The sequence below is a fragment of the Paramormyrops kingsleyae genome, chromosome 18 (genome assembly GCF_048594095.1).
Source record: "Paramormyrops kingsleyae isolate MSU_618 chromosome 18, PKINGS_0.4, whole genome shotgun sequence".
Classification (NCBI taxonomy): domain Eukaryota; kingdom Metazoa; phylum Chordata; class Actinopteri; order Osteoglossiformes; family Mormyridae; genus Paramormyrops; species Paramormyrops kingsleyae.
The window spans coordinates 14580523-14824315 of NC_132814.1; the positions used below are offsets into that span (position 1 = coordinate 14580523).

Genomic DNA, 243793 nt, shown 5'->3' on the forward strand with positions numbered 1-243793 from the left:
GGATACTATTTAATGAAGCTGCCAGTTGAAGACCTGTGAGGCGCCTGTTTCTCAAACTACACCCTCTAATATATCTATCCTCTCGCTCTGTTGTGCACCAGGGCCTCCCTCTCCTCTTTCTGTTGTGGTTAGAGCCAGTTTGTGCTGCTCTCTGAAGGGTTTCCTGGAAATTTCTTGCATGGAGTAGCCTTCATTTCTCAGAACAAGAATAGACTGACGAGTTTCAGGTCTTTGTTTCTGAAAATTTTTAGCTTGTAATCGAACCCACAAATGCTGATGTTCCAGATACTGAACTAGTCCAAAGAAGGCATGTTTTATTGTTTCTTTAATCAGCTAACATGATTGTGCTAATATGATTGCAAAGGGTTTTCTAATGATGAATTAGCCTTTTAAAATGATGAACTTGCATTAGCAAACACAACATACCACTGGAACTGGACTAATTGTTGCTGATGATGGGCATCTGTACACCTATGTAGATATTCCATTAAAAACAGCCTTGATAATCATTTACAACATTAACAATGTCTACACAGTATTTCCGATCAATTTGATGTTATTTTAACGGGGAAATTTCTAAGCGACCCCAAATTTTGAACGCATATGGATGAGTATGACAATAAACTTGAGTTCATCGACATACAGGAATTGTGGGCCCTGTCTTTGCTTTTTGTTGATGATGATGATTATTATTGTTGCTGTTGTGAATAATAATAATAATAATAATAATAATAATAATAATAATAATAATAATAATAATAATGGTATGGTGGTGCAGTAGTTAGCACTGTTGTCTTAGGGACCAGGGTCTGAGTCTCCACCAGAGTTCCCCGTGTGAGTTTGCATGTTCTCCCCGCGTTGTCATGTGGTTTCCTCCAGGTTCTCTGGTTTCTCCCCACATGTTGAGGTTAATTGAAGTTACTAAATTGCCTGTAGGCCTATGTGTGTGTGTACCTGCCCTGTGATAAATTGGCACCCCATCCTGAGTTATTCCCAGCCATGTGCCCATTGCTTCCAGGATTGGCCCCAGATCCCTACAACTCCGAATAGGAAAAGCCAGGTACAGGAATGTGAATAATAATTACAATACTACCTACAGTAATTTCAGGAAAGGCAGACCTGAGGCTGCCATCACTGTTTCACGATATTTTTACAAATACAGTTTTGACCAAAAGACCTTCATGGGCCACAGCAATCGAGCATGGAAAGCAGGCAGTGCATTTAATAGGGAAAAAAATCTTTGAAGAATGGAGACATCCAAACAGAAGCGGCGAATCTGGCATATGGCTGAGGTTCAGACGATTGCATCGGATCACTGATATTAGCCACCGGAAACCATCAATTGATAAAGCTGCAGATGCCCTGTCGTTTGAGGAGTTGTCCCTCCCTTGGGCTATGGGGGCAGTAGTAGGGAGAGAGGTGTGGGAACAAGCTGGCTGACAGCTGAGGGGGTGGCGGGGAGGTAGGAATGCAGTCGCATACTGCCTCAATGTCCCCCCCCCCCCTCCCCCGCCCCAAGGCCGCCGCACGTTCTCACTGCAGCGTCTGCTACGCTCTAGTTGGCAACAGTGATACCCGTGGCAAGCCAAAAGCCATCATGCACAGCGAAAGACTGAATGATGTGTCGCAGGCGGGTAGGAGCCAGCTGCCAGACTGCTCTGTTAATGGGACCACTGGATACGGTGTGGCGTATAACGCAACATTGAAGCTACACACCATGCAGAGACACATATAAACAGGTACCTGCTGTAATAAAGCACCAACGAGAATCAGGTGGCATAGACTCAGTATCAGGATATTCATGAAATCTTCATGATGTGTGCCATTTTCATGCCCATCAAACCATTTACTGTCCACTCGTGCCCCATGGATGGCAGCACTGTCATTTGGAACATTCCATTCCCACGAAGACAAAGACGTTTCACCATTTGATGAAGCCAGAACTGAATTGACATTTACCTTGCCCTCTGCGTCATTCGATAGACAGTGGAAACCTTCCCGGAAGCATAATAACAGAATTACCAGAACCTGACTTTGTGAGAAATAATTATTCAAGGCTGTGGAGTTTTCTTGGCATCTTCCACCAAGGACTTCATATACTGAGAACAAGATGAAGAATGATTCATATAACCATATGACTTTATTTATTTCTTCAGTAGATCACTACCTCTATTCCTTGCCTTCGCAAATGCATTTCTAAGTGTAATGGGGGGTGTATGCACCACAGTATCTCTTTGGAGACCTTGATGGACTGTACTGGATCAAAATGCCTACTTGTGCCTTAAATTGACTTTTGCAGTAATCTGATTCAGAGTTGCTCACCTTGCATCAGATCTAAAACTAATTCAAGGACATCACATTCACAGAGTAAGCACTCCTGTTCACAGTTGTCTCATTCTTGTGATGTCTTTCCCTCAGGATATAAACACCTTCCTAGCCACCGTCCTGTTTGTGAGGTCAGCAGTCTATACCCCTTGAATTGGTTTTCGAACACGTCCTGCCTCACTCTTTGCTTACTGTCTTCTGATTGGATGATAGTTACTAACTTTATGAAATCATGTCTGTATTTTTGCTACCATTCATTTACTCAAGAGTTTCTTGTATTTTGGTAGTTTTTTATACATGAGGCAAGCATCGGACTGGCCATCGGGAAGTTCAGGAAATTTCCCGGTGGGCCAGTTTAATGAGGGCTATGTCAAGGGAGACTCCCCCCCCACCCCAGTCGGCAGCAAAACATACCAAAATATCAAATTGTGGGCCTCTTCACAGCAAATTCCCAGGCCAGTCTGCAAAAAGTACAACTGTTGTTTCTGTCATTGAGATGGTTCCAATCAGCCTTAGGATAAGCGTGGCCAATCTTACTCTTTGTTCTGAGTCACATGCCCACCGTCTTCATTCAAAGTCATGCCCACATAATGATATTTATAAGAATGACCATGGCTGGCCAAAGATGGATGCTAAAATGGATGGTGGTGAGCAAGTTGACATTAGCCATTTCCCATACCTCTCTCACTCATCTGTTTGGGCTTGAGGCTTATTTTTGCTGTCAGATAAGTGTGAGCCGAAGGCTTGTCTCCACCTTTCCCAGCTGCCAGATTTTAACAGGGCTTCTGGATTTAAATGTAGGCCTCTTCTTGTCGCCCATAATATGGGAAAGCGACAAGAGAGCCCATTTTCACAGGAGTTAGGCCCGGGGCAAGACATTTGAGAAGGCAACAACATTGCTAATCTCCATGTGAAAGTCCTGGCAGATAAAAAAAAGAGAGGGAAAGCAAGTGAAAAAAATGAGATATGTAAAGGTAAGTGTTGTTCAGTATGCTTGAAGACATGAAACGTACTTCATACTTGCAAATAAGTTGGCAATGCAGTGTTTGATATTGTGAATTCATGAACAGTTGCGCGTGAGTTTTCTTTTTTAGAATAAGTGTTCTTCTGGGGGTCCTCTACGAGAACTCATTAGACCTCAAGTGCATTTTATGTGCTTTTCTCATCTACATGGCAGATTCCCCTATCTAATGCATATACCACCCATTGATTCCATTGGATGTTTTACTTGAAAATCAGGATTAAGAAGCTTGCTGAAGACCACACCAGCATCCATTATTCCCCAGAGATTCTCAGTGTTGCTCTACTGTAATACCTTTAGGACATTACGCATGGAAGATGCCATCTCATCATAATAATCATTGTCATCATCACATCATGAGAACCACATGTGGGTCAGACACTGCTCATCTGCAGTTACCAGCATGTCTGTGCTGGCTAATTTATATTTTTATGCTTTTTATTTTGAAACCCGGTTTATGTACCTGGGTTTCGTAGTACAGCCTTTGAAACAGTGCAGTAGGATTTCATTGAGGTTAACAGAGGGCTTCTGGGTTTTTTTGTCTTGCAGCTTGACCATTCATTAACACAATCATGTTGCGTTAATTAATTTCACAGTGAACACCTCTTCGAAGCAGGTTAAATAGCTTAAAGTTGTCTTTTTAAGACATGGCGATGCAAAATGTATAAAGGAATGTAAGTTTCTGTAGCTTGCATTGTAAAATCCCATGGTACCCAGATTCAAAACAGATCACTAGGCATTGTGCCCTCTACTGACCCCATGTATTTGATAGTCCACCATGGTAGTGCACTTGAAGTCAATATTCTGGGGGGGGGGGGGGCATGCTGGTTCCCTGCTGGGGGGTGGGTGGTGTAAGCGATGGCAGGGATGTCATGTTCAGGGATGAGCCATGAAACATTTAGCACTGTCTATCAATATTTCATCACCCGCAGAAAGACGAGGCAAAATTATGTAAGGCTGATAAATGGTGGGGGGGGGGATTGTGCAGTGAAGTCACGGCAAGGCAAATGCTGTACTGGATTCATGTGCATGTTAAAAACCCTCCTGTTTCTTAGTGAGTTCGCTTAAAAGCTGCATAAATAGCCTGTCTAGAAAACTACACCTCTGTGGCTTTGGTAGAGCCGCGTGATGGGGGTTGATGGAAGTCAATCACATCGTTGAGTATTCTTATAGGCCTGTAGGGGGTGCATGATGCTCAATGTACCCTGCTGGGGGGCCTGGGTCCCACCTCCTTTCATCCTTCTCTCCAGCCCCCTCCTGGTGGAATGTCGGCAGGTGGGCGATGGGATTTGGGAGGGAATTGTCAATTCGATTCCATGTGGCATCAGAGAGAATTTACTCAGCCTATGTGACAAATGCCAGGACTGTTCGGGGTGACGGCACATTGGCAGCTTTATGGGGGCGCCCCCGTGTGGCAGCATGGCGATATTGTTAATGTGCTTCTGGGGGCTTCACTAACGAGGTACCTGGAGAGCGAACTTACAGCCTCTAACCCAGGCTCTTCCTACTTAACCTGAGGGCCTGTGAAGGCTCCGTCAGATTTCAGGGGCCTCCGAGAACTTGAATGGAAAAAAGTCATGCATCTTAATTTTTGCTACTAAGGCACATTATAACCATGTTATAGCCATGAATATTATTTTGCATTATGAATGCTTTATGAGGCTCTCATATGTAATGTACTCTAGATACCTTCATAATTGCTCAAATAAAAAGCATCAGCATGCTTTTATGATGCTTTTTTGGTGACTTCTGTGTCTCTCATACTGTATATATATAATTTACATAATGGGCTGTTATACGCATTATGTAATAACACCACATTATGTGATGAAATTTAGTAACATTTAGTAGAGTTATTACTTAATGCTGCGTCATTATTACACAATGTGTTGTTGCATAAACGCTTTGGGATTTTCATACATTACAGTGCCTAGAGCAGTGGCTGCAACTAGCCTAGAATCAGGACCCAATTGTAGAATTTCCCTCTGCGAAAAATAAAGTGAATTCTAATTCTAATGCTAATGTGTCCTTGGTCATTGTTGGGGGGGGTGGGTAAAATGGGTGAAAGTAATAGTTGTTGTTTTCAAACCACACTCCCTTCTGGGTTGCGACCCACCAGTTGAGAAACACTGGTCTAGAGTATGGTGCAATGGACCAAAAATGCGCAGTCAATGGCTGTCCTGTGAGCAAGAACGCATTTTATTGCTAAAGGTGAATTGTCAATATAGTTAATAGTAATTTGAGCTTCTCTGAATGCACAGCTCTACAACCATTGAGGTGGTTCTGGTAGCAAATGTGGGCCCTAAATAGCACTCGGTCAGGACACATAGCAGTGTATATTCTTTGAGTGGATTTTAATTCCTTGTGTTGTCTTAGATGAGCTGTCTAATGGGAAGATCAAGCAGGCTGTTGTGCTCTGCGTCTTCACTGAGGCCTTTTCCTTCTGGTGCGTGACTGGCACCGATTCTTGACCGATTCACCCCTGCCATGTGTGCCCGTCAACATTTCATTTGTTTACCATAATTATTTTTGAAACTGCTATTGTAGAAGTGGGCTCCAGCGTCTTGTCTCCTGCAGATGCTAAGAGGAGCACGGCGAAGAGGAGCAGGACATGGGTGACATTGGTAAACACTCTGACCAACCCATGGGGGGGGGGGGAATTCTGTCATATACGCCAGGAGCCGTGACCAGGTAGCAGCAGTTTTGGCAGGGGGAGGGGGCACAGATGGGAGAGGCAGCCTATCAATCATTTTAATTAAACTGCTATCTGTGCTACATGTCACTGAACATATGGGAGGGTGTGCGTGCTTGCAAGCATGTATGTGTGACTCTCCCAGATATCAGCTGATGTGTCTTTGAATTAACACGTCTAGCCTATTTAAAGTCTTAAAAACTCATCAAAGCGCTCGGCTATTTAATTAATTCAAGTTAATTCAGGTAAAGTGTGCAAATTAGGAGCAGCGCGCTGAGGGATGCCTCTAGCTGTCTGGGGTGCATTCATCGACCAACCTTGAAGGAGTTTTCAAAGTGTGATTATTGGTACACAGACCTTGCTCTTGGCTTTATTTCTTGTCACTTTTTTGAGAAAACTTCACTCCAGTGGCCAGTTTGTTTATTATTTCACTTATTAATCGTAACAAGCACAACAAAATAAAATGGCATCGTACCTCAGTCATAGATGTGGCCTTAAGTTGATGGGCACAGTGATAGTCAGTGACATCGTTACAACATCTGAGTCATCTGTGGGGGTCCACTTGAGTGTCGACAATAGCTTTTGTTTTTCTTTATAAACAAAAAAAGATGCAAGCTTATGTTACCCACTCCCCAAGCTATTTCAAAGAAAATCAAGGACACATTCATTGTTTTTTAAACTGATTTTTCATTAAGGAATAAACGCTCAATGGTTTTGTGTCTCCCACAGATTTTTCTCTGTATAATCACAACTTAGCTGTAAAAGTATATTAAATGTTTTGATTTATTTGTGCGTTATTCAGAAAAAAAGTTCAAAACCTCAATGCAAATGGCTCACAGGGTTTACATGAAGCAGCTGTTATCTGAAAGTTGACTGTTGAGCATAAGAAAAAGACAAGGCTGAGAGAGAGTAACGCCTACTCATGAAGTTCATGTCCATAGTGATGCAGAACCATTGCGCCCATGTACACTTCCATGTCCTGAAGGAAACCATGATGACCACATGGTCTTTGGGTTCAGAATTGGGGGAGAGTCGCCTAGATCCTGCGGTTTAAAGAAACAGCGGATTTTTCCTGAAGCTGTCTAGTACGGCGCAAAACCAACAATCTACGTCTTTTCTGTTTTCTGTGTTTAGGTCAGTGTGTGCTTCAATGTGGGGCAAAACCACCTGTTGGATTTCCGCTACTCCCTAGTTCCTCTTTAGCAATGGAAAGGGCACACTGACCTCCCTTCAGGCAAGCGGGGGACAGAATCTGCATCCCTTCGAAACAGGGGCACCGTCTGGCTTATCCAGTGTTTGGAGAAAGCTGAACTGTTTCATTCAAACTTTGGTCTGGTATCTAAAAAAAGACCTTCAAAAACACTGTAGCATAACCTTATGAACTTGTTTCTCTTCACTCAAAATGCATAATCGGCGGCCACTTTACTGCGCACACCCAGGTAATGCAGGGCCTGGCCGGCTGAAAGCGCTCAGCCTGCACACCACAATACTCAGCTGCTACTCTTCCACTTGTGGCTTTTTTTTTAAGTCTGAATATTCTTCTGTGACCTCACACATTAGCGAGGTGCATTATATCACAGAACTGACACCGAGTGGATGTTGTTTTGTTTATTGCATCATTCTCCATGAACTTTAGACATAATCGTATGTAAAAATTCCAAGAAGGCAGCTGTGTCAGCTCTATCTATCTATCTATCTATCTATCTATCTATCTATCTATCTATCTATCTATCTATCTAAATACAACAGATACATTCCACAGGTTCAATAATGTAATCTTGTTCATCATGCTATGCATGATGTGCGTTCTTGTTTATCATGTTATAACAACAATGAATGTTACAGTTATATAGCACGTCTTTCAAGACACCCAAACCACTTTACAGAACCAATGGGGAGCCACTTCAACCACCACCACTGTGTAGCCCCCACCTGGGTGATGAGACAGCAGCCATTCTGCACCAGTACGCTCACCACACAGTAGCCAAGGTGGTGAAGGGGCAGGAGAGACCAGTTACATATAGGGGATGATTAGGAGGCCAGATTTGATAGGGCAGCAGTGGGCAATTTTAGGCAGGACATCGGGGTACCACCCCTACCATTTCAAAAGATGCCCAGGGATCTTTAATAACCTCAGCAAGTCAGGACCTCAGTTTTACATCTTGGCCAAAGGATAACTCCATTTTTACAGCACAGTGCCCTCATCACTACTGGGGCACTGTGACCCACACAGAGCACAGGATGGCCACACCAACACCTCTTCCAGCAGTAACCCAGCTTTCTAAGTTGGTCTCACATTCAAGTCCTGGCCGGGCTCAGCCCTGCTTAGCGTCAGTTAGACTACCTATCCTGAAAGGTGTGGAGCACACGGCCGCTGACTTCCTCCTCCCAAACTGATAATATTTTCATATATATATTTAATATGCAGGATCACAGTCGCTGCTGCATGAATGCATTCCCATGAACAAAAGCAACGAGAAATCAGACGAATGAAAAGCAGACAGTTAGTGTGCTATTTGTCAAAACAGAGATGCACGTGAGTTATAGTCAGAGAAGTCCTGAAATAGAGAGACACGTGTTACAGAGATGGTACAAGCAGCCCCTTCTGTAGTTCGGAGTCCACCACTCATTGCACAAGCATAAGGTAAGAACAAAAAACCTTTAGAAAGGCAGTACATCAATGGCCACTGGCTTACCTGCATGTCCTAATTTCATGACGGCAATTTTATATTAATCATTAGTATCTGCAGGCAACGCCTTATGAAGTCTGGCACAATTAAAGATGAATATCAAGTCTGAGTTGCATCTGCATGTTAATTCAGTGTTAAAAAGGTACTTTTAGTGCCCACGTGTGCTTATAAATGTGTGGATTAAGAGAGGACACAGCCACAGCAGATTAAATCCACCATTAATGCCCAAAGCCAGCTTTAAATGGATAAAAGCATTTTGTTTTGCTAGGTTGGCCATGATTTCAGAGCATGCTAAGATCAGTAATTAAATGAAAGGTCACCACCCACCGCCCGCCCTACTGCTTGCTACTGTAGCAAAAATCTCCTACCTCGGCCCATGACACCACCAACATCTTAGTCTTGAATAGCAAACTTTGGCGGCACGGAGGTGGAGTGAGAGTGCAAGAACAAGGGAAAAGAAGGTTCCGGAACAGCCAGAGAAACAAAGCCAGATGGCAGGTCCACCCCCGCCCCCCCCCCATTTTGTCGATGGATCAATGGCGGCAGTGCAATTTAGCCAGCGTGGAAGCAGAACAAAACATTTCAGCAAAGCAAATCAATCTGACACGTTGGGTATCAAGAAGCCCACCGGATTACGAAACACCTGTTTACTCAAAGCCGATCGTTGATAGATTTGGCCTGAGAAGATAGACCCCCCCCCCCCCCACCAACTGATGGACTGAAACGACATTTGTAATTCTGTATTCCTGGGATTCTAATAATGATTTGCATTTCGAGACCATTGAAGGACAAATTTCGAAAACTTACTTAGTCCACTGGATACGTTGAAGGGATAAGTACCATTTATGTGGATATTTTTCGAAAAAAAGTGGGAAATTTAACAAAAGTTCTTGGTTGGATTACATGAGGACTGAGTGGGTTTTGGTTCCCAATACTGAAACATGTGATGAAGATGTTATGCCAGGCGGACAGAACAGGAGCCGACCCCAATATGCCGTACAACCAGCCTTTATTGCTACAACCGAAAACACCAAAGCCAGATGGGATGATCCAAGAGAATAGCCAGGGAGATCAGCAGGGTCCAGTATCTGTGAAGGTCAGTCCTACGGGTAGCGAGGAGACCGGGAGACGACAAGCCGGATGGATCCAGGAGGGAACATCGGGAGATCTGGGCATGGCAGGTGGGCAGGACAGGCGAGATGGGCAGGATGAGCGAGACAAGCAGGGCAGGCAAGACAAGCGGGGAAGACACAAGACAAAGTAACGCTCGGTTTAGCTCCAATACATGGCAACAATACTTCGCAATATTGCTATGTTTCGTCCACTTTAAATAGTGGAGCGACAGATAATTACGTGGCTACATCTACTTGGTCCCACCCTCTGGGCGTGACAGAGGAAGCCTGACTTTAGGTCATTAAGTCTCAAAAACAACAACTGAGTGGGTTTTGAAAATCCAATTAAGAACTTCTAACACCAAACTAATAAACTGTAAAGACCAAAAATAATGATAAATGTAACATTTTTACTGCTCTTTGTGGGGTGGTGCAGTGGGGAAGTGGTTAGCATTGCTGTCTCACACCTCTGGGTCCAGACCCCACAACCCTGAAGAGGAAAAGTACAGAAAAGATATGGGGTCTTGGGTTTTGAAGGAAAGCAGTTGTTTTTTGTGGATTTTTCCCAATGTTTCTGGGGACATTTTCTTAAAATGTGCAAACTATTAATACACCTGCGAGCTGCACACCAGACGGTGCCCCCCCCCCCGCCCCCCCAACTCTGCGGGGTGCTTTGTGGGACAGATCCGAACAGCAGGTCTTTGTGTTTAAAAAAATTGTCAAACCAACCTTGGTTCCTATTGATCCCGACGCAAACCTGAATCCATCCGTTCGTCCAAACAAACACATCGAACTCCCACCTTTCTGCCCCAGAGAAGTTTCCCCTTTCCTCCTCGCTAATTATTGCAATGTGCAATACAGGACCTTCTCTGTGACCCTATAGTACTACCTCTGTTATTGGCAATCCATACAACGGGGTCAAAAGTGCACCGATTCAGGTTGGAGAGGTTGGGGAAGGCGGGGCTGGGGGGGGGGCAGGGTAGAGGCAGTGATGGCTGACTGATTGTTACACCATCCTCAGGTGTTTTTTTTCCCTCCCACACACAAACACTCCATTTCCTAACCTTCCCCATGATGTGTATTAAATTATTCTTGGAATAACAGCAGTGGCACATGTATGAGTCAATACCACTTTCGTTTACGCTGCATTCGCTCACAAAAGCAGTACACTGTCACAGTATTGTGACAGGCCGCCATCACACGCAACTTGCACCGTTCCTTTCCTTTGTCTTGGCCCCCCACATGCAGACAAAAAAATTGCACGCAGTCATCATGAAGCCAGTTCATAAATAACCTGGTTCTTTGTGATGGGGAACAGATCCACAGGACTCAGCGATTGGTGGATAGAACGGGATGTCTTTCTTAGCATTCTTGGAGCAAAATTGGTAGAGGAAGCTGGCGACATACAAAACACTGTGTTGCCTTCTGAGTTATACAAGCAAATCAGTGTGGGCGTATTTGGGGCGGGGCCACAGGGACACTGGCCCCAGCTGAAAGCTGATTGGCCGCTAGAGTACCCACTCCCCTGTCACTCAACGATTCAAAACATATCATTGGCTAATGGTAAAGTTAGCCCCTCTGTATGAATTATGGCGCCTTCTTATACACCCTACCTTAAAAAACCCTATAATCGCCCCTGGTTACAGGCGCACAGAGGGGTTTGTTCCCTACTAGGGTTGGAGCAGGGCCTAGGAAGCAGCCTGTCCTCACAAGCATTGGAGGACTTAGATCCTCTGTGTGTCTGCATCCCCAAGTCCCAGGATGGATTTACTGTTGGCTTAAAGGAGCAAGCGGACTGTTTAAGGACACACGGGCATAAGGTTATTAATTTTAATTATTTGCAATAAGTTGCTTAGCCGACAGTTTGATTCACAGCAACCTTCAGCTTTTACCCTGTTATTCAGCTGGATACTTTGCTGGGGCATTTCAGGTTAACTACCTTGCTTGAGGGTAGAACAGTTGAATCTCTCCCGGGACATAAACTAGGTACCTTGTGGTCCCAAGCCCATGATCTTTAACCACTATGCCACCAGCTGAGCAATGAAATGTCCTTGAGGTGACAGATTTTCCTCATGACGTCGGTTTGAGTCACATTACCCGAGCTGCATTCCAGCAATGTCTGCGGGGACAGATTCACTTTAACGGCATGCGACTGAAAAAAGGAGAAAACTGGAAAGACCTTTATGTTGTTTGGCAGTTGCTAGGCTGATCCCTTGATTTACTGTATGTAATATTGTGTTTACTTTTTTAGCTCTTAGTAATTTGTTGCATTAATGCAAATCTCGCACGAAAATTGTCCCAGTTAAAATAAAGATGTTTTGTATTTACCCAGTAATCAGTTTGTTTTCAGGATGCACACTAGGTGCAAGTTCAAGTCAAAAGTTTCACATGAGCAGGAGCAGTTTGGGATGTTGTTGTTTTCTAAAGCAGCCCAGAGATATCAGTCCTGATTAAAATACATATTTTAGCAGATCAGAGCTGCACTATATTGGCGGTAAACAAAGCTACCCCCCTCCACCGCTTCAACACCCCCCAGCCGCAAAAATAGATGCATTTGAGGACTGTTTAATTGAGTTTGAAAGGAAAGTTTTGTTCAAGAAAAACTTAAATGGTTCTATTTGTGGGTGGAATAAGTCTTTAATCGAAGCTGGAGTTCCAGAATTATCATAATACCCAACCACTCCCATCCTCCTCCACAAAAACACCCCCCCACCACCAAATCCTCAAACAAGCCTTTCATTGGACCCCAGTATCTCCCAAAATTTAGCCCTATTTCCGTGTAGCTATTTCCACATTAGCGCCCACACGTTCATCGACACTTACATCTAGACGTTCCCTGTTTTGCACACACTGGCTGTGTCGCAATGTAAACTGCATGAGTGCAGGACTCACGTCACCCGGGCCGTCTTTTACGGCCCTCTGTCAGACGGAATCGAGCGTCTGCAACGTCACTGTCTGCCAAAGTAGCTCATTAGCGCAGAGGGACATTACCCCTGCTCCCAGCTTCTCTGACACTTCCTGTGCCACCTGCGCCAAGGATAATTGCAGCTGCCGCTTGACGAATAACCTTCGGACGGGCCAGCTAATGGGGAACCGGGTGACTGTTGTTACTACCGACACCTCGCGTGAGTCCCGCAGACAATGCTGACGCTGATTAAGTTGCCTTCCCTTCCTAATTTACCCACGAATGTCTCCCAGGAATGAACAGGAACACCAAATTACCCACCGTCCTCTCCGGCACGTGTGCTTTTATTAACCTGCGACACGCTGCTAGTGCAATAAACAGTGTTGCGTAAGCCGCGCGTGCCGTCTGCCCGTCTGCCTCCCACGTGCGCACGCGGCGTGACGACAACACGCTCTCACGGCCGCCCGGGCTGGAGAATTCCTTCACCGGCATGGCAACCGCAGACAAGGTGTCACTTGTGGGGATCGGTAAGGATAAGAGGTGGGGAGATGGGCGGAATCCGACAACACGCAAGGCCGTAGGTGTTAACGTCGTGGAAGCTCGACTCGCTGAAGTGCGGAAGGCCCGCGTCAGCACACGGGTGCTTACGGTATGATACACGGGCGACATATGTCAGGGTCACTGTGACACACGCTACCAGAGCGTATGAAAGGTAGTCATGTACAGCGAAACAGCATACAAGCTTATTTTTCATTATTCCCGAAACAGAATGTGACTAATCCACAAGCTTTCGAATTCCTCCTTCCTAGAATTACTCCCTGTTTTTTTGAGCACAGCTGTAAACAAAAGTGTCAGTCACAATAACCGCATGAAGCCCTTTATCGTGGCTGCTAGCTTCAGGTGGACAAAAGCTTAGAAATGCAGCAAGGCACTAAATCGCCCTTCGCGTTGGCTTTGTTCTAACCTGACTAGACCGTTTTTTTTTCCATTTTGATCCCAGGTAGGTTTGCCACTTTCAATCAAAAGCTGTTCGAGAACCCAAACTTCACGCAGAATTTTATGTTTCAATACAATCCCGTAACATACAGGGCAGGTGGCAGCTGTAGTCCCAGTCGGCAGCTCTCCGCTCCTACTGCGCAGCTGCAACGGCGGAAACGGCAAAAAGAAATGGAGGCAAAAACGTAAATCCGCCCGATGTTTGCTGGAGACGCTTTAGCGGCAGGCCGGGAACAATGGGTGACGACGAAGGAAAGGAAGACAAGAGTGTACTGACGGAGTAAGGTGCCGCGTTCCGTGTGCCGCGCGTCTGCTCGTTAAGGATGAGCAAGTTCAAAAAGAAGTCACCGGGCCTCTGGAGACAGACGGAGAGAAAGCGTCACTTTGCTTGATGGCCACCTCCCCCACATTAATTAAGAAGCAATTTAAAAGAAAGGCGGGCGAACGGCACGCATATAAACATGGCGGCTTTGAGATACAAGTAGTAATTTAGCAGATTATAATGAAGTGCCTTTGTTAGTGAAGGACTAACGCAGGCTAGCAGCAAAAATGACCTGTGGGCCACAAATAAACCAGGTAGGGGCACAGGACCAGGGTAGCAAAATATAAACTTTTGTGTTTAAATTATTAAGTTGTCCACCCCCCCCCCCCCCCAGTATCAGACTCTTTCCAATGCCCAAGAAACCAGGAGATTAAATTGCTTGGCGCCTGACATGGTGCATGGGTGGCACTGGCTGTGTCGTGATGTCCGCGCCGGCTGGTGCCCCCGCAGTTCTGCTAGTGGGACGTGAGGCAGATCTGCTCAAGTCCAGGTTCCATCCGAGGTTTCCGGGGCAAATGCACGGCTGAGATTCTGGCACTTAATTATCACAGTGCCTCAAGTAACCATCAGAGTCCTGTCGTTAGCGTCATTCTCACGTGCACAATTTCAATATGCTGTGGCAAATGCTTAAAATATGTGGTGGATATTAGCGCGACTTTATTCAAACTGAACGGTTATTTGCATTGGATTCATTTATATTGATGCAAATTTCTTTGACAGGCATTTTCCGGGCAGAATGTATGCGGTAGTAAGGGCCTTATATGGGAGGCGATGGCTATGAGTGCCTGCACATAATTACTGGCTGCAGTAGATTTCATGCACCACTGCTTCCCATAACGGATGGTAATATACAATACTGTAAACAGGGGGTCTCTGTTTGGGTTTTCATTTCAGAACCAAAATTAATCATAACAGATTGGAATATTAATACAAGCTGAGGCTATAAAGATAATTAGGATAAAATGCATTGATTATGTTTTATTGTATTATTATATAAAATGTATTGACTGGTAACTCCAAATCCTGCCTCTGGCTCTTGTGTCCCTCGTGATGTCACAGTTACCAGACTTGCGGTTAGATGAATTACTGTCTCAGCGCCCATAGTGTGTCAGTGTGTATCCCATAATGCACTGGCACCATGGTCATGGTTACCCATGATTCCTGTGCTTCCAGGGAAAGCCCCTAACCCTAACCCTGTCCTGGATGGATGGATGGATGGATGGATGGATGGAATGGCATGCGAGAGAGTTTGACATTGGGGGACACACACAACTTATTAATATAAAGGCGTAGGACTATTTATACTACAGTATGGGCCTCCGAAGTGCCCCCCCCCCCACCACTCATCAATTCCAAACATATCATTGGCTAATGATGAGGTTGGCCCCTCTGTAACGAATTATGGTCCCTCATATACCTCCCCAACTTAAAAGAAATCCTAGAATCTCCCCCCCGTACAGCATCAATGAGGACCTGGCCTGCATAAATCTGTCAGTTGCGTTGCCTTAAGTCCACATTGGTGTGCAGACATTGAAAAGCAGGCTGGCCATGCACATGTAATAATGAACCTGGACACTGGGTCCTATGTGACTGATCTTATGATGATCAGCAAAACGTGGAAGTAAGCAGTACCGTCCCTGTTGCGGGTGCAGCGTTTCGTACTCTGCCCTGTGCGCAGGACTGTGACATGTGACGATCCGTATAGAATGTTGTTCTGAGGCCCTGTGGGTGTTTCGTGGTGGCTTGATATTTTCTGCCATCAGTATCTCTCCCTCAACGTCTTCTGATGCTGAATCCCCACTTCCCCCCAATTTTTTTTGTCCCCTACCATTGCTTAGAAAAGAACTTTCCAGACAGTTGTTTTAAAAAATACATTTACTGTTGGCGTTGATTTATCTGGTTTATTTTTTAATTTTTTTTGTATTTGGCTCATGGCTAAAATAGATATATATTAAAATACACAATTTCATTCAAGCAGCATGGATGTCTAAATGTATTCATTAATTAGGCTGGTTATTTGAATGCTTTATCATGGTCCTACAGTAAAACTGAAGGATCCCCTTGTCGTATCAGTCCATGGAGTATGGGGGGGGGGGGGGGGGGGGGGGCTATTACTAATGCATAAAAGCAGATGAGTGCGTTTGAAAAGAGCGAGTTGAATGGCCCTTTCCTCTCATAAATAGGAAGCATTACACCTGTATCCTCACGCTTTTAGTCCGATTTCTTGCCAAAGTATTTTATTTAACACATAGTTCGCCACTAATACTCTGTAAGATAATGCTGGTTTTTAAGCAGATCCATCCATCCATCTGCTATATCCAGGTCCTTTTCCCAAAGCAGAATTTGATTAACCATAGGGGTCATTTTCAAGTTGCCAACTCTTGTTTGAGTTTTACTTATTTGCTTTTACTTAATTTTTTTACAAAAAAAATTCTGAGGGCGGAGGGAAAAATTACTGGTTCAGAGAGATTACCAATCAGATTGTAGAGTAGGTGGGACCAAGCAACTAGAGGACGTGGGACCAAGACATATGATTGGTTTGTCCCACCTCCTCTAGTTGCTTGGACCCACCTATCATTTTTCATTCTGCCCTCAGAACATTTTTGTGTAAGTAAAACTCCCAGAAGCGTTGTCATCTTCTTTACCACTTTGGTAGGCTGATCAGATGTTGGGGCCCCTCAGGGGCCACTTGGCCCTAAGCTTAGTTCGCTTATGCCTTGGGCCAGCCTTGCCTATGTCAGTGGGAGGAAATCTGAGTATCCCAAGGAAACCCCTGCAAACTCTAGACAACAGCAGGGACCGGGATTAAAGTCTCCAGCCCTGCAAGTGCAGAGCAACAGTGCCGTATACTCAGCCGCCTGCCCTGCAAAGCATCTGGCCTTAAAATTAAATTCTCACTCAAAGACAATGTCTGTACTTTAGTGAATATGTGGCGGTGACAGCAGTCCCAAATCATTACATACCGAAACATTTCACTGAAGTGCTATCGGAGTGGAAAGGAGCCGTCTAATTAGCTCCTAATTCAGGCTATGCCTTCTGTAACTTGCAAGCAGATCTAAATCTCTGGAATCCCCAGTTGTACCTGCGAACAAAAGACTTCAGAGAAATAATTCACATTATGTAAATCGTTGCGAATGAAATAATTTGCAAAGCTGATTAAAGGAAGAGAGAAGACAGATAGGCCTGGTCTGACCGCCCCCTCCTCCCCCCCACCCACCATACCTACCGGCCAAAGAAATTTATACTGTGTTCCCGTTCGTCCCCTGGACTCATCCTGGAACATCATCTTTCCCCTCTGTTCATGGTCTTGAATCACAGGAGTTGCTGTATCAGGAGTGTGAAAGTGATGAGACCTTAAAAGTTACTGTTTAGCCTTGAAAGGAATCGTTATGCCTTTGAAGTGTCCTTCATCGGTACAACTCCGTATCAAACGCCGATCTCTCCTCATTGATTCTTAACAGCAAGTAGAAGATCACTTCTGCTGCGTCTGCTCTGGATGTCAGTCCCGTGAAAATATTTACCATCTCCCAATGCAAATTGATTGATCCTGATCATACATACACTTCTTTTTTTATTTTCTTCATCGTTTGTTCCTTTATTCCATGGTTGGCATCAGCTACACACAGTGTACTTTGAGTATTTCTTACTCAGCTGTAAGAGTCGCAATGCGGTCGGTGCTGAAACCCTTTCATGCTTTGATTTGAAATGATGGTGTCATATAAGGAAAATGGTTTGGCTCAGCAAAACCAAAAAATCAAAAGAGAAAGTAAAGGAGCAGATTTGCGCTGTGGCTTTTCGTTCTTGCATTTGGCACGGTACTTGTACAGCAACAGCGGAGTAGCTACAAAGTAGTTGTAGAGTAGCTATAAGGTAGAAGGGCAGCTGTAGAGTACTCAAGGAGTAGTAGAGCACGTACTCGAGAGTTTAGAGCAGTTGTAGAGGAGTGTAGTGTTTGGAGTATTCAGGGAGTAGTGGAGCAGTTACTCAAGCATATAGAGTTGCAGTGTTGCAAGTACTCATGGAGTAGTGGAGCAGTTACTCAAGAGTATAGAGCAGTTGTAGAGGAGTTGTAGTGTTGCAAGTACTCATGGAGTAGTGGAGCAGTTACTCAAGAGTATAGAGCAGTTGTAGTGCTGTGAAATTTATATAGCAGCTGTAACTGCTACAGGGTTGAGTAACAATTTCAGAAGTAATAATAGGATAATAATAATCCTTTTTGTGTTGGGATATTCGCCTGCAGGTCAGTTCAGGGGCCCTCCCGAGACTTCTGTGAGGAGAATGCATACATCTCAGAGATCCAGTTCCAGCTGCTCTTTAAAATTGGGGTACAGTCGCTTTGAAGTTGCTCACGTCTGTCTGAGGACTCCGCAGTGCAGATACCAAAGGTTGCCATTTTCTCAGCTGCCACTCAGTGAGCAGGAAGTGATCACCCCCTGCAGTTTTCATGCACCGGAGTATTTGAGTGACAGTCGCTATTGGCAACAGTCTCTGCAGAGGATGAGATACTGGATATGTGGCCATGTGGTTTGAAACCAAAGTGAGGATTTGCCACTGTTTTTCCTCAAAGGAAGGCACTTAACTTGGGCTTAACCTGCCATGGTCTACCAGTCTAAACCAGCATAGTATTAAACATGTTTATACATTGCTTAAGTTGCGGATATCTGTCTAGTCAACACACAATCCTTAAAAATGACTCAAAATATAAAGCCTTTCTGGCACATGTTTACATTTGGTATTTAGTATTAAACTAACTTTATGCCCACAACAAGTGCTGGGAGGAGCTTCTGTTTCCTTTCCCGAGTGCACTGTTATCTCCCGCTTAGCCCTGCAGCCGATCCAATCGACTTCCGCCCTGAAGAGAGTGTGCATATCTTCTGTGGATTATTTCACTTGCCCTTCAGCTCACTCCCAACTTCTGCCCTCCTTTAAACACACACAGGTGGTAATACTATGGAAGAAGTCCATGTTTATTCACAAGCATCAATTCACATTTTATTTTTTGGTTGTTTTTCTTTTTGTCTGCCTCCCCTAGCGGTTGCTCCAGCTTCTTATTGTACCATAATTCAGTTTTCCTGCTCCGCAAAAGCCATTGTGTGTCCAGGAGGCCCAGCATGACTCAGATTGTCCCTCGCAATTACCTGTTTGCCCACAGCTGTGGCACAGTGACAGAGACAATCTTTTAGCTATCTATCAAACATCTGTCCAGTTTCAGCAGGCGTTTGGGTTCCTCTCATTCATCGGATGGGATTGGAATATATGACATTTGAGGAGGTCTCTTAGCACAAAGTGTGTTTGTCAGGTTTGTCAAAGGATGCAGGTATCACATGTTCTACGGACGTCCTCAAGCCTTTTCCACCAAGCATAGTAGCTTCAAGCTGGCTTTGTGTTCAGTTTGGGAAGTTTCCCTCGAGAAATGGAACCTTGTCACATTCAGCTGAGTAAAATCAACACTAGGTGCCATAAAATGGGGACTTCAACATAGATGTACATTCAGCATCTCCCTTCCTCTCTGCTCTATCTTTGGTTTTTGTTTTTTCTATTTTAACCGGGGCCACCACCCCCAAATCTCGGAACTCCAGGATGAATGCATTACGCTTCTTTATTCCCTTCTTAAATTCTGGCAGAGAAGCTGTCAGGGATATTCATTACTGCAGCCTTTTTCAGAATGCAGGAGGATGTAGCAGCTTGAAATCCATGTACCAAGAGGCTAAAGGCTAACTTCTGACAAAGCATCGTTTGTTGGGTCTGGACATGAAAAGCTTTGCGTTACATGTCTTCTCTCTGGATGTGTATGGCATTACGTTACTACTAAGAAGTGGTAGAAATGTCTCTTGGTGAAATCGCTCTGCATATATTTGCTACTAAGTAAAGTTCAGAGAGAGCTTTGGGATTTGATTGTTCCAGGCTGTTCCTTCTAATATCCTATCCTTTGTTTTTTTTTTTTCTTCTCATTCTCGGTAAGCTGTCTCTTTAAATATGGATGCTTTGAAGTTGGTTTTAATCACTGATGTAAGTCATCTGCCCCTGAACACTGTTGTCTGGGTGTTTGTACGACAGGGACATGTTAGGTAGGACATCTACACAAAACAACATTAGGGAAATCGGGCAAAGTGTCCTAACCAAGAATTATCTAACAGTGTTCACGGCTAAAACATGGTGATACAGCTGTAACAAAGGGCATGTTTTCTTCCATCGTTAAAATAACATTAATGGCATTAAAATGTCACCACAAGAAGCTATCCAGTTCCACTGTCTTGGGGTAATGTATTACGGGCATCATTATGTTAGGCTTAATGAAGCTTTAACAGTGACTTAATAACTATATATTCAATAAAAGCTCTTTGGAAAGTTAATCTGCCTTAGACTATGGCTTTTAAGTTAATTAAATTTGCTTAAAGTTTAATAGCTGTTTAATAATTATGTTCTAATTTAAAGGTTAAGATATTTTTTATAATTACATTTTTGGTGACAATCTTACAAGGTCGTCATGTGACATGCTCGGGAAGCGGGCGTTCGGGGGGGCTGCTGCAGGTTGTTGCCCGGTAACCGTCCTGGTTTTCCTGTATGCTGTTTCATCAGAAGTCAGCAGTCATAAACTGCAGAAATATCACACAGTCCCAGCCCGTGTCATTTTATGTGATGGAAAAGGCATGTTTCAGATGTTCACCAGAATTTATCTCCGACACTCCACTGCGGCCTCCTTTTCTTCTCGGTCCAGTTTTCTGTTCGGCCCCTCTTATCATAGGAGATGTCTACCCACCCCAAGAGGCTGGGCTTCCCCTGGGGAGGGAACAGCAGAGTGCTTTTTTCACTGATCATTTTAACCCTACTGGACCCTGTTCATTTCCACTGTTATTACGTCAAAACACATTACTCAATTACTCAAGCAGTATTAAGCTTTTAATGGGGGACGACCAAAACTATCAAAGGGCTCATTCAATTTCCTGCAGTTTCTACATAACTGCATTGCACGGCGCCTTCAGACCTCGCAGGGGTTCCTTTAGCTTCCATGAGGATTTTTTAATAAACTAGGCTAAGAATTATTATGGTGCTGGGGATAATATGAAACGAATTGCATCTGTGATTTCTTTTTAGTTTGTACAGCAACACTATAAAAGTTAGGAAATTATTATAATCATTTTTCTTTAATATACCATGTTACGGAGATGAGCAGTATGGTGGCGATGTGGATAGCAGGGTCTCCAGGGTCGTGCGTTTGATTCCCAGAAACCTGGTCCTTAGGTAGATTGGTCTCTCTGACCTGCCTTTTGTGTGTGTGTGTGTGTGTGTGTGTGTGTGAGCGGGTTTACCTATCCTTATGGGGACATTATGTCCCCATAACGTGATAAATATCAGTTTTTTTTTCCTTATGGGGACCGGTTTCCTGGTCCCCATAAGGGAAAACTCTATTTTATAAACATCGGTGACTGCTATGAAAAAACTAAAAATGCAAAAACTCTTGTATTTTGTTAGGTTACTTATGGTTATGGTTAGGGCAGGGTAGGGGTTAAGGTTGTCATAGTTAGCGTTAGCATTTTTCCCATTGGAATGAATGAGCGGTCCCCATAAGGATATGTTTACCCTACATGTGTGTGTGTGTGTGTGTGTGACGGACTGGCATCCTATCCAGGGTGTCAGCTGCCTTAGGCATCTGGGCTTGGGCTCCAGACTCACCTTGACTCTGTACCAAATCGGGGTTATAGATAATGGATGGATATATAGGTCAATTAGAAGTTCAAAATTCAAGCATTGACTATTATGGAGTGGCAGAGCCATCATTCATGATTGTAATCACCACAGACGTACAGACTGGCAGCCTTTAATGATCAGGGCGAGTTTGGAAGCAAATCAGCGGCGTTGTGCAAACTTTAGATTTCTTTAGGATTGCGAAACTTTTCTGAAAAAAAAACAGAAAATGTGCCTTATAACCACTATAAATGTGGCACAGCTTAAAAGACAACGTAAATTCGGAAACCACGATAATCAGTGGGGATAGAGTTTCGAGCAACGCTTATACGGTAAGGCATCATTGAGATATTACCGGATAAAGATTATATTATGCCAGCACGGCAACGGGTCTCGTAGGGTTAACAGATAAACCCCTTTTGGGCACCAACACAAAAGCAGAGCTCTGAACCCAACCCAGAGCCAACTGAACACGTTTTGTCTTATCATCCTCCCCTGCTCCCCCAGCACTGCAGAATGTTTTATATAGACTCACAGCACCTGGTTTCCTCTGGTCTCCGCGAGCCCTGAAGCAGGTGCCGGCTCTGGAGGGCACCTGGATGTGCCACCGAGTTGTTTGAGTTGGTCTCCTTTCCATTCGCGGTGGAGAAAAAAGGACCGGCCGTTGGCGGCACCGAAGAAGGACACCTGGGTGACATCCAGGCCAGCCTTGGCCCGCGTTCATGAGAGCCCCACGCCCGGCACACACGCTCGGACACAGAGCCTGGCACCCAGCTGCTCCATCTCACTCAATTGGCTCGCCGGCCCCTGCTACATCACGGATGGAGACGAGACGAGCCGACGGGCAACTCGCCACATGGGCGCCAATATGTCGCCCAGACCACATTTCCCCCCTAACCTGGTAAGTCTATGTGCATGAGGCATAACATCTAAAACCTGGGCTTTTTTTGCGGCAGTGACATTGATCGGCAGAACTCTTTCCTCATTAAAGAGGAGGACTTCAAATGGCCAAATGGTAGAAAAAGCAAGGAAAAAGGAGCGATTTAGCGGAGTACAAATTACTTTATTATGTAAGGCTATCCACTGAACCATTTGAGGTCTTTAACCTTTTCTAATGGAAAAGGCGAATAAAAACAAGACTGTTCAAGTGGGAGAGAATTTTTATGCAATATGAATCATGCAACACTAGATAGTTCAAGTGACACTAAATATTGATGCTATTTGTTTAAATCCGCGAGCTCCGATCCAGCGTGGTGTTCCGGCTTTGAGGGACAGCTTGCTAGAGGCCTCCTGTGTCGGGGGCCCGTGAGGGCGTCAGACCTTTCCAGCGAGTCCAAGGGGGGGACCGGAAAAGGCGCGGGATTAACTCGAAGGCGACATGCTGGGCCGGGCCGTTTGAAAACACGCCCAGGCGACGTGAAAGGGCTCACAGTCAAAAGGGAGCCGAAATCCCCGGTGATGAGGCGGGTTGGGCGTCTGACACGTGGTGTCCCACTGCGCCGTAATTCTACTGGGCTTGGGGTAGAGGGACGGGGGGGGGGGGGGGCTTTTCTGCATCCCATCCTCCTGGCACGCCTTGCTGCCAGCCAGCTTTATATCGCTCTCCTTGGCCAAAGCTTGGATCTGAGTGGCCTCGGAAGGTTTCTGCAAAAGCAGCTCCAACGAGTAACAACGCTGACCCTACATGGAGATTTATGTTTGAAGGTCCAAAGGTATCATTTAGGATTTTGGCTTATGGGTAAGGTACATGCAGCCTTTTGGGTAAGACGCCACCTCCATAACCCCTGTCTGTCCATTTGGGGAACTCAAATAAATACCCTACTGGTGACTCTAAAATGTATTTGAGGCTCAGCAGCCATACACTGTCAGAAAAAAAGTACCAATTTGTACCTTTGAGGGTATAATTACTTGTCACTGGGGTTGTACCCTCAATAGTCTACCAATTGTACTTTATAGCTAAGGGTAAACCTTTTAAGAAACAGAAATGGACTCTGGGGAACATTTTAGTACTATTGGCAGTACATTTATGTTGTTTGTACCTTGAGAAACCAACCTGTACCAGGACCGTGCTCTTATCTCTGACAGTATGTTACTGCAAAAGGAGTATAGACCTAATTCCCCTTTATCTCTTTTTTTAATGGTTTTTCTCATTATTTATCTGATGAAAGACAAAATTTCCTTCATAATCTGCTAGGACATCATTAAACATAGGGAGATGTTAATCTTAGCGATGCATTATCAGGGGTTTGCCTCACCAGAAAGTGAGTTCTTTTTTTTTGATTCACCATATGCCCAAAAGTATGTGGACACCCCAATTAATCAGAGGAATTGACTAATTGAGCCACAATCATTTTTGATACAAGTGTATAATTAAGCAGACAGCCATGCAATCTGCAGCAAAAAACATTGGCAGCCGAACGCATGGTCATACAGAAGAGGTCAGTGACTTTTATCTTGGCACCATCATCTTTCCAGCAAGTCGATTCGCCAAATGTCTGTCCTGCTAGAGCTGCCTTGGTCAACCGCAAGTGAAGTGACTGTGAAATGGAAATGTTTGGGACCAAATTCAGCTGTGAAGTGCTGGGCACAACAAAAAAATGACCTGATCACCCAACATCAACACTCAACTTGAATGGCAGTAAATCCCAACAGCAATGATCCAACCAACATCTAATGGAAATCCTTCCCAGTAGAGTAGAGACTAGTATAGCAACAATGGGCCAAGCAATTTCATATGAACACCATTTGTTTGGAATTAGATCTTGGACAAGCTGTGTCCAAAAACAGTAAGCCATATAGTCTGTGTTGGGCATTTCAGGTCCAGAAGCTACAAATCCAGACCAAGATTTTATTTCTACCAACCAGCTGAGCATAAAGAGTCACAGTCACAGAGTACTCAGCTGGTTGGTAGAAATAAAATCTTGATAAAAGTCTGGATTTGTAGCTTATGGACCTGAAATGCCCAATACTACATAAAGTATAGTGTAGTGTAGTGTAGCGTAGCATACGATAAGATAAGATAAGATAAGATAAGATAAGATAAGATAAGGATTTTCCCCCCAGGAACATTATAGATAAAACAGACAAGAAAGCTGGATTATTGTGGTGCAAGATTGGGGAATAGGGACATGGAGACTAGAAGCCGCAGAAGTTCTCAGTTGTCCACCTTAAATAGATGAGCCTGTGGCTGAAGATGCTTGAGAGGACTTCCCACATGGCCTTCATAATGGAGTAAAGTGTGGACTCCATTCTTCCCCTCACCACTGCTATATTTCATCTTGATCACCCCCAAGAAAACAGGCGTAAGACACAGAGCTCTGGCCATGACATTTGGTCAAACATCTGTAGTTCCCTCAGGAAAAATAGCCTACTCTGTCTGCACATAGACTCTGTTCATATTGTCCTGCCACTTCTTTCCGTCATTGATTTCGATGCTGAGGTACTTGCAGCACTGTGCCATTCTTACATTCTCTCCTTGAATCGTGCTAGAGGTCAGTGGTTCCAAACTCCACCTGACGTCCAGCTACTTTGATTTTCCGACATTGTGCTGCAAGTGGCTCTTCCTTTGCCACCTAACAATACTCTCCACCAGACATCTGTACTGCAGCCTTCACTGATACGTCCTGTAACATGGCATGAGCCAGAGATGCACCTGGAGTATGTGATATAAAGAGTAAACAGAATGACAGTGCTGTCCCTTGCGGCCCGCTGTGTTTCTCAGCACCACATCAGATATGACGTTGCTGAGATGGACTGTGGCCAGTTGCTAAGGTGATCTGTCATCCTGGCAACCACGGTGTCCTTAACCTGCATAACCTTCACCTTCTCCTCAAGCGGTTGAAGCTGGACTGTGTTTGACACACTGGAGAAGTCAAAGAATAGTATCCTCACGATGTTACTCAACTTATCAAAGCCTGTGGAGGCTCTCTCAAGCATATATTTGATAGCATCTTCGACAGTTATGTCTGCCTGCTATATGAAATGTAATGAGTCCATATTCCAGAGCTAAGAACATAAATTTACAAAGGAGAGGAGGCCATTTGGCCCATCAAGCTCGTTTGGGGAGAACTTAACTAATAGTTCAGAGTTGTTAAGATCTTATCTAGCTCTGATTTAAAGGAACCCAGGGTTTTAGCTTGCACTACACTAATCAAAATGTTCCATCTATGGCCACGAGTTCCAGTATTTAAACTAATATTGAAGTAGCCATTTGGCTGAACAGCTCTCAAAAGCTGAAAACCTGATGCTTTTCAAGTCTAACTCCTTGTGACGTTTTCACTTCTGAAGAATCTTCTAGATTACCCGTCTATGTCTTTAATATGTAATAACTGCCAAAACTGAGTGACATCACAGAAGACTTAAGGAAGCAGTGGTACTAACATTATGAGATGTTTGATGAAATATTTCTGTTATTCTTTTCTCTGCAGACGCAGGTGCCTCTGATATAGTTACAGCAATAACTATTTAATCAATTACTAAAACAGCCATATGGACATGGTAATTCATAATGACAGTTTTCATCTTTCGTGAATCAATTACCAAATGCTAATGAGAAGCTAATCGGGTTAAGGAGATTTGATTTAAGGGAGATATTTTGAACAATTGATTCAGCGATGCATTGATTAATCGCCCGTTCCAGTCGAGACAGCCAAAACGCCTCTCCCTCTGCTCAGGTGGCCATCAGCTTCATCGCGTATGAGCAGGCTGACGTCATTTTCATCTTGAAGTTTCACCCTGAACTAAACTACTGGCAGGGACCTAGCTAGAAATTCTGGGAACCTTGACAAAATGTCACTTTGAGTCCCCCAGCCCAATGTTACATATAATTTTATGTATTCAAGGGCCCCTGTAAAGCTCTGGGGCCCCAGAATCTGCCAGGGTACCCATGCCCTTACGGCACCCCTGCCTATAGGAGCCACATAGATGCCAAGGGATCACTCAGAAAGCATACTTAATCTACTCTTGCAACTTTACTCTCTCTATCTCTATCTCCCTGCTTCTCTCTATCTATCTCTGCTCTTCTATCTCTCTTCTTTTTCTTAATTTCCTCCCTTTATCAGGGGTGCCAACTTTGGTCAGATTTTTGAGACAAGTCTGCACACACGTGCACACGCATTTACATGCATGTAAGAGTTTTAATACCTTGTAAATAGTCTGTAGGGTTTGCAAACTACCCCTGCGTATTGATGTAGCTAAATGTAGGTTTATAATGGAATAATCTAGATTTTCCATAACATTTCCTGTGTGGGTGTGAGAGCCTGACAGCATGAGTGTCACGCCAGATGCGTGAGAACTGGCAACCCTGCTTCATCCTCTCTTTCTTTCTCTCCTCTATCTCCTGCTTCTCTCTATCTATCTCTGCTTCTCGCTTCTCTTTGTCTCGTCCCTTTATCCTCTGTCTTTCTTTCTCTCCTCTATCTCCTGCTTCTCTCTATCTATCTATCTCTGCATCTCTCTTCTCTTTCTCTCGTCCCTTTATCCTCTGTCTTTCTGACTCTCCTCTATCTCCTGCTTCTCTCTATCTATCTATCTATCTATCTATCTATCTATCTATCTATCTATCTATCTATCTATCTATCTCTGCTTCTCTCTTCTCTTTCTCGTCCCTTTATCCTCTGTCTTTCTTTCTCTCCTCTATCTCCCGCTTCCCTTTGTCTCTCCTCTCTCCCGTTCTCCCATCCCATCCTAACCTCTCATCCCTTAGTGGCATGTCCATCGGCGTTGGACTGCTTTCCCTATTGGCTCCTGTCCACTTCCACTCACATCTGCTTTCCTGCCTTCATTTACACAGCGGGCCCCAGCCAGGGGGGACAGATGCATCCCCTCACCCCCCCCCCCCCACACACACACACACACCACAGCAATTAGCTTTAATGAGCTGAGACAAATGATCCACATCTGGAGAGAACTGTCTGGGAGAGCAAATAGGCACCAGGACCAGGTGTGTCTACATGCAACACCCATAGCAAGAACAATTCAGAGGGGATTACACACAAACGTCTGCATCTCCGGCGCTGGTGAAATGTCCGTAAAATCCCTTATCAGCTACGAATGAGCGACATGGCTTGAGTCTCGCTACTCCAGACTACTGAAACGTTTGCTTCCAATCAGCCGAATGACCTGAATCTGGGCTGTTTCCTTGAGCATTTGACACATCACAGGAAGCCCAGCAGGCCAAGGATTTTACCAAATCAAATCAAAGTTTTATTTCTCAAATGCACAACAGTACAGCAGTAAGATGCAGGCAACGAACAGAGTCTCCCTGATAGCTCACATTGCAAAGTAATAAGTGAAAAAAAAAATGAATAAATAAAATAGTAAAAGCAAAAAACTTAAATGTGCAAATTGTCTGTACTGATTGTAGCCTGATCAGATACTGAGTAGCTTTACAGCCGGAGAGTAGAAGCTTTTATGGAGCATTTTTGTCCATGAAGAGCACAAAGACAGAGCAGAGGCTGCTAGGGTGGGGTGACAGAGAGCATCTGAGTGAGACATCTATTACCCACAATTATTTCAAAGAAATTAATTTCCGCCGCGCTTGGATGAGAACGAACACAAATGGCAGTGACAGCTCTTCCATATTGTCCAATGCTAAGGCAGGAGTTAGAGAAAGGTTCAGTAACTAGAGCAGTTCAAGAGCAGTTCAAATCCTACTAGCCCAAAACCGCTTGTACCAACACACAGCTCCACTGGGGGGGGGGGGGGGATCGGCAAAGTCGCACATAGTTCGGCAGTTCAGAGGGATCAGGCCGAAGGACCAGGGTGTCTTGAAAAGGCCCCTCAGATGGCGATCAGTGGCGGGGGGGGAGATGGGACCTGGATGGCGGCATAAAGCAGCCTGACAGTGAGACACATTTAATTGGCTGCATCGGCGTTTGAGGTGACTGTCATTACACAGAGCGGCGGCGGCGGAAACGGGAAAATTAGATGCCGGCTGACTGACTTCTCCCCATACAGACACAGAGGGCGCAAAATCGGTGCCACATTTGCCCCGAAATGGCTATTTACCAAGGTGTTGGCAGGGGGGTGGCGGAGAGGCCCAATTAAGAGAGGGGATGGACGACCGTTAACGGAACAAGATGCGAGGAAGGTCAGAAGAAGTTCTCGTCCAGCAGACAGGAAAACAATGCTCATAAAGTGAATTATTAACACACACACCCACACAGATAATGCAGTACATACACATCCTGAGTATGCATTTTTAATGGCCTGCCACACTGCATTGCCGATTTATCTTACATTTATTTAAGCACTTTTTGGAGGTAATTTGCCTCCACCAGCATCTATTCATACTCTTGACATGAGATCATAGGGTAATGTAATATTTAATCATTATCACCCCCGGGGACATTTTATTTTTCTTTTTCCCTATTGTATGGGTCTGAATGAAGTCTCGTCTCTGATATATTATTGGACATACCCACAGACACAAGACCAGAAAAGCAGATGCAACTGGCATCCGCCCCTCTCCTCCCCTAAATTAGGGCTGCACCCCAACACGGCCCAGAAATATTTTCATTTCATTCCTGGCGATCCCGGATTTTTTCAGCATCCCAATTATAGTAACCAGCTCCAAAAATTTTGGACAGGGTTACTGCGGCAGCCGGAATGCGAGCCAGATTATTACGGTATAATTTCCCATCCGAATGCGACTTCCCGTCGTAGCTCTTCATTCGACCGGGAGTCCGATATTATTTCACTAATCAATTGCCATTCGACGACAAGCAGTGAAGCCATCAGCCTGCGTGTAATGGTATATAATAAACAAAGCTGTCCAAATTAGGAGCTTCCTCTTCTTGATTATCTGGCAATTTCTGCATGATAATATGCAGAAAGGAGGTAAATCTCCAGAGAGATTTGCTAGCTCATTTCCGTAGTTATGCATTTCATTAAGGCACGTAAAGGGAAGCAGGTTTACAGTAAGAGATGTTGGAGGAAAACCTTGCTGTTAATGAAACGTGGCCATCACGTTTTGGCCTTAGCGGCTTCATACATAATGGACATGCCAGTATCATCCGTTGTGAAAAATAACGGGTGTTTTTGCCTTTCGGTTTGGTGTGGACAGTGTGAGAGGCGTTGATCCAGCCGTCAGATTGTGAACAAACAAACCGAATTTAAGTCTAAATGAGGGAAGGACAAATCAATTACCTTGTGCCTATTCTTAATGAGACAATTGAGAATAATTCTTGGAAATGGTTTATTGTTCGGATGGAAACGTGAAAGTAAATATGCAGTACATACCAGACAATGATGCACACCCTTAGTCAAAAAGGACATAGTCAAACCCTAGGACAATTACGCTGGAAATATACAGTATCTATGCAACTCAGATGCTTGTAGGCCGAGTTGGGGTTTGTTGCCTCTCTTTGGGCCATGCCATACTGTGCAGCAGCACCAGGGTGATGTCAGAAAGGATTCAAAGCAGGGAGAACGGAGGAAGATAGGGGGGTTATGAGGAGAGAGGGTGGGGGGGGGAAGGATGGATCGAGAGAAAAGGCTGTGGGCGATGGATGCAGGGGCCAGCAGGGGGTGGGGTGCGGGGGAGGATTTGGGGCGGATTCAGGGTGGGAGAATGAGTGAGGATACGGTGGAGCGGCATGGGAAGGTGGCAAGCGGAGGATGGGAAAAAGGGGGATGAAAGAGCGGAAATGCAGCAAATGTGTGAGAGAGGGAATGGCGATACTCAAGAAAATGCCGGCACATTTCAACAAAAGGCAACATACCCAACATTCAATGCTTAAAAATAGGACCTATTTTTGTCTGACTTCTAAGGCCTCATATGTTTGTTTTTATGATGTGTTTCTCATTTTGTTTTGCAAATGTTGCCAGACTTCTTGCCTACTGTACAGAGATGCTTTTTGTTCTGTTTTAAATTGCAAGCAGCGGCAGGGAAGAATTAAAGTGCATGGATGCTCGGTGGGTAGCAGTGTCACCTTGCGGCTTCGGGTTTGAGTTCTGAGTTCTGTCCCCTTCCTTGGGCATGGGCTTTGTATGTAATCTGCATGTTTCATTGGATTCCCTTTGCATCCCCGTCTCCTCAAACAGGCTGACCATCCAGGGTAGAGCCCTTCCTTTTGCCCTATGCTGTCTGAGACAGCCCCCCCTCACTACAATTCTGAACAGGGTAAATGGATGGAACCAGGTGGATAGGAAGAAGATGGTAGCAGCAGCATGAGAGGAGACAGCTCATTTGTGGGCCTGCTGTATATCTCGGCACAATTCTTTACCCCGAATTCGGGGGCCGTGTGTACCGCCATGAACAAGAGGTTCCATCAAGTGCATGAATCATGCATGCCGCACCAGGTGGACCCATCTTCTGGTGGAGGAGAGATGGGCCAAGAAGAGGCGGCACCTCTGCAGGGAATGTCTGTATTAATATGTGCTGTGGAAGAATCTGTTTACAAGCTTCTAGGTTAAAACTTATTCAAGAGTCTTCACTAGGGATTCCTTCTGGTGAGTGGACAGGATCGATAACCTGTCGGATCAGACGCCGCTGAAGTCTTGGCTTCTTTTCTTGCGCCTTTTTTTTTTCTCCACGTCAGTCAGTACAGACCCCAAGCTATCAAGCGGTCCGGCACGCCTGCCTACTGCATTGAGCACATTGTCAAGGTTAGCCTGACATTTACCGGAGGGGCTTGGGACAAAGACAAGGTGGAAGTCTACCATTGGATCGGCTTTCCGGCTCTCCTGCTAACAAAAGACAGAGCTAAGCTGCGGCTGTCACGGCTGATTCAGCCGAGGCTCACCACCTACGCAAAATTGGCCGCAAAGATTTGACTGAATTAAACATTAATTGTGATACCATGGAATAAACATCAGTTCAACCAGGACACCTTCTGAATCTGCTTCTCCAAACTCCTAACGGGCTCAAAACAGCATGCAACAAATGACCACAGGATGGTGTATTGCAGCTTTTTTATATTGCAAGAATTATTCTGTATATCAGGTACAACCTTAGCAAAATATTCTGCTTGCGGCTATTTTTGTAGCGCGGGGTACTTTGGGCCTTTACTTAAAGTTGTTCTTTGGGGTTTTTTTGTGGTTTATTTCTTATTTCAGTTCTGTCATCACACCGTCAACCGTTCCAGATACCTGGGGCCCGAGCTGACACCCCATCGCGGGAGGACGTGGAGAAACTTTATTTTTTTTTCTGCCACTTGCTACGAAATCGCGCCTTTCGGTAATTTTTTATTTTTTTTTCCGGTGGGTTATCAGCTCCCGGCTCTGTCTTTCGATCAAAGGCAGGGAGGCAATTATGAACTGCCACCACCAGATAGCAACAGAGACCCCGCAGCAGGCTGAGAGTCACTGGCCTGCTTTGCAGTGGAGGCAGGGAGTGGGTTTGCTCATCTCCTATTGTGTAGGTATACGATGCAGAGGAAGATTCGTACTAGCAGAAGTGGAACAGCTCATCTAATTCACCAACCTGTAAATTCCGGAACATTCTTCTCAATCGTCCTCTTGCCCTCCTCTCATCCTCTCAGCCCCATTTGTTGATCCAACACAAAAGGTTCTGGGTGCGTGTACTCGGTCTTGGCAGCAGGGGCCACTGGTTCTCATTTTCTGGGCCATTGGGTCCCAGTTCCAGATAGATCTTTACCCCGCCATTTACCCTATACTTCAAAGTGAGGTGCACTCACCTGCCCTGTGGATCCATTTATTCGATTCGCGGCAGGCTCAGTGTGAGACAACAATCAAAGGACATGAACGTGGCTGTGTGTTTAATGACCAGGCAAAATGCTAAAGGCTGAGCTGGAGCGATTTTAGCCCAATCCGGGTACCACTGCTGACACCCAACACGGCATGGTGTCACTTTCAATCCAGGGTTATCCAATCATGTTCCTTTACCATCAGCTACAATGGAGCTGTCACATATCGACTAAAGCCTGGCACTGAGGTGAAATCGATGCCCGACTTCTTTGCAGATATCCCCAGACGATGGCGTATGCAAGCGGCCACATGCGACAGCAGCTCCTTCCTTATGTAGTCCCACCCAGATACGGCAGCTGTTGTTTGCGTCTCTATCTTTGGATCCGTCTCTGCATCTTTCCATATTCGGGTCTCGTTTGTCTGTGCCGTTCTACGTTTCCGTCTCGCTTAAACCCTGCAGGAAGCAGGAGGGCTGCGCGTATGTGGCTCAGTCATGCACACACATTAAAAGGAATGCGTGAAGACATATTCCATTGTATCCATGCACAAAGACAGCTGTGTGGTCGCATGTGTGCCATGTTAAAGTACCCCAATTAAAATGTTTTTTTCCCTGTGTCTTAATTCCCAGGTGCATCCCTATACTTACACAGCTTTAATATTAAGTTTAAATTGAGCTTAATTATTACGTCAGTTATAAGAAGTGACAAACTATATGGAACAATAAGTGATTTGCTGTATTAATTAATTAATCACATATAATTATTTCAATCAGTTATCGTTTAGTTCCTGCCCTTGTGTTAGTGTTTGGGGAGCATATTTCCAAGGGGATTTAATTGTGAGGTGTGCAGAGAGGAAGGGAAAAAGATGAAGAAGGGGTGAATCTCAGTATCACAGAACTTGGTAAGACCCATCTTGCTAACTTGCCTTCAAAGAATGAACTTGGGCCACAATGAATCATGGGATTGGTCTCGTTCGGCGAGCATGCAACCAATGTATCCTTGATATTTGGGGCGGAGCAAGACCAACATCTGGGGCTTTTTACATCCTCTGTAACCTACAAATAAATAATGCAGCTCCTTACACTGCAATGTTGCGGCCAGACCTGATAACATCTCCAAGCCATATTAAAGCCTTGGTAGATAAATGCTTTGACCTGAGCCCAGCCATTTCATCTCTTGCTACACTGAATCACTCCAGTTGGCCAAGAAAAACGTCATTTTAGAGAAACGGTTATTCACTTGCTTACAGTAGCCATGGAAACTGAAAAGGAGTCCATGTCGCAATTTCAACAAGGTTAATTACAACAAATTCTCTAAATAAACAATGTACCTGACACATTTTATCAGTGTTTGTCCTGGGGCATACAAATACTCCTAATTCTTACTGAAGTTCATTGTAGGCAAAGGCAAGAACACAAAATGCAGGCAGGTCCCCCGGTTACAAAAGAGATCTGTTCCCTAACAATGTGTTTATGTTGAATTTGTAGATAGGCTAATTCAGACCAGGTACATACAATCCTTATTTAGCATCAGTTAGTCCAATGTTTGTCTTTGTATGTAGTGTATATTTTATCTTTCTATACATATAAAACACTTAAGAAAGACTTCAAGATACAGTGAAGGCATAATAATACAGTGCATAATAACAATAATACAGTAATAATTAAAGTAACTACATACAGTACTGTACTGTAACTTGAGTCAATGAACCTTTTAAGGTACAGAAATGGACTCTGGGGAACATTGATGGTACATTAATGCTGTTTGTACCTTTGGGATGTTCCTCAGAGTCCATTTCTGTACCTTAAAACGTATAATTAAAAAGGTACAGCACCAGTGACAAACAAAGGTACATTTTTTTCCTGAGAGTGCATGCGCAACGATGTTGTTTAAACTCACCCGACTTTTGTCTCCAGCTGTTCTTTTTGGAGATAAAAAACAAAGAAATTATACTTATTCAAGTGCACAAGTTCATACCGAAATCAAATGACTAGTTCTGGAACACTCTTCTGGAACACCCTTCTGGAACAATCTTTTTTGACAACTCAATCCGTCTGTCCCTTTTTCATAACTGTATAAGGTGTCAGTGTAACCCATTGTGCATATACACTAGGGGATCCAAGGTGAGGGGCATGATTCAGGAGTAGTAGTCAGTCAAGTAGGTCTTTACTGTCGTTTTTAACCATACACAGTTAGCGCAGTGCACAGTTAAAAATGAAACTGTGCTAAATTGTACATAGACTTGCTGGATGAATTCGCTGGCCAAACATGGCAACCGTAGACGTCTGTCGATCTCTTTTGCCTTCTTGGCCTTTCTAGGGCTGGTGGGGGAGGGGAATCAAACCCGTCAGGTGTGAGGCCTCGACATTTAATGAAATTTCAATTTTCCCCCTTGTCAATGTACTCTTTGAAATTTTATTAGCTTTCCTTTTTGTTTGGACAAGGCACCCTTATTTATGTTAGTTAACTACTTTTGCTGTAAGGCTCTTGTACAGTAAATGATTAAATACCTATTTTTCTCTAAATTCGAATATACGACTATTCTTTTTCTTTAATTTACGGAAACAAAACTAATCCAGCACTTATCCGCTAGACGCCGTTAGTAGTAATTCACACCACATGGCATAGTTTCTACGGCACATGTTGCTGTTTTTCAGGAGCAGTGGGGACGGGGAATTAATCATTTCCTCCTGCTGGAGTCTATCGACTTATTCATCTTGTGGGCTGTCCTGCGTGCAAAGGTATAATTCAGCTTTCCAGTCAGTTCGATTGGGGACAGTATATAGCTACAAAATGGAGACCTAATGAACAATTGTCTTCCAGGTTTGTGTCTCGGGTGGAATTAGGGACCTGCCGCTCAGACAGCTGAATGGTGAACTTCCAGGTGGGCACTCGCTGGATGAACTCGCTGGCTAAACATAGCAAACACAAAGGCGCTGTAGGACCTCTCTGTGGGTATTCTCATCCAAGCCTATTACTTAACACACTGTACACTGTTGATCTCTTTGGTCTTCTTTCTGAGTTGGCTTCTTGGTCTCATGATGCATCTATTGGCAACGCAGCATTGAGGCATGGATGGGAGGAGACAGACCTCCAGGGCTGTGAGAATGTCCCTCTTTAATATGAGCCGGGATTCTCCTGAAGGCGGAATTCACAGCAGCCAAAATACCAGCTTTACGTCAGTGGGGGGGGTTTTGTTCACCCCCTGACAGTATTGTCTTCTGTTTGCTGGTTTTAGCAGAAATCCTTCTCAAATCTCCAATTTTCCAAGTAGGCCTTGGGCTTTTTATTGATGATTACAAAACTCTCTCGTTGAGGTCTGCAGATATAAGCTCTTTTTAAAATGATGTGTTGGATTTTTTTTTTTTTTGGAAAAGGGTGTGGGAGTGTGGAGGCTTGGACGCCCCACAAAAGCGATATAAGCCACCCTTATCAAGGATTTTGACTACACATGGCGTTTTTTGTCTGGCCTGCCAGCCTTGCATCCCAAATGTGTTCTGTTGGTCCAGTTTTATTTTACCTCCATGACACCTCCCCTCAACTTCTCCTGGCATTCTTGGAGTGATTAGCTATACGAAAAAAGAAACCGTACTAAAATCCCCTTTATTTAGGCTATTTGAGGTTTTCGTCAACATTTACAATGTTGCAGCATAAAAATTGCCCAGCACCTTTATCACCTGCATAAATTTGCCCCCCCTTCCCTGTCTATAACACCTTATTCTATTTTATTATGGAAGTGCAGCCAGCTGATTAGCCTTATTTAGCCGGATCGGTTATTACAGGTCAATTGCGGTATCTCCATTTTTCATGTCTCCCCTTCCCCACAGAGATGTTCCAAAAGTCTCTTTTATTTGTGAGCCACATACTTAATACGATTTGTCTGTTGTCAGTCTGGGCACAATGCCCCACATCCCCAATTTCATGGCATTCACGCGGATGGCTCCTGTAGCTAACAGCCGCGTTTAGAATTTCCCCCCACCACGCGCGTCAGGTGGGGGATGGGTTGGGGGGTGGAGATGGGGGTGATGATGTCACAACAGATTTAAAAGCATTCCGGAATGCGCCTTCAGGAATAACAATGGCGACAGCCGCCATTTATGTGTGCCGATGAGGTGTGGAACTTGAGATTACCGAGAAGCGAGGGAGGAGATTTAGTCGAGGTGCTCCGAGTTTAAGATGAAGCCCTGCAGCAAGGGGTGTGAACTGAACTGAGGTGGCAAGGACACATGGAGGAGAACTTTCTGGAGTGGGGGGAAATGAGGTCTCTCCTCCATCACGGCTAAATGAATGCCGGGCTTTTCACCTCCTCTAGTGTCATTCTATGCAGCTGTGTTTATATTTGTGAGGCATTTATCACTGTGTGGAATGTTTGTAATGTTACCATAGTGGATGGCAGATAACATAACTAACAGTATTGTTGGTGTTTTTCTCAGGCTTCACAGTAAGTAAATGATGAAAAATATCTATTTCAAGCTCAGTTCTTTGGAGTGCACATTGTGGTGTTAAGGGGCTATCTTTGACATTCTGAATGGCTACGGCATTAGGCTGCAGTATCCCTGGTCTTGGGGTCACTGTAAGTTGCCAATAAGCGATTATTTTCACCTGGCACACCAGAACAAATGGTTCAGTTTACAATTGCAGTCTTACAATCAAGAAAGCTCTAATGAAGACCAGCACAAGCTGTGGCCCTACTGGGCAAAGACGGTACACACAGGCCCAGTTTACACTTGGCTTTAAAATGCATCTTGGGCAATCGGGTCACAAGCAGACAACGGAGTCACTGCCATCTGCGTCTGTCATGAGTCTCCAAGGTGTCCAGCTGACCACATGTTTTCAGATTTCCTTACTGCCCGGAGCAATTATTATGGTGTCCTTGCCAGTGACGCATCAGCATGCATCAATATTGACACTTCAGATGTAGAAAGATATGCTGTCAAATGTGTCCCAGACCACCTCAACAAGTGGTTTGAGTGATCAGATCACGATGCATCTTGGTGGTCATTTGCACTTGGATGTCCACATTAGATTCGATCGTCCAAGATGCATTTTAAAACCAAGTGTAAACAGAGTCAGAGTATCCTAACGCTCCTTTGCTGCTCCCTCTAAGACTCCCACCTTCTGGCCATCTCGACCCCCCCCCCCCCCCCACCCATTCAATGTTTTGATTCCCTTCATCGTCTCCAGCCTTCATAACCTTGGGGATGGCGAGCTAAAATATCCACACAAATTAAACAATGTCCCATTGTTTTATTCACTGCTGTAACCAAATTATCCTCTGTAGCCAAGGTCGTTCCTCCTTTTAATGTGAAATGCTAAAAGACAGTGCACGCTCCATTAGTGCCATTTAATTAATCCGATGCTAAATGATTCTGTTGTCTTTTACTCGAGCCAGCTTCAAGTGTGAGGTCTTAAGTGGTGTCCAAACTAATCCTGTCAGGTACAGTCGCCTTTGAGCCGAATATTACAACAAGGACCCGAAAAAGTGGGATTTGCCTTTGGGTTTCTAGAGATCTTTACTTTTGAGCTGAAGTAATATACTAGAAATATAATAACTTTTATTAAATCTAAATCTAGAATGTTTTCAGTGATGGAGTTAAATTCCATAAATCAGCACTAGGTAAATTTATTAGACAGGTACCTGGAAAAGGAAGATTGCCTTTGCTTCTGTTTACCATTCATGCCTGGGAACCATGGGATATTACTGGGCAGAGGCGTAGGGACAGGACAGGCAGGGCAGGCCATGGCCTGGGGCCCCGAGCTGGGAGGGGGGCTCCCGAGGGCAGCCGATTACATAGTACTTTGCAACGACAAATCTGCCTAATTTGAGTATTCTGTTTCGATGAAAATGAATGACTTGTGTTTATAAAATTCTCTTTGTTGATATGATTAATTGAGACTTCATGCCAAAATACTGGTGATAAATGTCAGGGGAAGGTGAGTTGGGGGGGGTCCCATAGAGTTTTTTTGCCTAGGGCCCCCAGAGTCCCTACCGGCGCCTCTGTTACTGGGGCCAATACTTCCTTTGGAAGGTCAAGGCTATTGAAGCTTTTTCACTAGAAAAACTTCCTTGACCGACAGCAGCCAAGACCTGCAGTTAAAGCACCATTTCAGCTCTGGAGGCAAAGAGACTTCAGCTCACAATTTAAAACTCCATTACTGTAAGTCACTCCATTCCGGAATGTCTCCACATCCGTCTCCACCTGTCTCCCCCCACCTCCCCCCCCCCCCCAGCAGGCACCACAGGGTTACTTTTTAGCAAGGGAGCGGTTGGCAATAAATAAAATCCTTGAGTCTGATATTGCTATTGATTTCTGGTGGCCACTCGTTCAAAGGATGATAAAAGCATTGTTGGTTTCCCTGCACTCTCAACAATGAGAGTCAGGACAAGGGCATGGGTTCTGCTACCCCGCCCCCGCTGCGTTCCCTCATGCTATTTTTTAACACAGCAGGAATTTCACTCCCAGTCTCCGAAATTTTTTTCACGTAAAATGAATGATCTTTACAAACCACACTGTGCCCTGCCACCAACTTGAATGATGTCAATCAAAGACTAGCATTGGGATGGAAAGGGGTTTACTGTCAAACATTACATTTTATTCAGAAGATGTCTTTATTCAAATCCACATCTTATTTTATTTCATTTTTGAGAAACCAGGGTCAAACCCGCTGAGCCAGGGGAGCATGGGGATCGGGGGGGCACAGTCTTACCCCTTCTCTGTGGTGCTGTTGCTGTTTGGGTACAGCCATTACAGTAATTACAGAGTCCAACGTGCTTTACATGCATCACAGAAGATATGAAAGTGTCTGAACACGTGGCTGTAATATACTGTAGATGGATTCTGCAACTGCCCTACTGTAGGTCTATTATGTAGCATTAGGAGCAACATAAAAAAACTCTTTGAAAAACGTTTTAAAGGGTGTTCACAATACAAATCCTAACTATTTATTTTTATTTTACACAGTTTTACTCTGCTAGCTTTCATCATCAGTTTCTTGTGTTCTCGTCTACTTCAGTCGCAGGAGAAGTAATTCAGAAAGAAGCCACACAAGCTGAAGTGTTATTCCTGTAATAGTGATGGCTACAGGTTAACAGCACACCATTTTGGGAAATAATATCTTCTTTTACGGACTGCCTACAGACAGATTATCCTACGCTTTTCATTTGTCGCAATTCAGTTCTATTTATTTCATGGATTTTCACAGATTATCACAAGCATAATGCCTGTGTGACGAGACAGCAAAGCACTGACGATTCTATAGAGTGAAGTGCAATTAACAGAATGATGGCTGGTGACAAAAGCTACCACAACAGTGCCGGCACTGTAAATTATGCCCTTAAATCAGGGGTGGCCAATCTAATCCAATCTAATCCGCTGTGTGTGCGGGTTTTCGCTGCAACTCCCTAATTAGATTAGTAATTACAGGACTGATTGGCTGAAGAGTCCTCACACCTGGGTTTGAACAGCTGTCCTAAAGATTATCCCAAAAACCTGCATACACCCCTGCCTTAAATCTTCCTCAAGGCCATGAGACGATGATGGACGTTGTTTTCACCCAATAGTATCTCTAGAGGACGGTCACATGTTATCGCTATATGAGGAGCTCAGCCCCAATAAACCGGGGGAGGCGGACCGGAGGATGAAGTTTAGTTAGGAAACCGGCTATTAGTCGCAGCCAGAGCAGCGGAGATATTGAGGGCTGGTGAGAAGGAAGAAAGCAGCTGGAGGAGGTAACGGGATGGTCGTCGTTCTGTCTCTGACTGCTATTGCGTTTTTGAGTCCGTGCTTGAAAAAACACCATCCCCGCCCTCCCCCGCCACCATCGCAGCTGATTATGACAGGAGATGAATTGTTAATCCGCGTTGCAGGTGCCGAGCGAGCCGTCCATTCCTGGAGACTCGCTGAAAGATTTATATAAGGTGCCGTTGCTTCAAAGTCCATTTAAACTTAGTCTTTTCCTCCTATTTTCTCTTAATGGAGCCCATCAGCTCGTCCAGCCCCTTTGCATGCATGGCAACGACTATAAATTCCCATTTACATTCCGGATGGCGGCTGCCACGGCAGAGGCTGCACTTAACGAGATGAATCGGGATGGCTTTTAAATGCCAGCGACCGGCGTACTCTGATTCATGTCGCCCCGCAGGGTCGCCGTTTAGGTTTGCCCACCATTATCGTCCGTGTAGCTTCTAACTGTCATCGGTACCACCGACGTTCTGAGTGCTGGATGTTCTCCGGGGCAGCGGGATCCACGCTGGGACACAGGCAGGGGCCTCGTAAGAGGGGGAGCAGGTGAGTGACAGGGGCCCTAAAAATTTGGAACATAATTGGATTGATGTGAGGTGGAAGTCCAATATAATATTCTTTCATGGGGTCCAAAATCTCTAGCTGCACCCCTGGACCCAGACAGGTAGCAAGGTAAAGTAAAGGGTTTGAAACCCTCAAATTTGTTTGCTAGCGTGATCACGCACGTATCCAGGTAGTAAAATGACAAGCTTGAACTCCCTTGAAATTTGCTGCTGCCCTCCAGTCAGCAAAATATCTACCTACGTATCGTTCAAATAGCCCCCCCCCCCCACAAAAATAAAATTAATTCTGCCAACAGGCCTCTTGGGACCAACAGCATTAAGGCCATAGACACAGAATCAGAGTTTCCCTCAACACCCCACCAGGGGTCCTCGTAGATGTTTTATTGTTGTTATTGCAAACACAACAAAACTGTCAAGTGAAGGAGTTCCATATAAGCGGAGCTGCTTACACAATCTGCTGCACTTCATTTACATTGCCTTGCTAATTTAATGGTCAAACAAACAATGCATAATGTCTTTCCAATGCCACAGTCTGACCGTACAGGAATACAGCACTACACGCATGGATGCCCTATAAAACCTCATTTATTCTCAGATTTCCACATTATGGCACACATAATGAATAACAATTATAGTAAACAAACACGGGGTGGTGTCTGGGTTCCGTTTGCATGTTTTCCCATATTATACAGGTTCCCTCCTTCAGTCTAAAAGACATGCAGTTCATTACTGTATCTAAATTGCCTGTAATGTGTGATGTGTATATCTTGTGATTCCAGCTTTCTGCCCATAGTTCGCCCCTCTCGTGTGCCCTTTGCTGTCTGGCATGGGCCCCAGGAACAGCAGCTGGAAGATAGATCTGATATGTATCTGATAAATATTAATTCATATAAGAAAAAAATCTCCATTTATCCACTTCTGCCATGTTAAAAATGAAAGTTTACTTACAGTTATCCAAATATTTTCCAATTATTATTTTTTTTATCCATCCATCCATCCATTCAACTTCCATACCACCTTGTCCTATGCAGGGCCACAGGGGTTTTGGAGCTTATCCCGGGAACAACAAGCACAAGGCAGGGAATAACCCAAGCTTTTCTAACCTTGCAACTTATATTTTGTCTTTAACTTCTATGGTGTCTTCAAACATCTCCAAAAACCTGCAAACTAATCTTCAAACTTGATCAGGAATGACTGTTCCCCAGATTCACACATAACATCTGTGCTCTTTGTTTAATTATACATATCGTATGACTTGTGAGTATTTTACTAGTAACCATTTCAAACACGTTAGTATTAGTAAGGAGGAGTGAAGTAAGCAAGACCCAGCAAAGAAAATTAAAAGCATTAAAAAAGCATATAAATATTTGTCTAATATCAGTACAACAAAACCTCTAAGAGCATTTCTAAAGTAAACATGTCTTAGCTACAAGCTGCTGTTTGAAAGTTTGCACTTTGATCCAACCTACATTCACTATCATGTTTTTCTGGCTCTGCTTGGTTCATGATTCACATTCACTAGAAGATATAGAACCAATCATAAGTGTGGTGAGTGTGGTTGAGGCAACTTTCACTCAAACGCAGGGACACCGCTAGAGATTTTAGGCCCCGTGAAAGCATATCATATTGGGCTCCAAACGCAGACCAATTCAGTTATGTTCCACATTAAATAGGGCCCCTGTCACTCAGGGACCCTTGGAATCATCCCATCTTCCCCCCATTACAGAGCCTCTGGTCGGATATCACAGAGTAGAAAGCAGTGCAATGAGGGCTGTACAATAAAGCCTGGAAATAAAGGAAATCAATCCCTTTCGACTTACAAAGTTAAGAACCCCCTGGTTTAAGGCAAAAGGTCAACTTGTAAAAAAAAATAACTTTAAGTCACAAAGAAATCTCAGGTAATTTTTCAACCTTCTTTGTACTGGTGGTGGAGCCAGTGTGCAAAGAACACCAGCTGGTGTTAGTGTTGTCAGAGCTGGTGTTAGTGTTGTCAGAGCCGGTGTTAGTGTTGTCAGAGCTGGTGTTAGTGTTGTCAGAGCTGGTGTTAGTGTTGTCAGAGCCGGTGTTAATGTTGTCAGAGCTGGTGTTAGTGTTGTCAGAGCCGGTGTTAATGTTGTCAGAGCTGGTGTTAGTGTTGTCAGAGCTGGTGTTAGTGTTGTCAGAGCTGGTGTTAGTGTTGTCAGAGCCGGTGTTAATGTTGTCAGAGCCGGTGTTAGTGTTGTCAGAGCTGGTGTTAGTGTTGTCAGAGCTGGTGTTAGTGTTGTCAGAGCTGGTGTTAGTGTTGTCAGAGCCGGTGTTAATGTTGTCAGAGCTGGTGTTAGTGTTGTCAGAGCTGGTGTTAGTGTTGTCAGAGCCGGTGTTAGTGTTGTCAGAGCTGGTGTTAGTGTTGTCAGAGCCGGTGTTAATGTTGTCAGAGCCGGTGTTAGTGTTGTCAGAGCCGGTGTTAATGTTGTCAGAGCTGGTGTTAGTGTTGTCAGAGCTGGTGTTAGTGTTGTCAGAGCCGGTGTTAGTGTTGTCAGAGCTGGTGTTAGTGTTGTCAGAGCCAGTGTTAATGTTGTCAGGCCCGGACGTACTCCAGCTGGAAAGGTATGGAGCAATGCAATTGACACTGTGTCACCATACTCTGCCTCAACTAAACTCGGTTTCACTGGCTCTGCTGATAATTGCGCTGGCAAATTCAGTAACAAATGGCAACAGTGTCTCACTGGTCCAGCGAAAGCAGGCAAATCCGGGTTCCCATAGACCAACTTGGAGCTGTCCGATACATCAGATGCAGGTCACTGTCTCCCTCAGGGTCCCTCAAGCATCCATTGCTTCATGCATTTAAACTTATTTAATGTTTTCTGTTTTTAATTAAAAATAATTCATTGTGATAAATAAGAACTTCACATTACCACCCCTACTGCTTCTATCAATGTTCAACTTAATAATTTTCACAAATGTTAAAAGGTCACATAGTGCATAAAAACATACCCATAAAGACATCCTGATACTTACTGTATGGTGGTGTTTACAGCACTGTGCAAAAGTCTTTGGCACTCAAAGGAAAATTGTTAACGTGGGTAGTAAGTGTATATGTGTTCAGAACAAAAACAATTTAACATTAGAATATATACAAAGTGATACAATATAAACTAATACTAATTTCTTCTGTAAAAAAAGTTACTGAAATCTTGCTGGATGGCTAGATGAACACTGCTTCAATTCCCAAATCTCTCCTCACGGGGACCTCAGCCATGTGTTTGTTAAATTTCACCAGAAGCTCACTTAATTAATTAATTTAATTAGTTTAGAAAGTCGATGAGGTATTGATTTGCTGTACAAGATGGGGTAGTGGTACAATCAAAAAAAAATACATGGGTGTTGTTGCAAAAACTGGGGTGACTTTAGGTGAGGTTTTGAATAGGTTAAGCTAACACACTATGACAGACATTATATCATAGTTTTACACCAACATGAAGATAATTTAAACATAATTTTCTTTGCCTAAGACTTTGGGACAGTGATGTATATGTACATGAATATGCAAGATGCAATATATATAGCTAAGACTTAAGTATTTTCTTTTACCTAGTCCCTACAAACTGCAAGCCAACTTCAAACTTTAACTTTTAACGCCATCCTGACAGGGTTGTGAATTTGTTTATACTCTCAAGAATCTTTAATGCTTCAGAACTGCTGTGGAGTCGGCTGATTCGGCACTTTTTCAGTACAGTGCCTCCACATATATTCAAATACTTGTATCCCCCCCCCCCACACACACACACACACTTTTTCCAGTGGGATTGGAGGATGGGGCTATGGTTGGAGATGGGGTGGGGGGGTGTGGAGGGGGGTGGGGGCTTTCAGATAACGGTTTTTGATTTTTTTTTTAAGAATCATGTTCTGAAGCAGGGGAAAAAAGTAAACTTAGCATGCAAGTTCAGTATCATGCAAATGAGGAACGCTGCTGAATAATTTGCTTCAGATCTTTTCCTGATGAGCTCTGGGTTGATCGGAGTGTGTGTTGACTTTGACAATGCTCCGCAGGAATGAAAAGAGGGCAGAAGACAAGGAAAACCGACGGAGAGCCGCGAGGCCGAGCCATCAAAAGAGTTAAGAGGCCTAATTTCGCTTCCTTTTCCATCCAAATCGATAAACAGCTCAGACTCTAGTGAAGAATAATGAAAAAGTGTATTGTTTCAAAACACACAGCCTCCCGTGGGCGAATATTTGGCTGAACAGGTACGTTTGCAGCCCTTGTCCCACGGATCCATTTCAGCATCAGTACTTTAGTTTTGATGTTTGTATAAAAGTCACTAAACTCCTTAAAAATTCCGTAGATGTCACTGCATTCTGTTCTTGCACTGTGTGTGTGTGTGTGTGTGTGTGTATGGATTATGTTTATATTACATTGTGGGGACCAAATAAAAACCTGTTGTTTTGATGTTGTGGGGACCATTTTTCAAGATCTGTGAATGCAATCAAAAAACTAAAAATGGTAAAAGTCACATTTTGTTTGGTTATTTATGATTAAGGTTAGGGCTGGGTTGTCGTTGTTGGGATTAGGGATTTTCCCATAGAAGTCAATGGATGGTCCCCATAAAGATATGAGTAGAGGTCTTTATGTGTATGTGTGTGCTTGTTTTTGGACAATTTTTTGCTAACTTTGAGCAAATATCGAGGAAACAAAATTAAAGAATATGTCCCTATAAATAAAGTAACTGCTAAAAAGCATGTTTTTAAAAAAATGTTCATTATGAGTTCTCATATCTGTTTGTTCATTTTTTTTTTGGTGGAATTAGGAATCAGTTCATTTACAGCCAGTGGGAAGTTCTCTGAAGATCTAAGCACAAATATGCATGTGTGTGCATCTGTGTACAAATTTTTAATGAAGGGGAAACTTTCAGCAGTTTAAACTACATTAAAAACCATCTGTCTTCCAACCATTTATTCTGGACAGGTATAGTTATAGGGTTTTTGGCAGGACATGTACACACACAGTCACATGCTACACGTGTCTTTGGACTGTGGAGAATAGGTTTTCAGAGGAAACTTATGCAACGCACAGAGAATGCGTCAACTCAAGGCAAACAAGACAGAGGTGGAATTCAAGCCTTTGATGCTGCATGGGAAAAGCAACACTGCCACTCACTGAGCAACATGCGGGCTAAATAAACGGCCCCACAGAAATATATTTGTGCTTTAGTCACAAAGAAAAAAGGTGACTTTAGTTCCCTCTTCCCCTCCGGTCCGGTGAGCTTTTCAAGGCTGTCTCCTTGCCGCGTTCCAGAGGATCATCGACCTAAAAGCCCAGCAAATCGCTGCCCCAACGATTGCTGGCATCAGTCCGGCCGAATCAAAACCTGGAATTATAGGAAGGAGGAGAGCAAGAAAAGTCAGTGTATAAGGAGACCAGTGGATCTCACTTCGGCCTTTTCCCAGTGATTGCAATCACCAGTCCACTTTCCCTCATATTCAAGTGTCAAAACTAAATGGAAACTAAATGATCACCTGCAGTAAATAAGAAGATGAATGTATTTTTAAGACATAGCACAAAGTACAATTTGCATTTATTACATTCTTAATATGTACTAACTTGTTTAAAATGGCAAATTTCACAGCAGCGGTAATTGCAGAATGTCTTGTAAAATTATACTGATTTTATCTTTTTAAATAAAATGGTAACTTCTGTATTTTGAGACCTTCTTACCGGCATGCCTTCATACACATGCCATGAAAATGGAACGCTGGTACCAACAGACTGACATGTTTTGGTTTAGATAATTTCTAAGTGTCATTCTGGGTTTCCTGGTGATTATAGCTGTCTGGGCAGGTGGTGTTTCTGTCCTTGGTTCATAACTGCCACAGTAATCCCAGCTGGTCTGGCACTGCTGTGTCTGCAGACCAGCTATACTAGTTGAATCAGTTGGCCTTAATTACTTCTTGATGAGTTCACATCATCATTAGTCCCCTTTTAAAGAGATTCCCAGTAAAAGGTCATCAAATGGTTTTTCAGGATTAATTTGCATTTGACCTTCACTTGATTTATATGTATAACAAAACTTGCTGATCTGAGTTGGGTCATATGCTGAAATGTACAATAATATTTGCTTTAAATTGCTTTGCGGGCGCACTTAGCCAAAGCAATACACAGTTTTTCTTCCATCTGTGTCGATGGAAACACAGTTGGAATCGTTCCACCACTGGAGCGCGACCCAGCAACGTTGCGGTTTTGACTTCAGGTCGTATCCCTGATGAGCATATGAGGGCTGCGGCTTGTGGCCAATGCCCTGTGTCTGCGGGGTTCCTGTTCTTCGTAGGCCGTTGCTTGTCTGGCCAATGGGAATGCTCTGCTGGGCCACATCAACCAATGCCTTCCCTCACCAGGTCTGCCAAGCTCTGGCACCACACAGCCACTGAGATATACATTACAGGGGATTAACAGCAGGGAGGAGTGAGGTGTTTCATCAGAGCGCTGCCTTTAGAATTTAAACCCTTCCTCTGTAACAATCTACTCCCTTTGCTTCAGCCGCCAGGATGATTTGGCTGGAAAGACCCTAGCATTGATCTTACACTTTTAAAAGGCTTTTTAGTTAAGGCCTTTATGAGGTGGATATGAGTCACAATCCTACACCTTTAAATTAAGAGGGTGAGAAAAAGAAAACGTTCTGCAGGACATGTCAAGGTGAATCTTTCCTTAACTCATCTCAAACGGCAATACGGGATACTTCGATCTCACGATAATCACCAAAAGACTGAAGTCTTCAACCACTGTTCAGGTTATGGATCAGTAAGTAGGTATTCTAGACTATCTCATCAGCAATGAACTGGATCGGATCTGACATTCAGTAAGTCACCGTGTCCACACCGGGATTCGGCCCTGTAATCAAAATACGGCCCTTGAAAGATTCCCTTCATTGTAGACTGGACATCTAACAGCATGCGAATTAGTTAAAGCGGCCTTGGTGTTGACCGCTAGTGTAGCAAGATGCCTTCAGCATCACTGATGGGCATGAAAGGCCATTATTGACCATGAGTCAATAGGACAGGCACTGGTCTCAAGTACTTTCAACAGATTGTCATAATTCGTGTGAGAGCGTAAATGCGTCAGGGCATTAGCATTGCTGTGATTCACTCCCAGGGAGAAGCAGGTGATGTTGATGCTGATAAACACGTGCATTGTCGCACTGCCATTGTTGCAGGGGGCTTAGCACTGAGGTTGGTCAATGTTGGGCTTGTGGAGGTGCGAGTGACAGATAGAACGCTTTCTAGATACAAGAATCTGCTTAGCATGTGTCGAGGGGCTGCCATGGCGGCTTGGCCGACAGTACTGTGACATCACAGCTCCGAGCTTGTGCTGAAATTCATGCTCATTGGAGGCTAACTTAACCAAAAATGTTTTGAGGGCAGAATGATTAGTTCAGAGAGATAACCAACCAGACTGTAGAGGAGGTGGGTCTGAGCGACTAGAGGAGGCGGAACCAACCAATCAGATGTTTTTGTTCCGCCTCGTCTAGTTGCTTGGACCCACCTTCTCTACAATCTAGTTGGTCATCTCTCTGAACCAATCATTGTTGCTTCTGCCTTCAGAACCTTTTTGTGTAAGTAAAACTCCCACGACTGAAACTCATCCCGAGCTCAGGTCTCTGTGCAGATTGTGAATGCTTTCCATGTTCATCTGGGTTTCCTCAGTCCTTAATACCCATTAAGGGCACAGATTTCCTTCTCTCAGCAAACCCCATGGACAGTTCTACATCATTCAATAATCACATTCCATGCTTTCACACGTCTCATATATGCCTAGCATAATTCTCATTTCAAAGTGCAGTGTTTGAGCAGGGAAATTCAAAGATATTTTAAGCTTTAGTAGCTGCAAGAAAAACATATAATTCAATACCAGACCGGATACTAGGTGCTTTAATGTTGCTATTTTTGTAATTTGATTTTACCCGTCCAAGTTATTGGTTATGTTCCACATAGTTAGAGCATTTTTCCTCTGCTTCTTCTTGGCATAGTGAAGGTTGTCAAAATGCATTTTAGCGTGTTTCCCCAAGGCACCCCTGCAAATAACCTCACGCTGAGCATTCACTTGATAATCAGTCCAGGCACATGCCCAACTAAACACTTATTAATTTAATAAGGGTGTCTGTACAGAATAATCAGCTTGTTGCTGACGGTTGTGAACATGTTCAGCAAAAGAGAGAAACCTTCAAATTGCTAGGACACATTTCTATCAATCACGGAGTAAAACACCACTACTGGTACCCTGCCTTTTAACACGATCTGTCAGCTGTCTTAGGACCACATGAAGAAAACGACAGTAAACACCATCAAAAGTGCAACATCTTTGAGCTCCCATTTAATGTGAGAGAGAAAAGCAGCCTTTCCCATAAGAAAGGTTTGCATGAAGATAGTCTCAAGTCAGTTGCACAAGAAATAATTACAGCGGACAGCCTAACGGGACAGAAACAAAATCAGCAATCTGATCAAAATGTGTACGTGCAACAAGTAAAAATGATCTAATGTGCCTGATTTGCTGGGAATTAGCGGTAATTAAATGATTAACTGGGATGACTCTCACGGCTGAATAATTTTTAAATGTGGTTTTAAATGGATCCTTTTAGAGATGGAAAACAGCGCGCATGGAAAAAAAATTGTGCTTAAATATTTAGGGCAGCCTTTGTTTTGGTACATTCAGATGAGGCTTACCCTGCATATTTAATTGATAGCAGCTTAGTAGGTTGCCTCACAAGTCCAGGATTACATGTTTGCATGAATTCCCAGCTCTGTGCGTGGATTTTGCAAGTCCCTCTGTCTCTCATATCTCTAATACATACCGTTCACCTTGATTTATCCATTACATGATGGAAGCATCCAGCCAACTCCGTCGCCATGACACCTACCCTGCCCCCCATGTAGGCTCAGTGCCTTCTGGAATCAGATAAGCAGATAAGCGGGTGGAGGGAAGGATGGATGGACTGATGGTAGGACGGATGGATGTCAATCATCCATAACTCACAGTTTCTCTGGGTATACAGCACTCCCAAAAACAGCATTCCACTGCAACCATTATTGGGTATCTACGCCATTGCTGTCTCATCAAATCTAGTTTTTTTATTATAATTTCTCAGCTACTCTTTTTAATGAGTCAGACAAGGACAATTAATAAGATAGGGGCATCTTCTCCTCATGCACCAAGTACCCATTGGTAATAGCCCCTTTACCCACGGGAATCTTTCTGATGTGCCCTCTGTTATTCGTTATGCACCCTTGTCTCCAGGAAACAGCCTTCTCGGAGAGAAATCTTTTCATCTTTATGTCGTTTTTTTATTGTTTTGTTTTGCCTCAAACTCCTCAAAGACATAAAACTTTGATTCAGGGGCTCAGGCATGCCGCAGTCTGGAGAGAGATTAGGCGGCGCTCTTTGGCGTAAATCAATTCACAATATATTAACAGGCTTTGTACGGCACGCACAGTTTGTCGTTTATCAAAACAAATGTGCGTGTCCCCATGGGTCTCTTGCCACCAGCGTGGTTCTTTCAGGCGCCTGTAGAGGCATCTAGTGGCCGACCTGAGTACTGCATGCACTTCGTGCGTTTCTTGGGACGGGGTTGGTTTGCTAAGGCTACAGAGCAATCCGCTCCAAGAAATGTATCTAAACTAAAGCTAGCGAGCTCATGATGCACTGGGGCCACAAAGCCTTCTAATGTGACCTGTCTGCTGTATGCATAGATACATTAAACTGACATGGCAGTTGAAAGACTTCTCCCTTTGTAAGGTCACATATCTGAACAAGTTCACTACGCAGGGCCTACCCTGCCCTGTAATCCCTTTGGCATTTCTGTGGGCGTAACTGTGCACACAAGAGGCACCGCAGGAACAAGTCAAAAAAAAAAAAAAACTTGCTGCTTGAAAACTGCCTGTGTGAATTCTTTAGGAAACTTCCACAACTTATTTCTCAGACTGCAGAAGCAACTGTGTCCATGACCATCCGTAGGGCAATAAAACCTGGCAGATGTTTCCCCAAAGAAATCAGTCCTCTCCTGTAGTGCAGCCACTCTGTTGATGTATTCATGAAAGTTTTGTGTCTATTTGCTTTTTTTCCGCTGTATGGGCAACCTTCACCAATCCCCTGTCTCCCTGACCCTACCAAATCTGAACACAAATGTGGTTTAGACTTAGTAGCAAGAGGTGGCACAGTCAGGGGTGTAACTTAAGAATTTTTGCTACTAACCAGCTGGGCTAGTTTAGTTAAAAAAAATCTAGTATGACATACAATTTTTTCTAGCCAGCGGGCTACTGCTTAGGTTTGTGTACTCGCCCTTTGTCTAAATGATTTATCTCAGGTGAGTGGGCGAGCTTAACTTCCAGCCCTGGGCACAGTGCTTGGGAAACTGGTTTTCTGTCACCAGAAGGTTGTTGCTTCTGTTGGCCGTAAAGGACCAGCTGTGCTGATTGCGACCTTCAGTAAAGGGATTAATTTGAATCGCTTTAGTAGATGCCACTTCACACAAGCTGTAGGAGTCACACTAGATGAATATCTGAAAGTCAGATAAATAATGTAATGAAAAATGTTGGAGGACCACAGCAAAAAGCTCATTCCCAGTCGCTCACAGGTGATCCATGTGGATTGTTGTTCTCCATTCTTCTGTCCTTCACATTCCTTTAAAAATGTACCATGAGCCTTTCTATTCTCCGCTTGAAGAAATATTTTCTTCATTCCTTTCGCTTTCTAAGTTAACTGTCTCAAATTGCTTCTTAATGGCTCCTATTCATCAGCTGGGATAATATGGACAGAAGGCTGTTAATGTTTCTGATCCTGCGCTGTGTCTCCCAGCTCAGGAGGGCAGCTTTGGGTGCTGTGCCCATCACCTGCACCCATTACAGGGTTATGCAAAATGGCTGCGCTCTGCAGGAAATCCCCCCCCCCCCCCTTCTGCAGCTCTGCACCCCCTCTGGGGTAGCCGTCTTCCTCCTACTAAGTGAGAAATTCAGAAATCCTGGTTTGGAAGGGAAACCCAGAACCACAATACACTGCAACACCCTTCGGAGGTCTTTACGAAGCCCCAATACCACAAGGTCCTGTCTCCACCCTTCCCAAAACAAGGAAATTAACTCCCACAAAACTTTTTTTTTTCCAGCTGTACGCCAATAATAAAGGCCGCTCTTTCTGCATCCCACACAAAACTGTCAAACAGGAAGTGCCATCTCATCTTGGGAATAACTTTAAAGGACATTCCCCAGATGGTGCGATACAATGTTAAAATGATATTCCGACAGTGGGAACTCTCAAGTTCCACTCTCTTTTTGTCCTTAAATACCCAGAATGGCTTTGATATTTTATTCATGTAATAAAAATGGCTGTTTCTTCATTTTTCCCCCCTTTGTAAAGACCATCTGTGATATGCAAAGTGTTTAATGACGGCACCTTTTTCTTTTATTATTTTTTAATTTACAGTATGTGTTGGTGCTAACACAGTTTTAAGGTCACAGCACTGGTGACTTTGTTGAAAGAGGAAACTATTGCTATTATATTAATGGATGAACTGCTGAAAAGATACACTTTTAAAGTGCTTTCATTTTAATTAATGCACAGAGGAACATGCTGTCAGAGGTGGTATGAAGCTGCATCTCTCCAGAGAAGGAAGCAGGGCTGAAATAACACGCCGTGTTTTCAGAAAGTGGTCTGCCAGCACCATTAGCAAACTACTCTGAGAAAGGTCAGGGCTACACAGTCCATCACAACAAAAAGTCTAAATGATCGGCTCCCACGACGGGCCCCGCGATGATGTTAAAACCCAGATATTTATCAGCAAACAACGAAAGCCTCACAGCATCAAAATAGCATCATATTCAGTCCAGGCTGATAAAAAAAAAAAAAAAAAAAACTCCACTTCTGTGCACCAGGCTTCACTGGTGATCAAGATAAATTCACGTAAATCTGAAATTTAATCGGCATCAGCCCCAGAGTTTCTAGGCACAAAAAAAAAAATCATTTTTTCATTCACTTGACAAGGGGGTCGATACGGACCATGCTCATTAAGTATGCCACAGTACTAAACTCAAAATTTTCATTTGAAGCACAAGCACATTTTAATTCTAGAAGATTGACCTTTGTCAATTTGTTTGTGTGTTACAATTTAGAATCAGTTTATAACTTTGAAATTCAATAATTATGAATTATGAGGTGCCCTTACATCTTTCGTTTGTATTTATATTTATCTGCTGGATAATGCATTTGGTTATATAAGTAGCATTTTTACCTACACCTTAGTATACTATACTTTGCAATGCTCATTTTCACAGCTTTAAACCTTCCTGAAGATTCAGTTCTCTGCACGGATGCATCTACTGCAGCCCAGCCGCACCGTACATTTATGCAGGAATAACTATATAAGGAATCTGGTGCAGGTCTTAGCAAAATAATTGCTAAGCATCTTGGGAGAAATAGCAGTTTTTCAAAGTTGGGTGAAGTTGAACTTATCCTGGTTTTTAATTGAACACAAAACATTTATTGCATAGTTGTTTAGCAAAAACTTGCTTAACTTAAAGTTTCACACTATGCCCGTTTGTACAGCTGGATAATTCTAAGTATTTAAATCGTGAAAAAGTCTGTAGGAACAATAGTTCCCATATATTCTGTGCTCAAGCCCCGTCTCAGGTACATATACTTTAATGATTACACCACCTGCTGGTTCTTAATGACCTGCTTATAAAGTCGATATTCTAACAGAAGGGAGTGATTCTCTATCTCTGATCCACACTCTTGTTCAGGTAATAGTGTGGAGCCAAGTGTAGAACTGAAGAGCTGGACCCAGTTTAAGAGCTGCCCAAAATCTCCACCACACCCCCAGAGCTGATTAACTCAAAAGCTGGGATCCTTTTCTCTCCTTCACCGGCTCATCCCTTCATCTTGGGCCCGTAAGCTGCTTTTCCTCTCGTGTGCGGGACACGAATGCATGGGTGATTTCTTTTTCCTCGGACAACAATGGTGTCCCTTTAAGCTCCCCCCGTCTATCTCTCTCTCCCACATAAACACTCGCACCTGTGTAAGTACACACACACCAACACGCAGCTCTGTGAAGCGCAGTCCAAGGGGACAAGGGGGCGAGATTGTCTGTGTCAGCATACGCAAGAGTGAGCGAGTTTGCAGCCGTATTTCCATTTTTATCCTTATGCAACAATGTTTTCCTTTCACTTTGACTCACTAGCAGAGACACAAGCTCTCCGGCCTCCCCTGCACCTCTGCCTGCTCTTCACAGAGCAGTAACCAGCACCTCGACGAGAGGTCCTCTCTCATAGGAGCCACGGACATCACTGCTATGGGGTTCAGCCTTGGGTGGACCTTGTGGTCACGTGACCAACCGTCAGACCATACTGGTGAAATCAAAAACAGCAGCTAAATTGGGGTGTTAATAAAAATGAAGAAACATTTTAAAAATTACATTTGATGCCAAACAATAAACATTGGTGGCATGGTACCTCAGTGTATAGGTAGATTATCTCTAAATTGCCCATAGTGTGAATCCTGTGATGCACAAGCATGTGGTCCAAAGTTCCCCTTTCCTTGTACAGTGTGCTTCCTGTGATCCAACCAATCCTATCCTGGATGGAATGATGAACCCTATGCTCTCCTAGATGGTTAAGAAACTCACACTGGATGGGGGACACCTCCTTCTGCTCATTTACATGCAGCACTGCGGCTGAAGCAAACACCTTTGGATACCTTCAAAAGGGCAGGTTTCGCTGTTTGTGGAGTTCCGGTGCTGTAATTTGCTGCTGTTTCCTGTGCCCTGCCCTTTTCCTGGGCCAAGCCCCTCCCTGAGCATTCGCGGATTGATTTATGAGTGTAATTATGCATGGAGATGCATTGAGAGAAAAGGACAATGGGAAGTAGACTGAGAAATAGCAATGGATTGTGGGATACAATGAAACATGCAAGCACGTGTGATGAACACTGTGGAGGAAATGTCGTTAGCCCTAGGACTGGCCTAGACATGCATGGTGCCATGAAAAAGTATGTCCCTCTATCAGACTCTGAGTCACAGTCATATGCTGTTCAAGAAAAAGTGATTATGTTCAATGCTTCTTCCATTTTATGCATAAAATAATCAAATATACTTTGTTGAAGATTGACAATAATAATACAGTCGTCCCTCGCCATTTCGCGCTTCGACTTTCGCGGCTTCACTCTATCGTGGTTTTTTCAAATACATTTATTCATTAAAAAGTTGATAGACAGTGAAAATGATACAGCACGCACTCTGTTGTCTGAGTCAATTATACACCTCTGTATTACAATTAAAATTAAAATGACTGTACGTATGGACTGTAAGCCTATGTATTCGAGCACCCCCGCAAATCCTGCAACGCCAGGTGCAGCCGAATAATAAAGAAATAAAGATTCCTACTTAGTGGAAATTCATTTAACGCGGATTAACCGCGATAAACGAGGGACGACTGTAATACATTTTATTTATAACGCACTTTACATTTTCTGAGAAAATCTCTGTGTGCTACAAAACCTCAACAATCTAAAAATGTAAAAAGCTATGAAGCGAAAAAATTAAGAATGATAAAATCTTTTTTTTAAGGTTTTAAGGGCTTTTTAAAAACTGTCAGTAGATTGGGCTGCCCTGAGAGTGTCCGGAAGGGCATCCCGGGGGCGAGGCGCATTGGGCTGCCCTGACAGTGTCCGGAAGGGCATTCCGCGGGCGAGGGGCATTGGGCTGCCCTGACAGTGTCCGGAAGGGCATTTCCGCAGGCGAGGTGCAGCAGCACAGAGGCCCGATCGCCCATGATGCTGAGTTTAGCTCTGGGGGGATGGGGGTGATTTAACTGTGAAGAGCGGGGGGGTCGTGTTGTGGTTTGAGTTGTTATCAGTTCTTTTGAGTAAAGAGGAGCGTTTCCATAAATGCACTGGTGGGTGAGAAGAGAGATCATGTACTTGATCCTGGCAGAAACAGGAAGCCAGTGAAGTGACGGAAGGACAGGTGTTATGTGTTCATATATCCGAACTGTATGCAGCCTTAGAAGACTCTTACTAGGGATCCCAGTGAGGAGTGTGCTGCAGTAGTCCAGCCCGGAGGAGATGACGGCATGGACCAGCTTTTCTGCATCAGGGAGGGTGAGGGTAGAGCGAAGCTTAGCATTATTTCTGAGGTGGATACAAATATTCCTGCACCTCCAGTTCAGGCAAATAAAGCGTTTAGGCTCAACGGTTTGAATACGGTAAACTATAAGCACTAACCGACTGGGCCAACACTGCCCAGCATAAATCTGAGTATTCCTCCATGGCATTTGTGAGTGACTGATCCATGACTACAGGAATCCATCGGTTGGACTTCCTCTCCTCATCCTTGTAAAGTTTAGTTTTAAGTAGTTACCCATTTCTTAACCAGTTTTGATCAAGAAAGATCATTCTACGCATCAAAACCTGATGTATGCAAACAAGTACGTTCTCATAGATGCTAATCAAACAAACAAACAAACAAAAACTGTACAACTTTGTTTGAATACCTGAAGGACACCGAGTTTTTTATGTTCTCATGTCGGACCCACCACTGCGCAATGCGGATCCTGATCGTTTCACACTGTTCGGTTTTCTCGCTTTCTCTCTCCCTGAAACAGAGAATCAGCAAATGCATAAACATGACTCATGCGCCGTACTGCTAAGGTCTCCGGGGCATTCAAGCGGCGACACAGTAGCAATCCTCCACTTTATTCGGATCAAAGCACAAGACACACTGCTCAGGATTCAGACCGCACGCCGGCGCCCGTCTCTGCCCGCTGCGGTTTACCGAAGGGGACGGTGCGTTTCGGGACGCTTAGCTGGCTCCATTCTGCCGGTGTAAAATCTTTATACCGTACAAATTTACATCCTGCGTTAATATTCAATAGGTCCCCCTCTTGTTTTTAATCACCGACATTCTGAAAGGCAAACTGGAATTTAAGTAACGCAAGCGTTAACCTTTTTAAACTATTTTTAAACTACCCAGGAACTCTCACATATCAGTTGTGTGCAAGACACGGATGACTATTGTTGGAGTCGCACCGCACTATCCAAAATTGTTTTTACGTCCTTTTTAAGAGTCTGTTGCGCCAACGACAGTGTAAAGCAGGAATGTCAAATTTACTGAAGTTATCGAGCCACGTTGTTCCTTATCCAATCTAAAGTGGGTCTGTCTGCGTGTGGGATAGAGAATATTTTAGCTCTTAGTGGAAAGGTTCGTAGTAAACTAATATAAGCTAGCCTCAAACGATCGTGATGGCTTGTATCAAGACATAATTATCGATATAATGCACGATTAACAGTAAAAGGTAACAAAGTGTAACATAAAATAAACACAATCTGATTTGCGATTCAGTAAAGGTTGCTGCCATTTCATGCAGTTTCTGCACCAGGTGCTGTTTACTATAGAAAGTGGAGAAATTTAATAGTCTGTCTGTAACCAACCTTTTTTTGTTAAACTTCCATCCACCTGTGTTGGCGAATGGGTGATGATTGCAGGGGCCATTTCTGCAGCGTGGCCACGTCGGGCATGCATGCATGTCTTCATAAACTCACCATCAGAGAAAGGCTTCTGTAATGTAGGCCTTTAGTGGGAAAACTAAGAACGCGGAGTTTTACTTTTGAAATCGTAATGTGGGACTTTTCTTTAATCAATGTGTTTGTATCATAAACCACAACCATGGGCTTGAGTTGGGGGGTTGGGGGGGGGGGGGGGTTGTAGTCGTCCGATTCGAAATTGCAATTAATTGGCAAGAGCAGCATTGTGTTGTGTTCTATGGTGGCACTTTGCTCCTTTGCATAAGCGGTTTGTTGGTACCCAATAGGCCAGGGGTGTCAAACTGCAGTCCTGGGGGGCCGGAGCCCTGTGTAGCTTAGCTCTGTCCCTGGTCCACCATAAATGATTCAGCTCAAGAGCTGTGTGGTAATTAGCACAAGGAGTTGAATCAGGTGTGTTAAATGAGGGTAAACGCAAAAAAGTGCAGGGCTCCGGCCCCCCAGGACTGGAGTTTGACACCCGTGCAATAGGCAGACAAAATAATGTCATGTGTGCATCAGATACGAGCGTTAACACACAAGGTAAGCAAGATGAGGTTTTTTTTGGCCCTGCCCCCAAGTGCAAAAATCAAACTATGATTACAACCTTTATCAATTTTCTTTTCGTTAAGTTTATATGACCTGCAAGAAATGAGAGTGGGGCTTGGAGTTTGGCACCTGTGGTCTGTCGCTGTAACAAACTAAGAGGGATGTTTGGGATTCTGTATCCTACAAGCTAATGAATATACTTAATAACGGAGTGTCAGGCCACTCTGACTAACTGAAAATAACCGCATGCCAAACCACTCTGCAATTACGAGACAAACGAAAGTCGTCCTCCATCCTAAAGAATGAGGATTTCAGCCCACCGAGCTGTTTATTTCGGCTTAAAAATACACATAGAATAATAACTGATGATTCAGTTGGTAAGGGGTGTGGGTAAAAAAAAAACTGAATTAAAAATAATGCAATGAAACGCGTCAGTCGTGCATTTTCCCGTGAACATGTGTTGATCGAGCATCGGTACACGCGATGAGGGGCTTTGTAATGACGTATTGATCTGGGTTTATCCATTTCAGTCAACATCTGTACAGCAGAACAAGAGACAGGCTGGTAAAGAGCACCATCTGCTGGCGGTCGAGTGCCAAAGCCGTCCATAATATTCAACATACCGCCAAGAACTTGCTAGCAAGCTTGCTGTAGTGTCGTTTTCGGACACTGGGTGAGTGTCAATGAATTACAGGAATATAGCATGAGAAACAATATGGTACATAGTATGGTTCTGTGTGTTTTTCCCCTACATTAGCTATATCAGAATCGGTGGGGGGTATTTTGCAAATCCTACACACTATTTTCAAAGTAATAAAACTGTTACAAATATCTCCATACTTGTGTAGACTAGTCTGGAATTGAAAATCTCAGGCCAGCCAGCTGACCAAAGCTGGCAACCCTCATAATCTTCAGATAAAATCAAGTACTGTAGTTTCTTTACCAGCCCGTATGTGGTACTCCGCATTGCACTCGGTTACCCATTAAGCTTTGCGGCTCCTAACATCCGGGATCTCATTTTACTCTACAATGGCCGACAGTGGCTGTGCAGCGTTCGTAGGTAGTTGGGATTTTTTGTACCGGCCGTTGGTGTTTTCCCGCAACGCGGTCCGTTTGTAAACTGTGCGCGCGTTGCCCATCCAGGTGAACCATGTTTAAAAAAGCGAAGAGGGTTAATTTCAGGCGAAGGAATGAGTCGGACGACGACGAAAAGGAAGACGGCCGGGAGCCTCAAATAGCGACGCCGCCAGTGCCGCAGCAGCCCTGCGGCCCTGCCGTGGAGGAGGGCAGCATCCGAGATCCCGATGCCCACAATTCCGAGGCGGTACCCGGCGGCACTGTAACCGTGCACCACGGCAACGGTCTGCAACTGAGCGTCGGAAAGGCCGTCAAGGAGAAAAAGAAGAATAATAAGGATGGCCGCGACGCCCCAAGAGCCAGCCTGCTGAGCTTTCACGACGACGAGGGTAAAAGTTACAGACGAGCACAGTGGCCCGGTTTTCTGAAATTGGGGCCCCAACTTATGCGCTTCAGAGTCTTGCGGTTTGCTCCTCACATTGAACCGAAGTGGCGTGTTCTGAGATCTCTGATGCGACATCCGGACAGCCAACAGCCCGCTAGCACCGCTGCTCCGCGGGGTTCGCCTGGTCCCCACATGGCCGCCCCGCTTGTTCCCGAGTCGCATTAAAATCTCAGGCAGCTTTTATGAGATTAGCTGTACATTACCCGTAAACTCAATATCTATAGTATTAGATATATTGCAATCAACCTATTTCACAAAGTGTAACGATAATCCTAAAACGTCCATCCACCAAAAACGATAACAGGCCCTTTTTAAATAATCAAACATGCGTATATTTAACAGTAGCGGGAGAGTATCAGTTTCATCGCAGAGGCTAGTTTGTATTAACATACAAACTGCAGTTTATGGACTCCTTACTGATTTTTAAGCATGAGCATTATATGGTATTTGGTAGTGTGTCGCAGGGCTCTGTGCATTAAGTCTCTGTGCCTGTGATCATAAGATGACTGGTTCAAATCCCATGGTGTGCAGAGTGATTTCACCATTGGGCCCTTGAGCAAGACTCTTTAACCCCAATTGCTCAAAGGACTGACTGATCCTGCTGTTTCAAATGTACATCGCTCTGGATAAAAGTGTCCGTTGAATAAATGTAAATATTCTTGTTTTCGGCTGTCTTGTAAATTTTGCATAACAGAATCTGTATCTGTTCATTGCAGAAGACACTGAGGTCTTCAGAGTGAAGAAGCCTAACCATAGTAAGAAGATAGTCAAGCAGCTGAAAAAGGAATATAAAGAAGACCTAGAGAAGAATAGCACCATCAGACAGGAGACCACAGCATCAACGGATGGTATGGTATTCTGGTTTAGCAGTGGAATCCAGGGTTTCTGTTAGTTGGGTTAACTTTTTAGGTAGAAGTGATGCTAGTCCAAGAAGATTTTAGGTAAGGAGCATTCCTATTGGACGATCATGACTTGTATGTTAAGTTAATCCAGATAACTGAGAAATCTGGCTTTATGGAACTATAAATGTAACAATAATAAGCATGGTTTTATTTAGCTGTGAAACACTGTCCTGCTACTAGCGGAGCGATAAATCATGCTTGCATTTATCCCCCCAAGATGTGCGTGCTGTGCGGTTGGGCTGGAGCAGACGGGATGCATTGTCCGTTTCAGAAACAGTGGCACCGACTCTGGTGACCGTGAAGGAGGAGCCGAAGGCGGAGGGGAGCCGAGCCAGCAGCGAGCAGGGCGAGGAGGAGATGGAGGTGGACAGCAACGAGGAGCCGGACGAGGATGGCGAGCCTAGGGGGGGCGCTGGGGCTGCTTTCTCGAACACGCTGTCCTCCCTGAGCACGCTCAGGCCAGGTATGACCGCAGAGCCCCCACCTTTAAGCAGTGCAGGCCCCCTCCCCTCAATCTTTCATTACGTAGTTTTTCTCGGGGACCGATATCTTTTGGTAACACTTCACAGAATTGGCACCTGAATAAACTACCATGTAGCCTTTGGTTCATGGGTGTACATTTTTTTTCCCCTCACTCTAAAAATTAATGAAAAGGTACCAAGCAAAACCGTCTGTTATGGTAACATCACTGTCAAATTCTTTCACATCCTTGTCCACCTGCTGAAATTCCCTCCCTGCCCTCAGGGCCTCAGGGCTTGTTGCTTGACACCTACATCGCTGACTGTTTCTTGGGCGCATGTTGAACGGCTTGTAACTTGTTGCTAACATTGGGTTGAATGGGTTGTCCTGCACAGTTTTAAATTGGGCGACACATTTTTCTGCCGTGGCGCTCGGTGCTGCAGCGAGGGCTCCACAGCAGTCCGACAGAATTCCGATTCCATGGTGCGTCTCCTGAATGAGCCTTGTCGCTTAAGTGTGTGTGCATCATTAGGGCTGGAATAACAGGCTAACCTTCCTCTAGTTTCCTGACAGCAATGCTGGCTTGAAGTACTAATAGGGTTGCAAAGGGCTGGAAAATTTCAGGAAATTTTCCTGAAACTTTCCGTTCCATGGGAAGTTAAGCTGGGGAATTTTGGAAATATTCCACATTAGAAACTTTCCATGGGAATTAACGGGAAAGTATGGGAATTAACAAGAATATTCCTAGAATTTTGCAACCCTAAGTACTACTACTACTATTTTAATGTCAGACAGAGTGTGTGTTTACAGTGTGGCTGTTTATCCAAAGCTAGTTATGGGGGGAGGCTGTTGACCTTGCGCTGAGCAGCATTGCTGCATGCTGTCAATCAGCGCTGGATTTACCAGTTTCGCTAATCGATGAGATGTGAGTTAAAGCCGTCCATTATTGACAGCGTGCAGTAATCCTTCCTGCCATGGGTGCTCTCATCACAACTTTCTCCACCAGAAGATTTCCGTCCGTTGCTGCGCAAGCTGCTGAGCTTGTGAGAATTTGAATTGCACAGCTTGTCGAAGCAATGTGTCGGGAGGTCGGATGAAATTATTCGACCGGGGCTTTCCTGTTGCTTTTCAGGTGAGATCCCTGACGCAGCGTTTATCCATGCGGCCCGTAAGCGCCGTCAGCTGGCCCGGGAGCTCGGGGCGGACGGGCCGGCCCCAGAACCAGAAGGCGGTAAGAAGCGTCTGGTCAGGGAGGACGAGCATGATGGCAGTGACGACGACGAGGATGAGAAGAGGATCGTCTTCAGCGGCGTGAAAATGAAGACCCAGCGTCAGAAAATTGCAGAGGAGATAGGTAGCCGTTTTCGACGAGTTCGTTTTGTTGGACATCCCGGTTAGCCGCTGTGATCTAACTCTCTTTTCCCTGCGCAGGCATTGAGGGCAGTGACGACGAGGCACTCGATACTGCCGGAAATGATGAGGAAGTGAGCCGTTGGGAGCAGGAACAGATCAGGAAGGGTATCAGCATCCCCCAGGTCAGCACGCTAGCCCCAGGGCACGATTTCCGTGTATTTTTAGACCGCAGAGTCCTAGGCTGACTCTGACTTCCCCTCCCTCTGTCCTTCAGGTTCAAACCAACCCACCCGAAGACGCTAATATGTATTACCAAAGCGGCTATGACGTCCAACCTTATGGCACTTCCTACAGCCTGACCTACTCCTACAACTCTGTGGCAGGGGATGACTCTAAGGCCAAGGCCGACACCTCAGTAACCTTTTCCGCCCCTAGTAGTGACCTGACTCCTATCACTACTGATTTGGTAAAGAAACGCCTTAAAGACAGGTAGGGTTTGACCGTTCTCTGACCGGTGGATTGGCCTCTCCTTTATCATATTCTTATTTTGCTTTGAGGGTGTCTGCTTTGCAGCCTCCAGTTAACCTTCACAACTGAGAATTGGCTTTAGCCCGTTCAACCGCATAGTGTGCCGGATTTGACACCTAGAGAACAGCCTTTGGCGTGTGATAGAACGGGTTCAATGCGCTTATTCCTTTAACAAGCCACCAGTTGGCCATACAGAAGGTCTCCATCTTCCTTGGTACTTCTGCCAGGTTGCATAAATGTTTTTGATCTGGAACATTTTAATTTCCCCCTCGATGACTGAAACGGATCCAAAGAAGCATTTTTGCATTTATTTTTAAAACCCGTTCCCAGATTGCATAACTTAAGGGGAAAAAATACATTTTATAATTGTCGAAACAACAAATGAGATTTATTTTGCTTTTTTCATTAATGAAATTAGACCCTGATTTGTTTACTGCCGCTGCTGTAATTCAGTTTAGCAGACGTTAAATCGCAGCTTAATTGCCAAATTTTAACAACTTAATGGAGATTCGCCAGTTTTTAAACACAATTCAGAGTTGTGTAAGATGGTCTCTCAGGGGGAATGAAGGTTCAGTGTAGTGTCAGACCACACCTAAGACGGTCCCTGTTGTACTATGTACTCAATAAGGCTTTAAAAGTGAGCTGGGCTGGTATGTGCTCTGGGAATCAAGGCAGTAACTTGGGAGAAGCTGGTGGAACTTTGTCTCCTGGTTTTATGTGACACGGAGAAGCCCCCCCCCCCCCAGCATGCACCAGGCCATGGCACATTTTGCATGATCCCTCTCTTCCTCTCCCATTTTCTCCCTTCCTATTGCCCCCCCTCCCCCCAAGGCTCAGCTCCGTGCGCCAGGGGCACAGTAGCAATGCCAAGCGCTATGAGCAGATTCAGGAGGAGCTGGCATCCTCGGCCCGTACCATCCAGCGCTTGGAGGGCTCCTCTGATGCTGTTGCTGACCAGTATAAATTCTTGCAAGAAATGCGAGGGTATGTTCGAGACTTGCTTGAGTGTTTCGGTGAAAAGGTAAGGGAGAAACTATTTGCTGCTCCTTTTCTCTGTTTTTCATCCTCATTATTGAGCAACAAAGGGCAGTAGTTTAGCAATGTGAATCGTGATTTTTACTTAATGTTGTGAGGCCCATGTAAATTATATTAAGTGTAGCTAAAATTTTCTATAAAGGTACTTTTACCGCATTTGGTATTTGTTCCTTCGTTTATGTATTGTAATAAAGAATGTTTCAGTAACAGCTGCTGTGAAGTTGATACACAGTGTGTATCACTCTGATTTTGTAACCGTCGCCTTTCAGGGGGTCCTTCCCATCTGCCTGCCACCTTCTCACTTACCGTCTCTTTCCGCAGAGCACTTTGTCAGGAATGTCTTGTTCCTGAGCTCTTGTTTTCTTACAGGTCTCTGCTCATGGAGGCCCAGCAGGCTCTTGTCAGGACATTTGTCCATTTAACGTCCCTGTTTCGGCTTTTGCAGGAGCAGAGACACTGGGCAGGTTGACGGTGCTCTGTGGTTGTCGGGTTTGTTTGGGGGTGGGTGGGGTTAGGCGCAAACGGCACAGGGAAATCACCCTGCGGGGGGTGGTTAATTATGGCTGTTTTGGCCCCCATATTGGATGCTGCTTCGTGAACCACGATCAGCCAATTAAGCGCCAGCTCGCTGTCATGTGACACTGGCTTTGGAATTTAGCTTTCCATTCCCTGCGTCGGATTTCCAGCCAGTCCCACCTTCTCCATCCCCCAGACAAACTCCCCATGGCCAGCCTGGACTTGGTTCTGACCCGAATGGGTCCACGTGTCACAGAAGGTATCGTATCTTTCAGGTGCCAGTGATTCTGGAGCTGGAGGCTGCCATGCACCAGTTACTAATGCAACGGGCATCCCGGCTCGTCCAGAGAAGACAGGATGATATTAAAGATGAATCGGCGGAATTTTCAAGCCTTTCAAGTCAGTCCATCTTGAAGGTTTTTATGATTTATTTGAGCAGCCTCGTTGTCTGTTCGTCTAGTTCTTTGCTTTTCCATCAACATTCTCGTCCATATGGCTTTTTCGTTAAAAGTAACTCGGAGCTGTCAGCTGCGAACGTGAGCACTTTACAGTGCCCTAGCAGTGGTGGGAGGGCTGGGCGATAACTGGAGGCGCCTTTTTTTCTTCCTATCCTCTTGCAGCTCAGATGCTGCTGTTTTGTGTAGTTATTGACTAAAAGCCACTAACACGTCATGTGCTATAAAGTGCAAAAGGGTAATGATTGCATCACAATAGCGTTGTGTCATCAGGTAAGTGTAGAGAATCCGAAAGAATTAGCTTGTTCTCTGCAGCCCATCTCGCCGTTCAATGCATCTTGCGTGAAACCAGAGCTGAATGATTTTAACACTAGAAAGGGGTAGCGGGGATTTTGGGTTTTAGTTTCACTTATTTGGAAGAGGAGCCGCAGTGAATAGCTTATTCTTCCCTGCTCTTTAGATGTGAGTAGTTCTACTTTTTTGAAGTCTCACCTAAAGTGACTGACTAGTCAGGCAATGAATATATGTAGTAAATTCCCACTGCTAAGAAATCAGGCATAATTGTGTGTGCTGATTGTATGAAGGCTTAACCTAGAGAGCTAACAGCAGAGCGTTAGCGCAAAGCTAACGTCAAAGCACAGTGCGTTACTGCACCTAGGACAGGACTGTTAGCCATGGCAGGAAATGACGGCTGCTAATTGGACTGTGTCTGTTTCAGACAAGGCCTTGATGGCCCCAAACCTGGACTCTTTCGGCAGAGACCGTGCCGCGTATCAGGAACACGCCAAGCAGCGGAGGATCGCCGAGAGGGAGGCCAGGCGGTACGCTGCCTCTCCTGCTTCTGCTCACATTCATACTGTGCCTGTTTATATAACAAAGCAGTGTAACCTTTATCAATTTAGTCATAGCATAGTCCCAGAAGAGCGTGGGGGTCATACCTTTGTATGAGTGCCTGAAGCTGAATTTCTTTGCTTAAATTATCAATTAAACAAGCTGTTAAAACTACAGCTCTGGAACAAATTGAGACCACAGCCCTTTTTTTTGTTTTTTTCCTTTCACTCTTTTCTGAATGTATGTGTGTGCATCTGTGAATAATAGTCCAACCTGGCTCTTGCTTGTTTCTCATTAATGAAGGGCTTCTTCCTTGCTTTATGGGACTTCAGTCCTGCTTCTAGGAGCCTGATATGAACTGTCCTAGCAGTGCACTTCACACCTGCACTTAATGTTTCCCACTCCTTTTGAAGGTCACTTGATGTCGTCCTATGATTCATGAGAAACTGTTGAATAAGTTGAGTCATCTTTGGCAGTAGAAAGTCGCTTCCGCCCCTTTACCTGGCTGGTTTCTGGTCGTTCCCAGTGTCTCCTGCTTCACCTTATTCTTCTGTACTGTGGTCTTAGAGATTTGAGCCTGGAAGCAGCCTGCTGCACAGTGTAGCCTCTGCCAGCAGAACCATGATTAAACCAGGATTTAAAAATGCATATATTATTAAAAATATAGTGGTCTCAATTTTTTTCCAGAGCTGTATGTTGTGTTTTTCAGGCTGATAAAAATCATTCTTATGAATTTTGGCAGTTACTGTGGTCATGTGATTAGTCAGTTTCAGAAACGCAGGTGTCGCCCTGTGGCTGAGATTCCAGTCGCTTCCCCCATCACTGCGGGGCTGATTTTTCTCTGCATTTCACCATTGTGTTGTATGCATGTTTCCTTCATGGTCCGGTATCACAGGACCCGGCGCAGGCAGGCAAGGGAGCAAAACGGAAAGCGGGCCGCACACCGGGAGGGGCTGTCTAGCGATGACGAGGAGACCTCAACTGACATCACCAGCTTCAACCTGGAAAGAGGTGGGTCATTGGCGCATTCATGTAACCACACCACGAATGGACCTTCGGGTTGCTGTATACTACACACTCCCTTCAGGTAGCTTCACTCTGCTGTTCTTGCACATAAGATGCCTTGTTTATGTGACTCTTCCTCCCCCAGAGCGCATTCTGAAGGACTCAAAGAAAGTGTTTGAGGATGTCCTTGAGGACTTTCAGTCTTTGGATGGCATCAAGTCCCGCTTTGAGGTGTGGCGGAAGCTCTACTCAGCCTGCTACCAGGATGCCTATATCGGCCTGTGTTTACCCAAGCTTTTCAGCCCCCTGGTCAGGCTGCAGCTGATTGGCTGGTTCCCGCTGGAGGTATGGTCGTCATTCCTTTAGATGTTAAGTGTTACCCGCCTTTGACTTCAGTGTCTGGTCTAAGGAGCTTCTAACTAAAGAACATTATGTGTTTTTGTTATGGTTAATAACATCTCTGAGCTTCTTATTTTCAGCACTTCTTTTAATGTCGATATACATTTGTCGAGTAAGAGAATACTCCTGTTCTCCATAATAATGCCACATTATGTAATAATTTGACAGAATATGACAGATTTATAGACAATTTTATCTTGCAAAATTACCTAGATATCATCGTTATCATTCGTATTATATATATTGAATTGCTACAGAAAGTGGCATTTTTACATAATGCATTGTTACATGCTCGCAGGTGGACTGTCCCAACTTTGAGTACATGCTGTGGTTCGAGTCGCTGCTGTTCTACAACTGTGAAGAGCAGTCGGAGATGCAGAAAGATGATGTTGACGTGGGTCTCCTGCCCGCCATTGTGGAGAAGGTCATCCTCCCCAAACTCGCTGGTGAGCAGCCTGTGGAGACAATGTGGAGTGTCTCCACTTTATGAAAAACAAATTCACAGATGGTGCGATTTATTCACCCAAAACTCATCATGCTCAGTGTTGCATCATGCGGCTCGGTTGAGAGCATTTATGTAACAGTGGTGGAAAATAATAAATGCTTTGGTGAGGAAATAGACTTTGGAGCTGTTTCTTGTGCTCTGTTCAAGGCTTCTTGCGTTTTGCCCCCTTGGAATTACAGCATTACAGCTGTTGTGATGCCTGCTTTCCAGTGGGGCATATTTGATTTCTGTTCCCCTCATGCAAGAAGCCATGAATCACTAGATATCTTGTGTATGTGAGCTTCTATTTTTAGACTTTTTTTTTTCTCTTCTTAGATGCATTCATACATTTTTTTGGGAGATAGAAAAGCAGGCTTCAATGAATCGTCAGTTATCTAAATGGCCTGTCCTGATGTTGATAATCATGTTACACAAATCTGACATAATTATAAGTTCTTTAATTGTCGTGTAGGATTGTGCTAATAATCCAGGCTGCTGCTTCCTGTGCTTTCATACCTTGAAATGGCTGTTGATTTAGGTTAAAATCTTTGGCAATATCTCTGACGTCGTCATCATCTACTTTGCCACCGCTACTAAAATTCATGGAAAGATTTTCTCTACACGTTATAGGTTATAAAAACTAGCCTGACTTGGGTTAGGAAGACGCATTTTTGTTATTGAAGTGTAGTAGAATCTGCTACCTTTCCTGCTTCCTGTTGACCACCTATTTGCCTGCTGACCCTTGGCAGTGCTGGTGGACCAGGTGTGGGACCCACTATCTAGCAATCAGACGAGCCGGCTGGTGGCCTTCATGCAACGGCTGATCAAGGGCTACCCCACGGTGCTGCATGGAGACAACCGAAACACGCAGGTGTGTCCCGCTCCGGTCCTCGGGGGGGTCGCGGGAACGGGGTGGGCTCGTGCGTTTCCGTGGAATATCAATCCTCCTAATGGCGCTTTTCCACAGCCACCAAGAACCGAACTGTACCCGAGCCGTACCACAAACTAACGGTTTTCCACTGAAATTACACTGTTCCAGATTATTATGCAAATATAATTTTCATATGTTTTTCCGAAACGGCCAGATTTATTTGTATATCAATTGCATTAAATATATATATATATTTTTTCTTTTTAGAAGCCAATTCACTGGCAGTGACAGCAGCTGTGTTTAATATTTTATAAGACAAAATGCATTGTTCCAAATTATTATGCAAGATGCAGTTTGGTAATATGAAACCTATTTTTTTTGCGTTTGCTGTATGATGAGATTCGTTTACAAATATAAAACATGATTTAAAACAGAAACCAAAGTGCAGGTGAAATTATACATTAATATAGGAGCCCTTCTTTCATATAAGCACTCTTTCATCATTTGAACTTGTGAGGTCGTTAAGTTTCTGCCTGCATTTCATTTGAGGACATCAGTGTTGCCTCCCAGACCTGCTGCCCCACCCTCACAGATCTTCCTTTTAAAGGTGCTTCACAGATTCTCAGTAGGGTTGAGGTCAGGGTGCGATGGTGGCCACACCTTGATGTTTTCTTGCTTTATCCCCATAGCAATCAAAGGGTCAATGGTGTTTTTTTGTGGCATGTGATGGTGCACCGTCCTGCATGTAAATATTTTTTTTTCCCCAGAATGCATGAATGTTATTTTTGTACCATGGCAGGAAATGGTCAGTTAGGAACTCCGCATATTTTGCAGGAGTGTGTTTTATACCTTCAGGCACCCTAAAGGGGCGTACAGCCTTAATTCCCAATATTCCGGCCCAAATCATCACTCCGCCACCTCCTTGCTCACGTCACAATCTAGTTGGAACAGAGTGGCCATTCACCAGCCACCAACTCCATCCGTCTGCACCATCCTATGTTGCATGGCATTCATCTGTGAATACAGCTGTATGGAAATTTGTCTTGATGTATTTTTTAGCGTTTCTTCTTGAGTTTTCTTAGGGCTGGTCAAAATACAGATTTTTGCACAACTGCAAACCTCTGCAGACTTCAGATTTGCTGCTTCAGTTTTATTTTTTTAGAGCATTCATTTGTCTGGCTGAAACTTTTTTTTTTAACCTCTCAAAAGGTCTTTGTTTTCCCCCCATACGACACGTGAACTGTGGCTTGCTAAATAATCACTAACTTTACTGATGTCATTTGCATAATAATTTGGAACACTGTATGAGCATCGTACCCGTGCCGACACAACTCTGCTAACAGGGCCGAAAACGTGACCAAACCAAGCTGGCTGCGTCTCCACCCTCTGATTCACCAAAATGCATGACGATACCAGTGTTTTGCGTTGATATGCATGGATTATCTGAAGGAAAGAGAGAATATTCTGTATATTATTCATTATCAGTAGTATCGCACATCGTGATGCAACTCAGAACTTGAAAATTCCTATCCACTTAAAGAACTATAGAACAGCTGAATGGAACGGAATGGATTCGTAATGCGAAGTCTGATAATGTGAAACACTAACATAAGACAGCGATTCTCAGACTTGGTGAAAATTAATGCACAGTAAAAAAAAAAAATGCGTATAATAAATTATGAAGATGTACACGGTGTGATCAGTAAATAAGCATCTCCTCAGTTTTACATCACTGTCGCTCTCCAAACCCAGCAAAGCCTTTACTGACCTAACCCTTCTGCAGTGGAAAACCAAAGCGAGCCGAACCACAGTGTATCTACATAGTCTCTCGTGGCGGTACGGCTCGGGTACAGTTCCTGTATGTCACTGGAAAAGCACCATATGTGGAGCCTTGTTTCCCCCCCGGTCAACTTGTCTGGTCAAACTGAGGTTCTCCTGATTCTCCTCACATTAGGAGCTGCTGAAGACCATTGTCCTCCGGACAAGGAGGACGCTAGACAACGACATATTCATGCCGCTCTTCCCTAAGAAGTAAGTTTTGGTTCCTGCATGAGCTTGATGTTGCTTAAGTTCTACATACCAACATCTCTGCTAGGTTCTGATTAACCCATGTCTGTTTGGGCTTGGCAGCATATTGGAGAACAAGAATTCGGGCCCCTACCTCTTTTTTCAGCGGCAGTTCTGGTCCTGTGTGAAGGTGAGCGGAGTCGCCCATTTCTTGGACATCCTGTGTCAGTGGGGTGATGAATTTGATAAACCGCAAAGCTGAATCTGTTTTGGGGATTTGTCAGGGATGTTTTAGGGGTGTTAATTTCCCCCCTTCATGTACCCAAGTCTCTCGATCCCGCATAAGATTCCATTGGTCCTCGCTGAGGTCATACCCACCGTAGGTGTGACCCTAACATTTCTAACCTTCATCTAACATTGCTCCCGGGAGTGGCGAGGCATTCGAATATTTACAGTAAGTAGGCAGGCGGTGTGGAAGCTTATTAAAGCTGCCAAGCAGGCCGTCTATGGAACGTTCTCCTTATTTGGGTGGCAAATTCCAAGTACCTCTACTCTCCAATCCCCCCCCCTCCACCTCCCTCTTGATTCAGGCTAATGAGGCCAGATAGCAGTGTTTTATGGCTTCACGTGTGGCATACTGTAAATAAACCAGCAGGAGCGTATAGACTAAGAGCTTCCCGTGTCATTGTTGATGGTCTGAGTTGAGCTGTTTGTTCTCACGTGACGGAGAACTTTTAGAGGGGCTTCAGTGCTTTCTATCCATCTAGGTTGTTCTGTTAGGAGTTGCCTAGTTTGGGAGATATTGGCCGTAGAAATGTCGGGCTTCTCCGGAATATAATGGGAGTGAATTACATTCTTTCCGTGGTGATTAAAGTGCCAGAAAAATACATTTGAAATTCAACAGCAACATCTCCTACCAGGAATCATGACGCAGTTTTTGAAGATAATCCAAATTTTGTAGTGAACAATTGTACTACTTTTCCCAAATTCCACACACCAGTTATATCAGCGCGCAGAAAATTTCGCTGTGATGCTCGTGCTCATATCTTCTGCGCAGTGATATGATTGGTGCATGTCATTTTTAAATTGTCTTGTTTTTTTGTTTTGTTTTTTTTCCCTTAGTCCACCCCACCCCCCCCCCCATCCCATTCAAACCCAACAGTAATCAGGTGTAGTGAAGCAGGTCATGCAACCAGGAAGGTTTTTTTTTTTTTTTTTTTTTCTTCTTCCCAGTTCTGGGTCTCTAAAGTGACTAAATGGTGAATTAAATGTTTTTGAAATAAGGAAATGCATTAAGCATTAACCCCCCCCCCCCCCCCCCCCCCCCCCTCTGTGCTTGTAGTTGCTGGAGAACATTCTGCAATGGTACGGAATCCTGTCCAACTGCACTCTGAGGGAGCTGGCAGTGGACAGCACACTGAACCGCTACATCCTCTCCGCCCTGCAGTCCACAGACCCCGGAGAGGAGAGCATCGACAAGAGCCGGAGTGTGAGCCAGATTTCACCGACTGTTTCCATTAAATGGCTGGCTTGTCCCAGTCGGCCCTTGAATGTCATTTCTTAAATTAATGGCCGCTCCTGCAGGTGAAGGGTCTGCGGGTTTATTTTGATGTACATGGTATTAGGATCCTGACTTTTTTTTTGTACTGAGGGTTTTCCAGCTAAAGGACTTAGAATGGTCTTGGAAACTGCAAATCTGAACAAGTTACACAATGAGTAGATCTTCAGCTCTTTACCTCCCTGTCTCAGGCAGCTAGCTAGTCATTACTGCTTTTGTAAATATCTGTTTTGTAATTAGTGTGCATGGTCCTGCTGTCCCCAGGTGGTGGAGTGCTTCCCTCAGCAGTGGTTCAGCAGTCTGAAGGGCCAGCAGACCATCCCCCAGTTGGAGAACTTCTGCAGGTACCTGAAGCACGTGGCCAGCACAGTCTACAGGATCAGCCTGGCCGGATCTGACATGGAGAGGCGAAATGCGAGGCAAGCCCTTTTAATATTTCTGCTCTTTACATGAAGGATAAACATATTTCACTTAAGCTCTTCAGATTTACTTCGTTCGTAAGTGCAGTAAAGCAGAAGTACTGACACTTGGGAGTTTCTTATACCTGCTGTGGTTATTTTGGTATATCAAGTAGTTTTATTCATCTGTGCCATTCCTGTTTTCTCCATCCACACATAGTGGAGGGCATCATCTTGGCTCTTTCTGTTCAACAGGGAGCAGATTAAGGAGGTGGTGAAACTGCTTGGACGCATCAATGCCCTGGACCACGTTGTTGCCGTGGCGACGGAGCATGGCATCAAAGACATTAAGACCCTCCTGGAAAGCAAATAAGAGGCCAGCGGTGGGGACTTGTATAGATATTGTGAATATTGTACATGTTTGAAAAGAGCTATACCCTGGAGCCCTGCTAAATGCAAAGATATGACTACAGGGTAGCCTGCACAATTTCAGACTGTGAAGGCAGAGTCCTCATCCTGATGGAGACGAGTCGTGGACCTGTGTCGATTGGCAGATGGGAAGGGATATTCCTTTCTGTCTCTGTGTTAGAGACTTTTTTTGGGTGTTGCTCTCCTGGGTTGGACAAGAACCTTGGTAGCTCATAGCCAGCCAGCCTGCAGCGTGATGCTCGTGATTATCACCTGTAACATTTTTCCTGTGATTTGCCCGAATATGGTGTCTCTCAAATAGCACTTGTCTGCCCCTGGTCCTCTCATGCCAAAATGCAAACTACACCCAAAAAGTCTCCTCAAGCAGTTATCAGGGTTTATGTTCATGGCCAAGTTTTGCATCTGGGGTGGGGTGGGTGTCTCACTGAGTTGGCTTGGGAGAGGGACTTTATATTTTACTGATTTGCATCTATATGTTTTAAAGGCCTATTTAATAAAAAAAAATGGCAACTGAAGATTTAACTGGTCAAGGATTCTCCCACCACCCCATCTCTGCATTTTTATTTATTTTTTTAATGATGTAATCTGTAAGTGTGAGCTGTAGACAGCAATTTGAAGCCATTCACCATTCTAGGTTTGGGTACAGTCTGATCACATTGCCGATAGTGCACCCTGGAATTAGACAGAAAAATATGTTCTGTAATTTCAGCTAAATTTAAACTGGTGACTTGAGGTCCTCTATGTTTGTGGATTTTTTTTAATAGGAGTTCCTTTCAGAAGGTGCCAGTTGGGCAAATTTTTGATGGATAAATTCATGCTCCTTTACCTTAGTCAATTGCTGATTTAATAGCCTTTAAGACAATACGCATCATACTAATAATTGGGGCAATATGCTTATAAATGTACAAATTAAATTGTAGCCATCTGTGTGCTATTTGGTGTATTTCATAACATCAACTTTTATTACAATGATGGATGAGCAACAGATCACTGGATTATCAGACAACCGTTCCCTTTTAACTGTCATGAAGATTACCGTATCGGTATTGCAGCCGTTTTTATTTTATACGCAGAGTGTTAGCTCGTTGAAAAGATAAATGAAAATGCCCATTATATAGTGATATTTGGTGTTAATCTTTTGAACGATCTTTAATCTCTCCCGGGCTGTTTGTTTATCGTTTATCAGCGCTGCGGCCAGTAGGAACTTTACAATGTGTAGCGCATTTTGCCTCATAATATCCAAAATAACTTTCTTTGCTCTTGGTTTTTTATGGGAATCCAGTGTATGCCGTCGAATCTTAATTCTTCCTCATTTAATTTTGAGGGTTTTAAAATTAGTCTTTATTTTAAAGAAATTGTCGGAATAAGTTCTCTAAACTGGAGTCCACCGTCAGAGCAGTGCGGTTTTTGCGTAAGAGTGCAGCCCCCCTGCATGTCGGGAGGAGTCCGCGTCACTCAAGCCGCCTCCTGCAACACGACACTCCGCCGTCGCCCTGGCCACCTGTCAGGGGCGCGAGCTCGATACGCAGGCGGCGTACGCAAAGGGGACCGAGGGCGGACTGGGGGTTTCACTGACCTCCGCAGACACACGAAGCGCTACCTACATTTTATGCGTCCACATTGCCGAAGGTAAGGCTTATATAGGCTTATAAAGTTTTTTTTTTTTTTTTTTTTTTTTTTTTTTTACGCTGTTTTTTTTTTTTCCCCCATTTCCCGCACAAAGTTCTCGCCTGCTTCATTTTTAATGTGATTCATTGTCATCCATGTAAAATGTGTTGCTTTTCACTGTTAGTGAGCTGGTCTTGAACCGAACCCACTGAGCCTGACAAGCTGGGGATGCCGCCTTCTGGTCGGTTGGTTCGGTGCCGTAACACTTCGGATCGAAATGACTGTCCTGAGCTGGCCGAGGCTTCATTGGGAGCGATTAAAAACCGCCCCTTATAAGTAGATACCCGCTTAGATTCTGCGCTGTGCAACGGTAGTAAGCATAAAAAAGTCTTCGAAAGAATACATGCACACGCATGTTAGTGTTCTTTTACGAGTTTCGTACTGTTATTAGTGAAGAATGCGAATGATAAAAGCGAGTGATCATGCACATTTACATGGAACTATGTTAACGGGTAAAACTTTTGAAATGAATTAAGCGCCACCCTGCAGTATATTTAGTAACACATGGATACTGCCGTGCTCGCATACTTGTCCATGAGCGAGCCATGTGCAATACATGAATGTGTTTGAAACGTGATCATAGGTGGTCTAGGGGGAAAAGTAGCCTCGAGTTTAACCGGATCTTGTGCATGTGTGTGAGAGCCGGTTACAGGACGGCGGATCCCCGTCGCATGTCTTTCTCTGATAAGCCGCAGGTAGGTGCGCCGTTGTTCTGAAGAGTTGAGCTACCTATCGAGACGTACTATCGAGCCTTTTTGCGCGTGTGCCGTTCCACCGTCTGGGGGTTAGGTTTTAGGGGTTAGGGTATGGGTTTTTGGGGGTGGGGGTTAGGGCTATGGATTAGCACTACGGTAGCCTAACTCGACAGAACACCGTCCGTAGCGCTTTTATTGCCCTGTTCTACAGTGAAACAGCCCTTACTGCAAAGTAATTTTTCAGCTGTTATGATTTCACTTCCTTAACACAGTTTCTCATATGACATGCTAGTAGTTGTTAAGATGTATTTCAGACGAATATGTAATCGAATTAGTTATCTTTTAAAATATATATAATATTATTATTATTATTATAGGATTTATTATTATTGATTTGTTTATGTCTGGTTGGTTGATAACGGAAATATGTAAAATCAACAGGAGACTAATAGAGTTGCTCCAGTTTGATAAATTGTCACATTTTCTGTACATTGTCAGAGACGCGAATTTTCGCTAGTAGCAACGAGAAACTGATCTAAACGTTACTGCAGGATTTTAACACACGAGTAGTTAGAGTGACAGTTCCTCTTGTCATTCCAATTGCAAAGGTATGAAAGTTTTTTTTAACTTCGAAATACGGCCATGGATATTGTTGCAGCATGGCACCACTTACCAGTATACGGAATGTTCTATTCAAAGTAAATAAAAGCGCCAAAATTACATCTTTGTATTTCTGGCTGTTTGAAAGGCAGAATTCACATCAAACTTAAATCTATGTCCAGATGGAGGGTTGGGTCCTATAGGCAAATTTTGCAGTTTCGTTGCCGTGTTTTGTGTGAACTTGTGTAAAAACGTGTTCGCATTTGCAGGGATGTCAGTCGCGATCAGCTGATGAACTGGCATCTCCTTCCTTGCATTTCCTAACAAGACTAGTGCAATTCATGACATTTTCAGGCAGTGCCTAACGATATTGTGCAATAAACTAAGGTGGATGGCGAAGCAACTAAAAAGTTAGATCTATATATAATATTTTAACGTTCTGTGCGATAATCTATGTAAACAGTCCTGTTCCACCTACATGGAATGCACTCTCGGTTATTACTGCTATGCTTTACATATATTTAAACGTGTGCCGCAAATGCATATCTTTATATGTTGCCCGCATTGGCTGTTTGCCAGTGACAATTATCTGGGGGGTATTTTCCCGCGTTCCTCGGTATTTGGGAACAGCACATGCACAAGAGGCAGCTGTTCCAGCCAGATAAATGCAGCTGCACAGCGGCCAAACGTACGTCTTGTGCATTCAGGGAGGGGAATCCAGTCGGATGATTGTACTCGTCGGCATGCTGATTTCATGAGCTGCTCGTGGCGTCTTATTTTTCCATCTCGTCTGATATATATATACTCTTTTGTAGCTGCTGATAGATGGAACAGGCAGCGCTTTCATTCAAATGTTTCTGCTGGAATCAGGTTAGCGATTCACAAGTTTCCACAACTCTAACAACTTTTAGCGTATGGACTGGAGCCGTTTTTTTATGTTTGTTTTATTTTGAAACAGTCTGCTTATTGATATTTCATGCAGATCACGCAATATACATCCAGCAAAATAAGGGCATAACTTTGGGTTGAGCACTTGGGGGCGGGGGGTGATTACTGGGAGGGTTACAACCCCCCCTATTCCCCCCATAATTTATGCCCATGCACCCAAATCCAAAAAAATATAGAGAATTGAGAAAAGAAAGAAACCGAAGTCAACTACAATGTAAAAGTGCTATGAAAAGGAAAAGACAACACCATACATTTGCTACAAATGAGAATGAGTCTATTGACTACCCTATACACACTGGGTACATAAGGAAGATGGAAACATATGAAAGGCATTGGTGCCCCATGTCTGTGGATGTTGAGGAAGATAAATGTTGAGCTATTATCCCCTCCAGAGCTACTCGGGGTGTTGCCGTCTACATTCTGTTCTCGACTCTCCGGCGTCTGTCGCCCGCCCGCTTGCATGCTCGCACCCATGTGACTCCGTGCCCTTGTGTACTGACCCTGCTGGCATCAGTTCAGTCAACATGCCCAGAACCATGACCCCCTTTTTCCCCCATCTGGCCTTTAGACCCGCCAACCCACTCAGCTTCTTCTATCAGTGTGTTGTTTGCAGGCGCCATATTGGAAGGACAAGCTGATGCAATGGTGTCCCGTGTGTGTCCATCTGAAAACAGCAGCCCCCTAACTCCCTTTCGCTCTCATTCTCAGGGGCATTGCTCTGCGCTAATATTCGAGACGGTGCATGCTGTTGCCGCCTCGACCCACGCCGCAGCCTTGCATTTCGAACCATTTTATCCAGATCACAAGCTGTGTCTGACTAGCTGATTTTTACTGGGTGGAAGCAGATAATGTAGTAAGGGTATTACAGCAGGACCACATCTGGGAATTGGAGAAGGGCCAGTCTTGTGTTTACAAGTTCCATGTTTAGCACATTTGCTGGAGTGTGCCAAAATAAAAGTCTGCTTGTCTTTCTGACTCTCTGGTGAGGTAGAGGACTCTCGCCACTCGACAGAGGATCCTCCGCAGCCCCAGAAATGCAAATCTGCCACGTGAGTCTATCCAGGAATGAGGCTTCATGTTCTCAGCATGACCCAGGATTGCTTAGGAGCAGTGCCTTCCCATCTGTGGGCTGTTTCTTGAGAAATATTGCATAGGGTGTGTCCCTGTTCTTTTTTATGGCTGCTATGAGGACCCTTGACTTTTTAAGACATTCTGAATTCCTCCGATTCCTTCTGTAGGTGCTGTCGCCATCTAGAACAGCAGAGGCATCTTGGCAAGCTTTTGTTTAGCCTCTTGATTTCCATAGCCGAGTCCTTGAAAAGCATTGCTTAGAGCCGTAGGGTGAAGATAAATTGCACCAGCAAGGTCTGTTTGCAGAAAAATGTGACTAGTAGCTGCTGTTTGAATAGTGTGTTGCTTTTAGCTTTTTTTTTTTTTTAAATTTTCACCAAGAAAACAAACAAACTTGGATTACAACAATCGCGGCTTACATGACCGTTACATTCTGGCCACACCTTCTGCGTGTCCTGTGTTGCCATTGGTGGAGAGCTGGGCCTCACCCCTGCTCTGCCCACCTGCTTAATTTAGCAATTGCATGAGTGCCAGCAGGGGAGTGAGCCCTTGGCCACCTCTGCCCACGTGCCCTAGCACCCAGACCACTCTGGTCCTAACCAGACAGGACTAGAGAGGAATGTGCCAGGCCAGACCTACATGGTGCATGCTACCTCACACAACCCCAATTTTTGTCATAGTGAGGAAAATAAGTTTATATTTAATTACTTTCTTTTCCCCTGCATTTTGCAGCAAGGGACTGTGTGGGGGACAGGAGACGGGGGGGGGGGGGGGGGGGTTTCAGGAACATGTCTTTGCCTAATACAAGGATATGCACCTTTCGTAGCTAGACAAAACATATCTGGATCAAACGAATTACAAAGCACAGTACAGCAGCGTTGTTGGGAATCACTGCACGTGTTGCATTTGCATGGGTGTCTTGGGATGGGCTTACCGGAAAGCAAACATACTCTCACTGAAAGATCTGGCAACTGACCAGTTAGAGCAGGTTTGTCTTGGAGCATGATGGTGTGGGCTTGGGATAGGGGTTAGGGGCGCAGTGTTTTTGTTTAATAGCTTAGATAATGGTGGAGAAGTCGGATGTTGTACCCAAAATAAAGGATGAAATCCAGCCAAAGTATGTTATGGATTAGAGGGCTTCTAACTAGGTTTAACACATCATCAGTAGCACTCGAGTTAAAAAGCGGGTCAAAATTGATGTCTTGAGTTTTGACTCATTAAGGATGTCCTAATTCCAGGGGTGACTCTGTCATGTGTGTTGGAAACATCTACCCTTGTCTCAGCTGCCTGGGCTGAGTGCCCTACGGGGTTGGTGTGGGGGTGCATTGGTGGTCAAGGAGAGAATGACTGCCATAGGTTTAAGCATAGGATGGCGGTCATGGGCACTCGGAATAGCGTGACCATGTGATGTGCTAACATTCTATTTGTGGGCCGGCGTTCTAAGTGGGCGTTTTCGCAGGGGTGTCTGAAGAATTGAGTGCAGTGATAGGCCCGTCCTTGTCTCACTTGCTCTTTGCCTCTGCATGTGTGAAGCCACACTGGTACTGTCCCTGTGAGTATACAGCATAATTGTGCGGGTTGTGTGAATTTAGCTGTACGTTTCTTTAATTTCTCTTCCTTTTTTATCTGCAAGTGAGTGTCAATTTGCCGCCATGGCGTTTTGTAGTAGTCTTATCAGTAATAAGACCTCATACACACTGTTGCATGAAGCTTTCTTTCACAAAAGTCAACTGCCTGGGCTTTTATGTATTGAGGATGGCTGTTGTACGTCTTACCTGATGCAAGCTGCACCTCTTCATGCCCGCTGGCCCATGTTTATTTATTTTTAAGTGAAGCTCGTAGCGTCAACATCAGTAGAAATGGCGAGTTGGCAGAATTGTAACAAAATGATATGCCAGGGGTTTTGGATCGCTCTGAGATTGACCTGCTTATCGACAGCTCATTCGTGTTCATGAGACCTGCCTGGGATTTCATTGTAGTATTATCGTTCTTAGTTTAATTCCTGCTGATTGGTAATCTTGTTTTAATGAAGCCCATTGTTTAAGAAATGATCCTTCTTGAATCTTGTTTGGATGGCAACTTAAAACTTCTTGGTTTAAGTGTCGCGTAGTTTGAATGTGACTTAAAGGTAAAGTGGATGCACATATACTGAGGCTGTAGTTGTGTGGGCCAAAATATCAAGCCTTTTTTGGGCTGCCAATTGTTGATTGTTAAAACAGTTGTGTTTTTGTTGCACGTGGTTATGTGTGTACAGGACACAAGGAAACGTCCCCTCTTGGTTTCCACTCAATGTATCACACAGGAATATCAGGGAATGGGGGCGTGAGAACTTCTTTATTGTATACAGTACCAGTACTGTATGTGGGGCACGTTTGCTCGGATGCTCTTCCTTTCGGGTGTCGTGGTTGAGACATCTTGGACTTCTGAAGACTCAGCTGCTAACCTTCTGCCTCACAACAGAACGACATTCACTGTTCCAGATACAGTAAAAATTCTTGTACCCAGCGACGTCGGGACTGAGGAGCTACTGGAAAGCTGAATTTTCGGGAGAGTCGAATGACTATTGAAGATCATTGAATTGTAACACATTTTTATACTTTCTTTAATAGCTTTAAGCATACACATACTAAAACGATGGGGTTAATGATGGATGAAGTCAGATATTCGGTACGACACAAGAAATCATGAGGTAAACAATGATGGGAAAGGCTACTAGCGTGTGCCGCTCCGTATGCGTGCGCAGGGACTGACATGTCCGTTTCGCTATGGTGTTCTTCGTTATTTTTAGTTAGTGTACTTCTTAATCGAATACTGTTATTATTTAACATCATTTTAAAATGTTTATACTGGTATTTTAGAATTGTGTCAGTTACATGAATGTCGATTAAGACAGCTTTTACTGTAGCTGGTCTTAAATTTGGATTATCCTCAATTTTCCTCCCAGCTTTATGAAAACGGTTATGTTTCGTAGATTTCCCGCAGGGAGGAAAACAATAACACGAGATTTGGGAACTTTGTGTTGTACAATATAGCCCTTGTCCAACCACTGGAAAATTGTGGCCATTTTTGGTCCTGTTGGTCGACTGCTTGGTACATAAAATCAGCTGCTCAGTATCATTGCTTAATAGCCTCTTCCGTGGAACTGCCTTATCAGCTGTTTGTACAAGTGCTGTGTCCCCTTTCCGTCAGCGACCTTAACTTAAAAAAAAGAAAAAATGATCTGGGGCGATTCTAGGATAAGAGGGGCCATAATTAATACAGAGGGGTCGGCCTTACCATTAGCCAATGATATGTGTTGAATTGGTGAGTGACAGAAGATGGGTCACTCTGTGGGGCCAATCAGCATTCAGCTGGGGCCAGTGCCCCTGTGGCCCCACCCCTGTAGCTGCAGCTTTTCTTACACTGGTAAAATCCATGTTTTGAAGCCTTAAGTCACTGGCATTTTTGACACATTCTGCCCCTTTTTTTTACATACCCAGGTTGCTCCTACTTTGTGACCTCTGACCCGACCAAGGGCCGCACCATGGAGAAGCTGAAGAGGCTCGGGAAGCAGCTGCTGCGGGTGAAGGCGGTAAACGGCGGCGAGGACTCGCGGCTCTCGCGCTGCCTCAACACCTTTGACCTGGTGGCACTGGGAGTGGGCAGCACGCTGGGTGCCGGCGTGTACGTGCTGGCGGGGGCTGTGGCCCGGGAGAACGCGGGGCCCGCCATCGTCCTGTCCTTCCTGATCGCCGCGCTGGCGTCTGTGCTCGCCGGCCTCTGCTACGCCGAGTTCGGCGCTCGGGTCCCCAAAACAGGTTCGGCGTACCTGTACAGCTACGTGACTGTGGGCGAGCTCTGGGCCTTCATCACGGGATGGAACCTCATCCTCTCTTACATCATCGGTGAGACAGACTCCTCATACCAGCCACTCAAAAATGTAGCCCTCACAGTCCTCTGTATTAAATTCATAAAGATAATGAGTGATTTTATAGGGGTGACCATTTTTCAATTATTTTCATGTTCATTTGTATAACATGTAGAAACAATGAAAAAAATTCTTTTCAAAACTAAAGTTGAGCTAGTTTTCTAATCATCAGTGATGTTTAGGGGGACTGTAAGCTTTGCAGGAAGATTACCGTATCCCGTCTAACAACTGAGCCCATTTAATTGGCCCCAGTCTCATTTATATTTGAAATATTTTATAAACAAAGAGGACTTTGTGTGGAATTTTCCTTGGTAGGATGTCCATTTCAGCTCTTTAATGTCACTGTTTGTTCTTTCACCCTTGCTTGGGTGTAAAGCAGGGGGTTGGTGACTTGAGTTCTAGATGAAGTATTTGTGTACATTTGAAACCCCCCCCAACAACAGGGACGTCCAGTGTGGCACGAGCCTGGAGCGCCACGTTCGATGAGCTCATCGGGAGGCACATTGAGGCCTTCTGTCGGACCCACATGAGCATGCGGGCACCGGGCATCCTGGCCGAGTACCCTGACATGTTTGCCGTTCTCATCATCATCACACTAACAGGTAACAGTAGCCCAACCTTTGCCCGCAATCATGAATCAGGATTTGTTGGGTAGTTCGATAACTTTTTAGATTTAAGGGACCCCAGTTTAAATGGACTTTATCTTTGCTCGCTTTCATTTAGCGCCGACTATGTACCTTAAATCCGACCAGATATATAGCTAACCAACAAATCTCGCTTCATGGTACAGACCCTTTGTCGCCAGCGGTTCCCCAGGTGAAACGGAGAGGTGGTGTGATGGGTTGCACCTACTACTTCAACGAAACAATGAATCTCTTAACTTACAGTTGGTAGGATTGTCAAGGCCAGCTTAATAAAAGCGTTTGGTTGATAGCCGAACGTCGAGGGCTTGGCTGGTCAAAAACAGGCCTAATGGTGCCTTCTGCCTTCACCAGGCTTGCTGGCCTTCGGCGTCAAGGAGTCGGCCATGGTCAACAAGGTGTTCACCTGCATCAACGTGCTGGTTCTCTTCTTCGTGGTCGTCTCGGGGCTGGTCAAGGGCACGCTCAAGAACTGGGACCTGGACCCCAGCAGCATCTTCAACAGCACCAACTCATCAAACCTCAAGTGAGAGCCTCATTTTTTATTATACTATAAACCCAGCCTTGGCCTAGAACTATTTGCTAATTGTATCTATTGCATCAGTTGTGTCCATAACTGCAACTATACCTCCTCCCCTGCAGAGGACGACTTCTAGCTGTCTTTTCAGTGCCTGTAAAAGAAGTAGGTGCATAGAAAATTCAGATTCCACCAAAAATCAAGGGCAGTGGCATTAGGAAATCCAGAATTAGGCTAAATACTTCCCAGGAAAAAATAAACTCTGGATTTGTTTTCTTTCATAGGCACATACAGGACAACTAGCCAGCTCCCTCTGCAGGATAGGAGAGGTAGTGCATACTACCCCCTGTCATGGCCCTAACTTACCCTATTACCAGCTAGCTGTTCTCCCCAAACATAAACTACTGTCAAAGTTGCTTATCCAGGCGAGGGCAGTAACGGCTATCTAATCATCCAACATATTCTAGTCTGCAGTGAGTTCATGAGTTTGTTTTTGATTGACATGGCTTTGGAGAAATGAAGGAGACCTCTTTCTCCTGCTCTATCAAAGAAATCAACCACGGGCACATAGGGGTTTAAAGGCATTACCAAGCACATCATCCTAAAAGAGTTTTTCTTTCAAAAAATAAAAAAATCCACATCATGATTACATCTTAGCCTTTTATCCCGTAAATTTTGAAAAGGTTTGGAATTCTTTAACTTGATTCCACATTCACTCCGGGTCTAAGTTCAGCTTCTGGGCTGAAGGTTTTTGGCTTGTGTCAAATCCTCCTGAGATCCAGGGAAAAGCTTGTTTTTAATATTGATCAAAATTTTGATTTGATTAGGAAGAGGACATTGTCAAGGTCACACCTCCGTACATATGGTGTCATGTTAAACCACTAACTGTCCGATTTACGGGACTATGTATGGCATGTGAGATATGCGCAAAAAGAGGAGGAAAAATTACTGTTGGATCTTAGGTTGATGTAGGTGATTAACATTATTCAGTAACTTATTTGTTACTCACTATACCACCACGTTGTGCATTTACTTGATTTACATAACATACTTAGAATAACATACTTGCTCACATTCTCAGTGAAGCAGTGCAGCTAAAGTAAGGCTTTGATGGTTCAGCTAGTGCATGTTGCTGCTGGATGACCTGACATCTGAGCGCTCCCCCCACCTGTCCGCCTAGCTCATCGGGGCCGCTGCTGTCCAGAGAGAGCCTCGGCGTCGGCGGCTTCATGCCCTTCGGCTTCACGGGCGTCTTGTCCGGCGCGGCCACCTGCTTCTACGCTTTCGTGGGCTTCGACTGCATCGCCACCACAGGTGAGGTGGATTAGGTGGGGAAGGTGAGCTCACACCCCAGTGTGAAAATAGAGCTGTGTACGCTTTTGCTTACCATGTGAGGGGGATGATTCCAGGGCTTTTTTTTTTAAGCTGGGAGGCATAAGAGGGAACATAATTCATACAGAGGGGCCACCCTTTCATTAACCAATGAATCGGTGAGTGACGGGGGAGGGGCACTCTGGTGGCCAATCAGATTTCAACTGAGGCCAAATGCCCCTGTGGCCCCGCCCCTGTACATGCCCCTGCCCTCCGTCCTTGTTGAGCCCCAGGTGGCCCACGCTTTGGTGGTAAATAACAAAACAGCCCCCCAAAAGCTGTTGTGTTTTCCGTTTTATGAGTTTATTTAAATGGTACCTGTGGTCGGCTGTTTTCCCTGTCTTGATCATTCCAGATCAAGAACTCTGCTTGAAATTTGGTATGTTTTTGTAATTGGGTCATTGTTTTTGTAGATTTAATTATTATTATTTATTTATTTTGCGTTGTTACTGTTACTGCCCTGCTCTGGCATTTTAACGACGCTCACACCCCCCCTGACAGGGTTCTATATATAATTAACCCCCTCCACCTGCAGCCAAAGAGGACTGTAAATCAAATGGGTATCCAACCCTCGGCAAACGCTCCCTCCCCAGTTCCTTTGCCAGGATCTCAGTTCACAATACTGGATGCCCAGAGGCTGCTATTATGGTCCCTCTTCCTCTTTGGGCTGTTAAAAAACTGTGCGGCAAATGTTATTCTGACAAAAAGAATTTTAAATATGCAAGAAGAATGACCAGGAGTTCTTTGGATCTCTCAGGGGGCTTTCTTTGCCGATGTCTGAAAGGTGCCATTTTTCCTGATAGCCCTTTGATTAATGGTCTTGCTATTTTTGGTCAGAAAGAGGTGCATTCTTGGAAACGGAACGTCACATTTCTGCCAGCGCTTAGTTTGGCGGAAAGGTTGGAGCTGCTGACTTAAAGAGAAGGCGTCACTGCAGAAGGTGTCACTGCAGAAAAACTGACTTGTTCTTTTAAGTGAACTTTTGACAAAATGGCACCGGACACCATTTAATTGAATATGACTTCATGTGCGTCAAAGTGATGTTTGAAATTAACTACGCAACAGGGCCGACACGGCCTGCCGTGACTAACGCGCTTAACAGCTCCCTGATCTGACCACTGGCTGGACGCTGGTTTGCTCATATAAAAAGCATTATTGGTTTAACAGAAATAGCCGTCATGTGGCTTCAGCAGGTGGCCTCGGCATCCCTAATTCCAGGAGCCGGAAGCCAGACAGCCATGAAACAAAGTCCTGTCCTGCAGATACAGGCCACCTAAGGCCTCTGTTTGCTGTCATCCTCCCAGCGGCCATTATGCCAAAACCACATTCCCTTAATAGATAAATCTTTCCAAATGTGTCTGGGGGTTTCATGTCCCTTCCACGGTAACATTTAAAGAAAAATATTTGCATGAGATGTTTTGCATTTTTTTAAAGGTTCGACGGCAGGTGTCTTGTGGCTGAATGGTAAACTTATATACCATAGTTTCTAGAAGTGTTTGAAACATTTTTGTGGGACGATGATTTGAGCTCAGGATGCCGGAAGTCAGAGTGGCCTATAGACTTGCCTGACATTCTTTTGTATCATCGATTGGTACCAGCAGCTAACACCGGTAGTTGCAAGATAATTAACATAATAATAAAGTTTTATTTTTGACAAAATAGACAACAGAGGGGTGCTGTCTACCAGCATGCCTACTTCCAGCACAACTGGTTTCAACTGGATGTGATGTCATGAAAAGTAATACATGGCAAAAAAAATGCAAGTTTTATCTGAGTTAACCTATTGTCAAATTCATCAAGGGCATAGATTTGGGTTATGATCTAGAGTTGCAAATGGGTGGAAAATTTCCAGAAACTTTCCATTCCATGGGAAGTTAAGCTGTGGAATTCCACAAATATTCCAAGTTGGAAACTTTCCAGGGGGATTAACAGGAAAATTCCCAGAATTTTGCAACCCTAGTATGGACAGTAGGGACACGTCCCAACCAATATTGTGGGAGTACCGTGCATGTTTGGAGGGGTAGGGGGTTTGGATCCGATTTGGTTCCTACCAATGTTGAAACCAAACTTATGCCCTTGGAATCTGCCACATCTCTGACTGCCCCTTGTACCTCCCTCTAGGTGAGGAGGTGAAGAACCCCCAGAGGGCCATCCCCATTGGCATCGTGTCCTCCCTCCTCATCTGCTTCGTGGCCTACTTCGGCGTGTCTGCCGCCCTTACTGTGATGATGCCGTACTACATGCTGGACAAAAACAGCCCACTGCCTGTGGCTTTCAAGTACGTGGGCTGGGAGGGGGCCACCTACGCAGTGGCGGTGGGCTCCCTCTGTGCCCTGTCCACCAGGTAGGCCCCGCCCCCCCGGACTGGTGCCATGCACACGTTGCCATGACAGCTCGTACACTTGGCCATGTGCACGTATGTGCGTGAATACCAGTGCATGTGCCCTGTGTTTATTTGCGATGGACCTTTTGAGCCCCCTTGCTAAAAATAATAGCAGAAAGTTGGCCGGGTGCAGTGAGCCACTAATCGAGGCTTGACCTAATGTAATATTTATTTCTATGGTAGCGTGAGGGAGGGGGCAAAATGATTACCAATTAAAGAACAAATGTTTCCGTTTAAAATTCATGTCTTTTGTTATTTCTCCTGATATTTTGTAGGCCTAAAAGTCAAGTGGTGAAGATTAATTACACTAAAAGTAAATGTAAACCAGTGCTGTTCATCTTACCCTTCAGCTCAAGACAAATCATTATTATCTCTCGCTAAATCTGTGCCTAAGATTTAGTGATTCCTAAGGCCTCCTCAGCTGACACAGGCTTCAGTCCTTTGAAGATCAGCTGCCTTCCTTTTCCTACTTCCTTTGCTTAGTAGATGCTTTTTTTCAATGAAACATAAACAGCTGAATCTAAAGTAATTTTATTCGTGCCTAAAGCCAAGCAGGTTAAGTACTAAAGACACTTTAGGGCACAATGGCAGGGGACTCTCCTGGGATCTGAACTGGCAACCTTCTGGTCATTCAGTTCAATCTTAACCATTGTGCTACATTTGGGTGTGAATTTTTGTCTACTCACAAGACCTGTTATCCATCTAACTGGTGCAATAGGTGAAGCTGGGTTTGGGTACCTTCTGTGTTGACCTTTCATCCAGCTGTGGCTTTTGCCTGGGCTGCTGCTTGAAGAGTGGCGGGTGTCCTCTGGGGGTGTGTGTATGGGGGTCCTTTCTTGCTCAACACGTGGGGTTTGTAGAGTAGGGGTTGGTGTGTTGTCACTCTTCCTTAATTAATTTGCGTGGCATGGCCTATTCTCTTTTCTCCCCTCCCCCCCACTTACCCCACCCGCCCGCTAGCCTGCTCGGTTCCATGTTCCCTATGCCCCGGGTCGTCTGGGCCATGGCAGAGGATGGCCTACTCTTCAAATTTATGGCTGAAATCAACCCGAGAACCAAAACTCCTTTAATCGCTACATTAACATCGGGCATTGTGGCAGGTGAGGCTGGGCATTCTGTTTTTGTTTTAATACCACTAACTGGCTGGCTTTACCTGTCGGGACAGTTTATGGCATGTGGTCTCGACGCGAACCTGCTCAGAGTGCACCTGGCGCCAGGGGACGCTGGGGTGACGCGTCAGGCATCGGAGACGCTGTCGGGTCAGGGGTCAGTTCCCGGAAGGCTCTGCTGCTGTTGTCCGCCTCCCGTATTTGACTCTGTCTGTCTCCGCGGTCTTTTACGGATGGTGCACTTGAAGCTGAGGGTATAATCATGTCTTAGACCAAGCAACACTGGTCCACGTCGTTTTCTCTTTTCTTAAATCATAAATCTGTACTCCTCACCCTCCTTCCTCCCACCCCTCCCCAACCCTTACCGCCTAGTCTCCTAGGCTCCATGTTCCCCCTCCCACGCATTATCTTTGCCATGGCCCGCGATGGTCTGCTCTTCTCTTTTCTGGCACGGGTGAGCGAGCGGAAGACCCCCATCATCTCCACCATGGCAGCAGGGGTCATGTCCGGTAAGCCTAGTGGCGACCAGCAGCAATGGGGCGTTTACCTCTGCTGCCGCTTGGGGGAAACTGGCTTAGCAAGACTTAGCAAGGCTTTGTTGTTGTTGTCGTTGTTTTTTGTTGGTCTGACCTGGCTAATTTAATATCCATCCAGGTCCACCTCTTTTGGTGCAGAGTGTAGGAAGCAGACTCAGGTGGAGTCATAGCCTCTCGGTGTGATGCCTGTGTTGAGTGATGTCTGAACGTTGAAGGCAGTTCGCCCTGGGACAGTAAAGCCTAGAGTTTTCAGCTGACTGGAAATTGCGCTCCCCCTGAGGAGTTCACCAGGGGGACTCTACTTGTCCTCATCACCAGGAAGGCCTCTGCCTTTAATGGACCTTGATGAGAGTCAGGTTTTTCTGATACCTTCTTTGGAGGAAATATTTCCCACATGGCAGTTTCTCAACCCAGTCCTTGGGGACCCCCAGCCAGTGCACATTTTTGCTCCCAGCACACATAAACCAAACAATGAAATAACCAAGAACACCAAATATCTGGAACTGGTCTGTTGGGAGCTGGGAGGCAGCAAAAATGTGAACTGTCTGATGGTCCCTGAGTACAGGGTTGAGAAACACTGCCACAGAGAACTGAGATCTGTCTGAGTAAAGTTGTTCAGGAGCATAATAGATCATTTTCTACCTGTGCTTAATAAACTGCCGATACGTAGTGGATATGCAGTGGATACGCAGTGTATAAACTGGTCTTTACATAACCTACCAGCCACAATTTAGCCAGCGGCATTAAGTAACCAGCATCGGTGTAACTTTGCAATTGTCTGCCTGGGGTGTGTTGCTTGTGTGTTCATAGCTAACTTTCAGGTGGGAACAAGAGGCCCGGGTTTGATACCATAGTTTGTAGACGAAACGTCTAGTCAGATGAGACCCATGATGCCTGTGATTTGTTCTTTGTATCTAATGTTTACCAGTTGAAATGTTAGAGTAGGTGGAAGTTCTTGTTCTGATGCATAGCAAAGGGAGTAATAATAATAATTTAAGTAATTGTGATTGTAAGCTTTTCAAAGATACATCTATGATTTTTTTATGTGAATTCGTGTGTGATTGTGTAGCTCTTTGGAGGGAGTTAGGGTGGCTCCCTCCCGCGTATTAACAGGCCACCATCCTGCCTCTTACAGCGGTGATGGCCTTCCTGTTTGATCTCAAGGACCTGGTAGACCTCATGTCCATTGGCACGCTGCTGGCTTACACCCTGGTTGCAGCCTGTGTCCTTGTCCTCAGGTAAGATTTAAGACATGATATTCATATCCACCAACAAGTAGGGGGATTAAAAAGGATTTTTCATTTTATTCTGAGCACATAGGCTGGATTTTGAGGCTACAACAGGGGTGGGCAATCTTATCGGCAAAGGGCTGGTGTGTATGCGCTGCAACTCCCTATTAGAGGACTGATTGGCTGAAGAGTCCTCACACCTGGGTTTGAACAGCTGACTTACAGTTTATCCCAAAAACCTGCATACACACCGGTCCTTTGCGGATAAGATTGCCCATCCCTGGGCTAGAACTTCCTACCCTTAAAAAATCAGCACATTAAACCGTTTTTTTCATGTTGAAAAACTGGAATATTACCATGCTTTGAATGCAGCCTTTTAGCTAGTGCGGTGTTTCTCAGCCCAGCCCTCAGGGAGCCCCAGACATTCCACATTTTTGCTCCCTCCCAGCTCCCAGCCAGTCAAGAACCCCGAGCTCCCATATTGGGAGCTGGGAGAGAGCAAAAATGTGGACTGTGTGCGAGTGCTCGGACTGGGTTGAGAAACACTGACCTAGTGACAACTCGCATCATCCAGATTAGTTCTCTAGTTGGTGTATTAGTTAAGTTTAGCTCGTACAGCCATGCCCTTGATGCCCTTGGCCCATAAACTGCAGTGACATGCTCTGCTGTCCAGGTACCAGCCGGAGCAGCTCAACCAGCTGGCTATCACACAGGATGAGGTGGAGCTCAGCGAGTCCATCGGCGCCCACAGCATGGGCATCCTGCCTGGCGTGGAGGAACGCTTCAGCATGAAGAACCTCCTCTATCCAGAGAAACCGGAGCCTTCCAACCTGTCCGGATCTGCGGTCAACGTCAGCACCAGCGTGCTAGGTGCGGCAAACCGACGTGCTCCTGCTTGGCGCCAATGTTCCTCCTCTCACTCGCAAACTACATGCGTGAACGTGTCCGTGATGCCACCTAAGCTGCTTCTTTTGTTAATGTGATTAATCACTTGACATGTAAGCTCCACGCCTGCTGGTGTTCCCTCTGCCCCAGGGTCCCTCATCCTGGTGTTCAGCGTATTGGCCGTCCAGGAGGGCCTCGCACTCTGGAAGGTGGCTGCCCTGGGAGTGCTAGCTGTGGCATGTCTGGGCCTCACCCTGCTGATATGGAGGCAACCGGAGAGCAAGACAAAGTTGTCATTTAAGGTCAGCTTTCAAGGGCATTTCAAGGATTCTTTAAGGCGGGGGGGGGTGCATAAGAGGGTTCATAATTCATATAGAGAGGCCAACCTTATTAGCCAATGGTATGTTTTGAATTGGTGAGTGATAGGGGAGGGGACACGCTGAGGGCCAATCAGCTTCCAGCTGAGGCCAGTGCCCGTGTGGCCCCGCCCCTCTATACTTCCCTGTCAGTATTGGAGTTGCATTATCACACAGGTGTCTGGAATAGAGATATGGACACTCAAGTGGGGCCCAAAGTTTTGTCCAGTTTTTTTTGTTTTTTTTTTACTTGAGAGCCTTGGATCTCTTCCTCCCTAACAACTGCTCCAGGACTTTCTCCCCTTGTTGATGCTGAACATGGCCTTTTTATTTATCGCACTGATACCTACAGAGGTTCTGTGATAATTTCACACTTTACCGACTGAACATATTGCGGAAGCGATTCCAGTCACACACCTGAGAGTTGCCATAATTTTTTTGCCCTGGGATTTGCACTTATCAGCTCTTGGTTTAATACACCTACGGCCAACTGTTACAGCAGACATATCATTTGTATGTAGGATCCAAAGGCGTTTGCATGCAAAGTGGAGAACCTGGCTTCTTGTTTCAAATAGCTAAAGCAGAGGGGTGTCGAGGTGTCCCTGCCACCTGCTCTCCACAAGGTCACCCACTGATAACTCCTGACCTTCACAGGCTCTTTGTTGGCAAATATGAAACAGAAGCCGGTCGTTTTATCACTGTGGGATTGGATGGCCTCGGCTCTCCTCCTCTATCCCCCAGCTCCCCGCAAACTCCTCCCCCGCCTTTGACAGCTCGGTCATTGGTGTCCCTAAAAACCATAGTACTGTGACCTCACCCCAAGTGTCCTTTTATATGGTAAGAGGCAAGACTTCCTGAAGTTAAAGTCGCTTACCAGGGTAAAATGTAGCATTGCTTTTTTGGAGGTAGATGGTCTGCTTCTGCAATGGGACTCTTTCTGACCCCTCCCCCCCCCCCAAACAGGTACCTCTGCTGCCCTTTATCCCAGTTATCAGCATGTTTGTCAACGTGTACCTGATGATGCAACTTGGCCGGGGCACCTGGGTTCGCTTCGCCATTTGGATGGCCATAGGTACACGCCTCACCAACTATACCTCATTTCATCATCCCTGCATCTCGTAATGTTCCGCTCCCTGCTCCCGAAAGGCTTTCTCTGTTTCAGCTGATTTGCATTGATGATAACTTAACCCAAATAAGCCATCATACAGAGTTTGAGGCCACATCCACTATTAACATGGACATTGTTGTAATTTCCTGGTGTCTGTCTCTGTAATTCCGTGTGGAATGGGAAGCTTTTCCAAGCTGGTTATTTCAGCAGTCTTTATTGTTCCTGTGTTCTCAGGCTTTGTTATCTACTTTGGTTATGGGATCTGGCACAGCACAGAGGGCACGCTCGCCCGCTCCAGCACCGAGGCCGACCTTGAGGGGTATAAGCCCACCTGCACCAGTGAGGACACTATGTTTCATGAAAAGGAGGCCTTTCTCTCTAATGGGCTTGACGCCAGGGGTGAGGAAGACGGGGACCTCTAAGGATCTGGATGGGGGGCACTAGTGGACCCCCTGTTTTTATGTATGACCTGTTTTTAAGTCAGCAATGATACTTGAAAGAAATACTTTAAAGTTGAAAAGCAATATCAAGCAAATCAAAGGCTAAAGTTCAGACTGGCCCAACAAATCTTTCTTCCGGTTGATGAGAAACCAAAAATTGAAGACGAAATGCTTCTCTGTTCTTTGTTGTACAGAAGACAGGCATCTTGCAGTAACAACAAAACCAAACAGAACTGTGAAAACCATGTCCCAATACATCTAAACATCTCTAAAATTGCTGTTTTCGTTTTGTGGCCGTTTATTGGTTTCTGCTTTTTGATTGTTTCGAGTTTAGGCACGATTTCCCAGCATTCAGTGCTGCAGCTTTCAGCACTTATGTCAAAGAGCTATGCCTCTTAATCTAGAATGGGGTCACATGATGCAGGAATCCTCCAAGTCTCCGAGATCCAAACATATTGCCGTAGCTTGCTTTTGGGGTACAGTCCAATTCCAAAACCTCATATAACACATGTGTTTTGCAGGGTGTCCTTGTCATAATTTACGGTGAGAAACACCCTCTCTTTCAGTGTGAGTCATGATTCAGGGACTCTGCACTGAGTAACTTCAGCTCTTGATGTTCAATGCACTTTCAGGTTGTCATATTGAGTTAAACCGAATCAGGGAAATAATCATATCTGCATACATTTCTAAAGTAAAATGCTAAACCTTAACACCATTGAAAGTGGTAAATGAGACTTTCCCAACAAAAATGATCCATTACTTTAAGGTAACACTTTATATGACCCGGCACAAATATTTAGTAATAACTCAGTTACTAGTGAAGTAAAAATATAGTTGCTACTTGAGATAAAAGATGCGTCACAATTAATTAATGATGAACAAACATGAGATCAGTATTTCACTTGGGTTATATATTACTTGTTCCTTCAGTAGTTCACAAAGGTTTACAGAATTAACAGATATAGTAACACATAGAGTAACTGCTTAGGATAAAAGTTGCATCATAATGCATTAATGATGAACAAATATGAGATCAGTATTTCACTAGTATTATGACTTGATCCTTCAGTAGTTAAGTTTTACAGAATTAACAGATATAGTAACAAATATAGTAAATGCTTGAGCTAAATCATGCGTCACGATTCATTAATGATGAATTAACATGAGATCAGTTTGTAATTAAGATTTTGTTTGTGGTTAATTGATACATAATGGTGTAATACTGCATTATTTGTGTCTTGTCAAATTGGTGTTACCACTTTAATTTTTATTAGGGCTAGATTTTGTAAGGAAAGGATAGAGCTGTGCAAGAAGCAAATTCAGGGGTGGAAATTTTGCTACTAGCCATCTGAGGTAGATCAGTAAAAAAAAAAAACATTTTTTTATTAGCCAGCAAGCTAGTATTCAGTATTTTGTACTCACCCTTCATCTAAAATACTCTCCTCTGGTGAGAGGGTGAGCTTAATGTTCAGCGCTGGGTATAATCATTTGTTATTCGATTGAATGTGTGCGTCGTGACAGATGCTAGCCTCACCGGACAAAAGCTGGAAAACGAGAGCACTGGCCAAAGATCTTAACTAGTTAGCTAACCAGTGTCATGTTATGTTATGGGAACACAGTGCTGGCTATTGTGTCTCAGTCAACTTGAATTTTTTATTAAGCTTTCACTTTTTGCTCTCCCACCACTACTGCTGTTTTTGTATTTGAACTAACAAGTTCTATTTCTTTGTTCGCACGAGACCTCTGACGCAAATGTTTCTGCCTGATCTCCCTTTGTAGGTTGCACGTCACTCTGCTGATTGTTATAAACAAACACGATTTGTACAAGACACAAAGCATTTGCTGAATATGGATGAATGAAACAAAATCTTCACTATGCAGCAGGTTGCATTACATTAAGAAATGTAACAAATGCAGTAGCACTTGTGTTGTGCCAAAATATACATTTACAATACTTGTGAATACTACAGATGTAGACAGTTAAACAATATAATAGAGACATTTTTCTGTACATAAGTAGTGAATTCTGTACATTAGTAAATTATTTGAAAAATTGTCATATATTTTAAGAAAGTAGGATATCAGTGCTTTGTATTTTGGGAGTGTATTTCATGGTGAGAAATGGTGTGGTTTTTTTTTTCTAGCTTTTTAACAGTCAGTTCGTTGTTTTGCAAAGTTTTTATGTGCTTTGGTGTTTTTTTTTTTTTTTTTTAATTGCCACATCATGCTGCTCATTATGATACGATAACCAATTAACTGTGGACAGAATGTTGCTAAAATATACCATAATTGATTACATTGTTTCAGAGCATAATGTTACATAGAAACTGGGCATTCTGTCTAGAGCAGTGTTTCTCATCCTTGGGAACTTCCAGGCGGTCCATGTTTTTGCTCCCTGTTGGAAGTGGGGAAGGAGCAAAAACTTGGACTGTCTAGGGATCCCTGAGGACCAGGTTAAGAAACACTGGTCTAAAACGCTTCTTGACATTTTACTGTGGGATAGATTGTACTCATACATATGCCTTGATATTTCTGTCTGCATTGCTGCCATTCTTACCTCCTCACCTGCCTGTAGTCATGCCTCTTTAAAAAGTACACAAGTTCAAGCCACTGAGATTTTCTTATACATATTCTCAAAAAAATGTTTTTGACACAATGTTTATAAAGACAACTGATATAATAATGTGACTCCCCATTTGTTTCATTTTGTGTTAAGATTTTTCTGCCTAAGCATAATTTGTCCTGAAAGTAGATACTTGTTTAGCAAAATACAGTTTTAATGCTGTTTCAGCTGTCAAGCTGAAATAGCAGTTACATAGTAGTATGATTATATTTAAAATATTAAAATGTAACATGCTCAGAAGACACCGACACAAACGCAAGCTCCACACACAGAACCAGGGTCGGATCCAAACCCACGTCCCTGTTGCTCTGAGGTCAGCTCCCCACCCTCTTCTACACTGGTGTATATATTTAATACAACAATTTGCTTTTTGTGCGTAAGGGCAGCTATGGTGTGGCATGGGGTGTGTGTATCTTTGTATTTATAGATTGTTTTTTCTTCAACCCTCTGCTGTGTTTGTCGTCTCTTTGGGATACATATGGCTGTCATGTCCATTTCCTGGACCATTTCCAATGAGTTCTTCCTCTGTGAATATTTTCCTTGACTTGTTATAATATGTCGGTTCGAACTGTAAAATATCTATGAAGTGTTTTTCGTCTCAATTGATGCTGCTGTAAATAAATCCTAGCATTTTAACCAGCCTATGGCCTATGTGTACTTTGTCGGACAGGTTTTGAGCGTTTTTCTTGCACTTGTTCCGGTAACTTGCTACGTATCAAATAAGGAAACAAGGAAGCCATTCACCCAGGATAAGTAACATGAAATTCAGTCGCAAATTACTAGCAAACACTATTTTCCTGTGGTTTGCTATATACAGTACAAGTATAACTGTTTTGGGGCCATAAAAGTGTTTTCTTTAGGCTGCTTGCAAAGCAATTCAATTATTACAATTTGTTGAATAGAAAACAGAGAATTCAATTTGCCACAGTTCAATCCATACAGCATGAACCATATGCTGTAGTCCGTTTTCTATAATTATGCACTTCAATGTTAGTTGCACCTTACAACCCAACACAATAACAAGTCAACAGTTTTCTGGTTTATGGCAGTTTAATAGTCTGACTTAAGTAACAATTTTCTAGTGTCTTAACGTGTTTTGTTTTTTGTTTTTTTTAGGAGTGGATTTCCTGTGAGGATTTTTGACCCAGACGTTCTGTTGTTTAGTCATTATCGAAGCCATTTTTGCTCTGGATGCCACTCAACCACTTATTCTGATCAGCAGAGGTGGATAATTAAGATCCAGAAAGTAAAACTCCAGAACAAGATTTTGTTTCAACCAACCAGCTGAGTATAAACGGTCACATTCACAGAATACTCAACTGGTTGGAGTACTTGATTACTTGAATATTATTGAGTGTTCAAGAGTACTCAACTCTTGGGCTGGAGCCACAAGACTGTGTTATTCTCTGGACAGGATGCCAGAGAACATTCATGCACACGTAAAGGGCAATTTAGAGGTGCCAGTTCCTGCCCACATGGAGAGAACTTCCAACCTTCATACACACTCACAGCAGCGTAGGAATTAAACCCCAAACCCTGGAAGTGAGAGGCAGCAGTGATACCTAATGAGCAACCAAAATTCTGTTCTCACGCGGTATTTTTTTTTAACTCCATTAATTAATTTATAGTGAAATAAATAGTGAACTACTATTATGCTAGATGCAGCGCAGATCGAAGCCCACGTCCCGCCTTAATCGAGTTTCACAGCCGCTGCCGACGCCCCCCCCCAATAAAAAACAGACACACACAGATGAGGTAAATCAAATAATTATCATTTACCATTACCAATGAATTACTAATAAAAAATTAACAAGTACATAGCACGAAGCTTCAAAGGGCAAGGGTGATGGAAACTGAAGAAGGGAAATATCCCATGGCAGCGATGGAATGTGTCAGTAAACTAATAGCTAACAAATCAGCGCGGCATTTTTCTAAAAATAATAATGACCTCCGCCACCCCCCTACACGGTTTCACGGTTTCTTCCTATATATTATCGCCTTCGCGCTTACCTGCGCTGTTACCAGAAGGTGGCGCGCTTGTTTTTAGAAATGAAATCGCACTAATGGGAGGGGGCTAACCGTGGGGGCAAGGGAGGAAAAGCTATTACCTGCATTGTAGCATGGGTCCCACTCCCCTCACTCGCTCTCTCTCCCCTCGGTCTCATCGCTCCGCAGAAGGAAATCGGTGCCTAATTTCGCACAGACGTACGCATCCAGTAATCAGGTAAGTCGTATTTAGGATACGCGAGCTGTCATCGCGATCGGGTGTTTGTGTCGGGGGGGGCCGCATGGTGTTCTTACCGGGCTCACACGTGAGAGCACCTGCTCTCACCTTCTTTGGCGAAGTGTTCAAACGCCGCACTTTCACATTGAAGGTGTCATCATCGTGTTTCATTTCTATGATCCGTTAAGGCGTTTCGATTGCACAGATATTTAAAATGATAATTTCCCGTAATAATACTGTATATCCCACGCTAATATTACGGTAGATCGATCTTTAACACGTTGTTGTGTTCTGTAATTTGCTTGTTAAAATTAATATACTCTAGATATTTAGTATTTATTGTAGACATGCACCCATTGCCTTAATTTGTTCTGTTGTTGTTATTGTTGTGGGATTTATTTATTTCAATTATGTCACATAACTCGACTTGGACTGCATGAGTGAGCGTGATCATGCGTGTGCCGACGTTACACCTCTGTATCTGTAAATATTGGCCAAGTCTGTTTTTCTCTGGTTTGGTCCGTGCTGGTGCAAACGGGACCAGTAGGGACTTGAATCTTTTGCATTAACCACTGACAACGCTTCTATAATTGCCAGGTTGGATAAAGTCCAGTTGCTCGGCTCTTAATGGTTTGCAGTCTTTTTGATATCACTGATCCGTTTCCTGTAGACTGGCTGCTCCATTATCACGTTGTGACAGGGACTGATGCCGTGGGAATCCGGCTTTCCATCTTGGCCGATCTCATCTCGATCGCAGATGATCATTGCGTTGAAAGCAGCACTCAGCCGCGCGTTTCCTACTGCTTATGTTGGTTTGCTGAAGCTCAGCTGCCCTGTTTATGATCGCGACCCCAGACAATAACCCGGGCGGTTTTTGAACATTAGTCATTTTTCTGGAAATAAAAACCCGAACGAGGCTGTCCGCAAAGCAATTCTGCTTTTTGTGTTATAATAATGATGCAATATTTGGTCTGCAGTTGAATTTGATATATTTGTATTTTTGTAGTCTATCTTCCTTACCCGAAGTACTGACAGACTACGATTCAAATATGAATTGATTTTCATTTTTGTGCCTATCACTCTTTGTAATGTTTGCTTACACAAAAATAAAGTGTATAGGTTCCACTTACAGCTACTTGAGGCTTAACCTGGCCAGTGGCCTCTTGTCAGCTGTGTGCTCTTTATGTACCATCTGCCTCATTTGTGTGTCACTCTGGACAAAAGCAACTTCCAAATAAATAGATGAAATTGTTAAGTACTGAACGAAATACTGTTTACTTTTGCTTTGTGAAAAAGAAGCAGTGTTCGTTGGCTTGGGATTGAGAATCATGTGTGGCTTTTAAAGAGCGCTTGTTGTAATTCTTTACATGGATACGCGAGAGAGAGCGTGTTTGACACACCTCGCTTTACCTGTTTCTGCGCCCCGGAAGTTGTGGGATATCGCTTCTGTTGTCTCCCATGCCCCTTGATGGGGTCAAACCCGTCAGGCACATCTGCTCCTTGACCAGATCTTCCACGGGCTACGTTCTCACTAGCTCTTGTAGATCTGAGAACCCCATTACCACCTCCGCCATCAAAGGATGGATGATAGACCCAAGAAAGCTCAGTTTAATCTGTTATCCTGTGCAGCATAGCGTGCTTGGAGTTTTTCTGAATCTCTGTGACAGGCTCAGCACATGAGTATAAAGCAGTTTGTCTGTGTGTGTTAATAACCCCCTTTTCTGGACCCTTTCAGATCACTAGAAGTAGGTGTTGGCAGGTAAAAATTTTAAATCGGCCCAGGTTAGATTTAATAAGTCGGAATGTTTTATTCTGATACCAGATAGTGACATTTTTTTTGTGTCTATCTTTAAAGGTTTTTGAGATATGGCTATTGGGTACTCCCTGACCTGATGATTGTAAACCTCACTTTTCTTTTCACTGTGGTGGTTATTTTAGAACCTAGTTTAGTGGCCTGTTTTTGTAGACCTTTATGAGAAAATTGAGGGTGAAAGTGACTGATATTTTATATAATAATATTATATATATATATATATATATATATATATATATATATATATATATATATATATATATATATATATATATATATATATATATTTATTTATTTATTTGTATGCATGGCTGACCACAAGCCGTAGGTTAACAAAGAGGGAGAAATATCCTTTTTTTCATGGGAAAAAAAATAATTTCACCTTTCTGGACAGAGAAATAAGTTGAATCTGAAGCATTTTGGGCCAGTTTTTACTCTCTCCTCCTCACAGCGCTAACCTGCTAGTACCTACTAAAAGTGATAGCAGCCCATGGCCCTGCTACTGCTCTGTGCACTCACTGAGCAGGTGTACGTAGGCTCCTGTGCACACACTGAGCAGGCGTACGTAGGCTCCTGTGCACACACTGAGCAGGCGTACGTAGGATCCTGTGCACACACTGAGCAGGCGTACGTAGGCTCCTGTGCACACACTGAGCAGGCGTACGTAGGCTCCTGTGCACACACTGAGCAGGCGTACGTAGGCTCCTGTGCACACACTGAGCAGGCGTACGTAGGCTCCTGTGCACACACTGAGCAGGCGTACGTAGGCTCCTGTGCACACACTGAGCAGGCGTACGTAGGCTCCTGTGCACACACTGAGCAGGCGTACGTAGGCTCCTGTGCACACACTGAGCAGGCGTACGTAGGCTCCTGTGCACACACTGAGCAGGCGTACGTAGGCTCCTGTGCACACATTGAGCAGGCGTACGTAGGCTCCTGTGCACACACTGAGCAGGCGTACGTAGGCTCCTGTGCACACATTGAGCAGGCGTACGTAGGCTCCTGTGCACACACTGAGCAGGCGTACGTAGGCTCCTGTGCACACACTGAGCAGGCGTACGTAGGCTCCTGTGCACACACTGAGCAGGCGTACGTAGGCTCCTGTGCACACATTGAGCAGGCGTACGTAGGATCCTGTGCACACACTGAGCAGGCGTACGTAGGCTCCTGTGCACATTCTCACACTCAGCGGCTGCTGTATCCCTAGCGTGATATGGCTGGGAGGAGAGGATGCCCTTTTTAACCCTGTGATGTTTCCTGACCTCCCCCTTGCTGTGACCTGTCAATTCAGGCAGAGAGGCCACGGCCTCCGCTGCTTTGTGGTGCCCGCTGTTGACCTTGAACGGTCAGGGAAGTAGTGCTCTGTGGTCGGGTGGTGCCCACTTAAGAGGGAGTCCCACAAACAAAAAAGAGAGGAGGAGGAGTTGGTAGCTGTCTGTAGGTGGAAGGATGCAGAAATTTCATGCACCTGCTACTAAAAAAAAAGAAAATTCTTCTTTCTTCAGGAAGGTTGAGTGTTGTGAGGTTTGAAGCTGATTTTAGAAGCAGTGCATTTACTGACCTCATCTAAGAACTGATATTAGCTGTTTAGCTGTATGCTGTCGCCTTGTGTTAGTGCTCCAAGCTGCAGTCGGATAATCAGAGACGTAGTCATGTGTCAGGACCTTTTGGACTGCAATCAGACCTGGACGTTATATTGTGTTATATCCAAAGAGACCGATCTAGTGGGGGTTTACCTGTCGAAATGGTTGAGCCTGCAATGGATTTTGTGATGGAAGAATGGGGGATGGATGGCAGAGAATGAAGTGAAAAGGAAAGTGGAGGCTTGCTGAATGGAGCCGTTATCTGACTGCGTGATTTTGGGCTGGAGACGGGGGAAAGTAACCTCATGAGTAACCTGAATGGACGATAAAGCTTCTTTGATGGAGCTCCATAGCAGCTAGTAACCCCTAAGATTTGGGAAGGCTCATCACTATGTGTGTGTAGGTGTGTGCTACATGTCATAGAGTAACCGTGTGTGGTCACTGTGCCTGTAATCGGAAGATCGGCGGTTCAGATTTTGTGGCTGGCAGAAAGGTTTCACCACTGAGCCTTTGAGCGAGGCCCTTAATCCCAATTGCTCCAGCGACTGGCTGACCCTGCCTTCTCAACCGTGTGTCGCTATGGATAAAAGCATCTGGCAAATAACCAAATGTAAATGAATGTTCCTTCCTGATATATGTGCTGTTCAACAGCTTGTAGAACACCTGAATCCTTCATCTGTTTTTCAGGTAAGAAGCACTCTATGAACCGCCTTGGTATTTTATGGCTCCTTCCAAACTCGGTGATCCATTCCCATAAAAGAGCCTAACGTGAGATTTCTGGGTCAGTCATGCTGGAACCCCGAAGAGATCAGAAGGCTCAATTCCTCGCATCTCCCCGTCTTTCCCCTCTTATTTCCATATGAAACCTAAATTATTCATAAGCACTCCATCCCTTACCCTACATTACCTACCGAATCCCACCCATCTGCTGCTGTTACCACCCTGCACCTTTTCTCCTCATCCAGCAGCTGTGGACATTTTGACCTGTGTCCACTATGCGGCATGGGCTACCTCCCCCCACATCCTCTCGTCACACTAACCTACATCCATTTATTCCCACATCCCTGGGCAAGAGTAACACATGTAGACCACGCTATTGTCCTTGGAGACGTGAATTTCAGCTGCAGCCTGGAAGGGGGAACTCTCACCTCGTGAACTCGCTGGGCATGGACCGTTATAGAACTTTTCATACCAAGGGGCCAGCCGTAGCATTAGCCAATGATATGCTGTGAGTGAAGGGAGGGGGCAGTCTGTGGGCCAATCAGTTTTCAGCTAGGGTCAGTGCCCCGGTGGCCCCGCCCCTACATACACCCCTGTTGCTGGGATGGACCTCTGTATGTAGTGCTGCTGGGTAAGTATCTCTCACTCAGCCTCATGTGACAAGGTGCAGAATCAGGGGCTTACACTGGGATTTCATGGAAAATCAGACTCGTGATGTTTATGCGGACTGTACCTGAAGTGGTACCTGAGCATGTTGCAGTGAAGCCAAGGATAAAGGTTTTATTTTGTGGAGGTTTTGCTCAATGATACAGCTAAATCCTTTATTGAAGCATTTTCGAATGATGCCTTCAAGTACGCGACAGTAGTTCCATACCCAGTATCCGGCTGTACAGCCATGTGGCGATGTTCACGTTTGCCACATAGCCACCTGCTGGCCATTTGAAGGAATGAGGCTGATGCTCCTGTGGGTTCCCTCTTCATCATTTTAGCTGATTTTCTCTTCAGCCGTGCTGCTGCATTTCTATTCGGTTTTGCCATAGACTCCCTCGCTCAAGGACTATGTCAAGCGATTTTCCCAGCATTCCCTCTGCTTCCCTTTGCCCAATTACAGGCCTCTCTTGGCTGGCAAGCCAAATGCCATGTTATTCACTGATTATCCATGTGCTAGCGGGTCACCGTCATGTTTCTGCCGGAAACGCTGGAGTGACTCGGGTCAGAAAGAGAATCATGCTAATGAAGAGGCCCCTGGCTGAGCTGAGTGACGATGTTGGCAGGTTTCCTCATCAGCCTTTGCAAATTCAAGGGCCCATCCAGGGTTACAGCCCGGGAGTGTGGTTATCACTTACAGAGGGTAGAAGCTGGCCAGGATACACAGATATCTGTGAGGATGGAGTTGTGTGGCTCATCTGCTTAGCACTTGTGCCCATGATCAGAAGGTCCCCGGTTAGAATCCTGGGGCTGGCATGCTGATGGCGCCGTTGGGCCCCTGAACGAGGCTCTTAACTCCCAATTGGTCCAGGGCTACTGCATGCTGGCTGTAACTCACAAGCTGATTCTCACCTGTGTCTGTGTGTCGCATCCAAAGTACCATGGGAGTGGCAAGAACAGAATTTCCCCATGGGGATGGATAAATTATCGGTATTCTATTTTATTCCTAAAATCAGACTGGGAGGAGGCTCTTCTGGAAAATTTACCCATCCATCCTTCCATCCTCTAATCGTTCGTCCCATTCAGGATCAGTTTATATCTGTGAAAAATTTGTGTTTGGAAATTTCATTGTGTTTGTAGGAGATGAGGTAGCCAGCTTTGTTTTTGTTTTGTTTTTTTGGGGGGCGGGGTGTCACCACATTTAGGGAGCACATATCTGGGACCATGCATAACTAATCCATGTCAATAAACAGTAACAGCAGGCACCTGGAGGAAATGTCCCTGGGCCTCGATCGGACTGGGGCGGCCGAAATGGAGCATGTCCCAGTTTGCGAATGGGAAGAGGTGCTGAGCCAGACCCATTCAGCTGCACTCTGCTATGTGCTGGGCTTTGGATCCAGTCAGACTTAAAGACCAGCCAAATAAATCTGACCAGTAAGTGTCACGACCCCAGGGTATTAACCCAACAAGCCCACCTCAAACGATGTTCTTATAAATCCCGCTCATTCGCTGTATTCCCTGAGTTTTGTATTACCGGTGCTCCATGTGAGAATATATGGGGGGGGTTCTGATTTGTTTGTCTTTCTTTTTCCATTCATTGATGGAATAAGTAGTGTTTATATCAGGGCTTTATGCCTATCCGTCGTGATTACGGGGACAGAATGTGAGCCGGTAAATGAACCGGAACGGCAGAAAAAGAATTTTTTATTTATTGTTCTGTTCTAGAGTGAGGGGAACGTGTCAATATTCTTTTTCATGTAGTGAAACCAATGAGCTCTCTCTGCCGCCCCCCCCCCAAAAAAAATAAAAAAATAAAAAATCAGCTCCTTACTTTTGATCTTGCCATTTTCTTTGTATTTGCTGTCTGTGTTCACACTTAGGGGTTGCCAGTTGACAGCTTTCAAGCTTGAGGCTGCAATTTGTCTTCCAAGGACCCTCTTGATGAGGCTTCTGTATTGGAATCCTTATCAGACAGCAGGCCAGGGGCTTGGAGGAGCATGATGAAAACCCCCCCCTGCCCAGGGGGGAGTGCTGGTGGACCACCACTCCCCATAATCCTGTGCGTGCGGCCAAATGCACAGAGCAAGGTGCCCGCGGGTGGGGTTCTCTCCAAGCAGGGGGATCACATAAGCGGGATTCCTACAAGCATCTCAATCCAACCCACAAACCCACATACGGCAGCAATGGAGGCAGACGTGGCTTCCCTGAGACTGCGAGGCTATTGGCCGACTCCCTCTCATCCTTCTGCCCATCCGCTGTGTCCCCTGCTCAGATGGAGGGATGGGAAGGAAGGGGCAGTAGGCCAGTGGAGTAGGGGGACACACCAAGTTACATGTGATCCAGTGGCTCGCACACGCATGCAGACCGTGTTACAGTTACATGCATGGGACCAGTGAGCATTAACAGTTGAAGTTATGCTTCTCTGATGCCAAAATAGTGTCTTTTTCCTGACTTTTTCCTGACTCTTTCGCCTTACTGGTATAGATAGGGTCATCCACATGCAGAGGTGTAGGGACAGAACAGGCAGGGCAGGCAATGGCCTGGGGCCCCCAAGCTGGGAGGGGGGCCCCTGAGGGCAGCTGATTACATACTACATCGCAACGACAAATCAGCCTAATTTGTGTATTCTGTTTCTCACAAAAGTAAAAATGAAGGTCTTGTGTTTATTAAATTCTCTTTGTTGATATTGTAAATTTACACCTTGCAGTAAAGTAAAGATAATACATGTTACCATGCCGCGGGGGGGGGAGGAGGCCCCATGGAGTTTTTCGTCTGAAGTCTCTACAATGGCATCTGTCCACATCAATTGGTCATGGTTGGTCTAGATCTTCAGATAAGGGAAGTAAAACAACCGCCATCCGTTTTAAGGAAGTATGGTTCAAAACAAAGGATAGCAGTGGAGCGAGTTAGGGCTGAGAGAGTCTAGTAAGGGTAATCAATCATGTTGCCTTGTTTTTCATGACAGTTTTCTGACAGATGATCAATGTATGCATTAAAGGGACGGCTATGTGAAAACTGTAAATTACTATATCATCGGTTCAATGCACATAGACTGCTGGGAGTTTTGTGTCTGTGTGCATGAGAAGGAGGATGCAGAACTGGGCCCCATGTTGTGTGACAAAGGCATCACACCATAATTCTTACAGTATCCCCAACCGCCAACGTGACGAACTTGTCTGCAGCACGTTGACATGCGCGGATGTGCATTGTCATCATCTTTGTGGAATCCCAGCTCTGCCATTGGCTGTCGGTAATCTCCGTATGGATTCAGGGGGGGGGGAAAGAGTTGTGGGTGTCTGGTTTTATTGTGCTTGAATGGGGTTTTTTTTATGGCCGTTATCACGGCGGAGTGGACTGGCTCTTCAGTTACTCTGTCTGATGTCGGTGTACATATGGGAGACGGATCTTTTAAAACAGGAGTGAGAGGAACAAAGGAGTAAACTGGGTGGGGGACTATAAATTTGACAAAATGGTGTCTTTCTCCTCCATGGGATGGCGGGGTCTTTTTAGTGGAGGAGGGGTCATTGATGGGTGGGTGGGTGAGGGGACATGATATAGGCAATAGGCAGCTTGTTTGGGTGATGGGGAGGCAGTGAGGGTGGGATTATAGGCATAATTAAACAGCGTCTCATCTGCAGGGCAGACTGTCTGTGGAGGGGGGAGGGCAGAGCACCTGGGGGTGGAGTGGGGGCTGTAGGGGAAAGGATTGCCCCCCCCGAAGCACTGGGGTAGCTGCTGGTACTGACGTACTGCCTGGAAATGTGGGAGCGGTGAGTTCAAGGTGCCACCAACGTGAGGTGAAGCGGGTGCGATGACAGCAGATTTGGGTATCAATTGGGGGGGGAGCAAGGGCAGGAGGCCAGCGAGGGAGTCCATGGTTGAATTTTTCATGAACTCCACACTTTCAGAGGCGAACGTTGCCTCGGCGATGAGGCGGCACCACTAATTAATGTGGGGCCACCTGGGAGGGGAGGGGAAGGGGGGGGGGGGGATGCCGAGCCCAGTGCGCCCGCACTTACACACAAACGCAAACACTGAGTCGGAGATATGACAGGATCCAGTATCTCTCTAATCCATGTATTCCAGTTGGATGGGATGGGGCGGGGTGGGGTTGGGGGGGGGGGTGTTGGATGTGATGTGTAGTAAGGATCTTGGGGCAGGCACTAAGGTGGTTGCATGAGGGCACAGAGGGAGGATATCAACTATTTATTCCCACTATTTACTGCACAGCGGTGCTTTCTGGCAGCTGTGTCGGGGGAGAGTGTCATGAAAAACCACGGGAAGGGGACTGACAACACACACTGTATTCAAGATTTAAAGCCTCGTGCTTCACTGGGGCTCAGTGAGGTGAGTGCCCCCCTCATCTGTGAGTGTTTGTGTGCGCGTGTGTGCGCGCGTGTGTGTTTGTGTGCTTGCATACAGTGGCACATCAAATGAGTGTCCTTTTCTTCGCACGAACACGAATAAGACAAGCGCTTGTTCCTTTGTCTGCACCGCAGGAGTGTGTGTTTGTGAGCCTGTCTGCGTGCTGTACTGCGCTTGGCATGACTCCTTTTTATTGCCTTTGTGTCCCGCGAGCGCCCGTCTACGGGTTCGCGCGCATCTGCTTCCAGGCTGCGCTCGCGCTTTTCCCTCCGCGTGATGCGCCTGCTGCTAAGGTCCCTCATGCACGTTGACAGCGCGATGCAGGAGTGTAGAGAGGGTTTACTTTCTTTTTAGCACCGCGCTTTGATGAACAGTTAAAAAGGCATTAATTGGATTTTATATTTTATTAAGAAAAACTGAATTAGAAATTGGAAGCCCTTACAATAAGCATAAAAACTTAAATAACTTATTATAATCAAACGTATTTGGCATCCGGATTTGTGCAGTTTCTGTAGCATAGATGGCTTTTATTTAGCAGGTTTGTTTTCATATAGTCGAGTCCTTCGAGGATACCAACCGCGGTCGCAGCCCTTTGGTGACGCGTAGCGAACATGCGCCACCTGCCGTCCTGTTATGGTTACTGCATGCTGCGTTGTCGGTGACCTGCAGGTATGATGCTTTAATGTCAATAGTTTTAGATCATCATCTCCGTCATGTTTTGAGGGTGGGAAGATATCTTAAATAGGGAATTAAAAAAATTTCGTACCCTAACGTCTACCCGTTGGCAAAGTCTCTTATCCGGACTTTGTCCTCGTTTGAACCCTCTTCGTATGTATGATACAGAGCCCTCCTATTTGGGAATATATTTCTTTACATTATATTTATTTAGCTACATGCATTATATGGGATATAGGCTACACTTCATAATTAATATTAGAAGTGTGGTTGCGTTTGTTTCGCGTCGTTATTCCTCGTACTTTCAAGCTTTAACGTATGACGGAAAAGTGCATTTAATTATGCTTTTGACCAGCAAGTTCCGTTTTTATAACATGCCTTTTAAGACTTTGTTTTAAAATACAGTTTATATCTGGCATTTCAGTTAAATTTGTTCTTTTTGTTAAGATTTACAGTATGTGTGTCTCTGAATGTAAAATGTAGGCTATATTTTTTCTCTCTCTGTAATAGTAGTAGCAGTGTCAGTCATGTACAAGAGATACAAATATGGATGTTCGTTTTCTCCACGTTGTGTGTTAATTTGTAATGCAGGTGATATTAAAAACGAAATTGTTCTTCACACTTAATAACGAGGGGTATGGGTGAGGTTAATTTTGTTGATAATCTCCCAAAACTAATTACTGCTAATTGGTTTTGAACCCCTATTACATAAGGAATAGCATCAGAGTTAAGAGGGAAAATGAAAATACAGTTAAAAGTGGACCAGTGGTTTGATCTTTCGAGTTCAGCTGATTGAAGCGTAACACTGGTAAGCTTCTCCAGTTGTTAGGATGTTTTAATGTAAAGGCGTCACTCTCCCAATGTTCAGGTGACTCTAGTCCGATCAAAACAGCATCTTATAATCCACTTACCGCTCTAGCAAATCTAGGGCGCATAATCTTTCTTCACACTGTAATCTCTGGGGAGTTCCCTGTGAAAGAGTAAATGGGATTGATGGCGTCTCCCTCTGCTCCCTTCCCCTGCCTGACTGCAGTGCCCCTGTGCGAAGCCCCCAGCTTGTCCATCTTGTGGGGTTCTGGGCTCCATGAGATGCATCGATTCACCACTGCATTGGTCTTAAGCTGTAAAAGAACCACCCATAAAACTACAAATACATGCAAACACTTCACATAAACATAAAACTACAAATACATGCAAACACTTCACATAAACATAAAACTACAAATACATGCAAACACTTCACATAAACATAAAACTACAAATACATGCAAACACTTCACATAAACATAAAACTACAAATACATGCAAACACTTCACATAAACATTATTGCGTTACCTAATAGTCAGCTGGGTGAGGTTTTTGTTTTTGTATTGAGTCACCGAACAACACAGAATTCTGTCATTGATTCTCAGAAATCTGAGGAACGAGGGAAAATGAAATCATTGGTTTAGGGGCTGGTTATGGGTTTTGGGTTTGTAACACTGGGTCAGCAGGGGTGCCGGATTTAGGCCTGAAGCCTGTAATAATTCAGGGGCCCTGTACGTGGATAGGGGCCCTTGAAAATGTCTGGGGGTGAGAGCCAGGAATTGTAGCCTCATCCCTGTGGATCAGTTTCATATTTGTAGAATGTTTATGTACCAGGTGCAAATATGCAGCGTGGTGTGTAGCTCACTAGGTCGGGACACTGTGTCTGTGATCAGAACGTCAGCAGTTTAAATCCCAGGATCAGTGGAGCGATGTCACCATTGGGCCCTTGAGCGAGAACCTTAGCCTTTGGTTGTTCCAAAGACAGACCCTGCTTTTGGAGAAAAGTATTTGCTAAATAAATAAAAATGTAAAACTGTAGTATGAACTTGGAATGTACTGCATGAAAACAACATGCAATCAGACCCGTTAAACTAGGGTGAGCAAGACATACAGCAGGCAACAATACCTAGAAGGGACTGCAGTTTAACTAAACTATGCTGCAGTTTGATTTATTGGAATCTGTACAAGGAAAAGCTACTCTAATTTGTACTTTGGTAAAGGAATGCCTTGACATTGTTTTGAAGTGCTGTGGATCAAGCAGATTCTCTTGACGGAAAATTCATCCTTCAGATAGAAAGTAGGAAGGGGGCAGTGATGGTGACGAGTCCTTTTGCCTGCATAAATATCTTGGGCTTGAAAATGAAAGTGAGAATTTCCTACTGTGACAAGACCATCATCTTCAAGAATGATGATGAAGCGATTTCATTTCACATTTGGGTTGCGATGGTTTGTTTCTTTATGGAGCAACGTCATCTAAAGGCTGTTGACACCCAACGCCTAGTCTTCCAGTGCGTTTGGAGTCGGGTCGTTTTATGGGATCACGTTTTTAATTAATTCTTGTTTTGACGCCTCAAACGCTGAGGGAGATGACTCACTACCAAGTAAAGCATTTTCGCCCTGAGACAAGCAACTTTTCACTTGCACACCTGCTCCAGCACTGAGACTGTGGCATGTTGCATGTTGAGTGTGTGATCATTATGGGCTGCCTGCCTTCTCAACTAATTGGAGGTTGAGCGCGCATATGCTTGGGAGGGGCTGGGACACGGAGACATGTCCCCCACTGTGCCCCGCGTGTCTCTCTAAGGGGTAAGTGGGGATTGCAGCTTTATTTTTAAATGTGAGATAACACCATGCGACCCCTGCTGGGAAGAGTCACCACCTTTATCGCTCCTGCCAGGTCCCTAAGGAATTATAATTTTTTTTTTTGGTCTCCCTAAGCATGGAAAAAATACATGTTTTGAATTGGGGGTGAGATGTATTTAAAATCTGATCACTTGACCCTTGAATTCATGGAGACTTACCTTCATCATTCGTTGTAGATTTTGTAGGGTGTTTCAGCTCAGACGGTCACTGTTTAAATTAATATTTTTGGAATTTAACTGCAAAATTCATGATTAATAAGCTTCAGCAACTTCTAAGCTCTGGTGTTGGTTCTAACAGCGGATATGTGTGTGTGCATGTGTGTAATTCTGTAATGGGTGAAACCTACATTTAGAAAAGTATTGTATAAATGGAGCAGTGGAGCATGCTTACACGTGGGAGATGTTATGACTGCACTTGTTTTGTTTAGAGGCAGTGGTGGTGTTTGGAGGGGGAGGGGCAGTCTGTGCTACAAAGCCAGACACATTTCCCAAGGCGGAGGCGGGGGAGGGTGACCACGACACGGGGGGGAGAAGCTCAAGGAGCTGGAATGCACGTGCTTGTGAATGAGGGCCAGTATCTCCAGACAAAGGAACTGGTGTGGAGGATTTATCAAACAGAAATTAACAAGTAACACTAAGGGAATTGAGCCCCATCGATAAAATAAAAACCATTTGCAGTACATTACACCGTAGGCTGATATTAGGTCTCCGTTTCCTCTACCCCCACGGGTGCCAGATCCCAGTGCCCTCGGCGTCCCGGCGCACTCTCATGTTCACCGCGTCTGCCTGGAACCCGAATCGCTCCGCCACCGGCCAGGCCAGAGCCGAATCGGAGAGCGGCGTGGGAGGCAGGCGGCGCCTTGCCGAGGACCCCCCCCAGGCAACTGGCCTGGGGGCCGCGCTCTCGCATAAGGGCTGAGTTAGATAAAACGCCGGCGTGTTCGCATCTCTCAGTGTGGGGAAGAATGCAGAGCAATCTGGAGTGTCAACAGCATGCAGCCTGGGCTGATTAATTAGCCTGACGATTTTATTGTGTTGTTTTTGTTGTTTCGGAATTCTCACTTGGCCAAGGTGTAAATATACCCAATGGGGCTTTGCTTATGACGTGTGTGTGTGTGTGTGTGTGTGCGTGTGTATATGTGTGTGTGTGCGTGCTTGTGTGTGCGAGCGGGTGTGTGTGTGTTTGTGTGTGCGCGCTTGTGTGTGCGTGCGTTTGGAAAAGCACACTGTGGTTTCGCGAGCATCTGCACAGATGAAAAATGAAGAGCCCCGAAACAGAAGGAAATTGCATGAAAAACTCAGTCTGCACAAAATTTATGAGCCATTTATTAAGCCTGTGCTCCTATTTTACATTCAGTGCAACAGCAGTTCAATCCCAAGCCATATGGATCTGCAAGCACATAAAACTATGATAGCGGGATATGCTGTCTTTTCGTATTCTGATTCAGTGTTGTGGCAGCTAATGGCGATCCTTCAACTGGTTTGTTTTATCATGCTGCAGTTAGCATTGTTTTTAGCATAAGTTAATATAATCATTAATTGGGTGAATGTCTGGGAAACATCTATTAATTAAGTAGTGTAAACAACATTGGTTACTCTATCTAGACAGCTGGCTTATAGATGGTAGTGCAAGTGTTTGTTTGTGGTCCTTGTAAATATCTTGCACCTGCTGTTGAGAGGAGGCTGCCCCCTATGGGTGAGAAGGAGCACACCATGTATAACATTAAGCTGGGAGGCTGCCCTCTTGGGGAGAGAAGGTGATATCACATGTCATGTTAAGTTGAAATGTAACCCCTGGGGTTGCATATGTGACATTATGTATGGATCCAATAGGAACTTGGTAAAAATACTGCATTTTCTGTGTATGTGGATGTGCTTTTCAAATGCCAGTTCTTTTCTGTTTCATATATGTATCCATGCTGGGTTTTGTGTGTGTGTGTGTGTGTGTGTGTGTGTGTGTGTGTTTTACAGAAGGAAATTAGCCAATAAGCACCGCCACTCTCTGAGTCATTAAAGAATGTTCAAATCTGTCAGTATTTCAGCGTCTGGATTGAATCACTACTCATATGGTTCAGTGTTTTTTGCCCTCAAGTTTTTTTTTTTCCCCCCAAAAATGACAGCATGCATTTAAAAACCCAGGCATGGGTTTGTAACATTGTGCACACTGGCTTTAACGGGACTGCAGCATTCTTGTATGTATTAAAAAAAAGGAATTATATCATTGCAGTGAGCTGTCCTGGGCCAGATTTTTGGAAAGTATTTGATACATTTTTTTTTTTAAACCCTTCCACTCTTCTTGTCTCCATGGTAACCAGCCCAGGATATGTGGGATGGTTTACATTGGTGCCCACGTGGCCAATCTGACAACTGCCAGGGCACGGCATCGAAATTGCGTTTTAAAAGCAACACACTGCATGTTTTTTGTGGATTTTGGTTTCCTCTGAAGTACATAAACACAGCAAGATAATTATTTATATTTCGCAGACACATCTAAAGCAAGCAGCATAGCTTTCCCGGTTGCTTTCTGATTTTTGCTTAGCCAGGATTACACTAAATGCTGACACCACGAATAGGGAAGAATCTAAGTGGCCTGAGTTTCTGCCTGGGTCAGAGCAGAAGTATCTGAAACTTCATAATGAGCGAGTGATGTCCAGACACCGCTGATCCCGCAGCAGGATGAGGCGTCTTTCATGCTGGGAAGGTGTTTTTAAAAAAAAATGTTTTATATTATTTTTTCCTATTAAGGGAAGGAATGTCCTTTATCTGCTCAGAGGCTGTTTTATGGGTTTTCCCCAACTGCTAGTGCTATTTTCTCTCCGTACGTGTTTTTTTTTTCTGGCCTCTTTAGCCAGTCGTCTTACAGGTGGATGGTGCAGTGAAGCAGTCTGTGTCCCTCTGTAGCCGTGCAGTGAAGCAGTCTGTGTCCCTCTGTAGCCGTGCAGTGAAGCAGTCTGTGTCCCTCTGTAGCCGTGCAGTGAAGCAGTCTGTGTCCCTCTGTAGCCGTGCAGTGAAGCAGTCTGTGTCCCTCTGTTGCCGTGCTGTTTCAGGTGATGCTGAATGAGGCTCCCGCAGGGGCAAAGGCCACATCGCCGTCCTCAGTATTGTGGTGATTTTTCCAGGGATCTGGTGGGGCTTTGTGCCGCTGTGTGGCTGAAATGGGGGGGGGGAGTTACAGTGCTGGCAACAATCAGCCACACTTCCCTGAGCCCCGCTCATCCAGCAGAAATAAGAGGCTTCGTCCTGCTCCACTCATCCTTCGCCCCCTGCCCCCCCGCACCCCGCACCCCCTAGTTATTAAACCATCTATTTTGAATTGTGCCATTTTCTCTCCCCTGTGTTAACTGAGATTCCAATGGGTACAGGCACACACTCGTGCACGCGCACACACACACACACACACACACACACACACACGTACCTCCATATCCAGCCGTGCTGCGGAGACTCCAGGCACCTCTTGTGAAAATTCAGCCCGTGACTCTGCACATGCACCTGTCAGTCTTTGCACACCGCTGGGCTTCATCGTCGTCATTAATAACGATATCTGTAATGCCAGGACCCCCCCCCAATGGAAAATGGGGGCTCTTCATCCATGTGCTAACTTCGGCAGGGAAATGGTGTATGGCAGTGGTCTCAAACTCCAGTCCTGGGGGGCCGGAGCCCTGTGTAGCTTAGTTCTTTCCCTGTTCCACCCCAAATGATTCAGCTCAACAGCTGTGTGGTAATTAGCACAAGGAGTTGAATCAGGTGTGTTAAATGAGGGGAAACCCAAACATGTGCAGGGCTCCGGCCCCCCAGGACTGGAGTGTGGCTTATGCCTTGGTGTGTGCCGGTCCCATTCGTATGAAGCACAGTGCTCTGACGACATGAAAGATGCTATTTAACAGCCACATTTCTCTGGCTTAATGTCCTCTTGATTGGTAAAGACATTTGCTGGTAATTGGTAAATAGCTCCATCAATCACCTGTCTTAAAACCAATATATTGACTGAACTGTGGTGATTTTGAAGGTGCAAACAGTGGATCTAAACGTCCAGGCCGGACGGCACTGATGTGTCGTGCATTGATTCCAAACCCTAATGAGGGCACGCCGGTTGGGTTATGCTAATGCCCCGCCCACACGGGTTAGCTGTGCTCTCCATCGCACCAAGACCAGGGGACATCAGCCCTGACAGCTGCAGCCACAGCACGACCGGGACCCTCACGCGTAATCCCAGATCTGCGTCGCCCTCCTCCCACAACACTGGGCTGCAGTGGGGTCATTCCGAGAGTTGACCTAACGCCCTTCAGCCCCACCCCCAACGTCACACGGACATCTGATTGGCTGACAAGTAAGTGGTTTTTGCAGCTCGTGAAGGCCTTTCCACCGCACTGTCTGCTATTACAGGTCACCAGGTTCCCAACCTTCGCCGCCCCACGCATGTTCAGTGCTGGCAGAGGATGTTATGCTGCAATGCTACCCCCTCCCTCAAGGGCATTGGGGTTTCACGCCAATAAATAACTGAAGACTTTAATGTCCAGTGGCTCCGATGGAAGGCTATTTGCAGCCCCGCAGACCCAAGGGGCATGTGTGTGAACACGTTCCCAACATGACCCAGAGCTGTCCAGTTCCAGCGCCAAACATTCGTGTTGATTAAACATTTGATCCATAGCCCCCCCTGTAGGCATAACCTGTGGTTAGTGTCGCTTTCCCATTTATTATTGTTTTTTTGTGGGCTGAAGCTCATACATTCCTAAATGTTGGGGATGTACATTGTGAAAATTGAGGCTCTGAGAGCTAAGGGTTACTGTATATGGGGAAGGGCAGGTGCCATCAGTCATCACATTGCTGTTTTTTTTTTTTGGGGGGGGGGGGTGTTCATTGGCGCAATGTGAACAAAGAGGAAGTAAAACCCCCTGGAGGACTGCAGAGGCTTTGCCTACTTCATATCTCCCCCCCCCCCCCCCCCCCCCAGTACCACACCACCCACCCAGCGCTCACAGAGAGAAGCAGGCATTCGCTCCAGCAGGATTCTCCAGATCCCCCCCCAGCCCCCGTAATGCTGAGGCTGGTGGTTACCATGGCAACAGAACCCGGGACAGACCTTAGCGGACCTTCTATAACTTTTCCCCGGTAGATTTGAATAACGACGTTATGATGCAAGCGTTCGCTTTAGACCAGGTGTGTGTGTCTGTGTGTGAGCGTGCATGCAAGCATTTATTTGTGTTGCGTTTCTATCCCGCTTGCGCTGTCATCATGCTCATTTCTGCTCGTAGCTGGGCATGTCGGCAGATCACGCTGCGCACGGGGGACCCTACCTGACAACAGTGAGATGGATGAGGTCTGTAAAGTCTCCCACACAGGCAACCTGATACTATAACATCTCACAGAGGGGTCGCTTCGGGGAGGCACTGAGCCGTTTGTCAGTTTTATAGGCGTGTTCTGTGCATGGGGGGCGTTTAAAAAAAAATTATAAAAAAAAATACCCTGACGAGTCCACAGGACATAATTATGCACGAGGAGCCAGAGCCAGGAATGTAAATAGAGAGGAAATGAAGTCTCACTCCCACCATGACATGTTACAGAGATTTACGCACCACATAAGCCTCCTCTGCTTTGTCCTCCAAGTTTTCAATGTAGTTATCAATATACCTCACCATTATTTTCGTTTTGGGCCTCCTAACGGCTCACAGAAAGCATGCAAACGTGGAAAGTATGCACAATAATGAAAATAATATATGCTTGGGTGTTGTAGAAGTGCAAAAATTTTTCTGTTTTATTGCGCATCTCCATTTTGCTTAGGGAAGCTCGGCTGCTTGTTATACGTACCGGACGCTGTGCAAACATAACACCAAACAATCACAGCCCTCCTTATTAGCTCCCTGTGCCGGGTAGAGCACAGGCAGACTGTAGCCGCATTAAATCTTGGGGGTCCTGTCCCACATTGGGGTCTCTCAGGATGGTGTTTAGGGCCCATTTTGGTTTATCTGAGGAAATAGTCTGATGAACAGCACACTGCTCATTTGTATGCAATTCAAACAGTTCTGAGTGCTAAAATTTTAAAGATTTCCCCCGTTCCTTTCTGTCAGAAGTGGGCAGCTTACAAGGGAATGGGACACTTGACTTCCACGAACACTTTAAAACCACAAAACATCTTTGGAGTTTTACGTACACAAAAATGTTCTAAGGACAAAACGAAAAATGATTGGTTCAGAGAAATAACCAATCAGATCCTGGTCAGTTGTCAAACCAACCAATCAGATGTCTTGGTCCTGCCTCTTCTAGTTGCTTGGACCCGCCTCTTGTACAATCTGATTGGTTATCTCTCTGAACCAGTCCCAATGATTTTTCATTCTGCCCTCAGAACATTTTTGTGCAAGTAAAACTCCCATGAGCCCTTTGCGGTCCCAAGTGGCTCTCCAGTAATCTCCTGGTGACTCGTGCCTGTCCTTGTGCTAAGAATGTAAAAGTTAATATATGTGTGTCCCCCCGCCCCCCAACAGCCTAACCTGACAAGCACCGGCTTGAGGAGGATGAGTAATTCATGGGGGTGAGTGATATGTAGCCCACCCGCAGCTGTTAGCATCACTGCAGAGACAAATTCAGTCCCCTCCCCCGGGAGATGGTACAAGTAAGGCTAGCACACCCACACGGTCTCTCCTCACCCTTAGTGGCTGCACACAGATGGCAAACGCAGGGGAGGGAATGGTATCGTCCAATCACTTTAGCAGAGTTTCCCACTCCGTACAGCAGGGCCCTTGTTGAAGGATATTGGGTCAAGTGTCTCACTGAGGTCGGAGTAACTGGGCCTTCTGGTCCCAAGTCATGACCATGGGGTTCTTGCTGAACCCAGTGCAGCTAACATGGACTTCACGTTCAGGAGATGTGACCAGCATGACCAAAAGAGCATGATACATAATCAGCCTTTGGCACGTGACTTCAGTTGGACATGACAGCAGCAGCTTCTGCATGCACATGGCTGCTGTATTGCTGAGGGGGGGAAAGGCAGACTCATGGTATTGTTATTCTTGGCATAGAGACAAAATTGCACCCCCGGCACCTGCGGCTGGGGCCTGACTGCTGACTCAGGTCCCTCGCCTCTGCTAAGAGATGGATGGTGAACGTAAGGGTTCTCGCTGAGCATTGCAGAGATCTGGAGCAGATCTGGGCAGCTATAACACACACACACACACACACACACTGCTTCTCTGTCCCACTCCGATCCCTGCATAACTTGCAGTTGCATCTGGCTGTCATCAAAGGCTCAGTGGGTGTGGCCAACAAAGAATGTGGGTGTGGTCATCAGTTGTAGGTGTGGTCATACATAGGACTGGGCGGAGCTAGCTGTACCCTTAAAACGTGAGTGTGGCTGTTTTATCTTCCTGCTCAGGCTGCACCTTCTGTTTTGCAAGCACAAGCAGCCTGACTCGAGGTGCTGCAGAGATATCGCATGCTGGCCTGCGCCGCCCACACCTACCTCCCGAGCCCCGTCGCGCTGCTTTTAAAAGAAAACAATGAATGAGTGATCGGCAGACTGGCGGGGAAGGAGAAATGGCAGAGCCTTGGCCGAGAGTGTTCTAGAGTGTTCTATTTATGGACGTCTGTATAAGTGGTCTGTCTACCTCTTCCAGGCCAGTCGTGTCATCCTTTAAGGATTTATACCCAGTACGCGAATCATTCCTGTCGCCAGTAAGTGGAAGTGGTGAGCTGCCAGGCAGGACGGAGATCCAGAGACCATCTCTGAGCAGAGCTGAGCATTCGGTGAGAGCAAAGGCAGAGCCGCTAGGCGTAGGTACATTTTTGCAGAAGGCTGGGGCCCCTCTCCCGGGTCTCCCATCCCATCGGCATCACCGAGAGCTTCCGGAAGGGCAGTATGAATGTGTGCATTCTGCGTTTTTTTCCAAGGAGAATTTTAATAATGGCAACGGAACTCGATTAATAATGTAGTGTTTCACGCTATGTCATCCACATGCCATTTCTTTTGTGGGGGGAGGAAGACTGCGGAAGCAGCCAGGGCGGGCTTATTCAGCTGAATCACACAAAGTCTCCTTAAGTACAATTAGTGAACTGATGCATCAAGAGTCTTGTCATTTAGAACACAGTTTGTTCCTCAATGTTAGTCCACTGATTTAATATCTGGGATGAACCCCAATCTAGAACTAAATCAATAATGAGTCCAGTTTCTTTATGTTCTGGAATCCAGGCTAATTGGGAGATGTGGAAATTATCCCCATTTGAGGGAATTCAATATTGTGGGTCTTTGCTTCTGAACAGGGCTCAATGAGGATAAGTAGCTGATGGGACACTTCATATTGAATTTTATTGCAGGAAGGCACAGTGTAAATGGCAGCAAAAAGCAGGTTAATCAGTAGAATAGATTAGCTTGTGATTAATGCGCAAACGAAGCACTGAGGAAGGACTTAGATGAGCCACACACACCTACAACAAACCATGGCAGTGCAGTTGCTGTACCTTGTTAGTCACAAACTGAACCCGTAAGTAGGACAGTTATTTCACACTCCCCTGTGGGGAGGGGGGGAGGGGGGGCTCGGATAAGGGGATTGTACCTCGTCCTGGCCAACTTGGATTAGCCAATAAGCCAGGCAAGAATGGATCAGGGTCTCATTGACTGAATTAAATCTCATCTTGTTTTGATTACGCCATAGGCTATCAGTTCTGACTCCCAAGTTTCGTTGTCAGTGGTCAAATGGCGAACTTTCAACTACCACCTTAAAAGAAACATTAAAAATAGACATTGCTGTTGATCTCAGAAAATTCTGATACTTGTCACCAGGAGGATCAAAACAGGCCACGTCTATCAAATCAAGAAGTAGTCATAATATTCACACGGTATTCAAGCAATTCACAGCTCATCTTTCTGAAGGATTTGATCTTCGTGTTACAAAGAGCTTTGGCTCTCATAATAGGGAACCAGGAAATGCCAAGTTTTGCTGAGTGTCATAAAACTGAAGCCAGTCAATTTATTCAGCTGCGTTTAGTATTTGCTTAATATCCAATCGTCTTCTTACTTTTAAGGATTCTGATTAAAGTTAGTTGCAACACTGGTTTCACTACTAGCATGGAAGGCAGGTGAACATGCTGTGGTGGTTCCTCTGGGACGAGCTGCTCCAATCTGAAAGGTCCAGGGCTGTTTCAGTCTGCCTGTCCACATTGTCCTCAGATAGATCTCCTCTTCCCAGCTTTTCTATGCCATTATTGACTAACATCCCAGGGCAGATTCAACACCTTATATGGGTTCTAATATCTACAAATCTAGAACCACCACCACCCCCCCAACCCCCCCCCCCCCACCTTGCTCAGCAAGATCCCCCAGTGTACCCCATCCTTCATCAGATTGCAAGTGCCAACCCCAGCGGGAGGTGCATAGAAAGGGCCCAGGATTTCTAACTGTGGCCCCGTTGACCTCCAATTAATTCCCTCCACCCACCCCAACAAGGACACTATTTCTGCAGTGTAATAATTTTTTGCTGATGTACGTAGTCCCACACAGGCCTGGCTCAGCGGAGTTCTCTGCATGGCATGCTTGAGTCGTCAAACAGTTGTTCAGTCGGCAGAACTGGTGGGGCAGTGTTCAAGGGGAATGCATGGTCTTTACCTAACTTAAAGTGCAGGTCCCAAACGCATGCAAGAGAACCCACAAAGAGTGGGAGAATTTATACCAGGGAACATGTCAACAAAGCCCGATCAGTACAAGAACATTCAGACATTGGATGGAGCAAGATAATCTCCAAATCCTTGTTTTCAGATACAGGCCCATTCAGTTCTTACATTAAAAAGCTGATCAAATAGACTGTAGAGCGCAGGACAAGAACACACAAGGAAGACTGGAGAGAGCAAGAGAGCGGGTAAGCGGAGGAGTTAGTGGAGTGAAGTTCAGAGATTTGTAGGTACACAAGGATGTAAGCGCAATGAATCACCATCATGAGGGTTCACCACATAGCACAGGAAGCAGGAGATCTACATCATAGACCAGATTATTAATAACACATACTAAACTGTGAAAATACAAACGTAGCGACGAATAAATTACAACAGTCATTACATTTGTGTAGATGTTGCGGATGTCATAATTGGGCTCATTGAATATGCGGTTGGGTCTCAGGCCTTTAGCTGGGCAATCAAGTTCCTTGTGGATTGTAGAAGTTGAGCTAGATGGGAATTCTGGTTGGATCTTGGATTCTAGGGCAGGAGGTTACATTTATGTTTATTTTGCACTTGCTTTTGTCCAAAGTCAGACAGAAGGCATACAGCTGTCAAGGAGCCAACCAGGCATACATGCCACTAGGCAGAGCAAAAAAAAAATGTACAAGTTAGTGTCGGAGAAACAGCTAAGCAATACGTTAACCTAACAATATTTTAAAATAAAGATAACGAGATTAGGGCTTGAGGTTTTTTTGTTTTTGATAGGTCAGAGGGAAAAGATAGCTCATCCTAATATCAAGGAACCATAGACGAGAAGCTAGATTCTCATATTTTCATATGGCGGAAGGATCTCCAGATGGTGTTGGCTTGCTTACTGCAGAGGGCCAGACAGGTTGTAGATCTTGATGAACAACTCAGTGGAGATGGATGTCACGCTGTTATCAGCTCTGTGCCAACAACGACGACTTGAACTTAATATGAGTGCCTGTTTAGAGCCAACGAAGAGAGACAAAGAAGGGTGTAAGTTTTTGGTTGAACGAATGCAAAGATGTGCTGCTGCATTTTGAAGCATCTTCAGAAGCCAAGCATTAAGGAGGTACAGTAGCTGCGCATGACTGGACTAGGAGCTGAGCTGCATATTCTGATGAATAAGGCCTTATCTTACTGTTATGCAAAGGATAGCTGGTCATCCATTATTACCCCAGTAGTTACCTGATGTGACTTGGAAACCTCTGACACTTGGAATGACCTACATGATGGACAAGGGTCAGACTATCTCAGAGGTGTTCCAAGTTCCAGGAAAGTCCTGCTCTTTGTTCTCTCCTGAAACAGCAGTCCTGCTAAGGGGACCTCACTAACATTTGTGCAGTAGACGTTGTGTTCAAATGTGTCCCTCCACTTTTAGCCACTGACTAAGCTGCTAAATATCAGGTGGAACTTCTCGCCTAAACCCCCCCCCCCCCTCCACCAAGCCTTGAGCAGACTCCCTCCATTGACTAATCTGTTAACAGTCACGGCACTTATGGCAATTAACACATGACTGGGCAGGCATGGGCGTGTCTGGTAGGCAGGGACAGTCAGGTCCCCTGTGGTGACTCACTTATCCACAAACTCTGCTCCAGTTTGACAGTTGTGTCTCCTCTTTTTCTGCTTGTTCATCTTTGCATATGCTGCAGCATGTCAGTTTTAGTCATCGGTGCCATAGTTGGTGTGTCGGGGGGGGGTTCCACCTCGCAGGAATCGGTGGGACATCTGGCCTAGAAATGTCTTAATAGGGTTCCAGCCAAGATTTTTATATTTCGCAGTTAGTTATGGTCCATGGCAGTGAACATACAAATATGTGACATACTTTTGCTGGAGATGCATTCCGCTCTCTTACCTCCATGATGTTCATCCTAACTACATTCCTTTGCCTCCAGAAGTGGCCATTGGTTGCCTTATACAGATGGTCCATTTAAGCGTTGGCTTCCCGTGGCTCCCCAGGGAAAGCATCTGTCAAATAGAGTCCGGAAGTTGGAATGGGGGGGGGGTGAGATGTGTGTCGATCCTGCACTGAGTGTCCAACAAGTGTTACAAGTGTCTTTACTGTTTGTTGGGCAGCTGATCCTCAGTCCTGTAGCACAAGGTCCTCATGTACCGTATTTCCCCTAAGAGCTGCACCCTTTGTTTTGACACAATTCACAGGGATAAAAGAGGGAGCATTGTTTTTTTTCCCATTAGTCTTAGGGAGCTGTTTGGGTTGGGGAGGCCAGCGGGGGTAAAAAATGGTGTGACACACAAGAACTTAAGAAGTGGGTGCTGTAATTTGTATGCTCTTTCTACCAGGATGAATCCTCCTAGGTTAATTAACCTCCTGTGGATGGTAGATTTTGCCGTCAGGCTGCAATTTAACACGCATACTGCGAGAGAGGGAAGGTAGCAACACTCCTGTAATAAAACAAAGGTTTAATTTGGAACTGAATTCCTGATCAGAGGAGTTGAATATGTTTGATTGCAGCTACTAAGTCGCACATTTTACATTTTCTTGGGCAGGGATTTTTAACCTAAATACATGTACTAAAAATAAAAGGGAGGGCCCCCTGGGATGGTATAGATGTTAATAATGAATAGTCTGTGAACTGTAGCTGAAGGTTCCTTGCATTACAAGATGCCAAGGCTCCAGCCTGGCACCTGACTATAGAAAAAGCCAGTGGGCAGGATCGGGACTTCAGTGGGGTGGCTTTGAATAATCCCTTTTGGTTGGGGTACATCAGGGCCCCTGAGCACGCTGTGCTTGGTGTCTTCGCAGAGAGCCTCTTTGATGGGAAATCGCCATCCAGCGTTTCCGCCTCCCAGTCCCACCCCCCACCTTCACAAATTCCATCTCTCCACTCTTGACTGACCCAGGCTTTCTATTTCCATATCAGGAAGGAAACAGGTCCCTTAATTAAGCTCCAGGGTGCCCCCTCCCTCTGTCAGTTCTGTAAAGCAGTAACACCCCCCACAGCCCCCTGCCCAAAATTCCAAAAACAACACCATGACTTGTTTATAAACAATGCAGACTTCTGCTGGGAATGATGGTGCCCAAATCAAAAACTGTGAATGACCTTTTTTCCCTTTTCCAAACCATACCATCTCCTTTTTATGCTATTTTCTTATTTAAATATTGAATGAGAGCAATTCCAACTTTCAGTAGGGTGGAACCGAAGGAACGAGCAGATCTGAAGCTTTTGCACATCCAACATCAGGGTCAGGCAGCTGACGTTGATTTGTATGCAAACACAAATTTGCCACACATGTCGGAGAATTACACACATTTCCACAGTTAATTAGCATGATGAATAACACCCTAACCATGGACGACAACACACACCAACTGGGATTTGGGAACAAAGGATCAACACTGTTCTGGGTGACCATCTTTTCCCCCCCTCCTATGTCCCATCTGATATACCAACGCATGTTCATTCACTTGCGAAGGATGTTGTTGGATTCCATGAAAAATTGATTCTTTGCATAAATTCATAGTGGAATGTTTCACCATAAGTTGATGGTCTTGTTATAGGGTGACTCTGGTCGAGAATTTAAAAAGATGCTATCGTCTCGCTTTCGCATTAACAGTGGACTGTTCATTTCCCGCCAAAAGAATAGAATGGGACAGTCCATTATCACTGCGGTTCCACAGCTCAGCTTTGGATTCTTGTCAGTCATGCTTCTGGCGTCAAGAACATCCTCTGCTTTTGTTCATGCCGTACAGCTTGTCCTTCTCATGACCACGGTCTTCCAACAGAAGGCAGGGAGCAAATGTTGCGTGCCTTCATGACCATGAGATTATTGCCAGGTCACTGAAGTGATCCGGGGGGGCAGGGGGGACGCCATGTATAGGGAAATATACCCACCAATCAGAGCAGATCTGCTTCAGCGGCCTGGTAGCAGTAACATGTCATCCGAAATCCAGCTCCACGGCCGGAACAAGCATGGTGCAGTGGTGACATGGGTAATCATCCACTGGTCAGTGCTTCAGACTCCAGAGCAGCTGCTCAGAGTCAGGGGTCGTGGAGTCACTGCCATGGAGTCACTGCCATGGAATGATGTGATGCTCACACATTGCACCGATGGACTGTGTGTTGTCTTGTATCTGCCACTGACTAGAGGAGATAACAGGGCTTTGTTAAAACTGCAACACAACTGCAAGTAACAGTTTTTATTTTTTGGGGGGGGGAGGAGAGGAAATTTAGTTTGAGTTCTCCCAGTGCACATTAGGGGCACTATTAAATCATACATCTAGGGTAAAATATTGACAGAGGAACATTCCTGTGGAAAAACAGTACTTCCTAGGCTGAAGAAGCAAGTGGATTATGGCATATTTCAGCAAAAAAATTTAAGAAAAACAACTATTTCAAAGGTTATGAGCTTTGAATTGGCCAGCCTGCTGCAATGCACAACCAGGGAGCCCCTTTAAATCTAGTCCCCAAGCTAATTTTTGGCAGTTATGGGAACAAGTCCAGTGTGTAAGTTCAGTCTGAAGTGGCATACTTGTTACGGCACTCCATCTGTTATGCAAGATAAACCAAGGTTACCCCCAGGTCCTGGGGGAGAGTAACAGCAGGGAGGAGCAGGAAATAGGTGGGGAGAGAATATTAGCCTGTCTGTGCACCCCCCCCCCCCTTAAGATGTTGGTAGGGTGCTACACTTACCCCAGTCACTTGTCACAAACAGGAGCTGAAAGACAAATAAAAGTGGTAAACTTTAACCTCCTCTCGGCAGTGGTGTGTGGCTCCGTGGCTTGCAGGGTAGTGCCTGTGATCGGAAGGTTGCTGGTTCAAATCCCAGGATCAGCAGAGTGATTTTGGTGTCGGGCCCCCAATAGCTCTAGGAGCTGTGTGACCCAGCTTGCTCAAAAATCCATGTTGCTTTGGGGAAAAATAAAATACAAGTGTCTGGGGCTATTTTGCTGACGTAAACCCTCACTTCATGCTCACAGTGCCAGGTTTTACACCAACGCAGTCAGAGTATTTGCATCTCACTTGAAAATAAAACCACAGAATACCACAAAATTTAAAAAATGAATATATATATATATTTTATGATATTACAGTCCATGATGGTATAGAAGCACATTAGTGATATCTAAGCTTCCGTATACTATTCTATATACAGTTTCTCTTTTTCCATTTCTTATGTTCTTCTATTTATTACAAAGAATGGCAGTCGCTTTGTTTTTTTGTCTGCTGTTTAAACCATGAAATAGTTTCCATTCCCTTTAATCTTCGTGTTTGGCTGTTGATATTAATCACCTTCAACATTAAAGTGTTACGAGTGTGTGGGTGGCCGGACTGGCCTCCGGGGGGCGTGATGGGTCAGGGCTTGCTTAAGCAGCACCCTCCAAGGCCACCATCTCCTTAATCACCGAGAACATCCTCTGCTCGCAGCCACCGTGAAATGAGATTCATAGCATGGCTGGTCTCGCAGTGTGCACTGGCCTCTGATCTCTCCGACACTGGATGTCACAGCAGCTGCAGACCCCACTGGTACCTGGCATTTTTGGTTTGTGGTCTGATCGCGACACTGGATGTCACAGCAGCTGCAGACCCCACTGGTACCTGGCACTTTTGGTTTGTGGTCTGATGGGACAACCTAGATCACCCCAACTTTTCTTTTTACCTCTCTCATTTTTATCTCTAGTTTCCCATGTAGGTTGATGTATCGTAAGTGGTTAAGCTAATTACAAGATAATGAGCCTGTATGACGAAGCTCAATTTCTTCCTAGCCGGATAACTTGTAGGATTTAAGAAACCCCACTTTAAATGGACTTTATCTTCATTCAATTACATTTAGCCCAGACTACCTTAACTTGTCAGATTTATCTAGCTAACAGAGAAATCTTGATTTGTGATACAGACCCGCTGTCATTGATTCATTCTTTGTTTTCAGAGCTCACATATAGTTCACTGTTCGCTTCTCCTCCGTCTCATTTTTCCCCCTCATTCTGCAATTCGCCGCACATCAGTCTTCATCTCTGGTAATTGCTCTCTTCCCATCCTTTTTCCGTTGTTCTTGGGAGCAGTGATTTGAAAATTTTATTAGAGAACAGGGCCGTCTGTTGCCGTCTGCTGCTGCGGAAAAAAAACAATACACGATGCCCCCAGAATTTAATTTGAAATCCTGTGAACTGCAGAGAAATTTGTGAACCTGCTCCTATAATTTTTAATTTCCAACAATATTAAACATCATTAAACCGGAAAATCAGGATGCATGACTTAGAGCACTAGCATCATTATGGGTGTTAATTTTTTGCATTACATGGATGGATGGATGGATGGATGGATGGATGGATGGATGGACATAAAATTAGTTGGCCTCCAACAAAATAAAGATTGTACTTTGAGCCAGGAGTCAGACTGCAAGGTTCTTCACTGCATCTTCAGAATATCTCTTTCTAACTACGTTTAGAAAAATGGACAGACATGGCTGCAGGAATCGGATTAGAGCGTGACACCAAAATCCATCTCAACAAGCGCCACTTTGAAAAATTGAGCAAATCGCAAGTGCCTTGGAAATAAACGGTTCTTACGGGCAAAGAGCCGGGTTCTGTCATCGGCGGGGGATTTCCTCTCTGCCGCTTCGACTTTGGCTGGGCTGGGCCCGTCTCTGCTTTGGGGGTGAGATCACCCCTCCCCCCCGTTAAATGCATGTGCTTCTCGTTCATAGACATTGTTACTTGCAGAAGAAGCCTACCCGGGTCCCCCACTCCTAGCAGGAATTTTCAGGTTCTAGGTTTGCATTAAATAATTAAACTATAATAGCAGCATTATTCTAAACTTACGACCTCTCAATTTCCAATGCAGATTAATATACTGGAGGTACTTGCTTAAGATGCGTAACAGAGCCAGAAGCTAGTAAAAATCAAAGCTGAGGTCTGTTAATTTTTAGGGAAATTAGAGGTAGCTGCTGTGTGGTTCTGGCTTTGGAGGGTTTTTTTTTGTCTTACATGGTGGGATATGAATACAAACACACACACACACACAAACATATACATACAAGAATCAGGCTGGTGTTTAAATTTGGGGTGTATAATTGGTGTCCCGTGTTTGTTGCTGGTGCGGTGATGTCCTGGGCCTCCGGCAAACTGGGCCGGGGTTCCGTCCTCCATGCCAGTCTGGTATCACTGTAGCTTCCCTAATGTCTAGAACCGTGCCGGCTTCTCCTCCGTAGAGCTCTTGCTGGTCAAATTGGTGTCCTTCTTTCAAGGACGCCAGCTTCTCTGAGGTTCCAGTACCTTCCCTAATTAGTGGCTTCCAGTCACGGTCGATTAGGGACGGAGCACTTGTGTGTGTGTTAGTAGTCAATGTCATAACCATGTGATTGTCGTGGAGTGTGTGTGTTTTGTTATCATGTAACTATGAGTGTCGTGTAAATTGTTAGCTTCCCTGGCTACGTCTCCGCTAATATTAAACAAGTAGCGGCTGTCAAAAAAGATAGCAACTTACGTTTTAAAAGAGCTGTCATCTCCTTTATTAAAATGACTCGCCACGATACGTTTATTTGCGCTCTGTATGTGGGTCTGCTGCACTGAAAACGTTCTGCGCCTTATGGGGATCAGCGCGACGTAAAACAAACATGATGGCAGCAGCGTTTTAAGTATGTAACTAATTGTTCTTGTCATTGTGCGCCATTTCTTTTTTGTCCGGGCATCGTTTGAAGTGTGTAGCCACCTTTAGTGGCAGATAGGTGAAAGTCCCGGAGACACTGTTTTTTCATGGAAATTCACACATGATTACAAGACGTAATGTTTATAGTGATTGAGAACTCTCGTGTGAGCTGTTTGTGCTGTTAAAGTTCTGTTAAAATAGTAATCGGGTAAAATTTTCGGGTAACACTTTACTTAAGAGGACACAAAAAACTTGGTTGCTTGGTTACTACTCAAGAACAAATCATGAACAAATATAGTTCCTGCAAGAAAAAAACATGAATGATCATGATTACTGATGAACAAACAATGGAATTACTATGTAACTAACACTTAGTTACTGGTTAATTAATACATTATGTAAACATGTACTACTACATTACATTTATGCCCCCTCAAGTAGTGTTACCAATTTCCTTATAATTTCCTGTATTTGTTTACATGTGTTTTCCTTCTTTATCATAGGTTATTCAGAAGAGCTTGTTGTCTTCAAGGGAAACCTCAGCCTGAACTTTTTTTCTGTGGTTCTTTTTACATCATACATAAATAGTCATTGCAATATTGACGTTGATCGAAAGGTCAGATAACAATGGAAAAATAAACTATCAGCTTGTTCTGCAAAGCACTAAGATTGGAAAAGTGTAGAAATCTGGGGAAGAGGCACATGAACCAATTTCCGTTGATGGCTGAAAAACCAATCATCATCTCCTGAAAGCATCACTGGACATTATGAGTTTACAGGGCAATCTCAGTAGCCCCTTCACCCCTGAACCTCAGGACAATGAAGGTGGAGAGACCAAAAACAACAACAAGCCAGCATGTTTTGTATCCCAGGGTGATACCAATGCCAACGCCATCCAGGTGGAGGTTACAGGCTATGTGGGCACTCCACCTCCGCTGGTATCTCAGAGTGACAGGCAAGACAAGATTGACAGCTGGGAAATGGATTCCCCAGTTGATGACCCTGACCTGGAAGAGTTTGAGCTGCTAGAATGCCAGGAACTTGAGGCTTTCTTGGAAGCAGAGATGGAACATCATGAGAAAGCAGATGAGGCTATGCCAGTAAGTGAACTACTTTCTGGCCAAAACATTGTAGAGTTTAACACTGCTACTGCTGAAATTATGAGTGATGGACAGAATGATGCACATGAAGAAGACAAAGCAACCTCAGGTGGAGGAAGGTCCATATCGCACTTCCATTCAGGGAATGATGCTTTGGTATCTCGCCTCTCTGCTTCCATTTCTGGGGAAAGCACTGGACAGGCACTTGCCACAGACTCCCAGGTTACTTCAGTTAAACTGAACTGGGCCGCACAACCCATACGCACTACCTCAGCCAAATTTGGAAACTTACAGCGACCAAGTAAGTCTGTTGTCCTCTGTGGAATGAGCATGGTGCAATCCAGCAACAACAATCTAAACAGGAACTCCTCTACTCTATCTCAGGAACCTTCCCAGGATGCACCACTGGAACAAGCAAGCCATGGATTAAAAAGAGGCCCTGCTGAACAAGACTCTGGAACACTTATCAATGGTGCGGGCAAATGTCAGCAGAAGATGATGGATACAAAGGAGAGAAAGCACTTACAACAGCAGAACACCCAAGAAAAAGAAGGTGGTGAACATAATGCACGTAAGAAGATTTACAAGCCAGGATACGGTGTGTCCTCTGACCCAACAACCAGTGAAAGGGTACAACTAAGTCAACAGCTACTAAACCGCATATCCTGCACTGAAACAGATAAGGGACTGTTTGCAGGTCGTTTTGTTGTGGAAAGTCAATCCTTGCACCTAATTTCCCAGTCTCCAGAAAGATCTAGTCACAAGACAAATGAAACGGTTGCTGAGAAACCAGAGCAAAAAACTCATCACCAAGGAATGTCCAGTCACACAGAGCCTAAAACTGTTCAGAAAGAGCACTCAGGAGATCATGAGCAGAGCACAACTCCGTCCAGCCTGGAGAACACGATGAACCTGACTCCGAGGTCTTGTGACAGCCCCACATCTGCAATGAGCCATTCAACTCCCAAGACTATAGGGTCACCAAAGAAGAGACTCTTATCTCCTAGCAAAGGTGCTGGTTTTCGTATTTCTCATCCAGATCTTGACAATGATCAACAGGTGCTCATGAGTGGGCTGAAAGCCCCTTCCAAGGTGTGTGTCAGCAGTGGCATTCCGAAACCAATCCTTCATCATCCATCTAAAATAATGGAGAAGACTGAGCTGGAAAACAGTAATGAGAGGTCCCCTCCACCCAAGCCCAAAAATGTTCGCCCCAAGATTATCACATACATACGCAAAAGCCCTCAGGTCAAACCACATGGGTTGGAGGCACCATATGAAGTCTCCACTCTACCCACAAGGCTCACAGCTTACACCAGCTCCCCATCTACCAAGGATTCGAAAGCACTTGTAGACCCCAGGACCTCACCAGTGCTCAGTGCATCCAACCTGCTATATGACAAGTATCGACAGGAGATGCAGAAGACACGCCTTTTTCCGACAGGACTTATGGTCTCTGGAATCAGACCTCCAAGCCATAACATCCATCCCAAGTTGACGGGGAAACCTGAGGGCTTCTGTGGAGACCTGCCTGAGGTGAAATGGGGCAAGGGAGCGGTTTATACACGTTTGTGTGTGACTGTATGATTCGGCTTGTTTTAATTTCAAGGTTGTAAGATTAAGGACTCTGTCCTATGCCACTGGCACCTTCCAGACGGTATTATAACGCTCATGAGAGTTTTACTTGCACAAAATTGTTCTGCAGGCAAAAGAAAAAATGATTTGTTCGGAAAGTTAGCCCATCAGATTATAGAGGAGGTGGGTCCAAGCAGCTAGAAGAATTGGGATAAACCAATCAGATGTCTTGGTCCTGCCACCTCTAGTTGCTTGGACCGACCTCCTCTACAATCCGGTTATCTCTCTTAAACAACCATTTTTAATTCTGCCCTCAGAACAGTTTCGTGAAGCTTCTTCACAATATGATGACCGTTTCAATAGTTTCTAACAAAATCCACCTCTCTGTACAGCGTTCCAATATTTAGCAAGTCTTGACGGTTACTGTATGTGCTGTATTCACTAGAGTTTTGATAGTTTTGATGGTACTAGCTAAGATATTAATTAAGAAAATTAAGAAAATAAAGACGATATAGCACAGTGTCAGGGAGACCAAAGCTGCAGCGTGTCTCTCTTTCAGGGGGGCAGAGATGACGTTAACCTTGGGGCTGCCAAACAGAAGGACATGGCGGCCTCTCAGTTCGGCTGCCACGAGGCTGCAGGTGTGTTCCGTGCACCGAGGGCCCTGAGGCCACAGCTGGGCCTTGGAGCTGTCAACCGGATCCCATCCATGAAGAACCGGATGCTCCTGGCTGGTCAGAAGTCTGCTTTAGTCGTGAGCCAGCCAGTGCAGGCAGTCACCCCCATTTCCCATGCTCACCAGGACCCAGCAGGTGAGAATATCATACTCATTTGCAGCACTCCGTCCAAATTTGGTAAATAAAAAAAGATTGATCCATTCCTTTTGTTTTCTCATGAAAGAGTCATTTAAGTGCCCATGTGGTTCAGAGAAATGCTCCTTTCCGAGGAGCTAATCAGAATTTAGTCTGGGTTTATCAGATACTGAGACTTCAAGCAATTCTCCAGAGGATTTTCCCTGCTCCAGAAATGTAAGCTTTCAATGAGGGAGGAAAGACGTGCAGAGAGAGTATGATGCACCTCGGCAGCTGGAGGCCGCATGTGCGCTTCTGTAATTGAATAGATAATCTCTACAGAGCCTGGCACCTTGTCAGGGGCTCGCGTGCTGTCTGTCTCCCTGCCCGAAAACAAACCACAGATCATGAAACCAGAGATCACGGAGAGGAACCTTCATACCGCTTTCACAACTCATGATTGATCTGTATCAGTTGTACTTTTTTGCTTGATGTTACACTTACCTTTTCCTCCTAAATGCACACCAAAGCTCATTCACGTTTCGACTGGCTGCTCCCAAAAAGAAAACATGAAATGGACAACAAACACAAAAATGTTAACACTGTAGCATTGTGTGTTTGTGTGTTTGTTTGTTTGTTTATTTGAAGAAATTCAAAGAAAGGTCTTTATTTTGTCTGAACACCTTTGCGTCACTTCATGACTTTTTATCAGCCGTCCCTTTTGCACACACACACACACACACACACACACACACCCATTTGGCATCACACACATCTCTACGCTGTTAGCGGGTTATGCACCCTAATAAGTCCTCCTAATGCATATGTATTCATCCTGATCTTGGGCCTCAGGGTACCTAGAGCCTTTGAAGTGGAAAGCAATTAACATTTAAGTACCGTTGGTTAATTCCTCTGGTGGGATAACCCCCCCCCCCCATTTGGGGTGACTAGGTTGTGTTACAGCCAGTGTTACACATCACTACACCCATCCACCCCCAAATAAACAAGCATGAATAACACGTGACACACTGTGCTGGTTGCCGGAAATGACCTTCCTCTGTGATGCTCTTCCACCGTTGGAAGGCGATGGCTGCATGGATAGGCCCCGAGGTCCCTCACAGTTGGGATGAATGAAATGACCATCTTTGCCTGTTCTCCGTAGAGGTTGTGTCGTTGTAATTTGGTCCCGGGGACTTTGGCCTGGGCTGAAGCCACGCCGACCGGCGACTCCCGGCGGTCCGCTGTGCGCCAGCCGGCCGGCCCGGCAGCTTTGATCCGGCTCGCCGCAGGGTCTCAGGTCTTGAAGGGGAGCGGGGCGACATCCCACCCCACCAATCTGTCCCTGACTGCTGTCGCTGGGCCCTGGAATGAAGAGAGAGGCTTTGATACCATTGGAAGGTTATAGTGCCCACATACCAGCCTATAGTAATGCCGCAGGTTGGTAGCCAGCCTATATTTGGTTGGTGCCAATTTCCAGCCTATAGGAGGGCTGTGCTGGCTTCTCTCCAGCCAATCGCAGGGCTTTACAAACTGGTCTCCGCTCAATAATGGGGCTTTACTGCCTCCCTGCCCTTGTTGTTCTCATTAATATACTGCATGCATTTTTTTAAAACCTATTTCTTAAGAGGGGCATCATCCACACATTTCACATCGCAATACTAATGATCATGGCCAATACATGTATGTTTGTTTTATTCTGAGTTTCAGTTTGAAGTTGTGAAGCTGCTCTGTAATTTCTACTGTTGTTTGCATTTAAGTCTCATTAATTTCACAGTGAGTCACAGTTCCTCTGTTAAACATGGTTTAAAGTAGTTAAGGGTTTTTTGCCCGCATTGTTATTTTTTGTGGCGATTACAATTGTGACCGCAACAGCGTAATCGGTCAGCACGGCAACAGTGCCGATAGGTCAATGACCTTGCCTCCCTCTTCCTTCACAATCTCCCTCCAGGTCAGGAATCATAATCACCATGTTCTAGAACAGAGGTCGGAATGACAGGATGATGCATGAAAAATTTGGGAGCCACTGACCTGTGACCTGGAATTGAAATTTTATTGCACCCCCATCTCTCTTTCTCCACACCCAGATGAATTAAAATGGGGGGTGGGGGGCAGCACAGAGGGTCGGGGTTGACATTCATCTTTAATGATCTTGACCTTATCGGGGAGGAAAGATGGGCCTCAATGTCATCAAAGCCCTAGACTCAGGACTGTGGGGGAACATGCAGGGTTTGATCGATGGGTCTGGTGGGATGTAGGTTTCCTGTAGAACTCTTTAATTTGTCCCATTATTCACTATTCTTGTGCCACCCATGAATTTAAATCTTAGTAAAGCCAAGTGGCTTTTGATGGTGCTTTTGAATTTGGGGTAAAGTACTTTAGGTATTTTATCAAACTGACTCCCATTAAGATTATTTAGTTTGAATCACACATTTGTTTAGTTTTTTTTTCCATCTTTTCAATGAGGTGCTTTTTCATTCCATTCATGCAACCCTTGAAGTTTTTCTCCGACACGGGGGGGAATTCAAGGACTTTTTTTCAGCTGGGTGTCATAAGAGGAGTCATAATCCATACAGAGGGGCCAGTCTTATAATTAGTGAATGATATGGTTTGAATCAGTGAGTGACAGGAGACAAAGCACTCCGGGGACCAATCAGCTTTCAGCCCTGTGCCCCCTCCCCTGTATACACCCCTGTTTCTGTAGTTCACAATAGGTGTGTCATCCTGGAGATATGAGAATCAGGTCTCCCTTTCAGATTGTAAATCTCTTCTATTCTTTTGTTGCACGTTGTTCGTCACTGGCCGTTTGATGTCTTCATTTTTTTATTTAATTCTTTTAATTCTCCTTGGCCCTCTTCTCCAGCATTGAAAGGGTGAGTTTGTATGGCGCTCTTTGATGAGGAGTGTTAGGTCCCTGGGGTTAGGGTCTGTCTGTCTGTCTCTGCCTCCGTTTTTATCTCTCTGATCCTTGGCCCAAGTGAGCCTCAGTGAGCACTATAAAGGCACTGAGATACCTGAGGTACCACTTTTGAATCTTTCATCTTCTCTCGTCTCACATGCTAGGCCTCACCTGCCTTCCTTAGATTTGTGATGTGATTTTATAGCTGGCATCTTTCAGTCCATCAGCCAGTCGCCATTTTATCTTTGTGTGCCTGTTTATAGGGTCTAATTGTTCTCTGTGTAACAGCCTCAACATTAAACTCCGAAGTTTCATTTGCCTGAACCAAAGAGTTTGATGTGCAACAGGGACGCTCTTCTGCTTGCGTAATCATTCAGCCTCTGTTATAAGTAATAGGGCGGTGTTACGAATCACTGCAGATTGAGATTTCCAAATTTCTGTATTCCTGTGATATATTGGCTATTAGCAGTCGCCTGGCAGACACTTGAAGCTTGCCTTGTTGCCACCCTGAGACAGCCAGGAATGCTTAACATTGTCCTTTTATTAAAACCGGAAAGGTTTATCTTCTGCACTTCCTGTTTGTTTTTGGGAGGAGCCAGGTGCGTTGCTGTGGCAACAGAAGCTGCAGGAACAGGGTTTAAACCAGGACATTGAGTCATGCACCCGACAGCACACTATTAGCATAATGTATATAAGCTTGAATTGGCTGGATATCCTCAAACTTTTCATATTCTAAAATAGCGTTTCTCGACCCGTTCCTTAGGGACCTCCAGTCAGGACACACTTTTGTTTCCTGCCAGTTCTCTGCCCACCTGTACCAGGTATTCTGTGTTCTTGATTGCTGGATTGTTTGCTTCAGGTGCGCTGGGAGCTAGGAGAGAGCAACACTGTGGACTGTCTGGAGGTCCCCAGGGACTGGGTTTAGAAACACTGTTCTGTAACCATTCTGTCAGCTGTTATACAAACAGTGAGCGTATCATTACAGAGACAGCACCAAGTGTTGCAGATCTCTCAATAATAAATCCGGCTTCCCTGTAATGTTCTCTACTTCCAACACTATAGCCTACTTATCCTCACTGTCTGCTAAAGACCCCTGACTCAGCTTCACAAGTTGCATTTTTTAATGCTCACTGTAATTATTCATGTTGAACCTGCATCCAAGCTTCTTACAAATGAAATGATCTCCCCTTTATCTGACTCACCAGGAACAGCCTTTCAATGGAAAATGGTATATTCAGTTTTTTTTTTTTTAATTATATAGCATTTTTGTCTTGCGCTCTGGAGCCTAAGTGTGCTCTGCAAGTTTGGTGTGATTGCCTGTGAAAAGGCTTTTTCTAGCTTCAGGTCACAGCATTTAAATGAGGGGTTAGTGGCTGTAAAAAGGGGAAAGCTGTGTGTGTTTTTATGGTGGGCGAGCTGCAGCATATGGATACTGAGGAGCACTGCATGTTCTTGAGAAGAAGATTATCGCTCCCATTTTACAGGCGTTTTACCTGCTTTTTCAAGATGCCACCAGCTGTTCCAGAGCCCCAAACATTCAGAGACATTAGTTCTAGAACTTCTGATAAGAGAACCCAAGTGTCAATGTAACTGTCATTCTGTTCTTTTTCTTGTTGCCCCTCCCCTAAAAGATCAGAAGAAGCCCACCCCTGTGCCAGCCCCCAAGTCCTTTCTGCACAAACCCGGGCAGTCGGGTCTGCGTCCCCCTGGCTATTCCCGCCTGGCACCTGCCCGTCTGGCTGCCTTTAGCTTCGTCCGGAGTGCCAGCATCTCATCTGCATCCAGCAACCAGTCAAACGACAGCACCCGCAGCGACCCCTGCCGCCCTGTTAATCGTAAGTCTCTATCCAACCCCCCACCCAACCCTTTCTCCCATCCGCCAGAAGACTGTCAACATAATACCATGTTGAACACTGCTGGCCGGATGCCCGGGCGTCCCCTGTTTGCGTTCTCTCGTGCACTATGCTTGTTAATGAGCTTTTAACAATCTAGCCGCGATTTGCATGTCCAGACAAAATCAAATCTAATCTAACATTTTAGAATTATTATAGAAAGTTAGAAATGATTAAAAAAACACATATTGAATTGTGCAATAACCAAAAAAAGTATTAAACAAAAACATTCATTTGTTGAGGGGCAGGGGGTGAGGCTGCTCTGTGGGCTGAGACGGGACTCAGAAGGTTGCCAGTTCAAGTCCCGTGCTCAGCAGAGTGATGCCCCCATTGGGCCCTTGAGCAAGGCCCTTAACTCCATTTACTCCAGGGACTGGCTGACCCTGCTGTCTCCTCTACATCAGTGGCCTCCTGGGATCCTTTCCCATCTGTCCTGAAGGAGCTCCCACATATGCTGAGCTCTCATTGGCTGCTTTTCCTTCACTCTCTGGTCAAACTCCTCCAAAACAATCTCTATTGTGTTTAAGTCAGGTGGCCAGGTCATATGATGCAACACTATCACTCTCCTTTGTGGGTGGTTTGGTGTGTCCAAACTTTTAACTGGTACGGTACGTTGCTGATGAATGTATGTTTTTTTAGGCTAATAACCACAGCGTTCGCTTACAAGGTGAGTGCTGATGTCCCGTGCGCCCTCCCCCAACTAAGCTGCTCTTTACTGGAATCGATCATCCTGGGAGTCCCTTGTCAACAAGCTGCCTTACGTCCCCGAAGCTGGCTCTGAGCATGTGACCATGTGACATGCCACCAAAAATTCAATTTCCTAATCGAGAAACAGCCCCATTAATCCCTTTGCCTGCCGCAGCTGTGCCACAACATCTCATTATCTCTGTGGTGCCACTTAGCTAGAGAGTCAGCTATAAACTGTGTTACCGCTGATATGAATGTCTGCTAAGTACCACACAGAGAGCTCAAACTCGCTGTTGACAAAGCTAATTTATTTACATAGTGTAACATCATAATAGGTAGGCTATAGATGCTTGAATATATTTGTACTTAAAGTTGCGGAAAAGGCAATTCTGCTGCATGTTAAATGTTCATTTATTAAAATATAATTTATGTCAGTTTTTCTGTTAATCTCAAATCTAGCCTGGAAGTCTGGAGGAAAGAGGATAGATTACTGATTCTCCAGTATCTTTACAGACTGAAGGTTATGATGCAGGATCGACACATTTTGCTGCTCTCTGGTTGGCAGTTGGCAGTCACCTGACAGATTTAGTGGGAGGTACTTGCAGAGTCCCTAGCTGAGGTCACCATATGTGACCTATATCAGCTATTGGCAGACAGCCGCAGACCAGCTACACCTTGCTCTCACTGTAGAAGTCTGTTTTCCTACTTACCACTATATGTGCGATTTGCATTTTCACATCAAAGCCAGTCACTCCTTTCCTTTTGGATCAGCGATTATCTCTGCAGGATAAAAAAGCTCTATTTAAATGATCCAGCCCCAGGGGGGCAAGAGATAAAAAAAAGTAATATTTCACCCTGCCTTTGACTTCATCTGTTCCTGGTGCCTCTCTCCATCTACGTCAGGGTGCAGACGTGTTACATAAGCCGAGCATAAAATGTTGTGGATATTAACGTTTACAAGCCGTTAACAAATCGTGAACATAGTCACTTAAACCACAAACCTACCTTAAGTGCATAGAGGTGGGCTCCATTTTGAATTGCAGTGCAGTACCTTGCCATTCCTCTAGGTGGTGACTGCTGTTTTCACTGTGGCAACAGAGGACCCCGTGACTTATCACAGTAATTCACTTGAATAATAAATGTGCTCATGTAAATCAAATGACAGGGCTTGACTGCGGCTTTTACGTCAGCCCGCTTTGGGACTTGCTGACGGGACGCTGCCAAGATCTCAAATGAGGCAGCACTGTAAATATAAACACCAGCTTATGCTTTATTCTCAGTTGTCAATTATTTTAACACCGTGCAATAAATATTAGTATCCACCCATTCATCTAACTGCTCATTTAGAAGTATTAGGGATTTAGTAAGTATTACTGCTGTATGTTGAGTTTTGTTAGTGAAATTAATCTGCTTACAGTGAAGATGTTTTAATGAATTGGCGCTTTATTTGCCATTTGCACAAGGTATTAGTACATTGGAATGCTTACTTTCACATATGCTGTCATCTCTCTTTTGAGACACACACACACACACACACACACACACACACACAGTCAGGCTGTTTATGTAATACCCTGGAGTGTTATGTGCCAAACACATGTGACGATTCTGCTAAAACCGGGGCTTGAACCAGCAACCTTCCCATCACTGGCACAGTGCCCTAACCCACTCAGCCACACGCCACCCTCCCCATCCCCCTGCCCCCTTGCGGTTCCTCTTGCTTTTAACAATTTGTCAGTCAGATGCTCTTCTTCAGCCGCTCAGATGACATTCATCATTGTATGTCATCGCTATCAGACAGGCCTGCTTCACCGTCACGTGAGGTGAATCCCTTAAGTGTTATTTTACCATTTTGCTGAGTAAAGTGATTCTGAAGTTCTGCGTTCCACTGAGACCGATGGCCCTACGTGTGACAGGCGATAAATCAGGCCACGGCGATAGAGTAGCAGCATCTCCCAGGGGGTAAGCGTGTTCGCATTGCGGGAGAGGAGAAAACCGCAGAAACTTTTATCATCTCTGCTGTTTCAGCTGCAGTTGGTAGAATTGACCAAATCGGTTCCTAACCCTTTCTGTTGTTGTGAATATAAAGATTATTAATAAATGATTCTTCTAACATGCTTTCTGTTACTCTTTAATGGTACCATTACGTTTTCTCACTGGGGATTGAATCTTTTATGATTCAATTATACATCAAGATCCAGAATGAAATTGGAATGTTCAGAAAACAAAAGTATTTAAGCAATAACATGCTCAAAGTCATGCAGTTGTACTCCAATATATTACAGGTGTTTTATACAACAGTTCATCAAGTGGCATTTATAAGGTAACAGTAATAAGCCCCAACAGAGATTTTTTTTTTTGATTATTTATTTAATAGTTTATGAGCCTCTGCAAAAAAAAAAAAAAGTTCTAACCAGCCAACTGTTGACTGTTGCCAAGCAACACAAACATCCCAATGCAACACAGCTCACTCTCTCCCAACTACTTTCCATCATTTACATTTGACTAAGTAACGGAGTGATACATCTTATACTATAACGCCACTCGCAGAATGCGTCTTGTCCAGATTTCTTGGTCGGAACTAACTGTTGTATAATTGAATTTGAGATGAATTCATAAGAAGTAAAATCAGTTACAGCATTATAAAGTAAAGCCTTACACCAGACATGGGGATCAGTGACCTCACAAGGATTATTGAATCAGCTTGATGCCATTTTTCTCAGTTTGAGCTTCCGGAATCCTCATTCCATACATTTATTTATACGTATATGTTTAAATATGATGTGTACTTGCGAGACAAACATGTTTCACTGTTGCTTTGCCACTTCATGTCTGTCGGGGGAATTTTTTGCCAGACTCAGTCATCTGGGGTTCATGCAGCCAGTAGATCCTGCTGCAATGAATCTGGGGCACCTGACTATTAACCGCAACAAAATTCTGTCATCTTGACCACACACTTGTGCTCCATCAACACATGGAGTTAAACTTCTAGATGGTACAGAAGACGTCATGAGGGAAGGATTCAGGGTGAGTTGGGAAACAGCTTTGCTTAAAAATATTTGGCTTTAGATTTTGTTAATTATAATCCTAGGCTGCTTAATGCTCTTGGAGACTTGTAGGAAACACGTACAATGTGAATGTCATTTTCCATTAACTCCGCTATCCTTCAGGAGACACTCAGATGGACATTGTTGTCTATGGTAATCTGATAGAGTGTGAGATAGATGGGGTGGTTTTGAATCAGTCTGGAGCACTCTGAGGAAGAGGTCAGCCAAGACTACAATAGGGACTGACATGTTATGTCTGACTGCATGAAATGGTTTACATTAAGTGGATCTCTTTTGCGCTTGCTGTTTACTTGCACAGAGGATGTGTCTTGTCAGAAAATCATGCATCATATCTGTATGCTTTAGGGATTCATAGATCAACAATCTGTTTCGAAAAAGAGTTTTTTATGGCTATATGTATTTTTACTGTCAAGACGGACGTGTTTTCTTTGTTAGGCACCAGAAAACTAAGTAGCATTTATATATATATATATATATATATATATATATATATATATATATATATATATATATATATATATATATATATATATATATATATATATATATATATATATATTGGTTTATTTATGTAGAAGATCCTTTTGGTCAAAGCAATGTGTGAGGCACATAGCGCACGCACACACACACACACACACACACAATAAATATATATATATATATATATATTAGCCCCAATGGATTATATTCCTGCAAGTTAAATCTTGCATGCAACTCACACTTTAACTCATTTATGCAAAGCATTTTACAGAAGAGGAAAGGGTTGCAAATTTTGTGTGCGCACTCTGGGATTGGAACCCAGAACCTTTGCGTTGTTAGCACTATACTCTACTTGTTCAGCTGCAAGAGCTTGGGGCTTACTGCACTTAAGTGCAGCTAGGCTGAGCTTCCAGTGAATGTCCCAATACAAGAGTAATCAGTATGTGAACAGGAGCTGCTTCTCTTCCTGCAATACAACAACCTAAAGATTATCCAGTCAGCAGGAAGTGCATGACTTTGGTTATCATTGTTATCAGGGCCAGGCGGGGAGATGGCTAGGCACTGCATCAGAAGAGAAGGCATGCAGAGCACCTCCAAACAGGGTGTATTTGGGTTCACATCTCCTGCAATGGGGAACCGCTGATCCCCAGATGCATGAATCAGTCGTTTTCTTGTTATCCCACCCTTATTTAAATAAGGGCAGATGCACAAATTAAGAAAGCATGTCACTCCTCCTTCTGCGTTTCTCTTTATCGTGTCGTTTCTTAGCCTGATCGCATTAAGAGAGGAGCTCAAAGCTGAGATACAGCAGCTGCTCTCCAGGGATGTCAGTGACAGAAGCTGCAGATACATTCTTTTTTCTTCATCTCCATCCCAAGCTGACCTACTACCTTGAAGCAGATGGTCTCGCCTGAACTGAGCATGCTGGAAGGTGTTAATTGCGCAATTGGAAAAGATTCCCCACCGAGTTCCTGTATAATCAGCGCCGTTATCCGCGAATGTTGCCCGTTTTAAGCATTTAATCGTGTGTGTGTGTGTGTCTGTGTGTGTGGAATAGGCTTATATTACTTTGTGGGGATCAAATGTCCAAATTTTTTGGGTCCCCACAAAGATCTGTGAATGCAATCAAAAAACTAAAAATGTCTCGTATTTAGTTTGGATACTTATTCATAGGGCTGTATATTTTGTGTGATATGACCGTACAGTAAAGCAGTTAAGGGCCCTCTGTCAGCTTTCCTTCCTCCTTTTCTTTTCCTCTGGCAGCTCCACCCCTACACTGTGATGCAGTAAGTTTCTTCCTCCACCCTCCTCCATGAAAACAGTTGCTCAGATTCCGTGACTCAGACTCAGACTCAGCCTACGGAATGCTGAGCTACTCGAGCTCTTGCTCTTTTTCTCATAAATAATATATCTGTATATGTCTCGGCCTGTCTGCTCCTGGCCAAGTTGGACATCCATGATGAAAATCTAGCCACTGCGCCCATATTCGCATGATGCTCATGCTCTATGGAAGACATGTGTGTTGCACTTTAGCTTTACTCACAACATCCCAAACCATGTCTGAAGCTGTAATCAAAGGAGAGACTGGCTAGATATTTTTCATTCCTTGCAATGTGCTTTATAAACTCCAGGAGCTGTAGTGTGTGAAGATCTTAGCAGGGTGACTGTTTCTGAGAATATGGACCCACCGCTTACAGCAGCAACAGTCACACCGCTCTCCAAATTGCTTGGATCAGGCATCATTAGCCATGCTTACTCAGACAAGCCAACCTCTTGATCCTCTACTCAGGCTGCATGTAATCAGTTACAGGCACTTGGATTTGTTGTGTGTAGGAGCAGGATGTTTGTATTGGCAAGCAGTGTAGCTTTGTGTCTTCAGAATACAAGGGGAAACCTATAGAATACAGATACGTATTTATTCCCTGGGGAAAATTCTATTTTTGCAGATCCATCTTGCAGTCCATGGGGCACACATGCAGGTGAGAGTAAAGTTGCACAGCACAGAGTCAGCCAGCATCCAATGACTGTGGCGCTAGGGATTAAGGGCCTCAACAGCAGCATCATTCTACAGATTATGAGATTCGAACCAGCAACCTGCAGTACAGGCTCTGGGATTTGACCATTCAACTTTCCAGTCACTGCCACAGAGTCCTAACCTGCTAAGCCACACACCACCTCCTTAGTATGTGGGGGAAATCTCTATGATGCAGGTACCTGCAAACTCTATTCTCACGACAGAGCCACCACTGTTACCCATCAGCCATCACTCTCTCATTAATAATCACATTTGTTTTGCTTGTCTCCCTGTGCAGAGTCCCATTTCCCCCCATGCCCATAAGCATCATGCCTTCTTGTGCCTGTTTCCTCCTGCTACCCATCAGCGAAGATCATCCCCCCCATCTTCTGTTCCACCGTCTCCTTCAGCACACAGACCCTTGTCCCCATTTCCTGACCCCGTCCGCATGCTTGGGCTCTTGGAGCCGAGTCACATAAATTGGATCTTATTAAACTATCCCTATAATTACAGTGGTGAGCGTGCGGGGCGGGGGGTGGATAAAAATTAAACATTTGCATTTCAAAGGAAGCAATTTCGTGCATCTCCAGAAGCAGAGAGAACTTGCCAGAATGCATGCGCTGTTTTGCTGTTCTGCTTTTTAAAGAGCTGCAGTTTCACAAAAAATAAATAAATAAAAGTAGGTCAAGCACCTTTGTTTAAAGATCCAAGTGAAAGGTGCTCCCTTTAGTCTTGCATACGTTACACATCACCTTATTGTCTGCATTGACATTTTAACAATGAACTGCTGATATTATTGGTATAAGATTAGTACATTTGCATTGCAGCAGTGCAGCACTTTATAAACAACCTTTTTTGTTATTTCTGTTTTTTTTTTTTTATTGAGAGAAGCTGCTGCCTTCTGGAAGGTTCCGCTAATAAGCAGAACCATCTCTGCTCCAGTAGTTAACAGCCTGTGAAAGTCAAGTGGATGTTCTGAAAGTCTTCCCAAACTCTCCCGGCGTTTGGCCGGTTACAGGAAAGCGTTCCTGCTCACGCTCCTGCGGACCCAGCAGCCGCAGCTCTGACAGCTTGGGGATGCCTGGTCACCTCTGTGTCTTCCCCATGGGAGCGCTCATTATCTAAACACATGCCAAGGGCAGTCAGTGCAGGTTATAATCAATTCACCATGTGCTCCACTGACCCAGACACAAATCCCCAAATGGCAAAGTGTTATTTAAATCATTCATACCCAGTACTACATTCTGGGGTGGGTCCGTTTGGGACCGAGGAGCAGAACCTCACCTGTTACCTGTCATCGGCTGTCATCGCCGGCCACATTTGCTGTACGTATGCTAAGCGGCACCTCCACCAACCCCCCATACTGGCCTCCAGGTGTTAGCAAAACGCACAGAGATATCAGCTGGAGCGTGACCTGTGCTAGGACCTGACATGTCGGCATTAATCGACCCGAGCTCCGGCAGAGATTCAGTCATGGGAGAGCTAGCCTAGTTTCCAAAAATCCTCCCGCTATCTGAAATGAGGCTTTTTTTGTGGACCAATAGGAACAGTTTTCATTTTTTTTTTAAGCCAGTTAGTTTCTCAATAACACTGAGGGCTTCAGGATCTATAACGAATGCCTACTGCTTTTACCCCTCCACCTCCTCCTTTGATCCCCTAGATAAACACAACTCTTCTTCCTAATGACAGTGATTTTTCTCACCATTGTTCGTGGGAGGACCTTTCTCAGTCAGTGCAATTTTGGAGAGGAGACAGGCTGAGGAAAAACTGCTGAATTGTTATGGAAGGTGGACAGTCAACAAAACCAAGAGGAGAGAGATTTCATTTAGCTTCAAGCTAACAAGAGGCAGTAGCTTGCAAAAACAAATTGTAACTTAGAGAACTGTGAAAGGAGACCAAATTTCTTCTGAACTTTTAGCTTGCCTTAGAGATGTCCAGGGCAGGTTCCAACAGCTTGCTGTACATGTATATTTTTGTTCAACCTAAAAACTTTGCCAGTGATTAAACTTGATAAATGCATGTGTCCTCCCCTCTCTGACCTAAGCTATATATATGTATAAGTAATAGAATATTGTTCAGCATTTAACACAGAAATTATGTCATATTTTTGTGATCTTCCATGACAGTAACCGTATTTATTTCCTGCCTTGCAGATTGGCTGGTTCCTGCCTTGCAGCTGGTCTATTTAGCCGGTCAGCTGAAAATCGTTTGTTTAGCCAGTGCTGTTGTTTCAGTGAGTCCAAACCACTCAGCCCCTGCTATTCCGGGAATCTCTGCCTTGCTGCAGTGATGTTGACTCCATCGATCTCGCTGTTGAGGGCTGCTTGAATAATTCAGGGTCACTGGGATAAAAGCTTCCCCGGTTTTTGTATCGGGTCTGTCTGACATCTTCACAGAGAACATGGCTCTCTGTGTTGTTGCCAGAATGCATGCCGCCGCCACAGCGCCTGCGACCGGTGCAACCTAAGACTGTTCCGCAGCCGTTCAATGCAATAAACAGAGAATATGTATTCATGGCTCCCAATGTGGGATGTTTGCAGCCGCAGTGCTGGCGCCCCCTGCTGGTTGACCTGAGATGGGCATGACACCTGGAGCTCAAGTGTCTGCTGTTAAAGAGAACTCTTATCCTAAACAGGGGCTGAACATTTAGCAGGCTTGTAAATTATTCACTATTAATCTAAACCAGCAAGCACAACTATGCCCAGCCCACTGAATGGCCTCAAGGAGAGAGTCATCTCACAGAAAACTGCCTCCATTATAATAAGAAAAGTAAAAATTCTGATGGAAGGTCAGAGTTTATGGTTTGAGTAAATGTTTGATTCTTTTTTGCTCTCACATACAACTATGGACCGTGCTGGCGATCAGCAGATGGTGGCGTTGCCTTGTCATTCTGGGGTTGCAGAGTCAAAACGAGCATGTTGTGCCAATTGTTCACATGTCTGTGAATTTCCTCTTGCACCCCACAGATGTGGGGTCCTGCTGGACTGGTGACTCTCCGTCATTAGTGTCTGAGCATGTATGTCTGTGGGACCAATGTGCGGTTCATTTATGGAGGATGGATGGATAGATGGATGGATGGATGGACGGACGGACAGAATAAGAGGGAAATAATTCCCTTATACATACAGTATAATATGAATTCCTAAGGAGGACCATATCCTTGGGCTTTTCCTGTAACCAGGAGCAATTTCAGGGTTTTTAAGGTGGGGGATATATGTTTTGAATCCATGAGGGGGGGCACTCCAAGGGCCAATCGGCTCTCAGCTTTTATACGCCCCTTGCCATTTTGGCAGGAGCTCCGGAGTCAGCTGGTCTCGTCAATATGCCTGGTGCCCAGATGCTCCCTGCGTCTCAGACACTGAGAATGGCTTCATATGTTTCCGTGGCGACCGCTATGGATGCTGATTAGCATGTATCTGTGTGTGCGCACATGAGCATTTCGAACCACCCCCCCCTGCACAGGCTCCAGCTGTGGCAATGAGGATCCTCAGCCCTCCCCCAAGGCTGCTCCTGCACCTAATGAGGCTCCCAGGGCTTCCAGCCGGAGCAGCCCCCAGCCCCCCTGCACCCCCATCCCTGCCCGCCGCTCCCTCCTCCCCGCATCTCGCAGTTCCCCAGTAGGTGAGTATTGCTGGTTATATTGCCACCAGTCACCAGTCCAATTTGGCTATATGGGCCTCACTTTCTAGGGGGAGGGGGTCATTTTAAAGCATCTTCTTCACTATTGTTATTTCACATTTGTCCTTATCGCCCTGCTTATCAATGGGAGTCAAAACAATTAAGATCATAAATGGGAGAGGTACAACAGTTGGAAACAATAACCTATACTACATACGGGGATGGATGGATGGATGGATGGATGGATGGATGGACAGATCAAATGAAGGATAGAAGATTCCATGAACTCACTGTATCTCAACCCAGTCGTCAGAGACCCCTAGACAGTCCACATTTTTGCTCCCTCCCAGCTCCCAACACACCTGAACTAAGCAATCAATGACACCAAATACCTGCTACAGGTATGTTGGGAGCTGGGAGGGAGCAAAAATGTGGACTGTCTGGGGTTCTCTGAGGACTGGGTTGAGAAATCCTACATTAACATACAGAACTATTTTTTGCATTTGTAGATTTATATATAATACCTGTATTCACACATTTCCATCACATGAGCTCACAGTTTGCTACTCAGTCTCTACGGTAGTGTGGCATTAGGTGGCATGTAGCACCTAATGTAGTTCTGATCTGGCACATCAGTCATGTGTGAATGACGAGGGAATCTCTGAGTGTCATCAGGCACAAGTGCCTAAACCAGGGTGACAGCGGAGCCATCATCCAGCGCTCATCGCAGCACATGCGGCTGACGGATGTGATGGCCTACTGTCCGCCTGCCACGCGGAAGGAAACGGTTCTGACGCGTGACAAGGCACCTCCATTGACCCGTGGCTTCATCATGGGGCCTCTGGGTAGCCATGGCATTAGCCTTTCCACGCTAGGGTTGACGTCCAATTTGGTGAACACTGAGGCCAGCACAGTCGTAACTAGCCAATGCCTACCCATTCCAAAAGGGCTGAACCATTTATGGATTTCAAATCAAAATCGCTATTTGAAACAACGCAATTAGCAAATCGCAAAGGCTGCAATTTAGGATATGCATTCGTAGTTCGTAGTTTAGGATATTCATAGTTGTAACAAGGCTTCTGAAAATATGTGCAGATGTTGGAAGCAATCCACATCTAAGTTCTCATCCTTGCATTAGAAAATAGACAAGTTAATATTTCAATGGTATCTCATGTGCGAAGGCTGCGTCAGATGTTTAAAATCTATTACGTACTGAATATTGAAGTTTTACTTTTAAAAAAACGCAATTGTAATATCTGTCAGAAAAATCGCAATTAGATATTTTCCGCAAATCATTCAGCCCTACAATCCAACTTCACTCTTCCAAAGACTTTCTCCGTTTCTGGCACTTCTGGCTTTATCACTGCCCATTCTGAGTTTCTGGTTCTTACTGATAATAACCGGCCCACTGATGTCTAGTTCTATACAGCAGGGATTCCGAACCCCTAGTTTGAGAACTGGCCCCAGTACATGATGGGAGAGGTGGTGTGATACTTTGACTGGTTGGCTGCTTTTGTCATCAAGTGTTTTGTTTCCCATAGCTTCTAGGAAGGAAATCCAGAATGAAGAGGAAGCTCCCAGGCCAGCAGTGTCTTCACCCAAGAGGTTTGCTGTGGTATCACCCAGGCCACAGTCTCCAGGTGAGTGTGCCCTTATCCTCTGGTGACTGCCCAAACTCCCACCCTCCAGGGCAGTAGTCATAAACCACAGTCATCCGGGCACTATCATGATACCAGAATGTGTGTCTGTACGATGCAGCATGATGACCACACCCTGATGGAACTGGCCCAACAGGTCCCTAGAGATGTTTCTCCAAGCTGTGGATTAGCCTGCTTGATCTACTTAAAGCCTTGAGGGTCTTGATGTGTGCATCTTGGTCATGGAGAGCCAAACAAACATTGGTGCCTTAAGCCATAGTCTTTTATTGTCTCCGCTGCTGGCTGCCCTGGATAGCAATTTGAATATAAGACTAAAGAGCTGATTGTTGAGTTGAGTTGAGTTGAGTTGAAGGTCCATGTTTCCAGATCTGGCTGCTCCTATGAGCACCACAACCAAATCCAGCTTTGTATGTTTTTTAATTTAATGTCAACCAAAAATGCCCCATCATAGACTTTTGGAGATGTCTCTTATAAGGGCTATAATTGGACATGAATAGTATGCTACAGTATGTGTAGCATAGTGCATATGTGTAGTGTAGTGTGCTAAAGGGCATGATCTTATGCCCTAAAGGTTACTGTTTCAAATCCCAGGAGGTGCTTTGCTGTTATGCCTTTTAGCAAAATGATAAACTGTTTCAGATGAGCAGATCGGTGTGGAGGAAATTGGGTGAAGAGTAGCGGAGATGAGGTTGGAGAAGGTTAGACACAGACTATGAGATTGTCACACCGTGATCTGTGTTTCTGCTTCACTTTGTGTTGGGGGGGGGGGGCAAATCCTTTTTTATATTGCACCTTAATGATGGCCTTTTAAAATATTATCTCCCATCTATGCTCTCTGAGTAGACAAATTGAGGGTATCATTTATACTGACAGGAGGTGGTAAAATTCATCATGATTGGTGATGAGCTTCAGCCCTTTTCAGCCTGGCGATTTCGGAGTGTGTAATAACACACTGAGTCCCCCCAGCCACCCACCCACATCTCTTTTCATGGTAATGAACCCGATAGATCACCCTGTCCCCCCACCTAGACTCTATAGCACAACCGGGCACTTGTCGATCCCTTAGGTGGCGGGGGGGGACAATTTGTTGCTTGTCGGCAGTCTTTACCGACCATAGAAATCGGGATCCAGATCTATCTGCTGCTGAGACGCTAGTCTTCAGTTTGGTGGGCGCTAGGCAACAACGAGATTGTTAATAAGACACGGTATTCCGGCGATTTGCTAATTTATTATGACACCAGACAAGAGCAGGAGCTTCACAAGCACCTGGGGGGAGTAGGAGTGCTGCTTTTGTTTGCCACTGATGATTTGCAGGGGAGTACTCTCCAGCTCTCGGCTTTCTGTTCCACTGGAACGAACAGGTAGGTGTCTGGTGACTGACTCTTTACTGGGCATGCTCAGTGGACCCCTGGCAGGCGTCCTCGGAACCCGTGTTCTGCTGCATGGCTTGGCTACTTTCCCAAGCACAAAATGATTTTTTTTTTTGTTGCTTACTTGGACCCTTTTCCCATCAGTACATACACGTCAGAAGCCAGTGACTGCACGGGCCCCAGTAGCCAGTGACCCGCCCAGGCCGGGGCCGGTGGGAGGGCAGGACGCGGAGGCGGCGGCGGCGGTGAAGCAACTGCGGGAGCAATGCCAGGAGCAGGCGCGGAGGCTGCTGCGCTTGCAGGCAGAGCTGAGAAAGGCCACGAGCTGCCTGGAGGCCCTCGCCATCAGCACCCAGCACTTCTGCCTCAAGGTGCAGCACTACCCCTGCATCAGAGCTGCTCCGCCAGCAGCTGAACCGTGGTGCAGGCGTGCACAAAACTGTACGGCCATGGTGAATCACAACAGTAGCTCATGGGAGTGTTACTTACACAAAAATATTCTGAGGGCAGAAGGAAAAATGATTGGTTCAGAGGGAAAAATAATCAGATTATGGTGGAGGTGGATCTAAGCAACTAGAGGAGGCAGAAGCAACCAATCAGATATTTTTGGTCCGGCCTCCTCTAATGATTATCTCTGAACTAATTGAGCAGTACTGATGCATACACAAAGCAACCGTACAGCCATTGTGAGTCACAGCAGAGAATATAAGAACTGAACATACATGAAATATCAGAACAGTATAGACGGAGAATATCAGAACTGCACCGATATATCACGATACAGACAGAATACATTACAATAGTAGGGGCACAGTATATCCCAACAGCACAATAACTTTTATCATTGCAGATACAATATCTCTCAGCAGTACTGACATACCGTATTATAACATATAATGACTATCAACAGTATGGACACAAATTATCACAACTGACAGTCGCAGTATCTACCAGGACAGAATATTTCAGAATAGCACAGGGGCAAAATCTCTTAATAACTCACAGAACCTTCCAGTAGCTCCCGGAACAGTGTACACTCAGATCCCCTAATCCCACTGTGACACCTGGGCTTGACAGGGCAACCGCTCCAGTGTGCTGCACCTGGCTTGCAAGTGAGAGTCTTGCAAAGCTTTTTTTAGCTCATTTTTGAATGGGATGGCGCCCTCTTCTGTCCACAGAAAGAAGTACAGCCATTTCTGCGATTAGTTTCACTGCATTCCCAGCATGGTTTCCACAAGGCCAAGTAATTATCCTTAAGAGGACAGCTCGATTCAGAGCATGCCAGGTTCCCAAAACAATAAGCAATGCACGATTCGTCTGCTATGAAGGATTTGTTGCGTATTGCTTACATGGGCTGTCATCCTCAATTTCCCTGACGGTTTGGTTGCTATGGTTTGCTTGTGCAGTTAACTGGGGCCCCCTAGAGAAATTACTGGGAACTGCTGTTTTGGATTCTGGTTACAAGGTTGCTATTGGTTATTATCATCAGTATTTTTTATCAATATTATCAAATGGTTTTTTTTTTTTATGTCTACAAAAGCTTTTGTTAATATAATTGATTATTTTGATAGACAGATAAGCAAACAGACAGACAGGCAGAAAGACAGACAGACAATCAGAAAGACAGACAGACAGATAGGCAGACAGGCAGACTGGCAGAAAGACAGACAGACAGACAGACAGACAGGCAGAGAGACAATCAGAAAGACAGACAGACAGGCAGAGAGACAAACAGGCAGACAATCAGAAGGACAGACACTTATCCCCAAGGAAATTGCCCGTTTACAGTAGCTGAATATAAAGAGTTACAGAGTAAAAAGTCAGTTAGACATTAATAGTCAGCAACACTAAATAATGCATAACAATAAACAGTAACAGTGCAGAGAATGTCAGGGGAAGTATTGCATGGAATTAACTAGTAACGACTCAGAAGTAAGTATTATTACACCGTGAGTATGGCAGTGAACAAATGAAGGTTCTGTGAAGGTGCCTAGGTGGTTCTGGTCCATTCAGACAGTTGGTGGTCCCAGTGCAGCAGGATGACTCATTGTAGAGTGTAATGGCTAAGGGTAGGACTGACCTTGGTTTGTAAAGGATTTTTCACTTTCACGATGATTCTGGCATCACCATTGGTCAGACAGGGGGCACCGTCCTATCATGATCACCTCTCCAGGCTGATGTCACATAACTGCTCTTTTATGCCAGTAGGGGCTTCCCCCCCCCTCACACTTTCTCTTCCTCTCTGCCCCTGTAAATGAAAAGTCTTGTGTCTCTGCCTGGCACATGCCGCACATTTAGAAGCAGGCATGACACACCACAGTAAAATCAGTAGTGCCTGCTACAGGTATGCGACCGTGCTGGTTTCTGTCTTTGCTCTGGGAGGGTGGGGGTGGGGGTGGTGACTGTTTAATCCCCTGCTCTGTTTGTGCAGTGTTTGAAAGTCCTAGATAAGTCCTGTGCGTGATGCTGTCAGAAGGCCTCTGAGCACTTTGGAATCTGAAAAGTTCAAGCATTTTGTTTGCCTTTTTGCTATAATGATGGTTTTCCTGACTTGTGAAATATATATGCGGTTTTGCTGGGCCTCACACACCAACCTTGTGCAGGTGTTTTTTTGTCAGAACGCACTACACAGCCCTGTTTAGGGTGATCTCTGCTCAGGGGTAACTCTCCAGGCTTACACACACACACACACACACACACACACACACACACACGGAACCTCTTGTTCCCTCGCACTTTAATTTAATGTAATGTGGCGAGACTGTCTAGTGAATGAAGTGATTTTCTGGTTGTTTCATTAAATGGATTAAACACGCTCAGGTTTTTTTCGTAGGCAGGGCATTTTTACATCCTTGGCATCACATGATCTAAGGCTGTCGGAATTTCAGGGCTGGGAAGGTCAGATTCCTGGGTCAGGTAGAGACATATAGAGTGTTCTGCTTTGCTAGATGTAAATAACACGTGAACATCTTATTGTGTTTCTGCTGAACCACGGGATGATGTCAGACATCTACAAACCACCCCATCACAGTGTTGTTAATTAAGAGGCATATCTGTGCAACAGGTATAATGTAATTAGGAGGCCTATCTGCGCAACAAGTTTAATGTAATTAGGAGGCCTATCTGCACAATCGGTATTATGTAATAGGAGGCCTATCTGGATAATAATGATGGGAAAATTTTAACTTATTACTATGCACTTGCGGTCCCCATGTGGTTTAACCCAGTGAGAACAAGTAAAGTAACCAGTGGGAAGTTAGTTAAACTAGTGAGTGATTTACCAACATGTGGGTCAAGGGCCCAGAGTGGGTGCCTGATATCTCTGTGACTCGTTCTTAGAGACTGAAATGTCGTCCATCTTTCAGGGCATATGGACCAAGTCATCACATGGTCTATTTAATGCAGCCATGTCCTACAAAAGCCATGGGATCAGCATTCAGTTACATGATCAAAGTCGTGGTTCGGATTCAAAATAGCATCTCTTATTCTGCAGGTGCGATCGGGCCATTTTCTAGAGATCGCTTACTCTTTGTCTGCAGAAGCTAGATGATGTCATTTTCATTTTATTGGCTGCAGTCCGTCAGTCACACAGCCCAGCGTGAAAGACACGATTCCCGCTAGCGAGTGACACTGTGAATTCTTTATTCATGTGTTTTCTCTAGAAGTGCAGCACTGCAATTCTGTAGCTCCGAGAACATTATCATAGACCATTTTACTGAACCATCTCTTCTTTTGTTCTTCTAGAACTTTCTCCAGTTCCTAGTGATACTTCTTATGAATAAATGTGTTCCATCTGCACAGTCCAGGAGACGTTGATGGGAAATAGGTCTCGGGGAAGGCGAAGGGCAGAAACTGCCTGGACCATCGTCTAACTTAGATGATGCAGGTCTTGGGTCTGCTTTCCCTCAAAGATACGGTCTTAGCCTTTCATGAGCTGCTCAGCTTGCTCCATGGACACCTCTGCAATCCATGAACAGTGTCTGTCAGGTATCAGGTTTCAATTAAAAAGGATCACAGCCTTCAGAGAGACAATCTGCTTGTACGATAATCTCGGTGCGCACATTGTAAAACGGGTTTTTGGATTAAAACTGTAGTGGAGAAAAGTGCAGTCCTCTAATTATTATTCTGCTGATAAAGATCACAGCTCAAGAGAGGTCTTATTGATTTTTTTTTTTCCAAATGAGCAAACTGTACTTTAGCGCAACATGTGAACATGATCCTGACGCTATTGAGGCGGGGGCGGAGGGGTACTGTTTTCTGGTAGCACACCGCTCCACAGTGATTGGATGCTCTCCTCCTCCCTCCATCTCTCTCTCTCTCTCTCTCTCTCTCTCTCTCTCTCTCACTCACTCTCTCTCTCTCTCAGCCTCCCCTCTCCCTGTCTGGTTCGGCCCAGCAGCCGGATGACATTCTCCGACAGAGCTCGATGCGAGTGTGTGTTTCAGGGCAGGCCGTCAGTGAGTGTGTAGAGGGGTGGGGCGCGCTCTGGGGGCAGGCCGTCAGTGAGTGTGTACAGGGGTGGGGCGCGCTCTGGGGGCAGGCCGTCAGTGGGTGTGTACAGGGGTGGGGCGCGCTCTGGGGGCAGGCCGTCAGTGGGTGTGTACAGGGGTGGGGTGCGCTCTGGGGGCAGGCCGTCAGTGGGTGTGTACAGGGGTGGGGCGCGCTCTGGGGGCAGGCCGTCAGTGGGTGTGTACAGGGGTGGGGCGCGCTCTGGGGGCAGGCCGTCAGTGAGTGTGTACAGGGGTGGGGCGCGCTCTGGGGGCAGGCCGTCAGTGAGTGTGTACAGGGGTGGGGCGCGCTCTGGGGGCAGGCCACAAGGGGGACGTGTGCTAGAGGAGAGCGGCTAGCCAGTGCCAGTCATTATGCTTTCTGCCCGTCCTCCTAGCTGAGCCTGCATTGGAGGTGAGGTTGTTTTCTTTTTTTTTCCTCCCTCCCTCCCCCCTTTTCTTCTCTCCATCTCTTCTTTCCATCTCTCTCTCCCTCTGTCTCTGAGAGTACCGAGACCTCGCAGGCCTCGCTCATCTTCCCCAGCATGGGTCAGTGTTGCTGCCCCGGCTCTACCTTCTCCATGCCTTGTTTGGACGCCACGGTAAAGCCTGGTTTACCCCACAGATAATGTCCAGAACAAAGGCTTGGTGGGGGGGGGGGGGGGTTGCGGGGTGCGGCCGTGTGAGGTGGGCCAAAGCATCTGGTTGCGGTAGCACTCCTGCTGCGTGCTGGTCTGTGCTGCGGAGCCGCTCCTCTCTGGTGGTCTGCATGCGAAACTCGGTACACGCTCTGCAACCACAACAGGGTTCGTGTGTGTGTGTGTGTGTGTGTGATCCTCAGTCTGTATCTATGTGTGTGTGTCTTCCTGTCCATCCACGATTGTGTGTGAATCCATGTGCTTACACTTTCTTTGTTTGAGTATGCATGATCGTGTGTGTGTGTGTGTGTGTGTGTGTGCGTGTGTGTGTGTATTTGTGTGTGTGGTGTTCTGGCCCGAACCCGCCCATCCTCTCTCTCTCGCTCTTGTGCTCAGTCTGCTAGGCACTCAACCTGATTATTTCGGAGCTCTTTACAGGGATGCTGCAGAAGCCCGGGAGGGTGGGAGGGGGGTGTTCCTGACATAGTGGTGACGCTGCCACTTTTGTTCCTGCACTGGCCGCCTGCGTCTGGCCCAGTTATGCCGATGCGTCCGTGTCCTCCTGCCACCTGTCGGAATGCCATGTGAAGTAGCATGATGTCCAGCGGAGACTGACAGCGTTTGAGGTTTTCGCTGAGGGTTCACGTTCGCCGGCTCAGACCGGGCCGGCCCGTTTTACACCATCCTGTCGGGGCTGGGCGTGTTTCGGCATGGGTGTGGGAAGGGGCTCGTCAGCCCGGGGAGAGCAGAACCGGTTTGCCAAGGCCATGATGTGAGCTGTTCCTCCCGCGCTGCGACCAGGTAGGTTCTGCGGATAGTCCAGCCAGCTTTGGGGGGGGGGAATTTTGGATCCTGGGGCTCACATTTGAGGTGCCTACAATCTAAGCCAGGGTGTATTTGGCTGGGGAGGCCCCTGTGCTGGAGTGGAACAGCCTGCTCATAAAGTCACTGTGACATAGCAGCTCCGCAGTGAGCTAAAAGTCACTGCATCGCCCGCAGTGAGCTTAAAGTCACTGCATCACCCGCTGAGTCACGCTCTGCCTTTCTGCTCTTCGCCGGTCCATCGCTGTGGCTCATTTCCTAATGAAAGGTACCTGTCCTTACTGTGACTTCTGCATTCTGAGACGCTGAGATGCGATGCTTATGTGGACGATTTCAGAAGAATGACAGAGTCGTCGATAAAGGGGGAGAAATTTAGCTGCAACCCCTCTGTCTTTGTGACTGGGTGGCTGGGGGAGAGCTGGATTTCCTGAAGTGAGGCTGTAATGACATGATCAGGGATGCTACTCCTCACCAGACGTGAGCAGGACTGGGATGCCAATGATGGCATAGGAGGAGGAGGGGGGGGGGGGGACTGTCATTGGATGTGCTTGCTGCGTGAGAGCGTGACGGGGGTGTCCCCAGTGCCTCCTGACGCCGTCTCCCTATGTTGCAGAGTAACCAGGCCACCCAGAAGGAGAAAGAACTGTCCCTGGAACTCGAGAGGATCAGAGATGAAGTGGGTGAGTCATCCGTCACCCCCGTGGGGTTATTCGACACTCCTTGTGAGCGGAGATTCCAGATGAGTCACGCCTGGGTGTGGGGTTCTGCAGACTGACCGTGACTGGAGCTGACAGCACTGCAAGGCTGGGGTTCTGCAGACTGACCGTGACTGGAGCTGACAGCACTGCGAGGCTGGGGTTCTGCACAGCGTTCAGTGTTTTCGGTTGCTCTATTTTACTCACCTGGCTGCCCATTTTAATATACAGTGACCTTCTCTGAAATGTATTGGCCATAAACTGAGACTACGTGTGAATGTTTTTGGTATTCGGATGACAGTTAACCTGAATACACTTTCAGAAAAAAAGAGTATCAATTTGTACCTTTGCTTGTCACTGTGGCTGTACCCTCAAGGTTCTGACAATTGTACCCTGTAGCTGTAGGTACTTGTACCTTTTAAGATACAGAAATGAACTATGAGGAACATTGTTTGCACCTTGGGAATGTTCCTCAGAGGCTCTGCCTCTGGCCCACCCTAGAATCCCTGTGAGGTCAGAGCCTCTCCTTTGGGGTCCCTACACACCCCCTGACTCCTTGTCCCCCAACCTCTCTATATCCCTGACGCCGCCATGTTCCTGCCTTCCCCCCCCCAGCCTCCAGCACGTCTCGCTGGGAGCGCCTTCAGAGGGACAAGGAGACCCTGGAGCGGAGCTTTGAGCGTGAGCTACAGGTGCTGCAGACACAGCAGGAGGCGGAGCTTGGTGCTCTGGAGGCGGGGCTAAGGGCACAGCACATGGAGGAGAAGGAACACTTGCGATCTCAGCATCAGGCTCAGCTGGAGGAGCTGCAGAACCACCAGCAGGACAAGGTGGGTGAGGGAGGCTGGCCAAGGTGCAGAACACACTTACTGCCACTAGGTGCCATCGTACTTAAATAAGCAAAACATAACCAGGGTGACGAACCATTCATAACCATTAACATAAATTATTTAACTTCACATCCTACTATATAACTGGGTAAACATGTTTGTGCTAGACCACCTTTGATCTTAGTAAATCTAACTGGCTTAGTTAAAGCTGTTTTTCTCAACCCAGTCCTTGGGATCCCCCAGACAGTCCACATTTTTGCTCCCTCCCAGCCCCAAACACATCTCTGCCAGGTATTTGCTGTTCCTGAATACTTGATTGTTTGGTTCATGTGTGTTGGGAGCTGAGAGGGAGCAAAAATGTGGACTGTCTAGGAGGTCGCTGAAGACCGGGTTTGAGAAACACCGGGTTAAAGATATGAAAATCATGTAACATGGACCACATGTAGATCTGCTCACATTTCTGTTGAGGGCAGGTTAAACCTCATAGTATGTAAGGGGTGGGGGGTGCAGAGCTGTGAGTGGCATCAGAATTGCCTGTTTCAACTTGTTGCAGATTCAGGATATGACCATGAACCACGAGGTGGCCATGGAGGACATGGAGAACAGCCATAACTCAGCCGTGGTAGCACTACGGGAAGAGAATGAGGCCGGTCTGAGAGGTGTGTGTGTGTGAGCTGTAGGTACAGCCTTCCCCAGATGGGGGCGACAGAGTACACATTTACCCCTGCTCAACTGGGCATAGAAATCCTACACAGGTTTAAGGCTGTCCAGGGAACATCTTAATTCCCAGCCTTTATGAGGATGATTGTATCGTTCCACACCTACGGGCAGCAGACAGTGATTTTTCAAGTACACGACGTTTGCATTTCTGACACGTCTCACTGCTTGGGCCCCTCCTGTCTGTCGCGGCAGAGCTGAGGATGACGCACGAGCATCAAAGGAAAGCCATGGAGGAGAACTTTGAGCAGATCAGGCTTTCGCTTCAGGTAGGAGGCTATTTTTCCAGTGGCCCTCTTCACACATCTGTGCAGCATGTGAGATCCTGACGAGGCTGGACGCCATTGTGTGTTCTGACCAGGACCAGGTGGACACACTGACATTCCAGAACCGCACCTTGCGAGATCGGGCCAAACGTTTCGAGGAAGCGCTTCGGAGGAGCACCGACGAGCAGATTGTGGTACGGGGAGCTGCACACACATGCCACACCTCTTCTGGGCATCACTGGCCCCAGCTGAAAGCTGATTGGCCCCCAGAGTGCTTCATCCCTGTCACTCCCCAATTCAAAACATATCATTGGCTAATCATAAGTGTGGTCCCTCTCTATGAATTTTGGCCCCTTTATGCCCCCAACCTTAAATAATCCTACAATCACCCCTTTACCTCTTTCATATGGCCGTCCTGTGTCTGCTGTCCAGCTGTTTTTTAATTCCTGAGTATGAAGACATACCCACAGACAAACACACATATGCACTCTTTTAAACGCGTATGTTAGCACATATAGTGCAGAGTAACACATGTTTAAACTATTTAAGTTAGTGATTGGTAGGGTAATAGCAGACCTTACTCTTACAATTCATGCCGACTTTCTTTGATGATGGGTATCGGCATATAAAACAACGTGCAAGACATTTTGTTGAAATTCCTGCAATTGGACATTGTCCACTCCAGTGTTCTTATAGTTTGGACATTTTAAATTTAGTGTTTATTTTTATATTGTTTTCAATTTTTATTTACAGTTTGGTTTTATTTGTTTCTGTTAATTTTACTTGAACTATATTTTTCTGTTTAGTTTTTATACATTTTAGTTTCGGTTTAAGTTTTAGTCATTTTATTTCTTGGTACAAACTGAAAGCTGTAGAGCTATTTTATGTGTCTGATCTTAGGCGAATCCTACACGAATGCACAGTGCCTACTAATGTACTAATGCCCGCAAAATGGGCAAAACATGTTCTGGGTATAATTTATGGCAATTAAAGACAAACAGAAAAATCTATAATTCAGCTAAACAGTACAAAAAATGTTTGACATTGTTTTTATTTTGTTTCCATCAGTTTCAGAAGCTATATTTATAATTTTCATTTCATTGTATTTTTTGTATCTTATTTCATTGCAGTTTGTGAATTTTTTTTGTATAGTTTCAGTTTTAGTTATTGTTAAGAATAATAACCAGGTGCACGTCTGACCTAATTCCATCATAGCTAGAGGCTTCCCACAGTATCTGGGACCTGATGGGACACAGTCAGAGAAACATTTTTCTCCTCCTTAATTTTGTGCACAGGATGCCCTGGCCCCTTATCAACATATTGAGGAGGACCTGAAGAGCCTGAAGGATGTGCTGGAGATGAAGAATCAGCAGATCCATGAGCAGGAGAAGAAGATCTGTGAGCTGGAAAAACTGGTAGGCTCAAAAGGAAAGGTGGAGAAATCAGCTCAGAGAAATTAATATATTCAGTCCATAGCCAATCATCAAGCTCAGTAATCAAGTTATTGATTTTATTGGGGTTCTTTATTTATTTATTTATTTGTTTATATATTTGTTTGTTTGTTTGTTTTTTTTGTATTTCATTTTATTTTATTTTATTTTATTTATTTATTCGGGTGAAAGCTTGTATTTTGTTCAATGCTATTTTGAAACGCCGAACAGTTCTGCTTTATTTAGTAAGCAATGTACCATGGTTCACAAATTGCCGCGGTACAGTTGTAAGAATTCTGATTATTTAGAAAGAATTTAATGCTGCGCTCCACGTTCATTCGCTTCTTGAGCAGGCCCAAAAGAACATCTTCCTGGAGGAGCGAGTCCAGGTGCTGCAGCAACAGAATGAGGACCTGAAGGCCAGAATCGACAACAACCTGGCTCTCTCCAGGTGCCCACTTTTGTCTGCACCTCATTCACCCCATTATTTAAATCCACCCACATGGTCAGCAAAATGCCTCTTCAACGTGGAACTCATTAGCGTTATTCTGCTAGCATGTGAGTAAGGTATCTCATTCTGCTTCAACACTGAACTACAGCCAAAAGAAAATCTGAATGGTTAGTATGGGGGCTAAGTGGCTTTCTTATGAATCAGTTTACCAGCTTGGGATTAAATAATGCTTTATTTGCCTTTGGATGAGTACAGTTATATTGTAATACTTCTTTTCACATATCCCATCATGCTCCCCTTTCTGACGCACACGTACAGGTGGCAGTCATCATTTATCTAGCACCCGGGGAGCATTTCAGGGGGTTAAGGGCCTTGCTCTAGACCCCAACAGACATTTTTCTGTGGGCGGGATTTGAACCAACAACCTTCTGATCACACGCAGAGAGGCCTGAGTCACACACTAAATAAGTAGCCGGGATGGCAGACAGGTCCATCTCATATAGCTGTTGGAGGAGGGAATGGTTTTTGAATGTGTGAAACAATGCATGCAAAGTAGGCACAGAGTCTGGAGGAACCGTGGCAAGGTCAAGCATGGCTGAGAAGTCGGAAGACTTTTGAGTAATAGATACAGCAACAGGTGAAGGAAGCACTTACAGTACATGCAACTTAGTTTTGTTGTCCATCTTATACCATTGTGCCAATTTATTAAAACAATTGGTAATTTTTCTGCAATCTGATTTTCAGTTTAATTCCAGAAAGCCAACAATACGCCTTCATTAGTCACTTTTCAGTATGTTGGGGATTACATCATCATATGTAGGAAATTTCATCATTGTTACATTTCCTGATGGGTCAGGCATCGTTCAGTATGATGTAGCCCTGTGCCGTAAGTCAAAAAGGGTGAGGAATTTCATCAACAAGAAGAAAATCAAGGTGCTTGACTGGCCTGGATACTCTTTGGATTTAAACCCTATAGAGGTCAATCTGCAAGCAGCGCCATGGAATGGACCGTACCACAAAAGATAAACATTAATTCAAGTATGATACCGGTACCCCAAGATCATTAAAGACTTCTCAAAATTGTTGGATTCCATGCCAAATCACATCCAACTGCTATTAAAAAACCTAGAGGTCATATATTGAAGTGTTGATGTGTTGAAGTTGTGTCAATTAATTTGCACAAGGGTGTAAAGTGATGAGTTTCGGCCGCTGCCCTGTCTTGGCTGCAGGCAGCTCTCTGAGGAGAACGCCAACCTGCAGGAGCACGTGGAGAAGGAGAGCAAGGAGAAGAAGCGACTGAGCCGCAACAACGAAGAGCTGCTCTGGCGCCTTCAGACGGGCGAGCAGAGCCCCCGAATGCTCTCCCCGTCCTCGTCACCGGCCCATCGCGGCTCTCCGGGGGCCACTTCCCCCTCCTGGCCACAGCCCCTCCCCAGATGAGCTACCCCCCTCCCAGCGTCTCGGCCTTCATCCGTCCCCCAACTTTCCCTCTTAGCCCTCTGCAGCCTAGAGATCCTGACCTATAACTCGCCTTCCTGTGCTGGACAAACCCAAACCTGTTTATCCCAATAATATTTCCCATCTTCAATTTGCATAAGAGACACTTGTGTATCATTTTGTAGCTTAAGGATGAACTTATGATTCCTGCCCAGTCACACACAGTACATATTTACAGACAGATACAGACATATCACTTCTCCTTTGCACACTATATATATATTCTCCTGACTTTGAAGTTAGAAAAACATTCTCTGACTTCTTGGAATTGTACATGAACAAATTTGCGATAAGTAGAGTTTTTTTTTTTTAGTCTTTAACAGTTTCAATATTTCTCCTTTTTATGAATAATAAAAATCACATAGACAAGGACAGCGGATATCACTGCTGGCTTCACAGACATTGGTCCAAGTGCCGGCAACCAAGAAAATGGACTGAAAGCACGTGCGTGACGTGGGTCTGTCTCCATGTGGGTACATATCTATAAGGTTTGTCTTTTCTTCTACTGAGTGGCAGGATCGTTGATTCTGAAGAAAGCCCGTCAGGACACAGCTGCATCTCTTCAAAGAAGCGCCTTAGTTTCCAGGCCCTTTGCCCAAGTGGCCTTCATCCCTCCTACCAGCAATCTCATACTGGTCAGCCTAACCAAGTCAGATGAAGTCCCTCAGAGTAGAGATGGACCTCCCTCATCTGTGGCAGTCTCATTCTGGGCAAATTCCCTCATCTGAGATGTTGAGATGTGGTGCTTCCGTCAGCCACACCAGGAGGAACTTGCTGAGGAGGATCTAAGTAGGAATGGTCCAGACTGGGACGATCCTGTTTGAAGTGGCCATACAGGACCAGCCTAACAAACAAAACTCAACCAGATTATCAAGTAGGCATGCATCCAGGGATGCTTCTATTAAAGCGGGCTGTCTCCTTCCTGACAGTAAGGTAAAACAGGAGTAAAACTAGGAAGTCAACAGATGGACATGGGGGCATTAGAGAAGCAAATGTATTAAAAGCAATTGCTGTTGTTCCTCGCTGACATTTGTAAATTATCGGACAACTTTGCAGTGTAACGCATGCAAGTCTTCCAGCTGTTATGAATAACCTCAAATTATTGTGTTTTTTATCAATACGTGCAAGGTGTAGACAGACATAGCATGTCTGAAGATAAATGTCACTAATGTGGTGCATTGGGAGAATCCAGTTACCACTCACTTGGTAGGCGTGAAGAAAACTCCTTTCCTTTGAATGAGAGAGGGAGATTTATTCTGTACTGGGCAGTGGCGCGGGGGGTGGAGATGATGTGTGAAGTATTACTGTACTATAATGTTCAGGGATTATCGGCATGTCAGCTTAAACACATGCGTGAGGCATGATGTCACCAGTGAGTCCAGGTTACTTGGATACAGCCAGTCACTTCACAAATGCACGCGGTCACATCGAAACATCCATCAAGGCATGATCTTCAGCTTGCGGTGTTTGGGGCTTGACGACGAAAGTAGCCCCGGTCATGTTTTCGTTGTGTGTTTTTTTTTTTCTTTTCTTAGACTCGCAACCGTATTCTTGATGTCTGCAGGATTAGTGGACTACACTAGTCATCTGAAGCTAGTCAAAAAGGGACACAAGCAGAAGGGCGGGTAACTGAATGTGATTGGATACTTTAGACAGGAAGTGCGAGCGAATGGTCCGTGTCAAAATATGCTGAAGGAACAGAGCATGTCTACTACTGTGGAAATAGGCACTTTATACCAAGGCAAAATGTACATGTTATTGTGCACAAAATTGTGAATTTATTTATTTATAATTCATTTGCACTTTTGTTTTATCAAGGTGTTCTTTTTCTGTTTTTCTTACAATGACAGGTATGAAGATGGTAGGAAAGTCCATTTAATGAGCATTTGTAAAATCAAAAAGAAAGTGTTTATAGATTAAAAAAAAAGTTTGAGACAAACTGAAAAAAAGTCAGTTTTCATAAGTAATTTATTACAGGGACCATTTTTGTCAAATAAAAAATAGAGTAGGTGGGTTTGTATACCTAAGCATTTTATAGAGTTTATACTGCAATAGTAGGATTGTAGTTTTCTCTTACAAGAAAACAAAAGATCCATTTCAGCACCCAACACAATTTTTATCATAAAATGTTTGAAATTATATTATTTTGTCTTTGAAGTTAATATTCATTGTCAGGGTTAGTCTGTTTAAACAAGCTTCCCAAGTCCAGGTGATGCAGATCTTGGATTACTTTACATTTTTTTCCCCCAGTAACGTTAGGTTAAAGTTTGCTTTTAGTTAAACAAAAATTTAACTGAAATGGAGAATGTTTTACGAAGAAGTAAGCAGACGGACAGGGATGTTAACAAGCGTGTCAGCTGACCTCTGCATGCTGGAAGGCATTCGTCAGCAGGCGTCGTTGATTGTGGAGTATAAGCACTGAATATTCACATGGAAGTCAGGTGGAATCGAGATATAATTGAAAACATTGTTTATTATGGAATAATGGTCTGAGATGTCACACTGTGAACCTACAGGTTAAAGAACGTGAATGAGTACCTATGAAAGGCAATACCTCTCCATGTGTGTGTCATTTTATGTGTAAGATGTTTCAGGAAAAGTGTATGATAACGTAGGGGGTAACTTATAATGAACGAGAGTAGCTTGCAGTCCCTACACGGGACTGTGAGCTGCCTAGCCAGCATACCTATGTAATATATTGCTTCTAAAGCCTGTTTTCAATGGCGGTGATTGTAGCTGGCATCCAACCATCAGAGCTGCCGTGTATCATGGTAATTGACTTTCCGTCGGAAAGGAAAATCTTTCGGCTTGGAGCAGAAGCAAGACTTCCGGCTGCTTTGTGGTTTGAACCGCACTTCGCCTCATGAACTCCATTGCGAAAAGAAAGCTCTCACTAATTTATCTGCTTGTTCACCTTGCACAAAGTGTTGCGTTTTGAAACGAAAGACTGCGTGTCACCCAAAAACAAAAAACAAACCATAACACCTCTTTCAGTATGTCATTCAAAGTAAGGACCAAACCACATATATGAACGTCTTTATGCCTACAGTCTTTTTTTTTTTTTTAACTAAACCGAATGCAACTCAATCAGCAAATAAGTATTTTAAACCAGAATCACCTCAGTTACAGGAGATACTTGGAATTGCAGGAGTCCGACATTCTACCAAGCTGCAAAAAATATGGAGTAATGAACAGCAGAGTATTGTGCAATTACAAAAAAAAAATTCTCTCTGGGTCCAGCTGTACATAAACACTTAGTGGCCAGTTCATGTGGTTCCACCTTCTGGCTAATGCAAATATCCTGCTCCTCCGAACAATGAATCATGTGGCTGCAGCTGATTACATACAGCAGACACACAATATAGGGTCAAGAGGTACATTTACTGTTTGACTAAGCATTAGAACGACTAAGACGCCTGATCTAAGAGGTTTTGAGGGAGGTGTGATCATTGGTGCCATAAATGGTTGGTCCAGCCTCTCAGAAACAGCCGCCTGACTTGGATCTTCCTGAGTTGTCACTGAACAATGCAAGTCATATACCCTTGATACAGTTTTGGAGATGAAAGTATTAGCTAGGTGTCCCTAATAAAGTGGCCACTGAGTTTGTTTATGTCATATATTCTCAGCATCAGGTAGCACTGTACAATTCCACCGGGTAGTGAAGTCGCACTAACAGCTTCTGTGTCCTGTGGACATCACCCAGTGTTGAATGTCTGCAATTATTTGTAGGATAAATTGACACAGTCAGTAGGGGGCTATTTATGAAATATGTTTTGGAACTCTTATTGTATACCTGTATTTGATTGTACAGTCAAATGGATGTTAATCCCATACTTCCATAGGTTGTTTAACACGTTGATATAACAGCATGTTCGTTTTAGCACCTGATTGTCTTTTTTAATCTTCTTTATATTATAGTTAAAGCTGTAACTGTAGCTTAGGACAGTATTTCTTAATCCGGTCCTTCGAGGCTCTCAGACAGTCCACGTTTTTGCTCCCTCCCAGCTCCCTGCCAGACAGTCCACGTTTTTGCTCCCTCCCAGCTCCCTGCCAGACAGTCCACGTTTTTGCTCCCTCCCAGCTCCCTGCCAGACAGTCCACGTTTTTGCTCCCTCCCAGCTCCCTGCCAGACAGTCCACAGCAAAACTTCGACTGTCTGAGAGTCTCGAAGGACCGGATTGGGAAACACTGGATTAGAAGATTCACTTGGGGTTTTGTAGAACATAGGACATGGAACACTACATGTGTATGTTGATGCGTTTCATTGAAATTTGGACAATTAGTAAAAACTGGTTAATAAAAAAAAAAAAAGTGTTGGCATGACTGTTGCACTTTTTTACAACTACGCTGGAATCCTGGAATGTAAAGTCCTGCTGAAGAACCATCAAAAACGTTTGTTGACAGGAGTGTTTACAGTGGATATAAAAAATGCACACACCCGTGTTAAAATGCCAGGTTTTTGTGATGTAAGACAATGAGACCATGATAAATAATTTCAAAACTTGTCTCACCTTCAATGTGATTAAGCTGTAATTAAATCAAAAGCCATTAGTCTTTCACGGACCACTTGTCCTTCAATAGAAATATACAGGTTATAGCTGACAATTCCAATTAAAGGTGGGAAAAGTTTTGAAATTATTTATCGTGGTCTAATTTTTTACATCATAAAAACCTGCCATTTTATATCCACTTCATGTATACTATTTATTAGCTCTCTTATGTATGTAATAATGAGCTCCAACTCTCAAACACAACACTGAAAATATGCATCCTTAAGCTTCAGAAGTTCAATTGTCTAATAGAGGCTGGACAAGTTCTCAAAACATAAACATGGACGTTAGTCATTAATTCCAAGGTGAAGATCAAAATTTTTGGAACACAAGATGGGTTTGAGCAAAAACATGGAATACCAGGTTACTCTGCCTTATATCCTCCCAGAAGGGGTTTTGAACCCCCATTATACCGAGTATACGGGTAGAGAATGAGGACCACTTGTGATTGGTGTAACATCATTAGTGTTAAAACAGAGAAATGTCCCTGCACGTATAGATTTAAAACATTTGCAAATTTGTGTGTAGTAATGAAAAATGACTTTCTGCTTTGCAGAGTAACATTGTAGTGAGGGATTACACTTGCTGTTTTGCAAATGTTAATTGCCATTTGAGAAACGCTCCAAAAAAATTGAGAAAAACTGCAAGATCCCTTAGCATGTTACAGGATCAGGAAGATTTTGTTAGATATCAGTTTATATTTTACATTTGAACCTTTGTTCTTATGTTCTTATTAGTTTTCCATGAACCTCTTGTGTTGTCACTTCTTGTTCTGACAAGAGGATCAGGTCAATATTTACCTCATGTCCCTCCCATTCCTACCCGTGCCAGGTGCCGTGTTTGCCTGGGTGCCTCTTATGGAAATGCTCGGTGTGGGTGTGGCATTCCCTCTTTTCAGTGGCGAATCTGCTTCCGACTGGAAGCTGCACTGAGAGTCGGGCAACTGATCTGCCCCGATGCTAATAAGTGAAACTGGATAAGCAAATATGCATGCAGCAAATATGCATGCAAAACAGCGAACAGAATTCAGAAAGGTCCTTTTCTCTGTGTTATCAGATCCAACCATTGCTCTGAATCAGATAATTTGCCATAGCCACTAATGCAATCCAGAGTTACGGTACGTGTGATTGTGCATGTGAGGTCTCTCACACACTCACTCACACATACTGTGGGCAACAAAGAATCTCTGATTCAATGCCCTAAAGCATTGCCTTCATAGTCATTTCAATGAACAAGACATGACAGCTGTAATATACATAAATAAAAAATATTATAATGTATATTCAGATTGTCATATCTTTTTTCTTCTGTTCTCCAAAAAGTAACTGATATCTAGCCGCTCCGTGTATTTATTAAATCTCACCTTCAGCTCACTTAATTGTGTAAAATGAATTATATAATTATATAAATTATATTAAAATGTTGGCTTAGAATCAGATGCACTTTGTCATGCATAGTTATAGTGTACATTTATTACATTCTTTTTCCAACCATGCCAGTTATCTCTTTGGATATAAATTTTCAGTGGTATATAAGACAGGCTTAATTCCCATTTACCAACATTTTAAATTAATTAAAACAAGTAAAAATGCTTAAAACTATATCATTTGACATAAAGAGCAAATTAACATTCACAGTGGTTTCTCATCTGCAGGGCAGCATAAGGACATATACGTTACAAATTCATCGTTAAACTCATTTTCAGTTTTGTCGTAAATCACAACAAATACCAAGATCCATTAAAGATCTAGTCTAGATAACTATGTCACTATATAAATAACCAAAGTCTTGCAGGCAGAAAACGTCCACAGATCAAATTCATTAAACTTGATGGTGATTGGTCAAATCCAGATGGACTTCCTGTTCCTGATTTGCTGGTGAAGCAGAGGGGCGTGCTCATTTCTTGCCTATGAAGTGAGCCATGAAATCCATGGGCAGGGGGAAGACGATGGTGGAGTTCTTCTCTGCAGCGATGGTGTTGAGAGTTTGCAGGTAGCGCAGCTGCAGCGCAGATGGTGACTCAGCAATAACCAGTGAGGCCTCCTTCAGCGCCCGTGAAGCGTTCATCTCACCCTCTGCCGCAATCACCTAGACAGGGAACAAAAGAGGGCAAAATACACATCAGGGTCCATCCTAGAATGAGCTGTAATGATGATAATTAATGCAAACAGTTTCTGGGCTGTACGTCAGCATTTTTCTAGGCACTTATCTAAGACTCTTGCAAAATATTAATCTGCAAAAGTATGTTAAGATCAGGGCAGACCAGTGATTGATTGGTTATCTTCATTGGTTCAGTTGTGAGAAGTGCAGGGTCAGAAAGTAAAAATCCGACCAAGATTTAATTTCATCCGTCCAGTAGAGTATAAAGAGTCACAGTGACAGAGGACACACCAAAGTGCGCATGGAGAAGTAAAGTACGCTATAAACTCGGCTTAACACTCAATTAGTCAATTTGTGAAGCAGTAGCAGAAATCTCTGCTGTCTCTCTGACCTCCCCCTCATACAGCAGCACACTGCGTCCCGTTTCCCGCTGACAGCCTGCCCCCCCCCCCCCGTTTTGACCGCCGCCCACCCGCCATTGCTCACCTTGGCCCTGGCCTCCCGCGTGGCCTCCGCCTCGGCCGCCATGGCCCTCTGCAGCTGCTGCGGCAGCTTCACATCCTTGATCTCCACTCTCTCCACCATGATGCCCCAGGATTCTGTTGCCTCATCCAAGACAGTCTGTGTGTGTGTGTGTGTGTGTGTGAAACATCACAGACAGTGTCCAGTGTTGGCTGTCAGAAAACTAGCTTAATAATCCGTCAGCAGACTGCTACTTTGCCACTAGGGGGTGCAACTGCATGTTAGGGCTCAGTCACATCATCGGCGTAGAAGTTATTCAGTTTGCCAATGGCATGTGGCAGCCAAGGACAGTGGTGGGACCCCCCCCCCCCCCCCCAGGATGATACCTGCATGCTGTGTGAGATGCCCTCCCGGTCTGACAGCAGCTCAGAGAGGTTCTTGGTGCCCAGCACGTTCCTCAGGGTGGTCTGAGCCAGAAGGCGCGTCGAGAAATCTGCGTTTGTCACGTTGGTCACGGATGCAATAGGGGAGTTGACCCGGAAGTATACCACTCCATCCACGCTGACAGTCACTGAGTCTTTGGTAAGGATCTGCGATTTAAAAGGATGAATAATCAGACAAAGTAACTCTAAGCATGACACTAGAATGCAGCCATATTTTCGCCACATAATGTACAGTAACGGTCAAAAGTTTGGACACACCTTTTATTTGTAGTATTCTTTACATTGAAGAATAATTATAAAGACATCAAAACTACCAACAAAAAAAAAACACGTGGAATTATGCATTCATGGGGGGGGGCAGCTCTGTGGTTGAGACTCAGAAGGTTGCTGGTTCAAACCCTGTAGTCAGTAGAGTGATAAGCCCTTAACTCCAGTTACTCCAGGGACTGGCTGACCCTGCTGTCTCCTCTACACCAGTGGCCTCCTGAGATGCTTTTCCATCTGTCCTGAAGGAGCTCCCACATATATGCTGAGCTCGCATTGGCTGCTTTTCCTTCACTCTCTGGTCTAACTCCTCCAAAGCTATTTCTGCTGTGTTTAGCTCAGGTGGGCAGGTCAAGAGATACAACACAATCGTTCTTCTTTGTGGACGACTTGCCACGCCCAAACTTTTGACTGGTACCGCATGTAGTTAATATGAAGTTCCCTCCAGCAGATAAACGAATGGCATTCACCCGTTTGTAAACAGCTAAACGCACAGTATCCACTGCTGAGGGATATAATTTACCTCCTGGGGTGGGATGTTAAATGACACTGTTCTCAGGTCCACCTTGACGAAGGAATCAGTGCAAGGCAATATAAAGAAAATTCCTGCATGAGAAAAGGAAGACAGTTATGTGCAGATTAGATAGATAGATAGATAGATAGATAGATGATAGATAGATAGATAGATAGATAGATGATAGATAGATAGATAGATAGATAGATAGATAGATGATAGATAGATAGATAGATAGATAGATAGATGATAGATGATAGATAGATAGATAGATAGATAGATAGATAGATAGATAGATGATAGATAGATAGATAGATAGATAGATAGATAGATAGATGATAGATAGATAGATAGATAGATAGATAGATGGATGGATGGATGATAGATAGGCGACTCCCAAATCATACATGTTTTCCGCCCACACAGATAGAGATGGAGGGAAGGAGGGAGGGAGGGAGATCCCATGGAGAAAAGCAGAGTCCCTTGACCTGTCCCCTCCCAGCCCCTCTCACCTGGACCCTTGGCCTTCTTGTCTGTAATGCGACCCAGCCTGAATATAACGGCACGTTCATACTCTTGGACAATCTAGAACAGAATATGAACATTAGCATATGATGAGTAGTATAATCATAGTGACAGGGAATGAACAGGCCCTCTCAAAGACACTGTAACTGTATGCATGTATGCCAAGAGACAGCATTTACCTGCATAATGACATCAGTCACTGGACGTTTTAGCTATGCAGTATGGGCATGCATGTATTTAATTTCAATGATTTCAGTTTAGGATTTTAATCAACCATCAAAACAAAGCTGATACTATACCTTTAGACAAAGAAAGATGGAGACTGGGAGAGTGAACAGCATAAAAATAACAGAAAAGATCACCAGGACCCACCCACAGCAACCAATGTCACCTGTTTGTTCTTCTGAAAAACACAACAAGAAAAAAAAATAAAATGAATAATAAAACAAAAATGTAAGTTAGCCGTTATTTTCGATGCTCCTTTAGCATGTCCTCTACCGGTTTTCACGCTCTCCCACTGTGTGTCACATAAATAAATACGTTCCAATCATACATGCATTTCATCGTGTTACATTCTCAATTACTTTATTCTTTAACTTAAAAATAAATAACAGAGACATTAGGAATAAAGCCAAAGGAGAGGCTGACGTCACATTGTTATTATGTGGGCTGAGCCAGTAGACCAAACAAATTTCCTACCAAACAAAAATTGCTTCCAAGTGCTACAACGTATGCATTATGTCTATGAAGTCTGAAAATATCTACCATCCATGTGTCGCCATCAGAAGTGGGGGTTTGTATGGTAGTTTAACGTGGTTTATTCATATTTGTTTATTTGTATTTATTGTGTGCATTAAACAAATTGAGGTGATTTTTATTATATGGTTTTATTCTTAAGAACTCTGTAAATATGGGACCAGAGTGAACTTGTTCAATACTAAAGCATCACAATGTGTTTTGAGAGCAAAGTCTGCATATCCATGTCTTATGAGTCAAGAAAAGCAAATTATTTACTGGCAAAAGATAGTTATAATTTTTGATATATATATTTTGTTTGTTTGAAAAAAATAATGTATGCCAAATCCAAATTATTACTAAAGGCCACCAACATAAAACGAACGTATGCGTATTCTGACAACCTAGACTAGAATGCAGATTGCAATATTAACACTAAAATCATAGGAAGCATGTTTCTCCATTGAACAACAAAATGAAATATGCTTGTACAGTGTGAAGCAAAAACACAACAATGCCGTATCACAGCAGTTTGTGTGAAAGTATTACAACAGGAAACTACATAATCAATTTTGACCAACAAGACTAAAGCCACTTAAAATTGTGTGAAGCAACAGGAAATAACATTTTGCTGTGCAGAAGTGAATGTCTCCGGGCCAAGTGCATTCTTAATGCAGTAGAAATGTGTTATTAATAGTGTCTGTTGTGCAGAAGAAGCACATTAAAACTGCGGTTAAAGGAGATTCTGATGGAGGCCTACACCACAATATGACGACACAAGTAATATGAAAAAGCCATGTATGATTTGGGAGTCGCTGGCTTGGGCTGATCTGCACACTCGCTACGGGTTGCGAAGCACTGATCTGATCTATCATAACAAAGTGTGAGTGATGTTGTTGCCAGATTCAGCAAGCGACTATTGAAAGAAGGATATCTACTATGGGAGCTGTTAAAATCACTACTTGGCGTAATATACAAAGTTATGAAACTCTTGATTTTCTTGTTTGGTTTGTTTACACTGGAGTAGTTGAGTCACTATATCCGGCAAAGCGGGACGCGCTTCACGGCGTTTCTTGTGTCCAATTAATTGCGCAAATACTCTTGACTCACGACTCTTCCCTCCCACTGTGTTGTAAGTCACTCTGGTAGCGTATAATGATTTAAGTGGCGTGGCTCTGTATAGCTATAAGGAACAACCAATACATGTATGTATTTGAATTCGGCGTCATAATTCATATTATATGTATTATTAGTATATTCTTCATTTAAATTTCCATAAATTCTGAAAACTTACCTGTTGAACATCACAAATTATTCTGAGAGATAAAGGTGCTAAGATCTACAAAAATGAGTTGGAATATGGTGTTATTTATGTAAACATATACACTATAAAATATATAGAAAGTCTCTAGTTCCTCTATAAATAAGCTGCTGTTTTCCAGGACGGATTTGCTTTGATTGTTCCGCTATGTCATTCTCTCTTAGTTCTTTGACATGAAAGGAAAGACGTATGTATACACAACAGGTTTATCTCTAAAGAAAACTTTTAGAATCTGGATATTTAAAAAGTCCCAATGCTTATTGAGAACTATTTTTTTTCTGCCCCAAGACATCTTTCTAAAGCATAATTTAACAGTCCCAGCCAGACTATCCCTTAGTCCGACTCTCCAGACATCCAGGAAATCAACCCCCAAGCTTTCACTTACCGACCAGTGGCTCCCGGCTGCGCCCATTCTGTATGGCCTGGCTCTCCATTTCCATGTGGATGTTGTCTGGGGGAGTGTGTGAGGGAGACCTGCCACAGGTTTTGTTTATAGGGCTGCGTGTCATCCTGTGGGGGTGTGGCCTTAGCGCTGGGCCGCATGCATTCCATTTACCTCGGAAGTCAGAGCTGGGAATGATGTCACACCCGAGTTAACTGATTTCCAGTACAGCAAGTTGGAAAGCAAGATTTCTGGGTTAGCCAGATAACTTGTTGGATTTAGACAACTATCATGCCGAATCTCTTCCCCATCCAAATTCTTTCCCCTGTGATGCATCGCTCACCTGTTCGACTGAAAATGCAGTCATGATGATGCAATTTCAAGTTACCCCATGCATTTGAAGTTCACCTTTACCATTGCAGCCAAAGTTCACATCAGTTAAATGCTGTGTTGTTTGGCAGACTGAGGCGACACAACAGCGGAGAGGAGACAAGGCGAGAAGGTTTCACACAAAGTTGCTCTCCTTAGTGTAGTCCTTAAAACAGGGGTCTCCAACTCCAGTCCTGGAGAACTACTATCCAGTAGGTTTTCTATCCTACCTGGCTTCTGATGAGCCACACCTGTTCTCAGGTAAATACCACGGCCAGGTGTGGATCATCAGAAGTCAAGTAGGATAGAAAACCTACTGGATAGTAGCTCTCCAGGACCGGAGTTGGAGACCCCTGCCTTAAAAGGACCGCAACGACAATACTCCGACACCATGGAAACATAGGGGGATCCCGTAATGGACGGGAAGGCTAACACACGGTAGGACATTACGCAATGGCCAGAGTCACACAAGGATCAATCAAGCACCGTGTATAAACACAAGGGAATACAGCACAACAGATACACGGCACAACAAGTATTTACACTAGCAAATACATACAAAGGCTATTTACCAACCGCTCGCAAAGCATGCCAGGACTTGCAGATGGCACCGCTACTCGGAGCCAACTTGCTGGCACTACACTGCCCGCCCTCAAAGGATAGCCATCCCAGCGATCACCATCCCCAGTTGCTACCTCAGCTCTGGGACAAACCCCAAGGTCCAGTGGCAGCCGCTGGGGTGTCTCCGATGAAGCGGGGAGAGCCGACAGCTTGCAAGTGCAGGGGAGGCTTAACCTCTGGGGGTCGCCGGCATGGCTGGTCCCCCTGGCTGCCAAACCTTCCCCTCACGCGCCTTAGAGGGGACCTGCTACCCCTCCTGCTCCTTGGATCTGGTGGCCTCGCGCAGCCGTCTCCTCCTGCAGCTCACCGTGCTCCTCCCCCAGCTGGGCCTCTAGAGCATGATGATGCTTCTCCAACTTGACACACTCCTAAGCCAGGTAGACCTGCCATTTGCAACACTCCTACTCGGAGTCACGCAGCACGGCCTCTACCACCTGCTCCTCCAGGTCACGCTCTCTCTTCCAGGAGGCAATCTCCTCGCGTACCCCCTCCTTCAGTACATCCTGCAGTTGCTGCCCCCACTCCTCCAGCTTACGGCATCTCTGAGGTAGCTGGGCCTCTAAGGCACAACATGCCTCCTCCCAGCTGAGCAGCTTGGTCTCGCAGCCTCATAATGCCGCCTTAGCCAAACGCTCCTGGCAGTCTCGCCTCTGCTCCCAGCTCGCCGCGGAGCTGCTCCATCTCCCGCCCCTCCTGCTATATGGACTCACACAGCCGCTCCCAGTCCTGCTCCTCCAGTTCACAGCGCTCCCGAGTTAGCCTGGCCTCCCAGCTGTGGTGCCTTTTCGCCTGGAGGAGAGCAGATTCCGCCTGATGGCTCTGACGCTAATAACTGGGGTCACGCTGTGGCTCCTCGCAGCTGACGAGCGCTGAATGGCTGGTAAGTGATCAGAGTCCACAGCAGTGCCCGCCTTCCTCACTCGGTGATGTCATTGTCTCCAACAAGGGCCCGTGGTCTGGAATGGCTTCTGGGCGTTCTGCATGGATCTGGGGCACTTCGGGAGAACGGGGCGGCACCTTCCTCACTGCACCTGCGTCATAACTGGTTTGATTGGTTTCATCATTGGTCTGTTTGCTGATATCAGCATAACAGTGGTGTGATCAGAATAGCCGATGTGGGGGAGGGGTGAAGTTCTGTATTCTCCTTTGTATGTCGTATGGATAGGACATGAATGAAGGAAGGAAGGAAGGAAGGAAGGAAGGAAGGAAAGAAGGAAGGAAGGAAGGAAGGAAAGAAGGCAGGAAGGAAGGAAGGAAGGAAGGAAGGAAAGAAGGAAGGAAGGAAGGAAAGAAGGCAGGAAGGAAGGAAGGAAGGAAGGAAAGAAGGAAGGAAGGAAGGAAGGAAAGAAGGAAGGAAGGAAGGAAAGAAGGAAGGAAGGAAGGAGCGAGCTTGTCACCTGTCACCACACAGTCCAGGACACCCTTCTCATCATCACCATAAACTTTATCACTCTAACCATGACTGTCAGTGAAGTACATTTATTAAGAGTTGCTGGTTCATATATATGCAGAATGGTGATTAGAAACACTGATTGTATTTAAATATAACATTAAATTGACATTATTTTCCATTATTCAAAACAGATTGTGGATCTGATAAGACGATAAGCTTTTAGGAATGTGACTCACGATGTTACTTAATCTCCCCTGAGATTTCTACGGCATTTACTGATTGAACTTATAAATGGTGGTAAAGAGTTCTGTCGGTACCAGTTTACAAAACCCTTATAAAGAGTTTATGAATTGTTTATAATCAGGTTATTAATTAGGCTGTAACACTTTGTACATCATTAGCAGACAATTATAAACAGATTATAACAGTTTTCTTTTTTGTTATTGAAGATGAGCATCCCAAGGTCACCAAGGTCCAGACCTTTGTCATTTTTTTAAGAGCTAAAAATAAAATTTGAAACTAAATGTTCACCTGAATAAAAAATCAGCAGTTTAAAATGTCTCCGGGCCCAAGTGCATTCTTAATTCATTTTGAATGTGTTATTATTATATTATTATATAGTGTCTGCTGTGTGTATGTGAGAAAAAGCTAGAGCATTAAGTATCAGCGTGCTAGAGCATGTGCGACTCATGATCTGCATGCATGCAAGTCGCTGACAGCAGGTCAAATTCACGTTGTGTGCATGTGACCATGCAGCATTGTGAGGGCGGGTGTGCAGGGAGCATATCATTCGGAAAGATGGAACAATGATCATTATCTGTACGAAACGTTCCAAAACATCAACCTGCTTTAGTGTCTGGAGTAAAGATAATGTATGAAACATGTTAACTATAAGTGTAGGCTAGGCTACTCTGGCCATGTTAAAGGTTGGGCTTCTTTCATATTATGCCTAATAGGCTAGATTAGGCTAACTAACGCCTCACATTACGTCATTAATGAAAAATAATGATAAACAGCTTATGAAGGGAATGGTATCAGTAATAGTGTCCAGAGAAATATTGATATATCAAAAGAAGCATGTTTGATGTTTGTGTGTTTCTTGAAAATAGAAATAGGCCTTCTGTATGTAATGTGTGATTGACGAGGCCCAACCCCCACCCCCGGGTGCCGTACCTGACCATTTACCAAACCCTGGCTACAGCCCAAAATACTGCACATTCCTCAGGGTGTCACTTGTCTTAGTTCTTAGATTACCTCATAAAAATATTCAGCAGAGTTAAGGGCATGATCATCACAGTCTTCCATTGCAGTCCACATGCAAACAAATGGTGCTAAATCTCTTGCATTTTGGCCTCAGCAGCCGGTTCTGTGCTGGATGTTACTGTGGCTGTGGTTACCCGTGGCTGTGGTTACCTGTGGCTGTGGTTACCCGTGGCTGTGGTTACCCGTGGCTGTGGTTACCTGTGGCTGACTGCCGACACTGATGCTCAGGCTGCAGGTGAGATGCCCGCTAAGGTGTCCGTCTCCCATTCCCCGTCCCAAAGCTTCCATAAGACTGCAGAGGCCACGATAGACCTTATAAAAACATTATTATTCACCTTGGTTTCTTGTATAGTCTGATGTGTGAGGTTGAGCTTTCACAGGTACTGTACCACTGAAGATGATCCCTGTGGAAATTTTCCACTGCCAAATGCAGAAAAGAACTATTTTACCTACAGTTGCTATTTACTCAAAAAGGTTTTTCCTGTGTATTGGTATTTTATTTCAGTCCCATAAAAGTATACAAAAACACCCTGTCTATTCATTAAAAATATACAGTACCCATCAAAAATTTGGACACACCAAGCCGACCACAAAGAAGAGTGATATAGTATCACATCTCAAGACCTGTCCACCTAACCTAACCACAGTAGAAATGGTTTTGGAGGAGTTTGACCAGAGAGTGAAGGAAAAGCAGCCAATGAGAGCTCAGCATATGTGGGAGCTCCATCAGGACAGATGGAAAAGCATCTCAGGAGGCCACTGGTGTAGAGGAGACAGCAGTTGGGGTTAAGGTCCACACTCAAGGGACTATGGTGGCACCACTCCACCAACCCAGGGATTTGAACCAGCGACCAACTCACAGAGCTGCCCCCCCCAATAAATTACATTTTTTTAAATACTTTTTTGGTCAGTGCTTAACTCCATATATTACATAGTTTTGATCTTTTTATTATTCTAAAATGTAGAGAATAGTACAAATAAAACTTTCTATGGGTAGGTGTCCAAACTTTTGACTGGTGCTGTATACAAGAATGTTAGATTAGAATCAGATGCACTTTGTCATGTATAGTTATAGCATAAATTTATTACATTCTTTATTAAACCATGCCAGTTATCTCTTTGGTTACAAATATCCAGTGGCATATAAGACAGGCTTAATTCCCATCTACCAACATTTTAATTCAATTAAAAGAAGTAAAAATGCTTAAAACTATATCATTTTACATAAAGAGCAAATTAACATTCACAGTGGTTTCTCATCTGCAGGGCAGCATAGGCACATATAATTTACAAATGCAGAGTATTTTCAGTTTTGTCTCTTAAATTCGTAAATCACGACAAATACCAAGCTCCATTAAAAATCTAGTCTAGATAATCATGAGACAAGCCTTCATGTTTAAATAACCGAAATCCCGCAGCCAGAGAAAGTCCACACACTCAAAGTAATTATACTTGATGGTGATTGGTCAAATCCAGATGGACTTCCTGTTCCTGATTTGCTGGTGAAGCAGAGGGGCGTGCTCATTTCTTGTCTATGAAGTGAGCTATTATATCCATGGGCAGGGGGAAGATGATGGTGGAGTTCTTCTCTGCAGCGATGGTGTTGAGAGTTTGCAGGTAGCGCAGCTGCAGCGCAGATGGTGACTCAGCAATAACCAGTGAGGCCTCCTTCAGCGCCCGTGAAGCGTTCATCTCACCCTCTGCCGCAATCACCTAGACAGGGAACAAAAGAGGGCAAAATACACATCAGGGTCCATCCTAGAATGAGCTGTAATGGTGATAATTAATGCAAACAGTTTCTGGGCTGTACGTCAGCATTTTTCTAGGCACTTATCTAAGAAATATTGCAAAATATTAATCTGCAAAAACATTTTAAAATCAGTGGTTGACTGGTTATCTTCAATCGCTCATGTGTGAGAATTTCAGGTTAATTTCAATTTCAATCAACCAGGTTGAATTGAAATTTACCTATTTCACTACTATATATAAATTTACCTATTTCACTACTCTGTTTGTATATGTTTGCTGCAATACATCTGCCATCTGCTGGTCTGGTGGAGTATTACTGCTGTATACATGCACTTACCGCAACCAACCGTCTGCAACCCGAAAGCGCATGTGGAAAAGCACGAACTAAACTTATCAGTCAATTGATAAAGCAGTAATACAAATCTCTGCCATCTCTGCCATCTCCCCCTCATACAGCAGCACACTGCGTCCCGTTTCCCGCTGACAGCCTGGCCCCCCCTGTTTTGACCGCCGCCCACCCGCCATTGCTCACCTTGGCCCTGGCCTCCCGCGTGGCCTCCGCCTCGGCCGCCATGGCCCTCTGCAGCTGCTGCGGCAGCTTCACATCCTTGATCTCCACTCTCTCCACCTTGATGCCCCAGGAGTCTGTTGCCTCATCCAAGTTAGACTTTTTTTTTTTGGGGGGGGGGGTGATAACCACGTGTCAAAGTTTAACCTGTTTGGCTGTCACAATTTCAAACTATACATTTCAGGGATCTAATAGCTTAAAAATCCATCAGTACACTGCATCTGCATGTTAGGGCTCAGTCACATCATCGGCGTAGAAGTTATTCAGTTTGCCAATGGCATGTGGCAGCCAAGGACAGTGGCGGGACCCCCCCCCCCCTCCCAGGACGATACCTGCATGCTGTGTGAGATGCCCTCCCGGTCTGACAGCAGCTCAGAGAGGTTCTTGGTGCCCAGCACGTTCCTCAGGGTGGTCTGAGCCAGAAGGCGCGTCGAGAAATCTGCGTTTGTCACGTTGGCCACGGATGAGATGGGGCAGCTGACCCGGAAGTATACCACTCCATCCACGCTGACAGTCACTGAGTCTTTGGTAAGGATCTGCGATTTAAAAGGATGAATAATCAGACAAAGTAACTCTAAGCATGACACTAGAATGCAGCCATATTTTCGCCACATAATGTACAGTAACGGTCAAAAGTTTGGACACACCTTTTATTTGTAGTATTCTTTACATTGAAGAATAATTATAAAGACATCAAAACTACCAAAAAAAAAAAAACACGTGGAATTATGCATTCATGGGGGGGGGGGCAGCTCTGTGGTTGGGACTCAGAAGGTTGCTGGTTCAAACCCTGTAGTCAGTAGAGTGATAAGCCCTTAACTCCAGTTACTCCAGGGACTGGCTGACCCTGCTGTCTCCTCTACACCAGCTTCATGAGGTGGCCTCCTGAGATGCTTTTCCAGCTGTCCTAAAGGAGTTCCCACATATATGCCGAACACTCATTGGCCGCTTTTCAAACTCCTCCACAACCATTTCTGCTGTGTTCAGGTCAGGTGGCCAGGTCATGTGATAACACTATTACGCTCCTTTGAGGGTGGCTTGGGTGTGTCCAAACTTTTGACTGGTACCGCATGTAGTTAATACGTTCCCTCCAGCAGATAAACGAATGGCATTCACCCGTTTGAAAACAGCTAAACGCACAGTATCATCCACTGCTGAGGGATATAATTTACCTCCTGGGGTGGGATGTCAAATGACACTGTTCTCATGTCCACCTTGACGAAGGAATCAGTGCAAGGCAATATAAAGAAAATTCCTGCGTGAGAAAAGGAAGACAGTTATGTGCAGCTTCATTCAGTTACACAGCTGAGTGAAATGCGATGGATGGATGGATGGATGGATGGATGGACGGACGGACGGACACAGGCATTGATCCCATGGAGAAAAGCAGAGTCCCTTGACCTGTCCCCTCCCAGCCCCTCTCACCTGGACCCTTGGCCTTCTTGTCTGTAATGCGACCCAGCCTGAATATAACGGCACGTTCATACTCTTGGACAATCTAGAACAGAATTAGAACATTAGCATATGATGAGTAGTATAATCATAGTGACAGGGAATGAACAGGCCCTCTCAAAGACACTGTAACTGTATGCATGTATGCCAAGATGACAGCATTTACCTGCATAATGACATCAGTCACTGGACGTTTTAGCTATGCAGTATGGGCATGCATGTATTTAATTTCAATGATTTCAGTTTAGGATTTTAATCAACCATCAAAACAAAGCTGACAGCTAATATGGGCAAAGTGACAGAGAACATGATTTTTGGGGAATACCTTTAGACACAGGAAGATGGAGATCGGGAAAGTGAGCAGCACAAAAATACCAGACAAGATCACCAGGATCCACCCACAGCAACCAAGGCTGCCTGAATGTGCTCCTGAAAAACACAACAACATTAAAATTAATTAAAAAAAAAAAAAAACTTGATAACTATACATCCTGCAATCATAGTGGTACCCCGCTGCGTCAGCATGATGTAAGGTTGTCGTAAATTCGGTGCTCCTTTAACGTGCACTCCACCGGCTTTCACGATCTACCATTGTGCAGCGCATAAATAAATACATTCCAATGACACATGCAATTATTGGGTTACATTTTCAATAACTTTCAAATAAATAACAGAGACACTGAGAATAAAGCCAAAGGAGAGGTTGATGTCACATTGTTATTGTGTGGGCTGAGCCAATCGAGTCCACCAAGTGTTCTGCTCTTTTTTCTTACCAGACAAAAAACGTTTGCAAGCTACAATGCATTCATTACTGCTGGCCAAAGGGGCACAGACAAATGGGTCAGAGCCAGACGAACACCAACCCTGACGTCATTACAATATGTAAAGTTCCTGAATTGTGCCAAATGATAATAATTGTATAAAACCATTTGCATATATATACTAAAACATTTGCAAATTTGTGAAGCCATGAGAAATGACGTTCTGCTATGCAGAAGTGACATTATGGTGTGGGGATTACACTTGTTGTTTGGCAAATGTTAATTGTTATTTTCAATTCAATTCAATTCAATTTTATTTATATAGCGCATTATCACAACATTACATTGTCTCAATGCGCTTTACATTTCTGCCTCGTAAGGACCCCCCATTGAGTAAGCCAAAGGCAACGGTGGCAAGGAAAAACTCCCTAAGAGGAAGAAACCTTGGGAGGAACCAGACCCAAAGGGGGAGCCCATCCTCCTGGGGCCGGCAGATGAGTCAAACAGGCCCTCTCAAAGACACTGGTCAATTTTGTCAATTTACATTACACTATTGCTTGAAGTGGGAAAAAATAAGTGCAGGAACTCTAATTTTCCGACATTTGACATTTGTGCGGTGAAAAAAAAAAAAGTCTTTAGGATGTGTTGGTTCAAAAACTATTTTAATTTAATCATTCTTCCAAGCAATAACCTATAGGCATAGGCTACTTTTTTCTAATTCACAAATGGAATACTGAAAAACCATTAAAACAACATGTAATCTTTTATCGGTCTTGTGATATTGTCTATTCTCGGGCCACTGTCGCTGCGTCGGATCAATTTCAGGAAGTACCGGAACGCAGAAAAAAGTGGCGGAACCCAAAAGACGAAAATACAGAAGTTCCGGAACTGCGTTCCGCTGCGTTCCGCCCCACTTCAAGCACTGGTTATTTGACAAATGCTCCAAAGCAATTGAGAAAAACTGTAAAATGGCGTAGCTTTAGAGAAAGACGCCGAACTGTTTATCTGGTCATATGACAGTCTGGTGTTAGTTTCAATAAAACTGACTTACATCCGCGTAACATTAACAGCTGCTGCACCACGTTAGCTGAATTTCCCCTTTTGTCAACGTGATATGTACATACACATTTTTTACCTGAGTTATCCAATGTCCGTTGATACGGCATATTGCACAGTCTGTATGTCTACGTAGCGCTTCTCGTTTCTTAGAGTGATATAGGAGTGATATGTGTAGCCACTGAAATCACTGTTCATGCTGTTTCACGTTCCTCTTTCGTCATGTGACGCATGAGTTATAATCACGGCATGTGCGGTTTTTTTGGTTAAGCATGGTAACCCCATACACTATGGATCCCAGATGTCGAAAACATCTACAGGTACTTGCACCTAGTAGATAAAAATGGTATACTGTAATGTGAACTCTTGTCTAGGCAGTCAACAGAATTTATATTAATGGCTACACGTGAAAGCCCCACGTTATTGCAGGTGTTTTAGGTACAGTAAGTCAGAAGGGTGTGGTTTCCAAACATAAACAGGATGTTGTAGAAATCCTTACGCAGTCACACCAAGTTGCTTTTAAAGGCCATTATCACCGCCTGAAAGTAGTTAATAATTAAAGAAAAAGCTATTATAAAAAACCTAGCATAAGTACACAAAACGTCCAGAGAACGCGGGACTTCGCACCTGCAGATCGACTAACCTAACGCTGTTCTTCGTCCTTTAATTTGGAAAATTTGTTATTGAATTAATTTCTTTTCCAAACACACACGAAGTGAAAAATCTGACAGGTTTCCTATGCACTGTATGCAATCAGCCTTGCATCCGCTCCCATGCATGCTGTGTATCGGTTTGCCCGTATTGTGTTCGTGTTTCCAAGGTGCAACAGCAGGTCAGTTCTGCGCAACACGGTAACCATCTTAAATGGTTGGTTTCGAAATAAAAAGAGATTATTCGAACAGCTCTTAAAAGAAGGATATCAACGACGGGATGTCTATTCTTATTTTGAACTGTTAATGTGACTTGATATACAGAATTATGAAACTTTTAATTTCCCTGCTTGTCCTGTTTGCACAGAGGTAGTTCAGTAACTATACCCGGCAAAACGGACATTCTTCTACCCGTTAAATTGCATTAATACTCTCTTTCCCGACTCTTCCCCCCATCGTGTTGTAAGACATTCCCGTAGCGTATAATGTTTTAATTGGCGTGTCTATAAAGGACAATCAATAGGCTTACATGTAACCAATACATAATCATTCGTATTATGTGTATCAAAAGTATATTCTCCATTTAAATATCCGTAAATTCTTAAAACTTACCTGTTGAACATCACAAATTATTCCGAGAGATAATACTGCTGCACTATCAGAAAAAAGGGTACACCCCCGGTACAAATTAACAACATTAATGTACCCCCTATGGTATGAAAATGTTCCTTCATTTCTGTACCTTAAATTACTATAAGGTACATTTACCTACAGCTAAGGGTACAACTGTAAAACCCTTGAGAGTACAGCCCTAGTAACAAGTAGCCAGATTGTACCTTCATAGGTACAAATTGGTACTTTGTTCTGACAATGTCAGAGCTACAGAGTTGGAATATGGTGTTATTTGTGTTAACAAATAAACTATAAAATATGCCAATAGAAAGTCTCTAGTTCCTCTATAAATAAGCTGCTGTTTCATAACACCGGGACGGATTTGCTTTGATTGTTCCTCTATGTCATTCTCTCTTAGTTCTTTGATATGAAAGGAAAGACGTATGTATTCACAACAGGTTTATCTCTAAAGAAAACTTATAGAATCTGGATATTTAAAAAGTCCCAGAGCTTATTGAGAATTTAGGGTTTTTTTCTGCTCCACATCTTTCTAAAGCGTAATTGACATCCAGAAAATCAACGCCGAAGCTTTCACTTACCGACCAGTGGCTCCCGGCTGCAGCCATTCTGTTTGGCCTGGCTCTCCATTTCCATGTGGATGTTATCCGGGGGGATGTGTGAGGGAGACCTGCCGCAGGTCTTGTTTATAGAGCTGAGTGCTGCCCCATGGGGGTGTGGCATCATGCGGATGTTAGAGACGGACTCTGATAATGGACGTGAAATTGCTCCGGAGTAAAGGGGAGATCTCGGGGAAAAAATGCAAAAAAAGGGTGTCCTGGTTGTTCCCGCACCGAAGAACACTCTTTGTTACTCGTCCCCCGTCTTCCTTTTAGTGGATTTTGACGTTTAATTTGAATCTCTCTCTCTTATTCTGTTTTATCTACAACATTAGTTAATTCGTCGACGAATTTTCCTTACGGCTATAAATTTAAAAACCATTTGGTATTGTACTACTTTCACTGTAGAGTGAAAAGAGACTTACCCTCATGAAAATTGGGGCTGCTTATCAAAGCTTCACATACCATCCTTATATCTGTGTCACATTAGCGGATTTTTTTTGTGGTCTAGAATGTTTCCTGTTGATTAACATTTAACTACGGTAGAAATTCTTTAAAAGAATGACTAACACGCACTGGTCAGGACAGTGAACAAAGGCACGTGAGACAGGGAGGAGAGGATGGAAGGGGATCTTTGGGGTCTTCAGGTTTTAACAAACTGGGGAAGAAGACAAAGCTAAAATGCAACCATTCCTGTCCACGAAGAAGGGAAACGGGTTCATAGATGGGGTCACAAGATTTGGTTTTTGTTCTGGTCTGAGAGACAAATAATAACTCTGTTATGGTATTAGATATTAGCTAGATTGTGAATGATGGTGTCCTGTGATGGGTTGGTGTCCCTTCCTGGGATATTCCCTGCTTTGCGCCTGTTGTTACCAGGATGGACCCCAAACCCCTGCAATGTTGGATAGGACATGAATGAATGAATGAATGAATGAATGAAGGTGTTTTTCACGTGACGTCACCCAGTCCAGGACACCCTTGTCCGACATCATCGCCGTAAACATGTTCACTCTAACCATGACTGAAATACATTTAGTTGCTGGTTCCCTATATGTAGAACGGGATTAGAAAGGCTGACAGTATTTTAAAATAACACTTAACTGATGCAAATGGCTGTGAAGTGCCGAGCAAAATAGGCCTGATGAAACGATAAGCTTCCGGAAAAGTGACTCATGATGTTGCATAATCTCTGATTATCCCCTGAGATTTCTTTCCATAATATCCATTATCCACATGTTGAGGTGTTGGGACTGTGATTTTTCCATACCATTGTGGGGAAAGACCAGTAAACAATGTTGAGTACAAAAGCAACACCTATTCTGGGTGAATTTGTTTTAATTAAATGTATTGGTTGTATTTTGGCCAAACTCCAGTATATCTGGATATAGGAAATTTAGATTGAATTTATAAATGGTGGTAAGTTGCTCCATTGGTACGACTTTAAAAGGGTTTATAATTTGTTTATGATCAAGTTATTAATGAGGTCGTAACACTTTGTAAATCATTAATAGGCAATTAAAAACAAGTTATAACAGTTTTCCTTTTATTAATGAGTTATTACCATTCATTTCTGCCAAAAGGGACCCTTTTTGTAATGTGGTACTATTCTAAGTGTGGTATGCACCGTAATTGCACGCCCAGTGGTGGTTCTAGACGATTTCAGTAAAGGGGGGGCAGACGGGTCAGTTTTTCTTTTACCGGGGCCATTTGACCTTAATGTCCTCCAAGTATTACTTACACTAGATTGCCAACATTAAGAAACTAATGTTTCTTGTTCAGTGTGTCTTGCTTCTCTTGTTGTTTTTGCTTTTCACCAACTGAAGCGACTCGACCCCCACCCCCCCGCACCTGTGTTGAGTCCACCAAGAGAATGTGCTTACGTTTGCGTTTCGCCTGTTCAAAGTGCACAACATTTTAGCCGACATATATAAATGTAAATAATAATACACTTATTTCACACCCAAGTAGCGTAGGGGGCCACGGGGGGGCATGCATGTTGTCGGTGGTCATTGCCCCCCCTCCAGAACCACCCCTGCTGGAGAAACGGACCCTAAAAAATATGGAACATAATTTGATTGGTCAGAACTCGGGACCCAACATAATATTCTTTCATGGGGTCCAAAATCTCTAGTGTCTAGCTGTTTATTCTTATCAGAGACAAATTTAGGCGTCAAATCCCTCCACTTAACAAGCAAAGCTGATACAGAATGGGTTCAGGTGAGTTTTAACAGTAAACGGACCACGTACTGCGAGAAAACACTGCAAGAAAGCTTTAATTTATCAGACCATGAGGGTAAAATTCAATACAGTTACTGTGCCTTCACTGTAAAGTGTTACAAATTCTTTTAAAATCTAACCGTAAACCGTAAGTATATTTGTACAGCCATGTTCATTGTAAATTTCCAGTAAAAAACAGATACAGATCAAAGAGTCAAAGCACTGTACAGTACATTGTCATGTTGGAAATTAATGTAGCTGGAGGTTTAGTAAGAAAGGTGACTAACACCAGTTTCACCCAAGTCCCCAGACACGCAAACACAACCAAAATACTTTTAAAAAAAAGACAAAAAAAACATGACAATGATATGACGCCCTGTGTACAGCTGGCACGCAAGTCCAGCGAAGGTGTATTTATAGTGATGAAAGTAAAAAAAAAAAAAAAAAAACTTGTGAAAAATGACGCCACGTGGAACTAACAAAAACGTTAACCCCCCTCCAAAAGGGATGGTAGAGAGAGAATGCAAAACAAAACAAAAAAAATCTAGGTAAACCGTTTACGGTGAAACAAGTTCATATTCACGTTTTTTGGGAAAGCTACTTCTATTTTAAAATAATACTAAAATATAGTATTGCCCTGAAAATGTACTCACAGTATAGCCTATTCAGTTCTGTAACATTGCTAACATATCATGCCACTGCCACCACTCATTTCCTGTACATACATCACTGTATGTATCTGTGGTGTCAAACTTTAGTTCTTTTTTTTTTTTAAAAACTTCAACAGTACGACTTTCTTTAAATACCCGTTACTGTGTCCATTACATTACAATTATGTTTTCATCTTAATGGCAGTTAAAAAGGGCCAGTCGACTGAATAAATCAACAGCTCTTTCCTGTTGTTAAACGTAAATGCAGTACAAACAGTCTGATGATGTGAATAGCAGAATCTATACCAATCTATACCTCTTTCTCCTTCTCTCTCTCTCTCCACACACACACACACACACACACACACACACACACACACACACACACACACACACACATACATAAAGAGTGTTCCTCTGGCAGGAGATCCTCAGATCAGTCCAAGGGGTCTGAAATCACAATCACTTATCTGTGCCAGGAGCCTAACTGCCCAGATTTATTGCCACCCTAGCTGTGGATGGAGCCCTGGCTGGAGCGGGAAGGGGGTGCCTGGGGCAGGTGGGTAATTGGTGAAGCCGTTGGGCTGGGGTGGGAAGCTCTCCAGGGCAGATGCGGAGTGGGCCTGGAATGGGACAGAGGGATGCATGAGCGTCGCCGATGGCTAGCCGTACCCACGACGCCCCCTGCCGTGACAACACCATCGCCATACCTGCAGCAGGGCAGACTGCACGGCGGGATTGTGCAGCCCCGAGAGGGCCGCCGGGGAGGTGCTGGGGGAGAAGCCCGGCACAGCAGGGAAAGACAGTAACCCTGGGAAGGCCGCAGCGCCCCCTGGAGTCTGGAGGCCACCAGTCAACCTAGGCATGAACAAGCAAATAAAAAATCAACAGCTTTTGTTCAGGAAACTTCTCCGCTATATATAAAGCCCACATCTAAGAAAATAATAATCGTAAAAGACAAGAGTCATTTAACGACGCGAGTTCCCCACCAGTATCTTATCGAGATAAACACAGAGCAAAGGTTTCACTGAATCACCTGACCGCTAGTGAAAGACGTGGGAATGCAGAGGTTGAATGCCTTACTGCTGCCTATCAAATGAAAATGCCCTGTACTAATCTCAGGAAAGTGAGTAATATTACAAGACCACGGAAAATGATTGCTCACAAGCAGCCATTTTTTTTTTTGCTCACGCTGGCAATGTTATAAATTAATTAAATTTTTATCATGTGTAAAATTTTCCATGTTGTAAAGTAGCACCTGAAAGTCATTAAAGGCATGTGTATGTGTGTGTGTAGCTCTCACACTCACCCAGTAGGGGGCACTAGCGCAGGGTTAAAGTTGGAGCTGAAGGCCGAGGCAAATCGGGGCAGCACCGGGGTGGAAGATGGGACCCCGGCTACAGCGGCAGCTGGCAGGGGTGCCACCGTGGCCACGGACGAGACGGATCCAGGCAGCCCCATGAATGGAGAGAGCACGGGGCTACCGGCGGCCTGAGGGCCGGGGTTCCCAAACCCTGGGAAGCCAGGGTTGGGGCCTTGGAATATGGAGGGGGCCGTGGTGAGGCCCAGGCCGAAGGGGGCCGGGGTGGGAGCGGAGGAGTGAGGGAGGCCCACGTAGGCCGAAGTAGGAGATGCCGCTGCCGAGGCAGCGGGAGCAGAGGAGGAGGAAGAGGAGGAGGAAGAGGAAGGGGCTGAGCATGGCGGGGTGCCTGAGAACGGAGAGGAGGAGAACGGGCTTAGGCCGGGGAAGGCGGGCACTGCCAGGGAGTGTGGAGCAGGGCTGCCCGCTGACTGGGAGGCCAGGGCGGCCGTGAGGCCCTGCAGGCCCGCCATGGCCACCGGGCTGGGCAGGGAGGTCTGAGGGGAGCCGTCGGAGCGGCTCATGTTCAGCGAGCGCACCACGGCGGCCGAGTTGGGCATCAGCGAGCCGAGGGAGGGCGTGCCCGAGCGGGAGGGGCCCTTGAAGGCCGAGGGCACAGGGCTGTTGCTGCCGCTTCCGCCACCGCCGGCATGAGGGGGCAGGGCACTCAGATGCTGCTCGCCGTAGAAGGCGGTCGGATTAGCGGCCTGGGGAGCTACACCTGAGGGCTTGGGGCTGGGGGCAGCAGAGGCTGGACCGGGAGGCAAGGTTGAGAAAGCCGGCAGGCCAGGGGTGGAGCGGCCTGGGGTCGGGGGCTGGCTGGGGGTGGGGGTTCGTGCCGAGGGGGCGGAGGGCGTGTAACTGCGGATGACCGACTGGGCGGGGTTTGTGACTAGGGAGGGCAGCCCTGGGAAAGGGGAGCCTGGCTGGGCCTCGGTTGGGGGATAACCCTTATAAGGGGGTAATCCAACAGATCCCACTGGGGAGGGAGAGGGGTCAATAGAGCTCCTTGAGGTAGGGGTCGGCATGGACGACGGGGTTCCTGAGCGCGACATGCCCCCAAAGGGGGATGGGGAATAGCCCCCGCTGGGCACTGGTGTTCCACAAGGGGTGGCCGACGGTGTGTGGGACTTGATCACTGAGGGCGTCGGGGTGACAGAGGGGGAGATTCCCGGAAACGACTGGTGGACGGGGGTGGAGTGGCCACTGGGAGGGGAGGGCGTGACGTGGGCGGGGCCTGCAGAAAGGGGCGGGCCTTTGATGACTGAGGAGGAGGTGGGGGAGGGAGAAGCGGCCACCGTGTTCTGCGAGGGCACAAGACCTGGGAACACGGGCGTGATGGGGGTTGTGGGCGGGGCCTGGGACGATGGAGGATTGGGTGGGTGTGGCGTGGATGGAGTTGAGGGGTTGGAGCCGTGGGAGGACGGAGTTGGCGTGCCGGGGGTGTTGTTCTGCTGACTGGCTGGTCGGGAGAAAGCTGAAGACAAAGACAATGAGATCAGTAAAGATGGGTCCTGCTCTGAACCAACAACAGCATCAGGGAAGCGTTGCCATTGGAGAAAGGGGTCAAATCAGGGTACCACAGCCATCATACCCTGGGGAGTTTTACCTGGAATAGACCTGATTTACAATCAAGCGAGAGGCAAGTTTTAGACATCGTCAATTCTGATTGAGCAAAGGATTTTTTCATTTTCCATTTATTTTTGTTCCTTTTATATGCCTCTTTCAATCATGAAACATCCAAGGAGTATCTTCAATAAACTTCTCCACTGACAGCACAGAAACGTCCCACATGTTCCGCGTGATCCCTGCATACGAGAAATTCAGGTTCGCCAGCTGCGTGAAAGAGCTGAAAGCTAGAAGTGCAGCCAAGATGGAAAAGGCCGAGCGTGTTCAGGCCCTGAAGCCCCAGTCTACAAGGGTTCCTGATGCAGGGCCAGCCGGGGCATAAACACAGAGGAACTACAATCTAAACCAGGGTTGGCCAATCTTATCCGCAAAGGGCCGGTGTGTATGCGGGTTTTTGGGATAACCTTTAGATCATATGTTCAAACCCAGGTGTGAGGACTCTTCAGCTAATCAGTCCTCTAATTAGTAATATAATTAGGGAGCTGCAGCGAAAATATGCACACACCGGCCCTTTGCGGATAAGATTGGCCAACCCTGATCTAAACAATAGAATGCTGGCGTCAATGGGCACGCATGGGTTTACAGACGTTCAGAATATCTTCCCTTTTTAAACATGTTTCCCATCATCATTCCTCCCATTAGTTAATTTCCCTATTAAGACTCTGAAACATGGTGCAGGTCCTTCCAAATCTGTCCGGTTTTAGTATCCGGTCGTTAACAGGAAGCATGAGCTCCACGAACTACCACGAATTAGTGATTACTACCACTATTATTGTTATTGGTTGAATGTGGTAATTGTGCAAAAAAAAAAAGCATGGGTTTAGGCTGCAGTTTAGGTCGCTGTGTTCGTGATCAAGTCACCGGTTCAAACCCAGGGTCAGCGGAGTGATTTCACTGTTAAGCCCCTTGAGTTTGGCCCTTAACCTGCAACTGCTTCAGGGACCCCGTTTTCCCAAAAACTTAAATATATACAGAATTTTATATATATATATATATATATATATACATATATATATATATATACATATATATATATATATATACATATATATATATATATATATATATATATATATATATACATATATATATACATATATATATATATATATATACATATATATATATATATATATATATACATATACATACACACAGTGTATATATATATATGTTTCTGCATAAATAATCTGTTTTCCTCTCATTTTAGATTGTGTCTCTGCACTTTGGTGCTTGCTTTTATTCAGCAGTCTGTATATTCTCTTCCTTTACATACATCTATACAGAGACACAGACAAGCTGCACCAGCGTGTGAAAAGACCAGCGTTATGCGGAGCAGCGCAAACTTCCGAGGGTCAAAGATCAGTCAAGGTTCAGAAGGTCAGGACACAGACGTGCAGGCCGGAAGAGGCAGCGGGCAAAGCCAGATCTGATGCGTGCGGCTGCTTGGCGGGGTAGCCTGGGGGTTCACAGCAGCGGGTTAGGCGGCGAAGTTCAGGCCAACTCCCAACGCTCAGGTTTGCCAGGCCCTGGTACAATTTAGGACACGATACACTTGGACACAAAGGCCCCAGTAACTGTGAAGGGTGCCACCGTGTGGTTGGGCATTGCCTGAACGTCCGGGGAAAGGTTAGCCTGCCTAAGGTTATCAGTGCCGAATAAGCTTAGGGGGTGGTGACTCATCTTAGGGGGGGGGTATCGAAAAGCGCTGTAACCAATCAGTCACCACCCCCCCCGCCCCCCCCGGCAAAGCATCCACTTCTGCATCGACACCCCCCTACCTGCGGAGTTTGGTGTGGCGCTGTACGGAGGGGGGGGCACCGTGGCAGTGATGACCCCTCCGACAGGCATCAAGCCCACGTTGTTGCTCCTACCTGAGCAGGAAGGGGGGGGGGCAGAGAGCTTTTCTGTGAACAGTTCCCATCAGACCAGCGAAAGAGGCGAGAGGTTGAGGCCCCCACAACGCATATCATCATTATTCATCATTGTTTAGTGGGCCCTCTTACACAAAGCTTACAACGTATCTCCTTTTTTTTACAACTCCATATTTCAGCTCCATATTTGTAAGGGGAGGGGGGCGCTGCAAAAAAAGGTTAACCCAAACGATCTGCACTGCAGAGAGGAAGGCGACCTTACTTGGGGCGATGGTGGCGTGGGGTCGACACGGCGGGATTGGATATGGCACCGGCCTGTGGGGGTTGTAGGTGGAGGGAGACTGGGATGGGAGGGGGGGTGGAGGACAGAGCAACATGGTCAGATGACTGCGTCCTCCCCCCAGATCACTGCTCCGACATCGCGGTTCACCGCTCCACCAGCCGCCTCACCGGTTTGAAAGGTCCCAGGATCCGGGCTGCGATGCCCTTCCCGTCGCTGCCCGTCTCCTCCCCCTCCTTCCGAGCCGGCATTCCCTTTACGGACAGGCAGAGGCACACAGATGTTTACCAAACATATGGGTATAAACGAGCACTAACAAATTACCTTAACCTAGTGTAGCTCCTGTAGTCGAGCCAAAAGGGCATTGCGCTAACAATGCAAAGGTTGTGAGTTCAAATCCCACACATATATTGTAACCCTTCCTTCTACTGCAAGTTGCTTTGGATAAAAGAACCAGGTAAATGTCACATGGTCTCTCAATCGCATAGATATCTGAAATTACTGAAATCTGTCCTACTAGGTTGTACATATATCTAATACTTTATATTTATTTAGCAAATGCTTTTAAACAAAGCAACGTATAGCTGAGAAAGCAGGAACACTTCGGGTTAAGTGTCTTGGCCCAGCAGTGATATCATTCTGCCAGCCCTGGGATTTGAACCTGCAACATTCTGGTTACAGACGCAGTGTCCTAACTGGCTGAGCCACACATTGCCCTACAACTGCCACAAGCCTTTTCAATGTCACTGACACTGTCAATGACCAAGAAATTTAAAATGAAAATATTAGCCTGGAAGGAAAAACGTGTTTTACTGTGCTGCTCAGTTCAATTATGACTTTTTACTTTTACAATGAAGGAGTGTAAAAGCAGACGTATGTGGCACGGAAGCAGGAAGCTGATCCGTTAGGTACTCACGGGGAAGGTTCCGGTCACCTGACTCGGCCTGCCCTTCGGGTACGGGTTCCCCGGTATCATCCCGCAGGACGAGATCATCGCCACCGGCGCTTTGCAACCCACTTTGCACACCTGCGGGACAATGGAGACTGAGACCCAGACCGAGAACTACAGATGAACACCGTCATCCCCTCAAAGCAAGCACTGATACACTTTTTATCTAAAAACTTAAGAACAAATTATACTCCGTCTTTAAATATCGACTGACAACCTATTACTTCAGTTTAGCTTACCTGCAACTTAACACACATCACAGCGTAGCTGTGGGTGCCGTTGCTGCTGTGTCTAGGCCGGTTCTGAGCCCCCATACTCTCTGTCTTACTTGAAAGTGACTTAGGAACTGCAGCATCGTGGGTGCAGCCTTCAGTCTGCCACCCTACACATGCCGGCATGGAGAACTGACTCACTGATGGGCTTCGGCTTTGACCTTGACCACGGTTTACACTTTGCTTTTAGCAAGCAAGCCCACTCTTTCCCACTCTGTCTTCTTCCTATAATGTTAGCATGCGGGGAGGGGGGGGGGGGTAACTTTGGATGGAACATTAGGGGGACTAAGGTACCCACCCATTCATCATGATAAAATAATAATTTTTTGGTAGGGGGGGTTGTATTGGCCAGTTCTAATTATTGGAGGGCACCCCCCCATAATTTACACCTATGCCCAGGGTGGGGGTTGGGCAGCCAGTTGACCTTGGACCCCCAGAGGTGTTTTTTCTCCCTACTTGGGAGTTTTTGGTTCCTCTCCTCTGTTGGCATCTGGCTTTTTTTCTGCCGTTACTTTATCTTCCCTTTTCCCCATTTTTGTATTATACTCTCTTAATGATGTTGTAATGTATCACAACACACCCATGTAAAGCCCCATGGAGCGATTCTGTTGTGAAAGGTACTATATAAAAATAAACTGAATTGAATTTACCCCCCCAGCAACTTCTTATCTAAGCATTTGACTAGTAACACCATGATTTTCTTCAGAATAACTCAAAAACGCCTCATTCTTCAGCAGCAAGCTTTTCTTGCAGGACCTGCTGAATGGTATTTTGTCTCACCTGCTCTAAAATCCTACGGCAGCGCTTTTTCTCATACAGGTGAAAGCGGAACAGGTCCTCCACCGGTCGGTAGTTCTGTGCGTCAGATATATTCCTGCAGTCGCACAAAAATCAGTAGGCCTGAGATCCGCTACACACACTCTCCATACCTCACTGCACCATGTACATAAAATTTCTTTTAACAATACAGATGCTCCTCATTTTACAATGGTTCAACTTACGATATTTTGACAATTTTACAATGGTGTGATAGTGACCCACACTCTGTAGTCATCAGACCAAACTTTGAATTTTGATCTTGGCTAGCGATATGCCATTCAATACTTTCTACTGATACCCAGCCAATGCTTCCAGTCTCTATAGCGATCGCAACAGTAAACATCTAATATGGTGTTTTACAACGTATCATATGGTAACTTATTTTTCACATCATATTCGGCTTACGATATTTTCAACTCACGATGGGATTTTCGGAACATAACCCCATCATAAATTGAGGAGCATCTGTATAAATAATTTCATGACATTAGAGGTTCAGTACAATAATTTAGTTGATGCTTTTATCGAAGGTGATGTATTAGCGTGGCAAACAGTCATCATCCAGCAGAAGCAGGGACTTACAGAGCAATTAACTCCAGAACATAGATCTTATCCTTTGAAAATGTAAAACAGTTGAGTATGTTCACCACCTTAGTTGTTGGAATGGCAACCATTTTCTGAAAATGGAGGGGAAAAAAAAACAGGTTTATTTACAGTGCAGTTACAGATGCACGTTCCACCTGCATGAAACTATAGCAGATATATCAAATAAACTCAGATTTAGCTACAAAGTCACTTACAATGTGGCACTAATTAAATTTTATTAGAAAAATCTCACAACACCATTTCCGACTCAATCCACTACCAAACAAATTTTGTCTATCTAGGTCACAAAAATTGCGTTCATGAATTGTTAGTTAGTTTCTATTACGTCAATCACTCAAATTTGTTGGTTTAAATGCATTTTTACTTCGAGAAAGTATTTTTAAAATACTTTTCTGTATTAATTATACAATAAAAACGTCAGGCTCACATGTTGCATAGCTTTCACGGCCATTTTCTGCGGTTCTGCATAGGAGAAGTATTTCAGCATCTCCGTCACCTGCAGCGGATGAGAGCGGCGCGTCATGTCACACCTACGCGGGCAGCCGACAGCGGGGTACCGGAGCCGTGTTTACCTGCTCGCTGGAGAAATAGCCGTGCACCAGCTCTATGGCCCTGATTCTCTGATCTGTCAGAATGCACTGCGGGAGGGGACACACCACAAGCGTGATCCAGATTACCAGGAATGAAATGTACATTTATACTTTAAACACAAGAATCCCGAAACCCCAAAACGTGACATTTACAATCGAATAACTAATTCTTAAATGTTGCATAAATACCTTTCTTATTTCGTCCAGCACGATGTCAAAAGACTTTTTATCCATCTTGAAATGTTACTGTTAGTAAATTTGCTTAGAAATGAACACGATTTCAAAAATGTTATATCAGTGTGGTTCTATTGATTGGTAAAAAGTTAATAGCGATAAAATGCTATACGCACCTACATAATTGCATAATGCCACCGGGTGGCCAACTGGCTAAATAACGTGAACTGTAGCAGTCCTCCTAGCGCACCAGCGGAATCAATGAGTCCAACAGCATCACGTTATCCTGGTTTAGCCCGTAACCAACCTCCACGCGAAATCCCGCGCTCATTACAATATTAAATAAAATAGCTGACGAGTCGGTCGCTAACGAAAAACTGCTAGGACCTGTAGCTATATGCAAACAGATCGTTAATGTTGATCGGCGACCGATAAATAACCATAGCTAGCTGGCTAGCTAATCACACGCGCGAGCACGCCGCCGCCTTGTGGAAAACTGGCCGTCCCAAAAAAACGCGTGGCGGACGTGTTAAACGTGGAAACTCGGTTTGCATGACCTTATCCTGCAGTGGGTTTTGCAATTCGTCACCATCTTGTAAAATGAATAAATGGGGCTGGAAAATCAAACCCCTCAGTGCAGCTCAGCTAAACTGGCTTCCTTTGTTGTGACCCATTATGGTGCGACGACCTTTCGCAGCGTTTTTTTCCGCTCTGGGTGTTGGGGGTAATCGAGGGAGCACACCAACGGCCAACACTACACAGGAATGTAACAGATTTAAAGATACATTTCGGTAATCTAACCATGTAAAACGAGTTACTCTCGATTGTTTAATTTACAATTATGCGGATATACCATAATGTTCTCACTTGTATTGTTAAAAAATTAACTTTATATTAAAGTAAAAGAAATCGGCTATGGGGATGGGTGGACCCCCCTTAAAATAAAGGTCCAACGGCTGCCGTGTCGCTTTTTGATGATGAGTTTGTGCGGTTTCGTACGATGACTAATACAGTCAAATAATATATTTTTAATTGTACTGCATTTCTCACGCTTAATGTAAACACTTTTTTAGTAAAGATTAAAAATAAAATCATAAGGTCGAGTAATCCACAAAAGTGCGCTCTTTATCGTGCGATATTTAAACAGGCATTTCAGGATAGCTATATGGGAAGTAAACACTGATGTGCATCTGAGGCGGATGTGCTGGGGAGGCAGGTGTGCAAATCCAGGCGAGTTGGTGTAGCGATGGACCGGTTCCTGTGGTCCAGTGGCTTGCTGGAGATGAACGAGACATTGGTGATCCAGCAAAGAGGTGTCCGCTTATACGACGGAGATGAAAAGGTAATGCCGCCTCACGGTTAATAATCTTTATGAACAAATCTCGCACTTGGAATTAGGAGATCAGGCCCTTGTTACTTTATGTCTAACAGTTCTTTATATAAAGTTTTAGTCATCTTTCACTTGATGGCGTGCTGTAAAAACTGTAAACCCTACTGGGAGGACGCGCTATTCACCTGTTGCCGATGTTTTAACAGATATTAGCGTTCAAATTGGCATTCCATGCCATTCGTGTAATTTCCCATTTTTCCCACTAGGCTAAGCTGGATGTTGGAGTTGTCCTCTTGAGTACTCATCGTCTTATTTGGAGGGACCTCAAGAACCACGTAAGGTCTTGGGGGGAACTTGAAAATATTGGAATTGCAGTATGTCACTGTTACCTTAAACTGCTCTATGAACTGCATTTAGGTGCTTCAACTATTATAACTCATTAGTTAAGTATCCGTGTTCTGCTGGCAAACTGTTCACGCTGTCAAACTTTTCCCTGTGCAACAGGAATGTTGCATGGCTATTCCTCTGTCACAGATCATATTCTTTGAGGAACAGGCTGCAGGAATAGGAAAGAGGTAATGTCTAAAACCAAGATCTTTGTGGGTACTGCAAAGTTTGCTCAAGATATCTCCTCCTAGTAACAGACTATGGCTACATTATCAAAAATCGTCAGGTGGAAACTTGATACCTGGCTTTCTCATTTCAGTATCTAAATCAGCTTTATTAGCAGTAAATTTAATGATCAAATTTCTCATGTAAACTGAAGTGTTTCAAGGAAATCCGTGCACGTAATTTCTTTAGTATGGATAAAGGGGGGCAACATGTGGCTCAGTGGGCTAAACCTTGGTGCCTGTGATCAGACAGTTGCTGGTTCAAGCCCAGCCTCAGCACATCTGCGGGTCCTTGAGCAAGGCCCTTAACCCCCAGCTCTCCGAGTGCTACTATGGGTGGCTGCCCTTCATCCAGCTTGCTGTCAGACACGGAGAGCAAGCTGGGGGAAGCGTAAAGAAAATTTCTCCAAAGGGGTCAATAAAGTATTTATAAATACATATATAGTAACTATAAAGTCTTATAACCATTTTTAGGTCAGTTCTCATTGTTCTGACCATTGTCTCTATTCTGCTCACCACAGTGCTAAGATAGTGATTCACTTGCATCCTGCCTCCCCCAACAAGGATCCTGGTCCCTATCAAAGCAGCAAGTTTTCCTACATTAAGTTGTCGTTTAAGGAGCATGGGCAAATTGAGGTAAGTTGCTATCATAGAGATGGGCTTTGTAACAACTTTGGGTTTGTATTCTGTGCTATTTGTCAGATGGAGCTCTCTGCAACCAAGGTGGACCTGAAACACTCTTGTGCGATTAGTTCTACAGGAGGCTGTCAGAGGAGATGACCCAGAAGAGGTGGGAGAGGACACCAGTGTCCCAACCTATCCCAACGGGAACAGGATCACAGGTGACAGTTATGTGCCTCATGACATCACAATTACAAAGCAAAGCATTGTAAAATTATCTCAGTATTCAAATTGCCAGGGCTCTGTAATGAACCGTAAGGAAAAAAATAAATAAATAAAAAATACCGATATTGATAACAATCCTGATATTTATAATGAATCTTAATAGCTGAAGCTTATTTTCTTCCATTGATCTGTAACATTAACTTCAACAGGGCAGTCACAAATTAAACTTTTAAAACCTGTGCCATCCATTTGCATTTCCTACTTAAGTATTGCTTTCTCTTGATGGTGCAATTCATGTGAAGGCCTCTAAGAGGTGCTGTTTTTACATATATGGCAAACATGAAACTTTTTTTTTTAATCCTGTAGGTTTTTCATTCTGATAATTTAATTCTGTTTTTATATATTATATGGTATATTGTGCATATTTGTTATTTCGAGGTGTGTCAGGTAGGCCAAACGGCTGCCGTGGTGACTAAGGAAAGGCGGAGAACGCTGCTGTTTGTCCCCTGGGCTGAGCTTTTCCTTCCTCTCCTCTTGGGGAAACACAGGCAGGAAGAACGCGAGCTGTGGGGATCGTGGGCATCGAGAGGAAACTGGAAGAGAAAAGGAAGGAGATGGACAAAAACATTTCCGAGGTGAGCGAGAGAGGCAGGGAGGTGGAGACAGGGATGCGGAGGAAAAGAGAGCGTGTACGTGGAGGGTGGGGAAGGAGGTGCGCTCAGTCAGTTGGGCCCGTGTGAAGCAGGTCATGGGTTTCCCTGTTCTGCTCGGACTTGATCACGCTTCCGAGATGTGGCCCAGACACGGCACGCCACTGCAAGGCTGATGTGTCGTGTCTGGCCATCGTGATTTTGCTGGCGCTTAGGCAATCACTTAGGCAGTAAAGAAGCATCATTATGCCTTTCATGTTTTAACAGCCAGGCATAGAAATAAGCACCATTCTTGGCCCCTCACCCTTGACCGTTTTTAACAGTTTGTACAGCAGGGGGCGTGGCAGTTAGGGTTCCAGCATGAACAAATGAACGTTCATGTCTCTGGAAGGGCACTGTTGGACTGCTGAGAATGCAACATTTTTGACATTGATGGACTAAAATCTAATATTGTAATCAGTGTTATCTTCTTGAATGGGTGACCCCTTATGAATATTTTAATGTTATAAATGCAAAGGGTGATGGAATGTGGCTGATTTTAAAATTTTCCAGTTTCAGTGTTTGAGAGGTTGGGGCATACCAGGTTGTATATTTCATTAATTAGCTATCTTCTACTGTGGGAAGACCTTGGTTTAATCTCCAGATTCTCACGGTCTGTCTACGGTCATTATCTATAAATACGGAGAGCGTGACTCTTCGTCCAGCCTAAAGTGACCTTACTATGCAACTATATCACCGGTTTTCCCAAAGGATTTTTTTTTAGAAAATATTTATGAATTTTTGCTCAGATTAAAAACTAGAATTCAAGTAAAAGTCATGAGAAAGGCAAATAGCAAACAGACTAATCTCAACAATAATTTTTTGTCCCATGTGGGAATGCAGCTGTTAGCAGCAGATGTAGTGTTTGGAGCATAAATAAAAGCTGCTTCTAGCGTGTGAGGTGTCTGTCATCACAAAATAATGTGTGTCTGTCTTGAACAACACAACACTGTTGCATGTTTAAAAGCACATTTTAAAAAATGAACCATATACAAAAGGCAGACAGTGGTTCTGGTGCCGTGACTGTATGAGGTTTGTGATGAACTCTGGGTCTGCTTCTCTGGAAACAAAAACCAGAGACTGACTGCTCCCTTTCCTCTGGAATAATAATTAAGCTAAAAGTGTATCACTGATAACTTACAACACCATCCTTGATTATGGATTTAATGGCCGCCCTGCTATGAAGTTTGTAATGCAAACGAACCCTGGAGATTTGAAGCAAGGTGCCTTGTTCACTTGTTGAATTGATTTGACTGCCCCCCCCCCCACCCCATGTGTCTTCACATTAGAATGTCCCGCGGAAGGTGGGGTTGGGACTTCTCTTTTACCAGAATCTTGTTTTCATTTCCCCCCCTCGAGGAGCAGGGATACTTGTCACCAAGCATCCCCCCCCCCCCAAGCCGGCAGGGCTGTGTGTGCGTGATAAGAGGAGAGAGCAGCGGGTCTTTGTGTGGGGCCGGAAGCACGTGTTGGGCGTGTGCCTCTTTCCCTTTGTTCCCAGGTCGACCCCTTCATCACCAGCCAGTGCTGAAACGACAAAAACAAACGTGTCCCATCCTAACAGCAGCCACATTCTGAGGCTCAATCCACCCCCCCAACACTCACTACCTTACAGATTGAGTCATCCTGGAATCCTAAGTTGAACAAGACTTCAGCTGAAAATAACTGTTTAAGAGGTTTTCTGATGTGGCGACGCTTTCTTGTGTGCTGAATGTCCAGGACCGTAGGTTTAACGGTGGTGTTGGCCCCTTGCAGAATCTCCTCTAACTGCAGCTCTAACGTGCTTCTTCCGGAAGGACGCCCCCTTCTTGATGGATGGGTGGGGGGTGCTCAGGAATGTCAGGCATGCCTCTCCAGCGGCCTGGTGGTCGATTTGTGTTTGGTCTGTGTGGGAATCCCTTCATCTGACCCCTCTTCCCACTTCTGTTCCTTCTTCGCAGGCCTTTGAAGACCTCAGCAAGCTCATGGAGAAGGTAAGGAAGCCCCTCGCTGTCATCTGCAGTCCTGTTTCCCCCTGGGACTTTGCGCATGAGCTAGGGTGTCATCCGTCATTAACCCCCCCCCCCCGCCCACCTAACAGCGCTCTTCACCTCCAGGCCAAGGAGATGGTGGAGCTCTCCCGGTCCATTGCGAGCAAAATCAAAGAGAAGCAAGGAGACATCACAGAGGATGAGGTGGGTGTGACTGCATTAACAGGCCCCACCCCTCAAACGCCTCACCGTGAACTGCCCTGGGGTGGTCTCCCTTCCCATCCAAACCTCAGGCACATAATTCCGTGGTTTTTACTCCTTCGTTTATATATCTGTCATGGAGCAGGCTCTCATAATCCAAGCAATCTGGGAATATTCTTATATCTGTTTCTATTTTACCCATTTTATAATGGGAGAGGGGCAATGAGCCAGAGTTGGCGAGCTCACTGTTGCAGTTCCAAGCTCGTCGAGCAGCCTGGAGTTAATTTGATGACCTCGCATGCTAAAAAAAAATTCGAGGGTGTCCATGTGGTCTCTCTATTTCCTTTTTGAGAGGAAAAGAGCTGGAATGGCGTCTGTATCTATACACCCTGACCTCACGCCTACCTTTCCCCGGATGACGTAAATTCCCCGGAGCGCATGCAGGGAGGGGAGCGTTTTCCCGTCCTCGCTTCGTTAGCGCGCCTGCCCGTTCGTCTTCTGTGGCGTCGCCGCTCGTGGAAAGTGTGGGGCCCCCCCGCGGGCCTTTCTGGCGGGAACCTGCTGGGTTTCCACCAGCTGCTCACGATGGCCTGCGATTAGCGGCTCTGGGCCGGTCTCAGCCCAGATGGTCCCCCGCAGAAGTTTAGCGCTTTATCCGCTGGGGCCCTGGCCGTAAGATCTGTGGATTCGCTAATTATGTAACGGGGCTTTTCGAAGTTAATAGATTCTCTGGGGTCTAAGTATGCAGTTGGATTGCTGACCCAGAAATAAGGATATTTAAGCCCATCTGGTTGGAGGTTTTTTTGTTTTTTTACATCACTCACTATGCGGTTAAGTCCCCTGATTGCCAGAAGCATTTCCAAAGGGGACATTCAAGAACAAGCTGTGCAATGGGCTTGGTCAGGTGTCCCTTTCTTGTATTACCAGTTTGCCCTTTGACCCCTAACAGACGATCCGGTTCAAGTCCTACCTGTTGAGCATGGGCATCGCCAACCCGGTGACACGAGAGACTCACGGCTCAGGAACTCACTACCATATGCAGCTGGCCAGGCAGCTTGGGGACATGCTCCTTGCCCCACTGGAGGTAACAACAGGACTCTCATGGGCACATGTATGTACATTTATAGCCCCACCGATGAGTAGCGAGTTGATGAATTGTTGGCTTAGCCTCGATGCTAACATGCTAAGCCATCGATTCCTAAACAGTCCAGATGATTCCCTCTGCGGGTAGCGCTCTAATACTGATCCCTGCGGGATTTAAGATCTTCTTTGGACTTGAGCTCAAGCAGGCCGTTTGGGGAAGGTAGGAACATTCAAGCCATGGGTGTCTTGTCCACAGGAGCGAGGAGGCATGATGGCTCTGACTGAAGTCTATTGCCTGGTGAACCGGGCCCGAGGCATGGAGGTGAGTCTGCGTTTAAGACCTGAGAAGCTCTATGCAATGCCTGCGTCAGGTGGGTCGGTTCTGTCCAGAAGCCCAGTGCTACTTCACCACAGTGCCCCCCCCCCATGGGCCTTCCAGCAGAGGCTGGACAAATATCACAGGTCTCCCACATCACCCATGATCTGCAGACTGCAAGCATGGGGCAGCTAATCAGAGTTGACCCTGATTTGTCTGCTCGATGGATTTCATTGGCTGTATTGAAGCCATCTGGAATAAGGAGGGGACCATGGGGCGCGGTGGGGATGGTGTGTTTGTGGGGGCGGTGTTTGGGTTTCTGGACTTAAATGGAGCTGGAAGCTCCTCCTGACCTCCTCGCCCCAGGCCAACAGATGTTGCCTTCGGTTTTCTATCATCTGCTGCCGTTCCTTTTTGAATAAAACATCTTCTAGCATCTGGGCTATTTTCCAAAACCTGTCACACAGACGCTCAGTCATGAACACACACCAGTGTGCCTCCGTGTTATATATCTGTCTGTCTGCTTGTTTTTAATTTTTTTTGTTTTTAGGGCCCATGCCACTAGTAAGTTGTCTTTCATATTCCTGGCATGATTCTCCGATGTATTTCAGTATATTTATAGGTCATTGTTCTACACCCACACAGACCCAAACACAATTGTTAGTCCACATTATAACTGCACACACGTTGATGACACCCCTCCATGTCCTCCCGCCTCCCAGCTGCTCTCGCCGGAAGATCTGGTCAACGCCTGCAAGGTGTTTGAGTCCCTGAAGCTGCCACTCAGGTGAGGGGCCGGGGCTGTGGGGCGCGATGGGTGGCAGCTCAGCCCAGGGCATCCGCTGGCCACTTCCTGTATCGCATCCTGTTTTGAGAAACCCTGACCAGCCCTGATCCCCTCAAGAACCTTCCACCATTCATCCCTTGTACTTCATATTAAGCAACAGCAACAAGAAAAATATTACTATTTTAACTAATCTTTGACTGTTTTGTAAATGCCTTGTACTGCACTTGGATTGTGGTAGATTTTTACCATTACTTGTTTCTCCCAAACAAAATCTATAGCTTAATTTCCTGTGTGTGTGTGGGGGGGGGTGTAACAGGATTTTTGTGAACAATGCTATAATACGGACATTTCATCTTAAGTGGAAAACAGGAAGTCTATGGTATCCTGGTGAGGACAATCTTCCCACCCAAAATGTTGGTAGCATTACTGGATTTGTAGCATTGTAGCATATGGTAATCCTGGTGAGATCCCACTCTTTAGTGAAACGGATGTTGTGAGAGTTTGGCTGTCACCTTGCAGCCTTTCTTTCAGAAGATGCTCCCAGTTTCCCTTAATACGTAATTCTGCAAACACTTTGTTAATAACATTTGTCATAGTAGTAAAATACGAAAACAAACACCCTGTTTTTCATGTGAAAAATTGTATGAAGGTTCCTCCCCTCTCCATGGAGCTAAGAATTAATGGCAGTATGAGAATTACAAATTAAAAAATCAGGGATTTATGTATTTAATTACTACAATATAGCAGTTGGCTGACCTTCAGAGTCGGTAAATTTAGCTTCCCATAGAGATTGTACATGTTTGTAGTGCCAGAGGGGGAATCGCTCTGTGAATGATGAAAGTACCCTATTGTAGTTTTTAGTCGGGCATTCATTAATGTTATGTCTTTTATTAGTATGTAATCAGTTAACGCACCCAGACCACCTCCCCCAGCCCCGTCAGGTGTGCACCTCGCTCACCGTGGGTGGGGCTTGTCTCATGCGCTCTCCAGGCTGCGTGTTTTTGACAGCGGCGTCATGGTGGTCCAGCTGCAGTCCCACAGCGAGGAGGAGATGATCGCCTCAGCTCTGGACAATGTGAGTCCGCTTCCAGAGCGCAGTTCCCACCTGCCTCCTGTGGGGAGTGCTCAATGACTTAGCCGGGGGTTCATCGAAATCCACCCCCCCCCCCCCCAGTACCCCTCCCAGTGCAGCTTGCTCTGCTTAACTGACACTAAGAAGTGACACTTGCACGTTTTATGGTGGTACAGTTGCAGTCCCTCTCAGGGCTCCAGGACCAGAGCAGTTTTTAAGCTCAAAGTCCACATCCTTAACCACCAAGCGACCTGCTGCCTCATTGTTTTCACGGCCCCGGTCAGAAATCCTGTCTTAATGGCAGCAAATCCCACCGAGTCATGTGACGGGAATTTCCGGATGGCCTTCTCTCGCCAGAGTTCCTTCAGACCTCAACTCTGATATGGATCACGAGCAGGAAGCAACATGGTGCCTGAAGACATGAACTGGTGACCGGTCTCTGTTTGCAGCTGCTTTCTGGCATCTGTCCTCCATCCAACGCAGAGCAGAGACTGTGTGTCAGCTGAGCATTTCAATCGCGTAAATTGGTGTGATGTAACAGTGTCTGGGTAGCCCCTCCCCATGCCGAATTCTTGCATAACTGGCCCCGAGCCGGGGACCCTACACAGACTGGAGGGGCAGCCTTCGGGGGGGGGGGGGGGAGATCGCTTCCAGATGTGCCTATGGAACAAAAACAGTCTTTATTGATGTGATTTTTTTTTTTGTTGTTGTTTTTGGGCTGGAGTTTTGGTAGAAGGGGTTGTGGGTTGGGCGTTGAGGCTCATCAGTTGGTGCCTTTCCAGTTTTCCGTCTAACTTGAGTCCAAAGCCAGAGTTTTACAATAACGTTTCAAGCCGCTCCAGTTCCCCCCATGTAAATAACATTGAGCAGTTATTTGTGGATCATTATGTAGGTGCACCTGCACGCACCAGCGTGTTTTGGGGGGATAGGGGTTCAGCTATTGCAAGTCGCCCATGGAGACGCATACGTTACCTTCCGTGTCCCCCCCTCTTGGCAGGTGTCTGAAAAAGGCTCCCTGACCTCAGAGGAGTTTGCCAAGCTGCTGGGTCTGTCTGTTCTCCTGGCGAAGGAGAGGTGAGTCTATGGTTTAGACCGTTTTTTGTCAATGAGAGGAAGATTGCAGTGCAATGTAATCAGTTTAGAATACTGAATTCAGTACATGCACTGATAAAGTACTAATACAGCAGAAAATATAATGATCTTCTTTAATATATATGTTGTTAAGTAAAACAGTTTGCTTTCGGGCAGTGCATGGCTTAGTGGGCTACACTGCTGTGCTTGGGATCAGAAGGTCGCTGGTTCAAATCCCAGAGTCGCAGAGTGATTTTACCTGTAATCCCTAGTTGCTCCAGGGACTGGCTAACTCTGATTTCTCCTAAGAATTGTTGTTTATATGTCTCACTTGGAGTTGCCTGTTGGCTTCGGATTAATGGCCAGGATCTGGCCCTACCCCCACCCCCTCAGGTTGCTGCTGGCGGAGAAAATGGGACACCTGTGCCGTGATGACTCAGTGGAGGGCCTGCGGTTCTACCCGAATCTATTCTAACAGGCCTGTGACACCGCCCCAGACGAAGAGTCCTTCTTGGGTGTGAACCACGTGCTTCGAGTCCAGCAGTACTCCTCCGACGCAGAGGAAATAGCAGCCTCCTCCGCCCCCCCCCCTGCCCTCTGAGATCACATTCAGCTCCTGAAAATAGATGAAATCTGCATGAGGGCAGGACTGGGTCTGCAAAAGCTCAGACCCCTTTCCCACATGCCATAGCTTACGCAGGACTCTTTGCAGGGGTGGGGTGGGATTATTGGTAATTTTTCCAAATTCAGTTTACGTTCGGTGACACTGTTGATCAGCACAGTGTTATAAATGCCACATCACTCCATATCTTCTGTCCATACAGTTTTTTTTTTTTTTTTTTAAATAAATTAGCCTTTAAAACACTTTGTTCCTATTGATGACTTGGTCATTTCTTAGCCGAAATAAAAAATAAAATAAAAAATTTGCCCTTATTTCTCCTCCTTCGGTACTTAAAGGTGCCTTGTACAGTTTAGTGGCAGCATGTTTTTTTTCATGGTACTTTAGTACCTCGCAGGATTCTGTAACTCAGATTTGTTTACTGAGAGTGCCATACTGCATCGTTTGCCTATTGACCCCTGAAGGGATACAGGATCTGTACAGAGATCTATTCTGAGGGGCGGATACTGCTTCTCCATTACATTTATTTGCTCTGCTGACACTTTTTGTTCAAAGGTAATTATCGTTTTTACCACTTTACATCCATCTAGAAGTAATCCACTTAGGAACCTCGCTGATATGCGCAGCAACAGGTCCTGACGTCACATCTAGCGTGGCTAAGCAAACAGCTGACCGCTTATGCCCTTAACCAATACGAACTCTATTTATTATGTATAGGAGTGTAAGAATAATACGTGTGAAATCAAGGAGCTGAATATAGGGGGAGAGGTTACAGGAGTGGGGTTAATAGTGGATTGAGTTACTGCATCAGTTATATTTTAACGCGACCTCATGTATTGAACATCCCAGGTATGAATTAGGGCCTCGTCGGCAACCTGGTTCAGTTAGTTATTCGCTTTTTTTGCGTTTCTCAAAGATGTTTCTTTGAATAGTCATAGATCCTACGAGAGAGCTTCAAGTAACAATATATAAGAAGTATTTTGAAGTAGTTAAATGTCAAACCAGAATCCGATGGATTTGACTCACTACACGTAGTAAATATAGGCATTTACCATGGGACCAATCCAACCAGCCAAGTTCTAATTGAATTAGCGCTAAAGGCTTCCTAATTACCGACAGAGGGAGCAGAGGGACCGGGGAGGGACGCTGGTGGGTGTCACTATGGAGCCTGATCTTCCTGCCCGCTCTCATTCACCGTCCGCTGAACAGCAGCGCTCCCCTGTATTATGTGCGTCCATCGCAGCCCCGCGACTCCCATTCATCACCATCTTCCTCCGTGTTCACGAGAGCCGACATGCGCGCAGCTTACAAAGGTGACCGTCGCTTCACTGTTCGCGGTGCCTGAGAGTAGAAAGCTACGATCGCTAAGAAGAGCGACGGTATTTCCAGCTCGCAGCAACTGTAAGTACATTGTGTAAGTACAGAGCCTCAATGTCAGCCCCAGATGGATAAGGCAATAAATTATTTAACACCACTTTCATTACTGGAATTCAAACTGCGGTGAAGGTACAAGGGAAACAATGTATCACATGTATTTATACCTGCATATCGATACGTTTCGTTATGCGTATTTATCATGCATTGTTTTAAATTCTCTTCAGGCTGCATTTTCAGTGTCACTAAGGGAAGGAGCGACGCGCACTTTTCCTGCGTTTTTTCTTTGACGCCTCCACATATTGTTAGTATTACATGTTCGGTGGCAGGCAGGGTGAGGACGCTGGATCACATGCGATTATACGCTGTATTATGCTGAGCATCCAGAGCGCCAACTGCGTTGTAAGGGGAAAATTGTAGTCATCGATTTGGACAGCAATTGAGGTTTTGGGAAACTGCCCGTGCTATGACATGGTGCGATACAAATTCACCGTGGAAAAATATAGGCTAGGACTTGTGAACGAATTTTATGTTCGCTCCCTGACACGCAAAATGAAATGTCTATCTCCAGTCTATTTAAAAAATCACTGTAGTATTATCCCATTGTTGTGGAATGATACTTAAAAGAGTATTTGGGATACGTTTCAAAACATTTCCAGTAAAATATACAATGGATCAAGTCGTGCTTTTATTTGGAACCGCATTTGATTGATCTTAAGGGATTTCCATAATGTTAGATTAATTAGTCATAGTTATTGGATGACTTTGTAGCAACACCTGCTCATCTACTTTCCTGATCTTGAGAGAATATTATAGACAGTTTAACTAACGAACGAAGACTACTAACAAATATTTTCAACTTTCCAATCTTAAATCTTTTTTTATCCTGCAACTCTTCGCAAGTGACATGGGTCAGGATTTCTGTGTATGCTTTATTCCTAACGGTGGTTTTCCCTGACTAGGAGAGAACAGAAAGAAAGTTTTTAAAAAATATATATCATTGTGCTGTGCGAACGAAGAGTGCTTTGACTCTTCGGAGTCTACCCTGCGGACCCCCTGTGGACCCCCTCAACACCGGCGGTCCTTTCGCACCTAGTGCGTCCACAGCCTGAAAGTTTGATTCTGACCGACAGGAGAAACGGCGAGAGCCTAGCGACGAGCCGGGGGCAGACGGATAATCAAGGACCTCTTCACCGCTTCTGGCTGCCGTGAAGGGGCAAGCTGTGGGTCATGCGGGGTAAGGGGGTCCCGGAGCGTAGCAGCCGGAATGACTCAGGGTCCCCCCACGGTGGTCCTGCTCCTGTTCCTGCTCTGGGGAAGCGGTGAGTGAGACCTCTGCTTGTAAATCACAGCTTATTTGTACTCAGATAAATTCATATCTCACCGGAGCTGAAATATTCCCATATTATGCTTTCTTAATGCGGCTTTGAAGAAAACCGTCGAAAATGGCGTTATACGTGAAAGTATGCAGTTTTTCTGGTTATTAGATTACTGACATCTGTAGCAGATATGTATACAGCACAAAACCTGCAAGCCGGCCATTTACTGGGCTTGTCACGTGTGAAAAATTTAAAAATTGCCGCTCGTTGTAATAGGTTGTATATTGTTGCGGAATTCTGTGTTTTAGCCAGTCCAGGACTGAACCATTTCCATAGACGTCCAGTTAAAACAATACCCATTGATGACTATAAATACACGACATCTGCATTTTGTGCCACCTGCTATTGTGAGCCGCTTTGAAGGTCAGCGATGGGATATTCAGATCGCCGACAGAAATAGGAAACGCCAGAGAAAGGAAGACTGAATGTTGCAGGCCTTTTTACTGTCTTTGCGTTGCATTTTTTTAATTTGATTTTTGATTTTTAGATTTTTAATGTAGACATGCGTCAGCTCATTAAAAAGTTTTTTTTTTTTTTCAGAAAATTGCATCTGTAAATGTTGCCTTTTATTGCTTAACCACGACTAATACATTTCTAAACCTATTTGTGGGTATATGGCAAAAGTTAAATATCTTACTAAAAGCTACAACATCAGATTCCGCCCTGGGACTTGAACCCCCCCAATAATCATGTCTCCCCCTAAATCAGTGGAGATCTAACCCACCATGTTCAAACCAAAGTTACGTCTGTTAGAGCCTGATTTTTTGTCACTCCTGTATAGTATTGGTGTTGCAAGCTTTAGCCCCAAGGCTTCCAGTTTTGGTTCAGGAGGTGCTGAAGAGCAGCAGCCCAGTGAAACTTCCTTAACGAAAATTCTTAAAGAATGCAAAGATTTTTATTTGCCACATGCATAGTATACAGTCATACAATAGCCTGCAGTGAAATGAAAAGTGGCCAGATCTGCCGTGATAAAACTTGTACCGGTAATATCAATAAAATAACAAGACAAATAGATAAATAACAATATAATAAATAAAGAATAGAATGTGATACTGGAAAAAAGGAAATGGAAAGAAAAAAGGAAAATCAGAGAGGAGAAAAAATCCTCAAATATTCAGCTATATAAAAAATACATTTTAACCATAAGTGTTCATTGACGATGATCTGTGCCCATTCTTTTTTGCATTCTTTCTGTCTTTTCGTCTAGCTCTGGCCAAAATTCATCTCTGGCCCTCCGCGTACGTTGCTCTGAGCAATGAGAGTGTTTTCTTAGATTTTACCTGCAATCACAACGCAACCACAGATCGGACTATGACCTTGTCTCTGGTGGACATGGATACAAACCTCACCGTGGCCTCGCAGACTTTGAGCGGCAGCCAGCAAAAGGGAGCCCTCGAGCTAAGTTGCACTTTTTTCCGCTATGCTGGAAGTTTTAGGTTCAAATTAAATGGCGATGGCATCTGTGACGGAGACAACGCCACCCAGTGGTGGAGCCAGGTACTGCACATCCAATGGCCTACTTTCCATATTTCTGTGGAGAGGACCAGCAACCAGACCTCAAGTTCATTCCAGATCAGCATCTCTACAAATGAGCACTTCCAGCCTTGTTTTAACTTCAGCACTTCATCGCTTTATTTGGAGATCACGTACCTGGAGTACAACCAAATAAGAAGGAATAGCATTGATAAGGTCCAGGCCCGGATCCAGCGAGACGTTAAGGTCACAAGATCACAGCGGGTTGAACTGGAGTGTGTCTTTCCCTTTACTGAGAGGGACTACATCACAGTAGCTCTAAAGTCCCGTGTCTCCCAGCGAGACATCATGATGTCAGGGCCCCTCTACCTGTCACGCATCTTCTCCTACGCGTTACTGGTGGACAATGCGCATGTGGCCGGGTGCGAGGGCGCGGTGGCCGTGCGACTCCTGCCCCCGCCCTGCGCCTTCACCGGTGGGAAAGTGGTCCTCTCCCGGGACGGAGGCCAGGAGGCCGCCCACAGGTGGCTCACCCAGGGTGAGAATGAAACCGAGTTCAACTGCTCAGCCTTTGACCCGGGAAGACATAGATACTGCTTTGATTTCGTCCTCAACTTCAGTTCTCGGAGTCTGGCGCAGACATGCATCGTTGTGCAGCGGAATGCAGGTGAGCCCTTCCTCGTTTCCTAAGAGGTTTCCGAGAATGTAATGTCTTCATTGCGTTACGCTACTGATTCCATTGTTAGTTTGTAGTTTTTCTTATCTCCGGTACCAAAGTTGATATGTACATGAAAGAGGCTCATCATTTGTCTCTTCCAACGCCTTATGCTGGGTCGCCCACCCATGCAAGACACATGGGGACCGTGGCAGGCGTGGAGTCGCTGCAGCGTGAGCTGCGGGGAGGGCACGCGGGAGCGCTTTCGCGAGTGTCTGCTGCCTCCTGCTGGTGGGTCTGGGTGCAGCAAGCTGGTGAGGGAGCAGTCTCACTGCTCCTTGGAGGACTGTGCAAGTAGGTGAATTTTCTGAGGTTTCTTTTGCTTTGCATATCATTCAAAATTATACATAGTGTCGTATGTCTTCCTGAGGTCCAACAGTTCGTTTTTGATCTCTAAATGCTATTGTTCCTTAAAGGAGATGATGGATTTAAGATGACATGACAACACATGGGGGGAGGTGACCATGCCAACTCCCTCTTCCTGTCAAATCAAAATTTTATACCATATGCAAAACCCTTTTCCCTGGATCTTAGGAGAATGTCACAAACCAGCTCCACAAATGATAAATTGCAAGTACACCTTGCTGCAGCCTGTTGGATGGGGCAGGGCGAGATGTGGGCGGAGCTAGATGTCACTCAGTTACTATATATGGGTGCAATGACGTTAATGGTACCACAGGTGGACCAGGAGGTTAGGGTTAGCGTTATGGTTGTGGTTAATTTAAGTAGTATCGTGAATATTTTCCTAATCTTGTTTCAGTGAATCGCAAAACCTAACCTTAATGTGTTTCTATACCAATGTGTTCTACTTAAAAAGACATAAAGGCATGCGCAGTGTTTGTAGGAATTCTATTACTTAGACTAGTAAATACTAAGATCCTTCAGCTCTTAATTACCGTGACATGACAGTCTAAACAACAAATACACACCATGTCATCCATCTTTACATCTTGTATCCTTATATGATAATTGTGTGACATCTCACTCTGCCCACATCTTGCTCTGCCCACATCTTGCTCCGCCCACATCTTGCTCCGCCCACATCTTGCTCCGCCCACATCTTGATCCACCCACTTCTTCCAGGTTGCAGCGAAGACTCTCTCATAACTTGCAGTACTTATAATCCTTCTAATCTTATAATCACTTCTAATCACTTTAATTAAGTTTATAATCACTTTTTAAACCTTTATACCACTGGTCTCCAGCCAGGTGATTGGGATTGACAGGTAGATCTTCATGACATGGACACGCAATAGTTGATCATGGCACCCTTAGCCCCCCCACCCGCTCACCCCCTTCCCCTGACAATCAGCAAAATGTAACCCCACCCCAATCAGAGAAATACATCATCATGGGGAACCCTCCCCCAATCTAGCTAGGGGGATTCCCCAAATCAGTGAAATACACAGATTAATTTCTCATAAAAGTAGCTTTCATTGAAATAAAAGTTGGACACCACTGCTATATACACTAGGTAAATTGTATAATAAGGCCCATAACTTTAAGTTTTTCTGTAATATAGCAGGTAATTTTTCAATGATCTCTCTTTCTGTCAGTAAGCCCATGTAAATCCTGTAAATCACCACCGTGGTGTGTTCCCCCCTCCATGTTCCCGCAGTGCCCGCCCCTTCCGTGTCGTCCCCCCCTCCCGTCGACACTTCACTGGGGAGCAACCTGGTAGCTGTGGTGGGCATCTCCCTGTGCCTGGTGGTGATCGTGGTGACGGTGCTGGTGACCGTGTGGCGGAAGGCGTGCCACGCCCCCAAGTGCACCTCAGTGCGGCGCGGCTCTCTGCACTCGCCCGGCGGCCGCAAAAACTCGGACGAGGCCTCCATCTGCGGCCACAGCCTGCAACGGCCCAGCTTCTCGGAGAGCCTGCAGGCCACGCCGGGTTGCCAGCCGCCACAGACCCTCCCCCAGCCCCTCCAGGATAAAGAGAGGGTGTCCCCGACTGGTCAGAAGATTGTCCCGCCCATTTTTGGGTACCGGCTGGCTCAACAGCAGCTGAAGGAGATGAAGAAGAAGGGTCTGAGAGAGGCCACTCAAGTCTACCACGTGTCCCAGAGCCCCATCGACGACACCATGCTAGAGACCACCGCTTCCACCTCTGCTCCCTTGACTCCAGTGTTCCCAGACTCAGACAGCCAAGAGGAGGCCAACCTCGGCCAATTTCGCATCAAATCCCCTTTCTCAGAGCAGCCCAAAGTGGGCAAAAGTTCATCGGCCACCCTCCCGGACCGGCTCAGCCCAAAAGGGGACCCAGCGTCTCGGGCCTGGCGGAACGAGCGTGTGGCGGATTGGGTGGAGATGGTGGAGCGCATGGGAGCTGGTCACCCGAGGAACGCCAGTTTCAAGAGGACGTCCAGCTTCCATGACGCCAAACCCCAGCAGCTGCTGCGGCCCTTCAGGGAGAGGAGCATGACCCAGGTGACCCCACGGCAAGCCAGGGAGGCCAGCAGCAGGGCCGGGACGTGGGATCCATATCGTAACCCCGAGCGGGATGACTGGGGTCGCCCCAGACCCAGCCCGACTGAAGGCATGGCGGATGACAGGTGTCGGGGGTGGTCAGACAGGGCTACCGGTCACCAGGAACTGAGCCGTGTAGCCATACCGGCAGCTGGGCCTGGAGCAGAGATCGCTGGTAAATTAGACCGGCAAGAATCCGAGAGAGTGGAGAGGGCTGAGCTGAACTGGAGCAGGAGGGGCCCCTCGCCCATCCAGAGGAACATCCTGGCCCGCAAGCTGAAGGAAGCCAACTCCTTAGCCGCATGCCAGCGGCAGCGTGTCGCTTCCGGCTGCCAGACCGACCTCCGGCGGGACAAGTGCCAGAGCCTGCCGGCAGCCTCCAGCCACGCCGGCTTCCACCGATCCCACTACGGCCTGACGGAGTCCGAGCAGCGCATGATGGACCTGTCTGGCTACCTGGGGGAGGAGGACGCTGTGGAGGTGGTGGAGATCCACAGACTTACCTGATAGCGCCTGAGCGAGGCCGGCGGGGACGTGGTCACCTGCCGTTACTGCAGTGACCTGCAGTGTTACTTCCACCACCTACAGATGCTGTTTGCTACAGATTTTAAGCTGCTCAAGGCCTAAGGGTTGTAATTTTGACTCCTGTTCAACAAAGTTTGCTTTTTACATTTTATTTTTCATACAATTATCCTCTGAATGCTTTTTAACTGTACAAAATGGTTCAGCACCTGTGCGAGGAGTTTAGTAAATATCTACGACCAATCTGTGCAATGCCTTCATGTATATTTGCATCTCATTGTGATTGAAATCCTATGAATTAGACGTTAATTATTACATACCAGGACACCAAAGGGTTTTTAATATGCTGTTTTATTGAATATACACAGAATGTGCTATACAAGACAGCCGGTCAATATATATGTTTGCATATCTGTTTGAAAAAATCAGTTTTAACTATCAGCTGCTAAAAAAAGTTTTTTTTTTTTAAATGCACACTTTGAAACAATAATAGTCTGTCAAACTGCTTAGGCTGTAAATGCAGAAGCCATAAAATTCAGAGTAGATAATACTTTTGAGTTCAGTCGTGTCGTTTGGTCCAGCGAGGCCTGTTCCAGATGGAAGCAGGGGCCTTTCTTAGTTGCCTACTCCCCAGGTCCTGCTCCACTCCCCAGGCTATCCATGAACAGCAAGGGCCGGACCTTCATGGAGGTGTGGCGGAGGGAGTTCCAGAGCCCCCGCCACGTGAGCCACACCATTCCGTTGTCGTGCGTGCCCTTGTACTCCCCATTGCGGTAGAACTTTCCGTTCAGGTTGGCTGCGTGACATCTGAAATACAAATGCCCCCCCAACCAATGAGTGGCATCGTTTTACTGAAGGTTTATATTCTAATTGCTCATTGTTAAACAATATTGTGATGACTGTGAGAAAGAGTGTAACTGACTTAGGGCTTCGAGCATAGAGAAGTTCTCTTGTATCACTGTTAACTATCAACAGCTAACAAGATAACAAGCATGAAAACACAGGTTGACTGTTTTTCGGTTTTTAACACTGATGTCCCGAGCTGATATCCAAAATCGTAATCTGGCCCGATCCAGGCATTTTTTAACATATCAGTATCTGCTACCACAACCCGCTCAAAAGCCCGACCTATTCAATTTCCCGCCTTCACACAATTTACGTCAGTTGCGCAGACTGTGAGACATTGTCAGGTTCCGTCACGCGCTACAGTGAGCCTCAGGCACGTGGCTTGAAACTACAAACTATGGAGATGTCAGTCACGTGGAAATTCTTTAAAATAGAAACTCAAAGTAGCCCAACGGCTACATGCAATGTTCACAATGCCATCCTTTCGAGAGGAGATGGCAACAGTGTCGTTTAATAGAAATCTAGTTAGGCACTAGCAGAAACACCGTAAGGAAAAATGCTACAAAATCAAAAGGCTTAATCAGACGAAGAATGTACCGATGTCTACTGCATGTGTACATACAGGCAGTGCCAGGTTTAAGAACGTCCAACTTACGGACAACTCATTCTTTCAAACAGACTGCCATAAACCCTATCATATTAAAAATGTGGGTTAAATACAGTGGTTCGTAATAACCTGGGGACTGCCTCTGTATTTATTAAAAGATCAGACCAGAATTGTCAGATAAGAATATAAAATGGATCAGATCAGATCCGGGTAACAGAAAAATGGATCAGAACATCCCTACTTTTTATCTGTAAGCATTGTCACAACCCAGACAGTAGTCTATCGCTGCATTACCACCAACAAACAGAGGGGGTGCTGAAGCACCCTCAGCACCCCTACATCCAGTGATAGACTTCAAGTGGTCAGTTTTGTTCTCTGTAGTTCTTTAGTGGCCTTATGTACCTGGGAGCACTTCTTCATACCTGTTGTACCACCAGCCACCCTTGTTCTCCTTGGCGCAGCTGCCCTGCAGGTACCGGTCATGGTCCCGGTCTCTAGTGCTGAACGGCATGCCGTTGTGAGAGATGGACCACTGGTCCTTCATATGACTCCCTCCAGAAAGAGCATCCCCTGCCTTTCCACTGTAAAGGCCAAACTGCAACCGATACTTGCCCTAGTGGGAGAGAGCCAGAACCCGAAGGATACGTCTTAGGGTGCAGGGTACTAAGATCAAAAGACTGCATTTTTTTCCCCCTGCTGTCTGTCAAAGTGACATCTGACCACGTCACAGCTGGACAGGGTCACGGTTACGACCTCTAGACATACCTTCTCATCTGATATCCGAAAGTTTTCGTAAAACGCATATGTCCTCTGACCATTCCAGTCCATTAAATCGATCCTCATGAGATTCTCACCTGGTAATATAAGCCGAAACTCTAACGAGCCGTAATAAAATGCAAACAGCAATATTCGACGACGATATTTCAGGTATACGTCACACTCAGGAGGTATATTGCTGAACATGCCTTCTTTTAGAAGAGTATAAATGTGTTCATTCCCCAGCCAGAATTCATCATTCTTTTCTTTAAAATGGCCAAATCCTGACTTATATTCCTCCCAGTCTCTGGGAAAAAGATATAAAAAAACATCATAATTGGCAGGTTAATTTTTGTTACTCGTAAATTATGGTGAACTATTTGGAACACAATAACACGGAAAACATTTTTTTTTTTTTGAGTATTTTAGGCGGTTTTCCATAATCTGCATAGCTTACCGGTTAAAATCCACCTTCCCATTCCGTCTTCGTTGTACGACGGTCCAGCCGCCCCCATGAGTCATATCACAATACACAAGAAATGGTTCCATGTCTGATCTGGGCCTGATTCGGTAGAACCCACTAGGGGGCTGGGCCCTGTTATACAACGTGGAGCAGTCTGAAAAGAAGAAATTTCAACAATAAATATATTACTTTTATAGAAATATTTCATTGAAAAAAATATTGTTTATTGGAAATCCTTACCTTGGTCATAGACAATAAGATTTCCTGATGTCTTGGGAAGAGCGGTTGTCTTCAGTTCAGCACTTTTCATCGTCTTATTTAAGTTTGGTGGTGATGATGAATGTTCCGTACTTGGCCTGTAGAAATGATTATGTTCACGCAGGTTCCTGAGCTGCCACGCCCCGATGAGGAGGCTGCTCTGCAGGCTGCCGATGCTGCTCCTGAGCTCCAGCAGCTCCCGACGGCATTCTTCCTCTGGCTTAAAAAAAGTGGGTGGGGTGTAATGTATAACTGAAATCATACCACTTTGTGCCCCGCGTTTATCAAACATACGAAATGAGCGATCAGGTAGCGGTCCTGGTGGACTTGCATGGGAGCGGTACGTACTGAGGATCGGTACGACGCAGAAACGCGCCGCAACAAAAACAGCAGTAATGTCGCAAACACCGTCTTCATATTTATTTCTTATGTTACCTGGGGGGATTAAAATATTGATTTATACAACAAGACCGAAAGTCGTCGGATGTTAAATAATACATTTCATTTATTACAGAAATTGCCAAGTTACAAACCGCGCAGTGTTTACCAAAGTTACACGATACTGTTTAAATTCTTTTACAAACATGTAAACATACCGTCATTCCTTAAAGAAAGGAACGGGACGAGGTTCTCCTAGCGCTGCCAGTTGCGCGCAAATACCTTCTTTTATGTCGAAAGTGTTTTTTAATCATTATTTATAGGGGCTGCTCGTTCCGCATGGTCTTCATTATTGCAACCAGCGTTGTCCTCCTATCGCAGGAATTTTCCTGGATCAGATGGTGGGCAATCCGACAGATCTCTGCTTCGTGACCTGCATGGATGAGCAGACCTAAAAAGCGCCTGGCTGGAACAGGATGTATCCTTTAAACAGAAGCCCGGGTTAATTTAACGAATTTATTAATTTAAATGAGTTTGGCTTTATAAATAAAAATGTAAGTATGTTGCTTTAAAATTACTGCCACGAGTTGGTGCCTCGTCCTGGGTTGTTCATGCCTTGCGGCCAAAGTCTTTGGGATAAGCTCCAGACCCCCTCGACCCTGAACAGGATAAGCGATGGATGGATGGATGGATAGATGTTTCAGAGAGTTAACCAATCAAATTGTAGAGGAAGACATTGCCGATAGGCTCCGGACCCCCTCGACCCTGAATAGGATAAGCGGTTACAGAAAATGGATGGATGGATGTTTTTAAATTATTGTAGTTTATTATAATGTATAATTTATTATAAACTACGTTACTTTGGATAAACGATCCTGTTTGTTTATTTCGAATTAACTTGCGAGGAACAATGTGACATTTTGTGTTAATTATTTAGTTAATATTGTTTTTTTAAAATCACAGTCGCAGAAATTGGTAAATCAAATAATTTGACGTATTCAATCATGCTAGTCGACGGAGGGGGGTGAGAACAAACCCACAAAACGAATAGACCGACTGCTGGAAGCCGAGGAAGCTGGATGAGCGGCAGTTGGCTGAGTGATGAGGGGAAGCGACGCTGCGCTTCGGGGAAGCTGCAGGAAGTTAAAAAACCGCTACGTCTGCAGGGCAGCCGAGGAATTACTCTGGAGAAGAGTTACAAAAATACCTCTGTCAACCTTTGAACCTCATTCTCCCGTCCTCCATCAGAGTCACAAGACAAAGCCGACTGAAGTACGGGGACAACACTAGTAGGAAAGTAGTATCGTACACATTTGGAAATGAACAGGCGGTAATCGAACAAGCTGGGAAAAACACATACAAAGCGAAAAAACAGCGACCAGAGCAATCTACTCCCCTCCACTGGTTGGTCTGTTTTATATTACTCTTCCTTACGGGACTTTGCACGTCTGCATGCAAGTTCTTCATCTTATTCTTATAACTAAAGGTCACATAGAACATTTTTCATTCTTTAAGTCGCATTATTTTAAGTGATTAGGTGTTTATTACGTATGGAATGAGCTATAATTACGAAATCCGTTCTTATCGTTTGGAAAGCAAAGCATTTTCAGCTGAGCTGGACGTATTTCAAGGGTGTTATCCGGTTTTGAAATTTCATTAAACATCAAAAACATAGCTTACTGTGCAGTGAGTGAAAAGTTAGTCACTTTTCCGTAACTCAGATGAAAGGTATGTGAAGTGAATGGATATCTGTGCTTGTTGCCTGATGGTGGATGTAGGTAATAGTACAGGTGTTTTTGATAATGTTGTAAAACAGTCGCAGCTTTTTTTTGACCGTACTAATCTCCTTGTCTGTTTTGTTTGTGCGGTTTATTTTTATTTTTTTTGTTTTTTGTAAAGGTTTCTCTTTCTTGTGCAAATGTCGTCAGTGCTGTTCAACCCCGGGGCAGGCCCCAAAGTTAATGGGTAAGCTAACAACACCATTCATGCTGTGTTCGTTATTACATTTCTGGCATGTGTCACAGCTTTTCTTCAGTGCCATTTTATGCGAGTTTTAAAAGGCTTATGTTCCGAGCTGTAATGATTATCAGCTTTGTGATTTTTTTTTTTTTTGATTTTTTTTTTGGTGATGGTGAATGATTTTTCTTTCTGAATGACCATTAGACCAATGAATCTGCTCCAATCCGTGGCTGTGATTCTACCGGACCTAAAAGAAAATTGATGTGTGATGTAATCCTGATGTCTGACATTGTACCCTCCCCCACGGCGCCACCCCCACAGAGTTGACAGCAATGGGAAAGAAGAGGCCAGTGTTAGTATTGATGACGGAAAGGAGGAAAGCGATGATCCTGATACAATGCACCAGTAAGTGACACCACACTCCATGTGGGTGCTGAATTGCCAGTCACTGACTGAATTAATCCAATGTGGATAAGTTTTTGTTTTTTTTTTCTTTTAACATGAGAACCAACTAATGATCGACACATAATAATCCTGCCCACCGATGGTGTTGTATATCTCGTGAATAATGTACATAAATGTCTATTTGTATACACAGTGTTTTACATGAGCTGTGGAACTGTAGTGTTGGGGATTACGGGAGTAATGAATCGTGTGTGTGTGTGTATATACACACACACACAGACACTACTTTTAATAATTTTATATTTTGTCCAACTGTAGGCTAATGTAAGTGTTCTAAGCATGATTAAGGTAGGCTAGGCTGTCATGTTTGTTAGGTATACTGTGTTAAAAAGCATTTTTGCCTTACGATGGGGTTATGTTCTGATAAACCTGTTGTAGCCCAGGGAGCGTGTGTATAGGTAAAGCCTGTCACTTTTAGCATTTATAATGATTTGGTTTATTTCCCTTCACTTGCTTGTTTTCCAGTCATATCCGAAAGAAGATTGCTCCATTTGTGATGTCTTTTGGCTTCCGGTGAGTGTGTGAAATTTGGCTGGATCATTGAAGCCCAGTTAAAAAAGGCAGGCAGTTCAGAAGCTCTTCAGATGTTTCTGCTATCAGGGTTTGGGGTTTTGTCCAACTTGATGGTGTTGCATTTCCATTGCAAAGGGTGTTTGGGTTGGTGCTCATCCTGGTGGACATCACCCTGGTCATCGTAGACCTCGCAATGACGGAACGCTTGTCCCACGTGCATGACACTCTAGAGGCGGTGTCTCTGGCCATCTCGCTCTTCTTCCTGGTGGATGTGATCCTTCGAGTCTATGTGGAAGGGTGAGTGTGAAAATGCTGGATGTGAGTGTTTGAAGGCGTTGGGCAAAGTCTGCAAAACAAGCTTCCACTCTTACCATCCTTTACTAATTACTAATGATATTTTTCTTTTAATTTTGATTCAGATGAAGCGTAGGAGTTGGCAGGAACTCTGAGATCAAACACTTATTTCAATTCTTGCATGTTCCCTTCCTGTTTGTTTGTGCTGAAATCTGTCACATCGAATCCACTCTCCCAATCTGAATCCTAAGAGTCCTAATAAACTTCATTTTCACTGATTCAACCTGTTTGCCGTTCAAAAGGAAGGAAATCTAACAGTGTGTTAGCACACTACATGGGGTTTTTTTTTTCGGTTTTTTTTTTTCTTTTTTCTGCAAGCTTGCAAAATAGTTACGAACCGCAACTTCTCAACTTATGAACTGCTCCCTTAATAGCGACAGTCTGGGTGCCTGTTTACATTTGCCTGTTCATTAATAAGCGCTTTGGCTATGGTGGCCTGTCTGTGTTTCAGGTTCAAAGTGTACTTCAGCTCCAAGTTAAACATTGCAGATGCCTGTATTGTGGTCGTCACCCTCATCATCACCATGGTCTACAGCTTCAGTGATCTGTCTGGGGCCAAACTCATTCCCAGGTATTGGCTGTTTGCCTGTCCCAGTCTTACGGGTAAGGGAAGCCTTGAGCAAATGGTTTCCCAAGGATACCGTGCTTCCTTAGTGTCTAGCTCAGCTGCAGTAGTTCTGCCGCTATAGTTCTGTATGTTTTAGTCCACTTAGCAACTTTATTGTTGAATTAATGTGCTCTCTTTGTTCCTCATGGATCCACCCTGGCATCTTCTCATTGGCCCATGTTCTGACATTTTCATAGGGTGGTAAGCTTCTTCAGGGCCTTGAGGATCATCATCTTGGTTCGCATCTTCAGACTGGCCTCCCAGAAGAAGGAGCTGGAGAAGGTCACCAGGAGAATGGTAAGATCTTGTTAAAGGCCGTAGAGAGCTGTCTTCAGGCTGGGGTGGATTCTGCTCATGTGACTCTAAGCCTTCGGTGCCACTAAACCTGTGCTACTGGCATAATCTCTTAATTGAATTTGTCAAAACCAGTCTGTCCATAGATCTGAGACTGCAATATAAACCATATTTGTTTGTTTGTTAAGGTGTCAGAAAACAAAAGACGCTACCAGAAGGATGGGTTTGATCTGGACCTGACTTATGTCACAGGTAAGTGGAGCAGAGTCTTGTATTGATTTAGCAGCTTTGATTGGAATCTGGTTACTTTGCCTCTGTATGATAATTGTTTTCTATGAAAAGTGTGAAAGTGTGCTGTTATTCCATTTATTTATTTATATATATATATATATATATTATACTGTCACTTATATGATAGTGTGCTGCTCCACGCTTTGGTTCCAGACCGCATCATTGCCATGTCATTCCCGTCGTCGGGGAAACAGTCTTTCTACAGGAACCCCATCAGAGTAAGCTGTCCGACACATATATATCAAACAAACAAAACATACATGCAGTTGTCATTTATATGTCATATATGCAGCTATTCAACAAGCCTAATCAGAATTGAACATTTGAGACTAGCCCTGTTTAGCCTTTGGCAGAAAATTACACAGCTAATACTTGGGGATAATAAAGGAAGAGTGCTACTTTAAATAAATAAATTTTTGATATTAGTTGTATCGTAAATAGCTGTTTTATCTCTTCTTTATAGGAGGTGGCAAGATTCTTGGATACCAAACATGAGGATCATTATAAAGTGTATAATCTCTGTAGTAAGTAATTTTACAGTTGCTTTTATAACCTGACAGCTGATTGAATGGTAACATTTGATTTAATGCTCCGAAATGATCTTGAAGTATTGGACTGGACTCACAGATGGGTGTTAGCTCCGAGAAAAACACTTTGCTGGTGAATGACTGGCTTGTCCTATAATCTACCATAGGTTACATCATGCAGTGTCTACGGTTGACTTCAGTTGGCTGTCAGTATAACTTTATGATTACTTGTGCAGGCGAGAAGGGCTACGACCCCCAGTTCTTCCATTACAGAGTGGAGCGAGTGTTTATCGACGACCACAATGTTCCCTCTCTGGAGTAAGTGACCTCTCCTTTAACTGTGGCAATGTGTCAACCACAGGGTTCTTCACTCTGTGATTATGTGCATGGCCCCTTGGCGTAGCTTCTGTAGCTCAAGAAATAGTGCACTGTAATAATGCAAAGGTCATGGGATTGAATCCCAGGGAGCACACAAAAATGGTAACAGTTTGTTCTACTGTAAGTCACTTTTGATAAAATTCAGATGGATAAATGTACCGGTTGGCCGGAATGTGCATGCTTTATCTGCATATTACAGAGATCAGAGGTGATTTTTTTTATTTTTATTTTTCTCTCTCTCTCTCTCTGCTTACCCCACGCCTCGGCACAGGGCCATGCTGAAGTACACAGCCAGCGTGAGAGAGTGGATGGCCGCCGATCCCAGGAACATTATCGCCATCCACTGTAAAGGAGGAAAGGGTAAGCAAGGCATGATGGGGGTTGGTGTCATGTGAAGGATCGTCTACACAGCCTTGCACCGGCCCAACACAGTGAAACAATCTATACCACAAAATTCAAATTTCTCCGTAACACATGGAGATTAAGACCTAGATATTGCAGGTCTGCATGATGAAACGGTATACAACAGACCAAACGATGTTAGTCATCAAATACAGTTCTCCCCTGCCCCCTGCTGGGGGCTTCGTGTAAATGCAAGCTACTGTACAGCTGAATGGGTCTATTTACCTCATCCATCCCAATCTGACAAAACTAATAAGCAGGAACTACTTTGTTACTCATGTGTTGATTTGAAAGTTAATAATGACTGGGTGTTGTACTCAGGAGTACTGCTTCCTTTAATTGTGCTCTGCAGGACGTACTGGGACTATGATCTGCACTTGGCTGATTGACAGTGACCAGTTTGAAAGTGCTCAGGTACCAGAAATAGGCAAAGTCCATTTGGGAGGGGGTGGGTCATAGTGTGTTAAGTTTATACCATCTTATTCTTTCCAGTTGACTTTTAGAATCTCACATTCTGTCTCTAAAGCAGACCTCCCTACACTCCAAATGGATTATTCCTTGTATGTGCTGTTATTTCTCAGTATAATGTCTGCTCTTGCAGGACAGTTTAGATTATTTTGGAGAGAGGAGGACAGACCAAAGCAAGAGCTCTAAGTTTCAGGGAGTGGAGACGCCATCACAGGTAAAGCCATGGAACACACACACACACACACACACACACTGCAGTTTTAAATGGCGAGTTCACATTGTATTGTCATATCTGCACTGTTGTTCCATCTTAACCCAGGCTGTACATTAAGCACTGCCAATTATCTTGGTTCCAGTGGTTTATGCCACCTGTGGGTTCAGAAGAACTATGCATAATGTTTAACATGGGCAGAAGAAGACTGGTTTAATCGGGCCTCTTTGTTACTGTAGAGCAGGTATGTGGGATACTATGAGATTATGAAAAATAAATACAACCGGCAGCTGCCCCCAGAGAAGAGTCTGAAAATAAAGAGCATTCGGATTCATTCTATAGCAGGTAAGGGATGCCGCTCTTCCAATTACCGTTCAATTCCATTTAGGACCCATGAACACTTAAGGTGCAGTGACACACAGTAAATATCCAGTGTCTTTGCATACAGCGAAAATGGGTGTGACCGGGAAATATGAACGTGGTAAGTTTGGTACCATGGTATTTTCATTCAGTGGATGAATAGTGTTGCTTTTGAAAATACCACAAGATGCGTAAGACGGGTGGTAACTAGAGATGTGTTATAAGTGGGGATTGACACATCTGGTAAGCAAATAAGCATAAAGGGTTAAATGTGATGGTAATTTCTTGTCATAAGAGTGTAAATGCATATAAAATGCGTATCCCCTTCCATTTTGCACAACACATTTGGTTTAGCAACGCAAATTCACGGGTCCGTTCTTTTTAAATGAACTTGAGCAAAAATGCCCCACGACTTCACTTCACTACTGGAAGTGAGTTTCCTGCTTGACGCGTCGAGCAGCTAGAATGGAACTGAAAGAGAGATGAACAGTGTTTTGTACTAGTGTGACCATATCTTAAGACATTAAAATATAAATATATATAATAAACTTTGTTACATTCTGATCTATAGCATCCTCATGGGTGTTACAGAAGAAGCCTCCATCCCTCCAACCAGGCTACATGTCTGTGTTCTTAAGCTGCACCAGGTTGCCATTCAGAATGTCAACATTTTTCTATATTTGGCTGCCCCTGCTTCTACAGGTGTGGGCAGAGGAAACGGCACTGATCTGAAGGTGAAGATCATAGTGCGTAGGGAGACCGTGTTTCAGTGTGCCTGCGATAAGCAGGATAAATGCACGGTAAGCCATTTGACAGGTGAAGCAAGGATTGAAACGTTTCTTATTTGGTTCAGATCATTATTGTACATCAGTAAGCAGGAATTATTTTTCTCACTATCCAGTCAGTAGCATATAACATCCTACTGGATTAGACAGTACAAAATAAGATAACGGCACTCCCAAACGTCAAAGCAGATGAATGGCTAACGACTGTAGAAGTCTATACTTATGAAATTTATATAAAATAAGACTGAAATGGAAGATGTGGCTCAATAGATTACACATACTGTACCAGTCAAAAGTTTGGGCATGCCTGTGGCATCACATCTATGTCAAACTCGAGGGCAATAGAACCGAAAGTGAAAAATATAAACCAGCAAGTTTTAACATTTTGCGTGCATAATATGAGCACAAACATGAAACCAGCGAGCACAGAAAAGAATTGCATGTCTGTCTGCGTCTCTAAGCGTATCAATTTTATTTTGATGAGAACAAACTAACTTAAATTGTGAAGTTGATTTTCTGGAGGAAAATTATTCATTTAGATTAATCGACTAATTGATAAAATAGTCGCTAGATTAATCTATAGAAAGAGTCGATAGCGGCAGTCCTAGTCATCATATCATGTTTAGAGTGTCACTTTCTTTCTCTAATGTTTATTTGCTTCTAGGTTTGATATATCCCTTGAATGCCAAGTGGATTACCATCGGCTGCTCTCTGTGTTCAAGTGAAATTTTTGTGTTCGAGTTGTGACATGGGGGGTGGTTTTGACAGTTTGGGGGGGCGGGCTCATGGCCATTACTGTCGGTGAATGCTATTGGCTGATGGCTCCTGGTTTTGTGATTTCCACACTTTCTGAGTTTTTTGTTTCTCCATTGCTCTCATGTTTCTGATTGTGCCCAACTCTTCTTCACCACCCACAAAACTGTATTCCATGTGGAGACCTATCGTTCAACATTTTATGTTCTCAATCACTGTTTTTGGAGCTCTGGCACTTAGTCGAAGTTGAATAAAAGATGAATGTGTGCTGTGTTTACATAAGCCCTTCCTGTATAAGCAGGACATCAGTGAATATTACATTTAGGAGTTCCTCATGTCCGCATTGGGCTTTTCCCTCATTGCTTTGTCTGCAATTGTTTTATTTATTTCCTCTGCAGCTGTTCCCTGATGCTGGAAATAATGCAGTGGTGGTCAGTTTACAAGATGGACCGGTCGTGAGTGGGGATGTCAAGGTCATGTTTGAATCCAGTGCAGTGAGTTTTCCTCCTCATTTGAAAAATGGTCCTACTTGGGTCTGTTTCATTTAAAATTCAGGAATTCCTCTGTTCAGTTTCTCTTTTACTGAATGAAGTAATTGGTAGCTCTGATATTTACTGTGAATGTTAATGGTTGTTTCATCCTCGTTTTCAATAATTTAATGTAGTCTCATTTAAACTTTGGCTGATTTTATTTATTTTTTTAACCTAGGGTCTTCCTAAAGGGTATGAGAACTGTCCCTTTTATTTCTGGTTTAATACCTCGTTTGTGGAACAAAACAGGTAAACATTTGCCAAATCACGAGTTACATATATACATCTTATTTGGGTGGGGCAATACTGGGCTGAGAATTCTTTGTAATACTTTTGGATGTCATTTACTTTCTCCATGGGAGTCAGTGAAGTTCTGTATTATCTTCTCAGCCACATTCATGTAGGTGATCACATCCGTGACAATATGTGTGGTTCCTCAACCCCACTTTGCTTTTTAGGTTGTATTTGTCCAGGGAGGAACTGGACAATCCACACAAACCGAAGACCTGGGACATCTACAAGGAGGACTTTGGTATCACTTTGTCCTTCAGTGATGTGTGAGCACATTGTTGCAGGTGCCATTTCTGGGAATTCTAAAACATTCTGGAATGTTTTTCCACCAATTGTCTTGCACTAAGCCACTGACGTATAGTACACTTAACATGTTTGTTTTTCTTTTTTATTGAGTTTAGTTATTTCTGTGACAAGTGAAGGCTGTTTTGGAAGATCTTCACATTGTGTTGCAAAAGTATTTCCGGTGGAAATTTTTCCTGTACTGCATATGTCACTCCTGGTACATTATTGATGTACTGTGTGTAAATAAATAGTATCCAAAGACCCGTTTCAATACCTCATGCATTATCCAAAGTCAAATGTTTGAAACTGTATTGTAATTAAAATATACCCCGAAATTTACCTTACTTAAACTGTGATGAACTTCATTTAAATGTGCAACATGCAACATTTTATTTTTTTTTTTTATCGGTTTGTTTTGTTCTTTCTGTAAAATCTGAAAATAAACAGCTCAAATATGATTTTCCCATCCCCACTAAAAGGGAAAAAAATGTGTGTTAAGCTTAACAGTTTAATCTTCTCTATCAAAAAGGACAAACCAAATTGGAGTCCAGCAAGAAATTATCTATCCTAGCTAATCCTCTCAAAGACAGACAGAAAATATTATAGTCTATCCAATAGGTTTTTTTGTATGTAAGAGTATTGAGTTTAATTACTGCACCATTACACCATAGCTTAAGTGAAGGAGCCAGGACCCAACAGGTCAGCTGCAGGGTGAAGGCAATAGGCCTTGCTCCTGATATTTTCTTTTCTTGGCTAACAGTGGAGGTATAACAATACCTTTTTGGCTGTGTGATATTTTGTTTAATAAAATTTAATGAAACGATACCATTTGGCTTTGTGCTGTTTGTTCCTGAATAGGCTCTGGACCCCCATGACTCTGCATAGGACAAGCTAGTATGAATGAATATTATTTTTGTATAGTATTAAAGATTTTGGAATGCAGTATTGCTAAATATATATCGTGTGTGTACATATATCAATACAAATTGTGCGTGGGCATTGCCGCATGCTTAGGGCTGATTTGGGGGTAGGGGGGATGGTTATTAAAATTAGTAGACCCCCTAGTAAAGCCCTTTTCATGAATATCTAGTGACTCTCCTGTGTGTGTTTGTATTGTATTGTATTGTGTGTGTGTGTATATATATATATATATATAAAATGTAGACACACGAAAAACATTTTAAAAATCACAAAATACTTTGCTAAAACGGAGGGGAAGGTTCTAACTGCACAGCATCGTGGAATGAAATCACGATACTGTTCGATGCCCCCAGGTGCTCGGGCCGCCTGCCGGTAGGCGGGGCCTAGTGCGGTGACGTCACGCGGCGCCTTGCGGTCTCTGGATGAGGAGCCGGAGTCCGGTGAGAGTCTTGCTCGCTCTACTCCCTTTAAAATTACAGATCGTTTTAACATAATTTATCCATAGTAATGGTTAACGGTAACTGAGTAAAACGAGCAACTTCTTAATCAAATTTGCACACGACGAAGGCGAAATTATCAGTTTTTACCATTCACTGGACATCTAGGTTAGCGAGTTAGCTATGCCGGATACTTTTCATCGCTCTGTTTGCGGAATAAAAGTGGTGACTCACACAAAGCAGCGGAAGCTATACATTTAGCGTCCAGTTACATGCGAGCTTGTGTTATGACAGCTGGCTACATAGGACGTTAGTGCTTTAAAGTAGTTATAGCTACCGGCTAATTACGGAATTTATCGTTGATCAGTTGCGAGCCGCATATACTATGGATACTCGGTTTTAGCTGGTTAAATTGCAAACGACAACCTTATGTTATGTGACGTCCTTCTTGGGTTTTCAATGGGTTACCGGTGTGTGACGGAAATACATAACTTCGTACAAGTTAAAGTTAGACCCCATGAAATTGGAAAGAGACATGTAAGCCAGGAAACTTTGTTCTAGGCTTAAGTCTGGACCTGCACCATGTCCAAAGAGTCCTTCACTGAAGCCGGACTTCAATTTGACGAGCTCAGTCGGATGCGGGTTCTGGACCCCGATGTGGCTCAAAGCACCAGCGAGCTGAAGACGGAATGCAAGGAGTTTATGGAGAGTAAGTGCAACTGAGCACCCTCAGGGAAAAAGTCTTCAGGGTTTACAAGAGGCAGGATTTGAGCCATGTTTTACTTGGGTGACACAGATATAGGTTTAAGGAGACGTTAATACGACCTCACATTTAACGAACTGTCCTGCAGCTCAGATCTGAGCATGTCTAGCCCTGAGACTGAATTCCTACCCTTTAACTCCACCCATCAGAAATCAGCCAGTTTCAGAAGGTGGTGAACGGACTAATTAAGACAGTGGATGAGCTGGCGAGGGAAGCGGAGACAGAAAAGATGAAGGTGAAGTAAATTAAGATCCTGTGCAGTTTAGTTATTCTGCCTCCATTCCTCAATTGTCCAACTATATTTTTGGCAGAGGTGTGTATATAAATAGATAGCATGTCTCTGAAGGCAATAGGAGCCAGAAACGTGCTGAAGTCAGTGGCCAAGCAGAGGGAGACCCAGCAACAGCAGATTCAGGGTCTAATTGCAGAAAAGAAGATGCAGCTGGAGAGGTGAGGAACTGAGGAAGCCGGGTTTTTGGTAACGTGTGGACCTCTAAAACTTTGTATCCAGAGCCCTTTGAATGGGGCCAAAAATAGTCGGAACTCACGGGTTGAGAATCGCTATTCTACGTTTCATCACATGATGTCAATCACAGTTGTTTGAATATGTTTAATCTTGTTGATCAAATATAGGATATATGGGTACTATCTTCAAAGCAGCAGTTACCAGGACATGAGCATGTGTAAGACCTAGATTCTCTTCCGGGCCATATCTTAGCTTGTACTGGTGTTATATGTGATGCTTGTTTTACGGCAAACTTCCACTGTATCACAAAGACATAAAAACATGGGTAAGAATAATTTCAACATAATTTGGCCTTATATCAGTGTATCTTCTGTGTTGTAGGTACCAAGTTGAGCATGAGGCACTATGCAAAGTGGAGTCGGAGCAAACAGAATTCATTAATCAGTTTGTTCTCCAAAAATGAGCCATTCACAGAGGGACCCAACTTGAGGTTGTTCTGAAGCGGTCATGGTACAATCGCAGGGTGGCAAAAGCCTCCCCTACAAGAAGGAATGGTACTACCCATCAGATGGGAAATTCACAAGGTTCTGAGTCCATGCAGAGGTACCATGGTAGGAATTTGTTCTAATTTATTCCAGGAACTTGTGGGCAGCTGTTCTGATTGGATGTAAGAATAATTCTTAATCAACATGAGTGTTACTTCTGCTTAAATAAACCGGTTCCAGCCTTTAATGTTTTTAAAGTAATTTACAGTTTATCCACAATTGCTATTTATCTACAAATGAGTGCATGGTATTTATACTATTTATACCAAAAAGACAGTTCTGTATTTATAGTAAAATAAATGTAAAAGTGGTCCGATGTAATGTTTTAATAATGTATTTTACATGACCAGAGCAAACTATGCTCTATAACGTCTAGCTTTCTAGAAGCCTGTTCATATTTGTGTGTGTTGATCATTGGGACCAAAGGTGTAGTGATTTTGATGTTTTTGTTAAAGGTGCTTTGATATTTTATGAGTTAAAGAATTTTTAATCAGTTTATGAATGAAATTCATAAAAATATACCAAAGTAGTAAGATGATGATGTTTGAATAATGGGCTGAGTGTATGTATGTATACGTGTATATGTGTATGTATAGACACACAAATGCACAAGATACTGCATTTGTGTGTATATATCTACAAGTATTCAAATATAAAAAGTAATCAACAAGAAGTTTGTATGTGCAGTTTATATTACTTGGCAAACTACATTAATGAAAGTTCATTTTTAATTAACATTATGGAATATCTATTAAAATTTAGCATTTCGTTTTGGGCTTCTCTGTATCAATTATTGTCACCTTGCTCAAAGGTGAAGACATCTATCTGGTCCCCTCATTTGGAACATCCCAAATTTCCTAGTCTCGTCCATAGTACACCTATAGTCCTGTGTCCTTCAGTTACATGCCGAAGACTAGATTGGCAGTATGGCCGTTAAAATGCCTTCATTAAATGAGATTGCCCATCTTTGGTCAGGATGTTTCAATTGTTATACAGAGAATGTAGAAGAGCACACTGACAGAACTCAATACAATGTATAACATTGCTTTAATATTTATCTCATCAAGTCCATTCTATTTTCCCATGTTTTTAAACAGCCACATATCCTCCGTTAACATAAATCACAAACCGCAGTGAGTTGGCTGTATGTTACACCATCCACATCTCCAATGAGGAGTATATATCATAATGATCATCACGTGTTATAAAAAGTCTGTTGTACATTTTAATTATTTAGTAGGTGCTTCTATCCAAAGTTTTTTTTTTTTGAGAAATCAGGGTGAGCCAGTTCCTGAAGCAACTGGGAGTTACTGGCCTTAGCCCAATTGTGAAATCACTCTACCAACCCTTGGATTAGAACAGGTGACCTTCTACATCACAAGCATACCTGCCCAACCTGCTGAGCCACACGCTGTCCTACCGATTTAGGAAAAGCTCAGCAATTCACATGGTAGTTTTTTCTGTGTGCTGGTCAAGCACTCAACAGCTGAAAGGCACCGTGTTCACCAGCTAAAGGGAAAAAAACTTTTACTAAGCAGCAATAAGTTTCTCCCTTTTGAGTTGTCCTTGCAGGACAGGAGCAATTCCTTCCCAAGCTGTATAGTTACTATCTTCTAGCTGAGCATAAGTCATTGTATTGGACATGACTTTTGGAAAGAGCACTCACTATATATGAAGAACACAACAGATTCATATTTACTATTAGCCTTTATTTACTAAGTATACTGTGGACAAATTACATGCTACTGAAAATAAAGGTAAATTAATAGCCTTGAAAGAATATAGTGTTATAATACAATGGCACGTCTTGAATTAAATCGGATTCTCCCATCCCCCCTCCCCTGCCTTAAAAAAAGGGTATTACAAAAATAGGATACTTAAAAATATTTATAGTATTAATGGCAAACAATGTCAAATAGATTACACAGGCAGAGGGGAAATGGAATGCAACCGGAGACGGAAATTTAGCTACTTACCACCAGGTGGCGATAAATGAGAAAAGTATGACTTCAGACTCATCTAAGGCGGCTTACCTCTTAGAGTCTTGCTGAAGCCAGGGGTTTTCTACACAGGCTAAACAACACTGACAGGGGAGATACAACCGTGATAAAGCCCAGCAATGCACATCTAGCCACGACGACTATCACCAGCCATTTTTTTCTATGAATACTTAAAATTTCTGTCCTGTCAAATACCCATAATACCTCACAGATTCATATCTGTACGAGTTAAGTGCAAATCCCAGTGAAACCGCTGTATTAAAAAAGGGAGGGGACCCTAGACACAGGCCAAACAAGATAAAATCATAAGACCCAGCAGGATCTCACATTTAGCTATTCCATTCCTATGGAGGCCAGCTTCAGTTGACTGGGAAAATACAGATGTTTTGAGATTCAGGTTTAAAATGCATTTGTGCATGTATCAGCACTTGTAGAGAGCCTAGGGGCCGGGGAATGGCTGAAAAAATGCACGAGATTTATTATAGACGAGAGAACTTAAAACATTTTTTAGCTTCATTTTTCAACTGAATACCCTGTGCCAATCATGAAAAGAATGACAACATACAAAAATGGAAACATTTACATGTATTAATCATTACTTCAATGTTCAGGAACCATGAAGACCAGAGTTTCAGGCCCGGGTAAGGGGGGGGGGGGGGGGTAGCAGACCTGATTTGATTCCCTGCTTTTGGCTCCACTTCAAGAATTAAAAAACCCATCACAGTCACCTGGTCACCTGTCTCCAAGTAGAGAAAGGCAGGTATGGTGAATGTTAAAAGCTGGCCTATTCTTCCCAGACTCAACACTGGCTCAGGATGCACACCCTGGCTTTTCAGAAGCTGACAACTACATCAGATTACCTAAACACACAACAGCATCATACACAGGAATATACGGGGAATATCGTGGAACAAGTATAAGGGATATATTCAACAAAATTAAATCCAAATCTCAAATGTGCCATAACCGGTGGCATTACGGAATGCCGAAACTGCATAATTTATCATTTGAACGCAAGCCAAGACAATTTTATATCTTTCAGTTAATTGCAGTTGCTTAGTGGCAAGGCATCTTGGAAGGCCAATCTCATCTGTCTTAGTGTCTCCTATCTATTAGAAAACAAGTTCAAACCTGGAAAACCAGACAATGCAACTCGCGGTCTAAACAATGACTTCTGTTAAATACTTAAGGACGTGAGGTAGAATGACAGCCGGCAGGGTCTGGGTCTCCCACTACTGTTCAGGAACTCGGCATTTGTATGTATAGTGTTCAGCAGAGCTCAGTTAAATTCAGAATAAAACTAGCCAGGAGAACTAGTCACAGTGGATTTCCTCCAGACTCAGCAGGAAGAGGATACTGCAGACATCAGGATTTTAAAAAAAGCCTCCCACTCTACGCAGGGAGAATTCAAGACAATGAATAAGATCACAAGTGATACTGGTCTGCAACAAGGCCAGAGAGAAAAGGGGGCAATTATGGCCAACATTACCAAGAGACCCTTATTAAAAGTAATAACAAAAAAAAAAAACAGGAGAATTTTTCACCACTTAACTGGCTTTTGTTGCTCGACTTTCCTACGTCATTTTAAAAAGCCGAACAAAAAAAAAAAACATTCTGAATGGAAGCTAGATAAGGATGAATTACATGACAAGGTACTGAGACTATTCCGCCGACCAATGCACATGGATGAGATCTTAAGCCTAGTTCTACATATGCTTCCCTGTATGTACAATGATTCAGAAAGCAGCCTTGCCCCTTTACTTGGACTCCGCTAACCTAAGAGTCAAACAAACGGACACAGGTGTGCAGACAGGGTGGGGCAGCAGTGGGTCGATTCTACACCTTGCAGACTCTCCCACAAAATACCCAAAGTTCCTTCTGGGGGAAAAAAAATGTTCTTCAGGCTATGAAGCTTGCCACGTTCTCACAGATGCATTACACAGAGCACATAATTCAGACACATTTCTCCTCCCGCATGTAATGGCACATACATATATTTATATAACATTATTTTCCATTTCATTACAAAAAAAAAAGAAGATATTTGTTCACACTTGGTTTGACACTTGTAGTGTGCTGTGTAGCTGAAAAGCCATTGCCTATTCACCCTTTTGGGTGGTAGTGGTGTCTAGTTTGGATGAATCTCAGTTGAACAGTGCTGGTCTCAAGGAGGATCTTGTCTGTGTATATTAATGGCGCAGTATTGTTCTCTCTCTCCTCCCCGGGGTTGACAACATATCTGGTCTACAAGTCAGCAGTGCAGAGACTGTCCATATTTCCAGCATCCTCAATCCAGTTGCCAGTGCATATATCTACATACATAGATTAGTGTATTTGTAGGAGAGGTGTGCTCAATAAGATTCCCGATGGGGTTGACAAATCAGCTGGCTCTGATAAACAGGAACGATGGACATTAACTGTTCAGATTGACAAGAGGATAGACGACTGGGAGACGACTGACCAGGAAGTTGTTGAAATGTGTGCTGAGGGATAGTGTTAACCAAGACAAGAAGTCGGGCCGTTGCAGAGGGATGTGTGCGCAAGCACGTGTGGTTGTGTGCGCAAGCCGTCTTTGGAGGGGGCGAGGGGGGCAGGGGAGGCCAGGGATTTTCTGGGAGCCTTTCTGAGGCCCGGGACTCTATTCTCAGCTGAGCTCGTCGTCGGGATTGTGCTGGTCAAGCAGGCGCACATGTGTGAAGGGGAAGTGGCCACGTTTGCCCTTGCACTCGCCCTCCCACTGGCCGTTCACGTTGATCTTGGTCACCTTCACCATGTCACCAACCTGTGAGGAGGAGAAGGATGTTTGGAAGATGTAGGGGCACTCCATTAGGACTCAACAAGACACTCACCACCAAACCAGTCTCTGTCCATTCCAGGAGCATATTGGACACACAGTTTCACAAGCCACACAGTTCATGCTCACTGTTCTAAAGCCACATATAATACCAACACTGAAGATTGCAGCAGGCACATGCTACAGAACAACAGGCACAGGCACCAAGCAGTCAAAAACATACCAAGTTCACAGGCTCCAGGCCAGACCAAGCCATTCCCACGAATTTGTCCCCATCTGCCCATGTGAAATCCCCACAAATGTCGGCAACCTGTCTAATATCCTCTTAAGAAATTAAGATGTCTTGTTCTAATGCCATTGTTTAACCATCACTTGAACTGTCATCAGGGGAGATCATGACATGTAACACAGATGAGATCTTCAGGAATATCATGCTGGATGAAAACCATAATTAAAACTACGCAGCTCACTTTGGGCAAGGAAGCTTAAACACTCAGAGCAAGAAAAGGTCTCTCCCTTCCATGGAGGACCACAGGGCGTGGGAAATTCTGCCGCAGATGTAATTCTGCATCTGGAGAAGGGTGCAACCCATTATGCAGTGTAATTTGATAGTTTGGGTACAACAGCAAGGAGAACTGATGACATTTCAGGCAAAGCAAATCAGTTCTTTTCAAACTGTAGCCAAATTCCATTGTAATTCTGCTTCCGTAGAACTAGCTGCCTTCAGGCTGCCCATGTATAAGCGACTGGGTTCACACGTGGAGCACCAGGTGAACTTCCTCACCCCCACCTTAAGGTTGACAATAAATAAAGAGCTAAAAATAGAGCAAAAACCTGCAGTCCTCAATGAAGCAGCATTCCCCACCTCCAGCGTAAAGGAACGGAGAACCATGACAAAGCAGAGACAGTCCGGACTCTTTGAAGCAGAGGGGTCTGGGAAATGAGGGCTGGTCTCACACAGAGGAAATGCTCCACCAAACAAAGCATTTCCTCTCCACAGCAGCCCTCCTTTCAGGAGCGGCCCCCCTGCCCCTCCTCTTCCCCCCGGTAGTGCCTCACACCCCCCCCCCTCCCCAACTTTACACAGGAAACTGGAGCTCTCTAAGGAGTTTGGAAGGGACACATACTGCGAGCAGGCCACAGTTCACATAACATGCACAAAACCACTAAATCAGCACTTAAACACATGCAAGAGCTCAGGGAAGCCTCAGACAAGATCAAAGACCCTTGATTTAATTTTAAAATAAGCTAATTTATTGCTAAATTCTCACTGGGATTTTCACTACTTAGTGGCTGAGAGCCAGTCATTCAAATTAAAGAGATGTTTATTAATGTCATTCAGGTAGCACCCTTGGCGTAGCTAAGTAGGTCAACAAATGATCCAACATTTAATACTTCCCAAAGGTTACTAGTTAGTAAGTAGCTAAATGTTCAGACTGTGGGCAGATTAAAACATCTCCATGAGAAAATAGAGGGCAGGAGAGTGTGACACCTACAAATCTAGGAATTTATTCCCAAGTACCCATCTGTTTGGAAACACTGGCCAGAGAAATGTTCCAGTGTTACTTGTTGTAGAAGAATAAACGGATTATCTTATTCTTTAAGCTACAGGGAAAGGGTACCTCTAGGGCCAGGGCGGTCTTGTCATAGGCATTGGGCACCCTCTTCTGGATGGCTCTGGCGTAGACGGGCCCGTTCTGCAGGTTGGGCAGAGGCGTGTTCACGCTGGGCTGGGCGTAGGGGCCCGGCTCACCCAAGGGTGGGGCTGGCAGGCCGCCCACAGAGCCATCTGGGGCGCCACCCAGGCCCGGCAAAGAGGCGCCCGAGGTCGGGGAGGCTGGCCGATACCTCTCCACATAGGGCACGGGAATCATGCCGGCCCGGCCCTCTGAGTTCTGCGCGTTCCACCATTGCTCCTCCGGCTTCTCCAGCACCCGCAGCACATCGCCCTTGCGGAATGGCAGGTCCTCGTCGTCGTTGCCGGGGAAGTCGAAAAGGGCACGCACGTACTCCACCGCCTCTGGTCTCGGGGGGGCACCACCAGCGCTCACAAAACCGGCATGCTTGGCCTTGCTGATTGGCTCGATGAGGGTGGTGGTATCCAGGTAGTGAATCTTGTAAAACTCCAGAAGAGCGGGAAGAGCGTCGAATTCCTGGTCTCCGATGCGGAACCGCGGAGATGCCAGCCCTGATGCACAAAAATTCCACAGGAAATTGAGAAAGTATTAGGGATACACAATCATGCCATTAATACCACCTGGATTAATGGAACAAAAAGCAAAGCAAGTCAAGTGCTCAAGATAATTATTTTACTGCACAGGAGCTTAAAGCTCAAATGATGTGATTAGATGCTGTCATAATAGTTCTCATTAAATCATTAAGCAAATACATGGCACAAGAATGGCAGCTTATCAGCAAATCCATACCTCTGACCAATCATTTAAGCCTGGCTACTGGCAGTAATAGTTAACTCCTTATAAAAAAAGGACTCTTTGAAACTGCTCCACAGCAGACCTACAAATTAAGTAATTTTATTCCTTTACTGTAGTTGTTAAGTTCCAGAAGTGAAATATCCAAATTCAGGCCAAATATTTTAAAAAGGAATGAGATTTTCCAGGGCAGAAAGAGTACAAGTGATATCCAATACTTTCAAAAATAGGCTTTAACATTAAGATTTAAACCAAAATAATATACATTCATTGGTCCCAGTTATTACATTGTGCAATTAGCCACTCAGATAATGCATCTAAAACTTCAAAGTGCATGAAAAACCAAGGCAAACAAGTACTATACAAGCAGTTAAACTATTCTCATGTGGTGACAGAGATATGACTCAAAATATATATATAAAAAAACACAAAACAAGTGATTGCACAACAACTAAGTCTATAAATAAACCACATGACACAGTTCATTCTAGGCATCAGAAGAGAGGACCTTTATTTAAAGCACAGACATCTCACAGCAACACTGGGACAGAAACTGAAGTGAACTGGGGGTGGGGGGGGGCACATTCCACACACACCATTCCATGGAGTCATCCTCCCATTGTGACAACTAGCCCATTCATTCACAGAGGGTGTGAGCCCACCCCTCCCACGTAGTTTGTGCAGGACAACACAGCACGCACTTTCCAGAAGTGCACCGCTTCACACCCTGAGACCCCCACACCCCCTGAAACCCAGCAATTCATGTGTGTGACCCACATCTCAGTAACAGGGGTATCGGGAAAGGCGAAGCATGCATCCTCCTGTCCAACCTCCAGCAATGAAATTCCATGACACTCACTGACTGGGACAGTAAAGCAGAACGAGCACCACACAACCAAAAAGCTTTCAGGGAAGACAACCAACCACTGCACTGTAACAAAGGCACTCTGTGCTGCAGGGGATATCCCTCTACAGGGGCGGAAGGGGGGAGTGCACACGATTACAGGGACAATTTAGTATCAAGAAACTCCAGTGTAGTGTGGGATGTGTTGTACGAGATTCTACTAAGGCCCATACAGCTGTTTCAAGACACACGAGGAAACGGCACAGATCAGTCCAGGCACTGCATTTGCCCCGAAGGCCAAACTGCACTGCCAACTCCATATTATGAGAACCAACCCCAACGATAAAAGAAATATCGTAAAAAAAAATGCAGCAACACAGAACAACAGTTTGGAAAGCTGCAAACGGCAAAGGCGGCTCGTCTCGGCCTTGATCGGAATCTGCAAGCTGCCGGAGAGACTGGACGGGCGGCATAGTCAAGCGGGACCCACCCATCTCTAACCTACTTTTCGTTTCCCACAGCAATACATATGTTTCTACGCTGCTCAAAGTTAACACCCAAAATGTGTTCTGACTACGGGAAATACTGATAAATGCTTAAGGGGGGGTCCCTCACATGCTTTGTGAACATTATTACCGCGACGGTACCGGTACATGCAGCAGAGGCTGCACCTCCGCCTTTGAACCTTTGCAAGCTTGAACAAGGACCTTATTTAATTAAGTTAAATCTATACCCAGACTTGGTTTCCATCACATCTAGAACCTTCCCGAAGCGACGCCGGAGAACATCACACCGAGTAATGAAGGACACCGCTGCGTCCCGGTGGTTTATAACTCTCAGGGATGGTCATCGCGTTATATTAAAGACGACTGGGGCAGCGCATCAGTACGTCTTACTTTAACATTATGCGTCAGATGTGCCATTTCAGATCTTCGGTGGTACATCTGACTTCTTAGCGCTTTAACATTATGCGCGGACGGCAAATAACTACTTCGATTGCTATAGTAATAAAAGTATTAGGTGTCGGTGATGCATCCACACGCACTATGAAAATGAATGACCGCGGCTCCCCCAAATTACAGGGCGAGCAGAAAGCTGCGTGTTCGGCGCCACGATGTCCACGACCTCGCAGCCCGCCTTACCTGAACCGGACTGCCGGTTGCTGCTGCTGATGCTGTTGATTATGTAATGAGAGACTTTCGAGTTCTCCGACACGGACAGCACGTAGTCGCCGGGGCTGGTGATCGAGTCCCTGACCAGAAACATCCCATGCCTCTGCCCTTGCAGGAGAGAAACCGCCTCTTGTCGGCTTAATCTTCCCCAGTACCAGCTCATGCGGTCCTCGGCGTCAAAATTCCCGGCCATATCTACCACTCCGAATCCGAGGCTTCAGGCCTAACCTTAGCCTCTCCCTGTCCGCAATCAGAATTCAACTCATACAAAAAAAACTTTGGCTTCGCACACGTTCAGAAAATGCACGACATCCGCAACCTTTCTCTACCGCGCGATTTTTTTTTTTCAAATAAAATTATCAAGTCCCCTAAGGGAAAAGGAATTTGTACTATCGGGTCGTGCTCGAAAGAGCTATTTTGCCCTCGGTGTTGAAATTTATGTCAAAGTTCATTTGAATAAAATCTCAGAACTTCTAACTGGAACTTAAAGAAATGAAATGGCGGAGCAGAGAGAAAAATTGACCTCATACACCGGAAATGGCGTAAGGGAGTTTGTAAATCGTCATTAAAAATTTGGCATGGTGGGACCGCTCGTCCATATTTGGAAGGTCACAAAATAATAGTCTTAGCGTACGTCATGAATAAATAAGTCAATTATAAGTAAGTGATATTAGTTACGATTTAAGTAATTGATATTCCTTATTAGTAGCTAATATACTTGATTGTAATTTAGCTTTAAGGGTGTTGCTTACTATGATTCAAGACCTAACTATGGGTCTGTGCTGCATAGCTGTTATATCCATCCATCCATCCATCCATTTTCTATACCCACTTGTCCTCTTCAGGGCCGCGGGGGTCCGGAGCATATCCCGGAAGGTACGGGAGCAAGAGAAGGAATAACCCAGGTCGGGGCACCAACCCGTCATAGGGAACACGCACACAAACCATCCACACTTACATTCGCACCTACGGACAATTTGGCAACTGCAATTCATTTCAGCATGTTTTCGTGCAGTGGGGGGAACCGGGAGTATATAAAACAATGCTAATGCTTTATACCTTTGGGACGGTGGTTGAAGTCTCCACTTAATTTATTAGTTTATTACATACAACGGAGACTAAAGCGCAGTTTCAGTGAGTTGTCACCAGGTGTCAGTCAAACGTAAAAAACTATTTGAGAACGAAAAAGGACGCTTAAACGTTTCACTTGAATCCATACCTGATAAGATGTAATATCATTATTAATGATACTATTGTCTTTGTAATAGTAAATTGACTTCTAACACCTGGATGAAATACATGAGGGCCACATTTGTAAATCTTTTGACAAATGCTAATTGGACGCTTTAATTGTAATGCACTGTATTTATGAAACTTTTGAATTGCTAGTACATCTAATGCTGTGTGAGACGTTTAGGATTAAACAAACATCTAAAGGTTAGAGGAAGAGGATTGGCCGCATCAGTTACACTAAAAGCAATGCCGGTCAACCCATTAGACGACATATAGGAAGCCACCTAGGGTACAATTTTCTGAGGGGGCGTCGACTTTGTCAGCCAATTTAACCTTGTCTCAGACAGGGGGCGCCAGCGGCGAAGCTTGCATAGGGCACCACATTCACTTTGACTAGCTCTCACTACAAGCTTTTAAAGTAAACATTCACTAAACTGTAGCCCTGCCTCTGGACAGCAATTTATCTAAATTGCATCAGTGGAATAAATGAGTGGGTAGTGGTGAAGCAGGTCTTATATTCCAGTTGATTGAAACTGTCCTTAGTGAACTCCAGGTCTTTTTATCTTGCCCACCCTCTCAAGAATAAAGCGAGACCTCTTTGGTTTCCACAGCGACTGTCTCACTTGGTAACCCCCCCCCCTTTCTTGCGACCGTGACAACCAGGATCCTCTCCCTTATCATGGCTGAGCTAAAGGACTTAATATTTTTAAAGGAAGTTAAAATTGAAGTTTTGCAAGAAGTTATATTGAGTGGGCTGAAAGTCATTCATGTAAGAATCATTCCTCCTGGAAATGAGGCTTCCTGTGAAGAAGAAGCATTAAAATATTAATATAAATTGTTAAAATATAATTTAAAAATAATATCCAGTTTCTCATATAATGAAATTCTTAATTTTATGATATCATAATCGATATCATAATTATCATAATTGAAAATTATACATTGAAGTCTATTGAATTACAGATGTGCACACATGCAGATATTAATGTATGTCTGAAATTTTAAAGACTTGAAAAATGTCTGTACCTTGTATTCTCCCATTTAATTACGTGATGATACCCTGAGCACAGGGATTTGAACACATACTGGAATGACAGGGTATTGTATTCTGTGGAAACACCATATATTATCTCACACTGGGAGACATCAGCGACGGGCTGTGCGTTTGCAAGGCTTGAGCATGAACTCACATGAAGTCACTCTCAAATCGTTGTGTCATTACGGTCACCAGGAGCTGATGACGTCATTAGGACCATTTGGAGTTGGGACCCGTCATCACTCAATGTGATTATCACTACAGCAGTTAACTTGAGCGCAGTCACTACAACATGTAGTCCTTCTGAAAGAAAGCATCCTCCAAACTTTGACACACAGATTAAACTTAGAGCTCCATATTTGGTCAGAAATTGAGCCGTTTGAGGGTCACAAATGGATTGGAGGTAAACTGTAGCATCTTTCTGGAGATTGCAATTTTCTTTTTCCCTCACATCTGTTCCCCTTGGAACACACCTAATTGCAGTGAGCTCATGGCACCAAAGTGTGGAGATCCTCAGCACAGAACAGAGCAGAGCATGCCCTCAGTGAAATCGCCACATACTAGATTTGCTACCTGAGAAGCTCTTCACTCTCATTCTTCCTTCTTCACCCCCACCTCCTCCTGTCATCCATAGGTGTCCTCCTCTGACGTGGATAGCTCTTTGTCCCCCGTGGGTTCAGCCAGGTCCCAGCTGTTCCCTGCAATCCCAGGTACAGCATGGTCTGATGCCCTGCTGATTTCCTGAGCTGAAGCGAGCGACAGAGAACTCAGGGCTGCACAGACGGAGCGCCTTCCGTGTGCCTCGCAGACGTATCTCGGGGGTTAATTACTATAACATAATTAGTTGTTTAATTCTCTAAATGGCCCAGTCTCCCTGCATCCGGCTTGTGAAATCTATTCTACTAATGGAACAGGGATAGTACATCATTGGTAGATTAGCTCTGAAACTGCAGGGATCCCCTTGATGCAGTGAGAGGAGATTGGCAGACCTACGAACATGCCACTGGGGATTCAGCCTTGCCAGCTGAGTTGTCAGTTGTCCACCAGCCAGAAGATAACAAAAAAAGGAAAAACCAATGAAAAAGACTACCAGACAGGAAGAGTCAGACCAGCACCTCTGAGATCAACAGTGTTTATGATGTTTATTTTTTTTTTTTTAAATGTTTCACATACTGTACCATTACCCATTGGTGTAATAGCTTTTCCAGTTAATTGCAGTGAGGCATTTCAGTGCAGAGGCTGGGACGAGTGATCTTCATCGGCACACGCACACACACACATGCACACACACGCACACATGCACACATGCACACGCACACACACACACACACAGAGGTTTGTAATTATGTCTTTGTGGAGACTCTCCATTAATTTCTGTGGGAAAAACCCTAATCCCAACATAGTGACCTTAACCCCCACCCAGCCCTAACCTTAACCATAAGTTACCTAACAAAATACGAGACTTTTAGTATTTTTAGGTTTTTGATTGCAGTCACAGATTTTTATAAAATTGAATTTCCCCTTATGGGTACCAAAAAAAAATGGTCCCCACAGCATCAAAATAACAGGCTTTTATCACATTATGGGGACATTTGGACCCGCATTGTGAGTTATACATGACCCCCCCCCCCCAACACACACACACACACACACACACACAATCCTGTGAGCCTGAGCTGAAGTGCCCATTCTCCCGCATATTCTCATGCATGCTGTCAGCTGCTGCCTGACACACCATGGCAAAAACACGAAAGCTGCATTTTACACCAGAGACAACTGTGACAGGCCTAGAGAGACAACGCCCCAGTCCTACTGCTGAAGGAAACTCCAGAAAAAATATCTCATCTGTAGGTCATTAGACAATAGCAGCAACTGACCTACTGTGTAAGACTGTTTATTGTGAAGGGGCCAAATGTCTGAATAAACATAATCTGTTCTTCTTACTGTGAGAGACAGAAATTCATTAGAGCTGCCCAACCGATTTTGAACCAGCTCAGAAGTCAGAGATGAATGGCCTTTCTATCACGGTGTCTTATTCTTATTCCAGCTTTTCTTGATCACTTTGACACATTTCATGAAATACACTTAACATTCTCATGACTGTAAGAGCATTTCTCAAAACAGTTTACGTAAAAAGCACACCAGTATGGTTAAGTTGCAAAAGGCCATACCTCACCCAAAACAATTAACTCTTCTCAAAGGCAAGTAATTCTACCAATGAATTATTCACTACCACCAGAAATGATTTACAGTTTTTCTCAATTCCATAAATGCATTTCTCAAAACACTAACCTCATACCCATAACAGAGCCTCAAAACCCCACAGCATTAATGCTGCTGGCCAGAGCACTATTTCATTTCTTACTGTGTATGCACTAATAGTAAAGCAAACTTTGCAAATCACTAAGTATGTTCATCAATGAATAGACACAGCTAGCACAACAGATTGTCCTTTTATCAATTAGCAATATATATTTCTCATTCATATCGGCAGAGTGAGTTATTCTATAAATCATTGCATACTAAATATAAGGTACAATTAGTAGTATATTAATTGCACAGTTTGATGGGCTACTGATGAGCCTCTAGCATCCTTGCAAGTGTGAAGAGCTGGTCCAGCATTCCATGACCAGCACAGAATCCACAATGTTCCTCCTGAATCCAAGGTTCGACTAACAGTAGGACCCTGCTCTCCAGTACCCTAGCATAGACTATCCCAGGGAGACTGAGGAGTGTGACCCCCCTAAAGTTGGAACACATCCTCCGGTCCTTTTCCTTAAAGATTTGGACCACTACCCCAGTCTGCCAAACGAAAGGCACTGTCTCCAACCTTCACACAATGTTGATGAGGCTTGTCAGCCAAGACAGCCCAATAACATCAAGAGCTTTCAAGAACTCATGATGGATCTCATCCATCCCTGGAGCCTTACCACCACAGAGTTCTTGAGCTGCTTCAGTGACTTTAGCCCAAGTAATAAGTAAGTTCTCCTCTGAGTCTTCCAGTTCTACCTCCTCCAAGGAAGGCAAAACCGTAGGATTCAGGAAGTCTTCAAAGTATTCCTTCCACCGTCTGACTATATCCCAATTTCAGGTTCTCCAGTTCTTCATCCCTGCTATAAGCAGCATGGGTAAAGCCCTGCTTCCCCCTCACAAGTCGCCTGATGGTTTGCCAGAATCTTTTTGAGGCTGCCCCAAAGTAATTTTCCATGGCCTCACCAAACTCCTACCTCACCCAAGTTTTTGCTTCAGCAACTGCCAAAGCTGCATTCCGCTTGGCCAGCTGGTACCTGTCAGCTGCTTCAGGAGTCCCACAAGCTAACCAAGCTCAGAAGGCCTCCTTCTTCAGCCTGACAGCTCCACTACTAGCGGGAATTGCCACCACGACAGGACCAACAACTTCACGGCCACAGCTCTGCACAGCCGCCTCAGCAATGGAGTCCCGGATTGTGACTATTCAGCCTCAAAGTCCCCAGCCTCCCTCAGGACACAAGAGAAGTTCTGCCTGGAGATCCAAGGTAAAGATCTCCTGGACAGGGATCTTTAATTGTGACCAATACCTAACTGCAAGCCTTTATAAGCTTATATAGTCTTCCTGAGTGTTGCTGCAGAAACCAGTGGAGCAAGCAAGAGGGAGAGGTGTGTGAATGCATAGTGGAGGGGTGAGTGAAGCACAGACAGGGCGAGGAAGAGGCAAAGGGAGGCAGAGGTGACTAAACATATCAAATGAGATCAGGGCTAGCATTGTCATGGCCTGAATATGGCTGAGGCTGGGCAAAGCACCACAGTGGCATCCATAATACAGACATTCTAAAATGCAAACAGTTTTATAACCCATATTCTCCACATTGCATAGCAATTGTATACGTTACTCTTTCTGTGGAAACTTGATCCTGGCATGCTATAAGAGGTATTTGTACTGAGGGACCCATGGATTCATGTTAGTGCCACTTCAGGACTGGACTGCTTCCCAGGTCTGGTGGCAGGGACCCATTATTTACACCAGAACAAGAGTTAGCAGTTGTGGAAGCGGCCAGGGCCAACAACACCATGAGACTTCATTTAATCTAGAGTGCTGTTCCGCAAGATAGTGCCACCTTTCAGAACATGACCTCCAAGGGTTTCTCTACCATACATAGGGTGCTGAAAAGACATGCTGTATCAATCAATGTAATCTGAGACCATGCAACATAATGTATGGATTCATTCTGTATGTATATTTTTGAGTGGTGTGTTACTCTATTTTAGATTCATGTGTAATTTGATCTAATTTGCTGATGTTTGCGTTGCAGAGAGTGATGGAGATGGAGGTGAGTGACATCGCAGAAAGATTTTTGTATGTGGATGAAGCAGAATTCAACCTGAACAGAGTCAGGTGACACGGCAGAACACTCGGCCATCGAACAACAGTGGATGTGCCAGGTCATGGCGGTGGCAGCATAACCATGT

The 243793-nt window shown here is 44.7% G+C and overlaps 11 protein-coding genes and 1 long non-coding RNA gene across 21 annotated transcripts; 6 read left to right on the forward strand and 6 right to left on the reverse strand.

Annotated features, from left to right (window-relative positions):
• Nucleotides 1-45517: 45517 nt before the first annotated feature.
• LOC111840422 (uncharacterized) lies at nucleotides 45518-57314 on the reverse strand. Its single transcript, XR_002837411.2, has 3 exons — nucleotides 57142-57314; nucleotides 56205-56306; nucleotides 45518-46048 (listed from the first exon to the last, which is right to left on the reverse strand). It is a non-coding gene; the product is annotated as an uncharacterized lncRNA (long non-coding RNA).
• Nucleotides 57315-58778: 1464 nt separating this feature from the next.
• paxbp1 (PAX3 and PAX7 binding protein 1) lies at nucleotides 58779-73264 on the forward strand. The gene is made up of 18 exons (XM_023805312.2): nucleotides 58779-59246; nucleotides 60019-60150; nucleotides 60476-60667; nucleotides 61796-62017; nucleotides 62095-62198; nucleotides 62291-62505; nucleotides 63376-63565; nucleotides 64371-64494; nucleotides 65269-65371; nucleotides 66277-66392; nucleotides 66532-66731; nucleotides 67084-67231; nucleotides 68019-68140; nucleotides 70095-70171; nucleotides 70271-70337; nucleotides 71490-71636; nucleotides 71970-72124; nucleotides 72359-73264. Exons 1-18 carry the CDS (start codon nucleotides 58931-58933, stop codon nucleotides 72474-72476), a joined length of 2748 nt encoding a protein of 915 aa, XP_023661080.1. The 5' UTR covers nucleotides 58779-58930; the 3' UTR covers nucleotides 72477-73264.
• Nucleotides 73265-73964: 700 nt separating this feature from the next.
• slc7a1a (solute carrier family 7 member 1a) lies at nucleotides 73965-95258 on the forward strand. 5 transcript variants are annotated; one of them, XM_072701835.1, is made up of 13 exons: nucleotides 73999-74161; nucleotides 80994-81398; nucleotides 81865-82023; nucleotides 82417-82588; nucleotides 83760-83893; nucleotides 86072-86294; nucleotides 87815-87951; nucleotides 89114-89216; nucleotides 89881-90077; nucleotides 90243-90394; nucleotides 91412-91520; nucleotides 91791-91955; nucleotides 93776-95258. In XM_072701835.1, exons 2-13 carry the CDS (start codon nucleotides 81038-81040, stop codon nucleotides 93793-93795), a joined length of 1932 nt encoding a protein of 643 aa, XP_072557936.1. In that variant the 5' UTR covers nucleotides 73999-74161; nucleotides 80994-81037; the 3' UTR covers nucleotides 93796-95258. The 5 variants fall into 5 exon arrangements, with proteins under 5 accessions (XP_072557937.1, XP_072557936.1, XP_072557934.1 ...); XM_072701836.1 differs by having other exon boundaries at nucleotides 73965-74161; nucleotides 91791-95258; XM_072701833.1 differs by lacking the exon at nucleotides 73999-74161 and adding an exon at nucleotides 74509-74895 and having other exon boundaries at nucleotides 91791-95258.
• Nucleotides 95259-96644: 1386 nt separating this feature from the next.
• On the forward strand, nucleotides 96645-161713 carry mtus2a (microtubule associated tumor suppressor candidate 2a). Of its 2 annotated transcripts, none has more exons than XM_023805219.2 (15): nucleotides 96645-96843; nucleotides 127094-129226; nucleotides 129825-130077; nucleotides 134584-134787; nucleotides 144556-144714; nucleotides 146253-146351; nucleotides 147884-148110; nucleotides 154300-154366; nucleotides 154997-155211; nucleotides 155765-155870; nucleotides 156124-156197; nucleotides 156290-156388; nucleotides 157490-157609; nucleotides 157975-158075; nucleotides 159305-161713. In XM_023805219.2, the coding sequence occupies exons 2-15, from the start codon at nucleotides 127358-127360 to the stop codon at nucleotides 159513-159515; spliced, it is 3804 nt and encodes a 1267-aa protein (XP_023660987.1). In that variant the 5' UTR covers nucleotides 96645-96843; nucleotides 127094-127357; the 3' UTR covers nucleotides 159516-161713. The 2 variants fall into 2 exon arrangements, with proteins under 2 accessions (XP_023660987.1, XP_023660988.1); XM_023805220.2 differs by having other exon boundaries at nucleotides 157978-158075.
• A 3863-nt stretch (nucleotides 161714-165576) lies between these two features.
• On the reverse strand, nucleotides 165577-172854 carry LOC111840442 (stomatin-like). The gene is made up of 8 exons (XM_072702286.1): nucleotides 171933-172854; nucleotides 170872-171056; nucleotides 168730-168833; nucleotides 168418-168490; nucleotides 167915-167997; nucleotides 167071-167274; nucleotides 166709-166843; nucleotides 165577-166210 (listed from the first exon to the last, which is right to left on the reverse strand). The coding sequence occupies exons 2-8, from the start codon at nucleotides 170993-170995 to the stop codon at nucleotides 166019-166021; spliced, it is 915 nt and encodes a 304-aa protein (XP_072558387.1). The 5' UTR covers nucleotides 170996-171056; nucleotides 171933-172854; the 3' UTR covers nucleotides 165577-166018.
• A 2715-nt stretch (nucleotides 172855-175569) lies between these two features.
• On the reverse strand, nucleotides 175570-182443 carry LOC111840440 (stomatin-like). 2 transcript variants are annotated; one of them, XM_072702269.1, is made up of 7 exons: nucleotides 181962-182443; nucleotides 178609-178712; nucleotides 178257-178329; nucleotides 178004-178086; nucleotides 177164-177367; nucleotides 176796-176930; nucleotides 175570-176227 (listed from the first exon to the last, which is right to left on the reverse strand). In XM_072702269.1, exons 1-7 carry the CDS (start codon nucleotides 182104-182106, stop codon nucleotides 176036-176038), a joined length of 936 nt encoding a protein of 311 aa, XP_072558370.1. In that variant the 5' UTR covers nucleotides 182107-182443; the 3' UTR covers nucleotides 175570-176035. The 2 variants fall into 2 exon arrangements, with proteins under 2 accessions (XP_072558370.1, XP_072558371.1); XM_072702270.1 differs by lacking the exon at nucleotides 181962-182443 and adding an exon at nucleotides 180180-180336.
• A 1786-nt stretch (nucleotides 182444-184229) lies between these two features.
• proser1 (proline and serine rich 1) lies at nucleotides 184230-194326 on the reverse strand. 3 transcript variants are annotated; one of them, XM_023805374.2, is made up of 12 exons: nucleotides 193418-194325; nucleotides 193211-193276; nucleotides 193066-193134; nucleotides 192615-192709; nucleotides 191994-192087; nucleotides 190909-191019; nucleotides 190163-190246; nucleotides 189975-190053; nucleotides 189620-189712; nucleotides 186159-187686; nucleotides 185560-185707; nucleotides 184230-185472 (listed from the first exon to the last, which is right to left on the reverse strand). In XM_023805374.2, the coding sequence occupies exons 1-12, from the start codon at nucleotides 193460-193462 to the stop codon at nucleotides 185347-185349; spliced, it is 2538 nt and encodes an 845-aa protein (XP_023661142.2). In that variant the 5' UTR covers nucleotides 193463-194325; the 3' UTR covers nucleotides 184230-185346. The 3 variants fall into 3 exon arrangements, with proteins under 3 accessions (XP_023661142.2, XP_023661143.2, XP_072558195.1); XM_023805375.2 differs by lacking the exon at nucleotides 189620-189712 and having other exon boundaries at nucleotides 193418-194326; XM_072702094.1 differs by lacking the exons at nucleotides 192615-192709; nucleotides 193066-193134; nucleotides 193211-193276; nucleotides 193418-194325 and adding an exon at nucleotides 191181-191323.
• Nucleotides 194327-194402: 76 nt separating this feature from the next.
• Nucleotides 194403-204207, forward strand: vps36 (vacuolar protein sorting 36 homolog). The gene is made up of 14 exons (XM_023805377.2): nucleotides 194403-194744; nucleotides 194999-195067; nucleotides 195237-195307; nucleotides 195865-195979; nucleotides 196096-196185; nucleotides 196738-196824; nucleotides 198819-198851; nucleotides 198975-199052; nucleotides 199999-200133; nucleotides 200389-200454; nucleotides 201171-201235; nucleotides 202226-202310; nucleotides 203305-203381; nucleotides 203772-204207. Exons 1-14 carry the CDS (start codon nucleotides 194649-194651, stop codon nucleotides 203851-203853), a joined length of 1149 nt encoding a protein of 382 aa, XP_023661145.1. The 5' UTR covers nucleotides 194403-194648; the 3' UTR covers nucleotides 203854-204207.
• An 87-nt stretch (nucleotides 204208-204294) lies between these two features.
• LOC111840439 (thrombospondin type-1 domain-containing protein 1-like) lies at nucleotides 204295-225532 on the forward strand. The gene is made up of 25 exons (XM_072702399.1): nucleotides 204295-205398; nucleotides 206505-206693; nucleotides 207958-208890; nucleotides 209074-209232; nucleotides 210557-211910; nucleotides 212580-212649; nucleotides 216388-216638; nucleotides 217134-217199; nucleotides 217515-217598; nucleotides 218124-218171; nucleotides 218307-218468; nucleotides 218977-219096; nucleotides 219330-219429; nucleotides 219615-219678; nucleotides 219871-219935; nucleotides 220181-220241; nucleotides 220481-220562; nucleotides 220894-220982; nucleotides 221377-221438; nucleotides 221626-221706; nucleotides 221943-222048; nucleotides 222766-222863; nucleotides 224000-224095; nucleotides 224310-224380; nucleotides 224590-225532. The coding sequence occupies exons 2-25, from the start codon at nucleotides 206639-206641 to the stop codon at nucleotides 224690-224692; spliced, it is 4380 nt and encodes a 1459-aa protein (XP_072558500.1). The 5' UTR covers nucleotides 204295-205398; nucleotides 206505-206638; the 3' UTR covers nucleotides 224693-225532.
• Nucleotides 212260-215605, reverse strand: fgl1b (fibrinogen like 1B). 2 transcript variants are annotated; one of them, XM_023805379.2, is made up of 8 exons: nucleotides 215453-215605; nucleotides 215205-215291; nucleotides 214839-215076; nucleotides 214593-214752; nucleotides 214345-214442; nucleotides 214145-214233; nucleotides 213802-213992; nucleotides 212260-212733 (listed from the first exon to the last, which is right to left on the reverse strand). In XM_023805379.2, the coding sequence occupies exons 2-8, from the start codon at nucleotides 215271-215273 to the stop codon at nucleotides 212550-212552; spliced, it is 1029 nt and encodes a 342-aa protein (XP_023661147.1). In that variant the 5' UTR covers nucleotides 215274-215291; nucleotides 215453-215605; the 3' UTR covers nucleotides 212260-212549. The 2 variants fall into 2 exon arrangements, with proteins under 2 accessions (XP_023661147.1, XP_023661148.1); XM_023805380.2 differs by lacking the exon at nucleotides 215205-215291 and having other exon boundaries at nucleotides 215453-215473.
• A 461-nt stretch (nucleotides 225533-225993) lies between the features above and the next one.
• LOC111840456 (intraflagellar transport protein 20 homolog) lies at nucleotides 225994-228512 on the forward strand. The gene is made up of 5 exons (XM_023805295.2): nucleotides 225994-226068; nucleotides 226627-226774; nucleotides 226978-227063; nucleotides 227175-227278; nucleotides 227676-228512. The coding sequence occupies exons 2-5, from the start codon at nucleotides 226648-226650 to the stop codon at nucleotides 227755-227757; spliced, it is 399 nt and encodes a 132-aa protein (XP_023661063.1). The 5' UTR covers nucleotides 225994-226068; nucleotides 226627-226647; the 3' UTR covers nucleotides 227758-228512.
• A 355-nt stretch (nucleotides 228513-228867) lies between these two features.
• LOC111840455 (adapter molecule crk-like) lies at nucleotides 228868-237613 on the reverse strand. Its single transcript, XM_023805294.2, has 3 exons — nucleotides 237049-237613; nucleotides 234256-234821; nucleotides 228868-232621 (listed from the first exon to the last, which is right to left on the reverse strand). Exons 1-3 carry the CDS (start codon nucleotides 237269-237271, stop codon nucleotides 232484-232486), a joined length of 927 nt encoding a protein of 308 aa, XP_023661062.1. The 5' UTR covers nucleotides 237272-237613; the 3' UTR covers nucleotides 228868-232483.
• Nucleotides 237614-243793: the final 6180 nt, after the last annotated feature.

Coding starts and splice junctions, on each gene's coding strand:
- paxbp1 (XM_023805312.2), top strand. CDS start 58,931: ATGTTTAAAAAAGCGAAGAGGGTTAATTTCAGGCGAAGGAATGAGTCG. Junction 59,247..60,018: donor GAGCTTTCACGACGACGAGG/GTAAAAGTTACA, acceptor TGTTCATTGCAG/AAGACACTGAGGTCTTCAGA. Junction 63,566..64,370: donor TTGAGTGTTTCGGTGAAAAG/GTAAGGGAGAAA, acceptor CGTATCTTTCAG/GTGCCAGTGATTCTGGAGCT.
- LOC111840439 (XM_072702399.1), top strand. CDS start 206,639: ATGACTCAGGGTCCCCCCACGGTGGTCCTGCTCCTGTTCCTGCTCTGG. Junction 209,233..210,556: donor CTCCTTGGAGGACTGTGCAA/GTAGGTGAATTT, acceptor ATGTTCCCGCAG/TGCCCGCCCCTTCCGTGTCG. Junction 218,469..218,976: donor CTTCGAGTCTATGTGGAAGG/GTGAGTGTGAAA, acceptor TCTGTGTTTCAG/GTTCAAAGTGTACTTCAGCT.
- fgl1b (XM_023805379.2), bottom strand. CDS start 215,273: ATGAAGACGGTGTTTGCGACATTACTGCTGTTTTTGTTGCGGCGCGTT. Junction 214,443..214,592: donor GGGAAGGTGGATTTTAACCG/GTAAGCTATGCA, acceptor TCTTTTTCCCAG/AGACTGGGAGGAATATAAGT. Junction 214,234..214,344: donor TTATACTCTTCTAAAAGAAG/GCATGTTCAGCA, acceptor TTATATTACCAG/GTGAGAATCTCATGAGGATC.
- slc7a1a (XM_072701836.1), top strand. CDS start 81,038: ATGGAGAAGCTGAAGAGGCTCGGGAAGCAGCTGCTGCGGGTGAAGGCG. Junction 81,399..81,864: donor CATCCTCTCTTACATCATCG/GTGAGACAGACT, acceptor CCCCAACAACAG/GGACGTCCAGTGTGGCACGA. Junction 91,521..91,790: donor CGCCATTTGGATGGCCATAG/GTACACGCCTCA, acceptor CTGTGTTCTCAG/GCTTTGTTATCTACTTTGGT.
- proser1 (XM_023805374.2), bottom strand. CDS start 193,462: ATGGATAAAAAGTCTTTTGACATCGTGCTGGACGAAATAAGAAAG. Junction 190,054..190,162: donor TCCTGGGACCTTTCAAACCG/GTGAGGCGGCTG, acceptor CTCCCATCCCAG/TCTCCCTCCACCTACAACCC. Junction 185,708..186,158: donor GCGCTAGTGCCCCCTACTGG/GTGAGTGTGAGA, acceptor GTTCATGCCTAG/GTTGACTGGTGGCCTCCAGA.
- mtus2a (XM_023805219.2), top strand. CDS start 127,358: ATGAGTTTACAGGGCAATCTCAGTAGCCCCTTCACCCCTGAACCTCAG. Junction 144,715..146,252: donor ATCTCGCAGTTCCCCAGTAG/GTGAGTATTGCT, acceptor TGTTTCCCATAG/CTTCTAGGAAGGAAATCCAG. Junction 148,111..154,299: donor CCCAGCACTTCTGCCTCAAG/GTGCAGCACTAC, acceptor CCTATGTTGCAG/AGTAACCAGGCCACCCAGAA.
- LOC111840442 (XM_072702286.1), bottom strand. CDS start 170,995: ATGACACGCAGCCCTATAAACAAAACCTGTGGCAGGTCTCCCTCACAC. Junction 168,491..168,729: donor CCATCTTTCTTTGTCTAAAG/GTATAGTATCAG, acceptor ATTCTGTTCTAG/ATTGTCCAAGAGTATGAACG. Junction 166,211..166,708: donor CGCGGGAGGCCAGGGCCAAG/GTGAGCAATGGC, acceptor TTCCCTGTCTAG/GTGATTGCGGCAGAGGGTGA.
- LOC111840440 (XM_072702269.1), bottom strand. CDS start 182,106: ATGATGCCACACCCCCATGGGGCAGCACTCAGCTCTATAAACAAGACC. Junction 178,330..178,608: donor CCATCTTCCTGTGTCTAAAG/GTATTCCCCAAA, acceptor ATTCTGTTCTAG/ATTGTCCAAGAGTATGAACG. Junction 176,931..177,163: donor GCATCTCACACAGCATGCAG/GTATCGTCCTGG, acceptor AAAAAAAAAAAG/TCTAACTTGGATGAGGCAAC.
- vps36 (XM_023805377.2), top strand. CDS start 194,649: ATGGACCGGTTCCTGTGGTCCAGTGGCTTGCTGGAGATGAACGAGACA. Junction 194,745..194,998: donor TATACGACGGAGATGAAAAG/GTAATGCCGCCT, acceptor TTTTCCCACTAG/GCTAAGCTGGATGTTGGAGT. Junction 203,382..203,771: donor GTTCTCCTGGCGAAGGAGAG/GTGAGTCTATGG, acceptor CCACCCCCTCAG/GTTGCTGCTGGCGGAGAAAA.
- LOC111840456 (XM_023805295.2), top strand. CDS start 226,648: ATGTCCAAAGAGTCCTTCACTGAAGCCGGACTTCAATTTGACGAGCTC. Junction 226,775..226,977: donor ATGCAAGGAGTTTATGGAGA/GTAAGTGCAACT, acceptor TCCACCCATCAG/AAATCAGCCAGTTTCAGAAG. Junction 227,064..227,174: donor CGGAGACAGAAAAGATGAAG/GTGAAGTAAATT, acceptor ATGTCTCTGAAG/GCAATAGGAGCCAGAAACGT.
- LOC111840455 (XM_023805294.2), bottom strand. CDS start 237,271: ATGGCCGGGAATTTTGACGCCGAGGACCGCATGAGCTGGTACTGGGGA. Junction 234,822..237,048: donor CAACCGGCAGTCCGGTTCAG/GTAAGGCGGGCT, acceptor TTTGTGCATCAG/GGCTGGCATCTCCGCGGTTC. Junction 232,622..234,255: donor AGACCGCCCTGGCCCTAGAG/GTACCCTTTCCC, acceptor TCCTCCTCACAG/GTTGGTGACATGGTGAAGGT.